This window comes from Opisthocomus hoazin, chromosome 2, assembly GCF_030867145.1.
Source record: "Opisthocomus hoazin isolate bOpiHoa1 chromosome 2, bOpiHoa1.hap1, whole genome shotgun sequence".
Lineage (NCBI taxonomy): Eukaryota > Metazoa > Chordata > Aves > Opisthocomiformes > Opisthocomidae > Opisthocomus > Opisthocomus hoazin.
Genome location: NC_134415.1, coordinates 90,593,766 through 90,882,123, shown reverse-complemented (window position 1 = coordinate 90,882,123; position 288,358 = coordinate 90,593,766). Strand labels below are relative to the sequence as shown.

General features: G+C 43.6%; 6 protein-coding genes across 11 annotated transcripts; 4 read left to right on the top strand and 2 right to left on the bottom strand.

Annotated features, from left to right (window-relative positions):
• Window positions 1-77,301: 77,301 nt before the first annotated feature.
• On the top strand, window positions 77,302-121,926 carry HTR1E (5-hydroxytryptamine receptor 1E). Of its 4 annotated transcripts, none has more exons than XM_075414409.1 (5): window positions 77,302-77,489; window positions 93,982-94,107; window positions 94,201-94,268; window positions 94,391-94,514; window positions 115,122-121,926. In XM_075414409.1, the coding sequence occupies exon 5, from the start codon at window positions 115,306-115,308 to the stop codon at window positions 116,398-116,400; it is 1,095 nt and encodes a 364-aa protein (XP_075270524.1). In that variant the 5' UTR covers window positions 77,302-77,489; window positions 93,982-94,107; window positions 94,201-94,268; window positions 94,391-94,514; window positions 115,122-115,305; the 3' UTR covers window positions 116,401-121,926. The 4 variants fall into 4 exon arrangements, with proteins under 4 accessions (XP_075270524.1, XP_075270526.1, XP_075270527.1 ...); XM_075414410.1 differs by lacking the exon at window positions 77,302-77,489 and adding an exon at window positions 79,238-79,300; XM_075414411.1 differs by lacking the exon at window positions 93,982-94,107.
• A 31,633-nt stretch (window positions 121,927-153,559) lies between these two features.
• On the bottom strand, window positions 153,560-185,745 carry CGA (glycoprotein hormones, alpha polypeptide). Of its 2 annotated transcripts, none has more exons than XM_075414408.1 (4): window positions 185,684-185,745; window positions 156,373-156,479; window positions 155,236-155,420; window positions 153,560-153,763 (listed from the first exon to the last, which is right to left on the bottom strand). In XM_075414408.1, the coding sequence occupies exons 2-4, from the start codon at window positions 156,470-156,472 to the stop codon at window positions 153,686-153,688; spliced, it is 363 nt and encodes a 120-aa protein (XP_075270523.1). In that variant the 5' UTR covers window positions 156,473-156,479; window positions 185,684-185,745; the 3' UTR covers window positions 153,560-153,685. The 2 variants fall into 2 exon arrangements, with proteins under 2 accessions (XP_075270523.1, XP_075270522.1); XM_075414407.1 differs by lacking the exon at window positions 185,684-185,745 and adding an exon at window positions 169,223-169,392.
• ZNF292 (zinc finger protein 292) lies at window positions 184,666-256,658 on the top strand. Its single transcript, XM_075414406.1, has 8 exons — window positions 184,666-184,998; window positions 227,347-227,501; window positions 227,918-227,996; window positions 229,358-229,493; window positions 238,412-238,614; window positions 241,391-241,527; window positions 242,756-242,897; window positions 244,671-256,658. Exons 1-8 carry the CDS (start codon window positions 184,837-184,839, stop codon window positions 251,853-251,855), a joined length of 8,199 nt encoding a protein of 2,732 aa, XP_075270521.1. The 5' UTR covers window positions 184,666-184,836; the 3' UTR covers window positions 251,856-256,658.
• Window positions 252,966-259,498, bottom strand: GJB7 (gap junction protein beta 7). The gene is made up of 2 exons (XM_009939015.1): window positions 258,788-259,498; window positions 252,966-253,085 (listed from the first exon to the last, which is right to left on the bottom strand). The coding sequence occupies exons 1-2, from the start codon at window positions 259,496-259,498 to the stop codon at window positions 252,966-252,968; spliced, it is 831 nt and encodes a 276-aa protein (XP_009937317.1).
• Window positions 259,499-273,370: 13,872 nt separating this feature from the next.
• Window positions 273,371-276,716, top strand: SMIM8 (small integral membrane protein 8). 2 transcript variants are annotated; one of them, XM_075414405.1, is made up of 4 exons: window positions 273,371-273,531; window positions 274,550-274,691; window positions 275,638-275,842; window positions 276,630-276,716. In XM_075414405.1, exons 2-3 carry the CDS (start codon window positions 274,572-274,574, stop codon window positions 275,794-275,796), a joined length of 279 nt encoding a protein of 92 aa, XP_075270520.1. In that variant the 5' UTR covers window positions 273,371-273,531; window positions 274,550-274,571; the 3' UTR covers window positions 275,797-275,842; window positions 276,630-276,716. The 2 variants fall into 2 exon arrangements, with proteins under 2 accessions (XP_075270520.1, XP_075270519.1); XM_075414404.1 differs by lacking the exon at window positions 276,630-276,716 and having other exon boundaries at window positions 273,373-273,531; window positions 275,638-276,305.
• Window positions 276,717-277,849: 1,133 nt separating this feature from the next.
• Window positions 277,850-288,047, top strand: C2H6orf163 (chromosome 2 C6orf163 homolog). Its single transcript, XM_009939014.2, is given in 7 exon segments — window positions 277,850-277,913; window positions 279,085-279,252; window positions 281,414-281,508; window positions 282,063-282,170; window positions 285,926-286,128; window positions 287,560-287,994; window positions 287,996-288,047. Coding segments are annotated over 6 exon segments (1,041 nt in total). The 5' UTR covers window positions 277,850-277,913; window positions 279,085-279,104.
• The last annotated feature ends 311 nt before the right edge of the window (window positions 288,048-288,358 follow it).

The window sequence follows — 288,358 nt, the reverse complement described above, 5'->3', positions numbered from 1 at the left end:
ACCTCATGAGGTTCACACAGGCCCACCTCTCCAGCTTGTCCAGGTCCCTCTGGATGGCATCCCGTCCTTCTGGTGTCTCAACCGTACCACTCAGCTTGGTGTCATCTGCAAACTTGCTGAGGGTACACTCGATGTCGCAGTCCATGTCATTGATAAATATATTGAACAACACCGGTCCCAGTACGGACCCCTGAGGGACTCCACTCGTCACTGGTCTCCATCCGGACATTGAGCCGCTGACCACTACCCTTTGGCTGTGACCATCCAACCAATTCCTTATCCACTGAACGGTCCACCCATCAAATCCATGGCTCTCCAATTTAGAGAGAAGGATGTTGTGGGGGACCGTGTCAAAGGCTTTACAAAAATCCAGATAGATGACATCCATTGGTTTTCCCTTGTCCACCCTTGTTGTTACACCATCATAGAAAGCCACTAGGTTGCTGAGGCAGGACTTGCCCTTGGTGAAGCCGTGCTGGGTGTCTCGAATCACCTCCCTGGCCTCCATGTGCCTTAGCATATCTTCTAGGAGGATCTGTTCCATGATCTTCCCAGGCACAGAAGTGAGGCTGACAGGTCGGTAGTTCCCAGGGTCTTCCTTTCTACCCTTTTTGAAAAGGGGCACAATGTTTCCCTTTTTCCAGTCACTGGGAACTTCCCCTGACTGCCATGACTTTTCAAATATCATGGAGAGTGGCTTGGCAACTACATCAGCCAGTTCCCTCAGGACTCTGGGATGCATCTCATCAGGTCCCATGGACTTCTGTACATTTAGGTTCTTCAGGAGGTCCCGAACCTGGTCTTCACTTACAGCTGGAGGGATTTTACCCTCCTGGTCTCCTTCATGCCATTCATCGACTCGGGAGGGGTGAGGAGAGAGGTTGCCAGTGAAGACTGAGGCAAAAAAGTTGTTGAGTACCTCAGCTTTCTCCTCATCTGCTGTTACCAGTTTGCCGGTCTCACTCATGAGCGGGGGTACGCTTTCTTTGACCATCTTTTTCCGGTTGACATACCTGTAGAAGCCCTTGTTATTTTTTGCACCCCTTGCCAAGTTCAGCTCCAGCTGTGCCTTGGCCTTCCTGACCCCATCCCTACACAACCAGGCAGCTTTCCTATACTCTTCCCAGGAAGCCAGTCCCTGCTTCCTCTGCCTGTGCAGTTCCCTCTTCTTCCTTAGTTTGACCAGCATCTCTTGCCTCAGCCATGCCGGTCTCTTCCCTTCTCTGCCCGACTTCTTACACTTGGGGATCGAGAGCTCTTGCGCTCTGTGGAATACATCCTTAAAGACCTGCCAGCTCTGTTCTGTTCCCCTGTCCCTGAGGACCGTTTCCCAGGGAGTCCTGACTATCTCCTTGAAGAGCTGGAAATTTGCCCTCCTAAAATTTAGGGTCCTGACTATGCTCTTCGTTATTCCCATTTCCCTCAGTAGCGTGGAAGATGAGATGAAGATCTTGCTTTCCTTTTGAGGAGACAACAAATAATATGAGAGGAGCTTTCTCCCTGGAAGACAATATTCAACTTTATGGCTGCATATGTGGGGAACAACTTCCCAACCGCAGCCCCCCTCAGGGTATTTTGGCTTGTGCTAATCCTTCATGGAAGGGTTTGGTGGCGTTCCACCAGCTGAAGAGTCAGCTTGGAGCTGGCTTTTCAGCACTGACACGCCACAGCGTGGGAGGTTTCCAGGAGTAACGTGCCATTTGCTGGGATACAAGTACACCACATGTTGCAGAACATTGTTTTCCCTGTCTCTTTTGTCTTACTCTTCCACTCAGTGTTTTTACAGGCATTTAAAAGTGTGCATTTTCTAGGATACAAAATATTACTAATAGATCAACTACTTGCATAATAACACAAAAAATAATAGTGGTATTTGTGTAGAAATCAGCATGTTCTTATGGCTCTGAGCACATTGAACAGTTGGCTGCCTTACCTGCTGCTGGCCAGCTATATGACATCTTGAAAGGAGAAGAAAACACGTGGGTTTCCATGCTGAGATCCCTTGCTGGCCTCATCATGCCCAGTATTGCAAATGACGCGAGTAACAGATAGTCCCTCGAGAGCAAATGGGCTCCGGAGAGGCCATTAAGCACAGAGGGATGGTGGTTTTGATTACAGTTGCACAAGAAGTCCTGAATCATGTAGATAAGTTCCACCTCTCCACGTAGAGACGGAACTTGTCACACACAACCATGCTATTGAAAAGTGAGGTGTTTAGACAAGGTCAATTGCCTTGACTCCTCTGTAGTCAACAGAGAGAAAGAAAACTCCAGAAGGGGTTTTGGTTCATGCTGAGGCAGGTGGCTAGGAAAAGTGAGGTGACTCATCTTCTGGCTTTGCCTCTCTGTCTTTATTCGCTATGGAGGGAGCCTAGTGGTTTGTTGACTCAGGTTGTCCAACCTTTGGAGATTTCAGCCTCCTTCTGACCTAGACATCCAGCTGCTTCCATCTGATCCTCTTCCTCCAGTAATATTTCTATAAAAGCGGTGCGTTGATGTCACACTGGGAGAATTGCACCCATTTTTTAAGGAATATATTGGACTCACACTGCCTTGAAAATTGGGGTGCCTCAGAAAAGGACTAGGAAAAACAGCTCCTGCTGCACACTGGGCTTAAATCTTTGGCAGAAAAATTAATTGCCCCAGATGAGTCCTCCCTCATGTGATTCCAATTTGCCCGGGGTGGATTTGTAAGCAGTAACAACTGTTTGTATAAAACACTCCAAGGCATGAAAATTAGGTTTTTAATTTTCATTTTAAAGGTTAGGAAACACTGTCACACAAACGGAGATTTTTTTTTTTATTAATCAGAGCTTCAGATAAGCTGTTTTGATGTTCTTTGTGGTCAGCAGGACTTTGCTCAATTAGTACTACAAGCAACCTAATCTATGGCAATAACAAAACACCAGAAGAGACTAGTATAATTTTTTGAATTATGCAAGGAACAAATAGCTACTGCTTAATTTTCTGTTTGTTTCCACAAGATTTACAAGAGACCATAAAAGACTGACAGAAATATTTACCAGAGTCAAGTGAAGTTCATGACTTTGGGGAGTTTATTGTGTTTTTCCTCTCAGTATATTTCTCTCATTTACCAGTCTGATTCTGGACTATAGTTAATATTATTGATCTCATCTTCTAATGGGTTCTGTAACTACTTTTTTCTGCATTTATTTATTTGTTCCTCAGCTATAGCAGAGGTGCTTTCGATCTTCCATCTTCTCAGAAAAAGAACCTTTTTTCTGTAAAAGCCATTTTTTCACTCTGACTTCAAGCTAGAGGATGACTGCCCTGCAGCTGTTTTTCAAAACATTGTTTCCCAGGTTAGTTCTCAAGTCTTGGTCTGCCCAGGAACCGCTGTATCATAAAGGATTCTTTTCCATAAAATTTCAGATCCAATGCCTTGATCCCATCCATATCTTTTATTATTATCCAACATGCTTATCTTCCAGTTTCAACAGCATCTTCAAGAAACAGATATTGGGGATAAAAATATCTGAGCGAGGAACATAGAGTACACCACTTTCTCTTGTCATGTATTTTGTGTAAATAATAGTTCTTGACTTGATAGTCTCATTGTGATAATAGGCAACTGAATAAAAAAAACACCAAAGTGTCATTTTAAATCACGCTGCGTAAATTCCAGGAGCTTGCATTTGAAAAAGTACAAAGGAAGAATGCTAAAACATAGCTCCCAAAGAACAGAGCTGCAACTACAGCTATTATTTTTTTTTTCCGCTTGTCAATAATTTTCATATTATCAACATATTTCATCATTAGATTGATCAAGGAAATCAATGATATTTTTCTAATGTCTCTAGTAGATATATTTTAAAAAATTTATTGGATTGGAATCTGTAAGAAATATTTGAATGGGAATTACACAGCAGAACCACAGAATAGTTCAGGTTGGAAGGGCCATTTGGGGATCACTTAGTCCCACTCCCTGCTGAAAGTAGAGCTCGCTTCAAAGTTAGATCAGGCTGTTCAGTGCCTTGTCTGACTGCACTTCGAACCTCCAAGGATGAAGATCCCACATCCCCCTAGGCAGCCTGGACTTGTGACCCACCACCCTCACAGGGGGCTTATTTTTCTTACTGCTGGTTGTAATTTTCCTTGCTACAACCTGAGACCATCACTTCTTGCCTTTCTGCTGTGCATCCTGGGAAAAGCCTGGCTCTGTCTTCTTTAAAACCTGTGTTGGTGTTTGATGACAGCAGTCAGATGCCGCCTAAGCCTTCCCTTTCCAAGGCTAAACACATCCAGCTCCCTCCACTGATCACCTTGTTCAATCTTTGTATCTCCTGGGGGTGGTGCAAGGGGTTGGAGGTAAAAAAGAAAAACACTTCTGCTGTGATAGTGTTGTTTATCTTACAATCCTAACTGTAATGGTTTGCTCCCTTAGCTAGGTAGCTTGCTAATGATTTGCAATTAATTTCAGAAAATACTATACCAGATCCCACACCGGCTGGAAAACCAGAAAGTTACTATAATAACCAAAACAGTGCAGTCTATCTCTCTCCTTCATATGAACTACTCTTTTTATTTCAATTTTCCATTTTTATTTTATAATTTACGTAAATTATACTCAGGAGAATGGATGTAATTTCCCTAATGCCCCAATGGCTGTAGTCTGAGGAATTCTTTTTCCAGCTGAGAAAGGACACCCCATCCCATCCCATCCCATCCCATCCCATCCCATCCCATCCCATCCCATCCCAGTTCTTTGAGAATGTACCTCTCCTGTAATATATTGTGTTACTAAGGGGGAGCAGTATGTCTCACCAACTTGCCATCATATAAAGACATTAGCAGCCACACAAAAACGAGAATAGGTAGGGAACAATTAAAAAGCTTTATCCCCAAATAAAAAACTCCTCCTGCAGAACTGTCATTTAATTTTGAATAGCGACTATGCAGAGATGAGCTAGACTACATTTGTGGATAGCAGTAATACCTTTTATTAGATCATCTAGTACATTCACAATCTGCAATACTGTTTTTAAGCCTGGTTCATGGAAGTTGTTGCCTCACACAGACTGGCACACAGTATCCAGCACGGCTGTCACTTTAAACAAGACAAATTGCTCTGCATTCAATTGAAATCCTATCATCTTCCTGAACTCACTTTATCACATAGTAGGTCAAAATGGTTCACAGAATTGTTGAGGTTGGAAGGGACCTCTGGATATCTTGTAGTCCAATACCGCTGCTAAAGCAGGGTCAGCTAGAGCAGGTTGCCCAAGACTGTGTCCAGTCAGGGTCTGAATATCTCCAGGGATGGGAACTCCGCAGTCTCTCTGGGCAGCCTGTGCCTGTGTTTGGCCACTTCCACGGTAACAAATTCCTTTCTTATGTTAAGATGAAATTTTGCAGGTTTTAATCTGTGCCTACTGCCTCTTGTCCTGTCACTGAGTACCACCAAGAAAAGCCTGGCTCCCTCTTCATTCTTTCTCTTCTTCAGACTGAACATTTCTAGCTCTTTAATCATGACAGATCCTCTAGTCCCCTCATCAACTTTTTGACGTTTTACTGGACTCACTCTAGTATGACCCTGTGTCCCGTGTGCTGGGGACCCCTGACCTGGACCCAGCACTTGATGTGTCTCACCAGTACTGAGTACTGAGAGGAAGGATCGCCTCCTTTGACCTGCTGGCAATGATACCCTACTCATGCAGCCCAGGATGCTGTTGATACTTTGCCCAAAGACTGCATTGGTGGTTCATGGTCAACTTGGTGCCCACCAGGACACCCAGGTCCCTTTCTATAGTGCTGGTTTCCAGTCAGGCAGCTTTCAGCCTGTACTGGTTCATGGGATCATTCTCCACCTGGTGCAGGACTTTGCCTTTCCCTTTGTTGCGCTTCATGAGGTCCCTGTCAGCCCATTTCTCCAGCCTGTTGAGGTCCCTCTGAATGGCAGCACAACCCTCTGGTGTATCAGCCACTGCTCCCAGGTTTTTTATTTCTTCTGCTCTTCCTGTATGACCTCTGGGTCTCTTTACAAGCTGCCTTTCCTGACTGACTTCAAACTTTGAGAGTAAAGCAGAAAATCATATGTTCAGCCTACTATCCTGAAGGCTACGGTCTGCCCAGAATGTTTTAACCACGCTGTGTTCCACCTGCCCTTGGCATCTCAGATGCTGTGCTCCTGTTTCACTGAGCTTTTACTCTGCACCTCCCAGTGTATTTCACTGCAGTCAGACCCATTGGAGAGTGGTTCTTTTCCCTAATTAATGAACCAGGAGAAAGTTGCCTAGCACACCCGAATGTAGTTATTCAATACTTTCAATTTAAAGCAGTACTGCAAAATTTTGCTCTCTGAAGTACCTGTAGCTACTAATTCTCAGGTCTCACTAATAAAGCAATCTTGGATCTCATCAGGAACAGAATAAGGTCACAGTGGCCATGCTGTGCTTTTAAATAGTTTCAGCCAAGATATCTTTCTCCTGCGTATTTTTCCGAATACCAACTTGCTTTCTCTTTCTTTGTGAAGTCTAGAGGAAAGCTTATGCCAAGGTGCAAACACTTAACTTCATGAATAACTACAAAGTGGCAGTATTTAATGTTTAGTTTACAAATCAGTCCAGAAAGTTGTTTCTATAAAAGCAATTTTTCTTCATTATATGAGCTAGTGACATTGGGGAACCACTCATACTGTTTACTTAGTTGCTCTAATTAGTTATGTGGAAGCATTTACTTCTCTCTACTGCCTAGATGGGAAACTTAGGCTCTTAACACTTGGTAATTTGAATCACACATTTAATCAGATACAAAAGTTGCTATGAGTGATGGTGAGAACACTTTGTGTATTCAGACCTCCTGACTTTAATAGAAAGTAGAGACCCGTAACATTCTGGCACCACTTCCAATATTTTAGAGGTACAGAGAAAAAGTAACTGTGCCAAAAATATTAGTTACACAAAAAAACTCTGAAATTCTGACTAAGTATCTGCTTGAGCACTGGATTTTACATAATTTTGCATAATCCATGGCCTGTAGAAGCAGAGCATTTTGTTCCAATATTTAGATGGTTCCAAATCTGTATGGAAAGTTTGAGTTATTACCAGGTTACTGTCTCTATCCTGCTGCTTATGCATTCCCGAGATGAAGGTATGGTAAAGTAGTTCTCTTCTGAGGAGGAAATAGGAAAGTACATATGAAGATGATAATTTTTTGTGAAATAAAGAACAGAATCCGAATATTTTGAAAATATAAAAATGGAATTCAGTTATCAGATATTGCTTTCAAAATAACCAGAGATTGGTTGTTTCCTAAATGAATAGGATAAGGAAGCTATAATCGTGGTCAGTGAATCTTACCCACAATTCTGCACCACATCTTTTGATATTCACAGTTCTAAATTTTTTAACAGCTGAACTTTCTTGAGCAATTCATTCCAGAACTTGCCTATGTGCAAGGTAAGCATAGTGTATAGGGTTAGTACATACATTAAATGGTAGCTCACTGACAAATACAGTTATATTGGTTGGATATGTTTTTTGCCCCTCACTTTAAATAAAAACCCGTGGGTTATTCTTCTTGAAGAAAGAAAAACTTCTAGCTCTTCAGAGGTGACTTTACCTTTCTGCTGGCAGTTCAAGAAAATCTCAGCTAAGGATGTTTTCTTATTTACATTTCCAGTTGTGTTTACCAGGTAACAACTTCCCTGTTATTGTTTGATGTCACACTAAGTCCCAAATTGCTCTGCATAGTAAATTGCATTTTTTAGCCTGTAAACTCTATGAAGTGTCTTCACTCCCCTTCCCCTGGGTAATGGCAGAAGCGTGGAGCTCATCCACATTTTGGACAGAGGATGGAGAAGTGAAGCTGCAAAAGCCAGGTTGCCAGCTCCCAGTTAAAAGTGGACCCACTCTTTAACACCTTCTGCTGGAATTGTTTTGTGTCAATTGAATCTCCAGGGAGACCTAGTTTCTTTCTTTCTTTCTAGAGAACGGTAATAAAAAATCTTGAGAATATTGCTTCTGTCAGCTTTTATATTTACTTTCACTAAACACATTTCATAACAAGATACTGACAGATTTGGCCTTTCGTGTGCTGTCAAATAGGGCCTCATTCTTGCAGCTTACCAGTCATGAGGAGTTAAAGTTCTGCAAGAACTTTTACCTGATCTTGTGTACACAGCAGTTATTTGGGAATTGTGAAGTTAAGTCTGACTTGTTGGAGAGGAGGCCAAAAATGGTATTAAAATGAAAACAACAAGCCAAAGAATCTGTGTGGGCTCTCATTGGCAATTACATGCTGCCTGGCAAGAACCAGAGAGAGAATAATAATACCTTGCACTGCAGCAATTTTTTCTGTCTCAGTACCTAGAGAAAGTTTTACAAAATTTAAAGAGCAGAAATGCTCAATATCCCTGTCTTTGGGTAAGCCAAGATCATAAAATTTTCCGTATTCAGAGACAGCATTTTGTCTCTGTTGATAGTACTAACATCAGGCCACAGGGGTCTTCTGTTTTAAAGAGGTCATGACGATAAGTCTCCAGAAGTCTGCAAGAGCCATCTTTCTTTTCACCAGAGCCGGGAGAGGTGCTTGGACACCCTTGGCCTTGGGGCTGCTGCTGCCTGCTGTTGCTCTGCTGCTGGTGGTACAGCTTGCTGGAAGGAGATAGTAAAGCTATTGCAGGATGTGTATGGCCAGTAACAGGTAAATCAATGGCAGATGCAAACCACCATGATGTCCACAATCTTCTGACCAGTGGGCAAGGGGTAGTTGTCCCCGTAGCTCTGAAACCATAGAGTCTGTCAGAGCTGCCACCTTGTTGAGAACAGATATTCATATTCAGCTTCAGTTGCTCTATTCAAGCAAGAAGAAATCTTGCTTGATTTCTTCACTGGGTATTTGGAACACTCTCCCTTCCTTTTGCTTGGGTCTTCTCTTGGGATATTTTTTTCATTGATGCCTGCGGTATCCAGATGCTTCACATGGCTAAAATACATGGTATGGTACCTTCAGAAACAGCTATATGACTATCTGCTAGAAAGGAGTGTAAGAGAGAGATTAAATGAAGTACACAGGGCAGTTTCCAGTAAGGGAAAGATATATTCAGAATAATAGTGCCTCAGAGAGATGGATTTTATGAGGAACAGGGAAATACTGTATCTGGGGAAGAAAATGTTTACAATTATAAATCATTAATAAGCATGCCAATTTTCTACCTCGTAACTCTGATAAACTCCTTCAAAGCCAGCTCCCCTCCTAACTTGTTCTCTGCAGCAGGTAACGAAGACAGGTTTGTCCTACTGTGGTTGAAGTACTAGGTTTCTGGGGTTGCCGTTAGTAACTCGTGTTTTTCTCCCAAGAGAGACACGAGACCTGGTGTCCAGAACCTACCACATGGTTGCTGTTTACTGCCCAGGCGTCACTTCTGAAAACACAGCAGATTTTCCTGTCCATGGGTCTTTGCCAGCACCCAGAGCCAGGAGTGCCCGATGACAGGGGACTAGATAAGGCATGAGTGCATGTTCAGCAGTTGCTGCAGCTCCCTAAAAACTGCAAGGGCGGTTTTTGGTCATCTGAGAAACCTCCAAGGGTCCTCAGTTTTATGCAGTCTGAAGAAACCGATCACTTTGTGGATGAGGAGCCCTCAGCACCTCTGCTCCTTGGCAAAGAGGCAAACACCAGGGATCCCCAGAGAGCACCCCTCTGACCCGGAGTCTGAAAGCCCCTGTCCCAGTGCTCTCCAGCCTCTTCTGCTGGAAGACAAATAGCTAGCAAAAACTGCAAGGAGGTGCAGCTTCATGCACTGCCTGTGGCCTGGAACTTGTGAGGCTACAGCAGCCCCTTGTTAGGTTATAAGTGTACGGATTAGCTGGCAGGATCCTTCCTGCTGAGCCAAAATCTTGAAGTCCTTCCCTATTCAAGTGGAATCCCAGACATTATTTTTCCTTTGTGTACAGTGTAAATATGGGTGTCTTCTGCTAGATTCTTTTTGACATCTGAAGATAGATTGACAGACAGACAAATAGATATGTGCATATCCCAGTTTACGTTTATGTGAGGTGTAAGGAATATTAAACAGCTATTACTAATGATAAACTCCAGTTCTTCTTTCCTGATTAAAGAACACCCAGTTTATATTTCTCTTTGCGTAGGAAATTGCATGACATTCATCAGCTCATCTGCAATCTAACCTCTTCTGGAACATCCCATACAATTTTTCCAGTCAATTTAAGCCAGTTACAAATTTGCTAATGTCTTCATTTTCACAGAAATAGAGGGAGAAAAGAAGTATTACTGTATATTAACCAAAGAAAAATTTTATCCCAAACAATTGAATTTATCAGTTTATAGGAAAAAAAAAAAGTTTTTTCTGAAAAATAAATTTCCACTTAGATGTTTGCTCCGAGTTCATGTATATTTCAATAAACATAAGGCAGTTAATAGTGCAGGTGAAAAACATCATTGTCTATTCCCAAAATGTTCTAAATAAATGCAGTTCATCATTTTCTGCAATTGAATTAATGACTTGCAATAAAAAGACTGATGAATTCATATGACATCTTGGAGAATATAACAGAATAATAAGATGCTTGGGCCTGACCTTTCATACATAAGCTGGGAGCTGCCTGTAAGGTTTTACTATATTACATGCTCCAACTGCTTCTTAACACTCTTACTATGGATTTGTGAGAAGATAATTCAAGCAGAAGTTTGATATTCGTAAAAGGAGGATGATGGCTTCAGATTGCCCTCCTGCTTATTCATCCCAAAAGGGCAAACCAGAGAAGGAGCAAGGATCAAGTGCTCACTTATTGGGTGTCTGCTGTAGCAGGGTAAGAAGCATGACACCGACAAAGAGACCCAATACCTATGCCACTAAGGAAAACCAAGTACTAAGAGCTGGGTGAATTTGGGATAAATTAGTCCTGCTTTGGGTAGGAGTCATAGGCCTTCAGAGTTTCTGTTGGGTTTGATTTTCTTCTCTATTACACCCTTTCTTTCTGGTGCTCAGGAGAAGAAATACTGTTCCCCTGATGCGCTTGTACCAAGCTCACTGGGCAACAACCTGCTGAAGGAGAAGAACAAAATCGAGACATTATTTTTATGATCTTCCACAGTGCAATAGGACCTAAATCCTGGAATTTCATGACAGAAAGCACAGTATTCTTCCAGAACATTATTATGTCAAGAAACACTAAAAAAACCAAAAAAACAAAAAAACACAAAAAACCAACAACTAAAAATCCCCCCCTAAACCTACAAGAGGTTCAACAGTGCTACAAGACACTGATGATAGTTGCTAAAATACCACAGGAACCAGCCTCAATTTCAAGAGGCAAGACTGGGGCAAATGATGACAACATGTTCTCCAGCTCCTTGTTTCCTCACAACCTTGCTGGAGCTTCTGCCCTCCTGGGAATGGCTGGTTCAGTTCATGGCATGATGACTCAGGAACTTCTTCTCTGAAGTGAAAGGTTTCTTATGGTGTTTTCTGCATTGTGACTTTGTCAGCTGAATCTTTGAATCTAGCCCACAAAGATGTTGAAGATGGAGTGGGATTTGTAACAGCGTAAAGACTAGTTCTGTGTCCTTGGCTGAGCAGCAAAACATCTCCTGCCACCGTGCGGTGTGGGTCCTGCAGACCAACTGAGGGTCCCTGCCGCAGGAGGAAGTGCGCTTCACTGGCTTGGTCTGTTTACATTACACAGTATTTTGCCCAGAGGTTTAAGAAAATGTGTTGCATAAACTTTTCATGAATCCTATTCCTTATGTCTGGGGCTTTTTGCATGTTGATAAATGATCCTGTTTATTGCCAGGTATGGACAGGGAAACATGTCAGGAGCTGACATCGTAAGCCTTGAAAGGAAATCTGGATCTGAACATAAACTGCATGCCTTGTTTGTTCTACAAATAAAAAGCAGCTTTTTAGTGAGCACATTCCAGGCAATTAGAAAATGTGTATTTTTCCTCCCTGTTGTGTAAACGAAGTGAGAAATGTAACTGGCAGCTGGAATGTCGACAAAAAGTACCTACAGATGTATTTCATGCTGAAAGTGACTATTTAGATGACTCTTCGGCAGATACTTTGATTACCTTGAATTTCCTCTTTATCCATCCTCCTTCCTCTTCTCCTGTGTCCCCTTCCTGCAAGATCCCTCTGGCTCCAAGCTTTAGCTCCTTCAATTGCATCTCCACCAGTCACAAGTCAAGTAGCCTAAGAAAATGAAAACTGAAAACCCCAGTTAGATGAAAGGAATAGAGGTTTGTTTCAGTCTAAAATAGTAATCTAGACCAGGTAAGAGGAATTGTCTTCTGGACATGTCTCCTTTGCTATAGGTCAAGGATGGTCTTAGAGCATGTGTCTGCTGGCAGGTGAGGGAGGTTAGGTAAGGTAATGGCCACTGTGCTCCAATCCCCCCCCTCCTGATGTCTGTCCATTCATGTCTCCCTTCCAGACCTCTCCATCTGATTGCAGTACTGACACCTCCTCTGTTCCTTGGAGTGGGATGTAACTGCTTTTTTCTGGAATTCTGCAGGGTGCAAGGGGATATTTGTACCCTGCCCGGGCTCCCCCTGGTGCTGCTGCAACACCTGTAACGTGGGCTGAGCCTCTTCGCTCCTATGCAGATGACCGAGAGCCTCCAAGGAGCAGCGTAGTTGTTATGCGTTTGCATGGCAAGGTTTTGGTAGTGGGGGAGACTATAGGGGTGGCTTCTATGAGAAGCTGTGAGAAGCTTCCCCCTTGTCTGATAAAGCCAGTGCCAGCAGGCTCTAAGACGAACCTGCTGCTGGCCAAGGCCAAGCCAATCAGTGACGGTGGTAGCGCCTCTGTGATAACAGATTTAAGAAGAGGGAAAAAAACTTCTGGAGGAAAAGACAGTTGAGAGAGAGGAGTGAGATGATGTGAGAGAAACAACTCTGCAGACACCAAGGTCAGTGAAGAAGGAGGGGGAAGAGGTGCTCAAGATGCCGGAGCAGAGAGCCTTCCCTTGCAGCTTGTGATGAAGACCGTGGTGAGGCAGGCTGTCCCCCTGCAGCCCATGGAGGTCCACAGTGGAGCAGATCTCCACCTGCAGCCCATGGAAGGGACCCCACACCCGAGCAGGTGGACGCCTGAGGGAGGCTGTGACCCCGTGGGGAGCCTGTGCTGGAGCAGGCTCCTGCCAGGACCTGTGGCCTCATGCAGAGAGAAGCCCATGCTGGAGCAGGTTTGCTGGCAAGGCTTGTGACCCCGTGGGGGACCCACACTGGAGCAGCCTGTTCCTGAAGACTGCACCCCGTGGGAGGGACCCATGCTGGGGCAGTTCATGAAGAGCTGCAGCCCATGGGAAGGGTTCACAGTGGAGAACTGTCTCCCATGAGAGGAACCTTCATGCTGGAGCAGGGGCAGAGTGTGAGGAGTCCTCCCTCTGAGGAGGAAGGAGCGGCAGGGACAATGTGTGATGAACTGACTGTAACCCACATCCCCGCCCCCCTGCGCCACTTAGAGGGGAGGAGGTAGAGAAATGGGGGTGAAGTTGAGCCCGGGAAGAAGGGTGGGGGGAAGGTGTTTTAAGATCTAATTTTATTTCTCATTATCCTACTGTGATTTGATTGGTGATAATTTAAAGTTTCCCTTTCTTCTCTAGTTCAATCTCTTTTGTCCGTGATGATACTTGGTGAGTGATCTCTCCCCATGCTTACCTTGACCCACGAGCCTTTCATTGTATTTCCTCTCCCCTGTCCGGTTGAGGAGGGGGAGTGAAAGAGTGGTTTTGGTGGGCACCTGGCATTTATCCAGGCCAAACCAAAACAGAAGTGAACTGGAGGGTTATCAAGATCTTTAACAACATGGAGGGTTGAATGTGTTCTCCTGCATTTAGAAACTGAATTGTGAAAACATAAACTGAGCAGGCAAGAGATAGCGAAGATCTCCTAGCACTAAGATGCTGTGCCAAACTGAGAGGCAGAATCATGTATCAGCTTTGTCAAGAACTTTGTTAGGCTTCTCGATGTCTCATGGGTAAGAACAAAGGGGAGAAATAAAGACAGATTGTGACTCTTCCTGTCCTTCAAAGTCACACTGACCATTAAAATCTGTAAAAAGCAAATATCTGAAAGTAAAAACGTAGGCTGCCAAGACAGGTCATAGACTCATCACTCATCCCTTTAAAAGAATTAATGAATGATTCATTAGCCTTTTCGTTCACGTATTTGTAGACTTTCAATGAAAGGAAGTAGATACATCATATAATAGAGCTGCCTGTAACAACATTAATCTTTCATTAATTTGATTTCTTTCTTTGTGGATATTATATTTTTATAATACATTACAGGGTGCCATGACTAATTAGTCTTCCCTTTACTTTAGATCTTCTAGGCTTTCAGATGCAATTCTATACTAAAGACTTAAAAGAAAATAATTATGAAATGTAAAAAATATTTGAAGTGATTCCCCAAACCACAATGACTAAAGATGTTTTTACTCTTTAGAGCTGTGCTTGATGCTAATATTGAGGGCTGTGGACAGGTATGGTCTGTGCTTCTGTTCCAGGCACACAGGCTGATCACCTGGGGCTTCACCAGGACTAAACTACTGCAGAGTTGCTCCAGCTGCTCCAGCAGCTCTGCTGTAGCCCTCATCTGGGCTTTCTTATGAAGAAGGTCCTTTGACACTGCTGCATGTAAGAGATTTCCACCTGCTTCAGTTCAAACATGGACCCACAAAACAGGTGTCTATCACAACAGTTCTCCTTACAGTTATACCGATTTTGGGGGGTATAGGATATACGAGATAAAATATCACAATTTTATGATATTCAGACCTAGGAAAGATTTAGATGCTGCAATAGTTGCGAACTGATTGTGATTTTGTTTTGGTTTTGTTTGCAGTTGAAGTTTCATTTGTCTAGAGTGTCACACACGTTTAAAGTTGTCCTGAGTGTAAGAAACAGGTAACATGCAGATATTTTTGGTAGAATCATGGACAGACTTTTTTTCCCAAGGGAGGAGATTGCAATACATTAACAAAATTGAAGAGGGTTTTGATTGTTTGCTTATGATCTGTTCACAAAAACGTATACACATTAATTGTGTCAACCAGGTAATAACCGTCTGCCTGTCTACCTGTTGCATGCACTTGACTTGTCTTCTGTTGGAAGCAATATGGCAAAAGCATGATACCCTCACCAGAAGTCACACTTTTCATCAGTAGACAGATTCAATGTCCTTTACAAATCATTTTTCTCTTTAATGTCATTATTTCTAGAAACCATTATAATGTGTTACTGCTTAAAAAAATAAGAAACATCACAATAAAAAACCACAGCTGATAAAAAGTGCAATTATCACCATATTCAGTCTTAATACAACCATGGTATTAACTGATTCTATTTTATCTTTAGAATAGAAGAGGAAGAATTCAGCTGGAGACTAAGACACCTGGATTTAGATGTCTGTCAGCGTTTTAGGTATCCAAGTAAGTAACCATTATAGCTGATGCAAATGTAATCAGTACAGTAGTTGAGGACTGGGGACATTCTGTTCACTCTAAAGTGCATACCTTAAAGCGAAGGAGATCTGAGGCTGAATGAAACTTAAGGAAGATCTCAAGAACAGATTTTATAAAGGACAGTTTGTGTCCCAAGCCTGTTAATTGGAGGAAATACCACATAATGACAGATCATTGCCAGTCTTCTGGTTAGAAAAGTAGATGAGTATCCTGAAAGCTGGATAACAGAGAGTGATAGAGGCCTCTTTAACATGACTATTGAAAATGCATGTGTAAGCATAGTTTTCTTTTATTTCTGTTCAGTTGTCTTTGTAGCATGGGGCTGTACTGTTTGCATTTGAATTACATAAACCAATTTTTATATACAATTGCTATGACCAGCCCTGTATGGAGTGTAAAATCAGAGACTTGCAAGTGATGAAGCATTGCATGCCGTTGAGTCACTCGAGTCTTTAGCCCAGGCTGTTGGACTGTATTAACAGTGTTGAGCACTGCAGATCATCTTCTGAAAGTGGCCAGGACACACCTCTACTGACAGGCAGGAGCCACTTAGGACTGGTAATCCTGAGAGTCACTTGAGGAAGAGGCATCCTCCATCTGGCAGCATCCGGGGTAGCTCCTGGGTTACTTACAACAAAGTAAAGAGGATAGAGGTGGGTGATACAACCCGTATCCCAAGGGTTATGATCATTTTTAGCATTCCTAAAAGCAAGCAAGCAAAATAGTGTTAGTAGTGAAATAGTCTGTAAATTGAAATTGAGATTGCAACTGTAATGGTGAGATGCAAGCCAAATTTTTGGAATTCACTGAAGAGACATGGGAAGAAAACCCCGATTTGTCATTGCTTGAACCAAAGGGTGGTAATGCCTTCAGCAATACTGCAAACTCACAAAGAAAGTGTTTCAGCTCAACGTTTAAGAGAACAGCAACCAAAACAACCCAAAATGTTTTAAAATAAACCAAGAAATTTTGACTACATTATGTATTTTTACATGCTTTTGGTACAATACATGAACTGTCTATAAATGATCTTTTTTAGACTTGGAATGATTATTAATACATTTCTGTCCTTAAATTGAAATTGGGCCTACTTCATCTGCTGCATCCTTAAAGTGGGCAGTGCTCCTGGGGCATGATCAGCAGTGCTTTTAGGCTAGCAAGTATAACAGATGGTCATACCTGCCAAACAGTCCCAGCTCAGGTTTCCTGAGGAATGTGATGTAACAGCTTGTCTCTTTGGAAGGATGCTTCTGCAATCAGTGCTTTGGATCTCCGAGTTCGTGTCAGTGGCCAGACACTGATGGGATATGATCGCCTTCCAGAGGATCAACACACACTTGAAACAAATGCCTTGTTGAGAGGCATTATATTCTCTCTGCTCATTTTCAGTTCTGGTCCCTCTTATTCCCTACTTTTCCACTCTAATCTTATTTCCCTCTGCTCCTTTCAGTTCATTTCTGCTTTGCTTTCTTCCCAAACTGAAGAAAAAGAAATTGAAGCAGCTGTCTATAATGACACACAAAAAAGCAGCATAACAGGAAAATTCACTTTTGAAAGATAGATATTGAAAGCTGACGAACCAGACAAGCAGGGATGTACCTTAAAGGAGCATGACTTTCCGAAGGCTATTCTGCCTACTCACTAGTTTTACTGTTGGGAAAATATTTACTTGGAGCCTAGGTATTCAGCCTGTCTGTCTCTCTCTTCTTGTCTCTAACAAAGTTTTATTTGTCATGGGGAATTCTGTGGAGTTAATCTTCAAAAAATTAGCAGCAAATGATTCAAGTAGAGGAATTTGATTTAAGGCATGATATGAAGCTTCCTAACTGACACTGTCTTCTTCTTCCTATATTGCTTCCAAAGAATTTAATTATATTAATCAACTTAAGTGGAAAAAAAAAGTAGTCCATTCACATTGCATCTTTGGCTTAACATTGCCAAATGTCACAGTTCATTTGGATCTCTCAAATATACAGGACAATGTACTCCATAAATTAAACTTTATTTTATGAGTTCAGTAGGAAAGAAAACAAACACATCAAACACTGGCCTAACATGTAAATTCACTAATTCATCACTTAAATCATAAGGCTTCTAACTCTAATTCATAACTTCTAATTCGCAACTCCTGCACCTATGACTGAAATGGTTACCTAGCCGATGGTGAGGGTGCTCATACCTCCTCCTCCATCACAGTGTGAGTGTGCCTTGTATCACACCAGCAAGCACAAAAGCAGTCTGGCTGCTGTTGGATCTGCTTCTGCAGATTTTTAGGTAAGCTGACATAGTCATGCCTTCCACCTTGGACATTTGGTCTATACCATTTCCATGAGTTAGTGGATTCTGAAGAAACTGACAGGCAATCAATAAGCAAGAATGATGGCTGCAGAAGACAGCAAGCTGCAGGTGATAATGGCTGCAAAATGACCTTTGTCTCTTCCCGTCCATTGTGTCCTGCATGTTGCTCTTGCTTTGACATAATGGCAATGCTTGCAGCATACACCAGATCATAGCGTGAGCTGTGTTAGCCCAAACCCGAGGTGGAGTTGAATGAAGAGTCACACCAAATTATTTCTGACCCAGAAGCAGTGCTTCCGTGATGAGAAACAGAAGCATGGTTGGATGTTTAGACTAGACTAGACTAGACTAGACTAGGAGTAGTTCTGCTAAACTGTCTTTATCCCAACCCACAAATTTCACCTTTTTCTCCTGATCAGTTGGAAGGGACCTACAACAATAATCTAGTCCAACTGCGTAACCACTTCAGGGCTGACCAAATGTCAAACCATGTTGTTAAGGCATTGTCCAAATGTCTTTCAAACGCTGACAGGCTTGGGGCATCAACCTCTCTAGGAAGCCTGTTCTAGTATTTGACCATCCTCTTCAGTAAAGAAACACTTTCTAATGTCCTGTCTGAACCTCCCCTGGAGCAGCTTTGAACCATTCCCATGCGTCCTATCTGTAGATACCAGGGGGAAGAGCTCAATGCCTCCATCTCCATTTCCCCTCCTCAGGAAGCCATAGAGAGCAATGAGGTCACCCCTCAGCCTCCTTTTCTCCAAACTAGACAAACCCAAAGTCCTTCGCCGCACATCATAGGACATGCCTTCCAGCCCTTTCACCAGCTTTGTGCCTTCCTCTGGAGGCATTCAAGGGCCTTCACATCCTTCTCCAACTGTGGGGCCCAGAACTGCACACATGTTGCTCAGCAGAAGAACAATGCTGTATGTTTACTATTTGCCTAAGTACTTTCTCTGCATGAAGAGTGGCAGAACATATTTATCTTTCTTATTACTACTTTTTTACTTTTCACTGCTATTCCACTGCATTAGTTAGAGTGGGAAAAGCTATTCTGCTATTCTCACTCAAAGGCAATTTTCTTTGCATGTGTGTGTTGGGTGTGTGCTTAAAAGATTTCAAAGTGTGATTTGCCCTTACCTGCCAAAACAAAGTGACTTCAGCTAGCACTGTGGCAGATGCTCTGTTTCGCAGTTCTTGGGTTTTCTACCACAAGAGGAGGCATCTTGTGTGGTACTGCTACACTGATGTATCATTTTATACAATTGACTTTTATGTCCTAATAAAATGTTTATGTTTTGTCTGTTTATTCAACCAACTCCGTTAGCTCTCTCCTAGTATGGTAGCAAGGCCCTACAGCAAATTTGCTGCAGCCTAAACATATGAACCAAGTGCTTGAAAGTGAAGTTCTGTGTGTGGTACTGGAGCATCAAACCCTTCAGACCCCCCAAAAGAGGGCAGAGCAATTCAGACGATCCTTGGAGACTCTTCTTGAGCCCTGACACACTCAGAACCAAGAGCAGCTGGACAGTCCCCAAAGCACCGCTGAAGATGGGGAGGATATGCTTTGAAGTGCCCTAGTGCCCATGTCCCCACCTTTGACTACCATATCCTGAATGCCCAGCACAACCTTGGCCTCATCTGTCCTGAGTCCTCATTGGCTTTGGACTGTCCTCACCTTTCCTCCATCCCTCTTATCTCAGTGCTCACTGATCACCCACATAGGAGTTTGTGATCCAAACTGGACTTTGGTCCCCCACCAGGCTGCAGTTGGGAAGGTTTGGAGGAAGGTGTATGCCATGGTAATAGTATTTTCTCAGTAATACTTGTCCCACACTATCCTTCCACTGCAGCATTCAAAAAGCTGTGCCTTCACCTGTTTCAGCCTGTCTTTTTTCTCAGCAAACTGGGGAAGTGTGGTCTATGTATGCCTTATGGAAAGTCTGAGTCACTAGACCAGTGTAAGCAATTATCCAGAATAGTTCCCTGCCTTAGAATAAGTATTTGCATAAAATTGCTGACCCACTGTTTCTCAATGCCCGCTCCTCTGCAGGATACCTTGCAGAGTCCCTGAAGGGTTGACGCCAACCAGCCTTTGGAACTGCAAAGCTGAAATACAGCTTTTTCTTTATGTTTCATCTTCCTGTTCTTATTGCACAGCATTTTGCAAAAGGAAGCAAATAGCAGAGCTGCTTGGGCAGAAGGGGCCAGTTTCCCCATCATGGGGGCACCATGCAGAGGTGGAGCTGTGCCAGGAGAGTGGACTCCAGGCTCCCGTGCCCTGCTGGGTTGGGGGAAAGACCACAGGTGAAGACGGGAGCTTCCCTGGATGACATTCCCAGGGAGGTGTGTGACAACGCAGCCAGAGCAGTCTGTGATCTGATGCTCACTTCTTCCACCAGCACCCTCGCTGACACTTCCACCATGCCTGTGGACTCATCCGAATGCCAGGAGCACCAGCGGGGGTAGTTGCTACCCCCGATCCTGACCCCATGACACTATTACCACAGAGAAATTTTCCACAGATGCCTTTCTAGCCATGAAAAACAGCATTAACAAGAAAAGGTGCCTCCTGCAGGGTGCCCAAAGTAATCCAGGAGCCACGTGCTTCCTGAAGTATGGGTTGAAGCTGTATTTTTTGTGCAGCCCATCCTGAAAACGCAACAAGGTAGGGCAGCCTGCACTGTCCTGGTGAGGCTGGCTGAGGGATGGAGACCACCCTAACTTCAGCAAAAACTGACACTGCCCATCTCTGTGTCTCCACACAGCCCAAGGTCTCTACATTGGTCTGTTGGTCTCTACATACTCTGAACTGGGCAGTCTGGCCATGCCCTGCAGACAGGGAAACTTTGAACAGAATTTTTTCAAAAATTTAATACTGTGTAAGTGCATGTTAATACTCAAGTTAACACCCATTCATGGCTGCTGTCTTTCTATTTCTATATTGATACCTGGAAGAAGCAGCAGTAATACCCAAATACGGAGACTGACCCTGAGAGATTTTCCTCCCCTGTGGTTCTGATTCAGGTGATCCAGTTTGGAGCTGGATTCAAACTATCAATTCCTCTCCTCCTTTTGGTAAGAACTCACTTTAGTTCAACTTTGTATGTTGGTACAAACACCTATTAAGTTCCAGGGTTTATGTCTGTGGAAAAAAATCTGAACTTCTGTAAGAAACCTGGGAATTAGATTTAGGGTTTTATGTATAAGGAAAATGAGAAAATGTCTGTTTTGTTGATATCTCCCATTTCTGCCTTTCAGAATTGGTTCTGATGGATTTTGAGCATAAAGAAGCCTTAGTTTCCATATCATGCATTGTAAAGTATAAGATTCAATCTTCATCTGAGTTACTTAAATGAATTATGATTTTAGAAGATTTAGGGCTTCTTTCATTTTTCAGCACGGAAGCTGTGACAGTTATGATAGGGGGATGCTGTGGCATAAAGAAAAAAGTACAGCAGCAGCATTAACTGCCTACGGTTATGTGAGAAACACATTATTCCCGGAAGAGTTACCATACGCAGCCCTGTGGATGCCAAGCCCAATTCGAAAGCTGATTTACAGATCTGGGAGAAAACACCAGGGTAAGACACATCACCTTCACTTTAATTAGTTCACCACAGATCAAACCCAGCAACAGATCACCACATACTCTCATAGGCTACAAGAAAATAGTCGTAACATATACTTCACAGCTCTACAAGATAATCTCTGCTACTTCTGAAGCAGACCAGTAAGATCTAACCCCAAAAAGAGATAGGATGACCCCAGCAACAATACTCATGCCAAAATATGAAATGACAGAAAAGTCACCATGACAGATTAATCCATCACAATAACAAGACTTAAAAGACTTGCAGATCAGTCATATAATTGAAGAAATTGAAATAATTCCCCCCCATTTTTAGTGAATTAATCTTCAAATATGGCCATTGGCCATATCTTGGGCACACTTTTAGGCACAAAAATGACCCACTATTTGCTCACCTCTTCATGAGCAATGTGGAGGATGCTAAATGGATTAGGGCCCATCTTTGCTACACAGATGGATTGAAAACATGAACCTCTGCAAAAAGAAGTTTGCAGAACACATGCTGAACAGTCAGCTGCTATAAGTGCAAGTAGGATATGAAAAGCCAAATCAGCTCTGATCTGGCAGTTTGCAATATCTGAACCAGGTTCTGTTCCTCACCTGAGGTGTCTTTGCATTGGAGCACCACAGAAGAGCAACCAACTGTGAGTACGTCTTAATCTGAAGATTTGGAGGCCAGGAGAAACTCTATGCGGCTTCACCCTTATGAAGAGGTAAAAGTTACAGCTCCACAGTTTATACTGTGTTCACACCAGGAAAAATTAAGGTTTAACCCTAAACTTCAAGTAATCACCTTCTTTATTCCTTTTCCAGACAGCTTTCCTGTTTTATCTCTATAGTACAAGCATATTAAACAGAAAATCCAACATTTCTGTCACTTATGAACTGAATAATTTGCAGTATATTTACTTTCAAGTAACAAAATCACGGTGAAATATGTTTATATCTCACACACAAGAAAAAAAAAGATGAGAAAAATGCAGAAGCCTTGCTTTTGTCTGTCAGTTTAAATGTGAAAAAAACCCCAACAAAAACTGATCACTAACTTTTTGCTTATGGGACTGGGATGTTTAGACATAACATGAAGAACAACATTTGTTCTTTTCTCGATCCATTAGTCCAAAGGCTAAACTTTTATTTGATATAAATACAGATATAGATGATAATATAGATATAGATATATAGATAAAGGTATAGATGGATATAGTCATCCCTGCTAAAACCCTTCCAAATCTAAGGATCAGCTGACACAGTAACCCTTGTTTTAGGCTTGCAGATCCCCTGATATCATGTCAGTTTTGAAGCTTAATGAGACTGGAGGTGCAAACATCTCTCACGATTTCCCTGAGGGCAAGAGCTGCCCAGCAGGAGAGCGGGACATTGGGCTGTAACTTGCACTAACGCCCTTGGTGCTCAGGTAGCACCCACAGTTCGACAGCACGGCAACCCCTCTCTTTCTTTCTGTTTGATTTCCGATTAAAACCTCTTTTTCACTCAACAGATGAAGGAAGATTGTTTCTCACACTGTGTCAGTGAGCCTTGACAGATAGATATGTCAGTCCTGGTTTGTAATTCATATTTGCCTGACATATAAAACTAACTTATTTTTTAAAGCAGTTTTAATTCTTCCATAAACTTTGTATCTTTCATTTTGCCTTTTTCTTCTTTTCCTCATCCAAAAAGGAAAAAGTCTAAAAAGAAAAAATATTTACAGACTTAAAAGAGTAAAAGAACACCTTGCATTATGAGGGGTTTTTTTCTTTATCTGTGACTTGCTAACTGAATGTTTCAGCTGAAAGATGTGTTTTCTCTTTCATTCTGTTCTTCATGCTGCTTCATGACTAACAAGAACTGCCAGCATTAATTCAAAAAGTGGAGGGGATTTGGAACGTTTCCTTCATGAGGAATTCACAGATTTGGGGAAAGTTATTGTGAATAATATAAAATACAAAGATGTTCTAAATGTCTTATGACATGAAATTAACATAATAATTCTCAGAACATGGAAAATATTCAATGGTTTTTTCAACCCTAAAACTTTTCAGCCAAGATTTTATAACAAAATAAATTTAATTTTGAAATCAAACTCAAAATATTCAGGTAAGGCAAAATCAACACAGAACTCATTCCCAAAAGCTTTGTATTTCATGTGTTTTCTGAAATGTATAATAAAATTAGTTTGCTCCTGTGGAGAACCATTCGTTCAAGCAAACAACTGTTTTCAACTGAAACACACCTTGCGAGACATTTGCAATGGAATTCACAAAGTGACTGCACACCATGCAATGACAGAGTGACAAGTGGTACTGGAACATCCACTTACTAAATGCAACGAGGACACTTACTATTTGGTTAAGAAGATCTCAGAAAAAAGTCTGAAGCTTTTAAAGAGGAGTAGGTTATAAATTACAAATTACTCTGTCAGCATTCCCATGATGCTAAGATCTGTCATGCTTTAAGTACTGTACATCGTAGGGTCGGCTGGCCCTTGAGCATGCCAGGATCTGCAGCCTCTCCCTGGTGGGCTGTCTCCCAGCTGGGTAGATAAAGCATCTCCAAGGTGCTGATTAGTGGTGGCCACCCTCCCTCCAACTCTTCTGAGGCGTGTCCCTGTCCTGCAGCAGGGTACTGGAGATGGGATCTGGGACAGACCTGCTTTGGCCACTCTCTGCTGTGTTATGCGGTTCTGACAGCAGAAGAAAGGTGGATTTGTACAACTTGTAGCTTTACGCAGGTTCCCGAGGTGCCATGTGATTAAGGGCAAATAGTTAAGGTAAGGGCTGTGGGTCTAATCCTGCCTCTGCCTAGTCTGTTCAACTCAGCTCAGTGGGATGGTGATGGGGCCAACACTGAGCACTTCTGGGAACCCTTGAAGTTCAGCTGCACTTCCTTGCCCTGCTTTCTCGCCTCAAGGACCTGAGGACACTTATTGCCACAGAAAAAGTGTCAAACACTATAAATGATTTTCCTCAGACAGAATCCTTACTTAATTTTAATGATGCTGAGAATCTTATGACATCTTCTGAAGCAAAGAAGGTCACTGAAGGTTGGGCACCTTCTTGGTGGAGACCTGACTTTTTGCTTTTTCTTTCCTGACATCTGGAGCCCATTAAACACTACAAGTGTGTGAGGCTGATCTTTGTGGAGTTAGAAACCCAACGCGTGGCAACACACCACAGCTGGAGAGACAGAACAGAAAAGCTGCTCTTCTCTCTTCACATCTCTGTCCTGCGACTTCAGAGACTTTTTCTTTAAATATAGCATACCTCTGTTAATTTTCAATAGTTACCAGCCACGGACCTGAATTATCCAAATGCAGCAGGTGCAGAGTGTGGTTTAAAAATCCAGAGAGAATAGACCTTGCACCAAAATGATGCAACCCTAAAAACTCTTCTTGCACACTGAACATACCAGATAAAGCCATGTACTCTTTTAATAGCATCTTCCTAAGATCATAAACAATGAAAATGATTAAGTAATACAAGTGGCATTAAACCCAAAGATGATCATCTGTTATGATTTAGTTCCCCTGGGGATCCCGGGGGAGGTTCTGCAGCACCAAAAAAACCCCCAGAGAAACAGCCTCACAGGCAGCAGTAGCAGTCCCGGTATTAAATTACAGCCTTAATCAAGCACTGTGTCCTACACAGCCTTGCAAGAGTGTCACAAGCAGTTACAGTCCGAGCTGTTCGTACATAACCCTTCTGGAAAAAGAGAGTCGCTAATTGCTCTGTGTACACTGTCAGAGGGCGCTTGCAGAAAATTTACAGTCATTTACCAAATGGACTGTGGGATCCTTTTCCCTTGAGCACATTGAGCAGAGGTTGGGCTGAAGCGGAGTTGGAGTGCAGGGCTTATAATGAATACAGAGAGGGTTCTTTTAGTTTGACCGAAAAAAGAGAGAAAGGTTTCTCAGTAGGGACCGCTAGTGAACTCCGGAGCCTCTAACCTCCATGTCACAGACAGACAGCAGTAAAGACAGCGTGTTGCCCCTCCCACATGTGGCATATGCACATGTGCAGTGACTTATAGGATGCTTTAGGACCAAGATATCTATGAGAAAATTTTGACTGCTATTCTGTTGCTGAGTTCCCAAGGAATCGTTGGTGTGTCTGCAGGGAGCACAGGCAAATCTGCAGAGGAGAGACTGCAGGCTGAAGCAGAAAGGTCTCTGACTGCACACTCACTCCCATGGCACCAGCGTATCGGTCTGATGTAGAGCTGCTGTGTCCTGTTTGGACCATATGAACTTCCACTGTGGGCAAATCAGCTGAGCTAGGGATCTGGAGTTGTAGTGTGAGTCTGCCATGTTTTAAAACACAAAAAAAAGTCCAATACTTCACACACAAAGGGCCCATGTCCTGATCTGTAATATTTATTCAGTACAAAAGAAAATAAACAAGGATGGAAAATTGAAAATATTTTTTTTTAGACGTGGTGAGAGAGATGAAAGGTAATCTAATGATCTTCAGAGTGAGATTTTGTATTTGAACCAAAAAAGGGAGGCAACAAAATTATCCAAATGTGAAACTCTCATAAATTAGCTAATATACAAAGAGAAATAAGGTACCCTGGCTTTGGAACAAAATCCAGATTGGGAATACTGTGCTTAAAAATAGGAGAGGAAAATGTTCTTTGAAAGTAGAAGCACACAAATAGTATTAGTGGAGTTAAGGAAGATTTGCTGCAAGGGCGTTATCTCTCTCTCTCATGATCTCCACTCTGGAAGCACCTACAAAACCGCTGCATATTCTCCCATCCAGGTCACATCTGGATCCCTCCTTGAAACAGATGCAAGGTAAAAAATTCTGGCAAGCTGTGAGAGATGAGACTAATAAGGAAAGGCAAATATTAGAATTTGAATGCAAAATAGTATTAAAATTAATACACTATTACTTACGGGTTATAAGAATCCATATAGCAAATTTAGAAGTTTATGAAACAGAGGTAAATACTATATGGAAAAGCTAAAAATAGTAAAGTTTTAGTTTCACTCAGAAATGTCTTCAAAACTTCAAGAACTGGAAACTTAGGAGAAGGAATCAAAGTGAGGGAAGAGAGACAAAGACGAGCTCTTTGGGAGACAGCCTAACAGGAGAAAATTGGAATAGGACGTCTTCTCTAACCACTAAAGTGTTTGGAAACATGTAGCAGGTGTTAGGTCAGGAGAGCAAAATGCCTGAAGATTTCTGAGCTGATCCAGGAAGATATTCTGATTTATGTCTACTATAAGAACTAATGAGTGAAGGAAAATCGGGGCCAAAGTAGAGAATACCATTCACCTAGAATTAATGGCACTTTCAGTACTGCGAGAGACTAGGAAAACTGTGAATTCTAAAGACTGTGAGAGATTTATATGCTATTGCATGCCTTCGCTTTCATTCTGCAGTTCCACAGAACTGAGAGAAGATGTGCTGGCACAAAATTTGTATAATGAGGTGATAAGTTGGGCTGTTATTTTGAAGAGGGGAAGGACTATAAAGAAGTCACAGGCTTGATTCATAGCCACTGGTTTATAGCCACAGGAAAATACCAATGGATATTAAATGGCTAATTATCATATCTAGAGCTAAATGAATGCCTTAGAATGTTGCATAGATTTCTTTAAAAAGAGAGTGATCAGCTGTTTTGGTTTGGCCTGGATAAATGCCAGGTGCCCACCAAAACCGCTCTATCACTCCCCCTCCTCAAGTGGACAGGGGAGAGAAAATACAATGAACAACTCGAGGGTCGAGAAAAGGACATGGAGATGGCTCAGAAATTACTGTCACAGACAAAACAGACTGAACTTGGGGAGAAAAAAAGTTTTAATTTATCACCAATCAAATCAGAGTAGGATAATAAGAAATAAAAATAGATCTTAAAACACCTTTCCCCTACCCGTCCCTTCTTCCCAGGCTCAATTTCACTCCCATTTCTCTACCTCCTCCCCGCAAGCAGTGCAGGGGGATGGGGAATGGGGACTGCGGTCAGTTCATCACACGTTGTCTCTGCCGCTCCTTCCTCCTCAGGGGGAGGACTCCTCACACTCTGCCCCTGCTCCAGCGAGGGGTCCCTCCCATGGGAGACAGCCCTGCACGAAGTGCTCCAGCGTGGGTCCCCCACGGGGTCACAAGCCTTGCCAGCAAACCTGCTCCAGCATGGGCTTCTCTCTGCATGAGGCCACAGGTCCTGGCAGGAGCCTGCTCCTGCACAGGCTCCCCACGGGGTCACAGCCTCCCTCAGGCATCCACCTGCTCTGGCGTGGGGTCCCTTCCATGGGCTGCAGGTGGAGATCTCCTCCACTGTGGACCTCCATGGGCTGCAGGGGGACAGCCTGCCTCACCACGGTCTTCATCACAAGCTGCAAGGGAAGGCTCTCTGCTCCGGCATCTTGAGCACCTCCTCCCCCTCCTTCTTCACTGACCTTGGTGTCTGCAGAGTTGTTTCTCTCACATCATCTCACTCCTCTCTCTCAACTGCCTTTTCCTCCAGCAGTTTTTTTTTCCCCTTCTTAAATCTGTTATCACAGAGGCGCTACCACCGTTGTTGATGGGCTTGGCCAGCAGCAGGTCCATCTTGGAGCCTGCTGGCACTGGCTTTATCAGACATGGGGGAAGCTTCTCACAGCTTCTCACAGAAGCCACCCCTATAGTCTCCCCCTGCTACCAAAACCTTGCCACCCAAACCCATAACATCACCTTACTCAGAATACCCTAAAATAATAGCTTGGCTTCAAATCATAACCTAAAAATGATAATTTGGTCAAACGTGGTGAACTAAAACTCAAACGTTTTTATTGAATCATTAATAAAGTTTGCCCTTAGACAACAATTTCCATCATTTGAAGTAGCCCTTTAGAGCAATACACTTATTTGCTCTGTATGTGGCGGATCTTGAGAAACCCACAGAAATGTGGGTCTCAAAGAAAGGCAGGCAGACGCTACTTAGCTAAACCTGTCAAAGGAGCTTTACGTGGTGTTGAGCTGTATTGCTGTTTCATGAATATGTGATATTCCTCAGCTACTATGCAGCAAGAACCCCACAATACTGCTTCTCTTCCTCATATGTCTCATACCATGGACATTTTGGTATTATTTTTAAGGTAGGTTGTTTTTGAAAGCCAGAGGCATCCTCTCCTACTTCTCTTGAACTTCGTGGGAGCAGGATAGTCTCTGATGATTAAATCTCTCCCAAACAGAGAGGAAGAGTGACTTTTTGTTACTCAACTCCTAGTGCTGGCTGCTGCTAATCTGCATGTATACGTCTTTTCCAGAGACATAACATATTCTGCAGGCTGGTTTCAGCTTCAATCTAGTTTAATTCTGATGGATGGGAGTGAAGTGCAGCTTTATGGAAGCTATTACACAGGGTATATTCTTTATGAAACTCTTCTGGCACCTTGAGAGTTTTGATTGAGTTGGAAAAATGACAATATTCTCTTGCTTGCACTTTCAGAATGCTTTTTCCCCTGTTGACTAAGGCTGACTTATGCAGACAAAAAAACCAGACAGTATAAGAAAACAGCCTGAGACATCTGTTTTTCTCTCCCTTAGCAAGTGATGAGGTACTCAGTTTTGTTATTGAACTATACTGAGGAATGACACCTTTGTGAACTACTTCAATAAAACCAAATGCAGTGAGACAATAAATGAAATTATCATGAAATACAGAAGTATTAGTGGAGCTGTGCACGTACTTCTCCTCACAGGAGGGTACCAAAGCTTTCCAACAGATACCAGTTACCCTTCCCTTATTCCTGTATGCCAGCCAAACACCAAAACACAGGATTCTCCTGTTTCTGCCTTCAGAGTGTTACTCAGGGCAGACGTCTGGAAAATCCCCCAAACGGTGCTTGGTCAACTTTAACAAGAACACTCTGCATTTTCTCACTAACAGTCAGACTACCCAGACATTTGATACGCTCCAACAGTTCAGCAGAAACACTCTAGAACATCACAAAGAATATTTGGACCAGCGTGGATGCATATTTCAAAGAGCTTATTAGGCCACAAGTCTACAACACGCCTTGCTTACATCAACTTACATGTTGATAAACACAAAGCTCCAGAAAACTGGGGGCTCACTAGCATTTCAGCAGACACAGAGAAAACACATTCCTCCAGCCAAGCTTGTCTGTAGTTCCCGCCACTGCTGCTTGGACTCTTCTCAGGGTGGGAACAGGGAGATCTCAGCATCCCACCCTGCAAGCTCCCAGCAGTGGGTTAGCATTAAGGATAGCAATAGATTGCTTGTCTCACTTCCAAGTGAGGCAGACAAAGCTGCAGAGACAGAGGAACACATCCACAAACCTCCACGTTGCTTCTCTGAGTGTATCCAGGATCTTCCTGTCACTCCAATCTTCAAAAAGGGCAAGAAAGAGGACCCAGGGAACTACAGGCCAGTCAGCCTCACCTCCATCCTAGGAAATGTGATGGAGCAGCTTATCCTGGAGGTCATCAACAAGCAAGTGGAGGAAAAGAAGGTTATCAGGAGTAGTCAGCACGGATTCACCAAGGGGAAATCATGCCTAACCAATCTGATAGCTTTCTACGATGGCATGACTGGCTGGGTAGATGAGGGGAGAGCCGTGGACGTTGTCTACCTTGACTTCAGCAAGGCTTTCGACACAGTCTCCCATAACATCCTCATAGGGTAGCTCAGGAAGTATGGGCTGGATGAGTGGCCAGTGAGGTGGATAGAGAACTGGCTGAATGGCAGAACTCAGAGGGTTGTCATCAGCGGCGCTGAGTCTAGTTGGAGTCCGGTAACTAGTGGTGTCCCCCAAGGGTCAGTACTGGGCCCAGTCCTGTACAACTTCTTCATCTACGACCTGGATGAAGAGTTAGAATGTACCATCAGCAAGTTTGCTGATGAAACCAAACTGGGAGGTGTGGTAGATACACCAGAAGGCTGTGCTGCCATTCAGCGTGACCTGGACAGGCTGGAAAGTTGGGCAGAGAGGAACCTGATGAGGTTCAACAAGGGCAAGTGCAGGGTCCTGCACCTGGGGAGGAACAACCCCATGCACCAGTACAGGCTTGGGGCGGAGCTGCTGGAGAGCAGCTCTGTGGAGAGGGACCTGGGTGTCCTGGTGGACGACAGGTTGACCATGAGCCAGCAGTGTGCCCTGGCTGCCAAGAAAGCCAATGGGATCCTAGGATGCATTAGGAGGAGTATGGCCAGTAGGTCGAGGGAGGTTCTCCTTCCCCTCTACACTGCCCTAGTGAGGCCTCATCTGGAGTACTCTGTCCAGTTCTGGGCTCCCCAGCTCAAGAAAGATGAGGAGCTACTGGAGAGTGTCCAGCGGAGGGCTACGAGGATGGAGAGGGGACTGGAGCATCTCTCCTACGAGGAGATGCTGAGGGAGCTGGGCTTGTTCAGCCTGAAGAAGAGAAGGCTGCGAGGGGACCTAATAAATGTCTGTAAATATCTGAAGGGTGGGTGTCAGGAGGATGGGGCCAAAATATTTTCAGTGGTGCCCAGCGACAGACAAGGGGCAATCGGCACAAACTGAAGCATAGGAAGTTCCGTCTGAACACGAGGAAGAACTTCTTCCCCCTGAGGGTGACGGAGCACTGGAGCAGGCTGCCCAGGGAGGTTGTGGAGTCTCCTTCTCTGGAGATATTCAAGACCCGTCTGGACAAGGTCCTGTGCAGCCTACTGTAGGTGACCCTGCTTCGGCAGGGGGTTGGACTAGATGACCCACAGAGGTCCCTTCCAACCCCTACCATTCTGTGATTCTAGATGTGTAGCTGCATCCTGCACATGTGGAAAACCAGAGGACGCCTAAAAGCTGTAATTCCATTCCGTTACTTTTCTTTCTTTTGGAGGAGCAAAAGTTAAAGAAAACAAATCTCACAAAAACCACGCTACCTGGATCACATATACTAAAAGACATATGTACACTGCAGAGAATGACAGGCAACAGCATCAGAGTTTCAGCCTCAACAGATGCTGGTAGAAGCATCATATCTCAAATAAAAGTGAAGCTGTGTTTTTAATTCAGGAAAATGACCACAGTCTGACCAAATACAAGGCCGTGTGTTCTGGGAGCTTTTTTGGAAGAGTTATTCAAAAGGAATACTCTCTATACACAGTGCTTAATACTTCTAAGTAGGGTGGAGGTACACAGCTAACTTCTGAGGTAGGTGTTTCCATGTTTTAACAGTGGCAAGGAAAGGCAGCAAAGACAGTTGAACAATTTTCATACCTTCTTCTGCTCACAAAGTATCTCTCTGCTTTCTATTGCCCTCATACAGTCTCATTTCATTTTCAGGGCCAGAGCTTCCCATTCACGCCTCCTGAGAAATCCCTGGGTGATCTCTCCAGAAGTAAATACTCCGCATGAAACTTCATCAATCCACATCTTTGTAAAATCACATTTTGGGGAAAAGTGATTAAGTGATATTCACAAATGAGACACAAATGTGTGATGCTGTTAACGCAGACTCTACAGGCAGCTTCCAAATTTGTGGGAAGACAGCCAAGACAACCATCTTTTCTTTAGCAGCTTTTAAGATTTAGATGCTTCAGACCAAACCAATCCACTGATGGCAAAGGCAGTTTCTTCCAGACCTGAATTTGGCCAATTGAATTTTTTGAAATACATTTTTAAAATGTAAATGCAGTTTTTACTTTCCCTCTTTCTTGGAGCTGGCAGAGCTTCTACACGAATAATAGATGCCTTCATTATAGGAAGCACACATCATGCAGTGGAAAGAATTATAGGGTGGTGTATCAACTTTTTTGTATCCAAGTAATTTTACATATATTCCTTTGTTCCCATTTACATCTCAATTTTAATGCCTATGGATGCTAAAAAGTCTCTGCCTTAAGCACTGTCATTTACAGTGACAAAATTATCTTTCAGACTTCTATCCAGCTCGAAAAAAAAGAGCCAACTTAACACTGGCATCTTTGTCCAATAGAGGAAATCAGAGCATCTTTTTGGCTTCCCCTTGAGAAATTCAGTGCCTTCCTTTGCTCCTCCTTCACTCGACAGCACAGACATTTTTTCTCCAGACAGACAGGGGAGCGGGTGTCACTCACAGCATCACACCTGAGGCTACTTCTGCCACAGCTCTACCACACCGTTTGCCTTCCTTGGATGTGAAAAAAAAGCTCAGTGCTGTCATGGACTCAACTCTGCCACCTGAATCCCATAACACTGGGTTGCGGTCTCTATGTAGAAGTGCCCTACTGAAGGTATTTTCTTATTTCAGCCTATGAAAGTAAAGGGACATAGGTAAACCTACCTACCATTTAACTTTTGGTGGTTTGGGCTATGAAAAATCTAGTTTTGGGGATATTTCTCCCACTGGAGGACGAATAGGGAAAATTTATCTGAAATGTTATCAAATGTATATAGCCATCCTAGACATAATTCATATCAAAGAATGGAATTCACCCACCTCAATGTAACTTCCAGAAATTATGCATTTCAGCAAAACTAGTGGCCATTTTATACATAGTGGGCAGAAAATGGCAACCCTATGGGGGATTTATGTAAATCTAGAACAGGGTCCAGGATGGCTCATTTGCATCACCTTACCAGAGACTCCTTCTCCGCATTGACTATAAAATTAAACTAATGTGACCAGCTCCAGTTTAGGTGTCTAATATTAAGTGACGTAAGTCTCACTTTCAGACCTGTAGGACAAGAGAATCCTGACTTATGGAATAACAGGAACAGTGTAGCAGCAGTGCTCATTATCTGTATTTCTGCTGCCCATGTCTTACCTCAGGGTCAAGTCCTATTTGCTCAAAATGTAGAGCTTGACATGGTTCATCCATATTTTCTACTCTAAAGTTGAATGCATGCAGCTGAGTGTTTGATTTGGGAAAAAAAAACCAAGAAGTGGTTATGAAATTTCTAACATTACCTGCTAGAATCTATGGCTGGATAAAAGACTATTTCAGGCAATAAAGATGCTCAGATTTATCCGTGTACTTGAAAGCAGGAATTAGAAACGCGCTGCTGTTATCGGTGTATCATTTGGCTGAGATAAGCTCAGCTGGTGAGCGCCCCAGCAGCTCATCGTGGGTACCTTCAGACTAGGGACTTGGAGCCCTTTCTAGTCCCCTGATCAGCCACACACCTTTGTCTCAAACGCGCTGGTACAGGTGAGACCTAGACGTACAGCAGCACTGACCTCCCCTCTTCTCCCTTCCAGACATATGTCCCTTCGTTCTGCCCATTGACATGGCACGTTTGATGCAGGGTCCAGACAGAATGGTTAGGCAGATTTTCACCTGAAAATGAGCTGTGGAAGGCCCCAAGAGATCTGTCTGTATAATCAAACTAGTCCAAATGGTGTGCTTAAAATCAAAAGCAGAAACTGCTGGTAGAGAGCATCTTAAAGACATCTTTGGCCACAGAAAACTACTTCACCTTCATTTCACTTTTGTTAGCATGTCTGTGGAGATAAAAAGAGATTAGGTAAAACAGTCTATCCTAAGCTTTGGTCCACAAGCATGACACTGCATAAAATATGCATTGGTTCAGGTTAGAGAGTGACCCATAGGTCTAGGATTTATTTGCATTCATTGACTCCCTTTTGAAAATACCTACATTCAAAAAGTTATGTGGGAAGCCAAACAAATCACATTCACCTGCCCTGGCAAAAAAAGTAATGGGAGTATATTTGTATTACTCAGTCTGTTTGATTTTGTTTCTCTTGAGGGATCATACTTGAGGACAGGGAGAGAACTACATTTTTATTTTGTCTCATTGTACAAAAAAATCCATACTTTAAGAAATAAATCAGTGTGATTTTTTTTTCCTGGTGTTGAATTCATTCCAAGCATAAGGAACAAACAGAAATGTACAGTATATGTCTTGTGATTGATTTTGAAATAATTCTGTCATTCTTATGAATTTCCATGAAGTTTTACTGAACAGGCAGACAAGATAACTCTCAGAATATCTTTGAAGAATTCTGTGTTCTTGTTTTACTTTACAATGAATTTATTCAAAAGCCAATATGCTTACCAAGATATGAAATACATTTACATATAGTCTTAAAATAAATGAACCTTATCAAAACATCTGTCCAGGTGACTAAATTAATCAGTCGTGAAATTTCATTGAATTCACAGAGTTTCAATGACGTGACTGAATTTGGCACAGTATTTTTCTTCAATAACAGTAGAACATCTGTGGAACTTATCATTTAAAAACAGAAGATACTGGTAGAGTTGTGAATCCCCAGGCACTTTTAGAAAACTAGACCTGGAAATGACTCAGAGCATGAAGCTGATCTAACTCTTGTAAATGTTAATGTCTGACCCGTTTTCCCAAGTCTCCCTGTATACTCAGTGGAGAGAATAGATGCTTCTGGAGTAGGATTCACCTTGTCATAAAGCAAGTAACTGGAACTGGTCAGGTGAGTTATATCCTGAACAGATCTATTCCTCTCAAGAGACTAAGGTGTCTAGCTTACATTAAGATGTTTGTGCCTTGTAGACTCTTTAGGTCAGGTGACGCCAGAAGGATCCATTGGATCACCCACTTCCGAAAACTCCACTCAGTAATATTTCATCCTGTTGCCTCTATACTGTGCCTGGCTAAAGAACATCTGACTAGAGGCACTGAGGCATCAAGATTTGAAGACTTCAATGGATGAATTTGTTCCAATGGCTAATCCCCCTCCTGAGGCTCAGACATATCTGATCAGCTGAGATTTGGGGGACAATATAACTGGCGTACAAGTCATTTATCAGCACATGCAGATAGACACTGTATTCAAAGAAAAAAACACATGCTTTAAATGTCATCCAAGATGATAAACAAACCATACTGAGGAAGACCTAATATTTCTGTTAATTCTTCTATACACAAATACACACGACTGTGTATAAAACTTGAACACTACCTTACTGCATCAGACAAAGGATCTATCTAGCCTGATAGCGGGTATCTCAGTGTGGCCAAAGTGAATGCCTAGAGAAACAAATAAGACCAGGACAAGTATGTATGATGTTTCCCCCACATACTCTCCCTGCTTTCTACTCTTTAAGGTTCAAGGACTTCCTAAGCCAGACATTTTTCCTACAATATTTCCAGTCTCATTGGATCTGATGATATTTCTGATCTCAGATTCACTTCTTCACTGAGCTCTCTTCACCTCCAGAACTTTCAGTATCTATAACATGTTGTGCTGAGGTGCTCTGGAGCCAACCTACATGCTAGGCAAAAAGTCAGTTGCTGCTTGCTGGTGTTGAACCTGGCACACACCTTTTTCGTTTAACACCTTCTCATTCTTGTGTTGAGAAATGAAAATTGGGTCTTTGTTCAGCCACTCAGTTCTGCTCATGAGTCGAGAGACCTTCATCCTGTCCTCTGCCAATCATCTGCCAATCACTGTTCATGTGCAACCTGTTCTGGTTCTGTCACCAGCAACTAAAATCTTGCCTCATTTCTGTTTAAACTCTGGTGAATACACCTTTATAATTTCTGTTTTATTGGTGCTAAGGTCTGCTCTGTCAGCCACTTGAATTTGGTCACACCATGACAGTAACTTTGGCATTGGTGTCTTGCCGACTATAGCCACAAAATCCGTCCTGCAAACCTGGTGAAGACTACAGACTCAAAAAGATTTGGTGACATCATCAAGGGGTTAACTCTGACACCCTAACATGCTCTTCCCGGAGAAACTATATCATGCCGGGACTTTGGATCAATCTGCTGCCCACTTCCTTTGCAGCAGGAGCAGTTATAGGCCCAAGTATTTATTTTGCTCTTTTGACTCTGCCTGAGGAATCATTTAATGAAGACTTCATAGACCTGGGTGAATATTATAAGCAACTTTTCCATGGCTGCTTATTTGATTTCCCCTGCTTCATTGTTGCTCCCATCCCTTCCTGCAAGTAGGCTAATGTATTTGATGCCTTCTGGCACAAATGCTCAGCGCAGCTGGGAATTCTGGCTAAACAGGAGCAGAAAGCAAATTCTGAATCCCTAATTACTTTCATCACAAGAAAGGGGACTCCTGGAGTTTTTCATAAATAGTTCTGGTCTATGTGACCCAGTGAATGTCATTAAATCACGGAGGCTTGCACTTCAGTCCTGAAAAGCTAACAAACTAATCCGAGATAAGACTTGACAAGTCATTGCAGCAAACCACATGGGAGGAAGGAAGCCAGGGCTTGCTGTGATAAATGCTGTATAGTTCCAGAAAAACTTTGTAAAGACACATATCATTCTAAGTTTTGCTTGTTTGCTATGAGTTGTAAATAAATGCAGGCATGTTCCCCTGGCTATGAGCAACTGGTACTTTCCTTCAGTAACCCAGTTAGCACGGATCACAAAGACAATCATGAAGAAATGCAGGCGGGAACTTCTGAGATTAACATGCGGACATCCTTTCATGTAAAGAAAGCAGAAACAGAAGTGAACGAAAGTGAAGAGATTGTTGTTCTGCTGGCAGAACAAATGGTAAATAAGTTATCTGAGCACAACCTCATGGAAGACAGGAGTAGCACAAAAAGGCAGCAAACTTCTATATAGACATAATAATTCAGGAATTTCTGCATACCTTTCCTCATGCTTGGTGGGGTTTTCGTTTTTCATCACACTGAAGCTATACCTTTTCCTCCCATCACTTCTTATGGGTGCTGTTGCTGGAGCTGCTGTGGGGAGCTGTCAGGTCCCCTCCTGCTCGCTGCCAGTCGCAGCCTCAGAGGCTGCGAACACTCGGCACATTGCACCACTGTGGATGCTCCCAGAGCCTGAGCCAAACAGCGATTCACCAAATAACAGATCAGTCTGAGGAAAGGTGCTGGAAGAAAGCTCGACACAATCCTGAATAATGGTGCTTGAACTCCCACCACTTTCAGGATTACTGCATCTCCCCTCAGTGCAAAGGTGGTCAGACTGAGAAGCGGCATCTCCTGAGACATGCTCCTACCCGGGATGCTGACCTCAGGAGTTGCTCAGCACAGATCTAGGTCTCTAAGACAAGACCTAGCAACACAGCTTATCCAGTCCATGGGGATTTTGTTTTGAATCCATATACTGGAAAACAAAATCACACTGAAGTCAAGTGTGGCTGAAGTGGACATCACAGGTTGGCTGCATTTTCTGTGTGGTCATTGCGTGGCTGACACAGCAGGGTCTTGGTTTTGGCTGGGGCATCTGAACATCGTCGTAAAAGAGAGAAACAGTCAGATGGCAATATTGCAAAGCCATAAGTCCTAGCAGAGAGGGACTGAGGCTTCTGCGTTTGTTTGCGGTTACTAAGTACAGCAGGATGTCCTTGCTCTGAGCAAGACACGCTCACAATGAAAATTAGTCCTTGTGCTAGGTGAGAGTAGGTTTTGGTTCAGAGAGGATGCTGGGAGAAGGCCTGGAATTTAGCTGGAAACAGAGCTCATCATTAGCCATTTATGCATTCTTCCTCCAGGTAAGGTATTGCCTTTACATTAATATTTCTGAAGAGGCTAGTCTACACAGAGGTATCTGACAGGTGAAACTTGCCAAACAAATCACAGGTTACATCCAATTTACAAATGAAGTCTCACATTTTTTTGAGGGAAGAGTGGATTAGGCAACAACTGAATGGGAGACTGACATTCTGATGACAGAGCAGAACTCAAACTCAGGAAAGACAATTAATCTGAAAACCTGAGAGAAGTGAGAGACCTGGTGAAGCTGCCGTAAGGCAAGTTTTATTGTCTGAGGGGGGTTCTCAGCTTACCATCAATCACTTTTCCGCAAACATCCCTGCATGTGCTAGTTTATTAGATCCCCTGCTATAAAGCAGCCACTACCACTGTCAATGTTTAGCAGTACAACAGCAGCTTTCACTGTGTGACCTTGCTGAGTGATGAGGAGGTTGGAAACATGACAAAGAGTTTAAAGAAAAACCAAGCATATTTTCTTACTAAATCCATTATTTATATTTTCTCTCTCCCTTCCTAAAAATTTCCAGTAGAAAGTTAAATTATAACTAACACTTGTGGGATTTTTCTTTTCCAAATAAATCCTTTCTTTGGGTACATCATTAAAGGATGTGTTACTGTCAGGTCTGGTGAAACTGTAATTACAGTGAGTGCAATAAATAAAAGCATAATGTCTCCACTGCATAAATAATCGCTCATTATCCCAGTTTTATTGGTGTTTAGTTTGTTGAGCAAATAACTCCTTCTGCATATCCAAACAAACTGTTCTGATCTGAACAATTTCTGCTAGGTTAAGTGAAAGAAACAAAGGAAGAGCTTTAGTAGAAGAGAGGACATTCGGTCACACTGGTAGCCCCCTTGCATGGGCTTGCACCACTGCTTCCTGGTTGAAGAGATGTGGCAGCATCCCACCTTGCCATGGTGCTTACCATGGGCAGTACTGGCACAGCAATCCACTGCCTTGACAGGGTGCACCCAGCCAGTCTAACTCCCCAAAATCCCTGCTGGGGGGGATAATGCTTTGGGCCTGGTCACCCCGCTTTGTGCCGTGAGAAATGGTGGCAGAGTAGCTCCAGGTTGAGCCTCAGTGCTCTGCTAACATCGTCCCTCCAGAAATTGCCCTCTCAGCCATTCTGGGACCATTATCACGTTTCCATCCGCCGAGTCTTTCCCTTCCAGTCTCCTGAACACTTGTTTCTGTTTCAGTACCCTTGAGTGAGATTATTAAGACATTAATGTTAGTTTGAAACCTTCCAGCCTCCTCAGGGCACCTCATTTCCACCTGCTTGCCAAGGGCAGAGTGTTAGCTCCTGTCTTTGCACCGTTGTGTGTGTTGACATGCACCAAAGCAGTAAGCAGCAACAAAACCAATAGCAAAGCCAACAATCTGCATGGAAGAGCATGAGGGCGAGGTTTTCTCATGCCTCCTACTCACTTGCCCTTCTCTCCAGAACAGGTATGATTTAGCCCTGCAAGGCTGGCAGGAACTGTGTTCTAAATTTTGTTCTCATTGCCCTCATGCCATAGCGTCAGACTCTGAAAGGGTTGGAGATTACTCTGCCTTTTGTCACTTGAATAATAACAACAAATGAAGTAGAAAACCCTCACTTATTGGAAAGTTTCAGCATTTGAACAAGGAAGAATCGTGAAATGTCGATCCTCAATCAGAGATGCACTTGGAAGATCTGAACTGGTGGTCGTACAGGCTGCTTCTGACATCCAAATTCATGCTGAGTGCTTCTTCCCCACTGCAAATACACCCACTCAAAGCCACGGGACTGTTCATGCCAACAGGGGGGACAAAACCAGGTTCCAGATGATTATTCATTACTCATGCAGGCAAGTGTCTGCCTGACGGGGACACGTCGTTCAGCTCATCACAAATGCAAGGCACTGAGTGGTAACAGATACGTCTTCAGGCTAGACGTATAATCAGATTACCGTGGGGTAACGAGTTGTCGTGTGACCTGAGCCCCAGTAACAGCCCGTGCCTGTGCTCCTTCCCTGTGGCGAATGGAGCACTTTGCATTTGCCATGAACCAGAAGTGCCTGTGGATGTTTTCCCCGGCCCGGCTGAGCACAGTGACCCAGCAGCTGCAGTGCCTCCCCCGAGGCACAGCCACCTGCTCGCAGAAGGAGGTTTTAGCCTCACCGCTGAGGCTATTGCAGCTCCCACAGGTCAGGCTGGCCCCCGCAACGCCAGAATCTCCTCTGACACTTTTCTAGAGTTGGTCCCTCTCCTTCAACCAACACATTCTCCTCTCTCGGTGACTGTGGCTGATCTGGGTCTCCCCCAGGATGCTCTGAAATCAAGTAATCAGCAGGATGACACAGACTGACCCAGGAAATGGGTGAATAATATTAAATTTTCTACCACTATTGTGACATTTTGATATCCTCTTCGGGTAATCAGTTTAAATTATGTTCAAGAGTGTCATAAAAACAGCATTTAGCACAGAATCCTGCTCAAAATGCTAGGCATTCTCTTGCATATTGACAGCCTTGGATGATCTAGTATTTCTAAGCCAAGCCTGAGCCCAGCACAGCCTGCCTTGGGCTGGGTTTCCTGGTCCAGGCATTTTCACATGAAGTTCTTCACTGGGCTGTATGCACCATACTCCTCAACTCAAGTGACAGCACGGGCATTACGAGAGTGGAATTATCAACACAGAGCTGCTCATTGCCCCTTCCTGTGGCAGTAACCCTGTCTCCAGCCATCCCAGACTCCTACCAAATACTTCTCTTGGGAGCTCAGCAGGCTGGCTCAGTTCAGCATACCTAACACTCCTGTCCTGAGCATGGCTGTTAGCACTACGGATTTCACTCACACAGCTGGCTTCCTGACTTTCAAGAATTGCCACGGTGTGTTGTACAAAGCCTTTGTGGCTCCCTTTTGGGTCCTACCTGATGGCTTGCATCTTGGAGAAGCTGCAGAGGAACCATCACACTTCACCACGCTCCCTCTTTCTTTCCTCCCATGGCATCCAGTTTCTTTTCTTTTCATCCTATATGTCTAACTGTGGATTCACTTTCTGGACCTAACTTTAGCTCAATGGTACTTGTTTTCCCTCATGATTGATGTTTTGCACCAAGGAGGTGCCAGCTCTTCCTCCGTGCAAAACAATTTGGTTTAATACATTACATTTGTTTGCTTTCCACGTGGTTGGATTTGCTGTAATTGCTTAAATCCCCTCTGTATGACCCTCATCTAGGGCTTTAATGAAGAATTGCTGAAATGCTTTTCTGAACTGTGTGTACTTTCTTTCACGTATGCTCCCATATTTACATGTATGCTCCCTGCATAAACAATCATCATCAGTGTTTTCTAGGGAAGCTGAAACACAAAATTGCCCCAAAGCTACCTGTTACTTGGAACATTTACTTTAGATTGTGTTGGCACATATCTTGGTGAGTTTTTCACCGAAGGCTGTAAATTACAATTCAGAGAAAACATAATCCCTGCCTTTTTATTATAGTTCATCTCACAGCTTGAAAGCCCCTTTTTAACAGTCTGGGCTGTGCCTGGCAAGTCATGAGCTCACTGCAAATAAAATATAAACAAATAATAAACATTAGGCCACAACAACTTCGGTACTCTTGGGAGTGAATGCAGTCTTGGGCAACTGCTCTGTTTCACTGGGGTTTTCAGTGTTACTCCTCTACAGCATAGTTTCAAAAGGAACTGAAGGTCTTGCCTTCAATATACATATCCAGTGTATGTGTTTTCCAGATGGCAGCTCGAGTGTCAATTTCTTAAGCTTTTTTTAAATGGAAAGACATGTAGCAAAAGAACGGGACTTCTGTTATCATTAAAGATTAAAAAAATCTGTGCTTATTTAACTGCTATTATATAGTTCCATTATCGTTTTTTGAATAGCGCATTACCAGTAATTGGTTTAAACTTTATAGCCATATCTATATCACATCCATTATCTAAGCAGATTCGAAGAGCACTAGCAATGTGCAAAGACAAACAGAGCTAATTGAACACATACGGTCTCATGAACCAGGTTTGCAAGGATTTACCTAGTGGAAAACCTGGTTTGACTTTGTCAATTAATCTTCAATTGAACCACCTTTCTGGGACCTAGATGCACCAGTACAGCAGCATAAGAAGCACCCTTTTTATATTCTGCACTGTTGAGCACTTACTCAAAACTAAACAAAAAAATGAACACGGCCTTAGGCATTCTATGTAATGAGTCAATATTTCTTATTGTAAAATTATTGAATAACAGATTATAATTCTCTTCAACTGTATTTAAGTTCAGATTGCTGTCTCATTGAGGGGAATGTAGGGGGGGAATTGAGACAAGCTCAGAGGCTAGCAATCAACCCACAAAATCTAAAACAGGCTGGCAGTGATGAAGAGAGACAGAAAAATCGTTATTCCTTTTATCAGAAATCAGCATCAGATCATATCTAGATACCCTTATGAAGATGTCATTATATGCATATATTAGTCATGGCTATCTCTGGAGGTTTCTTGGTTCAGCAGATCCAGCAGCCATGAGCTTTCTTCTCAGGATGTAACTTTAACTGCAATAGATTTTAAACTAGTTTTATTAAATGAGTTTTTAAACCTTTATGGGGAATTTTTCTCCCTTTCTAACTGAGCATCCGTCAGATGACCCCACTGGTTCCTTGACTGGTAGAACAGACACAGACCCCTGGAGCTGGAGTTTCTGTTCTGCATCACCAGGGCTTCAACACTCTTCATGGGTACAGTAATATCAGCATATGGCAGAGGCCAAGAGCTCTTTATGTGGATGACATGCTGTATTCTGACACAGCAAAAAATCACCATTAACACTGTCACCACTGCAAACTGGTTAAATTAGTCAATGTGTAGTAGAGGTCTGCATACACCATAAACTTCTTCCAGTACACTTCTTGCAGTCAGGGATCCCACTTCTTTAAACCCCAAAGTACCACCTGTGAGGCAAGGATGCACCAAACAAGGGTTGGGAGACTCCCATTGCTGTTTCTTTCCTCCATTGAATATTGCAGGACTGAACACCACACCCACTGAGGTAAGAAAATACATAAATTGTCTGACTTCCATAGCTCATTCAGGGCACCACCCACAGCATAAACTTCTAACCTTCTCACAGGCATGCATTTCCCCTAACATGATGATCTAAAATCATAGAATATCCTGAGCTGGAGGGCACCCAGGAGAATCATTGAGTCCAACTCTTGGCTCCACACAAGGCAACCTGAAAGTTAAACCATATATCTAAGACCATTGTGCAAACACTTCTTGAACACCAACAGGCTTGGAGCCATGATGTCTTCCCTGGGGAGATTGTTCCAGTGCTTGACAACCCTCTCAGTGAGCAACTTTTTCCTATCAGTTCCAACCTGAACTTCCTCTGATGCAGCTTTAAGCCACTCCCATGTGTTCTATCACCGGACACTGAGAAGAAGAGAAGAGAAAATCCTTCTCCACTCCCTCTCTTAAGGAAGTTGTAGACAGCAGTGAGGTCATCCCTCATGCTCTTCGAAGCTGAACAAACCAAGTATACTCAGCTGCTTCTCATAAGTCATGCCCTCTAGTCGTTTCACCATCCTTTTTGCCCTCCTTTGAACACATTCTAATAGCTTATAGCCTCCTTATATTCTGGAGCCCAAAACTGCACACAGTACCTGAGGTTAGGCTGCACCAATGCTGAGTATAGTAGGACAATAATTTCTTTCAACTGGTTATGTTTTATTAAATAATCCCAGAGTCATTTATAAAAGGGAAGATATTTAAAAAGAACATTAAAAATGCCTCTTCTCCTACTCAGGTCCCCTGAAGTTACCCTGAGTTACAACTCTTTACTCTGGAGTACTCTTAGGATTATACATTTCTGTTTTAAATATGCATTGCCTTTATTTTTAACTGTAATGTTATGTAAAGTTAGATATTTTTAGTATAAAAACTCTACACTACTTATTAGTAGAGTTGTACTGATATCAGAGCTTTTTTCCTCACTCATTTCTCCTTGATTCCAGGAAACCACGATCCTTCTGTGAGAACATGGGTTTATTCATGGCATTTGTTCCCCTGGCTGATGAGTTTGATTGCGTTTTTCTACGGGGGAGGAGCGCCTACCTGAAACCAGCCATTTGTGAAACTCTGTGCTAGAGATACTCCTCACCCCAGGTAAACTTTCTGGAGGAAAGTGTCTTGGCACTGAGGCGATTTTGTCTGAAGGGCCAGCAAGCCAGCAGCCATGGAGCGTTAATTGCAGGTCATTAAATTGTTTGACCTGATGTTTACTCTCTTCATGCTCTTTGCTTCAAAGAGTAGTTTTGAAAGATTACTGAATGGCAGGGTAGAAAGAGAAAATAAAAGACTAAAATCACACTTAGTTTTTTATGAAACACATACAGCAGGCTCAGAAAGGGATCCAGTTCAGACTGCCCATCACAACAGTACATGGAGAGCTGGCTCAGTGCATATGGGTGCAAAAGGTAGAACAGATGTCTTGAAAAGGGTATACATTTCTACTGCCTTGAAGAAAACTTCACATAAATTCAGAGTTTTGGTAATGCTTTGCACATAATCAGAACTCTCTAATCTTGTCAAACATTTGCCCTCTGGCAAACAGGCATTTCTAAGGAGTGCATCTGACAGTCAGCTGCGTTTTAGCAACCAGCAGCAGAAACACCCGGTAGGAGTTGCACCCAAAGCTTCCTTCCAGCAACAGCAACATTTAAGCAGTTTTTGTTCCTCAGGCAATTTTAGCTTCCAAGCATAGGGTGTTTTTTTCCCTTCTATTATGAATAGTGTTCATTTGTACCCTTGTAGTTTCAGGAAGCCCAAACCATGTTCACATCCCGCTGTGCAAGGCCTTCTAAAACCCCAGGAGAAAGCAGCGTGGAGGTTGCGATGAATGCCATGAACAACTTTTTCCCGGTGGGGATCAGCTCTGTTGCTTCACTGTCATGGCTCACGAAACGAATCTGGCCTTTCTGCTACTGGTAGGTTTGGGCTCCGCAGTGTTTCTTCGACGTGCACTTGTGACAGGTTCTATGGATCTATTGAACTGTGATTTTTCCTTTGGGGACTGTCCTATACATCTTCCTGCTGATGCAAGGAGGGTTACAGTGGTGATGGCAACTGTACCGAAACGCACAGAGGAAGGAGCCATCTCCCCTTTCTCTGTTGGGAGCACAGGGCTGTATCGTATTACTCATGGGGACAGGCAAAACTTCCTCAACAGATGTAATGTCTTTTAACTGCTAAACTGTGTGAGTAGAGCAAGGTGTTTAAAGGCAGGTAGGTAGGTAGGTAGGTAGCAGTGTGCCTCTGAGTTGCAGGTGGTTGAAAACTGTCCAGATAAGCACTTGCAAAGGGGGCTACTATGAAAACTGGATGCCTTCGCATAGTGCCTCCAGATGCCTATGTACATCTTTATACATCAATATCCCTTAACCAGTTTGCATTCATCACCATGAGGGGCCTTGGCTGAGGACATTTCCAGGCACGTGTGATCCAGAGGTACTCTAGCCAGTATTGCCTAGGTAGGATGCTGGCAGGAGAGAGAGAGTGTTTGGAAAATGGCTTGTTCCCCTCCCTTATATCTTTGTCTCCTGTCTTTTAAAGATTTGGGTCTTTTTTTCCTTCCCTGAATAACAAATGTGAAATTACTTTTTTTATGACGCGTTTGCTTTGCAGTTTCCAAAAATTACCTCACCTTAGTGAGCAGCAATTCCTGTCCCCATTGTCACAAGGATCTTCCATTAACCCTCCAGGAAGTGTCCTGTGCTCAGGATTGGAAAGCTCTGCAGCAAAAATGAGAGCAACCTGAGAAGGTGGAGGCATCTCACATAGCTGGAAGTATTAGGGCCATATCACAGCTGGAGGTGTAATATACATTTTGCTAATCCCAGTGTGTGTGGCTGCTAAAGTACACCATGAAAAGCCAGAGAAAAGCAAACACTCCGTGAGCCACCTGAAGTTCAGTTCAGACATTGTCCAGCCTTTCCTGCTCCTGGGCTTCTCCATGACAGTGGAGGGATTTATTGCCCCAGCAGTGCTCAGCTGTCAAGAGGGGACCTGGCCTCGAAGGTAGGACGAGTTATGTGGGGTCAGTCACCTAGAATGAGAAAGCTCTGTAGGCCAGAAGCCACCAGTACTTTTCAGGGCAGGAGCTTTTTAAGTCTGTGATCAAAATGAGACTAGGATAACAAAGACCACAGAAAACAGTGTGCAAATGGCCTGGGGAAAAAACCAAAAAGTAATTCCAAGCCCTACCTTTTATTTTTCTGTTTGAATGTTTTTATGGCATTTTCCCAGTTTCCTGGTGAAGCATCAATAGATATGAGTGCTTCTGTCTGCCATATTATTTTGTGAATTAAGTCTCGAAGGTCTCCAAAATCCCTGTTCACTTGAACACTCCTGAGGTCAGAGGCTGCTACTGAAGGAGGATGCTTCCCTCCACCTAACAGCAGCACCCTGAGTCCACCAGCTGGTTTTTGCACCCAGACTCTCTTCACCCTTTCCTGGAGACTCCTGAACAGTGCTGTCAGTCCCTGAACAATACCGAGCCTGGTGCTTCAGTCCATTTGTCTTGCCAGACTCCAGTCAAGAAGCAAAGCTGTTGGGAATGAGGAACGGCTTCCCACTGGGACCTGCAGAGACATGCCTCTTTCCTGTTACTCCAGAGTCTGTTGGGCTGGAAGGAGTGGAGCCATGATCTTAGCATTTTACTGCAAGTTTCAGTAGAGCACTAGGCTGCAGGCTGTCCTGTGACCACCACGGTGCTCAAACACTGCACCTTTCTTCCCTTGTCTCCCTGACTCCTGTGTGCAAGCCAGGAAAGATCTTTCTCTGAGTTGCAACATACAATGAATGAAAAGCAAGATTTGGAACGACACATTCATGAAAGCTTTAGGAAGAATGACATCAGCTCCAAAATCCCTTCAGCAGGAAGCTGTCATTTCCGTTCACCAAGTGCTCTCTCATCGTGAGGAAGCTGTCCAGCTACACATGCATTCAAACAGTGTTCATCTCTATCACAGACCTAAATGCAAAGCACAGCATTCAGACTCCTAAGCTTTTGAGTCTAAAAAGCAGCAAGTGTTTGAGAATGAAGAATAAGTGCTTCTACCTGTGAAGGAAGATCTGTCCCAAGTGTTTAAATCAAAGGTTCAATAAATGTTTAAATGAACATGTTATTTACCAACATTTAAAAAAAACAACAACCTAAGTCCTTTCTAGCATGAAACAACATCATACTTCTGTGATAAATACAATAACTAAAGATTCAGTTTTCCTTGTATAAAGAAGAACCTGTTGAACCATATCAACCCGTATTGGATGCGTGTTGCTAAGAGAAGTCGGTCCTGTCTTTGAAGACAGCTGTCTATGTATTAATCTTATGAGTCAGTAAAGATGACACTTTACCTTTTCTGACTTTGTATTTCTCTCATATAACCTCTAGATACATTATGTTGTGGCAAAAATATCTTCATCAAATCTGTAGTAAGAGACTTCTGTCAGGGAAATGACACACCACTTGCTGCTCTCCAGCCCAGAGTTGCACGTTCGTCTCTGTAGACCACAACTGTGGCATGGAGGGTCTGGAGTAAATGATGTGGCTGAGGGTAGACATTGTCGGTGCCTCGGCAGGATGGTGGGCAGCATGGTGCTAGCTGTGGAGCTACAACGTGGCACGCCATCAGACATCCAGCCCCACTGCTCTGGCTGGAACTGCTAAAAGCAGGTACAGGAAGGCAGGATCTGTCCCGACTGTCAGAGCAGTGGGTTGCAGTAGATCATGTAGATCAACACTCCTTGGTGGGGAATGCAGGAGCAGTTACCTAATGCATGCCTACATTAAATCCCATAGAAAATACCTGTGCCAATACCAAGAAAGGAGGGAACACTCACACAGTTCAGTCACTTCATTGCAGGTTCCTGCAGTCTGACACTGGCCATGAAGTCCAAAAGCCCAGTGGCCTGTCCTGACCAACAGAGCTCTGGGTGGTTTTGTCCCTGGCCATGCAGCACCCAGGCTAGCAACAGATAGAGCCAGCCAGGAGGACAAGAGATGGTGAGTGGTAGGACACGCTGAGAAGTCTTCACGCATTTGGCTATTCCAAGTGTCCTCTACTGAATGTCCTCAGGACAACACAGGATGGGGGTTCCTCTTCCTGAGCAGCAGCAGGGCACAGGACTCCTCGTGTTCTCCCCAGGGTCATCCATTGTCACAGACTTGGTTATGCAACCTCACTTCTGACTTCCTCCCACCTCCTCCTGGCCTGCCTTCCCCATTTCAGCACTGCCACCAGCCTTGACACCCTGTGTCCAGCCACTGGCTCAAGGACCTGTAAAGCTCCCTTTCCCATGGGTTCACAGGGCTTGGGCTGCTTCCCCAGGCTGGTCTGCAGCCCAGCAGTTCCCCTTCCTGAGCCCAATACTCCTCTGAAGCTGCCAGCAAACTGCCAATTGCTAACGGCCAGGCAGCAGGACCACTGGGGAATATAGGCGTCATTAAACTAGCACCTGTGGCCTCAAAAAGAAAATCTGAGCTCTGCATATTCTCTACAATCCATAAGCATGGTTTTCTGTCACGGTCGCCACTCTTATCCCTCCCACACTTTTGCTGTTTGCTGTGCCAGCTGCTTGCCTTGCCCCAGGGGTCCTGTGGACAGGGACCCTCCCAACACTGCGGCTGGAGGATGCTCAGCTGGGCATGCAGACTCCCCACCCCAGCCCCGTGCACTCATAAGGTGAGAGGTAAATAACACCCATCGTAGCTGTCATCTTTGAACAATAATTTTAAAAAATGACTACATTTGATGCCTGCAGGTTATCATTTCTTTGGCAAAGTTGAAATCATCGGACAGATAAAAGAGAGGTGCACTTATAAAAATTGGCCACACTTTCCTTTAGATCAGCTTCGAGATTTTGAAGTCAGCTGTAAAAGAGGCACGGGGGGAAAGGACAAAGCAGGGCAGGGTTGGGTGAATTGTCATTCCAGTTCCTGTCCTTCCCTTGCCTCATAAAATGAAATAATGATACAGTAAAGTACAGAGCACTTCTGATCTTGCAGCCTCACTAGGGGATGTCATAGCTGTGATAGCCTAATGAGCTTGAAACGACTGAAGAGTGTCAATAGATAAAATCTATTGTGGGAAGATTTCTAATCCTCAGCACAGCAGGGAAACACTTTCTGAAATCCCAGCACATTCGTCAGCGACAGCTCAGACTGTAAATTCACGCAGTATGAAGATACATTCAGTGCTCTAACAAAACACATTTTCATTTTTATGAATCCAGAGTATTGATGAAATAAAAACAGTTCTAAACAAAATCTGAATGTGGAGTGTTGTAAAGTGAAATACACTTTAGAAACCTGAATTTTTGAAGTGGTTTTTTTTTTTTTTAGAATGTTGCTACTTAACATGGAATATTAGGAGTAATTAAGCCTCAGAAGTACATCAAACAGTTTCCTCTGCTTTCAAAGATATATGGCCAAGATTTATATATTAAAACAAACTGTGTCAAATTAATTAAATTACCTTCTGCAACTTCTAACAGTCCTTGTGAACAGGGGTGAAGGAAGAGACATCACAACTTGAGTACGTTAAAGTTTCTTGGTGTTGTTTCAATTATTTTCTCATAAAGAAGCTAAGGAAAAAATGGTTAAGACTGTTAAGGGATGGATGCAAAACTGGGTCCATGCCCTGATCCAGAGAGCTTGCTACCCAAAATTTGCTGTCATAATGAAGAAGTGGGAATTTACTGTTCTATCGTTGATTTTACTGCACCTATCATTGTTTCCAGTAGACACCAGGATAACAGAATACACAGATGTGAATCCAAAGGGCGCAGCACAGTGTACGGTGGGAGACAATTGATGTTGTTGCTGGTCGTGCTGGGGAAAAGATGAGCCGGTGGGAGGCAGACAGGGTGCAAGAGATGGACAGTCTATCACAAGTCTGATGTGACTCGTTGTTACAAAATAAAGCAACTACAGCACTGAATGCACAGACTGGATTTCAGCACATATGGTAGTCCTTCAGCTCTGCTTGGCACTGGTAAGACCCCATCTGAAATACCAGACTTCATCTGGGGCCCTTGTGCTTTAGGACAGAAGTGGTCCACTTAGAGAAAGCCCAGAAGATACTGGGGAGCATGACAGGAGGTCCAGAAACCATCCCTATAGAGAAAGATTTAGAACAAAAAAATTAAGAAAGGGGAAATATGATACCAAATATGGCTCAAATTCCAAGAAGACCCTCAAGAGGAGAATAGACAAGCATCTCCAGGGTCTTGCATGGGTGCAGGTGAACCAGAGTGGAGGCAAGAGAAGGGATCAAGACCTGAACATCCCCCTAACCTTCTCTTTCTAAGGTAGCACAGAAGTGGAGCTAGACAAAGGGCAGAACATCTGCTGTCCACAAATCTGTTGTTCAAAAGGACAGTCCAAACCCTGGCCAGATCCCACCTGTGAGCAGTCTGCCCCTGAAGTGTGGGACAAGGACATGAACAAACAGCACCTTCTGAAGTCCAGAGCAGAACCACAGCTGATTATACTGTCCATGGTCTCAATGCAGAAAAATCTGTGTCATGTGGTAGCTGATACATGGGATTTGCCACTTGATTTTATTGAATCTGAGCATGATACAGAGATACTAAGAAATGACTAAAAACTCATTACTGGTGTGTCTGTGTAAGTGTGGAGGAGAAATCAAAATTTTCTTGAATTTGAGAAGTGGTTCTTTTTAAGTATTACAAGCGCACATAGTTTCCCTTCATGTTATTCCTTCACTTTAAAAGCTGCATCTGACAAAAAAGCTAGTCTCCTTGACAACAAAATTTAGCCTTTTACACAGAAGGATCATGCAGTACGGCTCATCACAACTTCCAAGACACTGTCACTGGACAAAGTGTACTCACTCAAAACAGGTAAACTCCAGTTCGCACAGTTCATGGCAACAACTTCCTTCACAGCCTTTCATGGAGAGAGTTGGGGCTGTTCAGCCCGGAGAACAGAAAGCTGCGGGGAGACCTTATAGCAGCCTTCCAGTACCTGGAGGAGGCCTACAAGAAAGCTGGAGAGGGACTTTTTACCAGAGCATGGAGTGATAGGACAAGGGGTAATGGCTTTCAACTGAAAGAGGGTAGGTTTAAATTAGATATAAGGAAGAAATTCATTACTATGAGGGTGGTGAGGCACTGGAACAAGTTGCCCAGAGAAGCTGTGGCTGACCCCTCCCTGGAAGTGTTCAAGGCCAGGCTGGATGGGACTTTGAGCAACCTGGTCTAGTGGAAGATGTCCCTGCCCATGGCAGGGCGGTTGGAGCTAGATGATCTTTAAGGTTCCTTCCAATCCAAACCATTCTATGATTCAATGATTCTATGGTCAGCGATACGCATTAGAAACCAAAGGGAAGAGGGGAGTTTCAGGGTAGTGAGTTAAATATTTTTTTCCAGGATCAAATAAAGCATGGTGGTGAATTGATGCATTTTTTTAACCTGAGATCCTTACCTGTTACTCGTATTTCTAAGAGTGATGTCATAGAAATACATTAGAAAAGCTCTTTTGTATTCATCTTATACTAGCAATCATGTGTATGAGACAGAGTATTTTATGACATTGGGTAGCTGGCTCTTGGCTTTTTTCAGGCAGTTAACTCTTCCTTTCTTTTTTGTCTGGTGTAAAAAATAAGTATAAATGTTGGGAACTGGAAATCCAGAAAACTAAGAAGAGCTCTAACCTGAGTCCTTTCATTTCTCTCACTCAGTTCACCTATGTGTGTATTACAATTATATTGATATGCAACAGTGGAAGTAGGGTAAATTAATTAACAATTTTCTCATTTTTGAATGAGAAAAGCTCTGGAAAGGAATACTATCATTTGTGAGTTTAATCACATTATTCAAGTTTAATAACGTGACAGAGTACTTAGACTCAGAAAACTGACTAACTATTCAACTGTTTCCATGTTTTTCAGCTTCTTCTGAAATGTCACTTTATGAGTGTAAAATAGTACAGAACAAAAAACAAATCTCTTATTTTGCTGGGTTTGCTCTGAGAAGAAATAAGCTTTACAAACTGTAAGTAATTAGAGCCTGTTTTTAATAGCATGCTAAATTCACTGCAGTCATCAGAATTTTTGCTTAATTCTGAAAACCACGTTTGTCATGAGGAGTCAAGGAGTTTCAGAGACAAAGACTTCTGAGCAGCCGCAACTGGCCTGGCACAGGCAACCAGAGCACTCAGCCCCCGCCTCTGAAGCAGAGGCACATTTTTAGAAGGATGCAGAAGTGTTGTTCTCGTTGCTAAAGGATTCAGGCCTTTCTTCTGTTGTCTCTGGTCACTCAGGGAGTAAAGGGACATGCAGAACAGAAAATTTGTTATTAAAACAAGGTTGTCACACATCTGTTTTGTATCGATTCAATCAGCACCGAACAAATTGCATGCTAGATAGACCCAGGATCAGGGCAACTATTTTTCTTCAGTTGCTGCATTTGTGACCCAGACTTTGCTACTTAACCAGAAACTGGGGCAACGAAACAGCAGAATTAGCCAGTGGAATAATTTAATGTATCGGGAAATATATGTAAATAAATATGTAAACTAAATAGTTTGTCCAGCAAACAGCTCATTTGAGAAATTAATATCTGAACTTTGCTCAAGGTCATGTCATCTATGCCTGCTGGTTCTTTTCTGCTCCTAGGCCAAGAAGGTGATGAATACGAAGCAGGTAAGGAACCTTTGCAAGATTTTTCTTCAAAAGTGTTCATCCTTCATGTGGACCACAAAGAATTCAAACCCTGTCCCTCAGGTTTTTCTCTGATGAGCCTGGGGCATGCTACCCTGTTAATGACAATTAGTCAAATCTGGCAAAAGTAGCAATTAAGCTTTATCTGATCTCAGTCCAGTCTCACAGTCAAGGCTGGAAAGAACTGGCTCCTGACAACCATACTGTGCAACACAAAGTCCCTCCCAGGTTTCCATGCCCAGCACAGAGCCTGAAGCCAGTATGAAGCCGCGCAACCTAGCCAAATAACCAGCATACATCCCAGAAGCCCTGTCAAACACAAATTGGCAACCATTTCTCTGCCTCTGTTTTTGTCCCTGCTGCTCACTCCCTTCCCCATGCCTGGAGGTGCTGTTTTCCCTGTCCTCTGCAGAGGCGTGTGCATGCGTGCAGGTGCTTTACAGCTAGCAGAGGATTCTTCGAGTGAAGAAGTACTGGTAATGGTGCTTGAAAATGTTAGCAGTGGTGGCTGGAAAGCTCATTTGCTTCAGATAGTTGTGAAGGTGCATTTAAATGTGGTTCAGACACAACAGGACAAAAACTCATAATCCGAACTAGGGAGAGAAATAGCGTGATGCAGGGGAGATGATGAAAGACTCCGGCATGTGCAGATGAAAACCCAGAGAGGCAAAGTGAATCCAAAACACACAGTCCTGCCCTGTCCCTCCTCTCCCTTGTGAGGAACGGGTTGGGTGTACTCCTGTCTTTGGTCTGAAAAGCAGAGATATAGTGAGGATCACAGAGAGTTTCCATCCTCGCATCCCACTGTTTCTGCTTTCACATCTATTCCTCCGTCATCGCCCTGAAACTGACACCACGCTGAATTCACTGCACAACTGTTACCTTACTCTGAAAGCTGAAGTCATCATCAAGAGTTAAGAAGTTTCAGAGACAAATGTTCCTGTGCAGCAGCAATCAGCTTGGCAGAGGCAAATAAGCCATTTGGTCTGTTTCCATGCTTTAAGATTAAAGCTCCTGCTAACGGGAATGCAGAAGTATGGCTTCAATTCTTTCAGCATGGTTTTGTTGCTAAAGCAGTTGGGTCTTTCTTCTGTCATCTCTGCTCACTCGCTTCCCACAGGAAAGCGGAAGACAAGGGTGAAGATTCCACGTATTCCCTGATGGATGGAGGCCCTCCAAATAGAGAGCTGGAGTGGCTGGTGGCAGCAGTTTCCAGACAGAGACCCACATACAGCTGCCAAGCCAGACAGTTTCCCACAGAGCTCTCTGCACTCCCACCATCCAATCTGTGAGCGAAAATTAGAGTCAAAATGGACCTGAGCATTATTGCCTGTCCTCACTGCTGCACCACGGACCACTGCTTGCAGACCATCGTCTAAAAGATTAAAAAAAAAAGCCTGAAGAACCGGTGAGCACGTGCCTAAGAACAGCTTCTCCATGTGTTTGATACGAGGAATTCAGCAAACAAATTAAGCCTTTTTATTTTTCATTTTTCAGGACTTAAGCAGACTTAAACGTGGGATGACAGGCATACAGGCCAGGGTGATAAGCCAGATAACTGTTTGAGAAGGTGGGAGGCAGAAGATGGTGGGACCACTGGGTGTACCAGGGTGCAACCAAGGTGATGGAATCAGTTAACCATGATCACAAACAATACTGCTATGTCCCTTGTACAGCCCTACCCATCTGGACATTAGGTCTGGGGACAGAAAGTCTAGTCTTTAGGTAATCATTAATGTTAACAAAAGAACAGGCAATGTGTTTCTGTCAAGAGAGAATGATGGAGTGTGGTTTTGTGAAGCGGACTGAAGAAACTGACCAGGATTGGCAAGATTGGGAGCCTGATAGGTAAAAGGTAATTCCAGCAGGGGGAGATCCCGACCACCGACTCACTGGCCCCCTACTCAAGTAATACCACCTACTCAAAAAGGAACAATAGAAGAGGGTAACTGAGTCTGCACAATAATTTACATAGGAAGCGAGAAAGTTTACACCAGTCACCAAAGAGAATATTACTGAATATGCATGAATAAAATAAATATGCATATTTTTGATCTTTGAAAAAATATGAGGTATGCACATTAGGTGGAACTATCCCCCCTGCATCCAGTGCTGCAATAACGAATGCCTGCCATTTAACACTACATTGGTGTTACGAGGTTTTATTCCCGGATTTTCGGTGACAAGGGCATGGACGCATAGAGAATGAACAACTCTCAGGAAGATCAGGAACCATTCAATGACTCCTGTAGGAGAAATACATGTGATGATAGAGACAGCTGGATGCTTCCCTGTGTTTTCCTTCTGCATATGCTGGAGTCTTTCTTCCTTTCCACTGCATCATTCTGTTTCTCCCAGTGATCTGAAGTATGTGTTTCTACTCAGTATTATTATTTTCTGGCACCTTTCTCATCTGCCATTTTCTCTGTCCTACTTACTCAGCATGGCTTTCCTTTGTTTCATCAGCTCTTCTCATTTTTTTCCTCAGTTTTGTTCCTTGTCTGTTCCTGCATTAATTTATCCTGTTGGCTGGCCATTATGTAAAATACTGTGGGAACAGGACATTCCTTTGATATATCATTAAGGATAGAGTGAGAACAGCTGATCTTCTGGCATTTTCACCAGGGAAAGAAGAAGAAAAAAAACCTTTTCCATCGCATGCCTATTTTAGATGAAAATTGCACCGAACAGTAGCCAGGTGGTGCAGTGACGCCAAATATCCCCCAAAACCTTCATTCTTCTTAGGCTAGGATGACAAGCATTCTCAAAGTCATCTTCACGCACCAGTATTGTCATGGTTCCCTCAAAATTAAGACATGCAAATAAGAGGAATGAGTGAGGACAGAAATCAGTCTGCTTTGGCAAGGAGTCTTTCAGCAAAAAAGAACATGCAGTGGTGGGTCCACTGCAGAGACCTGGTTTCTTGTGGAGTTTGAGCTTTTTCTTCAGTCAAACCTGTAGCCTTCAGGAGCACATATGATGTGGAGAGGGGAAGGTATACTTGCGCAGAAAACTTCCTATGAGTGTGACTTTGAGAAAGGTGTGTGGACAGTGGTGACCAACCAGCTGAACATGAGCTCTCAGGACTAGGCAAAAACAAATGACCTACAGATCTACATGATCTACAGCGAAGAGATGGATGAAAAATTGGACCAGGTCCACAGTGAAGTATGAGCATTAGCAGTTGGTAGAATGTCAAGACACTCTAGGAGTTCTCAGGTTATTAAACATAGGTTAAGCTCTAACTTCATCGCAAGCTTATCTTATCCATCTAGAGAAAGGGCACTCAAAATAAACAGCTATTTTTAGCCTAAATACAGTCAATAGAAAATAAAGATGTACAAATTTACCACAAAGAGGAGCTAAGCACTGTAATGTGTTACTAGCGGTGATGGCAGATGCCATGGACCAGGATTTTTAAAGAAGAAATTGAATGCTTTTCTCGGTGCTACTGAACACTTCAATGATTCATCTGGGATTGTCCTCCAGCCTGTCCTGAGCAGCACGACAAGCGAGATGATCACAGTGATCCTTTTAGGACTTGTACATTACCACACACACTTAATAAAAGTGTATGATAAGGCTGACTGGCATCAGGCTGTGTATGGTGGATGTGTCCTTACAGTATGCACAAGCTAGGTGTGCTTTTCAGCGGGTGGGATCTGAATCAGAAACTATCTGCCTCGAACTTCATGAGGCTGAGGAACAGTCTGAAAGCCCATGCAGGCGTGAGCATGGAAAATACAGGAAAAGGCAGGAGTCACCAGGGCCATGGACTGACACATGCTGCTCAGATGCTTCCTCAAGCGGAGTGGTGAGGGCTGCTCCGAGCACTGCGCTCGGCACCCGAGCCAGCCTGGCACCTCGGGTCCCTGTGGACTGAAGTCACGCTGCAGGTCACCACCACTGCTTTGCACAAACATCGTGTGAGTGACCTGCTCAGCTGAACAGATGCCAAAATGCAATTATCAAAGGCTGAGAGGTAAATCAGGCTCTATTCTTTATCAGAGCATTCACAACCTTTGCTGTGTTTCCTCTAATTTATTCAATATTTCACACGCTACATGTTAAACAGGGATTTTTAGGAACCAGAGATGCTACCATCTAACTTTATAGAAAATATACTTATGATGAGGGACAAAAGAAATTATCATCATCCCCTCTGCTCTTGGAAGTTCACCCACTGTGAAAATGTCAGAGTAGGCTAATTTTATGCTGCGTGATGTATTTGACCTACCCCTTTCTCTCAGATGCATTTGAAACTATGCAGCTGATCCTAAGTAAATCTTGCAGTGAGCACTAAATATCCCATGTTATTGATTTATGCTTTTATTACCCTATATAAGAGTATAACTCTAGAACGCTGTTCAATAGGTCAGCACTCTCTTTGCTTAATTAATATTTGCTACAACCAGTAACCTGAAGGCAGCTCAGTGAAAAAAACACTGGAAATATGCAGCCTGTAAGCTTTGTGAAGCTAAGAAGGTATTTACTCTTCCTTGACATCCTGCATTAATATTCCGTTATATCCTCAGACACATACAGTGAATGTTTTGGGTTGGTCGTAGAAATACAGAGAATTTGAATGTTACTAAAAATTCTCTTCTTCTGTGGCACCTACAAATAAATGGATGCTTAATCATGAATACATGCATTCCACACAATGTCACCTCCTCAGTGCAACCCTTCTCCCTTCTCCTTCAGGTAGCTCCATTTTGCCTGCCCGTGACGCCAGTTGGTCATGCCATGTCTACATGTACGCTTCCAAAACTGCGGTGTCAGGCTTTAGTTTCAGGGAAGAAGAGCTGAGGGATTTTGCGCTGTAGCTAAATACTCACATGGGCTCCCTATAACTTAATTTTCACAAACATTATGGCTTTGACCCTTCAGACAACCATCAACAATGCTGTACTTCACTGCTAGGAGGCCCCGGCACCACAAGAAGTGGTCACATTCCTGAAGCTCAGCATCTCCAGTAGGTTTCAGCAGGTGTCTATGTCTGCAACAGGCCCAGTGAGTCACCTGATGTGCTGTGAGACCTCTTGCCAAAAGAGCGATACCCAGCCCTTTGGGCAGATCTGAGCAAGTGGATTATGCTCAGACACCTCTTTTGGTGCCCTGGGGGATTTGTTAACACCCTGTTATGGTCCAGCCTGGCCAGCCAGGCTGCCTCTGCACCAATAAAGCTGCTCTGTGCTCACACAGACAGGGCTCGCCTGGCAGGGAGAGCTGATCCATGCCAACACCCTTATGCCGAGCAGTTGCATGCTGCCTGCCTCTCAGTGGAGGCAGGACAATTTTCACATGGTAGCCTCTGAAGAGGCACACTAATTGTGAACTTACAGGTCTCTGATCTTCCAGGAGACTCTCAAACACAATTTTTAGATGTTTTTGTTCTTCAAGGCTGTGGTGTTTTGGCATATGTTCATTTTCTCCATCAGTGGAAGCTATAATAGCATCCTCATTACATCACGCAGCAGAACATACCTTGCCTCATCATGCCTGCTTCCCTTTATTTATTTTTACGGGCAAATTCATATCTATCATTTCTATCTCTCTGGCACTACTCCCGGCGACCTTTAACTCTCCTTTCCACCACACTTGCAGTCACCCAGCAAATACCACTGCTTTCTTTGCTTATTTATTCTTGCTTAGCTGTCCCTTGAAAGAATTCTTTGTGGCTGGCCCTTAGGTGAATAGCTGTTTTCTCACTCTCTTCCAGGAAAGGGACAGGAACTGAATGGTGTGGGAGGTAGGAGAAAGGCGGAGATGTTCCTTTTTGCAGGCAGGGAGGTCACTGTGACATTATGAGATTTGCCCATTGTTTTACACCCTCCTTGGACAGATATTTCTTGAAAATCCATAAATCTTCACCAGCTGGTTTCTCTTCCTGCACTCTGCTTGGATTGTTTCAAGCAGCTACCACAGCATCCTCACAAAAAAGATATAGGTGACTTTAAATGACAGATGTCTGGCTGGGGATGGCAAATCCTATTTCAGTTTCTGCAAGTCTCTCTAACCTGGCCACTGTGCTTGTTTCCTCCGCTTCCCACAGCCTGTTGACAGTGCCGCAGCTACAGCTGTATTTCTCTCCCCCTTCCTGCCCTCCATGGCTTTTTTCATTTTTTGATGCGCCTTGATACCGGCTGCTCCTCCTTTCCCTGTCCCAGCATGCCCTGTCTCTACTCCAACCTCTAAGCACCGTGTTTTTCCCCTTGCCCCCTCTATTGCTCCCCTAAAATGCCCAGTCTTCCCAGTTTTCCACTATGTCAAGCTGTGAATCTTTTTTTTCTTTTTCCCACCTGTGCCTGGGGCATTTATTCCCTCACGTAGGATCATCTCCTTCCTTCTCCCTCTCCCTTCTTCAGCTCAGTTCTGGTGGTCGCAGCAGTAAACCCCACACTGGCCCACTTGTCGCCTTCGTTGGCGTGGCGACCCCTTTGCCTCTCCAGTTGTTCTGCATCTTTTCATTGTGCTCACATGGCATCTCTGCATTTCAAATGCATGGCCCTCCGCAGCTTGATTTCCAATAGATTCTAGTCTTTAGTCAGCCAACACTTTTCTATAAATGCTCAGTGCTACCTCTGAACAAGTCTCTCCACACGACCTTCATTCTGACAAGTTTCTTAAGGGGATTTCCTTGAACCAAATGCTTAAAGCTTCAGGTTGTATTGTGTCTGCTCCTGGACCATTGCTCAGACAATCTACCTGCAGTGAAGCTGCAGGACTTGGGCAGATGATTGCATTTCTCAGTAGCTCATCAGGTTTTCGTTCCCCTTCATATTTCTACTGACTTGATATTGTTGATTATGCTAACCCCAAAAGGACGTTAATAAAACCTCGTAGGGTAATTCTTCTGCAACAAGATCCTTCTTGCCATGAGAGCAGTTTGTTGAAACCCCAGCATCTCTCTCTGGTCTGCTGCTAAATGCAGACATTATAAAGATGCTCTAATGAACACAAATAATATTTTTTTTTAACTTCATACCAATCACTTCTTTCTTCTGCTGTTCTTGTTCTTCTTTGTTCCTGTGAGTGAACGTGAGCCTTCATCTACCACTAACTGCAATAGGCATGTTGTGAAAATACATCAGCACGTCCCTAATAAGGCTGGAAGCAGGACGTGGTATTTATCCCTGTACTTTCTAACAAGTCCAGAACTCTATTTACAAAAACAACATCATGTCAGGGAAAAAAATAGCTCTGCTAGCCGCATTGCTGGCTAAAACTTTTCAGCAAAAGGTGCAGCTGCAAACAGCCAGATAGAGACCTTTGAAAAATTGATGAAAACAACCTTTCAAAAAGTAAAATTAAAAACTGCATGAAATATCACTAATTTTTTAAGACTCTGGAGTCAGTACTACTTGTCACGATATGTTTACTTCCAGAAAGAAAAAGGATATTAATACCATGGCTAAAATACAGTTGATCAATATACTGTTTAATGGAATAGACAAGAAGTTACAGAAAAAACACTTCAGATTCAGGGAAACCTTTAGACAGAGCACAACATTTTTCCTATGGCAGCAAAACTTATACAGGGAGTCAACAGAGCCTGACCAAAACGGGTAGCTTCATCTTTAGTTTACTAAATGCAGGGGTAGAGCAAGTGGAAAATGATGATTCTTGGGAAATAAATTATGTTATGAGAAGAAGAAAAAAAGAACTCTATTACTTGAAGTGCTTTGGACTAACACAGTATTTTACTCTACTTTTCTGTTGTCCTGAGTGTTATGAGAAAGGGGCTTGTTGCAGTGAATTTGGATTCCTGCACAAGCACCACTTGTGGAGAAAACAGATAGAGATCAGGCGTAACTCTCAAGCCAGGCCATGAAGAACATGAGTGGCTGGTCCATAGAGCCCATTAGCCTGCCTGAGCGCTATCAAGAATAGATGCAAACAGAGCAGGGGAAGGTATGGTGATACCTGAGCTCAAGTCTGCAACTCGGAGATTTTCTGATGTTATAGTTCTGTGTTGGTGCATGGAATAAGGTAAAATTGAGTACGCAAAGAATGAGAATGATTTTCATTAGTAACTCCCCAATGAACTGTCCCAATAAATCTAGAGGCGCAATTAAATCTCATATACAATATCAAAAATAAGGGATTAGTGCTGTTCTGCACTGGTTAGTCACTTCTTTCCTACTGAAATCTATACAACCTCTCTCTGTGCTGCACAACCTGTGGAGCTGTTATTCTAGTAATGTTCTGCGGCCCCATAAGGAATCAGGGTCCTGGCCTTTGCACAAACACAATCAGAAGATAATACTTTCCACCTATCAATCTACAAAATAGCTCTTTCACTGAAACAATAGACCGTATAGCAGGAAATAAAGCAAGTACCAGGATCAGTTGTGAAATGAAACTGTCCAATTTTCTGGGCAGTTATTTGCTGGGAGGCCTTGCTTTACGGCAGGAATGACAAAACATCTTTCCTTGAGTTGCAATCAAGACTTTTAAATACAGGCAAACAAAACTGCTGTTGAGAACAGCAACCCTCTGGCCACAGGGGAGGCCAAAACTTGTCCACTTTATATTAAGCTTTTGAAAATGTGATCCCACTTTTCCTGAATCAACTTTATTTCTACCCTGAAGGTACTGCAGCTCCTGACAGGCTGAGGCACCAGCTGCAAAATGTTGCCAGTCACCTTGGTCACGGCTCCAGGGAGATCAAAGGGGATGATCATTAGGAGCTGGGCTTCAGGAGGCCAACTGCGACATGTCTCATTGGAGAAGGACATCCAGGAGTGATCTCCAGAAGCTGGGTGCCCTGCACCATGGTGCTGCTCAGCCACCCAGCACCATGAAGGATGGTCTCCATGCAAGTGATGGCAGGCACCACCACAGCTGTTTCAGCACTGGGACGAGGGAGAATTGCAACTCTTGGAGCCCATGGAAATCAGACATCCCTTTGATCAAGATTAATGCAGACAACACAGCTTTACCAAAGGCTCTCATTCATTAACGGCTAGTTAAAGCCATGATATGCTTGCACAGAAGCGTATGCCATCTTCTGTAGTCCACTGCTAAAATCTTCAGGGCTTATGTATTGCTGAATTTAAGATGTTTTAATCCTTCAGCCTCTTTAAAAAAGACTTGTAATGCACAAAGAGACTGCTTTTCTCTTGGAGCACCTAGAAGCACTCACTGCCGCGTGTCCCAGATGGTAAGTGATGCTCTACCTTTGCTTCCTATCAGTATTAGCAGCAGGGGAAGGATGGCATTTGCTGACATGGGAATTCTACAAAAAATCACCAGAATGTTAAACATAGTAAGGGGAAGGGTTATGAAGACTGCCTTTTTTTTACTGTTCTGTGGGGCTTATCCAGAAGTATCACAGAAACCACCAAGTGAAGATGGGAAATTGCATCCCATGGCAAATCGATGGGAATTCCATACCTTCCCTCCACTGACAGGAAAGGGGACCAGGGTGGCTAGTACAAACCCAGCAGTGGCAGCAGACGAGGAAGTGGTGAGAAAGCCTTGGCCCCAGGTTTTCTATAGTTCTCTCATTTGATTTTTTTCCCCTCTTTTCCCTTCAGCTGGCGTCCTGTTTGCTCTTCATTTAGACCTGGGTGGCCTGTCACTTCCAGGCTGTAACGACAAAAAAATATACTCCATTTAATCACACTCTTAAAAGCACCTTGTCGCTTTGCTGAATTGCGCACACTCGGGATGTCTTGCCATTGTAGCTAATCCCCTGCACAGCACAAAGAGCTCGGGCCAGCTGGTCGGTGCTCATAACGGCCTAACATTTATTACATTTAGTTCCCAAAGTGAAAGCAACTTTGCAGTTAGTGAAGATCTCTACCAGTTCGTTTATAGCAGAATAGCTCATCTAAGTGCTAATAGAAGTCGTCTTTGATTACCAGTGTATTCATAGAGACTTAAACGCCAACTGAAGTAATTAATTCCTTGTCCACTATACACAAATGAAATGGTGCTAGAGATTGGAAATGCATGGAAGAATATTTTCATTAAAAACTGAATATAGCCATTTACCAATTTTAATTAGAGTGGCATCATTTGCACTGCTATAGTTAAAGGCATGTTGGTATTTCTGGTATAAATAGACTGACGATGATTGTAACTTCTCAGTATGCATTTGTGCTGAGATAGAATATGACAGGGTGTATTAGCATGTTTTTTAAATGTTTTTTAAATTGTTAATTTAATACCTTTTCAGTGTAAGTACAAATTTAAACCCAGCTCTGAGAGGAATTAAATGTCCCTACTGTAGGGCTGTGTTATATTAGAAAATCCTTTTAGCATTAACCAAATGAATTTCCTGCCCTGAAAAACATTTTCTGAGTTTTCCAGGTTTTTTCCTGTTCTCTTTATTAGAATGAGGCCAAGACCCTGCTATAGTTATTAACAGCAACAAACGCCTGCAGAAAAATAAGCCTCACCTTAAACTATCTTGGGGATGCCAGCTGTAGTCCCAGCTCCTCTCTGCTTCATCACGCTCTTCTGTACACCCTTGCAGGTGCCCATGTATGTTTTTTTGGGGAAACACCTCTCTCCAAGTGACCTTCCAGAGATATAAAGGATCCTACAGTGCTGCCACTTCTGCTCCTTTTCTTCCACCCACACACACTACCTTGGCATCTATTTTAATTTGTATGATCAGTAATGAAAGGCCGTAGCTACTTATGAGCCCTGTTATGCCAGATCCTGTGGGACAGTATCCCAGCCCTCAGTGTGCTGGTGAGCAAAGGCTGTACAGCTTCATTTACAAATTAAACACCTAGGTTTTGTGTAAGCATGACGATGGGCATTCCCATCCCTGCTGCACAAAAGTACTGGCTGCCGAAGTGGGGAGTAGCAAAGCTGCCCATGGCGTGTCTCTGCTTAGCTTTGTGCAGAAAGAAAGGAAGAGAGCAGACAGAGTAACTCTCCCAGTGTAAAAACACTTCTGAGATGAGAAAGGTGAAGTCCAAGGAGATGCAGTGGAAAGAGGTTGAGGAAAGACAGGCTGGTCAGGAAAACGATTTTTTCTTCCCTTAGCACATCTCCTTGGCAAACGGCGTCTTTCAAGATTTCATTTAAAGGACACTTTGAGATGGACAGAAGGAGATGGCCATGAAGACACAGAAAATCGGAATCTTACTGAAGTCCTGTAAAAGTGATAGCACCAGAAAACATCAAATGGTAATTGAGCAAGTAAGTAGCAGCAGCAAGCACCTGAAATCTACACAGAGTTTGCTGGAAATGTACCTGAGAAATTCAGAGTGGATAGCAGAGTGGCATGAAGAAGAAATCAAAAACAGTTTCCATGACAGGCAATTGCTTCCTATTCCTCCAGACTTGTGCCTCATCTGTTTTATTTGAGGGGTGAGATCTAGCAGCACTTTAATAGGGAAGATATCTGCTTTGCTTATAGCTGCGAATGTGAAATCACCAGCAGTACCTTTGTAGCATCCCTTTGAGGCTAAGGCAAGTGAGGAACCTGCTTAAACATGAATGAATAAATAAATAGCTAGGTAGTCAGGCAGTTAAATACTAATTTCTATACGCATTCTAAGAATCTTTTTTTTTCTTCTTCTGTCTATCGTGTAGGCATTTGTAAAATACTAGTTGGTACAGCTTTTAAAGCAAACTCTTCTGCTAGGCACCTAAGCATGCTGCTAAGGTTGTTTATACCTCTGCTTGTCTGTATAGGTACATCAGTTAATGCAGAGAGACTTGTGTCATTAACTGTACTGTGTAACAGAGTTGGTTGTGGGTGACTGCTGGAGGTCAATTAAAAAAAGGAAATTCTTCAGGGGATATGAAGAGTAAGCTCCAATTCTGCTCACTCTGAACTTACACAGATATTCACTAAATATACGCCAAAGACCCTTACTTGGCCTGTCAGCATGGAAAACCCGTCCAAGGTGTTTCTCCAGGGGCAGCGCAAATTCCTGTGCAGGGCGAGGACCTGTGGCTCGGGCTTGCCCTGAGCGAGGACACCCCTGCCCACCAGCTGCGGCTGCTCCTCTTCCTCGGCAGGCCACTGCTTTCTGCTGTTCTCCCAACCACCTCCCCACACTACGTGCCCGCCCCACTCCGAGAGACCCTCACCCAATTATCTGCGCCTTCGCCTTCGCAGTGCTGAACTTCATCCTCAGGTGGGCAGGGAGATGGAATGGGAGATTCCCACCCGTGCCAGCGTGCAGACGAGGGGGGAGCCGGGCGCGCCAGGCTTGGGTGCTGCTCACGGTTTGTGCCCCTCTCCTTCATTTCTGCTTTCTGAGGATGGACTCGACACTGCAGGGGGATCGAGGTCCTCCCAAAACAGCTTCTTAACCCACTGCTCACCAGTTCCCCAGAAGTGCTGTACCTGCTGTTCATGAGGCAATTACAGCTAGACAAGGAACTCCTCTCTTTCTTGAACACATTCCTCGTATGTTGCCATGGATATGACAACCTGTTTCTAAACTCCTGTTTTTCACTCTCAGCATATGATCTCTATTATGATATTTACATTTTTATCTATATTAAATATGATTTTTAAATGAATTACTGTTCTGCTTGTATCCTGTGATCCCCAAACTCCCCTCTAATACAGTAACAACCAATTCACCTTCAGCCAGTTTTTTCAACAAAATCATCACTTAAAAAACGGCAGGAGAAGGAAAAGCTGATTTGGTTGAATGGGTTTTTTACTTGTTTCTTTGAGCGACATTTTGTACCACAACAGCAAAGCTGAAATGGATGTGGTGAAAATAATAAATTTTTAACCATGTTCCCACATACAAGCTCCAGAGATCCAGAACTTGGTCAGTAATGCGAGAGAAAACTACCCAAATTAACTCTGCAACATGTTTATTCATCGGTTGTGCTTGTTTACATGATGTATGAGAGCAACAAATTTTGGGAATAGTAAAAAACGCAGTCAGGTAAGAATCTAAAGCCTCAACTGCAAGCATCTAATAAGAAATCACTGGGGGGGGGGGATTGATTGTTTCTACTTTTTTGCTAACTGTGATGGGTATGTACCCACAAACCCCCTGCACAGACCTCTCCTTGGCCTGAAAATATCACCCTAAGAGCACTCTTCTCTCTCTGCTATTTGTTCTTGAGAGCCTCCTGTCTCCAACAATAGCTCCTCTCGGGGCACACAAAATGAAACATCTGTGGGTGGATCTGAAGGCCAAGCGCACCCGCATTAGGGTCAGAGCAGCCCGAGACAGCTGCAAAGTCTCACTCACTTTTCCCTCTGTTCTGCAACAATACTCCTTAAAATGTTCTGCTATGTTCTCACCCAAGTATTTACTCCATTTTAAGCTCTGCCTTTAAGATGCACCAAAGCCACAGCGGCAAACACCCTTGCCCATGATGTGAGAAACAATTTTCTCACTGTTTTTCTGTAAAGGAGGGTTAAGTTGGATTCTCTAGGCTGCTCCTACCTGGTGGAGCAGGGAGAGAAGGTAAACGTGGGTTTGTGATACCTCTGTCAGCAACAGGGAAGATGAGGAGAGGCATATATTATTTCGGAAATAATTTGTGCTTTTGCAGCCCAGCCGCTGCCGTCTGTCTCCCCTGGGCTTTGACACCATAAGGCAACACCCCAGCAAGGCAGCCTTGCTGCTCTCCATGCAGGGGACAGCATCCAGAGGACACCTTTGGGAAAGGGACCCCTGGGCTGGTCGGAGTCACCCAGCTCCGCACCAGCACCCGGGACATGGGAAGTCTGCGCTCCGCTGTCTGTATCCTTGGGGGATTTGAAACCCAAAGTTGGTTTTAATGGGAAATATCCCCAACGCGTGGCTGTGAGTGATGCTGAGCTGAGACCTCCACTGGGATCGTCCTCCTGGGCAAAGCTGTGCCCATACAGCGTGGAAGAAGGTGCTGAAGGGACAGGGGAGGAAGCAAGTAAGTGATGGTCTGTCCCTCTAGTTCAGCCAGGCAGGCAGCCCCATCAGAAAGAGCCACCTCCAGGGCTTTTACACTTCCCAGTTAAGTATCGTCAAATCAAAATACATAAATAATACTGTGAAGAGAGGGGCTGAACCTGCTTAGATCCTGGCTAACAAATTCCAAAAAAATAGCAGGTGATATTAGAGATAAGGACTGTGAATCTGGTTTAGCTATCATGCAAAGCTAAGATAACTGTAAGTGGTGTTTCCATAACGAAAATCTGAACAATGTGCAGAGAACGGGGTTTTTTTAGTTAAAAGTACTGCTGTAACTTAGAAGGAAGTAACTGGTTACTGTGCTTTGTGCAATGCTATTTGCAGCATCATTAAATCCCTCCTCTGAATCCTCGTTATTGGAAACTGGATTTAGCCAGGGCCCATTACTAGCCCAGATGACTGTACAAAATTGCCTGCTTTATTTGTACAATGATGCCTAAAATGTTTAGACTTGGGTGCCTCAAATCAGGCATCTCTCTATTTACATTCCTAAATTAGAGTCCATTTGTTATTCATGGCCTGCTTACCTGCAACAGATAGATTGGGTTGATCATATGACCCATCCCATCTCAGGGGAGCTTAGTGTAATTAAAAATTCTTCATTTCCTAGCAGCACACTGAACTTTCTACAATGTAACTCAGTCCAGATGTTTTGGCACTTCTATTCAGTTATCTCAACTGGCACCTAAATATGAGAAAGGCAGTGGCAGGAGGTGGGTTTTAAAAAAAATCTCCTAAATATTTATCCAGATTTAATCAATCACTCCTCATGTTTTCTATAAAAACTCAATAATGGAATCAGTGTGTGGTGTTAGCAGAGGGTGAAGATACGAGTTTGGTGAGGATTTGCCTCACTCCGCATGCAAAGAGGAGGGTAAAGGAAAACATGAAGTACTGGAAGTATTTAAAGTATGCTTCAGAGATGAGGGGAGATGATTTCTCTTGCTAAATTTGCCATATTCTAGTCAGTCATCACTGCACGCTTGATACCTATAGCAAAATTTGACCTGCTTAGGCCGCTTCGTAGCTAAAGACGTTCTCGTAGTTCAGTGAAGAATTAGGAAGCTTTGAGACACAATTGCACGCTCTTCTGAAAGAGGGGCCTACTCTACCTCCCACAGTTTCTGGGGCTTCCCACTCCCCTGGGGGTCCCCAAGAGCTCATCTGAGCTATGGTGGTGGTCACCGGGATGTGTCTCCTCCACACCAACTCCCTCATTACGCACGGCTAAACAATGCCCACAGGCCAGGGGGAATGTACCTTGGGGGTCTCGGAGGAAGGACCAAAGAAGGCTTTGCAGCAAGGGGGGCTCCTACAGTGCTGCTTCTGGGGTCTGCAAATTCCCTCCTTTGTGCCAGGCTAGAATAAAATCCTTCCCAAGGCTCAATGTTTTCTCCCTGACCCGTGATGTCCGGCAGTGGGACACACATACGCTGGTCAAAAAGTTATTGCAAGTTGCTATCACTATGGGCTTTCTGGCTCTCCCCCAGGCACCTCTCTCCCTCTCTGGGTCATGTCTGTATGAGTCCTGTTTTCCACGACTGGAGAGGACTTCCATCTCCTCACAGATGGACAACCCTGCCCGAATTATCTCCTCCCCATCGGTCCCTGTTTTGCAACCTCTATACCCAAATCTGGTATTTCTGATACAGTTACGTAGACAAGCTCAGCTTTATATGCAATTACTGACGCAGTGACTGAGGTGCTGTGGGTCTTGCAAGGCTGTGCTCCCAAAAGAGTCCCCAGCAGTCCCCTCCACTTATCTGTGATTTCTGGCCATTTCTCACATAACGCCATCTTGACCATGTGCAAAACCCAGCCGTCCCTTGGGGCACCATCTGTGACCTTTGTCAGGTGTCTGCGCTGGCATCTGCCGTGTCCAGCGATTTCTCATGTCATGCCCAGCAGTGTCCCCTGCACTGTTCACTCAGCCATCCTCTGGCCAGGACCCAGCCGCGACCCTGTGTCTCGCTGCAGCCCCAGGAGAGGGGCAGAGCGGTTCCATCCCGGAGAAGGAACCAGCCTTGCTGCTGGGGCAGGGCAGCAAAGGTCAGGAGGAACAGGAGAAAACAGGTCACGTAATTCCAGAAAAACACTGTTGCTCCAAAAAACTGAATGACACATGCCCTTCACTGGCAAAAGCTGCCAACAGCGAGCAACCCTGGGCTGTGGCACAAACCCAAACCCACAGTGCAGTCCTTTCTCTTCTTGGTCAAGAAGGTGCCACCGTTCATGAGTTACTGAGTGTCCCACAGAGGCACGGCTAGGGGAAGAGGTTTATTCTTCCTTCTTTGCAGCTGCACACCACCGAAACAGAAGGTACGGGTCTATAAATACTGTGTAATTGAATCTTATTCTGTGTACCGTATCCTGCCAGCGGCACTGCCGTTTCTCTCAGCCACATATCTTTCAGCACTTGCTGCCGCGATTCCACATTAATGCCTCTGCCTGCTGCTGGAAAGCGCGCTCACATCAGCAGCTCCTTCCAGCAATAGCACTGTTAAAAATAATGAAATGTCAGGTTGCGCTACCATTATGGAAATGTGCTGCAGGACCATAGCAGCTTGAGTAGGTCCTCCATTCAGCCTTTGGAGGGATGAGATGCAGATAAAGACATTTATGGTTTTAAATGGCACCTTGGTTCCTGGCGGCAGCTCACCTTTGTCTGTACAGTGCTTTTCCCAAAGGATGTATGGGGCAACATTTTAGTGAAAGAGGCACCAAACAAATCTTCCTTCACTGACAGCCCTTCTGTCAGTAGACAGAACCTCTGTTATTTTTATCCACCAGAAGTGTGTGAATTAAAATGAAATGAAAGGGTGTTGGAGGCTGTAGAAGGAGCGGACCAGCACCAGATTTCAGAAGACTGGGATAAGCAGATCTAATAATGTAGGTAATAAAAAAGCAGCAGACGCTGTACAGTACGTTTAAAATATTGTTACACTGCCAGGGAGACCAATAATATTCTGTCATTACTGATTTCCACTATGGATAAAGGGAATTCTTGGGGGGGAACAACGAAACGATGCATAAGATGCAGGAAACGTGAGAGTCAGGTGGAATATAATGGTAACTGAAATTTCTCATGCAACAAATGTGCTTGAATTCTCTCAAAACAGTTTAGCCTGATTGCACAGATAAGTTCATTTCCATCTATATTATTCCTCTCACTGGGAATTCTCCACCTGCTTCCTCTAAATAATCACAAGCCAAATGAGATGAGCCTGAAGGAATACAGACTAGATGAAGAAAACACTGCTTGGTAGGAACGGGGTGTGCAATATCTCTAAAGTTACATGCAGAAATGTCCTAGCCATCTCATTTGATTTGAGCCTGTGCTGGTGTTATGAAGGAAACAAACCTGCTTCTTCCTCTGTGATCCCATAGCATGTCTTGTCATGAGGATGCCCAGGTTGTACTGCTCACCTGTGTGTCATATTGAACATATGTGCACACACATGCAAGTGGACAGTATGACCTAGCAATGGTTTATAAAAGCATTTTCCTTATAAATGGCATTTACAGTGGCATATAAAGTTGCTTCTGAGCTATCTGGGATTCCAAAGGGAATCCTCTTCAGATGCTTCTGTACCTTCAGGATGTGGCCCCCTTCCCAAGCGTGGCAGACCTGTCACCCGTTTGCTCCTTCTATGTGTGTACAAGAAAAGCATTAGAGTTAGCATCGCCCTGCATAAACACTCTCTGTTTTCCCAAGCCATAGCAATGAGCAAAACACAGTGATCAAATGAGGGCCATGAGAAGGAAGCAAAGCTGTCAACTTGTCAGCGATTCGACTGAGCAACTGCCTTCAGCAGCTGCGATGCACCTGGTAGCCATGCAGAGAATTGGGCAACCATCAGCAACGAGCACTGTGCAGAGCAAATGCGCCACGCACGCTTGAGAAACACACGACCCATAAAAAGCACCTTTCCTAACAGTGGCGCATCTAAGCTGGGCTCTGTCACATCAGAAAGTTTACAGAGAGAGAGTGTCAGCTCTGCTGCATGGGGCAGTGCCATCAGGAGGAGCAGCAGACTCCTAACACGTAAGTGGCTTCTTGCCTTATCCAGTGGTGGTGAGATTACTTATCTGACCAACCGTAGCTGTAAGCATGTAAAGGCTTTAATTGCTTAACTGCTTGCAGCCATTGTCATAAAACATGTTCTCAAGAACTCTGAATACCTCCTTGGCCCATAAATTTCTCTGTGTTGTTAGAACCTAATGCATCTTCAACTGTTGGTGAGAAAAACCTGCTATTTAGCGAACCTCTTACTGGACATTGGCACCTTTACTATGTTCTAGGTACTGTAAAATGCTACTTCAATATAGGCAGGAATAGACCAGAGCACGTCTAAGCAGACATGCTCTCTGCACTACTTGCTGCAAGGGTGTGATCCACCATCCATGAGGTAGGGCAAGTTTCCTTATCAATTTCAGCAGGGTTTGGGTGCAAATGAAAATCATGCTACACAAGTGTCTGAAATGACTTAAAATTAGTCCAGTAGAGGCAACTATATTGAATGTCAGTCTGAAACAAAATTCTAGCCACTGAGTGTCATCTTCATTTCATCTTACAAACCCATACTGAGATACATCTCTACTAAGGGATCATGTTATCCCCCCCTTCTATTTATCACCCAGTTCAACGTCACCACTTAACCATTTGACACTGGCAATGGCAGCGTTTTCAAACACCATCCCAGATCAGTGATGCATCCCCATTACAGTCAGGCTAAGAACCATACAACATCCACAGCTAACACCTGAAGTATATTTAGTCTGCAATACCAAAGCACACCGTGTCAAAAAATTTACAGTCATCACAGGCACTTCCCCAGTAGGTGTGACAGATATAATTAAAGAACTGCTGGGGGATGTAGTCAAAATGAGTCAAAGTTTGGGGCAGTTCTTTGGCAAAAGAGTTACAGAACGCCTTTATTGTGGAGGATTTTATCAACTCCAGCTGTTGCCTACAAACACCTTGAGACATGTGTTTTTCTGTGTGCTCAGTGTGAACCTGATTTTGTTTTTCACCTCTTCAACCACATATTTTCTTTTCTGTGTAATTTCTTTGTGTTTCGACTTTGAATCGTAACAGAACATAATTATCTGCTTGATGTGTTCACAAATGTTTTTATTAAGCTGAGAAGATACAGACTTTCAAGGTTTTGAGATACTGTTTTGGCTATTCCACATCTAACAAAATGAAAGTCATATAGAATAATTTCTTGGTGGTTTTTCAGAACAGCACTAAATTACAGAAAATTGAAAGCAGAAAAAAATATCCAGTCACTGTGTAATATGGACTAAACTGCATACTTCAGCACACACTTCTTTTAGTAGAAAAATTCTGAGTGTGCTCAGATCTACCGACTGCTGTAAGAGAATCTCCCCCTACAAAGTCATGGAACAAATTTGGTATGAAATTTGAATGAATATTTGGCAAGCCTGGAGTTCAAACATTGACTCTTTTCAGTTTGAGAGGAATAAATGTTCCAGCAATTGATAGTCTCTAGACCCTAAGGCAAAGAGTTTGTAAGAGACACCCTATCAAATTCACTTTATTGCCACAAAAATGTGGGCTAAGTTTCAGGCTGCATTTTCATCCATTGGTTAACTGTAGCATAATTTAAAAAAAATAATTTTATAATACTATAGTTAAAGCCAGCTAAATAAGAATACAGTACTCTGTCAAGAGTGCTCTGTGTTGTGTGTTTGCTCACAGTTTAATCAACATGAGGGGCTTTTATCAAGTCCAGAAAGGGGTCCAAAAAACTCCTGAAGCAATAATGAGTATGCCATTGAAATACTACAAGTATTTGTATCAATACTACATTGAAAAACTACAAGTGTATTTTTGTGGAGTTTTGAAGCCCCTTAACTGCATTTACACATTTTTCACGTCTTTTCCCAAATATGTATGCCAGGAAAACATGCATAATGCTCCACCAATTTCCCATCTCTTCTAGAAAGCCCTCCAAACCCCCCAGTGGATGGTCATATCAAAGTGCCAAAGAAGTCTGCACTCCCCAGCGCATGGGCGGTCAGCATGAAGGGGGCTCCCTGATCCCACACAAGCTCGTGCGCACGCTTTATCACCGTCCCAACACACCCCAAACTCCATCTCCTAGAGGTTTAATGAGTGTTGCAGATCTCATAGCTCTGCTGTGTCTTTACCTTCTTTGCAAACACGACTTCTGCAGTCAACATGCAGCATCTTCACACAACATCTTCGGGTGGTCTGAGCCCACCGCCCCGTGAAAGGACAGCAGGGCTCCTCGGGCACCGCACTGCGCCTGGTGAGGTTGCACCGCAGCACCGTTGCCCCAGCGAAGCCGAGGTGAGATGGGATGCAACAGACACCTCGTAGAAATCACTCCTCAGCAGGTGCGACTCAGGGGAGTTGAAACTTTCATGCTGCAGAGCACAACACAACCAGGTTGGCTGTAATCAAGTCAAAAGACTGTGACAAACGTCAGCCTTGGTGGAGCATTGATCAGGATATATCATATTAAGACTTTGCTGAAGCATTAACCAAGGCAGATCCCACACAAGCCGGGAGCAGTAAAGGAACTGCCCGCACAAGAAAGAGCTCTCGAGGTTGGGAGGATGCTACAAGACAAACGAGCCTGCAAAATAACCGAGAGAGAACGATGGACTAAGGGTGACATTCACCAAGCATTTACCAGTGCCACTGATAGAGATGTTAAAGAAAACACCCAGGGCAGGGTACACACATAAGCTAACACATAATTATTTTGACCACTGTACAGACAAACAAGTCACAAACAGGCTTTGCCCCAGCATAGCACCATGCCACAGGCGCTGACACTTTGCCTGCCAGACCCCAGCGCGTGAGGGCTGTGCCCGGTGGGCAATGCTCCCGGCCAGACCTTTGCTGCTGAGCCGACACCGCCGTCGCTCCGTTTGGAGCAAGGCAGCGCTGACATGGCGCCGGGCAGCACATCACAGCTCCGAGGCGTCTGCGGCTGCAGCGCTGACACGTGGACAAGGGAGGACCACAGAACAGCAGCAAACTAATAACCAATTGCCACCTTCTTGCTGAGGAATAAGATCCTGCCAAGTTTTGAATTTGAGCAGCTTTTATTAGGACAGCATTTTTAAAAAGGGCAGCTCTGCTTTTCCCCACAGAAGTAGCATGTGTTTATACTTCAGGGTCCTAGAAATACTTATGAACAGGGACCACCCATGGAAAACATAAGCCTGAGAGTATTTCTAAGAAGATAAAGCATAAAACTATGCAGTATTTACACTAGCATTTTCGGTATCATCTGTCAACTCTTAACTGCAGAAGTTAATCCAAATAAAATGAGGATGCTATTTCATTAATTTGCTTATGAGGAGTAATTGCAGTGCAGTAGACCACTGGGCACTGAGAGCACAATAGAACACTTTCTCATAGAAGGCAAAAATGGATTATCTATCTCCTTAGGAAGGTAATGGGGTGGCATCCAGAGCTCAGGCAAACAGCAGCTTTGAGAGAAGTGCTGTAGTGATTCTGGTGAGTGCCTTGTACAGCACCTCATCATAGCCAGCACAAGGTTCTTCAGGGACAGCTGCAAGAGCCCTTAAAATGAGTTCTGAATCACTCTGATGCTGAAGAAGAACCTGTTTTAGTGCAGGAAAGAATGGGTCTGAAGTCACCTGTTTCTGAGCACCCAGCCGTGGTGTAAAGGTGGGTGGGTGGGTGGGAGCAGCTCGTAGCAAAATGGAACCTCTGGAACCTGCTAGAACAACATTTCTTTTCCCCTTCCTAGATTTGTGTCATTCTGCTACACTGGGATTAACCTGACTGTCCAGCACTGCTTTTATTTGCTGGAAAACTGCAAAGCAGCACAGATTTGCCCCTAGCTAGGAGTTTATAGGATATGTGGAAAAGTCTCAAGAGGTTCTCAGTCTCCACTAGGTCATGACTACCAGCATTACTCAAAAGAGGTGAGATTCATTTCACCTCACCGTACATATCTAAACATTAATCACCTCCATCTAGGCGAGTCGCCCCAGGCTCCCTTCAGACTCAGTGGAGAGAAATGGGCACCTCCAAAACGCAACTCATCTCATCGTCACATAGATGCCTAAGATGGATGAGATGACTTGTCTTCTGGAGGTGTCTATTCCTCTCCATTAACTACACAGAGACCCTTAGGTGATGAGCATGCACTCAGATGATTAACTTACAATGTCAAAAGCTAAAGGCAGATGAATCCCACATGCAGCTCATTACCATTCGAGCAGTCAGCCGTGCAGACAGAAGGGAGGGGGTTACAGAGCGCGCTGCTGACAGCCACTCTGGCGGCTTCTTCTAGCTCTGCAGAGACGTACCTGGTGACATATCCAGTGACTTCCTAGGAGGGAAGCAGCAACCTGAACACAAAGAAAGGATCAGCATAGAAGAAGGGCAATACATTAAAGAGGGAGCAGAAGAAATGTGTGCAGATGACATCCAGCCAACAATTCCCTGCTGGATTCTCCCACTCAAAACAGCACGGCTCAGTATGACCAGTTACATCCGAATGATCCAGAACCGAAGTAAGGGAGACTACAACAAGCCCACGACAAGACAGCCTCACACTGCCTTTCCTCTTGCATCCACAGTTCTGCTGTGATGGACGTGTGGCGGACTGTGCGAACGCACGCACGCATGCCTGAATGCATATGAAATCTTGACTGCGAGGCACGTTCCTTTTCATGGTAAGGCACCCATGACTATTTGAGAGGAAGAAACTCGATGCACTCTGCGTCATCCACCTACAAATACCCCCGGGAAATCACAGACCAGGTCTGAGGAGCATTGCTAGGATACCGTAAGAGATGGTCCAGTTACGGTGATAACTCCCTACCATGCAAGCTGGGTACTTGTCCCCAACACTTCTTTGTGGGAATGAACAGTCCTTTTATCGCCATTCTGAGCTGGGCAGATAAGACATAAGGCTCTTAACCCACCTGTCTTGAGCACCAGCCTGGTGCCATAATTACTTACTAATCCTGCCTCTGTAGCCTGTCATAAGAACAGATTTTGGCAGTCGTTTCGGCTCCTTTCACAGTCACACGAAATTAATTTAATTATTAAAAAAATCTAGAGAATAATGGGATTTAATTGACTTAATGTGAAGCTTTCTGGGCTGTCACTCCACCCAGCTTCTGATCAACTTGTACTCATTCAGCTGTGAGTGACGGGTGTTTGTGCCTTTCATTAAGAGCCCATTGTCTCAATTTAAATCCTTCTTTCCACACTTAATATTTGCATAATACTGCTTTCCTTTTTCAAATCCGCGTTTTCATTGTCAGGTGCCCTGGACGGAGGGCTCTCCATGTGCATGTGACTGATACAGTGACATCCTGCTCCTAGAAGTTCGTTTCACCTGTCGCTGCAGTATGTTAGGGGAGGACGGGTGAGATGCAGAGTCACCGCCTGGGACACACGCCAGAATGGAGTTAGACAGCAATTTGGTTTATTCCGTCATGCCCATGTCTAAACAAATACTATATCTTACAGTTTTTATTTGTCTGACCATCAAGACGATGGCCTCACTGAAGATTGTGACCCTGTTATGGCTGACATTGTCTCAACACACGGCAGCCTTCCCATCTCCTCTAAGTCCTGAACAGAAACAAGAGATGACTGAAACTCTACAGAAAGTCTGAGACAGAAATTATTTTCAGCACTGAAAACCGTAAAAAGCACTTGGGAATCTCATTCTTTTGTTGTTCAGAATTTGAGGATGGTATCACCACGTGATTAATGAGATCCAGAGATCTTTTTTTTTTCTCTTCTTGGTCTGTGCCATCTCCCGCTCATTTTAGACCACAGAGCCCTCCAGCAGTCTTGGACACATCTCACCAGAAAAGCACAAGGACAGAAGATCTCCCTCTTTTCTCTGTTCTTTCAGCAAAAGAGGAGATGCAGGAACAGAGACTTAGCGACGGCATTTTTTAAACCAGCAACACTCCACATTGAAACAAAAGTTTCCAAAGCTGTGCAAAACAATATGATTTTTGATCAGAGACAACTTCCTTAGACAAAGCAGAGGTTCTTTTACTTCCAGCCTTCAACGGCTTGTTTTTATTGCATCCCATGCATCCACCCTTCCTTAGGAAAGCAGAAACCCTTTCAGACTCTCCTGTGGTATGTTTATCCAAGTTGTTTGATACGCGGGGAAGCTTCCACCCTATTTATTTTGGCAGAAAATGTAGCATCAGAGTCGCGTTTGACAAAGTAGGCATGGCTAGTGGGAATTATGTCACTCTCGGAGGGAAAAGCGACTCGATTTTGAGTCATTGAGGGCATCTAAACTCTCTGCGTGATACTTCCACGGGGTAGACACCACTCCGCGCAGGATACACAGCGCTGACCCGAGTGACTTTCACTCCCGGGTCTTCCCCCAGCACGGGGGCCGCGTTACAACCGCCAAGCGAGCTCGCAATCTCCCACGGCTCTCGCCACGGCCCCGCCGGGTGCGGGAGCTCACCCCCAGCCCCGGCAGGAAGGGACGGGCTGCGAGGAGGGGCCGGTCTCCAGGGAGTCCCCGCAGCCCAGCCACCAGCCCCGGGAAGAGCCCTGCCCGCGGACACACCCGCTCTCGTAGCGGCGCGGCCTGAGCTCCGCCCGGGGTGACCCAGCCCCGCAGCCGGTCTGGGCGCAGGGGAAGGACAGCCCCTCCCCCCCCACCTCCCGCATCCCCGACCCGGGGCCGGCGGTGCCCCCTGGCGGGCGCGGCGGGGCGCGGCGCGGCGCGGCGGGGGGTGGCGGGGAGGGGCGGGGAGGGGCGAGGGGCGGCGCCGTGTCCCCGCCGGCGCGGAGCGGAGCGGAGCCGCCGCCGCATCCTCCCCTCGGCCCGGCCCCGCCGGCTCCCCCCGCCCCGGGGAGGGGAGGGGAGGGGAGGAGGGGGGGTGTGGCGGGAAAGGCAGCGGGCGCTGCCCGCAGCGGCGTCGCGCCCCGGAGCGGCTCCGCGCGGTGCGTCCGTCCCCCCGCCCCGCTGCCGCCGATAAATCCCGCTGCCGGGAGCAGCGCGGCAGCCGCCGAGTGCTGCGCTGCGGGGAGCCCGCACCCCATCGCCCCCCCCGGGCAGCGACCCCCGCCCGGGGGGGCAACAGGAGCCGCAGGCAGCGGAGCCCAGGTGAGTGCCCGGGGCTGGGGGCGGCGGGAGGAGGGCCGGGACCGTGCGGGGGTCCCCGGGAGGGTGCGGGGTGCCTGGGCTGGCATCCCCCGCTGCCGCCCCGAGGGGACGGGCTGCAGGGGAAAGCCCGCTCCCGGAGCGGCGGGCGGGCAGCCGCCGTTAGAGTTACTCGAGAGTTTGCCTCCGTGAACTCGAGGCGGTTCCCGGAGGATCCTCGCGGGCTGCGGGGCTCCCGTCGGGGGTTGCGGGGCTGGGGTGGGCTGCGGGCATCCCGCCGAGAGCGGCTTCCCCGCGGCTTCCCCGCTGCTGCGGTCCCGGTGAGGGTTAGGAAGGGGCTTTCCAGGGCTGTCGGGGCGTCCCCCGCTGACCGTGCGTGATGCTGTGAGGTCGGCTCTGAAGTTCCTCGCCCCTTCTGCGGTGGGTTGGAAGGGCGGGTCTCTGCCCTCTGCCTTCGCACGCCGGGGTGGGGGCTGAGCGGCGGAACGGTGCCCAGGGTGTGAGAATAGTTATTCTCCGCGCTGTGCGGGGTAGGTGGTGCTCCTCGCTTCGGGACGGGGCCTCCGGGGACGTGGAAGACAGCTGTTGGGCTGTCCACCTACCTGTTCCCCCCTGTGACCCGAAACGTGCATCAGGTGGAATAGAGACCTTCCCTTGGTCACGCATTTTTGGGGTCCTTCGATACAAAGGGAGACAGGTGGCGGGCAGAGAACAGGGCTAGTTGATTTTATTGTTTATAACCAACCTTACAGCCAAAGTCCATGATTTGGGTCCACATTCCCTCTAAATCATGAGCTGTTAAAAAGCATAAGGCGCTTCAGCTGTGTTTATGTATTTCTTGGTGGCTGGGAATCTTGCTGAGAAAATCCTGACATTTTCAGTTTCCGAAGAACAAAGCCAGAACTGGTGTGCAGTCATACATTTTAAAAAAAAAAAAAAAGGGAGGGGGGGCTCTAAGTTAAAAACCCCCACCAAATATGCAACTCCCATGGTACAGAAACTGCGCTGCTTTCCCGCAGGGAAATGTACAAGTACAGCTTCCACTCAGCAAAGTGCTCGCTTAATTCAAGTCGGGGCTTAGGTGCCATGAGCTTCAGTGGAATTACTCAGCAGCGGAAGGCAAGGCTGGAGGCAAGCATGTGCTGCTGTGCTTTCCCAAAGCAGGGCTAAAGCCCTGCCCCGAGGAGCGCTCAATCACGTGAACCGCGCTCGTTCGGAGGTTCAAGGCAGACTTGAAATCATGGACTGAGCAGCAGGGGAAATCATGGACTGAGGAACTCGGGGTAATCATGGACTGAGCAGCATCACCAGCCCCCCTGCATGAGAACTAGGAAATCACCAGTGCCATGGGTTTTTCCTGTGATTTTTTTTTTTTTTTTAGGAGGTTTGTAAGTACGGAGTGAGCTGTTCTTGACTCCGTCTTGGAATGCGGATCACAACGTTGTCCTAACGCCAGTAGCCCTCCATGATTGTGGGCTGGTTTCAGCCTACGTTTGCATTTGTCATCTCTCAAACTTTGGAACCCAGGAGGGCAGCTCTTACATGATCTACTCAATTTAAAAAAAAAAAAAAAAAAAAAAAAAGAAAAAACACCACAAAAACAAACAAAAAAAAAACCACAGACTCTTTTATTTGGTAAAACTGTGATCTGCAGTTCATTTACAAGCACCAGAAACATAGCTGATTGTCAGGCACCAGATACGTAGATGATTGTCCGGAACCAGAGCACTTTCCAGCATAAAAAAGAGAACGTTACACAATTAAGATGCCTAAGGAGTAGCATTTATTTCTAAATGGCTTGACTCTTCTGCAAGGTACTCTTTGATTCCTTTGAAAATTAGAGAAAATGGTACTTAACTGTTCCCTGGTTTTCCTCTGCTGGCAGAGCCCTGTGCATGCTGAAATCATCCGTATCCTCAGGCATCTGCCCTTTCTTTTCAGGAAGCATAGACGCGTGCCTGCCCTCAGAGCTCCAAGAAAGTTAAGATGCACTTTTGCGTGTATCGTTCTCTGACAACTTCAGGAGCGTTCAGGCAGGGGCAATACTGGTTTAACAGCTCTGAGCTTTAGACTGTTGCTGTTCATGATGTGTCTTGAAGCTTTGTTGGGTTTTTTCTCCTGTAAAAACCACCAGCTTCACCAAGTGGCCACCGAAAGACAGTGGATGTCGGCTTTAAACCTCATGTTCCCTGATCCTGGTATTTCTGCTGAAATCCAGGTGCCCCTTGCTGGCAGTGGTATGAGTATGTAGCAGGAGAACCTGATAGTTGCACCTCTTCTGACTCAGGGGTTTGGATTTGGCAAAACCTCCCTATAAAAGTGAAATGCTTGAGATGTGAGGATCTCTTCTGGGGCACGAAGGGGGTAGTCTTGTATATTAAAAAGAGATAAAAAGATCTCAAAGCAAACATTGAGAACAGCCTTAACTCAGTTCAAAGCTATTTGAAGAGTCATTGATCAAACGCTGGGAAGACACCGTGATAAAGAAAAAGGTCACCAGGCCAAACTCATCTCCATCTAATTACATTAAGTCTGTCAAACTAATCCCTGGCATAACTTGACTGAAAATACCATCCTGGTTCTCCTTAATAAAGTGACCAGCATATTAAAATGGCTGACACCTATTCTCCAAATACTCAAGTGTGTAAACATGGCTGCTTATGAGCAGCCCTCATAAAGTCAACAAGTTTGACCTGTGCAAAGTTAACCACCTGCCCAAGGTTTTACTTCTGCAAACAGCTGGTGGATTAGCCCTTCTGAACCTTTTTACATAGCTGGTTTGGTGCTCTGGACAGTCCTGGCAGCAGCAGATGTGGGGTGTGTGTGGAGGACATTGTGGTGAGAAGTTTGGCAGATGCAGGTGAGATCTGAATTTGAATGTAACCGAGGTGAACTGGAGATGTGCTGTGGAGAAGTAGGTTCAGGAAGGCCAGGTAGGAAGCATCACGCTGAGCTAGGAATAATTCTGCTGCACAAGTGTAGGATGGGAAGCAGCTTGGCTGGTAGCGCTTCCGCAGAAAAAAAGCTGTGCTTGAGAGAAAGGCAGACATCTCACCGGGCTGCACAAGGATTGTACCCTACAGAACACTCGGAGGGATTCGGTCTCGCAGCTCAGCATTGGTGAGGTCTCAGCTGGTGTGCTCTGCCGTTTGGGACACAGCTGCTTGGTGTGGTGAGGGTGCAGGGAAAGGCTTAAAAACATGGTCTGAGGGGGATTAATCAGGTTCTTTAGCCTGAAGAGAGAACCGGAGCAGGACGTGCTAATAGCCTTCAGATCCATAAAAGTGCTCCAAGAGGAAGGAAGTTATCTGCTCCCCATGCAGCCAGAATGTACTGGAGCCCCAGTGCAACCGTGACACTGGACTGCTGAGAACTCCCATGGAGAAAGCTCCTAAAGGCTCAGTCAAGTTCAAAGTGGCAGTTGTGCTCCCGTCTGAGCAAGGAGACACCCCTGAAAGTCGCAGGGTGTTGTAAGATGTCCTGGGCTTGGGCAGGACTTGGCACGGGTGCTCTTATAACAAGGAGCTTCTACTAGAAAGGGAAATTTTTGCTTAGTCCCACGGGCAGCAGAGTCAGGCTGGGCAGAAGTATCTGGGACTGTAAATTATGAAGAAACCTGAGAAGCACATTGATCAGCCCCAACATCTAAATCCTCTGCTCACAGAGAACTACCCTTTTTGTTACAGTTCCCTTGCATCCAGAACGGGAATGGGGAGCCAAACCACTGAAATTCAGGCCACCCTCTCTGAGAGACAAGGCTTTGTCTTGCATAGGACAGACATGAAGGCTGTGGCTGCTGCCAGGGCGTTCTGAACGCTGGTTCCCCCTCTGTTGCCTTTGCTGCCTGGATCCTTTTGCCCAGCTGGCAGGTTCTTTGGCTGCGCGGAGCCTCTGGACCCACAGGGAAAGCTCCTCGTCACCCCACTGCCAGGCCCGGGGCACATGTCCGCTCCCATGTCTGCTCTGGACACCGCTCCCCGCTGCCGGGGTTTCCTTGTCCGTCACCCGTATGCACCCATTGCTGGACACTTCCCTCCACAAAGGTCCTGTGGGACTTGGGGCAGTCTTTCCCTGCCCAGCCCCACTCTTCTGGGAAGACACAAAGTGACATCTCTGCTGGGAGCAGGTACATCAAGCGTTGCAGACCCCATGTCCTCCCAGGGGTCTGTCTAGGGTCTTAAATGAAGAGGGTTTGGGGTTTTTTTTGGGGGGTGTGTGTGGTGGTTTTTTTTTTCTTGTAACACCCAAACCATTGTACTTTCTCTCCCGTAGTCTCAAAAAGACACAGGGGTACAATACCAGTGACTCGCCAAATATGAGTGAAAAGCTAGGAAATGGAAGCGTGTTGCCTGTCCACAGCCTTGCCACTCAGTTGCTGCCACTGGAAGCTCTCCTGCTTCACACTTCTGGCCAAACACCATGGCTTCAGGCTGCGTCAAGACCTCCAGCATTGCCCTTGTCTGCAAGGCTTCCTGGGTTTAGATGTCCTGGAAGGATATCGTGCTGACAGCTTCTAACTATGCTGCTAGTTGATTTACTAATTTATGCAGCTTTAAGAGCCAGAAGGCCAGGAAAGGTCCCTCTGCCTTCCAAACCCACGTCTCGGACAAAGTGGCATCTCTGCAGCAGAGCCTTTCAGAGGACGCCAGCGGTGCTTACCCGGTTCCCCAGGTCAGAGAGCCCAGTCCCAGCATGGGCCGCCCGAGCCATCAGCTCTTCCCCATCCCTCCAGACACCCTCTTCGTGCCTCTGGGTGTTTTTGCAGTTACCTGTGCTGTGGCAGTGTCTCACCCTTTTCCGCTTCCAGTCCAGCGCCCAAATACACCGACCAACTCTAGATCGACCCTTTTTAATCTGTTTGGAAAGGAGATTTTTGTTTTATATTTATAGCACAAGCAGCAAAAGAAAAAAGATCTTTATAGACCAAACAACCAACACATTTACTTTCAGATTAACTTGTTCCTCCCCAGAAGCTAAGTTAGATGGATTTTCCCATTAAGGTATTATTGGCTCTGATTTACATTTTTTTTCTTCAAGCCAGCCAGGCTAGCTGCTGCCCCAGAGAGCAATTGCTGCCTGCCCTGCTGTTTCTCTTTTTTTTTTTAATTTCAAATACCCATTTGAATACCCATTTCAAACTAGCATAGAGCATGCAAATGAGGGCCTAGATAGCAAAATACCCTCTGAGCTGTGCTCCATGGCCTGGGTCCTGTGCTGCTTCTGTCTCTGAGTGTCTTTCCTGTAGGAGAGGAATTTGAAGCCAAGCACATAAATTGAAAAATATCATTCAGAAAGAGATTTATGATCCCGTTTCATCAGGGATGCTTATGTGGAATTACTGCCTGCCCAAAAGCACTGACTCAGAGCTCACATGTAAATTGCCAGGATAATTCTGCTATTCTGTGTTTCACAGAGTTGAATGTTTTGTGCCTCGCTTCAAGTGTTTTGCTGATGAAAATCTTTCGGTTTTCTCCAAGAGACAGTTTGGTAGACAGCTGAGCTGTAACTATGTCTGCCTGACTTGCAAACGTGCAGTGACTGCCAGTCAGATAGGTAGTACCTTAATTCTGAAGTGGACAGCTTCCCGCCAACACCGCTGTGTTCTTGCAGCAATGCTGTTGAGTAGTAGCGTTTCTTACGTGTGTGAAGTTTCACACAAGGGGAAAAACTTGGAGCTTAGCAAAATCGTATCTGCGCTGTGTCTTAACTTCACATCCCAAGGGTGGCTGCCCAGCGGGACCTGGTCAGGAGAATAGATGATGGTAATACACGAGCATGATTCACACATTCATACAGCTAATAACGTAATTTTGAACCATTTACCAAGACACTTCATTATAGCACCGAAATAACAAAACAATGCGATTCTCAGACTGCTGGAATAGGTCAAGTTCAGCAGTTAGCACCGAATTTGGAAATTAAGAGTGAGGTGTGAAACGAGCCACGCGAACGGACATGTGTACTTTTTCTTCACTAGATATTTTCCAGCTGATTCCTCCAAACTTCTGAGGGTCGGAGCAGCATGTGCCTGCTCTGAGCAGAGTGTAGTGGTCCAGCTGGGTATGTCCATGCACCCAGCTCTGTCGGATGCGTGTGGCTGTGATAGCTGTGCTGTGCAGGTGCTCAGACGCTTTGCCATGCAATTCACGTTTCCCCGAGTTGTGAAAGTCAAGTATACACCTTTCTCTTTTTGCCAAGACTAATGACTTTGTAGCTGTTATATTTCATAGGCTAGCACAGACTAGCCAAGCGGTCTCACGGAGCTGTAAATATTTGATAAAGCTGCTTTGCACAGTGTGAGTGGGAATTCCACACTGTAAAAGACAGCTAAAAATCAAATTATGCTGGACATTGTCTTCCTGAATTAAAAGCCCAGATCATCACTGGTTTTCTTCCCTGGTCTGAAACAAAGATCTGAAAATCCTGAATAGTTTGACAAATTATGCATTAGGAGCTGGTATGAATAGAGCACTTACCTGGGTTACAATTGCCCTTGCCTGCTGTATGCGTATGAGTCTTTCTCTGGGCTGCATTTCGCACGGCGTCTGCTTGCTGAGTCTTAGGAGGGCTTTCAGAGATATTAAAACACACAGTGTTCCTCTGAAAAACAGCGATCACCTTATCCATATTTGAATTCCTCCCACGGGTCCTTGAAAAGCTAACCCATCAGACACGGGGAGGGGGTGGGGGGAGGTCTCATTAGCTATTCAAGCCTTTTACTATTAGGAAACCTGGAGTCTCCTTCTGTGTCAGGTAACTCATGGACACAAAAGAAAAAGCCCTCCTCTTACAAAGGAGAACAAAACAAACAAGAAGGAAGAAATAGTAGGAAATTATTATTCTAGTACAAGAAATAGTACTTATCCAAAATCATGACAGTTTGTGCTTGGAGCCCAGTGCCAGAAGATCTCCCGTGGTTGGTCTGCGCTGCCTGGTGAAGCCTCAGCAAGGTCTGGAGGGTCCGGAAGGCTGCGACTTTGGTTTGGGGGCAAGGACTATGGTCCTAATTGCTCCTGCTTTTGGAGAAGTTTGGAACCAGAAATTAGGCAAATTTCTTCATGCAATTTTTCTTATCACTATTAAAGAAGTGAAACAAGACCTGCATTTAACCTGTTGGTTGTGACAGTCTCTGTCCTGAAGATTTTGAGGCAGACACGGACTTTCTCTGCTCTCTAGTAGGTACAGAAACAGAGGAGAAACCTTCCATTAACAGCAATGGTATCAAATTTGCTCTGAAACCTTCTCATTAAATGGCAGTTGACACTTTTTAATGTCTTAGTGTAGTCCACTTGTCTCTTTGAAATGAATGCAGTATTTAGTGTCAAGATACCAGTTTTCTATAACTGTTGTTTATAGGCTCTGGCTTATGATTTAACATGTGTACTAAGCTGCTAAAAGGCAATGCATCCTAAAAAAAGTAAAGCTCGCTTATTTTCCCAAGTGTTTGATAACAGAAGAACCATTTTCAAACACTTTGCTAAAAAAAGCAAAAGAGGAAATACTTAGAGTATCTCATACAGGAGAAATAGCCATGTCATAAAGAAAACCGGATCAACCATACGCAAGAGGTCTATGCACAGCTTGCTTTGAGGCAAGCTGGATACGCGGGTGGGCAATAGATAGGTATACTGGGATTTATTGGTGAAGGTTTTTGCAACTTTTTTAGCTAGCTGTCAAAAAGCACCTCATGGGTGTTTGGAAACTTATAATCGTGCCATTTCTGTTAACTGTTCCTGTTAATAAGTGCTAGCAGAGAACCCTGCCCGGTGCTGCTGGAGAGCAGCCAAAAGAACAAGTGCAGAAATGAGGTGAGAAAGTCCTGGCCAAGCCCTAGGGACAGCCAAGCTCAGGGAGGGAGCTGAGCTTGAGGCTCAAGTTAAGGTACTGCTTTGTGTTACTGGGAAAGCTTAAATCTAGAGTACAGACAAGTCGAGATACCAGGTCCAGGGGAGAAGTAAGGACTTGGCCCAACCACAGCAGTAGGTTGGAAGCTAAAGTTCATGCCAGTTTTCCTGAGTCCGTCCTGTCTGTACAAGTTCACTGGATGTGCTTCTGGGTTTTGTCCGGATCCCTTAGGCACTGTAGATGTCTACTGGAGACAAATGATATCTGGGAACTGCTGAGAACACCAATTAATTATTAATATATAATCAGATAGGGGAGAAAATATTACTTAATTGTCTTTCACATCTTATTAAAGAGCTTAGCTTTTCTTAAGCCAAATTTCTTTATTTTCTGGTTGCTGAAGGAGTTTCCTAAGGGACTCATTACCAATGCTGTTATCCTGGTTCCTTTATAGTTTGGGGAATTCAGCAAATCTAGAGCTAAGCACAGGCTCTCTCCCAACCTATTCAGATGTGAAGGAGTTTTTGCATATCCTGTATGTGAGATCCAGGCTGTGTCACACTGTCTAGCTTTCCCTCACAGACAAGGTGCTCTGGCATCCACCACCGTCTTCTGCCCACACTCGACACCACTCTGTGAGACTTGTGACTAGGGGACAAGTGTCTCCTTGCTCCCTACAGCTGTATCCACCCTGGCTGTCCCTTGCCAGTGCTTCCGCCTGGGCATCACAGGAAGGTTGGAAAAGCCCAGGGATTGCAAGGGTGGTTCATGAGCAACCAGAGCCAGATCATAGAGTCATTAAGGCTGGAAAAGACCTCTAAGATCATGAAGTCCAACCGATGATGGGGGGAAAAATGAGAGGCTACATCCTTGACTAAAGCAGCTTCCCGAAAGTGAGTAACATGGATTTGCATCCTCCTCATGTGCTTTATGACCATCTCAGGCTGTGACCAGCTCCTGTGCCACAGAGCAGCCTGATATGGGTACGGGGAGCTCAGGGCTCTCCCTGCTGAGTAGCTGTGCTCTGGGACCTCTGGGACCTCCAGCTGCAGGGGAGCGTGTAGCCCAACAGCAAGGAGCAAGCAATAGAGCCATTACCATACAGTCTTCAGAGCCTGAACTTTGAGCATAACCTGTTGAAGCAGGTTAAAAATGTAGAGGCTAGCATTTATCTCTTCTTTTGCTTTAATTCTTACAGTGCAGATTAATTTGATTTTCTCTTTTTTGTTTGACAGTGTAGAGCACATTCTAATCAATCATTTAATAAGACATTCATAGAATCATAGAATGGTTTGTGTTGGAAGGAACCTTAAAGCTCATCTAGTTCCAACCCCCCTGCCATGGGCAGGGGCACCTTCCACCAGACCAGGTTACTCCCAGCCCCATCCAACCTGGCCTTGAACACTGCTGGGGAGGGGGCATCTCCCACCTCTCTGGGCAACCTGTGCCAGTGCCTCACCACCCTCGGAGTGAAGAATTTCTTCCGTATATCTAATCTAAACCTACCCTCTTTCAGCTTGAAGCCATTACCCTTTGTCCTATCACTACATGCCTTAGTAAATTTCTCATAAGGCTAAGAGCCGTAGTAAAATAGTCCTTATTTACTGATAGATTTATACCTGAGAAGCTTACAGGCAGCACGCTGTGAGCTGTGTGATGATTTTAATGTGAGGGTGGCATTTTCATGGATAAAATTTCCATTATTTCATAACCAAGCTATTGTTTTCTAACCAGGCACACAATGGGCATTATTCAAGAGGGGGAAAGACGATGTTATAATTATTTCAAAAATTATACTTTGTGTGCATGTAGTATCTCTCTTCTCTGTGTATTTAATTCATTATACTGTTGATAGCATAGTTGATTTTCAGCAAAATATGTTTTTTCTCTGGAACTGGTTTATAAAGTTTTTTTTTCAAGTGTGATCTTCAGCAGGCAAAGCATGAAAGTAACTTTATTTTGACTATTTTAAGCGTAATGCTTTTACATTATTGATTCAACAACAAATATCTTAATGGACCTTTTACTGTAACAACCTTCAAATGATGTTACTATGTAGTACAGCAATAGCAACACTGATCTAATTTTGGGTCATAGTAGAATACTTTAAGCTGTTCCATGAGGCAGGAAATCCTGCGTATGTGGTTCAAACTGTGTTCGACAGTACAAGGCTGAGTAATACTGCGTGAGCTTGAAAATTATTCTGAAAATCGATCAGTTTGAATTTTCACTTGTGTTAGCATATTTTTTTGGCAGATAGAGCAAAAAAAAACCCATTGGATGTTACAGAGTCAAAAAGAGCTTGAAATGTACGATGCATGTAGTAGACCTTGGACCGTGAAGCCAGATGATGGGAAGAAAATCGTCAACAAGCAGTGCCTGCTGAGAAGTGGTCATCCTGGCCACCTACCCATGCCCAGCATGATGGAGTTAAATTGCCGAAAATTCCTTGATGGTTCCTTGCATTTCTGTGCTGAAGCATCAGCACGCAGAGGTCTAGATAATTATTTTAGAGATCTAGATAGTAATGGTGTGCTTATGGAACCAACATTGTCTTCAGAAATGTCCCTGGACAACTGACTACTAGTGGGTTTCAGAAGTGGTGTCTCTTTACCTAATTCCTTTGATCCTTGAAAATTTGTGTTCAATTTCCAGTACATTCCTGTCAGGTATGCTACAAAATGGCCTCTCAAACTGCTGATTTTGACAGCTCATTTAGACGTAAATTTCCCTTAAAGCCATTTTCAGGACACTTTCAATCCTTCCTTATCAGTTTGGGCAGATATGTCGATGCAGTTGCCTACTTCCAGACGCACCCCAGTGTTAACCTTCTTGTGCCCATGTTTGTCCCCAGGTGCGTTATCCTTTGCTGAGTTCACAAGTGGGTGTGGATGTAGCCAGCACCTTTGTAAAGTACTGGGGTGCCTGTGGTCATGTAGAGATCTCTGCATCTTCTCCTGTAGACTCTTTCCCCCAACCAGTGTCGTACAGGCAAAGATAAATGCTTCCCGTGACCCCAAAAAACTTGCCTTTTCCTGACATTTCATGTGCCAAACGTAACCTAGCAGAGGAGAAAGCCCTGTCTTCTGGTACTGGTGGAGATCAAATGTGAGCTTTGTTCTATTAATGGCACCTGCCAGAGCTGTGTTGTTGTCCTCATAAGCAGGAAATATTTAGCATCAGCTATTTTTAAAAAAAATGGCCCCTTCTCCAGTTACTAGAAATTATTACTCTTGTATATATTGCTGCTGGGACTACACCAAGGAAAGAGTCTGGGTTTGGTTGGGAGAGGAGTCCTGCTGGTGATCATTAGTTCGACCAGCTTACTGGCTCTTTTACTCCAGGGGTTTCTCAGAGCAATGAGACGTTCCAGGGTGCCCAAATAGAGGGCAGAGATCTCAGTTCTGGTTTTCTTCCCCTTTTCTGGAATTCAAGCTTTGATGGGACTTCCAACCACCTCAGTATTTTTCGAGCAGGATTTTTCTCATTTTCATCTAGTCCTGTGGTGCCTGGTCACTGTTTTCAGACAAGCAGCAGTTCCACTCATCCCTGGGGGGAACCAGTCCTGAAAGCCCAGTCCTGGGTAAGAGGAGGCACAGGCTGTGCTCCCAGACTAGTGGTGGTCTGTCTAACCCTGCTTCACAGAGGGGCCAGGTCACAGCTTCTCCTGAGGTCCCTTCCAGCATGGTATTTCCAATGCGATTTGGCTCCAGGATTTTTACAGCATCACGTAAGTGGCATCTTCATTCTCTTCAAGGAAGCTGCCAAAGCTCCCACTTTATTGTGGAGAACTAAAAAAATGTTGTTTAATATCCCTTCTCCCAGCTCTTAACAATTAAACCTATTTCCTCTTTGCTGATGTTAAACAGTCTGACAAAGTTCTTGCACAGTAGCGTGTTGTCTGAAAACTGTTCATCCAGCTTCTCTCTCATTCTTTGCAACATAATCAGGGAAGATGCACACCACTTGCATCACTTTTGAGAAGCACTCAAAAGCAGAGTAAACATCGAGTAAGGGAAGATCGCTGGGACGCTACGAAGCTGCTGTAGTTGTGTAGATATTGTGCTAATCCCCTTTGTTTCCAGCTGATGCTTTCTCTTGAAACAGAAGATGATGCTTTCTCTTGATGCTCTCTCAGACAAGCTGAGCATGCACTTTTCTTGGAGCTTCAGAGCTAACAGGCTAAGACACTGAGGGAAGTAGTTAACTGCTTTCCTTCAGTCTGGGAGCCAGGACCAAATAGAAACCTCTAGAGGAGCAGTACAAAGGCTGGAAGGAGAGCACATTTACCCGGTCATGAGCTAATGACAGCAAGAAAGAAGGGGAGAGAAATTTCCTGCTAGGAAGCAGAGCCAGCCTGCCTCTGAGCTCCAGTTTTTAGCCCTGTGCATGTCCCCTCTGCCTCATGCAGGAGTGTGGGGGTAGGATCCCTCGCTCCCTGTCCTGGCAGTGCATGGCCAAACCAGCGCTCACCAAGAGACACCCTGCTCCCTGGATGCTTACTTTCTTCTAACTGCATGCTCCTTAAAAATGAGTTTTTAAAAAGACTGTCCTGAACGTTTTGATACGTTCTTCTGATTTAAGGATGTCATTCAGTTAGTTATTGCAAGCTCTGGCATGGCTTTTTTTGCTATTTCCCTCAATTCCCAGCAGAAATTAAGCAGAGGAGCTGGGATTCAGGCATTTGAGATTAATGGGATTGCTCAGGTATCGAAGCAGTGACAAAATGGAAAGTTCTTCCTAGCAGAATAAGTAATTAGTCCCTTTCAGATCTTCAATTTGACACTAGCGTTAGCATCAGTTATTCTCTGTTGGGAATATTACATCGTAACAAGGTTCACTGCAATATCGTCCTTTCTCGGTAGTAATCGGAAGAGAGGAGGCCTCTTCAAATCATTGTCTTGCTGCCTTGAGATTTTTAACATTTAAGCCTCCCACTTATCAGCTGATACCTTGCATTGACTTCAGCACCTGAACTATTTCAGTAGTCTCAAGTGTCTGGAAATCAACTCTTCTTTTTTTTTAATTTTCTTCCCTCCCCCCCCTTTTTTGGCAAGAGTCTGCAGAGAAAATCAACAACATTTCCAAGCTAAAAGGCATTGTTACAAGTGAAGTTAAAATCCTTAGGGTGAAGAAAACACATCAAAATAATCTGGCAAAGCTGTGAGACTGGATCCTGGGGAGAAAGGGTAGCTCGACTGTGTTGGTTTCAGCTTAATCAGGAAACCGTGTCAGCTCCAGGTCTCAGGTCCTGCTACTGCAGGTCACAACAATTCTCCTGAACAGAGGACACCATCCACAGCTGTTTCAAAAGGTGTAAAGCTGTCAAACTCCAAACTGCCCAGGTGCAAAATGCGCTGTATTTTTAGGAGTGGTGCTGCTGTCCTAGTGCACGTTTCTTGGAGAGTTTAATAAAGCCTGGTGCAGTCTATGCCGTTTGGTTTTCTTAGGCCAAAGAGAACCTTCCTCCATGCTACCATTCGTGGTACAACCTCACAGCCAGTTGCCCTATGCAGAAGTCACACCTTTGCTTAGTTTCTAACCCTAGTGCTTCCTCTTCCACTTCACCATCTGTAATCCAAAAATCCTGTCTCTAATTTAACATTATGTGTTTGAGACTGTTGAAACATGGCTAAGGAGATTTAGATGCACAGCTGTGTGACTAAATCCCCTAGATAGGTTTGATAATCAGCCTTTATGCACAGCTTCGAGTTCTTTTGAATAGAAGACTGCTGAAAATAACCAGAAAAAAAGAATTAAATAAATTGTAAGTGACCTCCTTTCCCGCGCCTCCAGACTGGGACACTCTGTGGGTAAACATCTCTGAATAAATCTGTTCTAAATTAAATAAATCACTGGCTTTGGTGGGTATAAAACGAAACTGGCAATGAAAGCCATGTAAAATCCCTTCAAGCTGTTGAAGTCCTAATCCAGAACACAGTGGGACCGTCGTGCGCTGCTGCCAGCACACCTGGCCACAGTAGCTCTCACGGACCACCGTACCCTGATGTGGCCCATTTCTGCCCACCTGGATTTGCCGTTCAGACATCCAGGGCAGATCACCAGCTCCTTGCTCAAGTGACACCTTGGGAGACGGTGGGATAAAATTAAATCACTGTTGGGACGTGGAGACAAAGCGTAGTGAGGGCATCACTGCCACAGCTGGACAACATCCACCTTCAGCCTGCAGGGCCTCCAGGAGGGTTGGGAAGTTGGGCACTTCTGAAAGAGTCGCAGAAAGTCTTGCGTTTAGCAGGGAAGCTGTGCTGCCTCTGCAAAAGAAGAGGGCTTCTGTGGAGACATTTGCTACTGGCTGCTATAGTGTACAGCCAGCCCAGTTGTCATAGGGCCTTAGCTAAAAATGAAAAGGCGTATTTGAAGCCAGTTGTGCTGAATGCTTTAACTTGATTATTTGTAGCATTTGTAATAATTGTATTGTAACCCTCATTTTCACTGATGTGGCTGTTTTTGCAAATTGTTAACAATTATAGGTCACCTTCGAGATAGAAGCATCTTACCATTTGTTGTAAAAGCTTTTTAAGAGTTATTCACGTCTTATTTACTCTGTCACCAGATCATTTCATGTGCTAATGCACTGGGAATGTCAAACTGTGCTGATAATAGCAGAGTTTTCCTTCTACTCAATTTTATTCCTGTGCCAGTACAATTATGGCAAGAAGTGTCTTACGGGTGCCTGGTCACATGCAATACATTAGCTCCCTTCTTGCCTCCTAAGGCAAACACACCCAGAACTGCAAGGTGTCTGGGAAAGGGCCATGGCTTGTATCTGCTAGGGCAGCACCTCGCACGCTTGGTTCATGGTGTAGCCTTTGAGCCCGCACCGGTGCTGGCCCTATGCAGGCAGCTGTTGAGGGTGATTTACTGTGAACTAAATATGTGTCTAATTTTCAGCAAGTAAATAACTCCAGCAAGTGCCTCTGGAGGTATTGTCATGTTTTGTGTTAGGTTTGTGCTTAAGATTTTCTGAATTTAAGCTTGTGTTGCAGCAAGACTCCAACAAACAAGGACTCTTGGGAAAATTTGGGTTGGGGGATTTGAGACTTTGGGAGCGATTCTTCCAAAATTTAGGGAAAAATGGAAATATTTCCACTAGCTTCCAAGAGCTTTGTATTAGGCCTGTGAAAGAAGGTATGGAGTGATATCAAGAGGACATGTGTCTGCATGTCTGTGGACTGGAGCCAGTGTGACAACAAAGCTTCCATGTAGCACCAGGAAGAGTACACAAATGCACACTGAAGACATCCAGGATAGAGGGGAGCACAACCTTTGTACACAACTGTATGTTAAGAGTAAATTTTGCAATTTGCTAATATTTCTCTAGAGCGCCACAAAGAACTAGCAGTATTCAATGGGGCTCTGACTGGGCCTGGAGCACCCAAAGGATAACTTCATCCAGCTGCCAAAGGCTCCAGCATGTCAGAGACCAGGCACTCTGGTAAAGGATGACTGGATCCCAGACTACCTAACAAGCAATCATTCCAGTTACTCTCACCGTACAGATGCAGTAGTTTAGGCAGTCACCCGTGCATGCTGACGACCCCTGCAAACCAGACTGGTTTTGATTAAGTACCCGAGAGTGATTTCAGATGTCTGATATAAGGTCTTTTCAGATAAGGAGCCTGCAGTTACTGGGCCAAACCACTCCATCACTACATCATATCATTTGATACATATAATTTGAGGCGTATAATTTGACCCTGTGTAATCCATCAGTTTGTCTGTCTCAACTAAAAATGACCTTGTACTTGAATATGTGAAAGTCTAATGCTGTCCCATTTTCTAGTTCCACTGCTCCCATAAATTAAATGTGTTCAGTAGAAGACTGGGAATATATAAGTGAAAGTATTCAGCTCTCTGCCCTTTTAGACTGACAAAAAGATTGTAGCAGATTACAACTAAAAAGTAGTCATAACTTGTGAGTCACAAAAGACCCTAGAGTGAACACAATTAGAAAAAGAGAATTAATGGTATATTGTCTATGTATATCAGAACTGCAGGCAAACACTGAAGTGTCAATAACTTCAAGCAAGAGCGGCTGCTGTTGTTGCTCAGTTTTTCTGAGACTACTCCAACATCCTGTGCAAAATAATTTCAACAGCTTCCAGCTCTGAGGAAATACGTAGGCAAAATTTACTGTTATAAATATATATTCAGGAGGAGGACAGAGTAATGCTTTGTGCTAATCCGTGTCAGCATACTGTTGAATTGTAGGTGTCACTGGATGATGAACACAGAGTCTGAAAAAACATTGTTTTCCTATTGTTGTTTACATGGCTTTTTTTACACTAGTTTCACTATCTTAGCAGAATATCAGATGCAGTTGTCTTACATTGGTTTCAGCGGAAATATGGACTGGACTAACCAGTCAAGATAATAATGCTGCACAGGGGTGCAGGGATGAAGATATAACAAGCCATAGTAAGATCAGTAGTATAGCAGCATCATTAACCCCTTTTCTTTTTTTTTCTGCGCTAAATTTTCCACCGACATGAGCATTAGTAATTTTAACTTTGATTGAGAACTGCTATTATCCACTCACAGCATGTGGGAGCAAACAGGCACTTGGATAAATCGCAAAAAAGAAAACCGCTTAGCATGCCACTTTCCTCAATAACACCTTTTTCTGAAGGTACAAGGCTGAGTGCTGTAGGGAGAGTGTGTGTGAAGAGAAAAGCAAGGCTGCAGCAGCCCACTGAAGCATGGTCAAGGTCAGCCCCTCTCACAGAAGACCAAGAGGTCACGTTTGACTTAGAAGGTATTCTGATATGTTTAAAAAATTTAAGTAATTAAATAATTCAGTGAGTGAAAGCCATCAGGATTCTAATGCAGTGTTAATGGGGTCTTTCAGGAACCTCGAAGATCAGCTTCATGAGTGACATAACTGGAGCCATTAGCAGGCGTAATCATCCATCAAAGGTGAGTGCCTGCACATCCTCGATGCAGAGGAGCGTGAGCAGCAGCACAAACATTCCTGCTTGCAGCCACTGCAGTGGGACACGTATGAATAACCTCTGAATTGCCTCATTTTCCTCCTGCAGGCACTCAGCCCAGGGCTGTGTTTGCCACTGTTTAGCAATGGATGAAGCGGGCAGTGACTCCACCAGCATGAGCATGCGGGAAGTCACCATCTCCACAGCCAGCTCTACTCCAGCAGATCACTAGGTGAGAAGCAAATTAAACTGATTTGAAACACGGAGTTCCTCTCACGTGGTCATTGAGATGAGGACTTGCTGAACAGTCACCATGAAACCTGAACACTGTTTTGGATTGGTATTTCCTACCAAGTGCTCCAGCAGTGCCAACATGACAAAAGACAGCTAGGATTAAGGGCTCCAGCTGCTCATCTGACATTGCTGGGACAGCCTCCAGAATAAATTTCCAGCTCGTACTAACTCCTACTGGATGTATCTTCTACTTCAAGGCCTCTGGAAAGGACCTGAACCAGAGGAGGTTTGGCATTTCATCTGTGCTGTGTAGAATCCAGCAATGAATTATTCTGATATGAAGGTCTAATACAGTTAATAGAGCATATAAAACTGTCTACTGTGTTTCATCATATTTAATTTGCTGCAGCAAACTGCAGCCATCCAAGCTGTTTCAGCCTCCCTTTTACAACCCTCCGGTGCCCTGAGAGATGCTCTTCCAGCTGAGGAGCCCCATGTCACCAGCGCCTCTGCATCGACAGAGCGGTGCAGTGCCTGCAGAGCATTCAACTGGTTCTCGCCCTCCAGTGTGGTCCCAAGTGAAGCAGCTCCCTCACCACTGTGGGGACAGCCATGAGGGACCCCATGGCCTGGCCATCCCATCAAAGAGTGGGCAGGCAGGAGGGCAATGCCAGCCTCCGGCCCCCCATAGCTGCGACCTTTTCTGGGGCACAAGCTTTGGGAGCGCTCATGTGGTGCATCTCTCCGGGGATTTCTCCAGACACATCCTCCTGTCATGTTTTGTGGTTTGTGAGGGATATGATTCACTACCCCAGCAGCCTGCTGTGCTGCCTGTGCCCTGTGATAGTGCTTAGCAGGAGAGCAGTGACTCACCGGTCCCCTCCAGCCCACGGGATGGTGGAACTTCGCTTCTTGCAGGGGCTGGGGCATCACAGGGTCCAGTCCGTGCCTCCCAGCCATTCTTTGGTCAGATGGGCTCACTGCTGCAGCATGTGGTGTGTGGCTGTGGCAAAACAGTGGTGTCAGGATGAAGAGAACGGACCTACCTTACGCTTATCTAAGAAAAGCCACTGTTTGTTCGCTGCCTACCCAAATGAGGTGTGGTATTGAGGCTGCTGTCATCAATTTAAAAATGTTCATTTAAAAAAAAAAATCTTTCCTAGGTAGACAAGAATTCCCTTTTTAAACTAGGATAGGTTGAGATGGCTGGTTCACTCGTGTTTTCTGTAATGTATGCAACAGTGGCTGTAATCTTAGAGTCACGCATCACGGAAGTTGGGCCTCCAGAGGTCATCTAGTCCAACTGCTTCTCCAAGTGTAAAATTCAGGTTAGTCACCTGCAAGCTTGTCATGCCGTGTGAGGGATCGAGTTAAATGGTGTTTCAGGAGATTGCAAGGTGTGTTGGGAAAGACAGCAACTGAGACACTACCCAGTGCCACCAAGGATGCTGCAGCTGGAGACAAGGGAGAACAGGAGACAGCCACTGCATAGCAATCAGAGTCTGCCTCTATACCTCCCATCTCCTTCCTCAGTGTGTTTGAGTGGTGCAGGGTCAGAACAGGCTCCAGGCAGAAGGTGGCTGTACCTTGGACCCGCTGGGGAGTCCTCAGTGTGACAGGGCAGACTGAGTGGCCTGAGCTCTGGGGCAGATGTACTGATGGGATGGTCCATTTGAGCAAGGCCATTAAAAAAAAAGTGTTGGTATCTCCCATTTCTGCCCAGGTTGTTTAAACAAACTCTTTCCTCTGATAAAATAGCAATTCCCAGCTGAGGCTCTCTGAGACCCATCACGGTAGAGCACTCCTGCAAAGGCCAACTGGGATTCCCATGGGTCTGGAGCGTGAGCAGGGAGAAGGGGGGTTACCAGCAGATATGTCTGGGCACTGCTGCCCCAAATGCTACCTCAGCTGCCCCCATCTCTCCCGCCTTGCTTGTAGCCTGTGTGCTCTTGGCCCGCTGCAGCCTCCCTGCATCTTCATGCCACCAAGCAGCTCCTTGAGTGTCTGCCACCATCTCTGATGTCCCATCTTGCCTCCACAACAAGAAGGTGATGGGTTGCAATAATGCTAGACATGAACACACTTTGGTCTAAGGGTATAGATGAAGGAAACAGGAGTACATATAGCTAGGGATGTTATAGCTAATGTATTGCAAGTCTACCACTACTGGTGCACGTCAAGGAGACAAAAATTCTCCTATAAAGTATTTCCAAAGAACTTTTACGGTGTCCCAGCCCTGTGGGTGGGAAAGTGTCCTGTGGCACGTTTATTTGCATTGTGGCTGCTCTCACCTGGGCCAGGTTAAAAGGATTGTATCCCAACAGTAGGTAAATGAGAGCTCTCCTCACCAAGACATGACCCATAGCTGCTCAGCTGGAAGGCAGGGATGCTACTCATGCCTTTCAGTCAATGCCAAGCATGCAGCTGAACCTCTGATAGCTGGGTTTTTTCACATAAATTAATTGATGACTGTAATTAACATATGAAATACTTTAAAACACTTATTTTGCATAAACTGTGACTTACAGTCATTGTCATGAGAGCATGTCCTGTAGCTCGCCTTAGGCAACAGGCGTAATTTGAAACTACTTGTCCACTCTGCGACCTAAGCATCAAATGGGACAGAGTGAATACAGAAGTGTGGAAAGAAAGGATGGCAACAGTAAATGGAGAGCAATTAGTGGAATGACCACAGACTGGGTGCAGGCGCCTCATCTCTGCATGTTGCAGCCCTTGCAAGGGGGGTGCCTTTGATTTTGGACAAAGGATTTAGCCCCCCACCGCAGTGGGCAGTTGTCACTACAACTTTCCCTGCACTCATTGCATTTGCAGGCTGTGATTTTGGCCATACCCTAGCAGTGCAAAATGCAGCAACGGGCATTTGCAGCCTGGGCATAGCGCTGGGCTGAGAGGACTATGGAGGCAGCAGCTGGAAAAGTCTACAGTGTCCCACACTCTAGAACAAGAAGACCATTTTTGCTTCAGTAAAATCCAGTATTAGCTGCTATAAGACATGTATTTGCTCACTTTCAGGTTTGGTTATTGGTTGCCAGCACACAACATGGTAGGGTCTTGATTCCTGCTGGTACTGTTAGGGATGACATGTAAGGCGCAAACTGAGAACTACGGGTTAGAGAGCTTAAGCTGGGAAAGGGATGAAGACTTTATCTGCCTTCTGGAGTCTGATCTTGAGTCAAGATCAGATTGTCAATGATTGGTATACCAATTTGGAGGGTGCTAATTATTGGTAGTGAGTTTATGGAGCTACTCTGCCCTGAAAACTAGATAGTTTTGCAAATCAGTTTTTCACATTTTGTAATAGTGGTCAGAATAATGCACTCCCATGAGAAGTCATGTAAGGAACTAAGTACACTCTGGCAGTTAATGGGTGTGGATATATGAAACCGACACATCTGACGATATCTGGAAGTTTAATTAATCTCTACTGAGAACTGACACAGGAAAGATGTTTTGTGTTCCATAACTGAGGACAGGTTTCCTTCTGTGCCACTGGTCTTCAGTAACAGAGTTGGTAATAGTGATAGCACTAGAATAAACCAAAAAGTTTTCTTTTTTAAGTCAAAGTTTCTTAGAGCTCTTGCTTGTAATGTCACCGGACAGCAGTACCCACAAGCAGCATTTTAAGGCTGCATTTCGTAAATGCAGTTCACTTCCACACAGAGCAGAGGAATGCATATATGATGTTTGTGGTAAAAAAAACAAATGAAGGGGAAAGAAAAGCAATGCTAAAATATTCCTAAAAGATGGCCCCTCTTGGATGCTTCTGTTACAGATCTTTCACTGTGTGCTTCAGTACTGGGCTTTGGTGGTGGAGGTGGCGATTCTGGCATATTGACACAAAGCAGGTGCATAGGCTGAGAAAATAGTTTCATTTTTCCACTTTCTGGGTCACTCTCTAGCATTTCTGTGCTGTGTTGTTGAAAGCGTTGGTACTGTTACAGGGCAAGAGTCAACACCTGATTAAGAAGATTATTGCTACGGACAAGTCTGATTTTCTGTCTCTCAATTCCTACCCTCTGCAGCTACTCATATTTTCCCTCTGGACTGAAAATTCCCATGTTTCAGCCTCCATGGGACTTTTTGCAAGCCTGAGCAAGAATGTCTGCTCCTTTGGTTTTGCTAGCAGGGAAAAAGTTTTATTTCTCCTGCATGACGCAAGCATTTGCCCAGCTCTGAAGTGACTGAAGGCAGCAACTTTAAACTGCTGGGCTCTATCCTTCCTAGAGTAGCAGAGGAAGAAACAAATCAAGTTGAAATAAAAGAGATCATTCAGCTCAAAGTGCTTTGCAGTTATAAGCAATATTTTGCCTGTACACCCTGAATTTTTCTGCAACATGTTCTTGCAGGTTCTTGCCATAGGACAGTCCAAGAGGGCTAAGCGTGTAAGATCCAGACATCTCATTTCAGGATTCTTCAAGTCATTTCTATTGAGGGTCTCTGGTGGGAAAGCAAGTCTAAATACCCCATACATTTCAGGAGGTGAAATAGCAAGGTCCAAGAGGTTAGGAATAAATGAGCCTGACTGTAAAGATACTCAGCTAAACACAAAGGGATTATGAATATCTGCGAGTGTTGGCTTGACACGACAGATGTGGGATGCTCAGGCTTTGCCATAGTGTGGTATTCACCAACCATTTGTTGGGCAGACCAAACCTCCTCTGGGCACACCAAGAAGCTGGAATTCATGTTGTCACACATTTGCCATCTTGAAGCTGAGAGTCCCGTTTGAAATGCTCATCTGTGTACCTGCAAGCAACAGAGAGGGACAGGCATCTCAAGCAGGTGGCTCAGCTAATCGTGAAAAGGGCCTTAAGGCAGGAAGGATAAACTGCCCTCCAGAGATATCTCCATCTTGTCTTTGACTATAGAAGGAGCCTATGCAGCAAGTTTAGACTAGAAGCTTAAAACAGAGCTTGCTAAAGTTTGGTAGGATTCCCACCACATAGTAATGGTAGGAACTATTCTATGTGCCCATCAATAAAACTTGCCCTATCTTGAGTCCAGTGGCTTTAATAGTCAGATCAAAACTGTACATTGCATACTTGACACTATAGCTCTCACTGGCCAGACATCCTGGGTGCACATGGTTGTGAAGAGCACATGGAGCAAGGGATGAAGAAAACCTGGCCTTCAACCTCAGCTCTTCCAAGACATCTTTGCGTGACTGGAGAAGACACTTCACCTCTCTGCCCCTCAGCTTGTCCGTCTATGAAAAGAATCATTGGTACTGTTTTACGCTTAGTCAGAATTCTCAGAGCAGTCTTTCACCTCAGTGATGTTCTAAGTGTTGAGAAGCGCTTCTGCTCCTTGCTAGACAACAGAAGATGTTTTTCTCTGCCGCCTCCTAAACCTGTGTACACAACAGTGGTGGCTTGGACGTCCTAGGAAATGGTATTGGAGTGCCAGACCCTGCAAGGCTCATCTGTTACCCTAGCCTGAAGATGTTGATGCCCAGACTCACAGATAGAATGGCATGTTCTTTACCAGCTACCTGAAAGCATGCCTAGCCCAAGCCAGCTCAAGCCCTCTCTTTGTCTGAGGAGACTAAATGCAGACCACCCACTTAAAAAGGTGACAGCAGCAGGTAAACAGGTATGAGGGAAAAATCACCTTTCAGCCACCAGGCCGTGTATTTTCTGCAAAGGTTTTTCTCACCCTGCTCTACCTGTCTGATTATTAATTTAGGAAATGATCTCACACATACATTCTGGGGATCCAGTTCTTCTATACCTCTAGTTAAAACTGTCATCAAAGAGGATTTCTGCTTGGGGACAGATATTTCGGTTTATTTCCTAAATGATTCTGTTAGATCTATTGATTTCTGGATTCCTAATTCCTCATCATGAGTGGTACCATGTCAGCCCAGAAATAAACTTGTGTAGCAGTGACACAGATTCACAGCAACTCCTTCTCTTACCCCAAGTTCTGCTCTGTTACATTGGTATAATGTCCTAGAGACTGCACTATGTGTGCAAAGAATACTTACCTTGCGCGAGTTTTGACAGAGAAAAATTTACCCAGTCTGGTAGGTTTTCAGGACCATCCCATTGAGAAACTAAGTCTCCGTCCAGTTAGTGTCACACAGGTTGGTGTGTGCTTGCTTTGGAGAGAGAGGTGTTGCCTAGTGAGCCATGTCCACATGTAACAGAGCAGGAGGAGTGTCCAAAAAGGATTAGTGTTGTTGTCTGGGTGGATGCTGCCCATCATCTCTTGCTGCAAGCCATGCTGGGCTGGGTATCAGCAGCATAGCTGATGGGATCTGCAAAGGGAGACAGCAAGTCTTCTCACGGAGGATGGGGAAGCTTCAAATGCCGCACTCAGCCCTTGCTGGGGCGAACAGGGGTCACGCAATGTCAGCTCCTTTCCTTTTGTCATCTCAGGGACAGGTGAGTCAGCACAGTTGTGGTGTTCATGATTAGGGATGAAAAATCCTGATTGTTTTAATAAGTATTTAAGGAGTAGCAGACTGGTTGTACAATTTCATGGTGCCTGTGTATGCACACACACACGCATAAACACATGCACATTTTTAGTCCCTGTATGAGTTAAAGTGTGTATGCTGTTTGAATTTTATAGAAAACTGATGATTTTTAAAACATTTTGCTTTGTTATATTCACCTCCGATCCTGCAGTAAATTCTACCCAAGTCTGTATCTACCCAAGCTTCCTGAAGTAGATGTCTGGTAAAGCAAAAGAGACAGACACTCTCCATCTTCTACCCCCTCATTGTCTCCTTCATTTTCTGAGCCAGAATAAATCAAGGCTTTGCCTGTGCTGTTGATTAAAGTACTCTGGTTTATTCCAGACATTAATATTGTTCTTAATGAGAAAAATGTATTTGAAATGCACACAGTAGGTGTGAAATGTATCATGCCTTTAAAATTGGTCTTCTACTACTCAGACAGGCATCTGGGGGGAGCGGGGGGGGCGGGGTTCTGGTTAATTTTGGGGTTTTTCTGGGGACCGTTCCCTCGTTAGCATGATATTAATATTTCTTATTTGTTATGAGTATTAGCTGCTGCAGCAAAAACCAACCAAGGGCAGGACAAATGTTCACGTAAGCCTTTTTCTGGTTAATAAAAGGATATGATATGATAGTTGTAATAGGATTTTTTTAGCGTGAACCACAGTCTTCTGTATTCAATATAACCAATTTACTACAAAAAAGGAAAATAGAGATATAGCATATATAGTATATAGCTGAAAACCAGATGAATTCCAGTGGCACTCTGCTGAGAATTAGAGCCAAATACTGTCCTTTCTCTTTCTCCAACATACACACCAACTCCTACTATCTTAATATACATTACTTCCAGCAGAGTTTGATTCATCATATTTTATTACACCTGTTAAAAGACAGCTCAGTCTTTATAGTAAATGAACTTCTGTAATTGCTGTATATTTATGTTGTATTTGTGAGTTAATTATATTGTACTTATGGGTTTTGACAGCTAATTGCCACTAATTCATATAATGACATGTCTGAAATGCTTGATATTTAATTGTTTTCATAATTATATATTTTGGTTATCTTGTATTTACAAGGTAATTTCTCCAGACATGTAGTTAGAATGCCAGTTATGTGAGCTTAGGCGCAACTAAAAGTCTCCAAAAGCAGAGATATGGTTTAAGTTATCCCAGGCAATGGACAGAAATAAACATTCTAGCTGTACGCCTTCTAGCTAGAACTAGCTATCGCTAAGGCCCCAAAGAAGGTAACTGCGGTATCACAAGAGTGACTGTATTATATGGGTAACCAAAAAATTGTCCGTATGTGCTGTCAGCTCAGCGAGTGTCTAGCATTGAACTATCGGTTCCTGTGGCTTCCACTACCAATAGCAAAGATCCAGAAATAAAAGCAGTAATTCTGTTTTTTCATGTGATTTTTCAGGAGCTTTTGACAGGGTTTAGCTTGAGATTTTTTTTCAGATCGTGGCACAGGGCCCAAGCCCCATGCATGTTTACCTTAGGACTGCAATGGTAGCAGGAGTCCAGTGCAAATATAAACCCTCGCTACCTTAAATGTACTGCAGCATTGTTGGACCCTCTTCCCATGTGGCAAACTGAGGGTCCATCAGGCCACCATGGGGTTCAGAGTTCAGCCAGTCTAATATGTCTCTTTGTCAGTGGGATTTTCACCCAGGACTTGTGCAAGAGGCAGGCGTCTGTCCTTGACCTTTAGGGTGTTGTACATTGCGTTGGCTGTCAGTAATTCATTTCTCCTGCGCCTGCAGCAAGCACACTGGCCAGATGGCAATCCCACGCTCGCAGTCCCCAGCAGCAGTCTCATGCCACCAGCCCAGTGCTTTTCACCAACACAAGACATTTTTCAACATGAGTAAAGACCCACAGCACCTTCTGCTACAATAAAACTATTTATTCAGTCATACAAAATTTTCCTTTCAAAGCAAGTCTAGAGCCCTTATATGAGTCATCTGTTTTATTTTTTCAGCAAGAAATTGGACATATATTCACTAAGGCTTAATCTGAAATCTTTTACTCACAGTGGAAACATTTCCATTGATTTCAAAGGGTCTTGGATCAAGCTTCAAGGTCCTTAATACACTATTAAGTTTTAGTCTGTCAAATTTGTTCATTTGGGGCCTTTATAAATTGCAGAGCAGTTGTGTACAGAACCAAGTCATGTGGAGATTAAATAAGCCCCATCTACATCAGTCTCCTGACACAGAATAGCAGCAAGAAACAAATATTGACTTGAAAAACAACACACGTACAGTGACATTTAGTTTGTATAAAGTGATAGTCTCCATATAAATACAGATAGCACCATTTACCCAGAGCTGAATAAATGATATTCATCAGTAAATATTTGTATGTCTTTGACATGTCTCTAAGCAGCAAGACGAGAATTTGAGATGGAAAATGCATTCTCAGGTGAGAATTCAGTGCAGATTTTTCTTACAGTTTTTCTCAACACATTTGGGAGACCTTGAAAAGCAGATGCTTCCTCTTCTAGTTAGTGGTTTAGAAGTAAAGTAACAAAACTACAGCGGACCACAGCGTAATAGGTTCCTGCCAGTAGTTTCCTGACCCTGCCACTCATGCTGTGCTACGCTGCAGGGTTCCAAGCCTGAAAACACTCCTCAGAAAGAAAACCTAAAGTAGCTAATTAATTTAGGAGCCTCATACCCATATTCAGAAAGGATTTGTGCACCCAGGAGCTAATGTTTCACTGCCTTTATATGAGAGTTAGGATTTTGGGGACCAGGGTTTCTTTTTGGTGGGAGTTAAGTGACCTAAGCATCTTTAATAATGTAGCACCTGTATAATGGGCTTTTTCATCTGTATGGGGTATAACAGCACATTTCATCAGCATGAGGAATGAGCGCACAGGCTCAGACTCTTTGGGTAGGAAAGAGAAGACTGAGGGTCCAACTGATGACAACAGAGGTCTTTAAAACCACAGATGACACAGGAAAGGTGGCTGAGCAGTAACTGTTCACCATAGGGAACGAGTCTTCCCTACAAGGTGCGGTGTTAGAAAACATTTTTAGGTTCCCTTTAGGCCATAAACCAATGAAGACAAAGTAGGATTTCAGGCGTGTGCCTAGAGCACTGCTGAATTTCTAGTGCCAACTCAGCATTCGGGCGTCAGGGGCTGCGGAACAAGTCAATCCCATTGTCTTTACAGAGTTGCCCATTTGCAAACTGTATTTTCCCCCCTGAGGCATTAAGAACTGAGGAACTGGACCATCCCTCCTGCAGGGCCTGTGTGCAGTATGTGAAGTGTTGAGCTTGCAAACTACGTCGGGATCGTCAACTCAAAGAGAGTAAGAATAAAGACTGCTAGCTGAGGAGAAAACCCAACTGTTCCTTCAGCAACTTTTTCTAGTTATATTAGATGTAGTCCTTTTATTCTTCAGGGGAATTTTTAAGATGTTCCAGTGAGGTGATTTAATAGTAGGCAAATTAAACTGATTCTCACCTAGGCTCCCTTTCCTGTGAAAGGTTGGTCCGGCTGACCTTTCAAGGCCCCTTCCAGCCTACCCTGTGCTGTAATTCTTTCTAATGAAGGACTTTTTTAAAAACACTTTTCCCATGTAGGTTTTTTCTCCAGCAAAATTGTCTTTGTTTACTACAATTTTATAAGTTCTGCATGACTTCTGTTCTAAAAGGACCATGGGAGGAGAGTCACAACAAGGCAGTTTTATTTCTAGTTACAAAACAAATAAAACATTATATTAGTTCAAAGGATAGTAACCTTCAAAATAGCTCTTATTATTTTAAAAGTTACTATTCCTGAAGCTCTATGGATAGCTCTTTCATTCTCCACATAACTGTAACATCTACGGGAGTCAGGAATTTACAAAAAAAAGAGTAAACACTGATCAAAATGAGTTTTGAGTAATGGATTTTCTTCTCATAAGCCCATTCAAAACAGGAAACAAGGGTATTTACTTAAAGAAATTAAAATTAAACTGTTAGTGACCAAGGGGACACTGAAACATTATGTCCTTGGATCTGTTTTTTAAAGCAAGAGAATTTTTTTCAGAAGCTAATAGAGTGAACTCCTCTTCTCCCAAGTCCTCCAGCACCTGGTTGTGTCATTCTCTATTTCCTTCAAACACCAAGATGCTGTCTGTGCTATTCCCAGCTAAGAAATGTGGATGTCTTCAGCACTGGCCTTCCAGTGTCGTGACAGCATGGCCTCTATAGTTAGAATTACTGGCTTTTTGGTTTTTAAGGGAAATGTGACTGTACTTTATTTTGCTTTGAGAAAATGTTTCTGGGACTTGTTATGGATGGATCTGCATCTTAGCTGCTGCCTGGCTGACCAAGTGATGTAGCTGCAGGCAGAGCCTGCACTGGGAATGGACTCACCTGCTCAGGACCATTCAGATGCCACCGAGAGAGCAAACATTGTGGGGCTTTACTTCACAGTTAGACCTTACTAACTAGCTTCATGAATGTCTGTCCCTGGGCCACCCATCAGTCAAGCATCATCCCAAGTGTTGTTCTTCTAAGGAGGGTTGCAAGTGCTGGAAATGGCACACTTCTCTGCCCTTCCCCCTTACAAATGACACAGAGCGATAGAAGAGCTTAGCTGCCAATGTCTGATACGGTATCTCATTATCCAAGCTGTCCTCCCACCTGTATTTTATCTGATTGCAGGTCTTAGTCATACAGTCAATGAATAAATAGTCTGAATGGAAGTTTGAGCAGTAGGAGGAAGGATTATGGAGGGCCCCACGGATCCGCAAATACTCAGCATCTGCGCTCTTTTATTTTGTGCCTGTGCGTGCACCTTGCTGAACCATTCAGTAAAACAAAAGAGAAACACAGAGCAAAACAGTCAGGCCAAAACCAGCAGTAGGTGCTGCAGCAGCAGCACAAAACCTGGGGCAAATGTCTTCCCCTGGGACAGTTGCCTGTTCCACAACCAGAGATTTGGGTCCGTCACCAGATCTTTAAAGTTTATGTGTTTTCCTGAAGCACGTTTTGTGTTTGTCGTCTTTAAAATTCCATAGCAGGGATCAGTACCATGGTCAACCTTCTGAAACAACGTAGGTGAACAAAATTAAAAGCTTTAAAAATTTAGTTAAAAACACAGGACAGGGAATGTTGATAGCACGGGATCTTACAAAGATGCATGCACAAAAACAGGTAAAACAGAAAATGCAGAGAAAAGGTCTTCTTTAGTTTTGAAAAACATTTAGAAATATGAAGTTCAAGTAAGACAGTCTTAACCACAAGTTTTCTAAAAAAGAAAAATAATCAGTGAACAACCTCTCTATGTGAGAGTAACTGCTAAGCGCGGAGGCTGCAAGGGTCAGCGATCTGTGCAGACCGTATTTTTCTTCCTAGATGAGAGGTTAAATGTAAAGGTCACATGTCTCCTGGGTCTGGCTATCTGCTAAACTAGGAAATCACCAGGGATGAAGAACCCCTTCTTTGCACAGAGATGAGATCTGCTGATAAGCACAGCTCTGGAGCAGCCAAAAGCTGCTGTGGGGCAACCAATCAATCTTGCGTGCCTCTGTTAACAAAGATGTCCCACGTATCACGGAAGAGTGTGTCAGCTAGCTTTAATCAGGTTAACTCACATAACAAGGCTGTCGAGCTGCAGGGACCGGGAACTCCAGGGCTGACTATTTACCCTGTTTGTTGGCTGGGTGAATTAACCCATTCAGCACTCTGTGCTAATGGAGCGTGATGTTTCTGGCACCCAAGCTAGCTCATTTCATCACTTACACAAGTATGGTCTCCAAAACAAATGGACATCTTTTTCTTCACTGCACTGTCAAGCACAGATTTACAGTGGAAGAAGATTTCTGTCTCTATAATTCATCTCTGGCGAAAGAGGAGGCACAGGGAGAAGGTCTTCCTGCCACAACTTGGTGGGAAAGGCAGTACTTACATGTTTTGACAGTGTAGGCTTGTACAAATGATTACTATAAATTCTGCCCCAAAAAAGATTGCAAGATCCAGCTACCCTTGTGCCCTGGCTCCATGGTATGGGAAAATACAGCCTCTGGTGTTCATAGATTAAACATCTCAGGATTTAAGGTAGTGCATGAAAAGGGGAAAGTGAAATGCACTACAAGGAATGAGCTGAAGCTTACATGGCTATTTTACGTGCTATAAAAGAAAAGAGACTTTTAAAATGTACAGTGTTAAGGGTCTAAAGCGCTATGAGAAGCGCTGATGAGTTTAAAAGTTATTTTTAATTCAGTTGTCTTTAAAGCAAATTATTGTAAATTTAGGGTATCATTTATTACAAATTATTACAACTAAAGTAGGCATCTACTCTAGTTGTTTATGAGAAATCTAAGTATTTTACGATCCCAGGGAATTTTATTTATGTCTGACTAAGGATGAAATCTGCACTGAGTCCTAGTTTATATCAGATTGCAGATCAGCAGCATCTTATGAGCTTTCACTGCCTAAGATTTACTAATTTTTTTATTGAAAGTAGATAAAAATGAGTAATCATCTGTGAATGATAATTATACCACTGCTTGTGGGAGGAAGCATGGTTTGAAGATCGTCACTAATTATTGTTGCATGTGGCAATATCTACACCAGAGAAGCTTACCTCTGAAGTGTGATCCTGGAAGGATTTCTGTAAAAACAGCTTTGCAAAGCTGTCAGCTTGTGGTCTTTCATTGACTCCAGATCAGATTGATTCAGGCCCAGGTTTGCAGTGATTAGGCAAATGGGTGCATTTTCAAATGAGTTAGTTACCCCAAGGGAAAACTCATCCTGGAGATTCTTAAATTTTAAACGTTTAAAATCCATGTACATCAATTTGGCTTAAGAAGGTGCCTTACCAGTTGAAAATAAATCAATAAGCCCAGCCTAAAGTATTCAACTAAGAGTACCCAGTTTCTTATAACTGGAATTTCAGGTTAGACAATAATTTTTTTGAAACATAATAATTTTGTTGAGTGTTGCCAACGTGACAGAAGTATTTGTGAAGTGGATGGGAGGAGTTTGTAGGAAGCTACATACCTGTAGCAAACTGTATCACTGTATGATTTTTCTTAGAGAAGAGTCCAGCCAGGAATTTCAGCAATGAATAAAAGAAATTTCTCCCATTTTGAGAGCCTAAAGGCTGGGAGCTGGGAGATACTGAGGGAGACGAGTCTTAGTCCTGACCTCACCCTGAGCTGGAGCCTGTCTTGACCCTCCAGAAAGAAGATATTGATGGGCTCCTGACAGCACCGTGGCTTTTTGGGAGGTAACACCTCCTCTTTCCTCCCAGGTTCCTAATGGGGAAGGAAATCCTCCAGGCTTCCACTGGGAAGGGAGATTGAGCTGCCCTGACAAGCAGGGGGGATCCACTTTCTGATGCTGAGAGAGCTAAAACGTCGTGGTTACGCTGGCATTCGTCCTAAGCTCTTCAGCAAAAGAGCTGGAGAGCAATAAAACAGCAGATCTGGGGACAGAAAGAACAGTGCTAAAGCATGCTTCACAGCTTGCCATTCCAGAAACCCAGTAGACAGCATTTACGTTTCAGTGGATGTTAAGCAGAGCCACTGGAGTAAGCGTACACACAAAACTGGCCTGCATGAGCACTTCCTTTTGCTTTTGCACAGGCAGGAGGACACAGTCACACCTCATCACCCCAAGGAGGTGGTGGGCAGCTACCAACACCATCAGGACTAGTGCAGGCAGGACATGGTGGCACTGGGGTGCTGCATCCCTCCATCCCCTGGGTACCCACGTTGGCTAGCATGGAGCAAAGCACCTTTCCTCCCAGACCTCCCAACTACAGCAACAGGTTTGACTCCTGTGCTCTGGTCTCAACAACAGGTTGGGTTAATGCCCTGACTTTGGCTGTGGGTGAGCAATATGTACGCCATTTTATCCGTTATCCCTTCTCGCATTTCTTGGCCCTCCTCTTCAGCAGCCTTCAACCACCCTTTCTCCATTCCAGTCTCCTCTCAAATGGACAACCTTGCCCAGATGACCTCCTCCCCATCAGTCCCTGTTCTGCAACATTCATGCTCAAATCTGTTGTTTCTAACACAGTTATGTAGGCAAGCTCAGCCTTATATGCAATTATTGATATGGTGACCAAGGTGCTGTGCTCCCAAAAGGGTCCCAAACATCCCTCCCCACTTACCTACGAAGCCATTTCTCACATAGCGCCATCTCAACCACCTGCAAAACCCAGCTATCTCTTTGGACACTATGTGTGACCTTTGTCAGGTGCCTGCGCTGGCATCTGCCACGTCCAGCGATTTCTCATGTCGTGCCCAGCAGTGCCCCCCGTGCTGTTCCCTCAGCCATCCTCCGGCCAGGACCCAGCCGGGACCCTGTGTCTCCCTGCAGCAGTAGCAATCTTCATTACACAGCCACGCTGGAGAACAGGCTGCAGGCCATTATATCCTTGATTACAACGTACTGCGCTCTGGTTATTTATGTCAGGGTGAGCACGTGTAGGAGTGTTAGTTGGATGCCCACAGATACAAACACAGAAAGAGCCGTGCCTCCACACACCTTGCTTAGTGCAGAGTTCCTCCAACCTGTCTTTTCATCATGCTGCTCGGTTCACCAGTGTGCACAGGGAAAATCTAACTTGAACATGAAATTCATAGCTCCGTTCATATAAACTTCACAGTCATTTCATTTTTGGTCTCATTCAGCCTGTGTAGAAAAAGGTTGCATCCCTAAATCTGAGGCCTCACAATGCAGCTAGGAATTTCTTAGGCAGGTTCTTACAAGATTTCAGACCTCGCACGAAAGTAGCCATTTCATTTATTTTCTCTATCCCAGTTTACGCTGTTGTAAGCCAACCTCAACCCACCTTCTGATAGTTTGCCTCCATTTTGCCTGCAATACAGCTGGCATCAAAATCTCATGCTGTGAGCGTGAATATCATCAGCTGCCTGGTGACAGCAAGATTTTATTTTGCTGACAATCCTGCACAGATTGGTGTGATTCTGACCATCTCCACTTTCCCAGCTTCTGGGTACCACTTTTCCCAATATGACATGTTACAAACAGCATCAGCACCTATATAAATTGCAGTCAGTTAAGACTGCTGCCGTAACATGCCCTCTGCAGCACTGAGATCCTCAGAAGCCCAAAGCAACACCAGCAGGCCGGAATACAATACAAAGTATTGGAAACCTATAATCTTCAGTTAAACTCAACTTGCCTAGTTGGCTCCCAAAGAGCCACGAAGTCCAAGAAGATCGGTTGACTTTACAAGAGCAGGATGATCTAGAAAGTTGCAAGGTCTTGCAAAATAAATTTGAAGTGAAAGGCTTGAATTTCAGTGCTTTGTATGTGTGAACTTGGAAGCAATAATCTCTTTGAGATAACAAGGAAGAATACTGGAAGTTTAGCATCTTTCCATAGTTTGAAATATTAACATTATCATAAATGTGCTAAGTCATATTTTCCATAAGCTAGCTGCCTGTCTCACTGAGCTCGCCGGTTTCTTGCACTTCACAACTGTGATCACGGAAATACAGAAAGTGAAAAGCACTCAGACCAGTTCAAGGTTTAACAAAGTCAGATTGATTTATTGTTGCTAAGGGCACAAAGATGCATTATTTGCACAGTGCCTTAATTCCCTAAAGGAAATGTAAAACCATGGATGTAAAAGAACCTGCCCTACTCACACGCATGTGCACGCACACACACACCCCCATATGCACACACATATGCGCACACACATGTGCAAAGCCAGTTCCCCTCGTTCTTTCCAAACGATGTTATTTCATTTCTTATGAAGCATGAAAAGTTCAGTGGCAAAGGAGTTGGAGTCAAAACCCTCCACGAGAAATTCAGAGTATTCTGCTACACGGTGGTCCTGTGCTGAGAAGGTGGAGATATTTTCTGGCAGGAGCAGACATGGACATTGCCATCTCACAGCTTAAAGCTGTCCAGCTGCTTTTAAGGAACAGTTAATCATCCTCTTCCCTCTTGTCCTCCTCCCAGACAGCACTCGATGCCATTACCCATAATCAGCTAATAAGAAATGTGATTGAGTCCCGTTTGGAGGAACTCAGATGAGTTTCTCCCACCAAATCAGTAAAATTAGTCTGTGTGTATAAAGTTCACTTTGTGTGAAATGACTGACAGCCTGAAGGGATACAGCTGCAAAACATAAACATGGCAGTGCTTTTAGTGAGAGTGCTTTAAATAAGATAACTGTTATTAATGTCCCTTCCAAGAAGTCACTTCTAAAACCACAATCAATTACTATAGTGATAGTAATACTATACATAGCAGTACTAGACAAGTGATAGAGTTACTGGAAACCAGCTATTGTTGACTAGATACAATAAAATTCTCCCTGTTAACGTACCTGGCTTTTTCACCAGACCCTTTGTAGCTCTCTATATGTGTTTGTCATAAGTGGCCTAACACTCAGAATGTAAATTTTCCAGTACCGTGTTTTCACAAGACCAAATCCCTCACGTCCCTGTGCCCCTTCCCCAGTGCCCCAGGACTGGTACCTGTCCTGGTCACACCAGTCCTGCCTTTCATGCAACTTCACCTGAGAAGAAAATCATGGAGGTACCCTGGCCACACCAGAAAATGAGTCTAAAGAATGTGAAGCCACATCAGTTCCCCAGGCTAATCCTAAACTGAGCAACAGGAACCCCTTACACCAGGGTAACCGCCGCAGGCTTTGCCTTCCTGAATCACAGCCTGGGTTCTTTTGTGCTGTTTTGGACTAGATCATCCCTGACTCTGTTCAGGGGCTGCCTGGTACCACCAAAGACAGGCAGTAAATAAAGAATTAAAATACAAAGTCTACAAAATGTATGACCACAACCACACCTGCATTTTTAAAGATTAATAATAAGTAGCATTTAAATCCTGCCCTGTATTAATAAGCGGGGTCAATCACTGACATATTCCAGTAAATCACTTCCCATTTTAAGACCCCATCTCTTTTCTGGGCCAAAATACTCCATATAGGTGCCTTCTAATGCAACAGCAGAGAGGCAAAAGCTGGACAGGCAAGGGCAGCGAGGGACAGGCTGTGGCGCGGGCACTGCGGGCGGCTGGACAGGAGCCCTGGCCAAGCTGCCAGAGAGCTAAGGCACCGCGTCTGCTCCAGGAGGCAGGAGCTGGGATGGGATCATACAGAAACGAGGAAAGCTTGGGAAGGGGAGCAGCAAGGGGTAACAGCAGGAGAAAGGAAACACAATGCCTACAGTTAATGTTACTGATTAATGTTATAACGCCAGTGTGTATCCTCGGAATGTGAGTAAGGGATGACAAGAGGCACAGACTTAAGCCACAGAGGAAGCCTTCAGCCCAACATCTCCAGACTTTTCAGCAGCTAAATATACTTCTTTAATAATGTTGGCTTAATGTAGTTCTCGTATGTGGTATTTATATTGTCTGAATTGCTAAGGACTCATTTCCTATGAAAAGAATGGGAATTAAAACCAAATTAACTCCCCGGTGATGGGTTTTGAAATGAAGTGATGGGCTTGCCTGGTCTGAGGTACCTGCAGGCTGGTGTTCTGCAGGGACGATGCTTTGTTTATATTTTCTCCCATCTTCACTTATTGTAGTGGTTTTCCAAGGAAAAAAATGTTGGCCCTGCTGAGCAGCGAGCAGACTTAAACAACCAGACTCCCCTGTGAGATCAGCAGTATCCATTGTCCTAATGGAAACCTGGTGTTTGGGTCTGATAAAGTGTGATGGGGTTTGTTTAAAGATAAGTTCATTAAGGAAAGGAAGAATTTATTTTTCAGAGTATCCTTGCGGTGCAGAGAACAGGCAGAGTTCAGAAAGGATTTCCCTGGGGCTACGTCAGTGCAAAAGGCCATTTGGGGACAGAACCACAGCAATTCAGTTCGTGCTGGATTAAAGATGCATATAGGCAGTGATCAGCAGAGAATATGGTGGGGACCACACAGGGTGGGGAGAAATGCCAGGGCCAAGAAACTTCAGGGCTCTGAGAGAAGTGAAGGACAAGCAGAAAAAAATGCCGCTTACATCAAGAAGCAGCAAGATCTCTCCTATGCATGGACCAGATCAACAGGTGGTTGTGGAGGACATGTAAATCCCATGGTGTCTTCCAGTACCTTTGAGTGTTGTTGTGGACCAGAGGGCACTTGCTAAGTGACGATGCTGAGGAAGGCATATGGATTGCAATTGCTCCTGGTCCATGGTCCAGGAGTGCAGAGAGGGAAAGAAAGCCTCTTTGCTTTATCCTCTGGTCAAAGCATCAGACATAATAAGGGTGCAAACTAATGGAGATCAAGATCTGGCTTGACAGAGAAGACTCCCATGAACAATTTGTGAAGAAGGTTTGAGCTGAAATTTTGGCTTTAGGCCTGAATGATCAAATTGGCATTTCCAATGCAGTAACAACCTGAAGACTGCAGAAGAATTTCCATCTGGCTTGTCCAGCCTATGCTTAACGAGCAGGCCTGATATTTTCTATAAGGCTATTCATACTTTAAAGCAGTTTCTGAAGAGTGGAGTCTACTTCATCGGGGGGGAGAGTGGGGAGGGAGGGGGAAGGCTTCTGCTGTCCTTTTCATAGAACTTAAAACTCATGTTTTGCTAACCCAGAGTCTATGACTATAGAGATCTGCTTTCCTAGGTCCTATCTCCAAAGAACAGTTTTTTTCTAAAGTTTCTATTTTTGATTGTTCCTCATTCAGCTCATTCAGAAGACAGCAGTCCAATTTCTGAATAAAAGCATATGTACACAGAGCTAAGCAGCTGACTAGCTTTAAATTCATAATTCCTCATTCAAATTCTTAATTCCTCATTCAAATTCTTAATTCCTCATTAGCTTGCATGTGCAAACTCTCTCTCAGAACCTAATCTAAGTCCTGCTGGTGTCAGTGAGAACGGGTTTTACCTCTCAAATTTAGCCATCTAAAAATCAGACGTGTATTCTAAATGCAACTGTGGAGGAGCCACTTGTAGTCAAAATAGAGAAGGATCAGCATTTCCAGGATGTGATTCACACCATCTGCCTTAAAGACTTGTCTTGAGAGGGGACAAGTATATTTCTGGCAGCCACTGTCTCATTCACTTGCCTGTCGAGGGAGCTGTGCGACTAGCCTAGAGGGCTTCTTACTCTTTGGTAAGTGAAGCCAGGGGAAGGAATCTTTCTGTTTATTTTAATGGAAAAGGATTCAGCATTTCCGTTTTCATTTATGCCAAGATAAATTACAAATAAGTAAGCAAGGCCCCAGAGGTTGTCTCAAGTTGCATCTCACAGACTGCTAACTCTGGCTTCAGTCAGCGTTTAGGATGCGTGGAAAAGACATATGAACTCCTGAAACAAAATTACACCTTTTTTTAAAATTATTGTTTGTACCTTGCATCATACTGGACTGTCTGACACGGAGCACAATTTGATATACAAATCTCAAAGCAAAGGCAAAAGCTTTTTGTCTGTCTCCTCTAAAGACATGCACAGTGGGATATGTGAAATGTCAAGAATAATTAGACAAAACCATATAAGCTCCTAGCAACACTGATGTGCTGTGTAAAACTAAGCGTTTGCCATAAAGCTTTAAACATTGTTTGAAAGCCGCATGTTAAAGGTAACCTGAGTAAGTTTTAAGTACTGTTTCCAAGATATTAATACAGATACGGATATGAAAAAGCAGAATAGAAAACTATGAAATGCTGGCATGCCTTCGCTGAGATAGGCTGCTCTGTTTCTTTTCTCCAAAGGTGATATATAGAAGTAATTGATCCCTCTCATATAGCAATTAAAATGAAAAGGCAGATTTCCTCAGCTCTTAACCTGCTGCAGCCTATTTAACATTCAGGAAAAGGACTAGCTCCCAGTATCAATAATTCACAGAGATCATAGAAATGTTTGTTGGGAGGGACCTCTAGATGTCCCTTAGTCCAACCTCCCAGTTTAAGCGAGATCTCCAAAACAAAGGAGAAACAACCAGTCCACATCAGCAGGAAATCTGGCCCAAAGTGCCCTTCAGAGAAGAAAAAGAAATGAACTATGAATGCAGAGAAAAAGGGGAAGAAAAGGAAGAAGAGAAGGAAAAAGACACCAAAAGTTTTTATTTGAGGTGGTAATATTAGAAGTGTAGGACTTCTTGCCGAAAGGTGAGATTTTTCTGGATTCAATAACAGAAGTGTTTTTATGTTCTAGGAAAACAATGAACAGGAGGAAACCTGGAAACTTTTTGCTGCTCTGTTGAATATGGAATTATAAAAACCAAAAATTGTACCTGGAGCAACTCTGTCCCTCTTTCAAATGGGTGACTTCTGAACCTGGACCTGTTCGCTACCTGAAGCAGCAACTTCTTCTTTCACCGTGCACCCTGGAGGGGAAAATGAATTTCACAAATTGCACCACAGAAGCCAATGTGGCTACGAAGCCAAAAACAGTAACTGAAAAGATGCTCGTTACCCTGACCTTGGCCACAATCACAACCTTGACTATGCTGCTGAATTCTGCTGTAATTGCAGCAATCTCCACAACCAAGAAGCTCCACCAGCCGGCAAATTATTTAATATGTTCACTAGCTGTGACAGATCTCCTTGTTGCTGTTCTCGTCATGCCCTTGAGCATCACTTACATAATGATAGATAAATGGACTTTGGGATACTTCATCTGTGAGATCTGGCTTAGCGTGGACATGACCTGTTGCACGTGCTCGATCCTTCACCTGTGCGTCATTGCTCTGGACAGGTACTGGGCAATCACAGACGCTATCGAATACGCCAGGAAAAGAACGGCAAAAAGGGCTGGGCTGATGATAGTCACGGTGTGGACGATCTCCATTTTCATATCAATGCCCCCTTTGTTTTGGAGGAATCACCACAGCATCAGTATTCCCAGTGAGTGTCGCATTCAGCACGATCATGTCATCTACACTATTTATTCCACATTCGGGGCATTTTACATCCCATTGACTTTGATCCTGATCCTGTACTACAGAATTTACCACGCTGCAAAGAGCCTTTACCAAAAGCGGGGTTCAAGCCGCCACCTCAGCAACAGGAGCACTGACAGCCAAAACTCATTTGCCAGCTGCAAGCTCACACAGACATTCTGCGTCTCAGACTTCTCCACATCCGACCCGACCACGGAGTTTGATAAAATCAACGCGTCTGTGAGGATCCCTCCTTTTGAGAATGACCTGGACCTGGCTGGCGACCGGCAGCAGATCTCCACAACGCGGGAACGAAAGGCTGCTCGCATTCTGGGGCTGATTTTAGGTGCTTTCATTTTGTCCTGGTTGCCCTTTTTCATCAAGGAGTTGCTTGTGGGCCTCCACATTTGCACTGTCTCTCCAGAAGTAGCAGACTTCTTGACCTGGCTTGGATATGTCAACTCCCTTATCAACCCTTTGCTGTACACTAGCTTTAACGAAGATTTCAAGCTGGCCTTTAGAAAGCTCATCAGGTGTCGAGAACATACTTAAAAGTACTGGGACATGACGATGATGACGTGACTCCTGGCCTTAAGAACGAGCAAAATAATTTGACTCTGTCACCATTTCCCTTGATAAAGGGGACTTTTGTGTTTGCCTAATTGCTTGACTTATCTTTAGCCTGTAATTCGTTCTGCCATTTTTTACCTCTAGTGTTATTCATGGTAAAGGGTTTGAAATAAATTTATTCTACAAAGGAACAGATTTTTTAGCAATGAAACAACAGAAAACAAAGAAACTATTCAATACTCACTTTTAAGACGTTTTGTGTAATCAATGATTCGAGAAGCATACAACGATATTCACTTTTATACTTTTTTCGTTTAAGAATCAAACGTCTAAATTATCATGCACTGTAGTAACATAAAGGCTTACAAACTGAACTCCATAAGTACGCATTCAAACATTAATAAACACTTCATGGTCATGACAGCTTAACTGCAAATCTTTACTGCGGCATTCTGAGAAAACCGTAGCAGCCATTTAGACGGAAAATAACCACCATTTCCAGCTTGGGCTAAGGCAGAATAAACCATTCCTTTCTTCAGGAATACTCTCCCAAAAACCAAGTTCAGTTCATTCCATCTAAAAACGGATCCCATTTTTTACCCCAAAGCCGTTATTTAAGTGGCTCTTTTTGTGTAAGATTCTGAATTTACATTCAACGTATTGGACTGACACCCGTGCAGTTTGTTTGGCAACTGAAAGGACACAGTTAGCGAGTGTCACGCTTGCAAGACCAGCTGCACATCTGACTGGTCACATTTTAGTACCACTAACTATATTTCTTCAGGGCTTGGGCTTTGTGCCTTGGTCAGTTCTGGGGTGGCCTTATTCACTTCCGCCAGACTTTACCTGGACCTTGCGGTGCACAATCCCATGGATCAATTGATCTTACCCTGCAGACTTGAACAACTGGATACCTTCTCAGCTGGCCAGCAATATACAGAAATTTAGAAACATCATCTAAAACCAAATTATCTTCTGTTTGAACAACAGCAAAAAAAAAAAAATTAGGGAAAATAATGTTTTTAAATAGCAATCTGCACATCTGCCTTCTCATCGTCATACAATTCCCAATGGCATTCTTGTCAGCTTAACCTATGAACACCTCCTCTAACAGGATTTCTTGTTCTAGGAGTCCTTCACGGAGTTACTTCCCTTGTCTTGAGAGACTGGCAGAGAGTCCTTTGTGTCCTGTCTTCCGTGCTCATGAAAATTAAAATGTCCTGGTTCAGCTATTGTGGAAATCAGGTCAGGAACGGGCAAAATCAAAGCTGAGAATCTGGTACTGTCCATTAACAACTCCTAAGCATCGTTTGAATATTGATTACTTACCTTGCACCATAATTTTCTTCCCTGTCCATTTTTCTGGACAGATTCTTTTTGAATTATACTGATATACCATACAGAAAATACCACATACATCAACCTGACATGCAATAACAGTGAACTATAACATGGCAGCTCCAAATCCATCAAAACAACTATCAGAGCTAGCAAAAGTGTTGTAACAGCACTGGAAGCCATCTCAGAAAAATGTTTTGAAAATTTACAATATGACAATAATTTTTCTTATCAAGAGTCAAGGAAGTGTAAGTAACATGTGAGTAATAAACTCCAGATGGAGCTGAGAAATGACATCCTTATTTCTGAGAGAAAGCGTTCAGCTGGAAAGATGCAGTGCCACAAGCTGAGTGTAAATCAAGTTTGAAGGTGACAAAAGTGTGACCTGCCTCTTACCCACATGCAGTGGGATTCTGCTTTAAGGACTCCAGGTTTTCCATGCCTGAGTTTAGGAGGTTTATCTCCAGCTGCCCTTCTGAAGCTATTGTCACAGCTACCTTCTCCAGCTGCCTTTAGGTTCCCTACTAGCTAGCATTAATATCTAAAAAGAGAGAAAAAATAATCTCGGCCACTGAAAATGTCTTCTAGTGAGGAAGCCCAGAGATCCATTATGGTTTTTCCTTTTTGCAGTTTGCTGGAGGTGGAAACTGTTGATTAAAGCTGGGGAAGAGTGGCCTGACCCTGCCTTATCTATAAAACTTCCAAAGCAGCTCCCCAGAGGGCATATGCTGTTAGGAACAAAAATAGCTGCGAATCAAAATAAAAAGTAGTATTTGTAAGAACTGCTGCAGAATAATTTTATTTTTTCTTTCAGCAAGCTCAATAGAAATGATTAATAAAGAACAAGGTTTGTGCATAATTTCCCTGGGCAAGGTGACTGCTGCAGGGAAGACAGGGTGCACCGGCAGCCGTTCCTAGAAGATGGTAGGTTTTGGTGTCCCTTGGGCCGTTTGCTACTCTGCTACCAGGGTGTCCAGCTACAGTAATGATCAGAAAGGGAACAGCAAATGTGTGGGACTGCCCCAGCAGACAGTCTGAGTCACCCCAAGGCACTCGGCTAAGACGAGGCAGAAACTGCGCCCCAGCCAGCTTCTAAGGGCACACCGGCACCCAGAGTAATTTAGGTTGGAAGGGATCTCTGGAGGCCAATGAGTCCAAGCCCCACTAACAACAACCCTCAAAGCAGGACCAACCCCCCAGGTAGACACTGCTGCTGGCATGTAGCATACCATCACGTTTCTCATGCAAAAGCAACGGCTCAGTTAATTCTGCCACTTATGCTGATGCTCATTTAAAGCCAGAGGTATGGCTGAAGGACCAGAGATGGTGAACAAGACCTCCACAGCAGCTGTTGTAGGTAGTAGAAATGTTTCAGAGATAGGTATGGTAGCTGTAAAATACAGGAGCTGCATCATCTTCATTTCCACTGTCTTTCTTTAAGTATCTGATCTCCACTATTACCACTCAAACTACCAATCAGGTTGAAGACTGTATTCAATTTTAATATTTAGAGGTAATTAACAGGAAAAAAACAGATGGATGTTTAATTTTTATGCTTCCCTGTTAAACAGAGACTCACCATTCACTGGCAGCTGACTACTGCTTTTCTAATTATGTCATTAGCTAAACACAGAGCTATGTTTCCCAACAAATGCCACTAGACTGATGAAGATGTCCTGTACATTTTCCCCACGCTCAGACTCAAAGTCAGGAACAATTTAGAGGATTGTTTACATCAAACAATTTAACTTAATCAGAAATTACCTCTTGTCTCATGGAAATAAAAACTTTTGCTAGTCCGGCACCATTGTTTGGCAACTTCATTTTTTTTCCCTGTGTTAATTATTTGCTGATTTTACAAAGGTCTTGGAGACACTTCTGAAACTTTGACTTCTTATCCGTGACAGCTCCCAGTTCATACCTGTCCTGGATCAGGCCCAGCCACACCACGCTCTGCAATGCAAGCTCTGCCCAGCAGGCTCTGAATGATGTATCCAAGACCTTCAGCCTACATCCATCTTCCTTAGCCTCTCTAAAACATCTGTCCTCCTCAAAGTCTTATTTTCCCTAGTTCTCCTCTTGCATAGTTGTCTTCCTGCCTTTCCTCTGATGTTTGTTAAAAGGTTTTTCCTCCCCTCTCCTTCCCTCTCTACAGCAGGGTTCATACCGACCTGCCTGTTCAGACCCTGTCATCACTTCTACATATTTTCTCTGAGTGCTGTCTCCTCCTGTCTTTACACCCTCAACACATGATCCTGCCTTTGGGTTTCTGACTCTCCCTAATCCCTAAATCTATCATGGTCCTACTGAAGCAAGCCCCCGCTCTCGTCCCCCATCTCAGTGCTCTCATCAGGATTCCCATGACTGTGGGTGTTCAAGTCTGCTATGTTTTACTCTGTCTTACACGTGTCCAGGCCATATCCAGAAGTTTTTTGCTCTGTGTAAGCAGCCAGTGCTTTGAAGTGATTTCATACATCCCCATCCCTGAAGACTGCACCCGTCAACCAGGTGGACTCCCCAAAAGACATACTCTTCAAATACTATTTCACCTGCTATTTTTAGCTTGTCACCCTCCTTCTGTATCCTATCTTTGTTGTTTCCTTTCTACTACATTAAAATTGGCCCTCTTATTACCATTTTAGGGACCTGTATCTTCACTTTCAGGGATCTGTACCTGCACAGGTAACTCAGGTTGCACTCAGCTCCTGCTCTTCTGCCTGTGCCAACCTCATCTGTCTTCTCTACAAGCTTTCTCTTCACCACCTCCGTGCAGTGCAACATCTCTCCTGTTCCTTGCAGCTGATGTTTTTGTCCTTCTCAAATCCACTTCTGATATGACTCCTGAAAGACAAACAGTCAACATGGGCAGTGGAGGAATTATTGTGCATATATCATCTGTCCTTTCTCTCTGTCTTTCCCACGTGGATCACATCATCTCTCAAGGTGAGTTATCTCTCTCTAGCACACAGCACATCCTAAACATATGAAAAACACGTTAAGAGCTGCATATATCCTGAGCCACTTAGATTTGGCTCATCCACATCCCTTCAACACTGGGGCTTCCTCAGCACAATGATGTACTGAGCTGTTCGCAGTACGTGAGATTAGTTTTGTTGCTCTTCCTGAATGGAGACAGATGATAGGGCCACAGAAATGATCCGAGGGTTGCAACAGCTCTCCTGTGAGGAAAGGCTGAGAGAGCTGGGGCTGTTCAGCCTGCAGAAGAGAAGGCTGCGGGTAGACCTTAGAGCAGCCTTCCAGTACCTGAAAGGGCCTACAAGAAAGCTGGAGAGGGACTTCTTACAAGAGCATGGAGTGATAGGACAAGGGGTAATGGCTTCAAGCTGAAAGAGGGTAGGTTTAGATTTGCTGTAAAGAAGAAATTCTTCACTATGAAGGTGGTGAGACACTGGAACAAGTTGCCCAGAGAAGCTGTGGCTGCCCCCTCCCTGGAAGTGTTCAAGGCCAGGTTGGATGGGGCTTTGAGCAACCTGGTCTAGTGGAAGGTGTCCCTGCCCCTGGCAGGGGGGGGGTGGAACTAGATGATCTTTAAGGTCCCTCCCAACCCAAACCATTCTATGATTCTATGGTAGCATTATACTTTCCAAAAGGGTTTAAAACAAAGTCCCTGTTTCATCAAGTTTACATAAAAGGTTGTCACTACTCAGACTTCACTGCCATGTACCTGAGCTGTCCAGTTTTGCATAGTTGTCACTTCTTATTTCTCTGTCCTTTGCATTTATCAGAAGAGAACAAACAAAAAAAAAAAAAAAAGTGGCTTTATCTAAGATGGTAAGAGAATAAGGTAATCGTTTCTAAGGACTTTGTTTCCATTCCTCTGTTTTCAATCCCAGTTATCAAAAAGTAAAGAGTATTGCAGCGTTGAGGGGAAACACAGGCTTGCAGCACAAGTGCAGAGATTGTCCTTCTGCCTGCGTTTGTTTAACTATTGCCAATATCAATAACAGACAGGCTGGTTTACTTTCATCTTTTACACACCCAAACGATTTATATGAAGAATTATCTTAAATTGCTTTATTGTGTAAGTGGACACATAATAAAGTAAATATTGTGATATCTTCTACTTGGTCTAGTCAATATATTGCAAGTTGTATTTCATTAGAGTCCCATACAACACATACTCCCTTTGTAATTGCTATCTGTTTTTCTCCTGAGGACAAAAAGAATAAAATTTTTAAAAATTGTCTGAGTTTGGATAAATGTCAGCCATGTTCATCAGCTGTAAAATTATTCTTTAACATTCTCTGGTTTTTGCTATGTGTGTAATATTGCCAACACTGCTCCCTTCTCCTCTGCCACTGCCAGGGGATTTTTACTTTTTCATGAATCCCATCTAGGTGATCGCACGTAGATGATGTTGTATGATGAAGTTACCCCTTCCCGCTCAGTCTACACTGTTTGCTACATTCAAATTGACGTAAACTGGAAATGATCTCCTGTCATGTCTATCAGCCCTGGAGAACAATTTATACAATGTCTCGTGGTTTAATGTGTCCCCACCCAAGTATACAACAACTCCACTGCCGATCACTGCTCGGTAAGTGTGACTGGGAAGAATTCTGCTAATCTGTATGAGCACTGAATCAGCCCTTAAAGGTAAACTTCCAGTGTTTCTGCTGTAAGTAGAAGGTGTAACCATGAACAAGCTGTGGGAAAAACATATACTAGCAAATGATATGAGCCTCTTCTCAAACACCTAAGGAAGAATTATTTGTTTCAAATTTTTTCCTTCTTAATCCCTTTTCTCCCCATCTCAAAATTTCCTGGTCTGTCACCCCTGTTTGTTAATTTTTCCCTCTGTTTCTTATCTCTCCTCCTTTTCCTTTGCAGCCCTTCTCTGCACTGCGGTGGCTTCAAGTAACCTGTAGCAAGAAGCAAGGCTACCTTGTGCTATGTTAATGCACACTACCTAAGCATCACTCTGCTTTTGACTTTAGGAAATCAGGTTGCAGGCTGTGTTCCATGGCACTGCTCTGCACAGCCTCTGCTACTGTTTTATTGCAGTTTTACTACAAATCAGATTTCTAAAGTGCGTCAAGATTCTTCCAAATGAGAGATGCTGTGTAATACACCACAATGTCTTCCCATGTGTCACGGTTTTTTAAGATCCCTTTTTAATAATTCTCTCTCTTCTACTCTCCCATGGGGCTTCTATCAGTAGAAACTACAGCCACCACTAGTATGGTTCCCAGATGCAATAAGCAGTGTTGGAAAAGCCCCCCTGCACCACTCCATCCCACCAACCTCCCCCACCCATATTTCACCCTCTTCCAGTTGCTTGCACTGCATTCTTAGACATTAGCATATAGATCAGCTCTCTGAAGTTTTTGTGGATTAATTTCCTGCATGACAAATTCTCACCCTCATTTCTATCTGGTGCAAGATCCCATGTCATTGGGGTACTCGATTCTTCCAAAGCACTGTCTCCAGTACTCATTTCATACGCCACATGACTGCAAATCGACACATTTCTGTCGGGTGAGGCATAAAGCACTGTCTCATTTCAGCTATGCTTTATAAGAGAGGCACGTTTTGTTGATTAAGAAACAAAACGTAATTTCTGGGAAGAGGGACGACAGAATTCCTATTCATTTGTGAAGTGTTGTTTTGTGCGTAATTTGAAATGACTCAGCTTCTGGCTATTAAAGGAGCACTAAGAAGCAAAACACGAAATCACAGGTGTATGCCTGAACTACCTGCAATGAGCAGAGTGACCTTCCAGTGGTTTTAACAATAAAAAATGGTTTCTCTCCAAAGCTTTCTACAACAATCTTTTCAGAGGAATCAAAAGTTCCATACAAATTACTTCCACCTCTGTGATGCCACTAGAAATAATATCTCAGTCCTTTACAGGAGGAACAGCCTGACAAGCTGCTAGAGTGCTGGGATAAGCCTCAACAAGCTTATTTCTCCAATAAATAAAAAAATCAGGCTAACACCTCCTGTTTCAGAGCTTTTAAAATGGAGAATTTGACCACTAAAATCAAGCCGATCAGCTAGAGCTTTCTTTTTATTCATACATATTCTGGTGCAATTCCTCATTCTTGTATTGCTAAGTCTGAATATGAGAAATGTAAAGAATCACTTTTTAAATTTGGAGTAACAAGAAAATACCTCTTACTTTTGCAATTTCAGGAGAACATTTCTGTATTATGGCTTGCACGGTTTCTGAAGCAGGCAGAAAGAAAAAATTAATCCAATTAGGTCACAGAAGTTAATCTAGGATTGCAAAATTAAGCATGGTTGTCTTGGTCCAATGCTTGCATATACACACAAGTCACAGATCATAATCCTTTAATTTTTCACTACAGCAGTATTGCTCCTTGCTAAAGAGCAGGTTATCTGTGGGTTTAATTAAGATCGGGAGGAGGGCGTACCACTTCCTACCACGCGTGCAGAGCCCATGGGTAGGAAGGGGATGGAGACCTGGGCTGGCAGAGGCTGTGTCTTGTCTTCCCCTGCGCACCGAGGACATGGTGTGACCCCTATCACCCGCCTTCCTCCGAGCCCGGTCTGTCCCCAGCCAAACTGCCACTTCCACCTTTGCCCAGGGGACGCAGGGCACCTCTGACCAAGATAAAAGTGGCGGGTGTGGAGGACAGGACCACTGCTCCCGTGGGCTGGGCACTAAGCAAGTGGCCGGAGCTGTGTGCTCCAACCCCACTGCACCAGCACGCGTGGGACAGAGCAGGACCGGCGTCCACACGGGTGGCAGACGGCGAACAAGCTGCCTGCAAGCATCGTGCGCTGGGCATCTCTCAGTGAGGCACAGCCCCATGGCAGCCGCTGTCCCCTCTCTCTGTGGCGTGGCCCAGCACAACAAACCTGCTCCACGCCGCCAGCTCCACTCAGACCTGCAGCAGAAACCCCTGGGGAGAGTAGACCTGCCTGGATGGAGCACGTGCTGCTATATCCCTGCTACTTTAATCTAGCCCCTATGGCAAGTTACAGCGAGGCAGACAGCAGCAAGGGCTGACTATCGTTCCTCACGGGGTTGTACGCGTGCATCAGCCCATGCAAAAGCTCAGGCCACAGCATCTTGACCAGCAGTACCTCAGTTAGAAAGGACACATTAGCTCACGTTACAGGGATGCTCTTGCTTTGCTCCGTTGACCTGCTTTTTTACCACCAAACTCTTCTTCATGCTGCAGGGAGGCACATACCCTGTGGGCAGCAACAGACCAACTCAGGTGCTGAAACAGCCACACCGGGAACAGTTTCTAAATGTCCCCATTCCCTAAAGCAGACTAACAAGTCCTGATTTTCTGCTGAGCAAAACACTACCAAGCAGGAGATTCAAACCCACTGTAAAAGAGAGCATTGCACTCTCCACAACCACCGGTCCTGGCTGGAAACGAGCCATTTCTCTCGTGCAGATACCACAGCGACCATTTCTCTTGTGCAGACGCTGCAGGAAGTGTTCAGGCCAAGAGAGGTGCGGACAGTGCATAAAGGCTACCGAGACCAGACCTAGCTTGCACGCAGAGAAAGCCAAGGCACAGGCCAGCCAGTCCTCATCACCAAGACAGTTAAAAGGTTGCATTGACAGAACAGGAAGGGCTGGCAGCACCCACCACACGGTGACACCACTAACGCCCGAGTGCTGCGGCTGGGCTTTCCAACACCTCACACAGCAGCCACCAATGTTCACAAAAGCAACCATTGCCAAGGTCTTACCGGTCTTCAAAGGGCCTGTTGTGGTGATGGCATCTTCTCAGCTCAGCACCCAGCTTGAAGAGCTGAACATACAATGGAGGAGACCAAATGCCCTTTCTGCCCCCAGGCTGGGGAACCACAAGCTGGTGGCACTGCAGCCCCAAAGCAGCCACAGTCCAGTGGCCTTGCTGCTCTCCACCTCCACATGGGCACAAGTATGGGACAAAGGAGTTTCAGTCACAGCTGATAGCTTAGCTCACCCTTGAGCGTGCCATTTGGCAGCCACCAAGAGTAGCTGTGGCACTCAGCAGCGGTCAGGCATGTCAAGGTATATGAAATAACTCATGGGGCACAGAGCACGAAGCAGGTCCTGCTGGCTCTCCTGGCTAATTGACATGCTCTCTCCTCATGCCATATCTCTGTTTGCTCCTTTTCCTCTCCCTCTTTGGAAAATCAATCAATACTGATTTTCACAGCACAGCTACCGTGAGTCAATGCTGATCACTACCAGCACACGAAGGCTGGAGGTCCTTTGGGCCAATTGGACTCCCTCTGGAGATTACAGTTATTTCTGTATTGAAGAAACAGCCTGTAGGGTATCCTCTAAAGGAAAATTGTTTCAAGAGGACAAAATTCTGAGAAGTTCTGGGGCATTGTGATCAGCTTTTCGTGTTTAATTTTTGTATATTGCACACCCATAAAATTTTGGGAACTGGATCCAGTTGCACAAGTCAGTGGTAGAGCTGGTACTGTCTTCAACTGCCTTTGAATCAGTCTCTCAATGCATAAAATTTGGAGCTACTTTTGCAGGTTGCTTGAAAATTTGACTGATCTACCTTTCAGAGTTACAATAACCAACGACATCTGAATGCTGATTGTTTTAGACGAAAGATCTTGTCTTGATTCCATCTCTCCATTTCCTTCTTCTTCCACACATTCCCCCCTTATCCTGTTGGACTAATATTTACCTGTGAACTATTACCTTAGAGCCAGGGGGTCAGTTTGACTTCAGCAGCAGCACATATGTTAGCATATGCATTCCTCAGCCAGTGAACCAAAAGCCACAGCAAACATGAGCAGCAAGACGTGAAAAACTTGCAGAGGCAGAACATGCCCAGATAAGGATTGATTTGCCCTCCTGACTTGCTCCCTCCAGGCCCTCCCTGTATTTCTCAGCAATTCTGTATCTCTGCAAGAGCGCTCTGCACTTTGTGGTACTCCGAGATCAACACTTCTGTCATTGGAATGACAAGGGAAAAGCGAAGCAAGCTGAAGAAGTGACAGGTGAAATGTATTATGCTTTTACATACATATGCGCATCATTAGGGACAGAACTACCATCAGCAGCATGAAAACCACGGGCTGCTGTCATCTGAGCTAAAAGGCATACTTTTCCAATAAGAAGTCTTGCCTCCTTGGCAGGCCAGCAGCCGGAGGCAGACGCAATTTCACGCTCCCGCACAGACCCCAAGCGCAGGAGGCAGGGGTGGGCTGCCCGGCCCCGGCCCCGGTATTAGGCTGTCACAGAGGAGACACACACGGCACTGCCACCCCCATGGCACTCGTCAGGGTTGCTCCACTCGCTGGGAATACTGACACAGCTCAAGTCTGCGTTTAATTCACAGTTGTCGAGCGTCGGCTTCCTCTGCTTAGGAGTGTGATTGCAGAGTGAAGATGATACATTGCGGGGAAAACGGAGGTGTGGAAGTGAACCTCCTGCCAAAGCCTGTTCCTCATCCATCCAGCTGCAATGGACTTTGTCGTGGGGCTGGGGACCGCAAGGAAGCTGGATGTGGGGCTGTGCATCCTGCTTTCTCATGGGCTATAAGCTAGCGAAACAGCACTTGTACCCATACCGAGTTTGACTTCGTTTTCCCCCCAACAACTGTCATCACATGTTTTTTGTAGCATCACTGGAGAGTTTGATTTGAAGAGGCAGCCAGCGGCCGACCTCACCAGGAACACCCCGCTGGGTTCAAAAGCGCAGCCGCCAGCCCCAGCAGCAGGTCGGTGTCGTGGGTGTTGCTGCCCTGTGCCAGGGCAGGCAGTGGGAAGGCAGAAGGCAGGGGCTGCACGCCCGGTCACCCGCGGCTGAGAACTTCCAATTCTCAGGATGGCCATGAGACAGCCACCTTCAGAAACACCCCTGAACACCCAGCCTGCTTCATAGTGCAAACGAATGCCTGTGTCAGAGCTACAGTACCCCGAGGGGAGTTTGGGCTGAAGAAGGAAAGCTGCTGTTTATTAAGTTAACGATTAAGTTCTGTTTATTAGGAGGGTTTATTTCACAAACAGGATTTGAACATCATTTGTTAGACATATAATTTGCCAAAGCATTATCAAAATTTAACATACATAAGCCTAAAAATCGAGCAAATCCCATTCAAAATATTCATTGAAAGCAGCAGAAAACCAATATATTTTAAGGGCATTTTGAGCTAAGTAGAAGGAAACAGCCAGGGGGTGCTCTGGAAATTAATCTGTTCCTATAGGGCTTCATTTCTGTTGATGAACTGCCACTGTGCTCTAACCTTCCCAGTTATTTTACACTGAATACTTTCCAATGCTAGTTTTCTGGTTTTTAACCAACTTAGTTCACATGTTGTTTTCAGTGCTTACCAGGTGTAGTAGGCACACAGTTCTTCATATCAGTATTTTAATTTTCCTGGTAACCCACAATTTCATGATCTTTTTAACCTATCTACCATTTTATGTAAGGTGATTGACAAGTGAGCAGCTTGAGAAGCTACATTAGTTAAAGAACAAAAACCAAAAGCTTCCATAGCTATAAGACCTCTCATTGGCTCTAAAGCAGCTTTGCCACTTATTTTCCTAATTCCTGCCAATGTAATAGCTACATCTTGGCTTACATGAAGCTCATTTTCTTGCTGCAACAGGAATTGTAGTACTTGGCTTTCTGGGGTGTAAAAATTTCAATGATCCAAAACTTTTTGGTGCCAAATTCATGAACACTTAGTTTTCTAAAGACAAAAATGAAAGTTCTGATTTTTTCATGTAACCATCGGCTTAAAAAGGAGAGAGCATAAAGCTCAGCTGCTCTTTGCCAGCAGATGCAAAATGAATTGAAATCCCAAATGATCGAGGCTGCATCATATCCCTGGCCTAATGAGGCTGAGACTGGGAGCACAGGAGGGTCATCAAGGAGTGCGTGGAATGGAGACAGACAGGATGGGATCTGGCTGCATATGAAGACATCCAAATTTAGATGTATACTGAGAAGTTCCTACATGTGTTCTGGGTTTGTCTGCCCCCTTTACAGCCAAGAGAGGTCTGTCCAATGCAGCCTTTGGAGTCATGGGCTATGATTCATTTCATCCTGGGAGACACCTGCACCCAGGCATGACACAGGCCTCACAGAGCTGTACCTTGGCAAAGCAGCAGCAGGACACTTCAGGGCACCTCAGGTATCACTAGATGCATACCTGTGGGCAACTGAATTAAGCCCTAGACTGGGGCTCAAATGGGAGCTTGGACTCGTGCCTTGTCTGTAGGCAACTGCACGTACACACTTGAAAGCTGAAACACGCTCATCCAAGAATGAGTTTTCTAGTTTGACCTTTTTAAAATAAAGTCTTTAAAAACACACTCTGTGTGAACAACCTGTCTTCTAGGATAGAAGAGAGATAGTTTTCTTATTTTTCCCACTCAGCTCTTGCTTTGGTCTTTCTTTGAATCACATAAAAGTATTTTCTACTTGCCTTCTTCCAGATAGTCATGTGTAGATCAACAGGGTGCTGGAAACAGCAAGGCTACACAAGGAAATGAAAGTGTGAATATATGTTCAGATGAAGGAAATAGACACTTTTTTGCAATGAATACATGAGCACACAGGGGAAAAGCGACGCAAATGAAGCCAGTCTTATGGGTCACCTATTTCCAAGCAAAAGACGTGAAAACATGGAGATAAGAATAAGTTTCTGCACAAAAAAATATAAAGGCTTAAAAATAATTGTTGCAGCCAAGGCAGTACAGTTTCTTTGCTCACAAGCTCATGTGCTACATGTGCGTGTGAACACAATTTTCCTTGAGGGTATTTTTTTATGTGATAGTTTATCTGTGTTGTTGAAATATTTGCTAATGGACTGTATAAAAACATCCTTTGGCCTATAGGCAGAGGAAGGAAATGGAAAGGTGGTGGAAACTCCTTGCCTTGACAATAGCCATGAACCCATGTGTGAGCTGCAGCCACGTGCAGCTGCTCTGCAGGACAGCCTGGTTTGCACAGCTGCACAAGAAAGAAGCATCAGTGCTTTGAGGACCAGCATGGTTAGGGGATTAGTCTCCAGAACCATGGCTTCACTGCACTGTCAGGTTGTCATGACCGCATCGATACCACCAGTCAGTCACAGGAAATACCCCACAGGCATTTTTAACAGTGCAGATAGATAGGTTCCCAGCCTCAGCTCATCTCCAGTCAGAGGCTCCTGCCCACACACAGGCTCCTGATCTTGCTGTGTTGGCCTCCCCCATCTGCTCAAAAAGGGAGATAAAAGCAGCAGGAGATCCCTGCACACTCGAGGCACATGGGGCCATGCCACAGTGCTCTCTGTCATCTCTGCTGCAGATATTCCAGGGGTGTCTTGGGAGCTGGAGCCCCAGCACCATCACCAGCAACAGCCAGTCTTTCACCCACCAAAAGCATGGCCCGTTGCCAGGAGCTGTTGCCGTGCGTTGTAGACTCACTATGTCTTGACCATTATGGATGAGTCACAAGTACACTGTTGGGACTACCCTGTACTCCTGATTTGGGAGAGCACTAGGCCTCTAATCTGAGGATGTGGCTCTTCATGGTCCTGGGCCCAGAGCAGCCATCAGCTTTGTAGTGGCAGCTCACAAATGTCCAGCCCTGAATCCCCATACAGATCCGAGTAATTGCTCTCTTCTGAAAGCTGATCACATCTATTTCCTGTCCCCCCCTGCCCGAGATGAGGAGCTCACCATCAGCGAGTTCATGGTGGACATCCTTATGGAAGCCTACAAGACATACTGTCACCTGCTGCCTCTCCAGATTGTTCCCCCCTGTCCCAATCCAGGCTTCGCCACCCCCTCTCACACAAGCAGTATGCCCGTCTATTTTGGAGCCTTTGACTGGACACCTATATCCCACCCAGTAGCCCTCACAGCAAAGTGGTGGTTATTGCAATCACAGGAGGAGCAATTTCTTCATACACTGTGGCCCCATCAGTCACTGCCACAATTCACACACAGCAACATCATTTGCAAATACGATGCTGGCATACTCTGGAGCCCTGGTTTTCCTCTAAGACATGTACCTATACTGACACCTAGGGTGTAATAATGATGACACCTGCCGATTTTACCACCATTCTTACCACCATTCTGCCATCCCAGCAATCACAGTGGTCACTGGGAGACTGACCGTGTTGTCACTTCCCACCTGATGCTGTCAGGCACAGATTTTGGTGGCCAAAAAATCGGCCAGCCAGAGCCAAGGAGGCTGCCTAGATCACTGTGACTAAACCGTGCATTTCACACACTGTAGGGAAGCGGTGGGAAGCAGGTGCTGAGCAGGTGGAAGCAGGCTGGTCACTGTGAAGGGCCCATGCCCAGACACCTTACCACCTTGGACACAGCTTTGGCCCATGTGGCTCCTCTAAGGGACATACATCATGTCACCTGAGGCTCCGTTCAAAAGCCCAGTGAGAGGGGGAGCGCCAGGAAGGGAAGCACAGGGAGCACGCGGGGAAGGGGCATCGCGCACAGGGCAATTCAGGGTAATTCACACAGGTCTGTCTTACACCACACAGGTCCTATCCAAATCAAGAATAACTCACCCATCAAAAATAACCAACAACACACCCGCCAGTTCTTTAGAAAGCACAGCGCTGTACGACCCAGTCTGCAATATTAGAAGCAGCAAGTGTTACACTCAGACCTTTTAAAACAAACTTCCTAAACAGATTCCCAAATCCCTCACTCCATATTAGGAAGTTAACCCCAGTTAAACACGAAACGTTAAACTCGTAGCTGTTAGGCTTACCGTTTGCACTCGCAGCGGTCTACCAGTCTGACAAACGCATTGCTGTGGGGTTGATGCCAACAGACTTGTCCGTAGTAGACAATCCAGCTCAGCCAGCCAGCAGACCATAAGGCTGGAAGGGCCTCATCTGTTCCCTAGCCTCAAGGCAGGGTCACCTACAGATATGTCACTCCTGACAAATGTTTGTTCAATCTGTTCTTAAAGTCATCCAGCGATGGGGATGCCTCATGTTCCTCAGACAGCCCATTTCCCTGCTTCATTTCCTTCAGCAACAGAGAGCTTTATTCACTATCTAACCTGAATCGCCCTTGCTGCAGCTGGAGCATGTTGCTTTTCATCCCAGCCACCACAGACAAAGAGGAAAAAAAATGCATTATTCTCTGCAGCAGCCTCTGAACACTTATCACCTGACAAATCTTTCTTCTTATTCTGCTTATGTCTTGCCCCTAAACAGATTGCAGCTATTCAGACATTACGGTTGGAAAAGTTTCCCTCAAGATGTCGTGCGTTTTTAAGGCTTCCAATTTTAAGACTGCTGCTTTTGCTGCAATCGCTTCACAGATCCCCTGAGACCTCTGCTGCTCAGTTCAGCCATGGAAGAAGGCACTAATCCTTACACTCCAGCTTTTGCTGAGAGTGTTTGCTGACAGCAAATTTCAAATTTGCTTAATATTAATATTTGCTGAGTAAACTTTGGCTGCACAAAAATATACGGGAAGCAAGCCAAAAAGTTTGGCTGTAGACAGACATTTGGTGTTCAGTACAGTAAACCACACGCTGCAAAAGAAGGTATTTAACACCAGTCTTCACCATCACCTCCTACCCACACCGTCACCCAGCTCCTCAGTGCTCTGCATCTCCTGACCCATCAGCCTCCTCCTGGAGGCACCATCAACCACCTCTTCTTCCTCAGTGTCCTCCTCTCTGCCTCAGGCCCCAGAAGTGCCACTGCAGAACCCAAACTAGCAAGCTGAGCACAACAGGGTGGATGCTGCTCTACCATCATGATGTATAATGGTGGCAGCACTTTGAGGTTCATCTCCCCACTGTAGGAAACACTCAGGTGTGATTCATTTCACCTAGTTTTGGCCACCAAGAAACAAGGCACCTGAGCTATGCATGCAGTCTTCTTCACTGCCCAGCAAGGACAAAACGACCCCCGTACAGGGATGTGTTTCTCTCTACTGGTTATAGAGTTAGCCCTAGTACCTAGGCAATTTAACAAATTCCACTTTTAGCAAAGAGAAATAGTGTCAGTCATCAACACCAAAGCCATTGGATTTCCAACAAAGCTCAAACAAGGAGCAGAGTTTGAACAAAATATGACAATCTCACACCTAATAATGAAGAGGTCAAGGTCAGTATCAAAGCCTCACTGCACAATTGCCTTTTCTTCAGATGCTTGTTTTTCTGCAGATTTCAGTGCACAAGGAGCCTGAGACCCACGAGGTGTAAGTGAAAAAGACAACCATCAACCTCCCCCCAAGTCAACAGGAGTAGAAGACAAGAAACCAGCCTACATTCAGTAAGTGGTTCAGAATCACACACTTTCTTTTTATTCCTCTTTAATTGAGTGCCTATTACAAGAAGTACTTACAAGTATGAAATGCCCCATACAGTGTACATTTGAGTATCAGAATACTCTTCAGCAACTCTTACCTCGGGAGAGAAGTATTCCAGGAAGCACACCACTTAAACAAGCATGTGTTTACCAGAAAAATAAATGACCTTTAGCAGCAAGAGAAATCTCTTATGCATATCCCTGAGCTCCAGGCTTTACAGCCAGTAGCTTTTCATATGCCTCACATATACGCATGAAAAAGTTGCTTTTCAGTGAAGTACATAAGCCCTGCATATAAAATAATCATTTATCCTCAGGTGGCATTCTCAAATATCCCTGGAAAGCACCAACTGGGGAAGGACAGCACAAGTGATTCCCTGCTCAGCTAGCAGACGGGATGGCAATCCAGGCATCTAGCAGGTCTAGGACCAACTTGTGCCAGCCCTTCTCACTTCAGTCTGTCTCCCTCCTTGCTCCACATGCACTGAGTAGCAGAGCCAGTCTGAGGTAGGAGAGAGCATATCCACACATCTATGACTGGATGAGATGTCCATGTCTCTGCCCTGATGCCATCCCCAAATGCTGTGTCAGACCATCTCTTTTACAAACAGACCACATGCCACCTTAGTCTAGTTTCCCTATTTCTTTGCCCTCAGGATTTTCTTCCAAAATCCCATTGATTTGACAGTGCAAGCTGGCAGGTGCTTGCAGCTCAGTGCTCTTCAACCCATGCACTGGGATCGAGCCACTCCTCAGCAGCCATCTGCTGGCACTATGGATCTGGGTTTACCTTTACATTATGAATTTCCAGTCTGTCAAAATGATACTGAATGGACAAACGTGACAGTTTACTGTTCCATTTCCAGTTCTTCCAGGGGCTCCAAGTACAGAAGTGCTTGCTTAAACACAGCCTGGGCTACCACAGCTGCAGAGGGCAAATGTCTACATAATGGCACTGGGAAAGCTGGGGGACTGATCTCTCTGTGGCACATCCTTCTTCCAAAAAATGTGGGACAGTTCCCCCAAATCAGCTCCCAGAACTTGGTAGTCAAGCACATGAAGACACCCATTCTTCCAAAGCATCATACCCTCATGCATGCCTGACATAAGCTTTCTCTTGTAGTGAAAAACACTTCAATTTGCACAAGCTTCAGAATATTCTGAGTCTACTCTGACTGACTATGACTTCTGTGTAAATAGTAATGTCCCACTTCTCCTTGCTTCTGCACCCACCCCACTTCCCACTTCAGAGACCAGCAGTAAATCCACTCTCAATCCACAGTGCATTGAGGTTTCTGAATGTAGACATCACCCATGTTCAGGGCCTCAAACCATTCTGAAGAAGGAGTGATTTTTTTCTTTTGGCTATGAACCACATGAGGAGAAAAGCTCTAGTTTCCTTTCAAGATTGTGGGGCAGGGAGTGCCTTTTATCGTTCTTCAATACAGCACCCACTGCATTTGGTTATTATTGATAGCAGATTCAACTGTAGCAGCTAGCAATGGCACAGAATTAGTAAGGCATGCTAAGATGTCACAAGTGGACTTAAACATGCTGTTTAATGAAAATATCCAGTGCATTCCTCAGTGTGCATTTTAGGTGAACTCTATGATAATAAATACAGTATTTGAGTCGAAATACATAAACATGGACATGTCCATCCTTCTCACTTGAACTTACAATTTGGACATTGATTTTTAACTTCTCTCCATCTTTTAACTCTGTTACAAGATACCAGTGTGATAATCAAAATTTGAGCCTGGAAAAAACAGCACCCTCGTCTTCTAAACTTCTTACCAGAGTTCACTGACTGATTTTGGGTGGTGAGTTCAGCTGACACAGCTGTAGCTCTTATGTGTGTTCCCCACCTCTCTTCCTCACCTTACCGTTTCTGATGCAGGGATGGCTTAAGAGGACAAAAATCTCCTTTTGAATAGTTTACAGTTCAGTGATTTAATAATGTTTGTAACATAGTATTAATACAACTATATACATTCTCCTCATCCTCCCACATGGCTGCACAGTGCAGTGGCAGCTGCAACAGTGGGAATTTAAAAGGACATCAAAGACAGAATAGAATGACTATGTTTCCTAAAGTCCTTTTTCAAATATTTAATTCCTCCCTTGGAGAAAAATTAGACAAAGGAATCACTTTCAGGAAATTTTCAATACAAACCAGCAGTATGCCCATCAGCCACTCATGCTTTGGGCATCTTGAAACAGCAGTCTTCACAATTAACCTCAGCGTTAAATCACTGATGTTTATTTGTCAGATCTTAACAATTCCTTGAAAAGATTTTCCATGAAACGAATGGTAGAAATACTGTAAAAATGTGTTTTCAGTACTGGCAGAGTCCCTAGAAAATCAAAGTCCAGGCTTCATTGGTGGCTGTAGAAGCAACAGGAAAGAAAATGACTTCATGAAGTATCACCTAAAGTTTCCATTCATTTGCATTGCAGTAGAGCACTGACAGGCAACATTTGTTGGAGAAGCTCTGCAGATGATTTCTAGACAAGAGTTTTGACGCACTTTCCAGTAACGCAGCAGGAAAAGTTTCCTGGTTAAAAATTCAACAGACAGCCACAAAACAGTAACTTGCCATACAAGTTCTCCCATCCATCCCTGATGAATTGAAGCCTGCCAAACTCACCTTCTGCACGGAAGATGTTTCATCCCTGGACTTCTCTTGACAAAGAAACTAAGTAAAGAATGGTGTGGTCATCCTCTACAAGGGGAAAGACCCTTCCAGAGTGCAATCTGATTCGGCTTATTGTACTGTGGGGTTGTTTAAGTTCAGATCCCCACAGTCCTTGGGGTCTCCAATGCTGACTTTCTTTGGCCTACTGATATTCAAAGCTCCTGTTTCCCGAGAGCATTCCCAAACCACCAGGGTAGAGCCTCAGCTTTGCACTGACTGGTGTCAGACTTCTCTCTCCTGCTGGATTGGGATTACTTTGCAGTCCCAGTTTTTTATCTGCTATCCATCCACCCCAGCCGTGTACTCAGACAATCCATCACAAGTCTTCAGGACAACAGCTGAGTTGCATTGTCATAATGATGGAGAAGGTCAGTCCACAGAAGAGCAACAAAACCTCTTCAGCTGAATTCAGGTTGGGTGTGTTATGATGAACGGGACATTAATAAAACTCAAGTGCAACTGAAGGAAACTCAATGAATTCAGTAATTGGTTCTGGGAACACAGGTGGGATGGGGCTGTGCAGCTCCCAGGTGAGACAGGATCTCCTCCACCCTGCACAGCCGCTGCCCCAAGCACCCCTTGGCCGCTGGCAGGGCGATGCTCGGTCTCTTCCCCTCAGTGATGATCAAAGCAGCCTGCTCCAGCTGCCCTTGTACCCACAAAGTTTCCTCCCTGATTTTTTTACCTAAATCTTCCTTGTTGTACATTAAGCTGATGTTTTTTCTTGTCTCTTCCCACCACCCGTTCTACTTCTGTCTATATAAGAATATTCTGTCTGCTAGGAGACTATTACATTCCCTCCAGTCCTCTCTTTCCTGGGCTAAACAAACCCACATCCTCCAGCTTTTCTTCACAGCTCATGTTTCCTGCACCCCTGAGGAGACAGAATCTGCCCACAAACACCTTCTTCCTCAGAGCTGAACAGAGTCAAGTAAATGCCTTTTTCTCTTACAGACTCCTGTCCAGCTAATTCAGTACAAGGTGTCATTTGGCCTTTTTTTTTTTGAGTTAACAATGTCAGTTTTACTCCATGAAGCTTGTGGCAAGAGGCTTCTGTTCTGTTACTGCAATGCTGTTATATAGATAATTCCTTTTAAATATGTGCTTTGCATTAGACTCCCCAAGTATTGCACTTTCATTTGCCTTTGTTTTTATTTAATTTCTTTGATTTTAGAACATTTGCCGAATTTATCAAAATCAGTGTGAATTCTTTTCCTCCGAGGTACATAAAACCACTGACCACTTAATGACATCCACAGACTTTGCAAGTGTCCCATCTAGTTTATCGTTAATAAAAATAATTATTAGATCTGCTCTCAGGTCTTGTCCCTCAGGATTGTATTTGCAAAGTCCTCCTTCTTTGGCAGTGAATCCTTGAAAATTATTTATGAGCACAGTTTTTCTGCTAGCTGTGCACTCATCTAGGAATGAAAATTTTTCTAGATCCAGACATGATTTGAAAATAATATATCCAATAGCTGTACCAGAAGTTTGACTTAAATGCAAGGTAAATTACATTTCTCACTTCCCCTCATAGAATAGGCTATTATCCTGTCAAGGAACGAAAATAGTTTTCTTTGACACAATTTATTTTCAACAAATCTATGCTGACTATTTCTTTGTACTTGAGGAGGTGTACACAGACTGATTGCTTAAAAGTGTGTCCTAAATCTTCTCGGGTGTCAAAATTAGTCTGGCAGGGCCAGTAGAAGATTTTTCTTTTTTAGGAATAATATTATTCAAGCCCTGTTTGCACTTTTCTAAATGCAAGCACATTAAGCCTCCCCACACTCCTTTAATTCTCTGTGATAGTTGTTAATTACACAGAGTTGGCTTTGACTGGTTCTTTGCACACTTGTTTAATCAATCAATCAGATGCGGTCACCCTGGAGACACCAAACTTACAAGTTCTTTAACCTGTTCTTTGAATTCATTTTAGTCTATTCTTTAATCACTCCTTCCCCTTTCTGGCCTTGTTGTGGAGAGCAGAGGAGAAAGCGGAAAAGAAGCAGGGCTGCCCTCCCCTTGTGAACCTGTAACTTCTCGCGTTTTGCTAGTTTTGATGGCATCTGCTGGCAGACACAGGATACACCGCTGCGAAGTACAGAGGAGTCAGTGGGCAGACACAGCCTGTCAACAGGAATATTTGCACCCCCATGACAGAAAACAAAGTGAGACAGAACAGCAAGGATAGATCCTGGTGAAAATGGGGATGTTTTGTGAGGAAATTCTCTTTACCCAGCATCCAAGCTTGTTCCTGTGCTGGTAGAAATGAGACTTTAACTCTGCTACGTGAAAATAAAGAGGAACACATCAAACAGCGCAACACTACCCAGACTCAGAAACACTAGGAGATGCTCCGGGCAGAAGCTCTGCCGCAAGGCAGAAAACACACTTGTGCAGCACTAGTATGGCACGGGTCTCAACGTGGCTGCACAACGTACCCACCAGCTTCTTCAGAGACGAGAGCCATGGCCTCTGGCTGTGCAGGACGGACAGACAAGCGGGTGTAGGGCACAAACTGGGGTCGGCTTGGCTGGAGCCAGAGATCTGTGCTGCCTGCTGGTATCGCTGCCGTCCTGAGCACCAGCAGGGCATGAGGCAGTGACTGCAGGGCACAAGCACCCACGCAAACGGGACCTGTGCCTCTCTGCTGTCAGGATTAACTCAGTGTAGAAGTCCCCCCTCTGCTTGCTGAATCAGCTCCCTCTATCCCTCTACCAGGAATTAGTGGCTAACCCCAAAAACGCTGATTCCCCTGGGCAGCCTGAAGAGGACAGTCAGCACTGGGGGGAGCAGAGGCGGATGCTGGAAGGACCAGGCACCCTGGACCGCAGGCAGCCCTGCCTCCCTTTGCCTGTCTCTCTCCGCTTTGGTGCCTTCCTCCAAGATGTGGGGGTATGAGCAAGGCAAGGAAGTTTGAAAATATGGCACCGTTAAAGGCTGTAAAACTAGCAGGAAAATAAACTTGCAGTTTATTGCTGCTAATAACTTCATAGCTTTTACACTAGGCTTGTAATTTTTGAGGCTTGATCTATGCTTATTTTTCAGCCTTGGAGAACTGCTGCAAACCCTAGTTTCTAAGAGCACTTTGTTCCTTGAGAGATGTGGCAGATAAAAGAGAGATGTGATTTGCCTCATCAAGAGAAGCGTACGCAGGTTCTTCGTGTAAAAGGCATTGGGAATATGCCTGTCAAAGCAAAGGATAAAGAAAAGTAACACCAACAGAACTGAGTGATACCTCTTTCCTGGGATTAGTGTTCAGAGACAGGCAGACTTGGAGTGGTAATCCCAAAACGTATGCCACTGTTGTTGCAATAGCTTTCCTGAAAATTATAGCTGGGGAGGTCGGTGGCATTGCTGATCCCATAGTCCCTGTCCCATAGGAGTCCTCCCAAACATGAAAATTGTTCAAACACTCAGCATGTAGTGAAAATGGGAGTAGGTACAATTTTGTGCCTCACCAGAACAGCTAAGGACTGAGTAGCCATTAATGACGATGCCAAACATAACTATAAACAGTGTCTGGTATTCAGGAGAGATTTGAGGGCTATATTCTAGAAGCCCAGGACTTGTACACAAAAGGTACAGGCACTCAGCCAACTAACAGTACAAGTCCTTGCTCTCAGCTCCTGAGGCCAGCTCAGGAGCTCTCTGTCCTCCAAACTTGTTGTCCAAAACTGGAGCCATACTGGAACAGTCCCCAACGCTCTCTCGAACCAGGTCTGGGATTTGTGCTAGATGGCGTAAACCGACACAGTGTCATGGACTGTGCTAACAGGTCACCAGTAAGAATGACCAGGTAGCTGGGGATGTCCCCTGGCACTGTCTGATAGTGGCCAGGGGGAGGGGAACTGTTAGGTGGAAACAGCGTGAATATCCACTCATCTCCACGCTCCAAATCCCTGCGAGGCAATCAGTGAGGAAGGGTCCTGATCCTCACTGTCAAATCAGTGGTCTAGCACTGAGCAGCACCCGTGGTCCCAGCTCAGGGTGCAAGTGGGGAATCTTGCTGGAGGGCAAGAAATCATATTTTCATATGAATGTCACTGAAAAGCAGAGGTGACTGGGCAGAAAATATTTTAAATAGGAAAATTTGCCCCAAATGACGTAAGTTTTATAAGACTGAAAATCAAATTTTTGCAGAGATATAAAAAAGAAGATGCTCTTCTTTGTAAGAAGAAATAAGAATATACGGAAATGTTCTTTTTTGTTGTTGTTTTGGGGTGGTTTTTTAATTGTTTCTTTCTGTTTTCTGGCCATTTACCTCTGTGCTCGTTCTATATTGCCACCATTAAGTGGCAGGCATGGAGAAAAGTAGAAACTGGGTGAGCGGAGAAAACAATGAAAACTTGACTTTTTAAATTGTGGTTTAAGGACAGAGCAATAATAACTATTTGAAAAATTCTGCTTATTCTGTACATTTGTTGTTTGGTTTTTTAAATCAAAACCAAGCTTCTCAAAAAACAGTATATATTTTTAACTTTCCAAACAAACCTGCTGTTTACTGGACAGGCTGAACTGACAAAGTCTGTTGTTACCTGCAGTCTGTGTTTTTGTAATTGCATAGAATCAAATCCTTACTGAATCCACACCATAGGAGAGTCAGAAAGTACTTTACCTAAGTAACAATGTACCCTCAATAAGGCATATTTTGTAGTCTCTGCCTGTCAAATTTCTGAAATATCCAGCCCTGCATGGAAATGGTTAACAAAGCAGTCTCCCTCCACCTGAGCTCACATTTCAGCTCTCCTGATCTAGCAAATCCAGAGAGAAAATTCTGCCTAAAAAATTGTGATGAAGATTAAAAAGTCAGCCCTTGCAGTTGCTTAAAGCTTGAGCTTTAAAGCTAGACAAATTCAAATTATAAATAGGGTATATTTCTGTCTCACATTTTAAAGAACTGTGAAACACCAGATGGCTTTTCTGTTGCTGTGACCTGACATATAAAATATATTTTTATGGTTTCTGATTTCATTACAAATAGGGCACAAAAATGATATGCTGTTAATGTAAAAATAATTTTATGGGTGAACTTGCTGTGGCTGGAGGCAGTTTATCAGCAGGCTGGGAGATGCCCTGCCTTTCCACCACTGGATGGCGTTCAAGGGCCATAAATACTCACACCGGGAACTGCAGCAGAAGAAAATGCCTCTTAGAAAATTAAAACACAAAGCGTCCAAAGCCTTTGGATTCTTGGTAACGCTTCCGTAACGTATTCGTGCTTTCAAAGTTCCATGGAAATAAATCCAGAAAAATGAAAAGAAAACCCAACACAGTTTCTGAGGAGAAAGGAGCTTTCCTCTGAGACACAACTGAATATGCATGTAGGACGCGGGACAGGAGATCTGAAAGCAGTGTTTCAATTAGGAGAATCCAGCAGTCGTATCTAGGCATCTCAGTCTCCATCAGCACTAATACGGCTTGTCAGGAGACAACTGGATGGGCCTTTTGTTTTTCCTTCCAGATACGGACCCGACAGGGAGAGAAAAAGCGAGATGTGTTAATTTGACCTTGGGTCTACACAGACACGACGCCCTGATTGTGCAACACCTGCACACACAAAAAGCTCTTTAAAAGATTTCTGCCTTTGTCTTCCTTCTTGAAAGCCCAGACCCATCCTACCGCCAGGCAGCATCATTAAAAGCCAGCCCATCTCACAGCTGAGCCAGCTGTGAGCAGGAGGTCGGGCTGGAGACCTCCTGGGGTCCCTTCCCACCTGAACCACCCTGCGCTTCCACAGCCTCATTAAGAATAAAGAGACTGACATTTTTTTTATAGATAAGAGGAGCACCCGCAGTGGTACCCGTATTTGTGGGGGTGTAGCCGTAAGGGTCTGGGAGTGCGAGTAGGGTCAGGTTTGCAGAGAGGCAACAGCTTTTACATGCCAGCTGATATACCCGGGAAAGGGGGGGGAGCTCTGGAACAGAGGAACATCTCCTCAGGTCTGAAAGAGCACAGCAAGCTTCAGGTTAGCTGCAGGCAGGCAATATTTGCTAAGTTTTACCAATTACACTTTAAAGAAAAGGATAGTTTGCATCTCTGTGGTACAAAGAAAGGTTCTGAAGAGGAGAGGTGACAGAGCCACAGCCCCTGCAGTGTAAAGGCGGGGTAGAAGCAGCAGAAGACTCATCAGGAAAAGCTGTGGTATTCTAGGAAACCAGTGTTCCTGACAACTCTGTAATTTTTGCTTCAAAGCTATGAATTTTAGTTCCCTCTAGTTTTTTTAAGTCTGCCTTGGGAAATCACTCTTCCTGCCACCTGCTGCGAGCGTGACTGGACATTTGGACTCGATCTTAAAGGTCCTTTCTGACCTAAGCGATTCTATGACTCCTGGTGGTGGTCTGGGCTCGCTTGCACAAAGCTGTTTGGTGAGCTGTGTTTCTCAGGCTGTACTGCCTGGGATACTCACCACAGCATTTCTAGCAATGGGCTCAGGACTCTCTGCTCTGCCACAGTCCAGTTCCATTTGGGGTATGATAGCTACAGGATACCTTTGCTTTTGGTAAGGATTTTGCCATGGCTCAGGGGATAGATGCCTGAGGGCAAAAAGGAGGGGATCTGAGAATACTGAAAGGTAAAATGTGATCCTCTCCGGTTATTACATAAGGCACTTTGAAACAAAAAGAAGTGTACAGCTGATGAGGCTTCATCTTCCTATTGCAGTAAATGAGTATATAGTGTTTGAGTAGCTCATAAAATATACATATATTCATGTCCCTGGAGATGTGTCCTGTGTTCAGAGAAGATTCCCAGCATGGAGTGCTCTCCTCACAACAGGCTGGTGGTATCTTAAAACCCAGCTACACATAGCTTTTAGGGGTGTTTGCGTGCAGGTTTTCTGGTTTTCTGGAGAGGCTCATGTTGGTCACCCAGGCCCCAGAGGTAAGAGAAGAAGCCTACAGAGAAGACGACTTTCCCTTGGTCGAGGAGGACTGTGTGTGGAATCGCTTAAGTGATCTGGACGTCCACAAATCCATGGGCCCCGATGGAATGCACCCACGAGTGCTGAGGGAGCTGGCGGATGTCATTGCTGAGCCACTCTCCATCATCTTTGAGAGGTCCTGGAGGACAGGAGAGGTGCCCGAGGACTGGAGAAAGGCCAATGTCACTCCAATCTTCAAAAAGGGCAAGAAGGAGGGCCCAGGGAACTACAGGCCGGTCAGCCTCACCTCCATCCCGGGAAAGGTGATGGAGCAGCTTATCCTGGAGGCCATCATCAAGCAAGTGCAGGAAAAGAAGGTTATCAGGAGTAGTCAGCATGGATTCACCAAGGGGAAATCATGCCTGACCAATCTAATAGCTTTCTACGATGACATGACTGGCTGGGTAGATGAGGGGAGAGCCGTGGATGTTGTCTACCTAGACTTCAGCAAGGCTTTCGACACAGCCTCCCATAATATCCTCCTAGGGAAGCTCAGGAAGTGTGGGCGGGATGAGTGGTCGGTGAGGTGGATAGAGAACTGGCTGAATGGTAGAACTCAGAGGGTTGCCATCAGTGGTGCTGAGTCTAGTTGGAGGCTGGTAACTAGTGGTGTCCCCCAGGGGTCAGTACTGGGCCCAGTCTTGTTTAACTTCTTCATCAACGACCTGGATGAAGAGTTAGAATGTACCCTCAGCAAGTTTGCTGATGACACCAAGCTGGGAGGTGTGGTAGACACACTGGAAGGCTGTGCTGCCATTCAGCGTGACCTGGATAGGCTGGAAAGCTGGGCAGAGAGGAACCTGATGAGGTTCAACAAGGGCAAGTGCAGGGTCCTGCACCTGGGGAGGAACAACCTCATGCATCAGTACAGGCTTGGGGTGGACCTGCTGGAGAGCAGCTCTGTGGAGAGGGACCTGGGTGTCCTGGTGGATGACAGGTTAACCATGAGCCAGCAGTGTGCCCTGGCTGCCAAGAAAGCCAATGGGATCCTAGGGTGCATCAAGAAGAGTGTGGCCAGCAGGACGAGGGAGGTTCTCCTTCCCCTCTACACTGCCCTGGTGAGGCCTCATCTGGAGTACTGTGTCCAGTTCTGGGCTCCCCAGTTCAAGAAAGATGAGGAGAGGCTGACGGAGCTGGGCTTGTTCAGCCTGAAGAAGAGAAGGCTGCGAGGGGACCTTATAAATGCTTATAAATATCTGAAGGGTGGGTGTCAGGAGGATGGGGCCAAGCTCTTTTCAGTGGTGCCCAGTGACAGGACAAGGGGCAATGGGCACAAACTGAGGCACAGGAAGTTCCGTCTGAACATGAGGAAGAACTTCTTCCCTCTGAGGGTGACGGAGCCCTGGAACAGGCTGCCCAGGGAGGTTGTGGAGTCTCCTTCTCTGGAGATATTCAAGACCCGCCTGGACAAGGTCCTGTGCATCCTGCTGTAGGTGACCCTGCTTCGGCAGGAGGGTTGGACTAGATGACCCACAGAGGTCCCTTCCAACCCCGACCATTCTGTGATTCTGTGATTCTGTGATTCTGTGATTCTGTGGTCTCTGGGTCTTTGATATATGATAACTTGTAATTATCTCTCTGGTACAGCTTATGAGGCCTAGGAGGAAGACGATGGAGTTACAACAGTGCTGCAGGTACAACCTTGTTCTCCCAGTCTGTGCGCAATTATTCACATCAGGGCCTGAGGGCAGGGAGGGGCTCTCAGGGAGCAATCTTCTGGTCTTCTTTTACACCATCTGATCAGAGTACTCCTTATCAGATACAGACCTTGTCTAAACCCTCTTCCCTGTAAGGCCCATTTTATGTTACCTGAAGAGGTGGAAGTGGTTGCAGTGGTTTTCATTCTTAAACTACTATCTACCACGCACAAGATTTTCTGCTCAGCCCACTGAAATGAGGTTTTAAAATAACAAAAGCAGAAAACCACACTTTTTTTTTCCTGGAAGAAAACAGTAACAATTTTACTTGACACTTAATACTACAGTGTAATATAAAACAGAAGAAAAAGGAAACATCAAGAGCGGAGTTTTAACTATAAGCATCAAAACAGTGACTGTAAATTGGGTTTTAGAAACTATAAAGCACAGTTCAAATACATGATCATTGCTCAACAGAGATTATCTATACAACAAAGGCATTATGTTCTAACACATTCCTGATTTAAGATTCCCAGCGTTATCATCGCCCCTTAGCCACTCTCTGATCAAACAGCTCAAAAGGAAAAAACCCTGCATCGTTAGCCGCACTATACTTGCAGCCACATGGACACCCAGAATCACATCAGCTAAGTAGATATGTTGTTCCATGGTCACCAGCTTATGCCTGTAGGGCCCAAGCATCCAGTTCAACAGCCAGGAACCGCTTCTCCTTCCCGAGCTGATCCACAGTGCAACCACCTCACTGATCCACAGCCTAACCACCGGCCTGATTCATAACATCACCACCCTTTCTCTCCCCAAGCACTTCACAGAAATCTATTGCAGCCATCGCACCAACAAAAAGCCAGCGGGCTGATGCCGCCCAAGGACGGGGAAACTGCAGAGCATAAAAGGCTAGTTGTCACAGCAAACAGCTTTTCACTGTCCCCATGGGCTGCTTTATTATTGCAAGTGCTCTGCTCTGTTTCAGTTTCCCTTTGCTCACTACAACCTGACAACACATCCAAAGTAAGATCGTGTTTTCTCTTCTGCTCGGGACAGAAAATATTCAGCGATACTGAGAAATTAGAAAGGATCTTTATTAGGACCGCTGTCTCACTAGGAACACCTGTCTCATCGCCCCAGCAATGGTTAATACCTCACATACACAGAAAGGCAAAAAAAAAAAAAAAAAAGAAAAACCTATCACAAACAAGTACTTGGTCTTGGAAACACAATAAAGAAAAACATTGTTCCTAATGCCTACAGGGCCAACTTACTTCTTGAAGCACTGGATTCGTTTATGCTTGCCATTATCTTTGCATTTATAGCTGCAAATTTTACTAATGGCCATGCAATTACCCATCTCTTTTAAATGTTTCTTACACCCAGCCCTGCGCTTGGAGGCCCTGTCAGCTGGAGCTCCTTTGCCCATGCTCCCAGGCTACTGCATGCCCTTATGTCTTTTCAAGAATACATGGCTCGATGTTTTGCACTCTAATTTATACGATGACTTTTCAGAATTGCTTTGTTGCCATATACTCCTCTGGGAGTATATTTGCATGAAAGGAACATTATGAACTGCTTAGTATAAAGACATAAAACAAGTAAAATGACAAACACATGTAAAAACATAGCCATTCCAAATTAAGCTAACTCAAAAACTTGCAGGAGGCCAGGGGGGCAAGAAGGAGGGGAGTTGTGCCTTCATGCCCTCCTCTGGCCTTATCTTACCTGGCAAATTAATGAGTGTACACTCATGTTAAAGAATGAGAACAAGGAAGAACATCCTCTATCCCTGTCTACAGAGGATGAGAGCAGACGGGCATCTGCACTCACTTGAGTATTGCTATGGAGAAGATGGGTAGAGAAGAATGAGGGGGAAGAAAATTGAAAGAAAAAAATAGAGAAAAATAGCACATTGGCTCTTTAAACTTTCTCTTTTAGCTGTGACTGTGTGGTGGAAGTTACTGTGTTGATATAGGCTAGCAGTGACTTACTGTAATCTTTTCTGGAAGGAGGAGAAACAGGGGTAGAAGCTGTGGTCGGAGTGGTGGTTTTATTTCTGGACCCATTCTTCTCCAGGCTGTCTTCATGCAGAGGTGCAGGAAGTGGTGATGCAGCCAGAAAGCTCAAGCCTTGTTGTGTCTGGGCCTCAATATAGCTAGGCTTACTCCAAAAGAAAATATCCTTACAAAATTTTCAGGAAAGGAAAACTGAGTCAGCTGTAAGGAGACCTGACTCCAAACCCAGCGGTAGGGTACAGGCAGTCTTAACAGCCACCGGGCAGTTGTTCAACCTCTGTCAAGCAGCATCTTGAGACAGCTTGAGCCAGATACTAAGATTTGGGGTGTTTTATAATTATAACATTCCAAAATAATGCTAAAAGAGTATTTTCAAAGAAAGTTAGGCTGCCACAAAGTTGGAGGAAAGGTTTCTCTTATAAAGTAAAAACTAGCTAAAGGGTAGGAAACAAAGGGTAAGGCTTAATGGGGCTTTTTAGTTTCAAGGAAAAATGCTGGAACCAGCTTTATTCAGCGGATTGATCAGAGACCTAGTGAAGGACATCCACAGTGAAATTTCCAAGTTCACAGATTGTACCAGACTTTTCCAGCAGCCAAATCTTATGCTGATGGTGAAGGTCCCCAGAAAGACCACAGAAAACTAAATGGGCAAACAGGTGTCAGATCACCTTCAGAGCAGATAAATGTAAGTTAAGGCATCTCGGGAAAAATAAGCCAAATCACACCTACTGACCGCAGGCATGTCAGAAAAAAAGATCTTAAGAGTCATCACTGACAATTTTCTGGTCATCAATAAAAGCTCAAACAGTGTCATGAAAAAGGGTACTGAGAACAAGACAGGGGCCATCATTTTGCTGCTACATATAACTTCAGTGTAACCACACTTGAGTACAGTTCATGGTCTGCTCTCTGCATGTCAGGAAGAAAGCAGCAGAGCTAAAGCAGGTACAGAGAAAACCAACCAAAATGATCAAGCAGATGCCTGACAAGGGAGAACCTACAAATGCTGGGCTCTTTGTGATGGAGAGGAAAATGCTAAGAAGAGGAACAGCTGAGTATTAGAAAGTAATGAAGACAATATCTAGGAAATTAGTTTAAAACAGATTAAAGTAAGTATTTTTTATACTTCTCTAACTTCTTTTGATAGGAGGTTATGGAGGCAGATAATATCAGCAGGTTCAAACCAGACTGGATAAATTCATAGAAAAGAAATCCATGGGTACATACAAAAAGTATAAGGCAGAGGAATACCCTCTTATACCCCCAGTAAACAAATGTGGATACTGGGGGTGGTACAAGGGAAACTGACTGCAAGCAGTGGCCAGACTCATGTGCTCCCATAAGCAGCATCTGGTATTGCCAGAGTCGGAAACAGAGTACTTCGGCTAGAAGGATGATTGCTTTGACCAGAAAGGCATTTCTTATGCTTTTACAACAATGAATTCATGGAGAGAGACAGATGTTTTCAAAAACAAATTATCAAATAAATAAAAAACAAATTCCCAAGAAATTACACTGAGCTGAAATCCTCTCCCAAAGCAAATTTGCTGGTTTTTTTGTTTCCCTTAACTAAAAGAAGACTGATTTCTCTCGTGTCCACACCCAGGATTGCTTGGCAGGACAGCAGCTGTTGGATTTACTGCTTACATTTGTGGATATAATGAGATGGCATCTTATGGACCGAGTGCTGGCTTAACATATGCCAGAGACATGGGAAACTGTGGAGCAAGAGGGAAACCCCTTAAACGGGGAAATCCTCCAGACACTAATGAAGTGATTAACTGTTAGTTTTATTCCATCACCAAATGTGTTTACAAGTTTCCTGACATCATCTTCAAATGTCTCTTTTTTTGTGACAATCCTCTGACACAGCCAAACGCCCTTCCCTCCATTGCAAGAGGCTCCTGCCATGTATGAATATCCTCCTATGTATGAATATACATAGGTGACTTCCAAGTTAGTAAGGAGCTTTCACCCAGCTGTAGGGGGGAGACACATGGGCTGTACTTATCCAACACAAGCTCTGGGATAATCTTCTCTTTCTGCCTCACCACTATTTAAAATCATTGTTTAGACAGGGTGACAGGGAGAGAAAAGGAAGGCTACTGCTCACTTGCAGCTTCTCAGGCTTGCTAAGATTACGAAGTCTGGTCTGAAACTTCAGTTCATTAAAGCCCTTACACCTTGAGAGCTTTATCTTGCTGCTGAGAAGACACCTGTCCTGTACTCACCAGCTGCGAACTGGAAATCACAACACCTCTGAATCATTGGAAGGATTTTTATTAGCCTGGCATCTTGCAGCAGTGAGGCACTCACACTGTCTGTCTGTCTATACATCTGTCTGACAGCCGCTCCTCAGCAACTCTTTAACCTTTTGGTTGGTTTCGAGCATTTTCAAGTAATGGGTAATGACCTCAGCCCTTGGAAGGTCTTACCAGTTTTGTGAAAATCAACATCTGCTAATGGCAAAATATAAAAATTGGGGTCTGATTGAAAAGGATTCAGTAGCAGCCCTAAGAAAACACATCGGATGGACAAACAGCAACATGGCACTGGCTCTGACTGATGGCTCTGCAGCAGCTCGAGAGGGGACTCCATGGGGCTGCCCAGGGAGAAGGGAGAGGGGTTTGCTGAGGACATGGCAAAATGGGGCTTCAATAAGGCAGGGCATAGATCGTCAGGAAATCCAGCTTCATTAGTCCCTCTGCTCACCGAATGAATTTGTTATTAGGACTACAGTGACGTAGGCTTAAGTAGGTCACTGTGACAGTAAAAACATATCATTTTTATCTTCAGCTTGCTTGATCTTCAGCATTTTTAATCCGCAGTATCAGCCTGACTGATTTATTACTACTTATAAGCCACACTGACAAGGATTTCATTTTAACTCCATGCACAAATGCCCTGTTCCTAAAATACAGAAGATGCACATCAGCTATCTCTGTAAACAAGAGATTAGACTCTCCTCTGTTTTTTTGACATTGTGTCCCCATGCCCCCTCAAATATACATGACTGATCTAGCCTCGATCACAGCCATTTTCTAATATAAGGAAACTATATTGGTTTGGGTTTTTTTCTGTTTTCCATTCCTACTGGAAATCTGGTATTTAATCCCTACAGACATAAACCTAGATTGTGTTGCACCATATATTCCCATTCATATCCTATTTATTCTCTATTACGGTCAACTGTATTAGCTTCCTAACAACATGTAGCATTGTTTTTCCTAGCCCTGACTGTATATGGGCTCACTGGCCTACCACCACCACTCTTCTGACTACGGCTTTGATTTTCACACTCACCTTCAAACATAAACAATGATATTCTGACCTGATTCTAACAAGTACAATGTCAAAAAATGTATTTGTATAAAATATGTTAAGGCTGTAAAGGTTGGCTGCTGAATCCTGCAGAATTTAGGAGCCAGGGATCCCTCCTTGCTGACTGCTGCAGCCCAGCCAGGGGCACGCAGGAACTCAGGAGGTCTCTCCGTCCCAGTCTGATGGACGCGGCTTCTGTCCCTGTGTGCAGGCTGGGCCAGGAGCGAAGCTGAGCATCTGTCCCAGACAGGCACACACACACACATACACACAGAGGGCACTAAGGCAGCCAGACATGCAGAGTACCTGACAGACCTTCTCAGCTGCGCTCACATAAAAACCAACAACCCTCACTTACATGTAAGCAAGCCCAGTCCTGTTCCTCCTCTCTGACTGATCAGGATTGAAGTCCTCTATGGAAACATATGAACCTCCATTTTCTAGATTCCCAAGCACAGTCACATTCACAGATCCTCAAATATCAGCCCTGCCTGTAAACCCATCTAATACCCGTGCCCGGGCTCCCTTACCCAGTAAGCAGGTCTCCTCCTACTTGCCAGCCAGTCCAGCCTGGAGTTTGCTAGTAAGCAGAGGAGTGCATGACACACCGTCTCACAAGTGTTCCCACAATTGTGGATCCCTTGAATATTAACACAGCTTCTCAGTCCACCCCTGGGTCCCCTTACCCAGCACAGGCTCTGACCTCTAGTCTTTCCAGATGAGGGCTTTGTCCTGCTCACCAACTAGTCCAGCTTGAAGTTTGCTAGCAAATTACACATACATGTGCACACAGGGTTAAATTCACTGGGGGAAAAATAAACACACTTAGGTATTTACAGGTGCTGGTATTTAGACCTCTCCCACATAAGCATACACCCTCGTGCTGCCAGTTGCTGATACCTAGACCTACAAGCCTTATGCCCACAGTCCCTCCAGCTGGGACCACCCACACCCCTCTTGCACATTGGTCTCTGGTTGCTGGCACCGAGACCTATGGGTCCCTCCTCACGTTGTTAGTACTTAGGCCTTGCAGCACTCACACACAGGATAGGAAGTGAGGTTACACAGAAAAAAAAAAAAAGTTAAGTAAAGGATTTAATAAGAAGGTAGGACAGACTGCAGTGATCAGGCAGAGGCTCATTCAGACAAGCATGTTGAGTAGCAGCTTGCACGAGCAACCAGCCCCTTTAGTACCCCCCTCCTCTGTTTTCCCATGCTTGCTCCTCCCCAGTCCACTCTGATGCCCACCGCCATCTTTCTCCAGCTTTGGCCCTTCCTCTAAACGTCCTATAGTAAGTTTAGCATAGTCCCACAAGCCCCTTCTGCTACCCTACGACGAGGTTCACGAAGCCCCCCTGCACCTCCCCCAACCACCCCAGCCTCTTGGAGGGCAGCCTGGCTCCCCTTCCCCCCTGAAGGGGTCTGGTTGGTCTCAGGTCTCCCTTACCGCCTGCTGTGAGGTTTGTGTATTGGCCTGTTTATTTTACTACTTTCCTTGTTATGCGTTATTTCTTCTGAATTGAAGAGTTTGAGCAAGATAAGGAGGTAGATGGTCCTGCATTCCACAAAATACACACTTTGGGAGCTCTTGGTGTCTGAGGTCGCCTCAGGGAGGAGAGGGATCCGTGAGTTGAGAAGTTCATGACTAAATGGCTTTGTACAAACAAGAGGGAAAAGCCACTGAGAATGAAAAAGAGACCAGGCATCTTAGAATGACATAGGGCTACAGCTTCCCATGTCGTCTTTAAAGCATAGGTTTCACTCTAATTGGTTACTGGTTTTCAATATTTCTATGGTTTTACAATGCAAATTATGGAAGTTGATTCAGAACGTGCAAACAGAAGTTTATCGTGTCACCAACATGCTACTGTGGACAGTACAGGCATAGACAGACAAGCAAGTACTCCATAGTGCCAGAGGAGCTGACTTGAGTAAGAGCTCATCTAAGGAGCTTGGCAGGGTGAAAAGGCACATCTCCTCTGCAAGAGAACTTCAGAGAACGTGTTCCCCTGCTCTCCCTTTCAGTCCTGTCAAAATTATGAGAAAATGCAATACCGTTCCCAAAGGTAATCAGCTTGCAGCTTCAGATCACTCCTCTCTCGTTGTCCAGAAATCCCAGGCAAGACCTGGCTCTCCTGCAAAAGTACCTGCATCAATCATGTTTAATAAAATTGTACAGCAGCTTGGAATTGTGAGACAGCTATAGCAGCTGCTTGATGTGTATTCCTGTCTTGAGTGATGATCTGGAATGAGGAATTAGACTTCTCATTGTGAAAACCTGTGCTGCTCATGTTACTAAACTCATCCTAAAGACCACCCTGCTGGACTACCTCCCCTTTGACTGAAAGCAATGTCGAAGCAAATGAGACATAGATAAAATATTAGGGAAAAACTTTCCATTTTCCAGCATAGTAAGAACAGCGAAGCAATAAGATCAGTCTCCTTGGAAGATTCTGGAATAACCACTGGGGTTTTTTTCATGAGCAAGTCAGGCAAAACATCTCCCAGCAATGGCACTGTGCAGCTGATTCTGCACTAGGACATGGGATTTGACCAGATCAGTGGTTCGCAGGGGTGAGAGACTGAATCAGGCGGTTAAGGCATGGAGATGAGGCTAATAATGTTTACCGGAGATTTGCTGAATAACGCTTCTCTAAGAACCTCATCTGCCCTATCTAGGAGTCTTTTCTTCTCCATAAAGCCTCATGATTGTATTCTTAGAAGATCGCACTGCATTTGCACTCCAATAGACAGAAGGGTGGATGAAGAGTGGTTTTAAACCATCGTTAGATCCTGCCAGTCTTGGCTGCTCAAGCGCCCCATCACAGCTTAGCCCTGGAGGCCTGTCTAAACTACTTCAGTCATTTGGCACTGCAACAGACATCAGCCATGGCCATGCCCCAGGACAGACCACCTACCCTCACAGCGTGACCCCAGGAAACCTTTCCTGTCCCCATTAGAAGCTCTTACTGCTACCTTCACAGCATCTGCTGCAGGGAAATCCCCCCCAAATATATCTGAGGCTTTCTGAGACAGCACATTTAAACCACTGCAGCCAGCGACCATAACAAGGCTGATTTTCTCACCCTAGATATTAGAGTGAAGAGCAGGGGATTTCATTCACTTCAATTCCCATGGGCAGGCTCCAGACCTGCAAGCAGGTCCTCCACAGACCATGATCTAACCCACTAAACTGAACAAGTGCTATGTCTTATACCTCAGTTTACGATTTTAAGGTCATGTATTCTGAATACGTATGCTGTGGTCCTCTTTTCACCTAACATATTCCCTACATTTCCCATTTGTACATCTGAGTCTAGAACATTGCGTTTGGGAATTACTAAAGCCCTGTACCATGCTGCTTAGGCATACCTTAAACAGCTAATACTGTTGTACCACTCCTCTATTCCACCATTACTACACGAAACTGTACAATTCTTCACAACATCTGATTGCGCATCCACTTATCTATCTATATGGGAGGAGATTAGGTTAGAAGAAAAATAAAAGATGGCACAGAAAGACAGAGCACCGCACATAGATGATATATTGTTAAACTTTCTGTCCACAAAGTAAAGAAAAAACAGAAGAGAAACAGGAGAAACAAAATGTTGAGTCTTCAAAAAAATCTGATCACGAAATGAATAAGGGGAAATTATTACTTCTTTTTCTATCCACTTTCCCATCCCTCTCTTCCTCCTTCCTCCCCTCTCCCACAGCAAAAAGAAAGCTAGATATTAACTGCAGCAGAATATTTTTTTGTTTTAAGCTACTAAATCATCATTTCTCCTCAAGAAACATTGATGATTTAACTGACAGTTTATTTTAAAAACAGATCAAGCCTTTGGTTGTCATGCAAGTGCTGTATTTTATCCCTAATGGAAATAATTAAACTTAAATGCATGAAGAAACAAAGAGGAAATAAAACAGCCATCCATCTTTTTCAAAGGTCTACCCAGTGTCTTGACCAGAAAACATGAGATTTTACATAGCGGTCCTATAAAAGCTGAAAAACAAACATTCCATTCACCGTCGTCCTTGATCATTAACAAAGGGACAAGCTTTAGGATTTATGATAGTAGCAGGTACTGCAGTGACAATCTGTATGGTTCTCTATCTTCACATTGTCCTTAAGGGTAATCTTAAAAAAAAGAAAAAACACACATATAACAAATAATTAGGATCAGCTACAGAGTATAAAGAGCATTCTCAAGTAAAAGTTGTATGAAGCCTTTTTCTTAACCACAAGCTACACAGACTTTTGGGGTACCTGTTGTAGAACGGCCTCTGAATGCCAGCCTGTGAAGCTGCATCATCAGCGGCTTTCGGAGCCGTAAAGAAAAGGTTTTCAGTAGTGACATGCATAGTGACATAGCTTGGTGTCTTTAATGTGGCACTTCTTCAAGTGTCCAATTTTCAAAAAGTGTCAAGTAACCAATCTATGAAAAATCAGTAAGTGTCCTTAAAATATTTCACATGGGGATTATAAAAACAGAGACTACAAATGTGATGAGTCATCCTTATTTTTAATCTCAACCAAATTCTAGTTGCTGCCTCAGGGCAAGTACAATGTTGGTGGTCTAGAAAAAGATCTATGCTTTGCTCAGATGAAGAGCCAGGATGGGTTTAGCTGTAGGTGTCTATAGGTAAATCAGGTGTCTGGGCTCTCATTACAGACAACCGGAGACCCAGCGCTCTGTTCAGCTGTGCATGCAGAGCTGTTGATTGCCATTTGAGATGTCAGAGGTGATCCCACTAAGCCTCCAGCTGCCACTCCAGGAGGTCTTGTATGTGTCCTGTGTCTGCCAGCCATATGCAGATATCTTGAGTACCTCAGGGTATTGCAAATGGCACCAAATCTGTGAGTGGGTAACTGAACTGAACCTCTAGTCAACACACTCAATGAGCCTGATTCAGATCACCACAGGACAGACACCTTAGCTTCTTTCAACTAGCTCACCATTTCTTATATGAAATTTAAGGTTTCTTCACCTGGAGCTGAATCACTCCCAAAATAATTAGCTTTAGCAGACTCTCTCTTTAAGAGAATCTTCCAGATGAGAGTGTTTTATGCTCAGAGTAGCTGCACACATTTACAGTTCCCTCTTGGTTACACTATTAAAAATAAACATAATCTCAATTAATCCAATGAGCAGAGATGGTTTTGGTCCCTCATTCTCATATATGTAATTGACAGTATTGACCAGCCACCTTCCCAGAGAACTCCTGCCTATGCAGGAAAGATGCAAGGAAAATTACTAATTAAAATCAAATACACACTGCATAGCATTTAAGGGGAGAGTGAACATCCACAAGAATTAAAAACAAGGGAACAAGAAGTCCACCACCAGAACTTTGGGTGTCATGAGTCAAAGTGGTTTCACTGAAGTCAGTGGCACTGCATCAATTTCTGCATCTCAGCTGAATATCAGACTCGGTACTGGTTGACACTTTAAATTCCTCTTTAGAAAAAAGAAAGAACCCAAGAGCAAAGGATATAAATGCCAAGGATCTTTCCCTCAAACAGCTCTCCGATGTCCTCCAGCAAAAACATGTTATTTTATATTCACTGGTTCAGCTAAACATTGAGTCCTAAAACATTCACACCCTCACCTTGGTAAAAGCCTTTGCTACGCAGCACGTTGCTTCTGATGTAATATTCTTTGGAACAAGCATGGTCTTCTTGGACCTCATCGGAGTAGGATAGGCCCGGGAGAAACAGCACCCAGTGCACTGGTAAATGGGCGCTCCTGGCTTGGAAAAGAATCTGTTCTCCCCTAGCTTGCACTCTGGACAACCTGCCATAAAAATATAAGGAAGAGACTTTAACTTGGTCTCCAGCTCTTTTTTCATTTTCACAAAGAAAGGGAAAGTGCAGGCCATAAGTGGAAGCACTGGCCACATTCTCCTGCTTGACATCTGCAGAACAGAAAAGCACAGATACCAGAGCTCCCCTCTTCAGGGTCCTTCAACTCTGCAACATGCACCAGCTGTAAAACTAGAGTGTGGCTGCCTAGGTAAGGCACAAGCATTACTGTATCTTTTCTGCTTTTCTAACTCAATTTTGTTGACAGTTGTGGAGGGCTTTTTGTATGGCTGCTACACTAGCTGTCCCTAGAAAACTTCCTACTAGCTACAGATAGGTGAATAGCACCAGCATGATTTGTAGTTCTTCTTAGACATTGCCTTTTTTCAGGCAAGACTCTGTTATCAAGAATTTTAAAAATGCCCAGTGAGATTTTTGTAGCTCGTATTTTTCTATATTCAGTTTGAGGCCAAATAAAAAACACCCTAATCTGCAAAAGACCCCTAAAATCTTCCTAATATGCCTCTTGCATAGAATGCTACACCATCAGCATACCATATTCGGTGGTCTACGGAGGAAAAATATTCTGCATACTATGAAACAAAGCTATGGTTCTGCTGTTCCTGATGTTATCTTGCCATTTAGATCTCAGGAGTACAAGAAACCAAAATGTTTCTATTTGACAGTGTTTCAAGGATTAAGATCACCCACATCAACATGAGGACACGGTCATCTGGAAGACTCTTGATCTGGAGAAACCAAGTGTAGAGAAGAAATGGGAAGTATACTCATAGCAAAATTATCTTGATTTATTACACCTTCATATCTCAGTGTCAATAAATACAACTGAATGATAAGATTTATGACTATATTAATAAAACGTGTGAAAGTTTAATACTCTTTATGAACAATCGCCCTATTTCTGAAAGCTGAAAGCAGCTTACCCTGCATGAGAAACTCTCCGTCTGGGAAAGCATGAAGAAGATGCAGAACTACAGACAAAATGGTCAAAGTGACAGCTGCATACTTCCTGTAGCAATCCATGATCTGTCTGGAAATACAAATACACACAGTTTTAAAAGGACTGTTTCGTTTTGGGTACAGTACCAGTATCTAGGCTAAACACTGATACAGCATTCAGGGCAAGTAACAAAGACAATTTAGAACAGGGATCGGAAACTGAAAATGCAATATACTGATGCGCATTTTATAGGATCAGAAAATTGAATTCATCACAATAACAAAAATGTGCCTTTCTTTCTGGCCTTAACAATTTTTTACTGAATATTAACATAAGCCACAGCACATAAACTTCAAATGTCGTAACTGTCTATTTATGGTAGACTGCATAAAGCCAGCAAATGCTTATGGAGAAGACGAAAGAATCTGCAGAATCTGGGACATGGAAAGACTAATTTCAGAGAAAATAATTTCACATCATGACATAATTTTCTGAACCAAGTAGTCAGATTATTTGTCCACACACTGAAACAGTCTCAAGTTGCACCAGGAGAGGTTTATATTGGATATTAGGGAAAATTTCTTCACCGAAAGGGTTATCAAGCATAGGAACAGGCTGCCCAGGGACGTGGTGGAGTTGTAACCAGAGTGATAGAGTTTGCTAACCACAGTGTAACCACAGTGATAGAGTCTGCTAACCATAGCAATGAACAACAAAAAGGGGATGGGGGGGTGGGGATTGATACCAATTAGTGTATTTTTTTAATCTGTATTCTAGTCTCTGGGTAACCATTAATGCTAACAAAATAGTAGACTGTGTTTCTGTCAAAAGAGAAAGATGTGTGTTTTCATGCAGCGAACTGAGAAAACTAGCTAGGACTGCCAAGATGAAGAGCCGAATAGGTAAAAGGTAACCCCGACAGGCGGAGCTCGCGACCACCGACCCATTGACCACCTACCCAATTGATGCCACCTACTCAAAAGAGAACAATGGAAGAGGACGACTGAATCTGCACAATAATTTACATGTGAAGTGAGCAAATTTGTACCAATCACCAAAGAGAATGATAACGAATATATATGGATAAAATGAATATGTATATTTTTGATCTATATCAATTGTGTGGAAAAGGTATGAGGTATGCAGATTGGGTGGAACTATCCCCCGTGCATCCAGCACTGCAATAACAAATGCTTGCCTTTTAACACTACATTGGTGTTACGAGGTTTTATTCATGAATTTTCAGTGTCAGAGTCACCATCCCTGGTGGTATTTAAAAGATGTGTAGATGTGGCACTTAGGGACACGGTTTAGTGGTGGACTTGGCAATATTAACAGTTGGAATCTATGATTTAAAGTTCTTTTCCAACCTAAATGTTTCTGTGATTCTACGACTTCTTTAGTGCAAAAGTCCCCATATACAGATTTTCACAGTCCTGTCCCTGAGTGGGAGAAAGATCCTATGATCTAGGTTATTAGAGAGGCACTACACACTGTGCTCCAGAGTGCCTGAGGAGACACGGTGCCGAGAGAGAGCTCAGGAGGGCTTGGAACAGCACCAGGGCCACCTGTACCATGCAGGATCAGGGAAGCCCCAGGGGTTCAGCATCGCTGCAACCTTCTGGACCAAGATTTGTTCTAGGCTTCATTTTACTGATACAGCAACTTGGCTTTTGGTTTCTGAGTAACAGAAAGGTGGTTTGGTAGAAACAAACTCTGGTCAGCTCAAATTTTTAAAAACTTTTCAATAGATTAATTTTGTGCAAGGCAGCTACAAGCTCCCACTGCACATCTGTCCTTCCACTGCTAGCACATGAGATGAAGTGGCCGTAAATAGTGTATCGCATGTATTCTGGGTAATTCAACAGAAATGCAGTTCTGTGTGGTTATGTTTGATCCAGGGCAAATCTATACCACAGGGTAATGCATATCTCTGATATGAATAAGGGGGGAAGCATAACGTTAAAGATGCAGAATATGTAAGTTGTAACTGTATGAATATCACCCCAAATTCTCCGATTGATTTATGTTAAAAATTAATTTACTTTTTTTTTCATTATTATTCACAATAAGATTTCAGGGGCAGGGGGAGGTGACACACAAAACCTCATTTGTCTCCGTGTCCAAACATCAGATGTTTGGACCACATGCAGATCAGCAAGACGCTTTTTGGTAATTACGACAGAACCTTTAAAATTATTCTGAAGCGTTTTGTACCAGCCTGGTCACAGATAAAAAAAACAGTGATCATAAACTGGTCATAAGAAACTGGTGGGTTTTTTTTGAGCCAGACAACTCCTATGTGCTTGCGGCATGGCCCAGGAAGACCTCCCCTACTGGAAAGTCAGGCGGGATCTGTGTTAGGCTAAAGATGCCACATGCTTTTTCAGATCTTCATGTTATAAACTTCTGGTCACCTAATGCTAGTTTTAAAATTCCTGGATTCATCTGAGCTACGAACATGTTAAGAAAAAATACTGAACCTCACTTCTGCTCTTGTCAGTGTTAAAATGTAGTATTTTAGGCATGAACTTTGTAACCTTCCTTGTCAAGCACTAAGCCTCTGTATTGAACCGAAAATTTCATTGTGCACAGTCAAAGACCGTTTTGGCCCAGTCTCTCACTCAGAAAACAGAATTTCCCCCTTAAAAAACTACTTTTCTTCCAAAGCATAGACCTAAGCCCTTCCTTTAGAAACTACCAGGAATGACTCATATCCCATGGTGAAGTAATTGGGTCCGTGGAGAAGTGAGGCATAGAAAGGATGCTGAAGTACTAACTCCCGAACCGGGGCAGCCTGTGCAGGTGACAGAGACAGCACTCTTTCACCAAACCTGGCTGGCCAGGGACAGCTTTGCCTTGGAGGATTGAGTCTCAAGGTCTTTTTACTGTTGAGACAGAGCGTGTTTCAACACAGAGACTTTCCCTGCCCTTGCAGATCATCCTATGAAGGTTGCTGGGCTGCGCACTGGTCACCTCCACCCTGAAGAGAGGGCGTTTGGCTGTAGCTGTGCAGCAGCGCCTGGTTCACTGGCTCCAGTTGTTCCTGACTGGCTTCAGCCAAGCACCTCAGGCAGCACCCCAAGCCCACAGCTCCTAATCACCAAACTATTTACCTGCCTTCTCAGAAACGTTATCTGATCATGCAGATCTCTCCACCTCTGCAGTCACCGCCCCAGGCCCTGCCTGAAGCTAACCAACAGCTTGTTTGGGCTGTGTGTGAACTGCAGCCGCTCACAACATCTCCAAACTCTTGCAACTGCATCTTTTGAACAGTTTCTTCTGTGCCTGCGTAGACCACCTGATCCTTTGAGTTTAAAAGACTGAAACTCACGGAAGAGCATGATGTGCTAATAACTGATGTGCGGGATAAAGACCCAACCTGACAACACCTATATATAAACCGTTTTAGATACTGTGCTTAGCAAGTAACATAAAACAAACAAAAAAACCCCCCAAAAAAAAACCCTCATTCAATTCTTAACTACTTAAGAGCTTCTCTTCTTCCAGATACACCAGTCAATGCTGCTACTCCATGATAAACATTCTCCAGGGACAGATCAAATTGTGACCCCAAATACTTCTGAAAATGAGGTGATAATGAGAAGGACAATAATGTCAGCAGCAAAGAAACTGATCTTGAGATTTGGCATGGAGGTTGTTTACGCATGCTATACTGACCAGAGAATGCACTGCCAACACTAACCTGGAAAGATGGTAGAAAATCAAATATAATTAAAGAAAGATAGCTTTCATGTAATGGAAATGTATTTTTTTGCGGATTTTGCACCTATCTAGCCGAATCCCTGCAAGGACTGCCCCAATGATGCAGACGTTCAAATAATGCCTCCTCACATCTGGAGGGAGAGGCAAACCTGAGGTGGTCCAAGGAGTGAAGCCACTTGCCTAGCATCATTATGTGAGAGTGAACCTGGAGCGCTGGGATGTGTGCAAAGAGAATATTGATGAGCAGAGGGATGCTCCATTACTGCGCAAATTCTTAGAGATATCTAGGGACGTGAGGCTGCCATGCACAGGTCAGCAGGTCTTGATTCATTGATGAAACAGACGTACAATGCAATCATCAAAGGCAGCAGTTCAGATGGCAGCACAGCACAGCATAGGCCCTATAACGTAGCTTTGAAACCAGGAAAAACTGTCAGAGAGCTCCATCCTTGCAGCAATCAGAAGATCACAACCAGGCAGATAAGGCTGAGACCAAAGGCAGGATGACAAGAACGTGGCCCTTACCTGACTGGGGTTAGCAAAGTGGAAAGAAACAAAGTTTATGGGCAAGACAGATATGCAATGCTCTCTGATGCAATGAATGAAAGCACAGAAGTGGAACAAGCCTCTTTCTTTTCAGTGGTGCCCAGCAACAGGACAAGGGGCAATGGGCACAAACTGAAGCATAGGTAGTTCCATGTGAACATGAGGAAGAACTTCTTCCCTCTGAGGGTGACGGAGCCCTGGAACAGGCTGCCCAGGGAGGCTGTGGAGTCTCCTTCTCTGGAGATATTCAAGATCCACCTGGACAAGGTCCTGTGCAGCCTGCTGTAGGTGACCCTGCTTCGGCAGGAGAGTTGGACTAGATGACCCACAGAGGTCCCTTCCAACCCCGACCATTCTGTGATTCTGTGATTCTGTGATTCTGTAATTAGAGGTAAGAGACTGATCTGAGGCCCAGCTAAACTGAATGACTAAGAGGCCAATGAGGTTGCAATTAATGGGTGGCAAGGGTTGGGTGCTGGGTACAAGTAACTCCACCTCCTCCCTCCCATCACTGACACCACTGCCCAGTGAGTCAGTCCATGCTGGCAGAAAACAGCATAAAGGAGTTAAACCGATAATGAACAGGAAGACAAAATACTGGCAGCAAAAGAAGCATATGGAAGAGGTATCAGAAAGCCAGTTCAATATATGTGTGCATGCATCCATGGAGGCTGAATGCAACCTGCAGTTACTCATCTCTGCTTGGGCTTTTACCAAAAACCCATCCAAGTACAAGAAACAGTCTTCTGATGTTAGTCAACGTGTGGTAAAGGAAATGGGAGATGTCATTAACATGGCAGCCCCACAGAAGCATTGATCAAGTTTCTGAGAAGCAGCTGCCAGCTCCCTGCACCCTGTTCCCTGCACAAGAGTAACCTGTGTTCGCAGAAGAAACGTGGTCTTTCACACCGTTTAGATCAGCAGCCTCTTATGGTCCTGCCAAATGTTTTGGGAACTGAACTGAGATCAGCTGCATCTATGGAGTCATGCTGAATAAACGGACTGGATCCCTCCCTCCAGCAAATAAGACTTTTTTAAAGGTTATTTACTGTATATGCCCTTTCCAGCTCCATAGAGGGGGCATGACTGCTGGCAGACTTGCCTGCACTGGGACAACTTCCCGCAGTTTAACATCAAGCCCTGCTCCATCCAATGGGATATTCCCCAAACAGTGCGAAGCCAGGTGGAGAGGCTCATGCACATGCAGAAGACAGACAGCCTTTTCCAAATGACCTGTTTCCACACCACCCTGAGCCTTTTGACAGCCTGGATGCTCCAACATCTCCAATAAGATGCCAGCCACAGGAATAACACCACAATCCTTGACTGATTATTCCGTGATTTCATGTTCTTTGCTGAAGGCACGGTGGCATTCTCCATCCTAATTTTTCTAAGAACATATAATGCTACAATTTGGTACATTTTAAGGGTTTGAGGCAATCCCAGAGGGAAGTTGTTTAAACTACACTAACCAAAAGGGGAATTGAAATTGCAGTTTTGCACTTCCTCTATTGAGTCAGTCTGTCAGGCTCATACCAAAACCACCAAGGATACCTGTCAATAAGACCCAGATGTGATCTTCTCTACTCTTCCAATGCAACAGACATTTTGCCTGATGGTCTTACTTGGTTTTTTGACTGTGCCCATGCTGCTAACCCGGTTACTGTCTACACTACTCATTTCAACTCACCACCAAATCAAAGGAAGTTTTTACATTGATTTGTGAATTATTAACTTTATTAAGCTATTGGAACATTATATAATGCATGAATTTCAGCAGGTCTTTAGAAAGATGGCAATTTTAAGTCTTCCCCAGCATTTAAAAGTCTCACCTCACTATTTACAATATCTTATTTTTTTCTGTAAATCAATTAACATATTATCAATTATCATCATAAAGACAGGCAATCATCTGTGTTTGCAAACAGGTTTTGTTCAGGTACGCGTGGGACTCTGTAGATGCCTTTACATTCATGTCAGGCTCCAGTGGATCAGAATCCCTCATTTAACCCTGCAGTCCATGTCCTGGCACATACATGCCAGCAAGCTCTGTTCAACGGGCATCCTTTCTATGCATTGTATGAAAAAACTAATGTTTTCAGCGTAAACTTAGGACGCCCCTCTATACTTTTCCATAGGGTGACAGTGGTGCTGTCATACCGAACAGCAGTTAAACGCTTAGCACATTGTGTTCATTTCTTTCAAGGATGCTTGGCTGTGAGGTATGGCTGTGTCACAGCAGCAATGAACTACAAGTGCCAGCGCTTCACTTGCAGCCCGGTGTCATGCACACAGTAACCTGTTAGCAAAGGACTGAAGACTGAGAAAACATGACTAACGTGCTTTTTTTTTTTCCTTCCCTTCACATATTTAATCACAACTGGCAATTTAAATACTCTAAAAGATGCATTAGTACCACGGGTTGTGTAACTTTTGACATTTGGCAGCAACCCTGTTGACCGGGAGAAAAACACAAGGTTACTGACAAAGCATTACTGGACCCAATCAGAAATCACAACACATCACTATTTAGCTGCAATACAATTCTAGAACCTCATTTTCTCTTACATCAAAAATGGTTTAACTCCAAGCACTGATGTTTTAGTCCCAGTGCAACCTTTTAAGTTAATTTTCAAAGTAATAATTTTGACAGAATGGAAGAAGAAGAAAACTTCTGGAGAGAAGGGAAAGAGAATGTCAAAAAATATGTAATTGTTCCTCTTTAACAGCAACAAAAATTTGAAAATACATTACCTCCTTTGTTCAACAAGAATAAATCAAACAGCTGAGAAACTGCGGGATGGCGTTTGAAGGTGAGCTGTCCTTGACGCTTGGATGTATATTCCTGAAACTGATGTATGAAAAAGTTGCATCTTTCTTTTATACCAGTAAAGCTAGATCGTATTCCTCGCCCACATCTAAGCCATAGGATCAACTGTACATTTTATCTAATGACTGAACATTACTTTATGTAATTACCAGCCCACCATGCTGATCTTATCTTTGACTTGACTTTCATAAAGATTATTCTTTTTTCTTATATAATGAAAGGTCAGCTTGCGAGCACATACTCAGTGCCATATGAGTTTCCTGCAAATATCGAGCATTCAGTCATTTGCTGCAGTTTTCAGTGAACAGAATCTCATTTTAAAATAGGACAAGTCACTAAGGTTTCCTAACACTTCTTATTAAACTGGAGAACATATTTTTTAAAAAAGAAAACATAAAGCACTTCTACAGCAATGGCATTGTTTTAGCAAAGAACAACAAAATAAAGAGCAGCAGACATCTATACAAACATTTAAAAGAATAATCTCCATTTCCATTTAATAACCAGAGAATGAATGCATGGATAAATATAAAAGGACTGCCTTTTCAAAGATAAGATTTCTAGCAAGATCTCATCTTGCTTTCAGAGACAAGCGAACGCAATGGAGACACTTCTGAAAACGGCACCAAGGTGCAGATTTTTAAGGCTTAAGGACTTGTAAGTCCTCATTTCCAGGTGACAGAGTTTGTGCCAATGCCGGCTAAATCAGACCGGTCCCACCCTGCCTTCTGGCAGCCAGGCCAAGCAGCTTGCATCCACGCAACTCTTCCCCTTCCCAAACGCCTGCTGGGAACATCCCCTGGCAATGCAGAAAGTCCTGCATTGGTGCTCAAAGCCGTTTCTGCAACCCTGCTGTGTTTTTCAACTCCTGGAGACTTGAGGGAAATTCACTTCAGATGTCTCAAAGTAAACTGCCTAACCTGAGTTACTCGCTCTAGGCTGCCCTTACAGCAAATGAAGAGAAATAACCTTAAACATCTATTGCAAGATGAGATTAAGTCATTTTTCCAGAGCGCCTGTTTTTCATCATTGAGAGCACAGGGTAACTAAGTTGGACTGCTCACTGTCCTACCCTTAAAGATTTATAAATATTTTATAACTTGATGAAATTCTTAAACATCTAAAGGCTTAACATTATTTTTAATGCATCTACTTTATGTCATTCAGTGTTGGAGACGTGATATTGAAAGAGACCCCTATAGCTCCTCGTGTTTCTACAAAAATGCGACTTTGATTCGCAATTCAATCAGTCTCTCTTAAAATTTTTAGTGTACAGTTGGGATTTGGTGAATTGCACCTGTCTGGATTTCTGCCACTCAGTTTTCTTGGCCATTGCCTTGACTCTCTTTTTAATAACAGCAGCACCCCCAGACTGTTAGCTATTTCAGACACATTTATTGCAACCTTATCACCTCTGCCTTCATCAACGTCCTCATCTGTTTCAAGGTGTCAGACACCTTTTTCTCATCTATTTGTTCAGCTGATCACTATAACAAAGTTAAACTTGAAACCATTGTCCCCAGCCTACACCTGGCTTCAAATTGGCTTCTGTTTCAAAGCTGAAGATGGATTTCTGCACCTGGAAGCTTGTCTGGTTTTTATCCAACAATATGAGCTGGTCCAATAAAAGATAAATAAAAAAAAGTCTCTGTCCCTAAAATCTTGCTTCATTTAACAACAAAAGCATGAGGTTGAAATTTGAAAGCTACTGGTAAACATAGTTTACTGAGAAATATTCTCCTGGAAGACAGAAGCTTAATATTTCTTGTCATTCAAAGAAAAATTGAGGAAAATTGCTGAAGTTTATAGAGTGCCTCTGACTTGGCTCCGTCCTGCCCATTTCATACTCACCCCAGCTTGCAGTCTTATGGGAAAACCAGGATGACTTGTGATGCTTCACAAAAACCATCAGGACAATAAGTAATTATTTTATTGTATATTCATATTTTGTACTTATTTACCTATGTATTGTAGCATGTCATCAACTAGTAAAAAAGAAATGCTATGCAAAATAGTTCTTTAATTAGAAGGATTCAAGCACAGTGACACAGTTACCCCCACAGTGTAAAAGAAAAAAAAAAAATGCCCACAACCTGGTACTCTTTTCCTATCAGAATATATTAGGAATAAATCTTGTGAAGTCAATGGAATTACACTGGTATAAAAGATAGTTTAAAAAAAGCTCCTATTTTTATTAAGAGGATTTCTTACTTCAGCCACTCCAAATCTCCAACTAAAAATACTTGGTCAAATCTATCTTAATGCGTGATTGAATGAGAAACGAGAGAATGTGACTCACTGTTTTAGAGGTGGGGAAAAACCCCTCCAGTTTATTAAACAAGGTATTCTTAAATCACTTAGAAATACTCTCACCCTTTTTTTGCTAGACTCTGATATTATGACTTTATGGTCTATGTAAGTATGTGGATTAAAAGACACGTAAATATATATGCCGAACTGGACTGTCAAATATGCTTTGCCAAGACCAGTATTTTGTTTCCTATTTGTAGGAACAGAAAAAGCCATTCTGAGGTGGAAAAAGGCAACAAACTGCTAAAATTTTCAGTGTCTTTGAGGCCACTATGTTCGTAAATTGGACTGGGACTCGAGGAGCACAAGTTAAACTAAATATAGCACTTGTTAAGACTGAAATCAGGATGAGCTCAGCACCTAAATATTAAGGAGTTTCAGAACTTTCAGCTCTCTTCTAGGAGCTGGGTCCCTACAGCTCCTTCTCTGGAAAGAAGGGTTCATGTCTCTTCCCTTGCTCTGCCAGCTGCTGTCTCCGGGTATCTGTCCTACTTCCCTACTTAGCGATATCTGCTTATCTACAGGCTGCTTCCTGATGCTGCCTCTTCCTCGCTAGAGGAAAGCTTTTCTACTGTGCTGCTCAGCAGAGTCACAGGGCATCCCCCAGCACTGTCAGCAAAAGACTGGGAAACGGCTCCCCTGCTTCAGCAAATACATTCTTCTATTCAAAAATAACCCCACTCAATCAATACACAGATACACACCCCCTGAGCGTGGTCACAGATTAGCAGTATTAAACAGAATCTGCCTACTTTTCATAAGGGCAGTAGGAGGTTTGCTATACCTTACCCCAGCAGAAAAGACAGTACAGAGTACACTTCCATTTTTTTTTTTAATCGCTGATGCATTCATCAGAAGCATTCCTGCCCTCTCTCTTATTTTTTCTATTCTTTGTAGACAAGCAGACAAGAAGAAACAACCTTTAAAATGAAGTTCTGATAGCATTTTTGGCTTGGATGGATAAGCAGGTTGAGTTCTGGAGGATTTTTTTTTTTGTAATATTTAAATCACATTTCAGAACTTCCTCCAAATGCAGCCAAAATCCACCCTTCGTCATTTGTGCAAACTCAAAACACAGCAGCCCCCCCCCATCTGAGAATGTAATGGCTCACCGAATGCCAGAAACTCCTTTTTCCTTCTCCCTTGCAACCTTTCAATATCTCCTTGGCTCCTTTGCCCAGGCCTGCCCTACAAGCTGACACTGCACCCGCAAGTCCAAGCCCACAGCAGACCCTGCACCAGAAGGCATCCTGAAGCACTGGTACTATCTCTTGTATTTTGGGCGTCACTCCCTTCATTTCTCATGTTATCTTCCAAGCATCCCAGGAGGAGAGAGGCTCCCACATACCACAGGCTGCTCTGCACTGATGCAGGCAAATGATCAGAGTTGCTGAAGAGAGATAACAACGAAAGGCCCCACTAGAATGAGTAAGAGCATATCCCAGAGACAAAAATTTTCTGGGGATTCAAGGAAAAAAAGAAATAACCTGACAGTTAAACAAAAAGACATGCAGGTATTTCAAAATTTCACTGAGTCCCCCTGCCCCTTCCCAGTTTGCTTGTAACTTTTCCAGTTGCCATCCATCTATTCCCAGAGACAGTAACACCAGCTCAGTAGATACACACTTAAACAAGGCTCCCCAAGGCAACAGCAAATACGGATATACACCATTTTGAGGGTCAAGAGCTCCTGTCTGCCAAAATAATTCATACTGTATCATGTGGCGAGAGAAAGTCAAGTTTTCTGTTCTTTTACAGATGTTTTCTACTGACTATCTAAAATTATCTCTCAAAGAAATACTTTCTGGCCTTATCCTCCTTCGCTTAAGATCAATAGGAGTTCTGCCATTATTTCAAATGACACTGGATCAGGACTTTTAAGCTTAGCTATTAGTGTTCTCAAGCTTCAGCCAAACATTGATTATTCTGAGATAACAAGGCTTTCAGTGCTTATTGCACATAAATAATTGACTGCAAAGCCTCTCCTATTCTCAAACCATAGTGTAAAGAGGGTTGACTAATACATTGCTTTTTTTAGTTTTTCAAGGCATTAATATTACAGATGATGACACTTCAGAAATATGCGCAATAACCATTATTTCACCAAAGCTAAGTAAAACTTGTGCCTCTGAAGAAAAATAGTAAGATTATAAGGAATGCATATACTTTTTTCCCTTGTTTTACTGTAAGTTGTCAAGGTCAAAATGTTTAATCATGGAATGTTATTAGGCAACTTATGGTACTAACAGGATGATGGCTTCTGTTTATCTCTGTTTTCATTATTTTTTTTAAATAGGTTTATTTGAAATCCAATTCCTTCAAGCAAAATTAGAATATATAATATTACAACTGTCACAGCATTGTGGAACAGCAAACAAAATGACATTAACATGTAGGTTTGACCTCAAGGGCTTTAGAGATTGTATTTCATTATTCTTTTTCTCCGCTTTTAATTAATAAAAGTAACTACACTTCATACAATGACTAAAACAGCTCACAAGGTCAGGAAGGACTATTCCTGTTACGTATAATGTTGCTCAGTTGAAGTAACCAGGTTTGTTAGACTCCTGAAACATTAAGTGCTTATTATTAGACAGAGGTAAAACACTAGACTAGACAGACTACTCATCAAACCGATAATGTCAGTGAATATGTTCCTGCACCATAAGAGTAGCCCATGAGAGACAGATAATATAGCCTTACTTTAAACATATTTCAGTATTTAGCTTTTTTCATGGCAAAAAGAAATACCATATGAATGGATCATTGCATGTCAGGTTTAGATCTGATAAATGTAAAAGTATATGCAAAAAAAGGCATGTAAAAGTGAAAAGTATACTTTCAGTGCAGCTAAAACAAAGAAGCATGATCAATAATGCAGGATGTCTCATTTATACAACTAGCAATTCCCAAGCAACTCTCATTATCTAATACAGAAATAATTGTTCAGACAATTAGCTATTATCTTTTGCTAGTCCCCAAATCTGAACACTCATATGCTCAGTGTATCACCTGTTCTATTTGTAGAGATTTCTATTATGAATTGCTTTCACATTTCATAGAACAGTATATCTTGCTTTTTACAAATGAAAGCAAAAAAAATATTTAAGTTCATCAAATTCTGATCAAATTGCAGCAAGCAAGAAGTAGCCTACAAGTGCTGATAATAAAAAAATGCATGGATATAGAAAGGTAGCTAGAAAAGGGACTCTGAAGAAAACAGCTTATTTCTATCACATTACTGAGAGGCTTGTTACCAGGTTGCTGTTACTCTCTCTACTGTCACTGCACAGAGAAACTTGTCTGCCAGGGCATTCAGCTGAATAAAAAATTCACTGTACTTATGATCCGTACTGCAGCAGCACCTAAGAAACCCACACCAAGATCAAGCAGAGATGGTCCCCTGCCCTGGAGAACTCACCATCTCGTACTGGGTTTGGAGGAGTAAAGTCATTCCCCCAGGTCCCTCTTGTTCCACACACCCGGGCATTTTTCTGAAGACATCATATCTCAAACTGATGTTCTGGGCTTCACCAAAATTTGCGGATGAAGTTCTAGGTCTACGTAGTGCAGCAAGTCAGTTCCCACACTCACAGTGGTCTCTTCTGATCAGCTCATCTAAGCAATCCCTCCGCACAACCACCTGCCCCTCCAGAGGCACTGTGCGTAGCATATGATTCGCATTTGCCAGAGACTTTCAGAGCAACGAATGGAGGGAATTATATGTGGTATTTGATTATCAGTGTGACTCAGCGCATGGAAAATGGGCTAGTGCATTATAATTAATGCCATAGTGGAAAATAAAGTGGGCCCATATTGCTTATTTCCATATAGTCATCTTGCAGAAATATAACGGGCTTACATTTACATAATAACACTTCAACATAGATCTTACAGTGCTTTGAAAGCTGGATATTGAGAGCTGATTTCCCACAATGTTGAAATTTAGCCACTCTCAAGAGGCAGAATGGTTGGTAGTCATTCACTGCCAGCAACATTACATGGCTGTCCTCAGAAGGGCAGCAGTGAATCATAGCTATGTCTCAAATTTAAGCTAAATATCTATCTAAGTAGACTGTAAAGGTCTAAGCTGTAAATCTGCGGGGAGGGAGAGGGCAGGGAAAGTGGTTCAAAAACCAGTAAAAATTTAAAACATTTTACCTTATTTTGTGGCCCAGCTATTTCTTAAACTAAGCTTAGATTATAAAATGAAAGAGCTGAGAAAGGACTAAACAAAATCTCCTAGTTTAAATGGTCTAGATGGTCCATGTGTCCTCTTTCCAGACATGAGAAAGACAGTGGGAGGCATTTCAGGGGATCACTTCCTGCTTCAACACTCAGGAATTACTTTGTTCATGCAAACTTCTGTGTGCACTTCAATAGTAAGCTGTCAAGAAGTATAGGTTATTGATATTTTACCCTTACACAAGTGCACAGAAGGAGAAAGATACCACAGTGGGATCCAATTCCCCCAACTTTAGACATCTGTGGTACAGATGGCCAATGTCCAAGCTGGTTGCTCTGGCTAATGGGAAGACACAGGCATTTTCAGGGTGCAGTTCACCTGATCTATTTTAGCATTCTCCTTAGGATGAAATGGGTGATGTCCTACAACTGCTTATTTCTCTCCACTGGTTATAGATGGGTCAAGAAAACTGGCTTAGATGGTCATATCCATTTTTTAAGATATCTGCACTCGACCAGATGAATCCAGCCCAAAGCATCTTTCATTTTACAGCAAATATGCCAGGGATACAATCATGCTTTTTTTTTACACTTAGACAATCTGAGGTCCATGTTGTTTCCCAGGTTCTCTGTAACTTCCTACAGCCCATCCAGGAGGTTAGGAAGGGGAGGAAGGGGAGAATTGATCTCACCTGTTAATTGCCTCCTAGATTCTTTCCCTTTGTCTGTGCACATTTGTCATCTCTTGTATTATTTGGTATTTAGCTTGAAAATTCTCTGAAGCAAAGGCTATCCTTTTATTCAAACTATTTTTATCGATGATGAGGGCTGCTAGACAGTATAACTGTTACAGAATAACACTCTGCTTGCTTGATACCAAGAAGGGAATGCACCACATCCTTTTAAAGGGCGGTGCTGCAAGTGCGGCTGCTCTGGTGACAGTAAGCAGACTTTTAGTAATGTAATCACCTTCCCAGAGCTATTCCCAGGTAGGGATAACTTCACACAGACCTAGAGCCTGGTAGATATAGAGAAGCCCACAGACTTGCAACAAAAAATGCAATTAATAGTACTTGTTTTGCTTTCACAGAAATACATACTGAGGTCCTTCAGCTTTTAGAGACTTTGGTACAGGCAGATACTCACAGACTGGTAAAAAACTGTGCTGGTAAGTGCCACACAAGATCCTGCAAGCAAACTCTCAGCTCCAACTTCAGGATGTTGATGTCTTTTTCAGGAGTGCACTACACACTGCTCAAGAAGGCAGCCAAACCTTTTGGCAAGCAAGCTAACAAAAACATTTCAATGCCACCATTTGTTAACTGACTGTGTTTTTTCCTGGGAATATCCTTTAGAGTTGTTCTGGTATGTTTTAAACACTTCAAATGCCATAACTAAATGTTAGATGGGAAATTCAGAGATAGCACAACTTTGCTATACTACCAAGTGAAGTATGACTAGGTAACAAATGTTAATATTTGATATGCCTTATCAAGCTGAAACACGATTTTTTTATTTTAAACAGAGCTTCACTGCAGCTCTGAAGCAGACAGAGTGCGCGGGCCAGTGAAACCAGATTTGCTGCTGTTTGGTATGTGGCAGAACATGGCAATACAACTGATTCATTACAGCAAATAAGGTCACGAGTTTGCCATTGATTTATTGGTTTTAAGGGTCGCGTGTGTGAAATCAGCTCACTCTGGCAGGGAAAAGTAAAGCTCAGTGCCAATGTCTTTGTGTTTTCACACTTTCCTGGCTGCCTACTTTACCTCTTCCACCAACGTCGCTTTAATGTGCAGTGAAACAGAGCAAATAATGTCCTTGGGAACCTTACTAGCCCTGATACCCATAGTAGTCTGCTTTAAAAAGTTATATAAAGCAAATCATGAATTAAGACTCACAGGCATAAGATCAGTAGTTCTCAGAGCACAACTTACAGAATTGCTCTATGCAAACAGGCAGGACAGCGAATGTCGAGAGCGACGGGTGCAGTTTCCTGGGGTATACAAGAGTCCTCTGTACCTCCCTTGACTTTATGTTAGAGTTACTCATCCCACTCTCTGCAAACCACTGCTGGGTCACAAGATAGCTGGGTGGTGGTCTAGCAAATGTTTGCAAGAAGCAGTTTAAATCCTATGCACATTTCCCCTCCCACTCAAGAAAATCCTACATACGAAGTTGCAATCAGTACCATCTACAACTGAAGAATGAGCAAGCACTAACCACAGCGAAAGTGATTCATCAGTCTAGCAAATTAAAGTCTAACAAAATAAAATTGAATGCAGACGAAAGAGTGGGGAAGAGAAATGAGAAAAAAAAGCAGGCGTGGATATGAACTGATACTTTCATTATTTACTCTATTTGGTATGTATCTTTGAGGGTATGGCTACACATTTTCTGCAAAATTTACTTGAATAAGCCTGAGATTTGTCTGATTGAACACAGGCAAGTGCAACGCCATATAGACACCTAAGCTGACTGTCTCAATTCCCTTGGAATTAAATGTGAAAAAAGGCATTTTTAGACCTATTTTTGACAACTATCTCAGGACAGAGACAAGATAAACTGAGCCCCTCTCCTTGATTATAAGGGGAACCTAGACAACTAGCTCAGATGTAGGCATCTACAGCTACACTGCAGATTCTTACAATTGGCCAGACAAACTTACAGCAAGCTTCAAAAGACCGAAACCTCACTTTTTAGCAGCCTGCCTAAATTTACTCTATCTATTCCCTATTTCAACCACTACAGCTTTTCTCAGAGCTTTTCTCAGAGCATCACTACAGATACTGAGGTTCTGAAAGCAGGTTAAAAAAGGCCAAGGAGAGTATCAACGCACGATCTAGAGGTATTCTGCAGGGACTGAATGGTGCCAGGACATTCAGTGGTGTGGTATGGTCCTGTACAAACACACCAGCTCAGTCCCAAAAGAAGCAGAGACACAGCAGCATGCTGCCACATCTGAATTACTAAGTTCAGCTGAGAAGCAAGGCTTGTCACCAGAGTCACACAGATATCCCAGTGCAACTGTATTGCTCCTGCACCCAGGACCAGCAAAGCTTAGGTGTCTCTGCACATAGAATCATAGAAACATAGAATTGTTTAGGTTGGAGGAGACCTTCAAGATCATTGAGTCCAACCATTAACCTAATACTGTCAATTCCACCACTAAACCATGACCCTAAGCTCTGCATCTATACATCTTTTAAATACCTCCAGGGATGGTGACTCCACCACTTCCCTGGGCAGCCTGTTCCCATACTTTACAACTTTTTCAGTAATTTTTCCTAATATCCAATCTAAACCTCCCCTGATGCAACATGAGGCTGTTTCCCCCTGTCCTATTGCCTGTTACTCAGGAGAAGAGACTGATCTCCACCTCGCTACAACCTCCTTTCAGGTAGCTGTAGAGAGTGATAAGGTCTCCCCTCAGCCTCCTCCTCTCCAGATTAAACAATCCCAGTTCCCTCAGCCATTCGTTGTAAGACTTGTGCTCTAGCCCCTTCAGCAGCTTCGTTGCCCTTCTCTGGACACGCTCCAGCAACTCAATGTCCTTCTTGTAGTGAGGGGCCCAAAACCGAACACAGTACTCAAGGTGAGGCCTCACCAGTGCCAAGTACAGGGGCACGATCACCTCCCTACTCCTGCTGGCTACGCTGTTCCTGATACAAGCCAGGATGCTGTTGGCCTTCTTGGCCACCTGGGCACACTGCTGGCTCATGTCCAGCCAGCTGTTGACCAGTACCTCAAGGTCTTTTTCTGCTGGGCAGCTTTCCAGCCACTCTTCCCCAAGCCTGTAGTGTTGCATGGGGTTGTTGTGACCCAAGTGCAGGACCCGGCATTTGGCCTTGTTGAACCTCATACAGTTGGCCTCAGCCCATTGATCCAGTCTGTCCAGATCCCTCTGCAGAGCCTTCCTACCCTTGAGCAGATTGACACTCCTGCCCAACACGGTGCCATCTGCAAACTGACTGAGGGAGCACTCGATCCCCTTGTCCAGATAGTTGATAAAGATGTTAAATAGAACTGGCCCCAAAACTGAGCCCTGGGAAACACCACTCGTGACCAATTGGATTTAACTCCATTCACCACCACTCTGTGGGCCTGGCCATTCAGCCAGTGTTTTACCCAGCAAAGTGTACACCCACCCAAGCCATAAGCAGCCATTTCTCCAGGAGGATGCTGTAGGAAACCGTGTCAAAGGCTTTGCTAAAGCAAACACCCACAGCCTTTCCCTCATCCACTAAGTGGGTCACCTTGTCATAGCAGGAGATCTAGTCAAGCAGGACCTGCCTTTCATTAACTCATGCTGACTGGGCCTGATCACATGGTTGTCCTGTGTGTGCTGCGTGATGGCACTCAAGATGATCTGCTCCACAACCTTCATAGGCACTGAGGTCAGGCTGACAGGCCTGTAGTTCCCAGGATCCTCCTTCAGGCCCTTCTTGTAGATGGGCATCACGTTAGCTAACTTCCAGTCACCTGGGACCTCCTCAGCTAGTCAGGACTGCTGATAGATGGTGGAAAGTGTCTTGGTGAGCACATCTGCCAGCTCCTTGGGTGGATCCCATCCAGCCCATAGACTTCTGTGTATCTATGTGGTGTAGCAGGTCACTGACCATTTCCCCCTGGATTTTGGGGGGTTTCCTTCTGTTCCCTGTCCTTATCTTCCTGCTCAGGGGGCTGGGTGTCCAGGGGACAACTTTCCTTACTGATAAAGACTGAGGCAAAGAAGGCATTAAGTACCTCAGCCTTTTCCTCATCCTTTGTCACTAAGTTTCCCCCCACTTCTAATAGAGGATGGAGATTCTCCTATGCCCTCCTTTTGTTGCTGCTGTATTTATAGAAACATTTTCATTGTCTTTTACGGCAGTAGCCAGGCTAAGTTCTAGTTGGACTTTGCCTCTTTTAATTTTCTCCGTGCATAACCTCACAATATCCTTGTAGTCCTCCCAAGTGGCCTGCCCCTTCTTCCAAAGGACATAAACTCTCCTTTTTTTTCCTGAGTTCCAGCCAAAGCTCTCTGTTCCGCCAGGCCAGTCTTCTCCCCTGCCGGCTCATCTTTCAGCACACAGGGACGGCCTGCTCCTGTGCCTTTAACACTTCCTCCCTGAAGAGTGTCCAGCCTTCCTGGACTCCTCTGCCCTTCAGGACTGCCTCCCAAGGGACTCTGTCAACCAGGCTCCTAAATGGGCCAAAGTCTGCCCTCCAGAAGTCCAAGGCAGCAGTTCTGCTAACTCCCTCCTTACTTCTCCAAAAATTGAAAACTCTATCATTTCGTGATCACTGTGTCCAAGATGGCCTCCAACTATCACATCACCCACAAGTCCTTCCTTGTTCGCAAACAACAGGTCCAACAGGCCGCCTTACCCAGCTGGCTCCCTCACCAGCTGCGTCAGGAGGTTATCTTCCATACACTCCAGGAACCTCCTGGACTGTTTCCTATCTGTTGTATTGTATTTCCAGCAGACATCTGGTAAGCTGAAGTCCCCCACGAGAACCAGGGCCAGCAATCGTGAGACTTCCCCCAGCTGCTGACAGAATATTTCATCTGCTTCTTCATCCTGGTTGGGTGGTCTATAACAGACTCCCACCATGATACTTGCCTTGTTGGCCTTCCCCCTGATTCTTACCCATAAACACTCAACCCTATCTTCACCAACATCAAGCTCTAGACAATCAAAACACTCCCTAACATACAGGGCTACCCCACCACCTCTGCTTCCTTGCCTGGCCCTTGCTCTGTGTGGAGCTCCTCTGTTCAATCCACCCAAGGCCAAAGACAAGGCTCTGTGCTTGAGGGCAGGTGGCACACACCCTAGTTTAACACCTTGGCAAGCAATCCGCTCACGCCCAGCAGTGACTATGCTCACCTCTGCTCTCCTTCGCCACCAACACACACTCTCCCCTATCCTGGTACACAGGGAGAGAGATAATTTCCAACAAGAAAATGACATTCAAGTACAATTTAGGGCAGGGGATCACACCAGGTCCCCGACTGAGCAGTCTGCAGTTGTTTGCAGAGCAGCCACTGGTGTGAGGTCTCATTAACTTTGGTAATGTAACAAGTCCTAGTGATTTCAGAAGCATTTAATCATGTACTTACACGTTAGCTGAGCAGGGGTGTACATAAGCACACATGCTTGGCTGATTACTACAACAATTTTTTTGACGCTAAGCACACACACTGCAGAATGGTCTTGGAGAGCCCAGCCCTTGATCCCATGACACCCAGGAAAAAAAAATTTAGAGGTGTTTAAGTTAGTGGGCTGTGACAGAATTCACCATGAATATTCAGAGAATGAGCTGAAGTAATGTTTGAATCATTTATGATAATTTTCGAGAAATAACAGCAAGCAAGTAAGGTTCAAACCCTAGAAAAGTGTAAATGCAATACTCACTTTAAAAAGAGAGGATAGAGGACTTCAAGCATTTTATATCTGTCAACCTAACTTTTACGCCTTGAAACAGAACAAATTATTAAATAAAGAAATTGTAAATACCTGGAAGATTATGATAATTATTTAAAAAGAGTCAAAATGGGTTTGTCATGAAAAGCATTGTATCAATTGATGTTAATCTCCTTCTCTGACAGTGTAATTGCTCTAGCAAATAAGTGCAAACAGCAGATATGATGCATCTTGACAATGACAAGCTTTTGACACTGTCCACACAGCATTTTCCTAAGTAAGCCACGAGAGTGCCTTCCAGAGGTAATTAGCAAGCCAGTAGGTACACAACATTTGAAATATTTTTTTCAAAGTGCAGTAATTGATGGTTTGCTGTCAATCTGGGAAGGTTTCTTCAGAGGAGAGCCACAGGAGTTTGCCCTGCAGCCAGTTTTATTCCCCACATCCATTAGCAGCCTGGGCAATGGCACATGGGTGGGCTGACACAGTTTGGTGGTGACATCAAGCTGGGGAAAATGGCAAAGTGCTTTGAAGGATGGAAATAGCACTAAAAACAGGCCTCAAAAATGGAAGAAGCTGCCTAAAACCAACCAGACAAAATATAAGCCAGACAATGCTTTGGAAAGAGAAATCTAATTAGGGAAGAAAGTTAAATATAGAATATAAATGTCTGCGTAGGCAGAAGACAATGTGGGAGATCACAAACTAAAGAGTCAACAGTATAATAGATGACACAAAGAGTAATTATTCCACTTAACTCAGCTCTGGCAAAGTCCCAGCAAGCCTAGTACTGGGTTTGGCATTGGTCACTGTACTCCAAGAAAGATAATGGCAATCCACCAGGGGGGAAACATACGAAAGCAAGGATAGTTTAGGAAATACCAGCTGGGAGGAAAGCTGAAGGAACGGGGTTATACGTGGCCTGGAAATAGAGCAGTAAATTGAGAAATGAAGAGATCAAGGTGGAGCATTATAGCACCACTCCAAAATGTAGAAAGCTGCCATAAAAGATTTGGTAGCCATTGTTCCACCATGACAACTATTGGAAGAACAAAGGTCAGACAAATTCGCAGCAGAGATTTACATTGGGTATTATGAATCCATTCAAACAGTCAGGATTGTGATGTTTTGAAACAGGCTATTTCAGAGGCTGTGAAATCTTCCAGAAGTCCTGATCCTACTTCTTTTGAAATAGCACATAGCAGCTTTGCTTGTATGATTAATAAAAATACTAAAGGTGTACATGGTCATCAGTGAGCTTGAGAGGTCTGCTTGGTCTCTGTAAGCCAAAAGTTACTCAGCTACTAATAACTCTACATCATTGCAACTCCACATCCCAATGATTCAATGTTTCTGTAAGCATGGGCTTGAACGGCAACACGATCAGACCCAGATTTTTTCCTTACACAATGGTGCCTAAGTAATGGAATGCGTGTCTCAGATCTTTTAATGTAACATAATTTAATGCAGTTTTTGTATCTCAATCGTATGCATAAATCACTGCAAAAAGGACTGCTATCTCACTGTAAGAAGAGAGCTACTAAACTGTGTGTCCTAGACAAAGGAAATATTTTTCAAGTGGTTTGCCTCAGGGGGGATTTAACAGAGGAAGTTAATGCATTCCAGCAAGAATCTCCATCACTATAATACCAGTGGATTAATTGTAAGTAAAGCTAAAGCTGTGAGTGAGGAAAATTCGCAGCATAAGGAATGTTGATGAAAAGCGTGGGATGGCTGGTGAAGATAAAAACATAATTTTAAATTAATTTTATTTAAAAATGGTTACATTTTTTCAGCATTTTGTTATTCCCATGACTAACTCTCAGCTATGAGTTTTTCATTTTATTCCAAGAAATCATTTTTGAATCAAGAATTCATTACATTTCCATCTTTTCATTTTCACTGCAGTGGTTTCTTTCTCTGTGCAACGATTTTATCATCTGATTGCAATCAATATTTCTGTAACAGGCAGTATGTGTAGTTCATCATCAGTCAGAGAATGGTAAGGGATTACAGCGCATTTATATACTACCCATGCTTAAAACCCACCTCTCTACCTCCTCCTCCTGCTCTTTGCAAGCTGTACCTGTTTTCCTTCTCTTGACACTGGGATCTATATTATACCAAAGGTTTTCAGTAATAATTTGCTGAAAAATCCAATTAAATATTCTTTTTTAAAATAAATATGTTGCTCTAAAACATTCTATTCAGAAGCATTTTTTATGCTTTACCACAGTGAAGAGCTGTGTGCCCCTACTAAGTAATAAACTGATTGGAAAATAGCTAAATCACAAAGAGTCAGGAATGCATAATGCAGATCAACATGCAAAACAAAATCTTCTTTTAACTGATCTCAAGCCCACCAGCAAATTCTTCCTTTACCTCTTAAGATATTCACAGTTGTTACTTTAAATAAACTCTCTCCCCACCCTCCCTGAGTTGTTCACAAGAACTGCCCTATACTGACGCCCAATCCCCTTTTTCTGTGCTTATGAAAAAGATTCAGTTCTTGGACAGAAAATTAAAAACAAAATGTGTTTCTGTGGAATCCTCCTAATCTAAACACTTATCTTGCCAAATGGGAAAGGGAATGAAGAAACGAGTGCAATGATGGGGTAACATATCCGTCTCCAGGACACCCTTTCTTTCTTTTAATGATTTTTTTAAAGTACAGCTAGAACTCTTGTTAAATTCTGTCAATGAGAACAAAACTATTGAGGATTCAGGCAGTGCGCACTGGGAAATGAACAAAGGAAAATGATAAACAGAAAAGACAACTGGAAACTTAGAAAGACACCATTAATTACAGGTAATAGTATTGTAGTTTGCATTGAGTTATGTAAAATGGGAACATAACCTCTCCCTTGCTTTTAAGATACCTCTGAAATTATTTTGCAAGATTCTCTTTTGAGAAAACAGCTCAAGTCATGACCCAGGCTGTATTTTCAAATGAGTTCTCCTCCCTCATCATTAATTTTCTCCCTCTGGAACAGAAAGATTCTCCATGCAACCTGAAAATGGATGTTGCAAAAACTTTCTCCTTTCCTCCTCCCAGCTCACACACAAGACAACCTACAGACCAGATTCTGCACAGTTGGTTTTTTTTTTTCTTGCTGACAGATATTTAGACCACTTTGATTACTGACTAATATATAGACCTACATCAGTGATTTTGAGTATGGGTGAAAACGGGCCCAGCCTTGACAGAAGCCAGCAGTATCATTAAGAAAGATGTGACTACATAAGATTAATTTTCTTCCCCCTTTTAGAGTTCGTTTCATTTGCAATCAGTTTTCATGATCAATTACCCTCACACAAATTTACCATTTCACTGTTTTCATCAAGTTTCTTTTGTAATGTTGTGGAGGAACACCTAAGTGCCTTAAAAACAGCACTGCTTATTGCCTAACACGATAGCTATGTCTGTTTTGACATATTCAGCAATCAGTTAACACCAGTTTTTCTTCACACAGTACCATCCTTTAGCTTGAAAAGGACTTTTGTCCTAACCGATGCTTACTTTTAGTGCTTCTAGAATGAAATTATACTTTTCACCTTCTGTTTCACTAAGCTAAATGAACCATTTTTATTCTCCTCCCATAAAAGATTCCCCATTTTACTGATCACCCTTTGAGTCCTTCTCTGTATCTCCTGCAGTGTAATCTGATCTTTTCTGAATAATAGTGACCAGAGTCACACAAATTGTTTCAGATGAGATGCGACCAATGTTTTTATCTACAGTACCTAATGGAAGTAGTTGATCTGGCATGTCATGTGATTTTAGTAACTTTTTTTGTAGCTGGATCATATCTATGACTTGGTGGTTGTCAACTAATACAATGAGCACCTCCTACTGACTTGCACCTCCAACTAATGATGTTACCCCCCCCAGCAAAAAGTACTGCAATTGGTCTCCTTGCAGGTTGTGTTATTAAAATTAATCCATTCTATTATTTAGGTTCTCAAGGTCATCCAGTCTTGATCCCCCTCATATTGAAAGTGTATCACTATTTTGTGTCATCAGCACATTTCATTATTACAGCTCGTATTTTTGTACCTACACCATTAACGGAAATTTCTGGCTGAATAAAGATCTTCTGATGTTTCAGATGGGTATGCGATAGGATTTTGCTTTCATCTCAAATGTGGAAACATTCATTTTCATATCTTCTTTCTCATTAGTCCCTGCTTTAATTTCCTTTGTAAGGAAACTCAGCTGGGCTTCTGACAATTCTCACTTTATTCTTACCCTTCTTAATATTTTTCAGGCAATCATTTTGCTCCATTCCTTGCAAGCTCTTGATTGTTCCCAATAACCCTTTTGAAGTGGCTATTTATCCAGCTGGGACTGACTGTCCTTCTTTGAGACACGAATTCCAGATACTTCTTTGCAGAGAGACTTGACAGATGCCAAGCCTTCTCCACATGCAAGTCCTCAACAATCCAGATGCAGCTGTCATCACTCATTCCCTTAATTTTTCAGAATTTACCCTTTGAAATTAAGAACCTTAGTTATCAACTAACTTTTGCTCCAAGCAGTTTTGTTCCTAATGATCTTACAAAAAGTGTTTATCTCCAGACTTGAACCCAAACATCTCTAGTACGTCTTCATGCTCTCTAACAGCAGCTCTTTGCCGCATTTCAACATTGACTCAAACAAGTTCTACTTGATCTTTCCTATTGCTGTTTGCTTCTTTAATATCTATCACACTGCAAATTCTAACCCTTCATCAATCCTTTTTGCCTTCCAAACACCATGACTGTTTTAATATTTGTGTGTTCCTGTCATGATTTCTGTTCTGTTGTATCTTCTGTTATCCCTAAAAGATCTAGTTTTGTTGCCAGGGCTCCAGTGATACATAAACATCACAGTTGTTTCTTGCTAACACGACATTCTCCCTGGAAGAGTTAATACTCCTCCTTCCAACTATCAGCCACATGCAGGCAACACTCATTACTATTGCAACAATTTCTCCTTGCTGTCTGTCATCCTAACCTCTGGTACTCCTCTTTGCCATTCACTTGATTTTCCTCTTACAGAATCTTAAAACCAGTAGTGGGACATTACATAACTTCTTTCTTTTTTGAAACCTATTTCAAACAATTGGTAAGTAAATAACCCACACATATAGGGGAGCTTAGATCGTGAAGACTCCTTTTTCTCTTATGCATTTCTAGCCAGGCCCAGCATCCCAAAACATACAACCAGAGTATCTGAAGAGCCATAGGATATGCCTCCTCTTAATGACAGCTTTATTTGAGACATGAGAGTCAAAGTGTGGATCTAAGAAACCACCACTCTGTGGAAATACTGAGTCAGTCATGGAAGTGGCAAGATTAAGAGAGAGGAGAAGAGTGTATCTAAATCCTAAAGGAATTTTTGATTATGAGGAATCTTTACTGCCACAAGCCCTTATCCTAAACCTTTATTTCTAGCACATCCTAGTAATAAGCCTGTCAATTCCTCTTAACAAGAAATTCCATCTTTGAACTGGTGTAAAACTCAGGTCCTTCCCCTTCCAGTCATCCATCCTTTTTCTGTTCTTTCTTTCTCACAGTCTCCACCCTCTTTTTATTCCTTGGATTGTTTTGATTGGGTTTGGGGATTTTTTTCATTTTCATGGGATCCATTGCCTTCCACATACATACATCTTCCTCATCTGCTTCCTTCTTCTCCGTATTTTCCAGTACAGCAAATATGTTCCTTGACTATATTGCCCCTGCAATAGTCAGCTTCCTCTCTCTTTCACTGTCGGATAGTCTGCCCCACAAGTCCATGCAGAAAACAGGTATCTGAAAAGCCTGTCTTCTCTGTGCAATCTCTTTCTCTCCTGACACTGTCAGGCACCAGTTCTTCTCTTCCATGAGCTCTATCTACCACAGTGTAATTTCTGTCAGGATTCAATCACAGGACAAGGATCACAGCTTTGTATCTGGTTGCACCCAGCATTTGTTTCCTCATCCTCAGGCCACCGCCATGCTCACCTCAGTAGCCGTCATGAAATATTCTGTTGTCAAACAAGAAAAAATAACTCCTCCCTTATTCACTGCTGTTTGTGGTTGTTCCTTCTACTTACTAATGCCTTCCTTGGTCTCTTAGGTGTAAACTGCCTGTGAACTGTGATTAAAGACAGGAATCCTCCCTTGCACAAGGCCCCCTGGAGGCCTAAGTGCAAGTCCTCTTCAGGGTAGGACAACTTAAGGACAGGCTCCTTTCCAGTAGATTCTGATGAGAACAAAACAAACCCTTACTCTGCCATCCCTGAGTGCTAACCTTTTGCATGAGCAAGAAACTCACGTTCCACGTTTCTCCTTCCTTCCTGGCCTGGGCTCAATTCAGAAAACCCTCCAGGCAAGGAGGCAACAAGGCAGCAAGCTAAAACAAGGACAGACTATGAGTATGAATTTGGCTATTGTGGTTTACCCTTAAGTAAAAAGAATTACAAATAGTGCAATATAGGACTGCAAGACCTATCCAGATGAGAATATTGTAGCTCCTGCAGATAAATTAAGTGATTGAGAAAGAATAAATAGGTCTTGTTTCTACTACTTGCATCACTCATTAGTACTGGTGTTATAGGCAGTTTGGTGGTGAGGAATACATTGCAAACGAGTTAGATTTTGCTGGTACTACACTAAGCCTTAAATGGGAAAGCTGAAAGTTTTCTCCTGCTTGGAACAGAATGGGTTTCATGTACAGTAAAAATCAGAAACTTAAAAGGTTTCTGGCTTACAGTGGCAAACAAGGTATTTACTTGGTTACTTGTATGGCAAAACAGAAACATACCGCTTTGGGTTTACTGCTATGACCCGAAATGTGGCCATTTTTGGACCAGATCCTCAGACCTGTCTCCAAAATGTTGCATATTCAATTCTGCCACTGTGAATGTCTACACTTGCAGACTAACGTTTCTGCAATTGTGGAAGAACCTCTTTTCCTTCTCTTTTTCCAGCTCAAATTCTGTGTTCATGCCATCATATGCCTCAGCTTTCAACAGTATACAAGAAATAGGTAGCGTCACGTTTCCTTTGTGACAAAGAAAGAGAATATTATCATCCAATTGGTCTAATGGTCATACAAGATCAATTAGTGTGTGCAGGATGTTGTATTAAACCTGGGTCCGAGCAAGACTGATTGACATACTGGGGAGTCTGCAGCTACAGTCTCTTCCAGCCAACAAAAAAAAGTTACACCTGATTTAAGTTAGTGACAAACACCAGAGCAGTCCTTGTTTTCCAGATGCTGTGAAATGCCCAGCTTAACACAGCGCACCTTCTCTCACCGCTGGCTAAGAGAAATCATCCAGTCCCAATGGACAGTGCTTTGGCTGCAGTAACACATTTCCTCCTCAGTTCCTTGATGAACACTGGCAACACAAAGACCATGAAGCTGTCCACCTGTGTCAAACCTATACAGCCTAGAAGGCCGCAAAACATGTATCCATGCCATTTCAGTGCCCACCAGGACCATCTTTTCCTCCTCACGAGATTCAATGCCTCGTGCCAATCTCCAGTATTTCCAGTACTTGTGACAGGTGAAAAAGTCTCCTCAGCTTCTCAGGCAGATGCATGGGAGGTCAACGCCTGTTGCTGGAGCTTCTGAGGACATTACCGGTGTGGAGGGAGAGTTCAGCCGAGCACCAGGACTGCACAGGCAGCGAAGCCTCCCAGAACCTCCAGATCTCAATCGCTTCACTCGAAGGCCAAAGCCATACTTCTCACTTCCAAGCATAATAAAAACCAGGCGACGCAGCTATGAAGACGACGACCCAGTGGCACCTTGGGCTAACAGGCCCTGCTGCTTCCTACGGAGGAAGGGCCGCAATGCCCAACAAAACCCCAGCGGCGTCGGCCAGGGCTGCTGCGGCGTCGGCTGGTGCCAGGCAGCTCTCGCAGGCGGGAGTGGGGAGGTCACACAACGCGTTCGGGCCCCCGGGGGCAGCCGCGGCCTCGCCCCACGCAGCGACATCGGGCGAGGAGGGCGCAGCTGCGGCACAGCCAGGCCACCCGTAGCCGGCCGCCGCCCTCGGGGCACGGCGGCGAGGGCAGCGCCCGCCGCCATTTGCTGCCGTTTGCCGCCAAAACCCGTCGGCGGGAGGACGGGGAGGGCCCGTCATGCGGCCGGCGGGGCGCGTGGCGTCGCGTCACGTGACGCGCGGAGGCACGCCCCCTTGCCGCTCTCGCCCCTCCCCGTCCCGATCCTGCGCCGCGGGGGACGGAGGGCGCGCGCCGCGCGCGCGCGCTCGTTCGTTCTCTCTCCCTCCCCCCCCCCCCCCCCCCGCCGTTCTCTCCGGCACGTGACCCCTCCCCGGAACGTGGCATTGTGTAATCACGTGACCTGGAAACGGGGCGAGGGGGGGCCGGGAGGCCGAGGCAGGCACGGAGCGCGGGGGGGGGGTGGGGTGGGGGGGCTGCGTACGCGACGGAGCGGGGTGCGAAGATGGCGGACGAGGAGGCCGAGCAGGAGAGCGGTAGCCTAGGTGGCGACCTCCTGGAGCTGCGGCGCCTGCGGGAGCGGCTGGTGGAGCTAGAGACGGGGCTGCGGGAGAGCCCCGAGCCGGCGGTGCAGGCGGCTACCGAGTACTGCAAGCAGCTCTGCCAGGTCAGGCCGCCTCTTCCCTTCCCTTCCTTCCCTTCCCTGCCCCCGCCCGCGCTCTCCCCTCCCCCGCGGGGTGTGTGTGCCTGTGCCCCGGTGAGAGGGAGCGCGGGGGGCCGGGCGGGAGCAGCGCCGCCCCCGCCGGGGCTCCGGGCGGGGGGAGCCGCAGCCAACGGCCCGGTGCGGCGGTTGGCCCGGGGAGTGGGGGGGGAAGCGGGCTGGGAGTTCGTGCGCCGGGCCGGGCCGGGAGCCGCGGGGCGGTTGACGCCGCCGCTCGTTGTGGGCTGCGATGAAGCAGCCCGTCCCGTCCCGTCCCGCCCCCCCCGCCTCGCTCCGCGCCGGGAGCCGCTCCGGCCGGGCCTGTAATCCCCTTCCCCCGCCTCTCCTTCCCCCGCTCCCCGGCGGCCGCCCCGGTTCTCGCGGTCTCTAGGCCCCTTTGTTGTGCTCGGCGGCTCGGCTTATCGAAGGGCCCTTTGTTCCTGGTGGTGGCGGACCCAGGGCTCCCCCCCCCTCCCCGTCCCCTTCCCTCCGGTCCCCCTCCTCCCCTGGAGGCGACGGGGGGGGCGGCGGCAGCCCGGGAGATGGGGAGGCTCCGCTCCTCCGCCGGGGAGGAGCTGGGAGTCCGTCCCGGGTCCCCTCTGCTCCGTGCCCGGCCGTCCCCCTCCTACCCCGGCCCTTCCCTATCTCGTACCCCGGAGGGGTAGCGGAGTTCTTGCCATCCTGGGAAGGAAAAGGCAGCGAAGCGGTGGCGGCTGAGCCGAGGCGCCGGTGCGATGGTGGCGAGTCTGTAGGTCTGCGACGCTGCCCTCCGCTTCCTCGCCCTGTCAGGGGAGCGCGGTCCCCCCTCGGGAGAGGGCTCCTCAGCCGGCGCTGCTCGAAGCACCATTGTGTGTGGCTATTCCGGCTGCCACTGCCGTGGGGAAGAGGCCTGCTTCCCCCTGGCTCGGGCTGGTCCTGAAGCAGGGGTGTTCGCAGGTGTTTTTTCTCCCGAACTGGTGACCCTGCGGAGTGTCCCTTTCTAAACAAACTTTGTGGTTCTAGCTCTGCACAAGCGTTGTGGTGCTGGTTAAACTGCTCCATTTTAGTCACCTATGTGTCTGTACACTGCCCTGATTTGTCTTAGATGTCCTTTCTCAGGTAGCGTTGGGTATGACACGATGTATAAACCAAGTTCTTAGATATTTTAGGCCACAGAAATTCACAGAAACAGCTACTTGTGTAGCTTTACTAGGGCTTTAGTAGCCTGTCGGATAAAAGTGGTAATGTTTGTTTAAGCATTACTGTCGCCCATTCACAGAACATAGGCAAATTGTCAAGAGGAGGAGTGGATAAGAGAGAATTTACATGGTCGGTTTGAATTGTGTTTCCTTTGTGATTTTGTATCTCTCTTCTTGAACAGTTGACTCTTGGTGGTAGCCATTGTAGCATGCTAATTTAGATGTCTGTCACTTCTGGATTAAACTGGGCTCTACTTTTTGCTAATGATGGAGATTCTGTAGTAAATATGTTAAGCATACTCCTTTCTTGTGTTTTATTTCATATATACAGGAGTCGCATTTCAGATTCTTTTTGTCCGGTCAAAATTTATCATACTATATTTGGCTAGAATGTCCGTGTGGATGCACAGAAACAAGATTGGTTTATGTTGGTTTAGATCACTGTGTTCTCAGTCTGTTTAATCTTTGAGCATGCTTGCTTAAATTCATACACTGGGAGGTGGAAATCTGGCTTTCGTGGCTCCGGCTCGACTTCTAGCTTGTGAATGAGCTGTTCATTGAACTGAAATAGTTGGGTAGGTGGGAATGAAGACACCATCCTTGACATGTACAGAGTAGAGTACTGGTGCCTAAAGCAGATTTATCGCTGAAAGTATGGTTGTGTGTGCTTAGTGAGTGGCTTCGGTAGTTGATTGATTTAAAGTTTAACAAAAATTAATTTTATTGTTACTGTTTTAATGGCTGTTGCAAAAGTCCATTGTAAGGCCCTAGTTTACTAATTTTCTTGAATGTACACCTTTTAAAAACAAGTCTCATTGAACAAAACAGTTATGTAGAAACTGACTTAGGAAAAAAAAACTCATGCTGTTTTGAATTTATTTACTGTCCCTTCTATACCAAGATTTATAGGAAGGCTGTATCTGATTTTGCAGGCTGATGACTGATGTGTTACACTGAGACTTGAGACATGATGTTCACTATTGGAAAATTCTGCTTTTCAAATTTTAAACTGAGGTCTAAACAGATGCTTAGTGTATTAAATTGTGGTGTTGTTGGGCAAATATTTTTTTATACTGGTTCAACAGAGTTTTTAAATCTGTTCACCTGTGCTGGTGATGCCAAAATGCTTATTCAGCCTCTTCTAGAGGTTTAATCCTTTATTGGGCCTAACACAAAATTCATGGTTCAAATAGTAGGCTTGGCTACTTAGCTTGCAATGCATGGCAGACATTGTAGGAAATTCATGTAATAGTGAAAGCCATCTCAGAAATCTCTTTTAAATAACAGTTTAAAGACATCTGCCATGATTTCTAGAATAAAGTCTTTGAATATATATGCATGAAAGAATAATTTGACTGGTCATAGAGTCTTATTTATATCTTAAGTCTGGAAGTGCAGTGCTGAAGAAATATTCTAGTGTTTATGTCGGTATGAGTTCACCTGCCTCTCTTTTTTTGTGCGCTTAGTTTCTAGGCATGAAATAATTACACAGAACTAGGAAAGTCTTGTGTCCTTATTTTATTTGGCCAGGTAGTGACTGGAGCTCAGTGACCACGTTGCTTGTTGCCATAAATCAACTTCTTAATTTTTTTTTTTTCAGTGGAGTAGCATAATGTTCGAGAAATAAACGTATTTTAATACTGAAGGAAGCTAAAGAATGTGCAGTAGAGCATCGAAAGATCCTTAGGTTCAAAGGCACATAAGGGATTTAAGTACTCTCATTAAATGAAGGGGAGTTGTACAGCCAAACCCTTTATCTGGTTTTGAAAAATCTCAGTTTGAACTATTTCAGTGTTTATAACCCAACAGTGTAAGAACAACTGTTACAAACACAGAAAAACAAGACCCCATGTACCTTGACGGAAAGCAATATTACAGAACTGTTTTCTTGTAAGAATAAGGTTTACTTGGATGCGTTTTATATGCAGCATTTTGTTATCTATAAATGTTTTTGTATTTTGCTGCTCACTGTGCTCTGGAATGATACAATTATTCTTAAACTTTAAGGGGATTATGGGCTAGACCTTAATTCTGTACCATATCTTTGTGAATGTAGTTGTGTTCTCCATTGTCAGCATGCAATAGAGAGCATTATTTTTAATTGTTATCAAGTGAAGTTCAAGTTTGTACAGATATATATAAAATGACTTTTTAGTTGTGATTCATGCTTTTCTGTTGCAGTTTGGTAATTAGCAAATCCGTGACAAACAGTTATGTTGTCACAAACAATATGTGTGCAGGCTGGGGCAGACAAAACAAGTGTCTTCAGCTGTAGTGACTAAAAATTGAAAGTGTGAATTTTGCAAGAATTCAGAATGGTCTAAAGGAAGATTGCGGTTCTTGTCACCATGTGGTGGATGATCAGATTATTTTCAAACTTTGCTCTTAAAAGTGATCTATTGATTTTTTCAGTTGGAGAAGACCAAAATGTTTGCGTTTTTTCCTTAGGAGTTAGGTGAATGTGATGCTGATGGGTATATAAGAGCTCTTCACTATGGGCTGTGTTCCCTTCCAATTGATTGTTACCCAGTGTAGCCTTTATTTTCTTAAATACCAAGCTGCAGGCTGGTAACAAATTTTCTTCTGTCACTAGTTGTGAAATCTTTGTGGTACCTCTACTTATCCTGACTGTTTTTCTGTAGTTGACATGTTTCATCTTTGAGCTTCTTTGTCTTCCCTCCCTTGTTGTTTTTGACTTTTCATCTCTCTTCTGAGTCTGCTGCTGAGATTTATTCTTTTATTTTTTTTTCTGTCTTGCTGTACTTTGTGGTACAAATTCTCCAAAACTGTAAGGCGATGAGGTTTATTGTACTGATGTACAAGTTGTCAACTTAGTGACCTGTATCAGATACATAAGAAAATATTTGGACTGTTGTGGAGTCCTTTACCAGTACTGCTTGTCTCATCTGTTGGTTGTCCTGTCATGTCTGCCTCTTATGAGAAAAATGTTGTATTAAAATACATTAGTAAGTGTGCTTAGCCATTAGTAGACACGTTAAGATCCTTCTAGTGTGGACAGTTTACTCAATAGTAACCTAGGATATTCTTAACACTAGCAGCAAAAGTGTAATGCTGGTGGAAAAATGGGGGAGGGATGCAAAGGTTTTTAGCTACTTCAAAAGAGATACCAAAACTTCTTTTATAAAAAGCTTGGTTTTAACTGATGTGACTACATAGAGTTTGTTCCTACTGTGTTAAACTGATTTTTATAGTGTGTTGAGGTACTGGTGAAGTATTAGGACCTTAAGGTCCTACCCTTCCCCGCCTTCCCCCTCCCCCCCGTGTACTGACATGTGAGAGTAGATTTTGGTAATGTTGGGGAATATATGCTGTACTAATTTGAATATAAGATGTCCCTCCTAAAAGCTAACAAACATAGCTCTACTTGAAAAGCTTTTTTTATTACATACCTGTAATCAGTATATAATAAAGTTTAAAAGTTTTCACTAATGATTTGTTTCTATTGGAGGTAAGTCTTATTTTCTTGTCTTATACCTTACTACAATTGGCTTTCAGTTTTTACACCTCACAGACTTCACAGCATTCTGGTGCCATCACCTTCACTGTTGTCATCTTCTTCCCTTTTAGTCTCTATTCTCAGCTTCCTCTTCAGACTCAAGATGACAAAATAAGTCTCCAGTTCTGTCCATAGATTTTGAAATAAAGCCTCTTTTAAACTTTTTAGCTACGACTTCTGGATTTATCCAGACCCAGTCTGTCGTAATCCAGTGACAAAGAAGTGTTTCAGTAGGCTGCTTTATTTTTTCCTGTAGGAGTTAGAGTATGATGCCTTGCCAAGAGTCATTCGGTAGATAAAGACCTCAACAGTCTTTAAAGGGCTTATGTGCTGTTCCATCAAGCACCTGCAGTTGTGATGTCCTTCCTCCTGATGTGACCATAAGATTGGTATTCAGTGACTGTGAAAAATACCGTCAGCAAAATGTTAGGTGCCCTTTTAATACAAGTAGAAGACATTTCCTGTTTTCTTGATATCACACCTGATTTCTTAGTCCAGACAGCATTCGTCAAACTCTTCATTGAGTGTGTAGGTGGTCATCCACCCTTGATTTTGTTTGGCTCAACAGCTAATAGTGATCTTTAAGTAATAGTCACAGACTGCTGGAATGTGAATGCTGGTATGGTAGCTATTTTTTGAGATTTCAGTTTAATGATTTTCTTGATAACCAGGTCTCTGTCTCTTCTTTTGAGTATGCACAAATTCTACAACTTCTACTTCTTTAAGTAAGAAGTATTTTCTTTTGAGTCTAGTGAGTGATTTCTACGCTGAGCTAACTCTCAAAAGCTTCTGTTTTGATGTTTCTGTCTTTGCACACTTGTCTCTACCACACTGTGTTTCATCTTGGTCTCACAGTTGCTAGTTTTTTCTATGTACGTTACCACAAGTGTAAGATTTCCATCATAACTTCTAATACTTTTCCGTTTTTCTGTTGTACCTGTGACCTCCAGATGGTCTGCTATTCAGGGAGAGATGTACAGCTGCCAGAAATCACAAGGAATCCGCTAAACTGTAGTACACCACACAGATTCCCAAGTGCATGAAGAAAAACAACTGTCATCACTGTGTCATCTCATGCAAACTATGAGCTGCCTCAGGCATTTTTATGCTCCTTCATCACTATAAGACCTGTCAAGTCAAACAGTCGTCTTATCTTATTGAGTTGGTGGGGCAGAAATGACACCCCCCGATTTTTTGACTTAAACTACGGGGAGTCAGGGAAACTATCTTGCTTTCAAATAAAATGTTATGTGTACGTATCTGGATACAATGTGTACGTATTTAGAAAAAAACACCCCAACTGTTTAGGGTGAGTCTAGCCAACAAGCATAAGTGTTACCAATGAACATAATTGTTTTAGTCCTTGCCCTCAGTAATGGCATCATTACTTACTAAAGCCTCAGCATAGTGCCAGATTGGAGCTGGTCTTCATTAGAACTTCTGAGCTCTGTACTACAAGTTTTTATTAACACAATTTTTCTTGTATCAAAGTAAGTGGATGTGATTGAAATAGTTTATTTTTTTCTACCTGCATATCTTTCTGAAAATCAGAATCTCATTGATTTGCTTTTCCAGTCATACTGATGTCTAAGCTTTCTGCCATGCTATCAGTCCTTTTTTTTTTTTTTGTCATGATAATTTTAGTCAAAAATGTTTGAGCATAAAAAGTACCAAGATGTGAAACACATGCATTTTTATTTTTTCCTGTGAGAGGTCGCAAACGTGTTCAGACAGCAAGTTTAGTTCAGCATGTGTTTAGGTTGTGTTTTACCAGTTGTAATGATCTTAAACTACAGAAAGCTACATTTTATATTTGATTTGTTTCCTAGTTACATATTAGGTTACTTGGACAACCAGAACTGGTGCAATTAGTTTTATATGTGTGTTTTCTTTGTAATCTGCTTATGAAAAAAAATGAATCTTTAATAACAGCCTTTTAATATTATTGCTGGCCATATGAGGGGAATCTTAAACTCATTTTGGTGACAGTTTTGAGATAAAGATCTGCTGTAATACAAATTAAGTCTTTTCTTGTTTGTAAATTGCTGTCAATGTTAAAAGGAATCATTTGTATTCTTGATTTTTGAAGAAGTTGTTTCTTCTCTGTTAAAAACTCCTTAAATACAGGTAGATGGTTAGGAAAGAACAGTCAAAAACACTGCATTTTAGTTTTGAAAACTTCCCTTTTGAGCTAACTGGGTTTGGCAGTACTTTCCCTGTATGGAACGTGCATCTGGAAGAGATCTCAGTCAGCTAGACCATGATTCCAAAGCAGGGTTGATTATTGGTAAGCCGTAGCTACAAATGCGTGTTTAACCTGTTCTCAAAAATTTATACTAAGAAAGATTCAAAAAAACTCCTTGGATAATACATTTTAGTTCAGTTATCTTTGTCTTTAAAAGTTTTTTCACCCCCCCTTGCAGTCTAACTTGATCTCTAATCCCTTGTTGCAATTGAAGACTGCTGTGATTTGTCCTATCCCATGTAGATGTGGAAATAATAGCATATTGCTTTTCTGTTGGAAGCACCTCTTAGATTTGCAAGACTGTTTTCAGTCTTTCTCCAGTTTTCACTTTTATGAACAGGGTTTACAGTCCTTGATTTTAAATTTTTTTTTTTTCACTTTCCTTTTTGCTTTGTTACTATAGCCTTGAACTCTGTGTGGTTTCGAAGTACTTACCTGCAGGGAAGGTAACAATCTTGTAAGAATTTGGTAAGAAGGTGACAGCCCTTCTAAGACTTAGGTTTTAAGTTCCTTTCCTGTAAAACGTAGTATTTATCTTTCTGAGTACAAGTAGTCCTGAGAAGAGCGATAGCTCTCTGAAGCGTAACAAATTAAGGTAGTTAAGAAGATGCCAAGATATGCATGAAGGGATTAAAATTCGCGAAACTCCAGAATCTTTACAGAAGCTCACCTTTCTGTGTAAGGTGCTGCATACGATACTTAAATCAAGCATTCCATTTAGTTACTGTGGGAAAGAAAAAAACCTTTCAGTTTGGCAAATAGATACTGAATTTCATATTTACCCTGATGCACAATTTTTGCTGGGTCAAAGTTACTTGATGCTTTTACTGAAGTTATTAAGAAAACCCCTCCTATCAGCAAACTCTCCTCCAAGAAATACTTTTAGCCAAGAGTTAATACTTGCAGGGTATGAAGTGTGGTTACAGTTAGTTTTCCTCCGTAGTATCTTTGATTCTTACTGCCCATTCAAAGACTGAGAGGCATTGTGCTTTATCCAGTCCTTCAGTGGTTTAAAAAAAAAAATCTGAAGACCTTACAGTGGACTTCAATTTCCCCATAGTAGTTGGCTCTAAACAATAGCTGCATATCTATGCTAGCGTAACTAAACGTATTAGGTGCTTTCTGTACTGACGCGTATATTCCTGCTTTTACCTTTTCTCACAAATCCAAACTTTATTCCCCACGTTTGAATAAAGTATATCAATAAAGTCTGGGTTGCTTTCTAAAACTACAGTTATTGAAGATTCACTGTTTAAAAAACATGGAATCTTGATTATGGAAAACATCTTCCTTATTGTGCAGGGCTTTACAGAGGATATATATTTGTTAATATTAGTGACCTGGACAGGCTGGAAAGTTGGGCAGAGAGGAACCTGATGAGGTTCAACAAAGGCAAATGCAGGGTACTGCACCTGGGGAGGAACAACCCCATGCATCAGTACAGGCTTGGGGCGGACCTGCTGGAGAGCAGCTCTGTGGAGAGGGACCTGAGTGTCCTGGTGGACGACAGGTTGACCATGAGCCAGCAGTGTGCCCTGGCTGCCAAGAAAGCCAATGGCATCCTGGGGTGCATTAGGAGGAGTGTGGCCAGCAGGTCGAGGGAGATTTTCCTTCCCTTCTACACTGCCCTAGTGAGGCCTCATCTAGAGTACTGTGTCCAGTTCTGGGCTCCCCAGTTCAAGAAAGGTGAAGAGCTACTGGAGAGGGTCCAGCGGAGGGCTACGAGGACGGTGAGGGGACTGGAACATCTGTCCTACGAGGAGAGGCTGAGGGAGCTGGGCTTGTTCAGCCTGAAGAAGAGAAGGCTGCGAGGGGACCTAATACATACTTACAAATATCTGAAGGGTGGGTGTCAGGAGGATGGGGCCAAACTCTTTTCAGTGGTGCCCAGTGACAGGACAAGGGGCAATGTGCACAAACCGAAGCACAGGAAGTTCCGTCTGAACATGAGAAAGAACTTCTTCCCTCTGAGGGTGACGGAGCCCTGGAACAGGCTGCCCAGGGAGGTTGTGGAGTCTCCTTCTCTGGAGGTATTTAAGACCCTCCTGGACAAGGTCCTGTGCAGCCTTCTGTAGGTAACCCTGCTTCGGCAGGAGGGTTGGACTACATGACCCACAGAGGTCCCTTCCAACCCCTACCATTCTGTGATTCTGTAATGTTCAGTAAGGCATCTCATTTCATTAAAATATCCACGTTGTGTCTCTCAGTTTCTTGATAAGGAAGTTAGATATCTATTTGAATGTTCAGTCTGTTTTCTCTCTCTCTCTCTCTCAATTTTTTTATTTTTTTATTGTTTTTGTAGAGAATGAATACCTCATAAACCACAGATCTTGAGGGAAGACAGCAAAAATAAAAGTGCTTTTCTGAGGAATCCTTGCTTCCAGTGTGACTAAGAACTAGGGAATTTCACCTGGCCTTTTCCATTTACTCTGCCATTTAAATGTCATAGTATTTTTTTACTCTAGAATTTGTGCAGACATACTATATATTGTAAGTGGTTTCTGCATAAGACTTTCCTGAATCAGGGATCAAACTGGAACTGTTGGGACACATCACCATATTGTTTCTTCAGTGTGATGTATTACCTAAACTGACACACAAGCCAAATAAACTATTTCAAATTCATGTATGTATGGAGCATATCTTCAAAAAATAGTGCTCTAGGCATTGATTTATATCTGTCAAAAATTTTTTGTTAACATTGTTTTTAAAGGCTTGCATATAAATCCTTGAGTAGTTACAGTAGAGTGTGTATAATTCTTTAGTTTTCATGAGGGAAACTACTACGACATTCTTATGCCAACAGCTTCTCTAAAATTATGATGTATGACAACTTGCAAATTTAATTTTAAATAACAGGTAAACAATATGACTTGTCTTTTGAAATAGTATTCCCCATTTTATTAGGTCTGTGCTTTTGCATATGTTAAGAACTTAATGTCTCATGTTTTAAGAAGTGTGCAGGTGGTTGCTTTTTTTTTAGGTGTGGAGTATTTTTTTTTTCTATTTGTCTTTCCAAATACGGATTAAAGACCACTCCATGGTATTATTTCTGGGATCTTTCATCTCTAAGGATGAACTGCACTGCTTTCATTTGGGAAGAGTTAGTCTAATAACACCTAGCACTTGGCAGTACAAAGACATTCAGAAAGAAGGTATATGTAACATCAAAAAGGCAATGGAGCTTTATAAAATTATTCTCTGAAAACAGACCTGATCCAATAGGAAATTGGATTAAACTTGCGAAAATGTGGGCCTGTAGATTTTGGTAAGAAGAGTTTGATCAAATTTCTTCTCTGTCTTCTCTTCTGTAACTGCTGTACAGTCTTCTGATGTGTAAAATTTCTGTCTTCGTGATTGTATGAAGCTAAAGTAAATTAATCTTTTGTCAGAGAATCAGAAAAATCCTGTGCTAACTAATGTAGTTCTTGATTATTTTGTTAATTATTCTGAGCTAGTAACACATTTCTGTGTCCTTATAGGGACTCATGTAACATGGACAACTTCTGCCAAAGCTCAGTCTGGCTTCAGATACTGACTGTTAGTGTTCATTCTCTCCTAACTGCTGGACAGATGCATTTGTTGCTTTGAGAGACTTAACTCCCTGGAGTAAAATTCTTTAAGATAAAGACCAGTCTTTATTTTGTTACTCTTTGTTGTCTTTTGGGTTGAATATAGCGGGTTTTATTTGAGCTGATAGCGAATATGGTGTTGCTTTCTCAGTCTCCTGTATATCATAAAGAGCAGAATTTGGTAGGACACCTTTTGTCTTCTGTTACTCAAAACGATGGAGAGAATTGGTTCTGGCGAAGAGATAAATCCTGTTTGGTATTTATGTATCTAATACACTGAATACTATTTTGATGAATCAGTAAAGTACATTCAGTGATCAGACATTAAATTACGAGCAAGGAGTTCCTCAGTCTTGTGATTCCTACTTGTTGTAGGAGCTGGTGATAATACACTGTTTTATAACAGAAGGAACGCAAGGACGAGGACAAGTAGAGATTAGATGTTCAGAATCACAAAAGACATAATCTGAACTTCATTTTTACTTTAGTCATTGGAGAGTAGCTCTTATGAAGAGAACAGCTGGGATAAAAAGTAACTTCTGATTATGAATCCGTAATAATGAAGATGATGAAACTTACATATCCCAATTCTACAGACCTGGAACTTGCATAATGTTGTAGTTGAAACTGGCATGGCAGTTGAACCCTGCTTTTTGATACCTAGCCAGACTTCATGAACCACATCAGTGTGATGGCAGGAGCTCAGGGATGCTAAGATATTCAGGAGAAAGTATAATCTTGCCTCCTGTCCTTCCTCACACGTGGACACGGTGGCAGTACCTTGACGCGGGTAGAAGCACACACTTGGTTATTAGATTCTGTGTGAATCAGGTAGATGTTGCCTTTTTCTTTTACGGGAAATGTAGATCAGATGGAAGCATCTTTTGGGATGCCAATTTGACTGTGCTGAATAGACAAGCTTAAAATGGTAATTAAGTAACCTTTCTACTAAGGAAGAAGATGATCAATTAAGTTCTCATCAGAATGAAAAAGGTTTGAAGTAGCATTGGGAGAAGTCACGTTCAGTGGATAAAGACAGCTCATGAAAATGTAACGCAGATGAACTACAGAAATATTTTTAATGTCTTATTTCACCTGACTGAGAGAGCAGGGTCAAGTCACCTATATTGCAGGAAGTGAACATATTTTCAGATTAGACACAGCTATTTCTGGCTGTCTTCCTTTTTTTAATCTGTCCATATGCCTGTCTGATAATTAAAAGAATAGGTAAATTAGATTTCCTGGCAGTGGGTAGAAGTTTACTCTAATGAACATCCCACCACATTCTTGAAATGCCTGTTTAATAGCCAACTGCTGAATATTGTTTTTAACTAGACAGACTAAAACATGAGCGTTGGGCTGACAACATTAGATGGAGACCTGAAAGAAAGCCTGAATAGAGAGGAATGAAGCCGAGGACTGTGATAAGTTCGCTTCTTACATAAGGATGCAAGAGAGAAATCGGATACTGCTGACAAGATCAGAAAGAGCATGGTGAATGCGAAATGTTGAAAGATTAAAGGCAAGCCTAAAGAAGGATAATTTCTACTACTGTATATGACACAGCATGAGGCTTAATGAAGTTATTACCTGGTATTTTAAAGAATTTACTTGTTTGAGAACATTTTATGAATGTAAACAGAGACTGTCCATTTTCTAGTTTTTTCTAGTTCTTTTTCTAAAGCTGGCTGGATTTTGAATCTTAAGCAAAATAGTGACTAAAGAATAACTGGAGGAATAGCACCAAGGTGATTTCTCTTTTGTTTTGCCTCCTTTAGCTAGCAGTCTGAGCTCATGCGATATACTCAGCCTGCCCAGGTGAAAAACATACAAATTGTTTGCTCCTTTGGACTTACGTTTGGGGAGAGAAACATCTCACTGTCAGTTAACAGAAGGTTCTACGTTTGGCAATTAACTTTCCAGAGTTAGTCATCTCTCTTCTTTGGTGTTTTTTTTTTTGTGATATTTTCTAAGTGATGGTGGATGACATAATTACTGTTCTGAGAGTTGTAGCAGCCTGGAGCCCTACAAGTCTTTATTCTGTTTCTGCTTTCATATCTGCTGAGGTGCTGTTTTTTTCAAGCCTTCCTCCAGTGTAGGCTCTCCCTTAGAAAAGTAAATGTGTTTTTGGATGGCATACTTACATCTGTCTTGATTTTTTTATCTGTAAACCAGGGGCAGTGTTACTTCCCTGCTGTTCAAATTTACATGCATTAGAGGACGCTTCTGGATTTTTGTTGCTGCTGTTGTTACTTTATCTGCCTAGTGAAGTAGAAATAGTTGGATAGGATGCATGGTTAACTTTTTGTGCTTGCGTGTTGAAGACTCAGGGCACTAATGTCCTTACAAATTGGACTGTAATGATAAATAGAAAATCTTCAAGAAGTTAATCTTGAGGGTGAGTTTCTTTATGTTGCCGTTCATCAGTTCATCATTACATGGATTCTCCCTGCAGTTAGTCTTGACTTGTTGCCAGAGATATGCAACCTTAACCTTGCTTAAAAGCAAGCAGTTGTAAAGGACAATCAAGGTCATTAACGCCTTGGGCGATATAGGTAAGTGTAGGGAAAGGAGGGGGGGAGTTCAGGTAATCAGTGCACTCTTGCATCTTCAGGAACATTTAAATTTGTTCAGTTGTTACATATTCATGGTAACTAGAGCTGTGGTGAGATTTATTAAAAAAAAAAAAAATCCGTGAAGGAGACCTGAGTAGATGTGGTTATTTGGGGAGAATCTTTTTAGGCAAGAGTCAAAAAGTAACTAATGATAGTTCTTATTAACTTTATATCTTTTTTCCTCAACTTATATGTTTTGTATTTTTTGTGGAATGAGAGTCAAGAAACTTATTTTGCAGAATAAACTACTATATATAATATATATAGGCATTATATAAGCTGCCACGTAGATGTACGAATGCGTAGGGATTGAACAGAATGGGTAAATGAATCATTGCTGGGTAGTGGATCACCTTTACTGGATTTAAAGTGTATTCTAATTCTGTTAAAATTAAGTAGAAGTTAGTAGCAGTTCTTTAGCAGTTACTTTTTTGGGGAGTGTGTGTACTTCTCTGAACTTATTTACTATTGTTTCTGAAAAATCTGCAGGAGGATAGCTTTCTTTCAGTATGGATATATGCATCAGTTACTGCAAGACAAATGTACAAGGCTTATTTTCTTGCTGATTCCATGCATCTTGTTTTCCCTTTCTGGTGAGTCTTGAGCATAAAACTCGGATCTGTTTTTTGATGTTGTTTTTTTTTCCTTTTCACCCCCAAGGAAGTTGTGCAGTTGTAATTCAGTTTATTCTTTTTGTTCTGATTTGATAGACAACATTTCAGCTTTACACGGTTGTTCTGAAAACTCATACTGGATTAAAAAAGTGAAGAGGATGGTGAGGAGAATGTTTATTGTAAAGAATGCCTGAAGCTTGTAGATGGGTAGGATTTTGCAATACTGCTTTGCAGATTACCTTTAAAACTGTTCAGGAAACTAGTACTTGAAATGTATTTGTGCTAGTGTGGTTTTGTTTAGATAACACTTTGACATGTTAGTTCTTAATAAACAATGGTTATCTATACCAGAGAGTGCATACCTATGTATCTGGGTACTGAAGATACCAATATTAAAAATCAGTGCTGTCTAAGGGATCTGAATGTCCACAAGTCCATGGGACCTGAGGAGATACATCCATAGGTCCTGAGGGAAATGACATATAAAGTTGCTAAGCCACTGTCCATCATATTTGAGAAGCCATGGCAGTCCGGTGAAGTTCCCACTGGTTGGAAAACGGGAAACAAGCAAGTGGAGGAAAAGAAGGTTATCAGGAGTAGTCAGCATGGATTCACCAAGGGGAAATCATGCCTGACCAATCTGATAGCTTTCTACGATGACATGACTGGCTGGGTAGATGAGGGGAGAGCCGTGGATGTTGTCTACCTAGACTTCAGCAAGGCTTTCAACACAGTCTCCCATAATATCCTCCTAGGGAAGCTCAGGAAGTATGGGCTAGATGAGTGGTCGGTGAAGTGGACTGAGAACTGGCTGAATGGTAGAACTCAGAGGGCTGTCATCAGTGGTGCTGAGTCTAGTTGGACGCTGGTAACAAGTGGTGTCCCCCAGGGGTCAGTACTGGGCCCAGCCTTGTTCAACTTCTTCATCAACGACCTGGATGAAGAGTTAGAATGTACCCTCAGCAAGTTTGCTGATGACACCAAGCTGGGAGGTGTGGTACATACACCGGAAGGCTGTGCTGCCATTCAGCGTGACCTGGATAGGCTGGAAAGTTGGCCAGAGAGGAACCTGATGAGGTTCAACAAAGGCAAATGCAGGGTCCTGCACCTGGGGAGGAAGAACCCCATGCATCAGTACAGGCTTGGGGCGGACCTGCTGGAGAGCAGCTCTGTGGAGAGGGACCTGAGTGTCCTGGTGGATGACAGGTTAACCATGAGCCAGCAGTGTGCCCTGGCTGCCAAGAAAGCCAATGGCATCCTGGGGTGCATTAGGAGGAGTGTGGCCAGCAGGTCGAGGGAGATTTTCCTTCCCCTCTACACTGCCCTAGTGAGGCCTCATCTGGAGTACTCTGTCCAGTTCTGGGCTCCCCAGTTCAAGAAAGATGAGGAGCTACTGGAGAGGGTCCAGCGGAGGGCTACAAGGATGGTGAGGGGACTGGAACATCTGTCCTACGAGGAGAGGCTGAGGGAGCTGGGCTTGTTCAGCCTGAAGAAGAGAAGGCTGCGAGGGGACCTAATATATACTTACAAATATCTGAAGGGTGGGTGTCAGGAGGATGGGGCCAAACTTTTCAGTGGTGCCCAGTGACAGGACAAGGGGCAATGTGCACAAACTGAAGCATAGGAAGTTCCGTCTGAACATGAGGAAGAACTTCTTCCCTCTGAGGGTGACGGAGCCCTGGAACAGGCTGCCCAGGGAGGTTGTGGAGTCTCCTTCTCTGGAGATATTCAAGACCCTCCTGGACGCGTTCCTGTACAGCCTGCTGTAGGTGACCCTGCTTCGGCAGGAGCATTGGACTAGATGACCCACACATAACCCCCATTTGTAAAAAGGGAAAAAAGGAAGACTTGGGGAGCTACAGGCCAGTCAGTCTCACCTCTGTGCCTAGCAAGATCATGGAGCAGATCCTCCTGGAAGCTGTGCTAAGGCACATGGAAGATAAGGAGGTGATTCGTGACAGCCAGCATGGCTTCACTGAGGGCAAATTGTGCCTGACAAATTTGGTGGCCTTCTATGACGGGGTAACTGCCTTGGTGATAAGGGAAGAGCAACTAATGTCATCTACCTGAACTTGAGCAAAACATGTGACACTGTCTGGCACGATCCCCTCGTCTCTAAACTGGAGAGACATGGATTTGATGGATGGATCCACTCAGTGGATAAGGAATTGGCTGGATGGTTGCACTCAAAGCAAAGCAGTCGATGGCTTGATGTCCAAGTGGAGAGCAGTGACAAGTGGTGTTACTCAGGGGTTGGTTTTGGGACTGGCACCGTTTATCATCTTTCTCAGCAGCATGGACAGTGGGATCGAGTGCACCCGCAACAAGTTTGCCAATGACACCAAGCTGTGTGGTGCAGTTGACACACTGGAGGGAAGGGATGCCATCCAGAGAGACTTTGACAGGCTTGAGAGGTGGGCATGTGCAAACCTCATGAGGTTCAACAAGGCCAAGTGCAAGGTCCTGCACATGGGTCCGGGCAATTGCAAGCACAAATACGGGCTGGGCAGAGAATGGATTGAGAGTAGCCCTGCGGAGAAGGACTTGGGGATTTTGATTGAGGAGAAGCTCAGCATGATGTGGCAATGTGTGCTTGCAGCCCAGAAGGCCAACTGCATCCTGGGCTGCATCAAGACAAGCATGGCCAGCAGGTCAAGGGAGGTGGTTCTGCCCCTCTGCTCTGCTCTGGTGAGACCCCACCTGGAGTCCTGCATCCAGCTCTGGAGCCCTCAGCATAGGAAAGACATGGAGCTGTTGGAGTGGGTCCAGAGGAGGGCCACAAAAATGATCCAAGCACTGGAACATCTCTCCGATGAGGAAAGGCTGAGAGAGTTGGGGCTGTTCAGTCTGGGGAAGAGAAGGCCCTCAGAGCAGCCTTCCAGTACCTGAAGGGGCTTACAAGAAAACTGGAGAGGGAGTTTTCACAGGGGCTTGTAGTGATAGGACAAGAGGTAATGGCTTCAAGCTGAGAGAGAATAGATCTAAATTAGATATAAGGAAATTCTTTACTCTGCAGGTGGTGAAGCACTGGAACAGGTTGCCCAGAAAGTTGTGTATGCCCCCTCCCTGGAAGTGTTCAAGGCTGGGTTGGACAGGGCTTTGAGCAAGGTGTCCCTGCCCATGGCAGGGGGGCTGGAACTAGATGATCTTTAATCACCCATCCAACCCAGCACATTCTATGATTCTGTGATACTTCACACTGAGTACAGAACAGACCGTGGGGGTTTTTTTGCTGTGGAAGGAGAAACACTGTCATAGAGACAAAAGTGTAAAAACATACAGGCTCATACACTTTAATAAAACTATTTTAATTGTTCTGAGCATCTGTCTTCAGTAGATGAATGAGAAAGTAAATCGCTGAAAGAACAGTTTTCAGATAAGGTAACATATCCATAGGAGTTATATGTGATCCAAAATAGTAGGTGCCTATACATTAGCACTTTGGGTCAGACCAGAAGTTAACTTTGAAATTGATCTTCTGGTCATTCCTGCTTACCACACTTTGTTTCACATTGTTAGAGTGCCTTTGCAGTATGGAAATGGAATGTATTTTGGGTAAAACTAAACCATGAGCTGTGCTTCAGAAGTAATTGCAGGCAGTCTGCTTTAGCCACTACAAGGTATCCAGTTAATGGCACCAGTTGAAAGGTAGTCTGAAATAAGATCTCTTGTGATGGATACAACGGAGACTTGGGTTCTCAGCACCAGCTTTTTTGCTGTGTGTATCCACTGCTTCTACAATGCATTGCACTGAAGTGCTATAGTCATGACTATAAAGTTGTGACTTTTTTGCTGACTGGCACTTAATTGCAAACTCCAGTTTTGGTTTTGAACTTCATCTCTGAATGAGTCTGTCTTGACTTAATGAGTCCAAGAAATACAAATTCAATACTCACTGATCTTGACTTTCCTTTGCTTTCAACTGCAGGATAAAGAAGCCAGTGGTGTTAGGATGGGGGTGTAAAGTGTAAAAGCAGTTGAAGTTTTCTGTTTCAAGGAAAAGGAGAAATCAGTGAAGAAGTTTGGAACTGCCGTGGAGAAGAGGAGTAGTAATGGGGAAAAAAAATTGGATAGCTTTGTGCCATACCTGCAGAAATTGAGAATGAAAACAATTGGTTAAATACAATCTTATAGTAAGTGATGGAATGAAGGGACTGGCTTCAATTCTCTCTTCTGGGTGCAAGTCATTATCACTATTAGAATTAAAGCAACATCAGCTGACTCTTCAGCCAAAGACATCTTGGCTTTCTAGAGCCATCCTTTGCTTAACAACTTTATTGTGAAACAATTCAGAAGGCGCATTCAGAGTAAAAATAACACATGAACAACTTAAAATCTTGAAAGGTTTTGAAAACTAAAATGGAATAAAAATTGGGATTGATGTTCTTTCATCGTAACTGTAATTTAAATAATACTCGTACACTAGAAAGGATAGTTGTATGTGATTATCCATCCTTAGTTTTGTAAATGCAGTCTCATGTTCTGTACCTGCCGACGTTTTACTGTTCAATTCTGGATTGTGTTGTTATAATAAACATGTGAGAGCTAATACTCTTGCAGCACTTGTCTGATTACAAAATCAAGATAACAGTGCTAAGCATTGGAAAACAAATACTGAAGCAGTTAACTAGTACCAGTTTTTTAACTTGCCTAGTTAAACTGCTTTGGGAATGAACTAGAAGTATAATGATGTGCTGACTTGTAAAACGACCTCTCCATGCACAGATCTAAATAGATAAAAACTGATTTTGTTGACTTATATTGATATGACCTGGTTCTTCATTTTGGCATATCTGTGAGGACAGCAGTATTTCAAGTGGTGCTGTTCTGCCTGATGCTTGCAGTGAACGGATTTGAAATATCCATGCTTTTCGATGGAAGTTTTGTTCAAGCCTGAATATCAGTTTGCCTCTAGAGCATCCCAACTGAAAAAAACAAAATGGAAACAGGTCATTTATGTTTGAGCTTCTTTCTTGGAGGCAAAGGTGAAAGGGAAATAACAATGGGTTATGATTATGGTGAAAGGGAGAAGTGTCTGGATCGGAGGGCTGTCATACTGCAGAGAAAGGAGTAGATACTCGTCCCATCCCCTCCCCCAGCGTGTTTTTTAAAATGGGCAGGAGGTATGATGGGGTTCATACTGTATGTGAACAAGTAGCTTACTCTTTTAAATGCTTTAAAAAAAAAAATCATCTGTTGTTGTATTTGTTTCTGATGTCTTAATTAGTGACATCTAATGGGATATCTGAGATAGACTTGGTTTAAATTAGACATTGTGTTAGTAAGATTTTTTTTTTTAAATGTATTGAACTGGTTCAAGAGCTATTCAAGTTTTTACCTGAATATTCTTTTCAGTTTGACATCTTAGGTGAGTAGTCTGTCCTCATACAATGTGGACATAAATGCTGGTTGCATCCTAGCTATTCCTTAGCTGCCTCTAGCCTCCTCCTTGTAGCTGTGAACTCCAGTTAAAGGGCCTTCTGTGGGAACCTTAACGTAAGAACTTTTTTAAAAAAAAAAAGTTATGGCACTTGTCAGAAGACTTCTGCTTTTTATGTGATTAAAGGGTTGTTCTCCATCTTCTGGTAAAATGTTGAACAACAAGGAGGAGAGAAAGCAGATCCCCCCTCAGAAAAGCTGGTCTTCGGCTCTAGGAGCTGTAGATCATCGAGGCTGAGGATAATGGTATTTCAACACTTGTAAAAATTGTTTTGATGTCACTTTAGGATGTAACTTAGCTGTGAGACTTCACAAAGAGATTGCCTGGTTACTGATGCATTGGTGCGAAAGCCTCTTGACTCCAGAGATGTCTAAACTGGGTTATCTAATTATATCTTTAGTATCCCAACTACTTCATTAAAAATAAATCATTATAAGACTATTTTCAACCAGTCAGTCCATTTTCTTCGTGGTGCAGAAGAGAGGCATCACAGGCAATGTTGCTTCATTCACTTAATCAAGTTCTGATGGTCTGGAAATGGTTCTTGGACCAAGTCCTTTTTAGATGGTGTGGGGCTTTGAGGACATGACTGTGCAGTGCATCTTCTGCTCATTGGTTGTGCCTGCTATCATCCTAGTCATATTCTAATTTACAGTAGGTTCTTGGGGCAGGAGTTTTGCAGTTTGCAATTTCAGCATCACAAACCAGGACTGATGCTCTACTTTGAAAGGAGACATCTGTTCCTTTACCTACAGGTTTATGTTTTTGTTTTACCAGTTCAGTTTCATGACTGAATTTCCATTTGATTCTGTAATGATACAGGCATAGGGCTGGAGTTGCAGAGAAGAGTTGATGCCAGAAGTCCAGCTTAGTTTGTAAACTATCATAAATCGTACATTAAAAGCAGACTGTTATCGGCTTTCCAGGAATTTGAACAATTTTCGTCACATGCTGAGTTCTTTAATAGTTGCAGCAGCCAGTGAGATTATTCTTCAGACTCCCACAGTTTTACTCTGAAAAACACAGCCCTCAAAAATGAATTTCATTTGAATAAGATGAATGTCTAGCTCCAGCCCAAAAATCAGCAATAAGATACTAACTGTGTTTTGCAGAAAAAAATCCCAAACTTTTTAATTCCACTGTTGTTATGTCAAAAGACATCATTGTCCTGGGTTCGGCCAGGACAGGGTTAATTTTCACCAGAATCCAGGAAGGGGCACAGCCAGGTGGGCTGACCCAACCCCAACCTGGCCAAACAGAGCCTGGTATTCCATACCATGTGCCGTCACGCTGGGTTCCGGTGGGGGGGGGCGGCGCGGCGGGAGCTCTCTCGCAGCTCTGGAGGGCACAGCGGCGGTGCAGTCCAAGAGAGTGGTTCTGTTCTGCTGGTTTGTTTTGTGTATTCCCCTTTTCTGTATCATTGTTGTTTCTGTTCCCTCTGTTTGCTGTTCTGTTAAACTGCCCTTATCCCAACCCACCAGTTTCTGCCTGTTTCTTTCCATTCTCCTCCGCACCCCGATGGGGGGAGGGGCAGCCACGTGGCGCTTTTGTTGTTGGCAGCAGCCAAAACCAGAACATAAAATTGGCGCCCAAGCGTGGGGTGGGGATAACAGCAGGGCTGAGCAGAGGGTGTTAAAACAGCTTTCTTAAATTTTGTTAAAATTTATTGTATGCATTTACTGTGTTAGTTAAATAGTTGCCGGCAAAAATGTTTTTGGCTTTGATCAAATGTCTCTGGTATTTAAACCCGTATTTGCTTTATGTGTTTGTTGCCATGCTGTTTATTACCTCGGGGAAAAAGAACAGGATGACGATTTTACTGTACTGTATGATATCGACTTATGACATGATAACATCACTGTGCATGAAATTAGGCTTGTATTTGCATGCGGCACTGCGGTCATTTCCATACCTCAGATCCTATGTCTTAGAATTTGTTAATAATCGAACCCAGCCTGTGGGGAAAACCGAAGGGGATACCTTCCCTCCACTCTCTCGCCCCCCCTCTCTCCCTCAGGCTGGTCCTAAGGGCTTTTGAGAATTTCGAGTACCTGTGGGATGCTCAGGCCGCTGTGTTTCTATTGTTATGCTTCCTGAATGGGTTGCAGGTTTTGTTTAGGGTTAAACAAGTCGTTAGGAACCTCGTGCAGAGACCTGCCCCGGGGCAGGATATCTCTGAGTGGCTGGGTGTGTGGGACAGCATGGGCAGGTGTCTAGAGCAGTGGGCACCTCCGGTGTCTTTGAAACTCACCCCTGAACAGGTGCAGAATCCGGACAAACTAGTAAAATATCTGCAAAAAGTGTGCTGCCACCCTGGGAACTCCAGAGAGACACAAATCACCGCAATGTGCTGGGGTCTGGCCCACGCCTACCAAGCCCTGTTCAACCTGATTCAGTGCTCTAAAGGGAAAGGGGAGGGGAACGAAGCAGCAGGCACTGCGACTGGCGCTGCGCCCCCCAGCCGGCCTTGCAGCCCCTCCAGCCCAGCAGGCAGTCACAGCCCCCCCGACCGGCACCACGGCTGTTGCAGCCACTGGCGTTGTCCCGGCTTCCCCGGCGGGCACGGCAGCTGCTCCAGCCCCAGCTCCAGCTGCAGCCATCGTGGCTGAGCCCCATGACCAACCTGTGCCAGTAGCAGTCGCCCCCGTAAAACTAAAGAAAGACGCAAAGAGAGCAGATCGCTCTGGGAGGGATGACGATGAGCCAGGGGGTCATCGCGGGAGATAAGAGACAGAGATCATCACCCGGTCCCTGTCCCTGGGTGAGCTGCGAGACATGCGGAAAGATTTCAGCTGCCCCCCTAGCGAGCACATTGCCACCTGGCTGCTGCGGTGCTGGGATAACGGGGCCAGCAGCTTGGAATTAGAGGGCAAGGAAGCCAAGCAGCTGAGATCCCTGGCCAGGGATGGGGGCATTGACAAGGCCATTGGGAAAAAGGAACAAGTCCTCAGCCTCTGGAGGAGACTTCTGTGAGGCGTGAGGGAGAGGTACCCCTTCAGTGATGATTTTGTATGTTATCCTGGCATGTGGACAAATATGGAAAGGGGTATTCAGTACCTGAGGGAATTAGCTGTGCGGGAACTGGTTTACTGTGACACAGACGATGAGCAGGTACCCACAGACCCAGATGAAGTCCAGTGCACAGCGTCTATGTGGAGGAATTTTGTGTGGAGCGCACCATCCTCATATGCCAACTCACTGGCAGTTGTAAACTGGAAAGGTAAAGAGGCACCAACAGTGGATGAGGTGGCTGTCGGACTGTGGCAATATGAGGAAAGTCTCTCTTCCTCCCTTGTCTCAGCTGTGGAGAAACTGGCTCGGGAGGTCTGGCAAATGAAAGAGAGTAGGTCCTACTCCCCACCTGTACGGGCCAGTGTCTCAGCTATTAGGGGCAAGCGTTTCTCTGCTCAGGAGAGGGAATACAGAGGCTATACACCCCGGGGCACCCTGTGGTTCTACCTGCGTGACCACGGAGAGGACACGAGGAAGTGGGATGGAAAACCCATCTCAAGTCTAGAGGCACGAGTGTGTGAGTTGCGAGGTAAAACAATCACAAAAGGGGATTCTCTTAGGAAAAATGCTGCTCCAGTTTCCAGCAGCCAGCTCTCCAGACCAGGTAGACAGTTTGATTTTGATTCTGATCCTCTGGAGGGGACCTCCAAGTCATTTTTACAGCAGGTGAGCAGCAAATTCTCTGACCAGGATTAGAGGGGCCCTGCCTCCAGCCAGGTGGAGGAAAGGGGCAACTGCTTTTATTGGACGGTGTGGATTCGGTGGCCTGGCACGTCAGATCCACAAGAGTGTAAAGCTCTAGTGGACACTGGTGCACAGTGTACTTTAATGCCATCAGATTTCAAAGGGTCAGAGTCCATTTGCATTTCTGGAGTGACAGGGGGGTCCCAAGAGCTGAGTGTATTGGAGGCTGAAGTGAGCCTCACTGGGCAGGAGTGGCAGAAGCACCCCATTGTAACTGGCCCCGAGGCTCCGTGCATCCTTGGGAATAGACTATCTTAGGAGAGGCTATTTCAAGGACCCAAAGGGGTATCGGTGGGCTTTTGGCATAGCTGCGGTGGAGATGGAAGAAATTAAACAGCTGTCCATTTTGCCTGGTCTCTCGGAGGATCCTTCCGTTGTGGGGTTGCTGAGGGTTGAAGAACAACAGGTACCCATCGCAACCACAACGGTGCACCGGTGACAGTGTCGTACCAACCGAGACTTCCTTCTCCCCATACAGCAGCTGATCCGCCAGCTGGAGAGTCAAGGAGTGATCAGCAAAACTCGCTCACCCTTTAATAGTCCCATATGGCCAGTGAGAAAATCTACTGGAGAGTGGAGACTGACAATAGACTACCGTGGCCTGAATGAAGTCACACCACCACTGACTGCTGCTGTGCCAGACATGCTAGAACTTCAATATCAGCTGGAGTCAAAGGCAGCCAAGTGGTACGCTACAATTGACATCGCTAATGCATTCTTCTCCATCCCTTTGGCAGCAGAGTGCAGGCCACAGTTTGCTTTCACCTGGAGGGACGTCCAGTACACCTGGAATCGACTGTCCCAGGGGTGGAAACACAGTCCCACCATTTGCCATGGACTAATCCAGACTGCACTGGAAAAGGGTGAAGCTCCAGAACATCTGCAGTACATCGATGACATCATTGTATGGGGTGACACCGCGGAGGAAGTTTTTGAGAAAGGGGAGAAAATAGTTCAGATCCTTCTGAAAGCCAGTTTCGCCATTAAGCGAAGTAAAGTCAAGGGACCTGCGCAAGAGATCCAGTTTTTGGGAATAAAATGGCAGGATGGGTGCCATCAAATCCCAGTGGATGTCATCAACAAAATAGCAGCTATGTCTCCACCAACCAGCAAAAAGGAAGCACAGGCCTTCCTGGGTGTTGTGGGGTTTTGGCGGATGCACATCCCAAATTATAGCCAGATTGTGAGTCCTCTGTACCACGTGACCCGGAAGAAAAATGATTTTGAATGGGGCCCTGAGCAACGACAGGCATTTGAACAAATTAAACGGGAGGGGGAAGAGGATCTTTGCCCAAAAGCTTGCGGGGCTCATTGACAGGGCTTTAAACTAGAGGTGAAGGGGGAAGGGGAACCTATCAGGCTTGCCAGCGACAGGCTAGGGGAGGATACACAATGGTTAGAGGGATGGGGGGCTAGTAGGAGCCCTCAACCTGTTGCCCAGCAGCAAGTGAGGGACACTGCAGCAATGTGGAAGTCTTGCCGAGGGGAGCTGGAGGCGCCTGAGGTATCAGGTGCCAACAAGAAAATACCCATGAAACATCTCAAGGGAAAAAAGGAGTGCTCTGCTATGAAGGTAACGAGGCCGACAGCTCAGATGAAATGCCTCTATACAAATGCACGCAGCATGGGAAACAAACAGGAGGAGTTGGAAGCAGTCGTGCTGCTGGAAAGCTACGACCTGATTGCCATCACGGAAACTTGGTGGGATGAATCCCACGACTGGAATGTGGCTCTTGATGGCTACAGGCTGTTCAGAAGGGACAGGCAAGGAAGGAGGGGCGGGGGCGTTGCCCTTTACATCAAGAAAACACTACAGAGTGAAGAGCTGTCCCTGAAGAATAGCCACGAGCAGGTCAAAAGCTTATGGGTAAGAATCGGAGAGAGAGGCAACAAAGGGAACCTAGTGGTTGGTGTCTACTACAGGCCGCCAGATCAAGAGGAGCTGATAGACGAAGCGTTCTTCCTCCAACTCCAGGAGGCTTCGCGCTGGCAGGCTCTCGTCCTACTGGGGGACTTCAACCACCCCAACATCTGCTGGAAAAGCAACACGGCAAGCTGTAGGCAATCCAGCAGGTTCCTAGAATGCATTGAAGACAACTTCTTAAGCCAGGTAATAAGCACCCCTACCCGAGGGGATGTGATACTAGACCTGGTAGTCACCAATGCGAGTGAGCTCGTTGGGCATGTCAAGATCGGAGGTAGCCTGGGCTGCAGTGACCATGCACTGGTGGAACTAACGCTACGGAGGGAAATGGGAATAACGAAGAGCATAGTCAGGACCCTAAATTTTAGGAGGGCAAACTTCCAGCTCTTCAAGGAGATAGTCAGAAGGACTCCCTGGGAAACGGTCCTCAGGGACAGGGGAACAGAACAGAGCTGGCAGGTCTTTTAAGGATGTATTCCACAGAGCGCAAGAGCTCTCGATCCCCAAGTGTAAGAAGTCGGGCAGAGAAGGGAAGAGACCGGCATGGCTGAGGCAAGAGATGCTTGTCAAACTAAGGAAGAAGAGGGAACTGCACAGGCAGTGGAAGCAGGGACTGGCTTCCTGGGAAGAGTATAGGAAAGCTGCCCGGTTGTGTAAGGATGGGGTCAGGAAGGCCAAGGCACAGCTGGAGCTGAACTTGGCAAGGGATGTGAAAAATAACAAGAAGGGCTTCTACAGGTATGTCAGCCGGAAAAAGATGGTCAAAGAAAGCGTACCCCCGCTCATGAGAGGAACTGGCGAACTGGCAACAGCAGATGAGGAGAAAGCTGAGGTACTCAACAACTTTTTTGCCTCAGTCTTCACTGGCAACCTCTCTCCTCACCCCTCCCGAGTCGATGAATGGCATGAAGGAGACCAGGAGGGTAAAATCCCTCCAGCTGTAAGTGAAGACCAGGTTCGGGACCTCCTGAAGAACCTAAATGTACAGAAGTCCATGGGACCTGATGAGATGCATCCCAGAGTCCTGAGGGAACTGGCTGATGTAGTTGCCAAGCCACTCTCCATGATATTTGAAAAGTCATGGCAGTCAGGGGAAGTCCCCAGTGACTGGAAAAAGGGAAACATTGTGCCCCTTTTCAAAAAGGGTAGAAAGGAAGACCCTGGGAACTACCGACCTGTCAGCCTCACCTCTGTGCCTGGGAAGATCATGGAACAGATCCTCCTAGAAGATATGCTAATGCACATGGAGGCCAGGGAGGTAATTCGAGACAGCCAGCATGGCTTCACCAAGGGCAAGTCCTGCCTCACCAACCTAGTGGCTTTCTATGATGGTGTAACAACAAGGGTGGACAAGGGAAAACCAATGGATGTCATCTATCTGGATTTTTGTAAAGCCTTTGACACGGTCCCCCACAACATCCTTCTCTCTAAATTGGAGAGCCATGGATTTGATGGGTGGACCGTTCGGTGGATAAGGAATTGGTTGGATGGTCGCAGCCAAAGGGTAGTGGTCAACGGCTCAATGTCCGGATGGAGACCAGTGACGAGTGGAGTCCCTCAGGGGTCCGTACTGGGACCGGTGTTGTCCAATATATTTATCAATGACATGGACTGCGACATCGAGTGTACCCTCAGCAAGTTTGCAGATGACACCAAGCTGAGTGGTACGGTCGAGACACCAGAAGGACGGGATGCCATCCAGAGGGACCTGGACAAGCTGGAGAAGTGAGCCTGTGTGAACCTCATGAGGTTCAACAAGGCCAAGTGCAAGGTCCTACACCTGGGTCGGGGTAATCCCCGGTATCAATACAGGCTGGGGGATGAAAGGATCGAGAGCAGCCCTGCTGAGAGGGACTTGGGGGTACTGACAGACGAAAGGCTGGACATGAGCCGGCAATGTGCGCTGGCAGCTCAGAGGGCCAACCGTGTCCTGGGCTGCATCAAGAGAAGCATGGCCAGCAGGTCGAGAGAGGTGATTCTGCCCCTCTACTCTGCTCTGGTGAGACCTCACCTGGAGTCCTGAGTTCAGCTCTGGAGCCCTCAGCACAAGAAGGACATGGAACTGTTGGAGCGGGTCCAAAGGAGGGCTGCAAAAATGATCCGAGGGCTGGAGCACCTCTCCTATGAGGACAGGCTGAGAGAGTTGGGCTTGTTCAGCCTGGAGAAGAGAAGGCTGCGGGGAGACCTGATTGCAGCCTTTCAGTACTTAAAGGGAGCCTATAGGAGAGATGGGGACAATCTTTTTAGTAGAGACAACAGTGACAGGATGAGGGGTAATGGTTTTAAACTAAAACAGGGTAGGTTTAGGCTAGATATAAGGAAGAAATTCTTTACAATGAGGGTGGTGAAACACTGGAACGGGTTGCCCAGAGAGGTAGAAGCAGGCCCCATCCCTGGAAACATTCAAGACCAGGTTGGATAGGGCTCTGAGCAACCTGATCTAGTTAGTGGTGTCCCTGCTCGCTGCAGTGGGGTTGGACTAGATGACCTCTAGGGGTCCCTTCCAACCCAAAACTTTCTGTGATTCTATGCCGTAGCCCTTGGTCCAGTCCGGTCAGGGCAAGATGTTAAAAACGTTCTCTACACCGCGGCCGGGGAGAATGGCCGAACCTGGAGTCTCTGGCAGAAAGCACCAGGGGAGACTCGAGGTCGACCCCTGGGGTTTTGGAGCCAGGGATACAAAGGATCCGAGGCCCACTATACTCCCACTGAAAAAGAGATTCTGGCAGCATATGAAGGCGTTCGAGCTGCTTCAGAAGTGGTCAGCACTGAAGCACAGCTCCTCCTAGCTCCACGATTGCCGGTCCTGGGCTGGATGTTCAAAGAGAGGGTCCCCTCTACGCATCAAGCCACCGATGCTATGTGGAGTAAGTGGGTCACTCTGATCACCCAGCATGCCCGAATGGGAAACCCCAGTCGCCCAGGAATTCTGGAGGTCATCATGGACTGGCCAGAAGGCAAAGATTTTGGAGCGTCGCCAGAGGAGGAGGTGACACGTGCTGAAGAGGCCCCACTGTATATAACCAGCTGCCAGAAGATAAGAAACAGTATGCCCTGTTCACGGATGGGTCCTGTCGCATTGTGGGGAAGCAGCGGAGGTGGAAGGCTGCTGTATGGAGCCCTACACGACAAGTCGCGGAAACTGCCAAAGGAGAAGGTGAGTCCAGCCAGTTTGCAGAGGTGAAAGCCATCCAGCTGGCTTTAGTCATTGCCAGTCGAGAGAAGTGGCCAGTGCTCTATCTTTACACCGACTCTTGGATGGTTGCCAATGCCTTGTGGGGGTGGCTGCAGCAATGGAAGAAGAACAACTGGCAGCGCAGAGGCAAACCTATCTGGGCTGCCCCATTGTGGCGAGATATTGCTGCCCGGCTGGAGCAGTTGGTTGTAAAAGTCCGTCACGTGGATGCCCACGTCCCTAGGAGTCGGGCCACTGAAGAACATCAAAACAACCACCAGGTAGATCAGGCTGCTAAGATTGAAGTGGCTCAGGTGGATCTGGACTGGCAACATAAGGGTGAACTGTTTATAGCTCGGTGGGCCCATGACACCTCGGGCCACCAAGGAAGAGACGCGACATACAGATGGGCTCGTGACCGAGGGGTGGACTTGACCATGGACACCATCGCACAGGTTATCCATGAATGTGAAACATGCGCTGCAATCAAGCAAGCCAAGCGGGTAAAGCCTCAGTGGTATGGAGGACGATGGCTAAAATATAAATATGGGGAGGCTTGGCAGATTGACTACATCACACTGCCACAAACCCGCCAAGGCAAGTGCGATGTGCTCACAATGGTGGAGGCCACCACCGGATGGCTGGAAACCTACCCTGTGCCCCATGCCACCGCCCGGAATACCATCCTGGGCCTGGAAAAACAAGTCCTGTGGTGACATGGCACTCCGGAAAGAATCGAGTCGGACAACGGGACTCACTTTCATAACAGCCTCATAGACACCTGGGCCAAAGAACATGGTATTGAGTGGGTGTATCACATCCCCTACCATGCACCAGCCTCTGGAAAGATCGAGCGGTACAATGGGCTGCTAAAAACCACTTTGAGGGCAATGGGGGGTGGAACTTTCAAAAACTGGGATACTCATTTAGCAAAGGCCACCTGGTTGGTTAACACCAGGGGATCCACCAACCGGGCTGGTCCTGCTCAGTCAAAACCTCAGCGCCCCGTAGAAGGGTCTAAAGTCCCTGTAGTGCACATGCGGAACATGTTAGGGAAGACAGTTTGGGTTAGTCCTGCCTCGGGCAAAGGCAAGCCCGTCCGGGGGATTGCTTTTGCTCAAGGACCTGGGTGTACCTGGTGGGTGATGCGGAAGGATGGGGAAGTCCGATGTGTACCTCATGGGGATTTAATTTTGGGCGAGAATAGTCCATAAATAAATTGTATAAAGTTAATTGTTAAATAACCCTGTCACTGTCTGTTATCACTGTTATAATTGTTATGTGTTGTACCAGTAGTATCGTAGTAAGAATCATCCAGTTTAAAGAAGGATGGACTTTTTGATGAAAACCTAGCAGAGCACAGTGATGATGGAACTGGACCTGGTTTTCAACAACTGGCACCCAGCAACTTCATCGAGATCGACGTCTCCAACCTGCAGACTGTGGGCACGGGCCGCACCAGATATATCAACCGTGAGCTCCGGATGCAGCAAGTGACCGCCCATCACCACACATTACCTCTCCTGCCACAGAAGACCATTACGACAGATGGAGCCTGAAGTCATGGATTAAATGAACTCAGTGGACACTTTAGAGTGATGATCCATAGACTAAGGGAATGATATCTGGAGACAGGAGAAGTGGTGGTGATCAGCTGGACCATGGGGGACCTGGGCACGACGTAGATGGTATGGAATAAGGGGTGGATAATGTCCTGGGTTTGGCCAGGACAGGGTTAATTTTCACCAGAATCCAGGAAGGGGCACAGCCAGGTGGGCTGACCCAACCCCAACCTGGCCAAACAGAGCCTGGTATTCCATACCATGTGCCGTCACGCTGGGTTCCGGTGGGGGAAGGTGGCGTGGTGGGAGCTCTCTCGCAGCTCTGGAGGGCACAGCGGCGGTGCAGTCCGAGAGAGTGGTTCTGTTCTGCTGGTTTGTTTTGTGTATTCCCCTTTTCTGTATCATTGTTGTTCCTGTTCCCTCTGTTTGCTGTTCTGTTAAACTGCCCTTATCCCGACCCACCAGTTTCTGCCTGTTTCTTTCCATTCTCCTCCGCACCCCGACGGGGGGAGGGGCGGCCACATGGTGCTTTTGTTGCCGGCGGCAGCCAAAACCAGAACAATCATCAACACCACAACTCTGTACCAAGCTCCTAGATCAGAATACAGATAAATTTGATCTAGCCATCTTGTTCCTCATGTTCTCATTCATATGGAATGCACCCACGAGTGCTGAGGGAGCTGGCGGATGTCATTGCTGAGCCACTCTCCATCATCTTTGAGAGGTCCTGGAGGACAGGAGAGGTGCCCGAGGACTGGAGAAAGGCCAATGTCACTCCAATCTTCAAAAAGGGCAAGAAGGAGGACCCAGGGAACTACAGGCCGGTCAGCCTCACCTCCATCCCGGGAAAGGTGATGGAGCAGCTTATCCTGGAGGCCATCATCAAGCAAGTGGAAGAAAAGAAGGTTATCAGGAGTAGTCAGCATGGATTCACCAAGGGGAAATCATGCCTGACCAATCTGATAGCTTTCTATGATGACATGACTGGCTGGGTAGACGAAGGGAGAGCTGTGGATGTTATCTACCTTGACTTCAGCAAGGCTTTCGACACAGTCTCCCATGATATCCTCCTGGGGAAGCTGAGGAAGTGTGGGCTGGATGAGTGGTCGGTGAAGTGGATAGAGAACTGGCTGAATGGCAGAACTCAGAGGGTTGTCATCAGCGGCGCTGAGTCTAGTTGGAGGCTGGTGACAAGTGGTGTCCCTCAGGGGTCAGTACTGGGCCCAGTCTTGTTTAACTTCTTCATCAACGACCTGGATGAAGAGTTAGAATGTACCCTCAGCAAGTTTGCTGACGACACCAAACTGGGAGGTGTGGTAGATACACCGGAAGGCTGTGCTGCCGTTCAGCGTGACCTGGATAGGCTGGAAAGCTGGGCAGAGAGGAACCTGATGAGGTTCAACAAGGGCAAGTGCAGGGTCCTGCACCTGGGGAGGAACAACCTCATGCACCAGTACAGGCTTGGGGTGGACCTGCTGGAGAGCAGCTTTGTGGAGAGGGACCTGGGTGTCCTGGTGGACGACAGGTTAACTATGAGCCAGCAGTGTGCCCTGGCTGCCAAGAAAGCCAATGGGATCCTGGGGTGCATCAAGAAGAGTGTGGCCAGCAGGACAAGGGAGGTTCTCCTTCCCCTCTACACTGCCCTGGTGAGGCCTCATCTGGAGTACTGTGTCCAGTTCTGGGCTCCTCAGTTCAAGAAGGATGAAGAGCTACTGGAGAGAGTCCAGCGGAGGGCTACAAGGATGGTGAGGGGACTGGAGCATCTCCACTACGAGGAGAGGTTGAGGGAACTGGGCTTGTTCAGCCTGAAGAAGAGAAGGCTGCGAGGGGACCTTATAAATGCCTACAAATATCTGAAGGGTGGGTGTCAGGAGGATGGGGCCAAGCTCTTTTCAGTGGTGCCCAGTGACAGGACAAGGGGCAATGGGCACAAACTGAGGCACAGGAAGTTCCGTCTGAACATGAGGAGGAACTTCTTCTCTCTGAGGGTGACGGAGCCCTGGAACAGGCTGCCCAGGGAGGTTGTGGATTCTCCTTCTCTGGAGATATTCAAGACCCGCCTGGACAAGGTCCTGTGCAGCCTACTGTAGGTGACCCTGCTTCGGCAGGACGGTTGGACTAGATGACCCACAGAGGTCCCTTCCAACCCCTACTATTCTGTGATTCTGTGATTCTGTCTCTTAGGATTCAGGGGCTCTGCCATGAACTATGCTGTCTTGCAATTTGTGGCGCTGGATTACCCTCCAGTACCCATGCTCTGTTGCTGCTTAGGGGCTTGTCACCGCTGCATGCGAGTTGAGAAAATCCTTCTTGCCTATCCTGAAAAGAATAGAGAGCATTTCATCCTGGTGTATTTATTCCTGGAAAGCAGAGGCTTGCATACAGTGGACATTCAGCATTTTTTTGACTCCTTCGATAAAGACATTTTCTTTCTCACTGTACTGGTCTGTCCCTGATCTGAGGAATTGATTTATGTATAATAGCTTTATTTTCATATTGCAGTTCACACACCATATAGAGTTTGAAATAGTCTAACCCACTGATCTGTAAAATACTTCTGGTTTTTGTGGATCTCCTGTAGATCTTTCACAAGTGATTTTGTCAGTATTAGAGAGCACCAGTGTATTTGTTTTTTAAATGAATGTGTTCACCTCAGGTACCACAAAGCAAGTGTATAAACCTGTATATTCATGAGACTATTTTTTAAGCTTCTATATCTGATGGCCTAGCTGCCATAATTATACCCAGATCTCAAAATATTTTTGGTGTCCCTAGTATCAGGATGGGTGCATGCCCTTTAGTGTGAATGTGTCTAGGAGAACTGTGCTTTTTGCCTTGCATGCTTATGTCTTGGGGTGCTGCGTATCTGAGATGCCTCAGTATCTCTCCTTTAAGGTACTGATCCTGAATTCAAGAGCTTTCAATGAGCATATTTATGGTCTAGATGTAACTGGTGGAGACTTTTCAAGTTTGAGCTTAGAGTTGTGTCTGTGTCTTGCAGAACCATGGATACTGCAAGAAATTTGCTGTTGGAACAAATATTTCTTGGTGCTCTTAACTCCCCTGGGAAAAGAAAGCTAACAGCAGTTTCAAATGTTGTTCTGTTTTCTTGTGATATTTAAACACAAGCAATTAGTTGCAGCTCATGACTACCATACCTAAGAAGTCAACAATCTGAAGTATATACATGGACAAATCTGCTTCTCCCTCAAACAGTAAGGTTTCAGTTTTGAAAGTGAAAACTGACTGAAGATTACAAACCCTTGGAGTTAGTATTGGAGGAGTCTTTAGTTTTTCTGATTATGCTGTTTTTGTAACTGAATAGTAAATAGCTCCTTTATTGGAGAAGGAAAACAGCAGAAAGAAATGATCTAGGCCTACTAGTCAGATTTTGAATCCTTATGTTCAATTAGTGATTATCTGCAAGGTATGGAGATAAATGAAAAAGGCAACAAAATTAAATACAGATTCATGAAGAGGAAAAATATTTTTTGAAAGAGATACAGTAGATCTCACTTGTCTGAGCTTCAGTCAAATGACTTTTGAAGTGTCAAAAGCAGAAAGATGGCAGTTCAAGAATGAGGAAGAGCATAGAATACTGGATATGGGGATACAGTGGCTGATGTTTTGTGTTTCAGTTTCCATTGAAGTTTTGGTAAGCATCTTACAGCTTACTTTCAGGACTACATTTTAGTTTTGTGATGCTAAAGAGCGGAATTGTGCTGGTAATACAAAATTGGGAGGCATCGTCTGTTCTTTTCTGTTTTCTTCCCAGGTCAGTATGACTGCATTGTCAGTGTTCTTCACATTCAGCAGCAATCAGTTAGCACAGGAGGACACTCCAAGTAGGCACGATAAGCATTTTCTTATCCTTACAGCTGCCGTGTCTGGCTTTGCTATGTTCACTTGGCTCATCACTGCATGCTTTAGTAGCTTGGACATTGACAGACAGGAGGTACCTTAGCTTACTATTGTGCATTGCATTCTTAAAATACAGTTGTATATATTTGAAAAGTAGTTCATGCTCATCTGGAGTAGTACACAAGAAATTTGAGGAAGTGAGAGCTGAAATAATTGCAAGTAGGTAGTAACACGAAGCTTTTAAAGGTCAGAGTATTAAAGTTACTGCACTCCTTTTGTGCCATTCATTAGCTGACCACAGGCAATATACTTCATGACCTGCAGGAAATAAATATATACAGTCTTGTGTTTCTTCAGTTTGCATGGAAAAAGAAAACTACAGAGGTGATGAGAAGCATTAGAGTAGCATTTGAGTGGTACTTATGTGGAGCAAACAGTTCATGGTACTACACATTCTACTCCCTTTCACTTTTGTTGTGTGTTTGTAAAAGGCAGTGTCTGGCAATGGATCTGAGTTTATAACAAGAAAATAGAGAAGACAGCAGTTTCCAAAGAACATCTGTTTATATCATATCAATTTGTGTGTCTCACTCTCCTTGCCTTCTTGTCAGATAATAGTATTGCCACAATAAGGTGATTTATTCCTTCAAATCAAGAAAAACCCCTGTCTTTCAGGATACTGACTATTTACTTCTGTGTGATGTGTGTATCTCTGGCATTCCAAATAAATTAAGAGAATTGTCTGCTTTTCCCAGTGTCTGAAAAGTTACATAGGATTTTGGCAAGAAACATCTTTTCATGTACTTTTTAGAAAAGGAATAAAGATTTTGGCAGTTCATGTTTTTGCACTAACTCTTTGGCAAGAATAGTTATCTGAGATTTTTCCCGTAGCAGTCTAGTTAACTTGAAGTCTTAGACAAATTTTAGACATTCAGATAGAGAAAGAAATCATGGATGTATCTCTTCCCGTGCTTTTTAGTTGCTCTTGCCTAGGTTGTAATCTTCTAGGGAGGGAGAAAATACCACAGATCAATTTTATGTATTATCTTACTAAATTGAGAATAATGAAAATTTTTCAGAACTGTTTGAATGTAACAGTATTTGTACAAGATTGATTTGAAAATTGAGAAGTAAAGCAGGTAGAGACTATACAAAACCAGAGAAGGGGCCTGTCTAGTGCGAGGAGAGTAACTGTTTGAGGCTTGCATCTAGTCTTATTGCTTTGCAAGTGATGCCCAAATGAGTTGTACCGGGTAGGGTGCAGTTTCTGCAAGAGAACAAGTAACTGTCGCTTGTCTTCAGCTGAGCTGGTTAGTTACATACTGAGGTTATGGAAGAATACTGAAGTGAATTAGAGGGTTAACTCTGAAGGCTTTTAAGAAAGCAAAGGGCAGAATTTTGGCTTTACGACTGGTGAATTTCTTGGTAGTGTAATTACTAGTCATATTCGGTTCATAAATTATGAATTGGATGTATATGAAACATCTGTGGCCAGTTCTTAATTTTCGTGCTGTTTTAGAGGAAATTCCAGTTGCTTATTTCAAAAAAATGCATTAATCATTGTCGATCCGAGTTGCATGTTTTACAAGTATTAGCATACAGGAGATAAAACTAGGGAACATGGAAGCAGTGCACATGTCCTGCAGGGCAATTATCATGAAAGTCACTGCTTGTTAGTTGCTATTAGTTTTGTTCAAAGAAGAAATCAGATAAATCTGCTCATGTTGTTCTACTGATTTGATGCAGTAGTTTAGGAGTCTTAAGACAACATTTTCCTGAAAAGAAATAATTCTGCTTTCGTTGTTTTGTGCTGGCACAAGCACCTGAGTCTACACACTGAACATATTTGGGGAGCTGGTAGGAATTAAAACTTTTTTCTTGCTGATTAAGGATTAGCTCTGGTCAAGGATTTTCTCAAAGCCCTAACTGCCCTTACTCCTTAAATGTTAGTTACAGGATGATAAAGAGCAAACATTAGGAAAACAGCTGTGCAGAGTACAAGTGAAGCTTCTTAAAACTGTCACTACCATCAATAATGCTGAAAAAAAGGAAGGAAATACTGCAATCTTTATGGGAGTTTGTTTTAGACTTTTTTTATTGATGAAGGTGTAATTCAGTGTTTTGGACTACTGCAACCCATGGGAATGGTATAAGCTATTTTCCTCACTGGAAGCACTGGGTAAAATCCTTTTTAGCTTCTGGTTCTTGTTCTTTAAAGTATGTTAAAAAACTTGCACTGTAGAGAGAGATTGAAAAAGCTGTTACTTCTGGGTTTGTGTAAATCTGTGCAAAGCTGTTCTTTCCACCATGGAGTTGCATGTGGAACAATAAAACAATGAAGAAATTACCATACCCTTAAACTGGAGGAGACAGAAAGACAGGGCAGTGAGTTGGATTCACCTCTAGCCTGTGTATCTGGGTCTGTTCTGGGAACTGGCAGTTGTCTTGTGGTTTTTTTCCCCAGAGTGATGGAAACTGTAAGCAATAAAGAGGTTGTGATGTCTGCCTATTCAAGAAACTAGAATTATGGATTTAAATTATCTATATACTGTGCTGTTTTTGCCAGCTACTTCTCAGGCTTTCTGTTTTGAAATCATGGTGCCACCTGAGAGCAAGAGAGAGGCAGTGGAGTCATTGAATTCGTAGTACTACCTGAAGGATCTGAGTCAGAACTGTTGTTTTGAGAGGAAGGGTGGGTTGTATGCCATTTGAAGAGCTGAATATCTGATCATCAGCTAACACCAGAAAAAAACCTCAAGAGCTAGAAATGCTTTTCTTTTAAATGACAGCCGAGACTTCTGTGGGCTAAAGGTCTGTGGATTAGACTCCAGGGTCAATTTTCTGGGCTGGATCAGTGTACTGGGACCTGGTTTGACATCTGTTTTTGTGTATATGCATGTATATGTACAGGAGGATGTTCATGTCATCTTCAGCACAAGATTAGTTGTGGTATATGTCTTCCCTTCAGTCCATTTAATCTCAAGCATCCAACTCTAAACCAGTCCAGAGAAGTCAGTGGAACCTAGTTTGAATAAGTAGTTACAGTGTCAGGCTTGTTAGAGAGTACGGCATCTCTCTGTATCTTCCCATATATGATGATACCAAATGGAAGATCCCCAATTTATTTTCATTCGCTTGTGATCCATCTAATTATTCAAGCTGTGAATGGCTCTGGTTGTTAGCGCATACCTGCCTTCTTCACTGGGGAGAATCTTAAGCCAAGGAAAGGATTCTTACATCATGTGCATAGTTGACATGGAAGACCTCCTTCACTGATTTTCTGATGTCATCCCTTTTCTTGACTGTAGCCTTCCCTTTCTTTTGAAATTTCAGTTGGTGCTAACAGAACTGTAGCCATCCATTACCACCTTTGAATAAAGTTTTGCCCTGTTTTCTTGAATCAGACCCTTTGATGGTTCCTGTGAAAACAGCTGCTCTGCTAGATCAGTTGGTTATTGCCAGGTACTGGAGGAGTGGGTAGTGGGGTTATGCCAACCAAAGGGGAGCCCTGTCTGTGTGGGAATGTGCTCCACGTGAACTTAAAGTGGTAGAGTGATTTCACTGAGAAGTGTTGTCGCTCCTGAACCTGGCTGTTCAGATGGAGCACGGTCATCACTCAAGCTGCCTCTGCTGCTGCAGAAGTTGACTTTGTGGAGGGCATCCTTGCAGCCTGTCTTGTGTGCAGCTCCTAAAGGCTCATCTCCAGACAGCTGGAGTGTATCAAGGTTGTTGCTTGAACTCTTCTCTTGTGTGGATGTGTTTGAGGAAAGTCACTCAAATAGAGGTTTTGCTAGTTACTGGAGTAGTTTGGGAGGTGCAGCTTACCTGTGTGACCACTCTGTCACTTTCCCTGCCTCTTAGTCCCTTGAGCCGAGCAAGGAATGGAAATGGCAGTCCCAGGCACATTCCAATGTGTTTAAGTAAACTTGCCCTTATCCAGATACTTACAGGGGTGAGAATCTGATATGAAGAGCTGGAGAAACATGTAGATGTGGACGGTACACGTGAAATCCCAATTAATAGTAAAGAATGCCTTCTTTCAGTATGAAACATATTTTAACATGACTTTGATATTGTAGGGCTAGTTTTAGCAAAGAAGGTTGCTCAGTATCACTTTTGAAAGTAGAAAAGCATCCTCCAGTGGGTGCATTGCTACTGCAATATTCACGTAAGGGTTCTGGTAAAGATTGAAAAGGATAGAATGTATTGTCTGAATATTACCCATGGCTACATATTTTCCACAGCTTAAATCACAGGTATAATACTTACTGATTTTTACTGTACAAATTGAGGTGATTCCGTTTTTTGGAGCATTCTTGACTGTGTAAGCTGCTGCTGAAGTAAAATGCTGTTTCAGTCTCACAGAGAAGCAAAACTTTGCTGCTGTGCTCTGAATACAGTACTTGACTTGATTAACAAGCATGTCCTGACTAGGGAGATAAATAACTTAACGAGGCCCAGGGCTGGGGGTAAAATTCTTTCTTTTTATGGTTGTAAGCAGAGCACAACAATTATTCATTAAGCAAAGCAGAATGAATTTGATTTTCTTTGTACAGTGGCAGTGCTGTATAGTCTGGAGACATCCAGACAAGGAAATCTGTCATACTGACAAATACTTTTGAAGGGCGTGGTAGACATAAGTGCTTAATATAGTTCATATTATGGCTTGGAAGTGGCTGAGCTATATATACCAGATAAAAATAGTACTATTTAATGCTGAAATTAGTGCCACTATGTTATAGTGCAAACTTCTCTGCTGGTTTTATGCGATGTGTTTGCATCCGTACATGCCACTCTTAAAGCACAGTCTTGGTAGTAACAGTTTACCAAAATACCAAATATTTTTTTGTTAGGTGGTGGATTTTGAGAATTTGCCAATGTGTTGATTATATCTAATTTATTTTTGTTTTGTTTAACTACTACTGAACCTCATATTTTCAAAATTAAATTTTGCTTGCTTCAGTTTGTCCTTATTGATCTGGACATGAATTGAAGTGGTGTTGGTTGGGCTTGCTTAGGTTCTGCAAGTGCTTTTATAGTTCTTCCTCAATCCAATTTTCTGGTATTAAGGACTACATAGTATTTCTGTGAAGTTCCTAATTATGTGGGAGAATTCCAGCCAGGTTCCATCATAATGGGCCTGTGGTCTTCAGTACCCTCACTTGTGCGGATCGGATGGTGATACTGCCCAGATGGAGGCTTTTTAGCATGCTGACTACCTATAAGGCCTGTCTTTCCTGCCCAATGAAACTTGAGATCTTCTGATCTGGTTGTTACAGGTCTCCATGGTCACTTGTCATGGCTTGCTTTATGAATCAGTGTCTCTCTTCTGAGGCTGTTGGTTTCTTCATTAGAAGAACAGCTGGTGAGAGTCCTGTTGATAATTCTTGAGTCATGCTTCTCAGATGACCAATTGCTTAGTTACATCTCTCCGCTTACTTCTCCTTCCTCACCACTTTCTTCTTCCCTCTTCTGTTCAACTTAACACTTTGAGACTTTCAGGATATGTTGTCCTGGCTTGGTAGCTAACTTTGAAATGTCCTTCACTTGCCAAAACTTGCATTAATCTTGTTGCTTGCTGCGGTCTCCTGAAGAGGACGCTAGTAAAAGTAGATAGGCCACATCCAAAATGAGATTCACATCAAGTTTTTAACAGGTAAACCTAGTGTTTCTAGTATTAAACAGGATTTATGACTTCGTACAGGAATTCCCTAAATATAAACTTACCTTACTGGCAGAAGCTGTTTGGCAGGTTCATGATGGCGAGGCCAGCTCTACGAAATTTGGACAAGCAGCTGGATAAAACTGAATGGCAGTTTATATGACTTATTACTGCCCTGGTCAGATAAATTAACTACCACTTAGGTTTTTTGGTTTGTTTAGGCTGGTTTTATCTTTGGCTTTGCTGTATTACTGCTAGCATCCTTAAGCATGTCATCTATGACAAATCAATAACTGAAATCATGGTACGACTGGTTACATGAGTATTTGGGCAGAGGGAGACTTTGTACTGGTTTATTTCAAGATTCTTTGAAGCAGACTCCTTTGTTCTGATCTGATTATTTCTAGTGCATTCATCAAAATTGCCAAATGGTACTGTGCTTCTTTCATGCTTCTGCTGTAGTTCACACTTCCTTGATTTCTCTGCCATGATCTGTGGTGCTTTTTTTGCTGCTGTTAGGAGAGTGTCATGTTGGGTATTACAGTAAAAAAGACAATATTCCAGCTGAGTTCAAGGTTGCAGTAGGGAGCACTAGATGCTGCAGGAGCACTAGACACTGCAGAAGCATCTTCTGCTGCAGCAGGAAAGTAGAGTATGTAACTTATTTTAAGGTACTGATGTATTGAGACTGCCTTTAAAACCAAAATAGGTTTTAATGCAACAGGTTACAAAAATTGCATATTTCTTGTCTGTTATGTCTTTGACTGGGTACCTTTGGTCTGTGTTTTGTCAGTGCTATAACCTGGCAGTGGTATTGTGACTGTGAATAACCACATTAAACAGTTTTCTGATTCAGTTTAACGCTGACATTTTGTTATTGAGAGGGTTGATTTTGGACACTGCCAAATACGAGATTTTTAAGTGTGTTCTTAATAGTATCACTAGCTAACTCAGTACAGATACCTAGCATAGACAGGGCAGTGCTGAATGTAACTTACACTGAAGAGAGGGTTAAACCTAGTTTTGTTGCCTTGTCCCTTAATGTGACTGACTTGCCTTTCCTGAAGAATTAATGTTCAGTTTTTGTACTAATACATAAAGCCAGAGACAACTTGCTCAAAGTCCGATTTTTATTATTTGAGTTGCATTATATCCCAGATATAGCAAGTTCATTAAGATTTTTACCTTTGCATATAAAAAATTAAAGCAAAATTTTAGTGTTTGCATGTTTAAATGACTTGAACTGCTTTATTCTGTTTTTTATCCAGGTATGTGGGGGATTCTATAGCAGAAGAGCTTTATTGTCCAGAGGGCTCTGATTTTCCTTACTGGAGCAAACCTTGTCAGAATTGAACCGATACTGTCAAAATTGTTTTAGTTACAGCTGATGTTAATAAAAAGGGGAACCGTGACTTTTGCTAAATGGCCTTGACAGTATGAGCTATGTAAAATGCTTTCACACTGGCAAACATGGTTTCATTCTGTGATGAAACAGCTGGGTCTGCAGATGAGGGGATAGCAACAGATGGTTTTCTGCCTCATATCAGCGAGGCCTTGGACTTCCCATAGTGTCCTTATGAATGAATCCATGAAATAGTCTTCTTATCCAGGCAGTATAAGAAGGTAGCTTAACTGTGGGCCTCAAAAGCTCGTGCTTAGTAGTACGAAGTCCAGATGTCAGTTGGCTGCTTGTGGCATCCGCTCAAGGCTTGACACTGGAGCCAATACTCTTTACCTTCTTTATGAGTGAACTGAATGAGGGGACAGGGTGTATCCTCGGCATGTTTGCAAGTAACAACAAATTGGTGGGAGCAGTCCGTACAGGGGAGGTCAGGGCAATTGATGAGGCGGACCTCAGCAGCCTGGAGGAATGGGCTGACACGTAGTTCAGCTAAGGGGAGTACAAAGCCCTGTGTGGAGGGGTAGTACCCCAGGCGCTGGTAGAGGCTGAGGGCTGGGGAGCAGCTCTGTGGACCCTGACCCAGCTGCGCTGCTGAACAGCCAGCCAGCTGTTCAGCTATACCCATAGCTGTGCGAGCAAGAGTGTGGCCAACAGGTTGAGGGAGATTAATGTCTTTATCGAGAACCTGTGGGACTTCATCTAGGTACTGGTGGGGGAAAATCCAGACTCGGGTTTCCTACAGAGGTTGTGGACTCTCTGTCCTTCAGGATACTCACAGCTCCTTCGGACACTTCTCCAAACAACTCTTTCTAATGGCTCTGCTTTGAGCAGGGTGTCAGATAATCAAAATTGCTGTCTGTTACTATGAGCTTTCTGCCTCTTATGCCCATGAAGAAGCAAACAGCAAAATTGATCACCTTGATATGATAGGCTGCAACCTGATGTAGTGTAGGAATTAGTTTATAATCCATTAAACTACCCCAAGCTTGAGAGCGGAGATCCAAGGGGGATGTGGTTTGGATGTTGACATGAGAACTTTACTAGCTACTCCACCTGAATGAGTGTGGGTCCCCTGGATCTGACTGAAATGAACGGAAGCCTTCTGTACTTTGGCAGGTGGTGGTTGTTCCATCACTTTCATGAGTTTTATTTTGAAATCACTGTCTGTAGGTATTCATGAGGCAAGTAGGAAAACAACTTTTTGGGTCGTGAGTAGTTGGTATATAAATGGTGTCTTTAAATGTATAGTTCATATTCCTTTCAGGACCATGTAAAAAGTGGTATCCTGAATATACCCGTATTGGCAAGGTGGCAAGAGAAAGAAAGTGTAAAACTGTTCCTGAAAGTAGAGAAGTTAAAGGCTAATACTTTCAAATTTACTTGCTTTAGAAGCTGAACTGTAGAGGTGAATGTCTAAAAAATTAGTTTTCGGTCCCTGAATTAAGAATTTCTGAAAGAAAAGTAACGTGTATGTTCCGAGATATGCTCTTCAGGCTTCTATATTTGGAAAATATGAATGTTAAATTAATCGTGTGGTGATACCGTAGAGGGGAGTGACAGTCATAACATTTTTATATGATCAGAGAATGGTTGTATATGGAGTTTTATGCTCCAGTGGTTAATGAAACAATAAATTTTAAGGAAAAAATGCATGCTTTGAGAACATATAATTCATATTAAGGAGATAGTTGTAATCATTAAGAAGGATAGTCTATTAGTGAGGAGTATAAAACTAAAAAAAATTACATTTTTTCCCTGAATTTTGAGTGGTTTTTTTCCTTTTCCTAAACAGACTTTGCTGGAATATGCAGAAAAGTGGAAAACATCGGAAGACCCTCTGCCCCTGTTGGAGGTGTATACGGTGGCTATACGAAGTTATGTTAAAGCACGACCTTATCTTACCTCCGAGTGTGAAAATGTAGCCTTTGTGCTTGAACGTTTAGCACTGTGAGTATGTTTTTCAGTTGCTAAAACCAAGCTGTGTGGTACTAACTTTTCACTGCCTAAATACTTTCCCAGTCTGGTTCACAACGTATCCCTGGCTTGAAACACTTTGCTACTATTGATCTGCATGCAGTCTGAAAGTGCATCAGTTTATACGGGCTCTTAAAGGGCTGGACTTCAATGGTAAATCCTTTTTTTTTTTCCTTTTAAATCAGTGTCTTTTAGAGGTTTTGCTTTGCTTTTACAGTTTCTGTAAGAGTGTCCACAACCACCTTTTCTTTATATGGTCAGAGCAAGCAAACTGTTTTGTGACTTTGGCATTAAACAAAGAACTGTTTGGATACTAGAATAAAGAATTGTTGATTATACATTTTAAAAGCCAAAAATTTACTTGAATAATATTCCCATTTGACTTCCAGAAGCTGTATTGAACTTCTGCTGTGTCTGCCTCTTGATTTACCTGAAAATAAATGGGAAGAATTTCAGGCTTTCGTACAGGTGAGCTTGATTTATGAAATGAAGAATGGTTTGGAAACCTAGGGATATTAAGTATGTAGCATGTCTGAAGACTTGTTTCCTGGTGGCTGATAAAGATCAAGGCCTTCAGCTTGGAATCCTGTGTTCTGTGCAGTAATTGCTGTCAGTCATCATTTGTCTGTCATAGTTCATGTAGCAGCTGTGGAGAAAAAAAAATATTTGCAGATACTTGAAAGAAAACTCATGTTTTAAAATATATTTGTCTGTTAACACTGTTAGAAGTGAAATAACATCGTATAAGTCATTCTTTACTATTTATGGTTGTACATTTGAGACTTATGAAAGATATGTCGATGCTGCAGTATTGTTAGATCTCCCACAGCGCACTAGCTGGTTAAGGATTAGAGCTTTGCTTTAAAGGAGGGTATTGAAACAAGTTCTGTTCCTCAGTATTTATCAGAAATACGTAGTGGGAGGTCCTGCCGACAGTTAAAAAAAAAAAGGGGGGGGGGGGGGAATGGGGGGGGGAAGAGTTAGGGAGAGGGAAGGAATAATAGTGAAAAAGACCAGATACAGTTACCTCAGGATTCTCAGCCTGAATAAGATAGGAAGATGCAAGGCTGACTTTCAGAGTGAATTATGACTAGCAACTGCCTGATGTAAATCAGCTCTGAAGAGGTGTGTTTGGTGCTGGGAGGTTCTACAGCCTTCAGAGCAGGTGGGAAAGTAAAAAATCGAGAAAGAGAGGAACCTCTTCTTTTTTTAAGGACCAGTATTAGTTATGCGTTGCTACTTAAGCCACAGACTTTTGCAGGTATTTAGTTTGCTCCCAAGCAGACATCTCACGGAATTTATTCTAGTATCTAAATGCAATAGAAGCTATTTTAATTGATTTTAAGACTCCAGCATGCCTTCATCGTATTTGCATAGCACCATGCAGGGAGGTCTTGCAGCTTAAGACTTCCACCTTTACAAAAATATTTTTTTCAGTGTCTCCAGTGCATAAAAATTGAGCTGTTGAAGAGTTTGAAAAAAATAAGAGTTTAGGCAGCTGGTGCAAGACCTATATGTGGACTGGAGAATTTGCTCATCCATTTTTAAGAGAGAGGCCTGTTTCAAAAATTAGTTTCAGAAATTTAAGAAGTAGCCCTGTTAATAAATCTGAAGGCAAGTTTGGAGCACTAAATCGTTTTGGTTTCTCAGCCTGAATGTTGGGTGAGGCAGAAGTAAACCTATATAAGCTGAGTTAAGATCTTGTTATACATTTAACTCTTTATATGGTAAGGGGTTTTTTTTCTTACATAGAGTATAAAAGAGTATAAAAGACATATTCTTAATATTTTTATTTGACAGTAATTTGTTTTGTAAAATATTTTCTTCAGGTGGCTCATAAAAACTTGATGGAAAATGGCAGCCGTGAGCTGCACATTTTAACTACACTTACACAAGAGAAGGGAGTGTGGAAGAACCCAGTGTTGTGTGGTATTCTTTCCCAGGAACAGTTGGATCCAGATAAAGGTAAAATTTATAATGATGATTGGGATAAAATATGCCTCATTTTTATAGTACAATGGAATAATACTAGGATACATGGAAGTCTTTTGTTGGATACAGTTAAAGTGACAATTTGTAAGCTGTATAGATAAATATACGTGTAGCATTGTCTGAATTATTAAGACATTATGTTTCGAGAAATATACAAAGAATTTAATGTTGGTATTTTGCATAAAACGTAATCATACCTGATGATGTCTTGCCAGTTTCTTTGTAAGCTGTGTGAAGGGAGATTACATACAGGCTATTTTACAATGGAGTCAGTTCAGTACTGGTATACAAAAATTATTTGACATAAACCAAAAAATAATAAATACATTTTTTTTAATGAGAATGGCATTTACTGAGTTGTGAAATGCAGAGAGGACCACTACCAAAGACTCATTTAGACCAGAGTTCTGAGAATGGCTAATAGCAGTTGCATAGGGAAGAGTCTGTGATCAGCAGAGGCTTACAACAGTATTTACCTGATGTGTTATTTCCATTGTTAATGATTTGCGATTCAGAAGTGGTATGCTTGTGTTAAGAAGTCTTAGCTGTTGTTCTGATTCTTTGCCCAATTGGTTTTAGAATCTGTATGAACCGTCACACCTATGCGTCTGTGACAGTTACGCAGTTCTCGCATCAAGTTAAGTAGTTCCTCTTACTGTCTGCCTCCTTTTGGTCTGATGGCTGCTTGTTGTGTGTTAGACACTCTATTGATTAAAAGGTAAACTATTCTCACATCTTTCAATGAATGCATTGTAAAACATGATTCTTAGGCTGCTGTCATCTCCCACCTTCTCTCTTCTGTAGTGTCTATTCCATACTATCTTCTGGCTTTACTGTCCCATTCCTCATATGAGGGACCGAAGGTTTATTCAGCAGTCAACATGTAGATGTAGTGATTTTTCTGCTTCATTCTGCATTCCTTTTGTAACATTTCCTAATATTAGACATGCTTCTTGACTGAGCATTGAACCGGTGTTTTCTTAGAACTGTCTGGTTTAGTGTGTTTCTTGCTTGAGGTGTAGTACCTATTTCAGTGTTAAGATTTTCCCCTAACAGACAGCGTGTTTTTCTGTATGTACAATTAGGATTGCATTGTTTCACCATGAAAATCACTTTTGGGGTATTATCAACATTTTAATTTTGTCTGTTATGCCACATTATGGAGTGCAGTCCTCTTCAGTCTTTTACTTTTGGCATGTTTTTACTACCCTGCTTTTATGGGCATGTTTTGTCACCTTCTTCTCTACCCTCTTGGCCAAATATTTATAAAAATCCTGGATAGCAGAGGTCCTGGTACAGACCCTCAGGGAAGCCACGGAGAGTTTGTTTTCTTTTTTCCTTTTTTCTTTTAACTGATAATTTATCTATATAAGGATCTTCTTTTTACTACCAAGATAGTAAAGATTGGTACCTTTAGGGATTTTGAGGAACTTCTTTTGAAGCCTTTAGAAAATTAATTGGATCTCCTTTATTCATATTTTCAAAACTGCCTTCGACGAGTCCAGTAAATGTATAATGTGTTTTATGATTTTTTTTTTATAAAAGTCATGCTTGCTCTTCCACAAGATTTGCGTTTTGCCACTTCTATTACTAATTTTTTATGCTTCTAACACAGATTTTGGATTGGTATTCAGGTTTCAGATTCCCCCAGAGTACTCTCTTACTAGCTTCATATCAACCATCTTCTAGTCTTCTTAACAGTAAGGTACTTATAAGAAAGAGGTTTAATTAGCATTTTACTTGCCTTACATTTGAGGATTTTTAAGAACTCCCTCATGAATCTGGTTTTGATAACTGTTTGTCTTATCAGTATTTTCCTGCAAAGTTTTTAACAAGTATTTCAGGACTGGTTTTGCTCCTGCATGTTGTTTGCTCAAGGATGCTTCTGCTTTGGACTTGGCTGACTGCTGTTACAGTTGTTACTTGTATCAGTGGCAAGATTGGCATACTACATATCCGTATTTTTGTTGCTCAGTTGACAAGCTGTTCTCAAGCTGTTGTCATCCTCTGTAATACTGCATTGTTTTGTGTCATCTTCTTGCTAATTTGAAGGATTTTTCAGTAATACCAAAACTCCATTACCCAGAGAACTGGCTTTCTTGTCTGTAATCCAGCGCTCCTACTTGCTACCACTAAACTGTCTCAGCGGTCTTCAACCTTAACTCTAGTATAACAGTCTTTGGAATATTTGTAAACTTAGCTTACAGGATTTTGGTTTTGTTCTTAATACTGCATTTACTATTTGCTATTTCAGAAGTTCCCAAGTATTTAAGCAGTCAGCTTGTTACACAGGAATGGTATCATTTGGCAGATTTGATCAGCTCGGTCTTTGAGTAATGGTTACTGTAAACGTTTATCTGTTGGAGACGAAACAACTAGTTGAGACCGGAGATGTTTTTCCTAATATCCTCTTAAGCTTCTGTTGCCTGTATTTGTTTCAGTTGTTTCTTCATGGGTTTTTTTGTTTTATTTCAGTCTGGGTAGTCTCAATTATGACCTACTCAGAATAATTATAACCTATTCAGAATCTTTGACATAACTGGATATCTGCTGAACTTTAGGTCAGATTATCTGTTCTTGAAGGCTTCTGTTGTTGACTCCTGAAGGTCAGTTTGCCTCTTTGCATCTCCTGTAGAAAGCACAGCTAGGTGTCTGTTTCATCTCAGAGACAGATCCTTTTGAGTTCCTCTATTTTCAAATTGTACAAACTGGGTACATAGTGTGAGAGACAAGTTCATTTTCTCTGACCACACAGCACAGCTGGTTTGTTCTGATTACAGTCAAGCAAATGCAGATTTGTCTGAACTGGACTATTGTCTTGCTCTGCTAGTTTTGGGAATGGACTGTGGCATGGGTTCCACCTAAATATGAGTGGGTAGTACTCGCTTCCTAAGATGTTAGGGAGACTGTTCTCAGAGTCCCATGTCATTAAGTAATGGCCTTACTCCTGACAGCATGCCTGTCGCCAATGTATTTGCTGGTGGGTATTACTGCATTAGTATAAGATGTTCGTACAGTACCATGATATAAAGTAGTAAAATCTGTCTTGAACTGTACTGCAGGAATGACATGCATACAGTAGATAGAGTTGTGTTTGTGTGCACGTATAAAAGGGTTTCACATTGGAAATACTCTCTGGCCCCTTGATTTGTCACCTGCTTGGGGGAAAAACATTGGCATTGCCCTGGATTTTTAGCCCATCTCTGACCACAAATGTTGGAAAACCTGAAAAGAGAATCTCCTTTTAGGAACTGTTGTAGTGCTGATATCCCACTTGAGTTGTTTCTGAAGAGAATTAATCTCTTTCCACCTGCAATTGGAACATCAGCATTGTCATTTGGGGGGGTTCTTGTTCCAACAGTGTTAGTCTGTTTTGCATGGAGGATTAGCCTGGAAATAGAAATTTGGATTCCTAATGAGCTGAGGAATATATTTTTTTCTTATTCCTGACTGATGACTCCAGAGAGAACTTATATGCAAAAACTGAACTGTCAGCAAGGTCTTTAGGGGGCCCACAAATGACACCCAAATGGCCATCTAGAGTTGATAGCACTACTCATGGCTGCCATCTGAGAGATTTGCTGAGAGAAACTGCTTTTGAGTTTCCTGAATCTGTTTGGTATGGTGTCATGGACCAATCTGCCCAGGCAGTATTCCAGTCCCTCGGAGCAGTTCCATGCCAAAAAGAAAGATCCTTCACCCAGTTCTGCTTATCTTGTTTCTTGCTTGTGTCCCTTGTTATGTCTTTACCCAACAGGATGCACAACAATTATGGATCTAGGCCTCCAACTTCTTGATTCAAATTCTGGTTCCTCAACAGTATTATGTCAAAAGCGTGCTCGGGAGCTGTAAACTACTTGTTTGCTCATGTGAATTTTCGTCATTTTCCACCTAAACCTGTCTCCTGTGCCTTTGAAGAATGACTGTCAAATTTTGGATTTTGTCTGTGCAGCATCGTGGACATTTTAGACTTGAGACATCACCCAAAGTTACATGATCACATCGGGTCATGAGGATAGCACCCAGTTTCCTTCAGTCTCAAATAGTGGGAACAACTAGTCTCGGTACCAAAGGGGAAAGAAATGTGCAAAGATGTTCTAGACATGTGAAAATAAAAAGAGTCCACATCATTAAATTCAAGAAGGCAGTATTAGCTATGATCACTGACTAGTTTGAAAGTAGATGGTTCACCTGCTTTAGCACTCGTAAGCTGTTTTCATATTGCTATCAGACATTGCATTGCATTTGAGTGTTGACTGGACCTGCTACTACAGGTTTCAGCTGCATGACTACTTTTTTCCTTGAGATGGCATATGATGAACAGGAAGCACTTGTATTTGGAGAGAGGAATTTTCCATGTTTCACTGCTTTATTAATTGGTTAGTGAAGGAAACGTGGGTAAGATAGTCTTCATTCTTCACATGATAGTGGGTCTTTTGTCTTACTGGCCTCCTCCTGACCTACCAGATGGCTTAATTTGAGATCAGGACTGCTTTTAATCTTGAATTGAACCTGATTTGAATTCATGATAACCAGAATTTGTGTTTCTTGAAGCTGTGTGGCTAATCTGTTTGGCCTTATTGCTCAGCATACAAAAAACTGTGAGTTAAAGTATGCCTAAGTGTTTTGGATTATGTGATAGCCTATACAATGTTAAAACACTCTGCTACTGCACTTCCATCTCAGTTTCTGTCAGTGTGGCTTGTGCTCTTCAGCATGAACCTGTTTTTCCATCCTTGAGGTTGTCATTTTCTTGTAGTAATGGTGAAAACCTTCAAGGCTGTCATTGGTATCTCCTCAGCTGGTACTGAGGATGAGTGGAGGAACTGTCTAGAGGAAAAGGATCTGAGATAACCCTACAAAAAGACAGGCTGCTGCTGCTTTTTTTTTTATCTGATTCTGTTCATTCTTGGCATCCAGGTTTAAATCTCTAAGGATAAAGTTCTTGAATTTTTCGTGAGTTTAAATGTAGTAGGCAGACTTCTGAAATATGTCCCACTAAAAAGAGGTACAAGGATACAACCATCACTGTTCAGAGATTATCAAGATGCATAACAGGCAGGTTAGAATTTAAGAAGGCAGGATGGGACCATTTTCAGTAATCAGAGCATCCACTGCCAGAAGTCGAATGATACCAGCATCCCCACTTTAAAAAAGAAAAGAAAAAAAAAAAGTATTTGCATCCTGGGTATATTCAAAGCAGCCACCTGGAACTTCTTTTACCCTTTCACCAGACAGTATGCCATCGTAGAAGCATCCAGGATTGGTGCTGCATTCAGCAGAATTGTGCTGAGATGTTGTTTGCATGAAGGATTCTGAGACCCAGCTTCAGGTAAATATGAAAGTGTCGAGTACAGTTCAGCCACGCACAGTGTGAACGCACATGTGGACTAACACTTGAAGATGACTAAAGAGGTTACTGACTAGTAACTGAAGTTCTTTGAGATGGATAGTCCACATGTACATTCACCTCCTGCCTTCATCCTCCTTGGCCAGAGCAAGGTTGAGAAGACATAAAGGTCTGTGGTAGATTAATCTGTACCTACCCAAGAACTGGCGAAGGGTAGACTAGTAGGATTATGAGTGCTTTTAAGTAAGGCAAAAATTATTTTCTCGTGCTCTACAAGTCCTCCAGCCAGCCAAAATGTGACATACATGTGGACTGTCCACCATAGAGAACTTACTGCTACAGAACTGTGCTTGCGGCTTATTCGTGCTCTTGTGTGCTACTAATCTATGGATTACCTTTTCTCTTTTTTAATTCATGTGTGGTATTAGCATTAGCTGTAATAAAAGTTCATAGTAGTTCTTGTGAGCTAGACGTGGAATCACTTGGGAGTATGACATGAGACTCCGGCTACAGGATTTAAGGAAATAATGGGGAAACTGTGTCTAAAAGGTTAGATTCCAGTATCTCCCAGTTTATTTGCAAAGTTAGTAGATCACAGTACTGTCTGTCAGATGTCATCTGCTCGTCTTCTCTTCTTTCATCTTAGTTTTGTAATTTTATATGAATTCGGCACATGGCTTGCACAAACAGAAGTCTGTGAATTTTAATGAATGGTGAAGCATTACACAAAAATGACATTTAATAATTTTTTCCAAGAATCATGCTATTGATGGAGTAGATGATTTTCATTAAATACTTCAGGTTTTGTGCTCAGAGAGGTTAACTGAATTCTGCTGACAGAGCACGTGTGCCTCAAAGCATTTTTATGAAGTTCTATATGCTATGGTAAACTAACAATTTGTCTACAATAACTTTCGAAATAAACATTGTACTATAAAATGTATTTATAAAATGAAAAAAAAAAACAAACAACAAAATCTTATCCTTAAGATTCTTCTCCACCATAGACTTGCTTCTGCAACCTCAGCACTGTGTTTTGTTTTAAATGTCGTACATAGTTCAGTTATGAAATAAATATAGTTAAAACTTGTGTTTTGAATGAGCTTTGAAATGCGAACTATAGTGATTATAATCACTGGGATTAGAGTAAAGGCTTATGAGCTAATATGTAGCTTTAACCCTGAGGTCTTCCTGTGTCTTGTTGAGATGAGAACAGAAAATGTTCTGATGCTTATGCAAGGTAGGCTGGCTGAGGCAGTAAACACTACAGGAGGGGGATTACTGAGGACTAACAGATAGAACACAGTCTCTAAAATATTAAATGCAGTAATTATAATAATAAGTCAGAGTGAAACATCTTGGGTTACCAATATAGCTTAAAGTCTACAGTCTTCCTGTATCTTGTTACAGAAATAAGGTAAAATGTTCCCATATTACTCCAGGCAGACCAGCTGGGAGTAAATGCTGTGGGTGAAAGGATTACTGGTACCTGGTGGAAGGAAGAGCAAGGCTAAAAGTGTTGAATGTAATTAATCACTGGGTCATTTGTGGGTTGACTGGAGTATGAACGTTTTTCAGAAGGCACTGGTAATGACTTTAAAGGAACACTTATTCTGCTGCTTAAAAGGCAAACATCCTCTAATAAAAACAAAAATGGTTACCATGTCTGTTAGTGCGCTCTAGTTTTCCTTTGTTCCTACATGAATAAAAATCTGGTCGTGTCTTCAACGACATGGAGAAAGGAAGAAAGAACTCAGCTGAATACTCTTACACATCAGTGAGCCGTGGCTGATCATTTGTAATGGTACACAGGGATCCTAAACAAATAACTAACAAGTTGGTTGAAATGATAACTCAACCATAAATCTGAAAATGCGTGAAAGATAATGATGGGGTCTAACAGGCCTGATTTCTGCAAAAGGCAGTATTTTCTGCCCTAAAATTCTGTGTGCTAAAATGATAAAAAAAGAAAACGGTTGACCTAATTTCAATTGCAGGATGGGCTTTTAGTAATATCCTGCATAAGTAGCTAGAAAAGGAGAAATCATGAGAGAAAATGAAAGACAGTCATGAATCAAAAACTAAATAGAATGGGAGGAAGCAAAAAATAAAATGAGATTCCCTTTTTGCTTTCTGTAAAACTCACGTTTGTTATACTAATACTCCAAATACTAGAGAGGTAATTAGTTTTGTGAATGCTGATATTACTTAATGATTTCATCAAGACCAAACAGGACTTTGAAAGTCAAGGAAATATAAATCAGGTAAATGGGTAACATGATTCAAGTGAAATTCAAGGAGAGTAAATTAAGGGGAATATAATAAATGTTTCTACCAAGATGTGTCAGAAAGTGAGCACTGCAAATGCCCGGAAGGTTTCAGGGAGGGGTGGTGAAAGTACTTAAAGGCTGGAAAAAAAAATCTCATTTAGAAAAGATCAAGATTTTACCCTAACACTGAAAGTATATTGTGAATCTGCTGGTTTTCGTGAAAGAATGGAAACAAAAAACATTAGAAAATTCTGTGTTTTTAAAAAGATGAGAGAATGTGTCATGAAATTACGATGTGGATAATTGAAAACCAAAAAGATTTTTCATGCAGCGTGTAACAAGCTTGTGGAAACAGTTGTCATAGGGAGGGGCTGATGTCAAAATGATTAAACAAAATCAGTTGTCTCTGTATCTAGTTTTAATAACTGACTTTAAATATTTTGGAGGTCATACTAAACCTCATGCTTCAAAGCTGAAGCACTTTTGATCCTGAAGATGTGGATGAGACCTGAGATGTATGTGTAAGAGCAGGAACATTAACCTGTTGCTCCCCTTTTCTGTAGGCTTCTTATGCCTTTCACTGAAGCATGTAGAGTTAGTGTAGACAGAGTTTTAACTCTGGTAGCAGCATGCTTACGAAATGTAGTTAAATAAAATACAGCTGTTCCTGTGTCTTTGAGTTATAAACTATACAGAGTCAAATGTATATAAGATAAACCTCTTTTTATAGGGAACTTATTTGGCTGAAAAACTTTTAAAGGAGTTTGACTGCATTCTGTGGATGCATAATATGAAGCATTTAACACCAATAGAAAGGACTTCAGATACTTCCACACTTGTGAGATTTATCCTTTCATAGCAGGGTCTTTAAAAGGCAAGTATTAGCAAAGGTGTAGCACAAATATATAAAGAAGGATGTGAGAGTAGTTGCTTTGTGTTATTTGTCTTTCTGTAGAACTATAATCAAATGGTATCTAAATATTTTAGTATTTATATGCTTTCTAAATCTGTTTTGTGTGCAGCTATTATGCCAGGAAATTAGAATGAATTAAAATCTGCAAGCAGATAAAAGGCCTGTGGCAGGGAATCCTTACAATAGATAACTACAGTTCTGAAAGATGCTTTTTCTCATCTCTGCTTCACACCTTTTGTACCTTTTTTTGATTTGTATAAATTTTAGGGGTTAACCATGAATAAGTAAATGCCATCTGTTAACTCTGTAACCTGCTGTAAAACGTGTATGTAATATTTTGGCTTCTTTTTCTTTGAAGTGAATGAATTTTTAGTGTTTGAAGGCCCCGTGCTGCTGGATATGCGTATTAAGCACCTAATGAAAACAAAGCAATTAACTCAAGCTACTGCCCTGGCAAAACTGTGCTCTGACCATCCAGAAATCAGTGCAAAAGGCAATTTCAAGCAAACCTACTTGGTCTGCCTTTGCTCAGGATCACCAAATGAAAAGCTAATGGAAGAAGTAAGTAAAAAATTAATAACTTTTTTTTAGATTTATTACTTTAATATAGCAAAGTCACTAATCGTGGGCTGGTTTTCTGTAGAAGAATTTTTTCTTTTAAAATATGATAAAAAATATTTTTTGCTATTTTGTTTTTTCATGTAAGTCACTTCTAAACTGACCAGTAGTGACTCGTTTAAAACACTTATGGAAGTGTAATATTAAGTCACCAGTAGGCATTTTCTAGCTCTGCCACAACTTTATGCTTGATTTTGCTTGAAGTGTTTTAAAACCCTGCCTCAGACCTTGTTAGTAAGGTGAGGATAATGGTTTTCCCACTCTTACTATGTTAACTATAGCTTTATGTGTAGTAACTAGTACGAAGAATGGGGCCTTTTAGATGGTACTTTCAGTTCAGAGAATAAATGTAACCTTTTTTGACCCAAATGCACAGGTGAAATTGAAGGTGAAATCAGATACTTGATCTGGTTTGAAATATAACATTCTTCTTATTTAAATGCATAAGTCAAAGAAGCGATAACAGGTTTTCTCTTCTGTGTTCTTTCAGGTGACATCTTCATTTCTCACCCCACCCCAAAGTTCTAGCTGAGCTTTTTTCCTACTTAAAGGAAAACTAACTGTAACTGTCAGTTTTCTTGACTGTCTGCATCTCTCTGCTGTCTTTTTGTCTCTGTCGTCTGTTTTTGTCAAGTATTAAGCATGTTGAAATTGATCTTAAAGGGATTAAAACTATGCAGTGATTAGAGCTGGAAAAGTTTCCTACCCTAGATATAGACTAAATTCTAAGATGACAGCTTCTCACTGGGCATGTTCTTCTGATGCTCAGTAGGATTGAATCGGTTGTTACCCTCCCAGATCTGGCTGCTGTAGGTCCTGCCAGAACACGCTCAGTAGGAGCTGTGACAGGGCTGTGCAATCTCAGGTTTGTTTGCTGGTGACTCTCAATGGAACTTGTAATTTGTGACCCTGCAAACATGCTTCCTTCGTTACTCAGCCCCGCTGTGCTCCCAAAGCAGAGTGGGCTCAGTCGGTGAATGAACTGTGGACAAAAGGAGTGAGGTAGCCTGGTTTCTTAGAATGCCATAACATACAGATAAGCTCAAACTGGGTTATCACAGAGAACCTCATTCGGGTATTTCCAAATCTTGGTTTGCTTGGGTTGCTTAGCTTTGCAGCTTCAGCTTCAGCACAGTTTGCAGTATTAGTGAACATTTTGGAAAGTTCATGTATTATCAAGAGAAGGCAGCTGTTAACGTGCCAAGATGGGCTTCTGAACTGAGAAGGATAGTCGCTTCATAGCGTGAGAACAGTAAGAAAATGGGAAAAAAGGTTAAACTGTAAAGAAGTACAGCTCATTTTGTAATAATATGGAAATTTTTATACCCATTCCGAACAGGCAGAAAAGTAGCACTTGAGGTCATTTTCAGCTTGGATTGGTCTAATAGTTTGTTTCAATAATGTGAGAATTCAAATCTGCAGTATGTGAAATGCTAGACTGACAGACTTGATGACTGGATCTGAACAGACCTTTGCTGGAATTTGGGTCCCTTAGGAACTCTGAGAGGCTGGAAAAACATTTCAGAAAAAAATTCCCTTTATTGTAAGCTCAGTTTCCCATATTCTTCCCTAAGCTTTTGACTGATGGTCCCTTTCCGAGATGGGGTGCTGAGCAAAGCAGACCTTCAGTCTAAATTGATATTACAGTTATGGTAATCCATTCTCTCTGAGGTCTTGAGAAATGCAGTTTTCTTTAGAAGATGACTGAGGTTATTGAACCTCAAGTGATGTTCAATTAAGGGTTATCAGTATATTTACAAAGCGTCAATTTAGAGGAAAAGATGAGGTGCTGTACTCTTGAAAACTGTAGTTTGATTGCTGGACCAATAGCTGAACACCATTGTGCCCAGCCAAGCTGTGCTGCCACGTTATCCAAAGTACCAAGCTAGCTGGGTGTTTGGGTGGGTGCTTCTGTTTCTTGCCTTCGGTGGTCTTACGATTTCTCAGGAGAGGCTTCCAGTAGTGCTGTTGCAATGGTCAAGTTATTCTTCAACTGCCAGATGTGCTACTTGATGTAATCAGACCAGTCTGCTGAGAATTGCATTAGACAGTAGTTGTTATAACAAGTGCGCTGATTTAGTACTGATAGAACTGTCTAGTACTACTGGGTGACTGTGGTTTTTCCTTTGTTTTGCTACAAAATGAACTGCTTGCATTGTTACTTGAACAAACAATTTACGTTGCAGAGACTGTAATGTTCTTTTAGAAGAGCATTCAGCTGACCTGCTTCTTACTGTACAGCTTCCCTTTTTATCTTTGATTTATTAAAAATACTGGAATATTCATTAATCGCTCAACTGTTGTATTAAAGCAGCAGTAACATCAGTGACTAGTAAACTGATTTAGAATTTCAGGTAGTAATCTTTTTATGTTAGGCTGCAATTTAAAGTTATAAACCTGCTTATTAAAATTATCATATATGTAATGTATATGAATAATTCATATTGTACTTAAAAATCTTTAGGTGACTGGGATAGTAGATGCAAATAAGTTATGTCTGAGAAACAAGTTTATATTCACTGTAGAAAAGTTTTTCTGGTGGCTTAATCAGTTTTGACACTGTATCTAGAAACACTGATTTGCTTTCAAGCTTATCTCTATCTGATAGAGTTAAATATTCACAAAGTTCTAAATTACTGCCTTTTTGCAAAGGATCAGATGACTGTATGTCTGAGAATGAAACCACTTGCTTGGTCTTGCTTTCTTTCCTCCCTTCTAGATTGCAGAAGTAGATTGCAAAGATGCTCTAGAAATGATCTGTAACCTAGAATCTGATGGAGATGAAAAAAGTGCTCTAATTTTATGTGCAGCATTTTTATCTCGCCAGCTGCAGCAAGGAGAGATGTACTGTGCCTGGTGAGTTTGAGTATTGTTTTCTATCTAGTGGAACAAAAATTAGTTTTGGGGAGATAGAGCTGATACATAAGCCAGAAGTTAACTTTCTTCAGCTGATAAAATCTGAGCTAAACAGGAAGGAGATAGGCTCTTGGAAAGCTAACGAAGAAAGGTAAAGAAAAAAGTATTTGTCAAGATCAGCTTCCATTATGGGAATTTGAAGGCTGCATGTGTGATGAGGCATTTACAAATACCAGTAGCTGGTTAATAATTTTTCTTGACAATAATCTTATGCTGTAAAATAAGGAATTTAATATCTGCAGGCAGCTAGTCAGCGTTATGTCAACATTTAATGCATACGTCCTTATTTCTTAACACAGTATTTCTTTCTCTTAAAAACTTCTAGAAAAGAAGGAGCTCTTTGCTACTATAACCAAAATAATAAGCTAGATGAAGATACTTACTGTTTAGGGCCTGCTTTCATAAATGTGGGAACAAATAACTGGTCTTTGTTGGCAGACATTTGAGCTGTCAGGGTCTGAATTTCCAACTGCTAATAGTTTGTTGTACTTCCAAACTTGTACAATTCCTGAAGTATTTGCTTTGTGCACCTCCTTATGTACAGCAGCAGATGAAGATCTGCTAATGCAAGATTTGATTTAACAGATTTTGCTAAAGTTTTGGGGGTTACACCATTCCACAAGGCACTAAATACTCTTGGTTGTTTGCACCTAAGGAGGAATTAAGTAGTGAGTTAATGTAGATACAGTAATACTGTTTGGTTTTGGGGGCTAACTCCTCACTAAATCTCAGTTAGATTCAGCTCTTAAAGCAGAGCAGCTCAAGAAAAATGTATCTACCACAAAGGAAAGCCATCCTCCTATAGCTGTTAGTAACACTAAGAATTTAGAAGGGTAAAATTCTAGTCTGTGAAGTGAAGAGTAAACTACTTTGCAAGACTGTTTTCAAGACCACATCATGAGTCTGTAATTATGTAGCATAAATTGTGGTAATACTGGTTTTATTCTGATCTGTCCTTCTGGAATTGTGTCATTGGAATAATTTTGAAAATTACATATTAATAGTGTGGGTATATTAATAAAAGCTTTTATCTGTAAGATAAGTTGTGGATAAATTTAGATTTGTTCCTTTCCTGAAGACAAAATAGAAACTGCTCTCAAACTTGCATTTCTTGTGATCAGATTAGCAGTTGTGTTGCTGGCCCTGAAATATTGTTCTCTTGTTCTAGGGAACTGACTCTTTTCTGGAGTAAACTACAGCAAAGGGTAGAGCCTTCCATTCAAGTGTATCTAGAGAGATGTCGTCAACTTTCTGTATTAACTAAGACTGTTTATCACATTTTCTTCCTGATTAAAGTAATTAATTCAGAGGTAAGAATACGCCTGAAAGAATATTTTTGGCACTTTTAATTTAAGTGTAATGAGGAAAACTTAAGAAAGCTGCTTAGACATCCTGTCTCTCTGTGTAGCATCAGCTTTGGGGCAACTCTAACTGATTTTAGGAAAGGCTGTAGCAACTTCCTTCTGCAGGTAAACTGTAAGTTGATTCATTTTGAATCATTAAAATGTCTTTGTTCCTTTGGAAAAAAAAATTGGGGAGTAAACAGAAGAGCTAGATGCCACAAGTGAGAGCAAGGAAAAACTAAAGGTGAGGTTATAGCCTCTACTACTGTCCATGTCCTCTAAGTGAGGTATTTTCTCTTAGCACATCCTAACGTTCCTCTTCATTATTTCCCGTATTTCAAATATTACAGAAAATGGAGAGGAAAAGCTTATGAGGAGAGGAAATGAAGCCTGTATATTAATATATAAGAAAATTACAGAAAGTTTAAAAAACAGAACAAAACACCACTCCTGCCCACCCCACCCCACCCCCCCAAAAAAACAAACAAAAAAACCCAAGACTGTTTTGAATTGCCATGTAAGAATGCAGTTTGTTTTGATAAATGAAATACTTGCCTTTTGTGGACTTAGATCCAATGTTGTATTAAACTCTGTTCATCTCAGCATCTCAGCTAACCTTTTGATCTAATTTTCCCAGTTTCCTCTCATTAGCAGTTGCACTGTTTAATGTTTATAGCTAAATTGAGCTCTTCTGAAAGCTTTTAGTTGGGAGATTTCTGTAATTCACTGTATTAATTGTAAGAAAAAAAATTCCTTTTTTCCTTTTGCAGTGTTCTGGTATGGCTAATCATGGGCTTCTAATCTTAAAGGTTATTTTTTCCAATGATCTGAACTAAACTGGAGTTAGGGAGGGGGAGGAAAATAACTTTCACAGAGTCGTGATATTAAGAGCTCTATCTGCACCATGCCATACTCATTTTTCTCTAGTGAGCTGTGGATCATTTCATTGATGGCAGAAATTGGAGACCATGAGAGTAGTAGACTTGTGCACTCATAAATTTGCTGGACTTTATTCTCATGTATACCACAGCCTCTCTGTGCATCCTTGGCAGTGTAAAGGGACTGTAAAGTGGACATAAATGTGATTTACATTGCCTGGGGGTATGAATGAGAAAAGACCACGTGACCTTTGGAACACTTACATGATGGAACATTTAACTATACTTACTACTTTCACTTGGAATGAAGCCATGTGTTCGGTTGAGGTCAGTTGAATTTAAGTGGCATAATTATTAAAAATGAAAATAAACCTTTATACCTTAAGTTATTTCCAAAGTAGAGATCTTTTTGAAGATCACGTGCTTCTCTTACTTTAGCTGTAGCAATTCTTACCACTTGAATTCTACCCAGTGTTAACTTAATGCTCCATAGAAGCTCATCTCAAATAACTGTCACACAACTGGCAGGCTTTATTTCATGGAAAAGGCTCAATATTGCTCTAATAGAAACTGAATGCCTCTAATATTCAGTCCTGAAGTCCTCAACCTAGACAGAGCGTACAAGTAATTTGTGTTTTAGTTGTATGCTTTCACATTTTGTTAGTAGCATAAAGACAGATTATGCAATGTAAGGAACAGATAGCATCTAAAGACAAACCACTATGTTTCTTAAAGTAAAAAGTATTGTTATAACTCCAGGTGCATTTTTTCTGACACTTAGGCTTGAGTAATGATATCTTTTATTTACAAATATAGAAAGGGTTATGATAATCTGACTACTAAAATTAGTCTTGCTTTACAGATCGATGGTGCTGGACTTGCAACCTGCATTGAACTGTGTGTGAAAGCATTGCGCTTGGAATCCAGTGAAAATACAGATGTCAAGATATCTATTTGCAAGACTATTTCCTGCTTGCTTCCAGATGATTTGGAGGTTAAACGTGCTTGTCAGCTGAGTGAATTTCTTCTTGAACCCACTGTGGATGCATATTATGCTGTTGAAATGCTGTATAATCAGCCTGACCAGAAGTATGATGAAGAGAATCTTCCAATACCAAATTCTTTGCGCTGTGAGCTCTTACTTGTACTGAAAACTCAGTGGCCTTTTGATCCAGAATTCTGGGACTGGAAAACTCTCAAGCGTCAGTGTCTGGCACTTATGGGAGAGGAGGCGTCCATTGTGTCATCAATAGACGAACTAAACGATAGTGAAGTTTATGAGAAGGTTGAAGATTGCCAGGAAGAGACTAAAGAAACTTCTGTGAATGGGCTTGCTGGCACTTTTGATGAAGCTACAGGCCTTCTTAAGGGTATCGGAGATGAAAAGCAGAAAAAAAGAGAGATTAAAAAACTCAGAGAGAGGGGGTTCATATCAGCTAGATTTAGGAACTGGCAAGCTTATATGCAGTATTGCGTGTTATGTGACAAAGAATTCCTAGGTCATAGAATAGTTAGGCATGCACAAAAACATTATAAAGATGGAATTTACAGTTGCCCTATTTGTGCCCAAAATTTTAATTCTAAAGAAAATTTTGTTCCCCATGTAACTTTTCATGTTAAAAAATCCAGCAAAGAGCGATTAGCTGCTATGAAACCACTGAGAAGACTGGGAAGACCTCCTAAAATAGCAACTGTCAACGAGAATCAGAAAACTGATGCTGTATCCAAACAGGACCAGCGACCCATTAAGAAGAACAGTCTCTATTCGACAGACTTCATTGTGTTTAATGATAATGATGGCTCGGATGATGAAAACGATGACAAAGATAAACCTTACATACCAGAGATAGTGCCAGTTCAAAAGCCGCTCCCCGTTAATGAATTCACGTGTCCTGTAACGTTTTGTAAAAAAGGCTTTAAATATTTTAAAAATCTAATAGCACACGCAAAGGGGCATAAAGATAACGAAGAAGCTAAACGTTTTCTTGAAATGCAAAGCAAAAAAGTGATTTGCCAGTACTGTAGACGACATTTCGTAAGTGTTACTCACCTGAATGATCATTTACAAATGCACTGTGGCAGCAAGCCTTATATCTGCATACAGATGAAATGTAAGGCTGGTTTTAACAGTTACGCTGAGCTGCTGACGCATAGGAAAGAGCATCAGGTCTTCAGAGCAAAGTGTATGTTTCCTAAATGTGGCAGAGTGTTTTCCGAAGCCTATTTACTCTATGATCACGAAGCACAACACTATAATACCTACACCTGCAAAGTCGTAGGCTGCGGAAAGGTATACCGTTCTCAGAATGAACTGGAAAAGCATGTTGAGGATCACAACAAGCAGCCCGAAAAAGTGCAACAGCCTGAAAGCCAGACTAATCAGTCTGATCTTAGTCAACCTGCTAAAGCTAATGGAAATACCGATGGAGTTGCTGTTAAAGAGGAAATGACATCTCCTCTGGCTGACAACCAGAGTAGTTTTACCAAAGGAGAAAACATTGTCTGGAATCAAATCAAAGCAGAACCAGTAGGGAATGAAAGTGCAAACGCATTGGCGAGTGTGCTGGGGCAAAGCGATTCCTTGCCTAATGCTGGTTCAGAGCAGTCTCCTGCAGGTTTGGTGAAGGCAGAAGTGGCAGTTCCAGCAAGTAGCATTAAGGTGTCTACTGTTAGCCAGAAGATCCGAGAGAACTTTGTAAGAAGAGGTAAACTGGCTGCTGCTGCCAGTAAAGTAGATACCACTAAAACTGGAGCCCAGCAGTTGTGCTCGTCGGTTGATTCCTGTCTTCCAGTTTTTCAAGAGAGAAAGGAAGAAGACTGTCTCAGTCAGACTCAGAATATTCAGATTATTTCTGTGACCTCAGACACACTAAAACCAGAAGCCCTTGAATCAAAAAGCTTAGAAAGACAAGTGAGCATTGTAAATCCATTCAGTATGCAGAATCAGGCAGGATATCGAAACAGTGTACCCATTTCCAAACTTGAAATTGAAGACAGTATTAAGGCTGCAGCTAATCTATATAACCTGCCTTTAAAAACTTTAGAAAGTATTACGTTTATTCCTTCACAGCCTAACATAAATAGCTCTTTAGTTCCAGCCGTGTCGCCAGCAGCCCCAATTCAGAAATTTAATTGTCAGGTTGAGGGGTGTACTCGAACATACAACTCATCACAGAGCATTGGCAAACATATGAAGGCAGCACACCCTGACCAGTATGCAGCTTTTAAAATGCAGCGTAAAAATAAGAAACCACGAAAATCCAGTAATCTGCAAAATGTGCCGAACGATGGGAAGGTTGTGTATCTTACGCCATCGCAAGCGGGAAATCCCAGTGGTGCTGCTATTACTGCACAGCACAAGCCTAATTTGAATGCCACCTGTTCCAGTCAAGTGCAACATGGCTCAACTACGCTTTTCCCAACCCACCTAGAAAATCTGACCAATCCTATGTTGCCTGTAGTGGAAAGTGTCATAAATCCAAGTTTGTCTGCTCGTATTAAAAGTGAGCCTGAGAGTGTTTTATGTTCACAAATGGAAAATCTGTCTGGTGCAACCTTACCTTCCCAGTTGGATGATCTGGCAAAAACAGTTATGCCTCTGAATATTGACGGCGGTTCAGATCCTTTCCTTCCTTTGCCTGCAGAAAATGGTCCAATGTCTCTCTTTCCTTCGTCAGCAGAGAATCCTCCAAATTCAGTCTTCTCACAACTGGAAAATAACACAAATAACTTTTCATCGCAACTAGAAGGAAACACTAGTTCTGCTTTCCCGAAAGAGGAAACTGATGATCAAATATTTCCCTCACAACTGAGTAATGAAAGTAACTTCAATGAAACTAGTTCTCAGCATCCAGCTTCAGAAAAGGTGAAAAAAGATCGTGGCCGGGGCCCAAATGGGAAAGAAAGGAAGCCAAAACACAACAAGCGGGCAAAGTGGCCAGCAATAATTAGGGATGGCAAGTTTATCTGTAGCAGGTGTTTCAGAGTTTTCACTAATCCTAGATCACTTGGTGGTCACTTATCAAAGAGGTCTTACTGTAAGCCTCTTGAAGGATCAGAAATTTCTGCAGAAGCTCTGCAGGCTAATGGACAGTCTTTGCTTGCCAGTATGATTCTTTCCTCAAATTCATTAAACTTGCAGCAACCCCAGGAGTCTGCCTTCAATCCAGAGACTTGTTTTAAAGATCCATCATTCCTCCAGTTACTTGCAGCTGAAAATCGTTCCACCGCCTTACTGCAGACTATATTTCCACGGGCCAATGTGACTAACTTTAATACTGGTGGGAACGAGGAAGGAAATCAAATTATGAAACAAGCCTTGGAAACTGCAGGCATCCCGAGTACCTTCGATAACACAGAAGTACTTCCACACGTAATTACAACAAGTTGCGTCACTGGTACAACTCAGATAAATGCAGCTGTTCTCCCCACCTCAGCTGCATCACCTCTGCTGCAGACAGTCTGTAACCCCAGTACCCTGCTAACAGACCAAAACAGCACCCTCAATGCCAAAATTCCTCCAATGAATGAATGCAAGAGTTTGCCTGTTTTTGCAACAGAGGACTTAATGCTAAAGACTGTTGAAAATGGCTTATGTCCTAGCTCGTTTTCTAATACTGTTGCAGCAGCGCAAAACTTTGCAGGGAACAGTCCACGAGTTTCAGTTATAAGTAGTCCCAAGAATTCAGGATCAAGCAACTTGAATAAGAAGGGAATGAGTGCTTCAAAGAGGAAGAGAAAAGCATCTACGCCCTTGCTTGCGCCCAATGCGTCACCAGAAGTAGCAGTAAATAATACAACGACAATGGGACTTCTAACCAAAAGCACTGAAGGAAACATGCAAATACAGGGAGAAAATTTTCAGTCCAACTTGCTGGCAAATTGTGGCTCTCAAGTGGTGGTGGAAGATCTCACACAGAAACTCAATAATGTTGACAATCAGTTATTCGTGGCCAGTATCAAAGAGAACTTCAAAACAAATCTTGAGGCTCATACGACATTACCCTCCTTAACAGTAAAAACTGAAAACGGGGATTCCCAAATGGTGGCTGTAAATTCTTGTGTGCAGGCAAATTCAGAGGAACAGATTTCAGAAGACAGTGTTATGCAGAACTTTGAAAAAACCCTGGAAATAATTAAAACTGCTATGAATTCACAGATACTTGAGGTGAAAACTGAAATTCAGGATACAGTTGCTGTTTCAGGACAGAACTTGCAAGTAAATAATGCACAGGCTTCTGTGGGAAATTCTGCACATAGTGTAAAACTACCCACTCCCGCACAGTTTGTTTTGCATGCAGGGAATGTCACCACTGCAAAGAGTAGCTCTGCTCAGTCTGAGACATCTCAAAAGGATGATACTCAAATATTGGAAATTCTGGAGGGCTTGCAAAAACTGAAACTAGAGAATGATTCACCCATTCCAGTCTCTGAGACTGTTTCCCAGTGTCCTCCAGCAGATACGCTAGCACCGGTAGTTCCTGTGGTATCAAGTGAAAATAAACCCATCATCCAGATATCTTCAGAGGCAAGTAGCATTCAGTTTAGTGATAAAGTTAATAAGCCTTTTGTATGTCAGAATCCAGGCTGCAATTATAGTGCTATGACAAAAGACGCATTATTTAAACACTACGGCAAGGTTCATCAGTACACTGCAGAAATGATACTAGAAATAAAGAAACATCAACTGAAGTATGCCCCATTCAAATGTGTTGTAGCTACCTGTCCAAAAACATTCACAAGAAACTCTAATCTCCGAGCACACTGTCAGCTTGTACATCATTTTACGACAGAGGAGATGGTAAAATTAAAAATTAAAAGGCCTTACGGCAGAAGATCTCAAAATGAAAGTGTAAACACAGCCCCGCGACCTGTTGAAATAAAAACTTTGCAGACACTAGTAATAGAAAACAAAGCTGCAGCTCCGTTGGTCAGAGAAGCTCAGATAAAGGAAGTTGTAGAGCCTGTAAAAGTCTTGGAAAAACTTCTGCCAGAAAATAATATTCCCGAAAGACTGGAAAAACCTCCCCATGTGGTTTCTGTTCCACTGGAGCAGCATCATGCAGCCTCTCTTGGTAGTACACAGGCACAACCCATAGTACGCAAGGTTAGGAAGTACAGGAAGGAAAAAGAGGAGAAAAAACGTAGGAAGCCTGTAACAAAATCTCTGGAGTTTCCTACCAGATACAGCCCTTATAGACCATACCGGTGCGTCCATCAGGGCTGCTTCGCAGCGTTTACGATTCAACAAAACCTAATCCTTCATTACCAAGCTGTGCATAAATCGGACCTCCCTGCCTTCTCTGCCGAAGTGGAAGAGGAGAATGAGCCAGGCAAAGAGGAACGCAATGAGGTGGAAACCAAACCCACTGTCAGAGAATTCAGGTGTGAGGTGAGTGACTGCTCTCGCATCTTCCAGGAAGTTACCAGCTTGATACAACACTATATGAAGCTTCATGACATGACCCCAGAGCAAATTGGAAACATGAAATCGCCTCCAGAAGTGGGAAGGTTTTCTTGTGATCAGTCTCAATGTAAGTCTTCGTTTACAGCATATCTTAACTACGTTGTACATCTTGAGGCAGATCACGGTATTAAGATAAGGCCAAACAAAGTAGAAGATGACGGCGTATTCAAGTGTGACTGTGAAGGCTGTGACCGTGTTTATGCTACTAGGTCTAACCTCTTGAGGCATATTTTTAATAAACATAATGACAAGCATAAAGATCATCTAATAAGACCCAGGAGACTGACACCAGGTCAGGAAAACATTTCAAGCAAAGCAAATCAGGAGAAACCATTGAAGTCCAAACAGAGAGGGCTAAAAAACAGATCAGGAAAAGAAGGTAACAGGCTGTCGGTGAAAACAAAACGAAAGAAAAATGTGAACTTGGAAAACAAAAACTCAAAAGGAATGCAAGTTCAAGAAAATAAGGCTTATTCGCTGAAACGTGGCAAGAACGTGTATTCAATAAAGGCTAGAAACGATGCTTTGTCGGAATGTACGAGCAGGTTCATAACTCAGTATCCATGTATGATAAAGGGATGTTCATCCGTAGTTACAAGCGAAAGTAACATAATAAGACATTATAAATGTCACAAGCTGTCCAAAGCATTTACTTCCCAACACAGAAATCTTCTTATTGTATCTAAAAAGCACTCCATCCCACAAGTAAAGGAGGCCTCTTGTGAGCAGGAGGAGACTGATAAAAAAAGTGATGTGAAAGAGCCTGAACCAAGTTTGATAGTGAGCAATAATGATTCAAGCACATCTACATTACCACAAAAGGAAACTGAAAAAGGTGAGAAAGATGAAGTGGACGAACTGACAGAACTATTCATTACTAAACTGATTAACGAGGATTGTTCAAGTGCTGAAAATCAAGCAAAAATCTCTTCCAGTGTAAATAGCGACTTGCAGGAGACCACCTCCTGCCCCTCAGAAAAGCAAAAAGGTAACTTAAAAAGAGCAAACAAAGAAAAAAATCTGTCTCAGAATAAGAAGAGGAGAGCTGAAAAAACTGAGGAAGTAGTGCCCATTGACGTGAGTAGTGTGCACAAGGAGGAAGAGACTGCTGTCGCCATTCAAACAGCCGAAGAGCAACCCGCGGCTTTCGACTGGAGCTCGTTTAAGCCAATGGGTTTTGAAGTGTCATTCCTCAAGTTCCTTGAAGAGTCTGCTGTGAAGCAAAAGAAAAATACCGAAAGAGACTACCATAGCAACGGAGCCAAAAAAGGATCCCATTCGAACTCACGAAAATCCAACGAGAAGACCTCTGTAGCAAGTAATAATGTCACTTGGTCATGTTCTGAAACCGAAACCCTGGTACCGTTTGCCAACCCATCACGGCTTCTGTGTGGTGATAATGTAAAGATAGTTTTAGACAAGACTCTCAAAGACTGCACTGAGCGTGTGTTGAAGCAACTTCAGGAAATGAAACCTATCGTCAGTTTGAGAAAGCTCGAAGGACGTTGGGAGGATAATCCAGAGGTTACAGCTGCAAAAGTAATTGTCCTGAGTACCGAGGAAGGAGAGTCAAAATACTGAAAACCCAATGTGTTTAGCCGTGACCTATAATAAAATTTATTTTGACTAGGAAGCCATCAAGCATGCTAGTAACTGTGGAGTTCTTTTATTTTGAAGTGATTTAATCTAGCAAAAAACATGACATAAGTCATGTAAATTTCTTATTTGTTTTTATCCCTATGGGACTTGAAGAACAGAGTAATTGCTTCAGTTTTGTAAATACTTGATCAAAACCTCAACTTTCTATCAGATTGTCCTTTCCATGAACTAAATCTTTGTGAGTTGTCTGTGATTGGTATCTTTCACCAGGTCACTGCTCATGTATAACAGTACTCTTTATTTGTAGATACATTTTTTTTGTATATATTTATTATTGTAAATCATTTGCTGCCACCAGCAGTCTGTAAGTCTAAACTATTAAATGACACATTTATATTCGGAATTTTAATTTGTAACTAAGTGAGCAAGTTTTTAAAACTGTCCTTTAATCATTTTAAATTAAGAACTTTTGAACTAAAATTAGCTAAGTCTGCCATATCCAGTTTATTTTGCATAAAGCATTTATTTACAGGAGAGGAGCTGGATAAGATCACATTTCATAGGTTAAATGTACTGACACGCTCTCATTTTTGTAAATTTTAACATCCAGTATCTATGGATGATATTCGTATGTAGTTAACTCATAAATATAATAGTTTTCTTATAGCTACATTTTTCATTGCTTTTAATTGGATACAAAGCATTTATGATTCCATAATAAAAATGGAAATGTGAATAAAAATAGTTTGCTACATTGAAGACTTAAAACAATATTTGGTATTAAAGAATCCGTTGTGAATGTGATAGAAAATTAGTAGTGTGGAGCAGTGTATATATTTGAGGTGGTGATTTGTGAAGTAGCCCAGTATTGCCTTAAATAAAATCACATTTCATTTCTTGTTTTATACATGTGATCTTATAAAGGTTATTTTTGTTTCTGTAACTTAGATTGGTGTATAGTTTAATTTTTGTTAAAAAAACAAACAAAACAAAAAAACTTCAGAAACAGTTTTTGTAAATAGTGGGTTTATAAAACAGATGGTTTATTTTGATAATACCAGTTTGGTATCTATCTATAAAATACGTGAGTCCTTATGCCATACCGTTAAAAACTGAATAAACAAGGCACTTTCTGAAAGGGAAGTGAGATTGTGATCTTACAGATAAACTCGGTGGTTGTGCTCTATTGATGGCACAGGCTCCCTCTGCGCTCTTCAGCCTCTTGCTGACTCTGCCTGGCAGCACTCTCGCCACCTCTCTCTTTTCCACACTGGAACGAGCCTCGGAAGCGGTGCCGCTTGTAGTGCCCGGGACTGGAGCAATTCCTCTGTATGCTGCTAACCGAAACGACAGGTGTCCAGTTTGTTGAGTAACCAGAAGCGTGAATGCCTTGGTGGGAGCTGTCAGTGCCCAGGAGTCTCCAGTGTTGGTTTTCATGCGTGGTCATGCTTAACTCGGATGGGACAAGCCAGCTGGATTGTGCAGTACCAAAAATTTTTCCTGGATTATTCTCATTACTGGATGTGACCTACCTTCAGTAATATAAAATAGTCTTTATCTTGGGAGAGATTGGCTTGATCTTTTCTATAAACTTGTCTTGCCATGTAAAGCTTTGCATTAAATGCTACACTTGATTGCTCTTAAGCTATTCACCTGGAATCTTTGACAGTTTACTTGAATATCAATGCAGAGGGCACATTCCTACAACCAAATGAAGTGACTTGTTATTAGAGCGAGGATTATATGTGAAAAAGTGGAAAGGCAACAGCATTTCAACTTGGGCATAGCCCTTGGTTTGCTATCTGGTGCTACATTGCATACCTTCTCAGAAAGCCCGTGCTTCCATTTGAATGGAGCCCGTTTGCTCCTCTCGCTTTCGATCCCTCCTGAGTGACTAACCTGATATTTCTGCCAAGTTAGTAAGTCAAAGGTGCGGTCTGAGAATGACAAAACCAAAGCAAATCCTTGCGTTTTAACTCCAGGAGAGATCATTATAAGCGTACGATGCCACATTCTACCTACCAGAGGCTGCACGGTCTCCCTGGACGGAGCTGCTGTTGGATGCCAGCCGCAGGGACTGCAGAGGAGATCTGCTGCAGGGGAGGAGAGGGCGGAGAACCTCCTCTGGTGAGGATCCACAAAGCTTGCCTGAAATACTTTGTTTTCAGATGTACCTAACCACTGCAGTCACTGTCGACAGACCTCACAACTGTTAGTTTTTAGAAGAATTTTATGTGGTGTAAGTTAAATAGTTTCAACACAGACATTCCCAATAATAGACACTGCATCATTTGCAGTTTTTAGACTGAGAATAGCATGCAACTATTTAGCTACACAGGGCTATACTAGAACGCTATTTTAAAACAAAAAAAAAAATCCAATGTCACAAGTGTCTAGGAAATAATTTCTGGTTTGGATCTGAATATAGGATTTAAATTTCTGAGAAATGAGATTTTTGATATTGTCTCATTCTTGTCCCAACTAATGCAATTAAAGTGGGTGCTGTACCAATATAGTCAGTGCCTTCCATGGCACGCTCCCTTTTACGTGGGTATTGACAGCCTGTCCAACAGGTAACCTAGTATGGGGTCAACAGGTAACCTAATATGGTTGGGGGTTTTTTTCCTTTTTAAAAAAAGTATTTTAAACTTAAAGGGGGGACCGAAAGCAGGGTCTGATTTAAGATGTCATGGACTGCAGAGGGCACTGTGGTTTGGCAAAGCCACTTACAAAAGTGCCCGAGGAAGTAAATCTGGTATTTGCATTTAGATATTTTAACTGGAGTGATGTATAATAGCTCCTGCTGTAGCTGTGCCAGCCTGCCTGAGCTGACAGTTCCTCTGGAGTCTGGAGCCGTGCCCCTGGGGCTGCCGGCGGGACAGGGGCTCCAGGGTGGCTGAGCCCAGCTCCACCAGCAGCACCTCAGCCTGGTGGCTGCCCCGGCACCTGGGGCCATCTCCTCTCCCTTCTCTTTCCTCCCCTGTGTCTCTGTCCTCCAGACATGTCACGCATGCACTGTGGTGCGTTTGAGCCAAGATGCTTGCTTTTACACTCCTCGTCACCATCAGGAATGTGCTGAGTAAAGCAGCAGTTGTCACTGATGGGGAAGCAGCTAAATCAGTCTGGATGCAGAGTACGGGCTGGTTTGTGATTGAAAGACATCTTTAAGCTGACAGTCAGCCTCTCTTAGGGTTAACTGTTGTCTGAGCCCTAATTCAGTGTGAATAAGAGTACTACTGGGTTTGTCCTCACATGTTTTGGGGTGGCCGTTCTCAGCAGGGTAGGGGGACAGTCGGTCCTAGAGCATTCTGCTGGGATGTCCCGTCTGTGGCTGTTGGATAGCGAGGGAGCGATGCTTGTGGAACTGAGACAGAAAAACAGTCATTGGTTCAGGTGAGAAAAAGCAGGATTCTTGCAATTAGTTTCTGTGCCAAAGAATTAGTTGGTTGGGGCTCCCAGCTGCGCAGGCAGGGCCACACTACCCCGAGGTTTAGGCCCCCCAGGCTGGAGGAGCTCCTGCTCCTACTGTGCTTGCCCCTGGCTGGAGCCTCGGGTGTGAAGAAGATGGTCCTGTTGGAGAGGTGGGAAGAAGGGCCGGGGGTACTGGGGATGGCAGTAGAAGGAGGAAACTATCAGCAAATAGGGAAATATTTTTTTCTGTGACCCCTTTTTTTTTCCCCAAACATCATGTGTCAGAAGGCAAGGAGATTACCTAAGTTTTAAAGAAAATTAGGATCTATGTAGGTTTTGGATCTTTTAGTGTTTGCAGACACGTTTTGAAATATAAGGTAAATAGTTTTGTATGAATGTGCACGGAGTGGTCTTGCTACTTCTTCATTACAGTATGGGCTCAGGTCAGCTTCCTACCAATTGCTATGTGCTTGAGGAGACTGTAGTTTTACGCTTCAAAAAGGAAAAAAACATAGCACTTGAATCTTTTTTTTTATTTTGTCTGTTTGAGTGACGTGGAAGTTGAATACACAAAAAAGCCCTTAAACCTTTAGTTTAGGGACTGAGACTACAAGCTCATTTGAACCAAAAATGTAAAAGCAAACGACTTCAGGGATGGATGGATGAGTGAAACTTAAACCAGAGCACAAAGGAGTATAAAGGCGGGGAAAGGGCTGTGGAAGGGAAGGAGCCAGTGAAAAACCAAATGCTTGCGAAGAGCAAGGGTTTAGAAAGTGGGTGAGGTTGTTTCTGTTCTCTCAGGTTAAGTAAAATCTGACAGAGCTTCCTTGTGTGATGTTCACTTCCTTTTCAATAGTGGCTCTGTCAAACGCTCTTCTAGTTCTGCAGCACATGGTGTAAAAGCCACTTGTCGGTTTGCTACGAGTGAGTAGGGGGTTACACAGAGTTGGTCCGTAATAATTTTTCAGAATATTTCTCATGTAAGGTACTGGCTTTGTCAAAACTGAAGTGTCCTCCGAGACTTGAAACCTGTTGACTTTGGAATTTGTTTATCATTTCATGGCTGTTGAAGATAGGAATTGGAAATAAAACCTTGAATATACTTTCCAAAGAATTAAAGTTACTGTTTCACAGGAGAATTTTCGGTCTAAGCGGGAAGCTCTGACCAGCCGCAGATCTTCAGCGGATGCTCTAAAACCCTTCAAGCCCTGACTTAATACACTTTTTTTATTAGAGAGCAGCTAAGGCACAAATTTAATCAGAAACCTGTGTTGGCTAAACTGTGTTTGCTTCTCTTTGTTTTCTCTCAAATAAACCTTACTTTAAAAAAACAAATACTTTTTCATTAATGTGCTGTCTTAAAATCTGTCCTCAATAATTAAAAAACAGTAATTTTGGAAGCATTTCTTATTTTGATAGAGTTGCCCTTGTCTTAAAAAATGATACATTAGGGTACAAAAGAGCCAGGATAATTTGGGGTTTTGCTCTCGGTCACTCAAACTGTGGCCGTCAGAGTTACACAGGGCTGGCGGGCAGTCGTTTTGCTTCATGGGCTTCTTGGTGGGTTTTGTCCAGTAGCAGCAAAAGAATTTCTGACTGCATTTCTGTCACAAGCCGCATTCTGTGCATGTAGAGGTTTAACAGAAAATGTTCCCAACTGTGTGAAGTGTGTTGCCTCGACGTATGCGGATGCAGCATTACTCAAGATGTAAGACTTTAACTGGCCACAAGCTGTGGCTAATATCTGAGGGATTGCTGTCGCTCTAAGTTCAGCAGCAAATATATTTTCACCTTTTATAAAAGCAGGTTTGTTTTAGGAAAAAAGCTTGAAAATCACAGACAAAAGCACATAGTTTATTCATTAGTTCTTAATTCCGTAACTGCTACCCCAGGACTCATAAAAGTAATGCTTTGTAACCGAAGCTGGGGGTTTTTTTTGAGTGAAAAAACAGTTAACATGCTTTTGCTATGGTTTCCTACTCTTTGTCTTGGCACAAACAATAAAATTGGTTCAACATTCAGGCAGCTATAATAGTTCACATGTTTTTGCTACTGTTTCCTCCTCTTCATCCTGGCGTGAACAATAAAATCAGCTCAACAGTCAGGCAGCTCCCCTTATTGCAGGCGGTGTTTTTCTCTGAAGAGTGTATTTTGATCAGGCTCAGTACTGATATATGTCCAAAGGTCTTTCATCCCAGCAATGGAAAGAGAACAAAGCTACCCTGAAATAAGTCATTTTAGGCACTAATTTCTATCATCTTGGGAGTCTAGGTTCAACAGAAGACACATCGTAGCTGATTTCCATCCCTTTCCTGTCAGCCTGAGAGACACCCATAGCAAAGAGCAGAGGTGTGTGGTGTTTAATATTCTGAACTGTGCAGGGAGGGAATAGGTGACTCTTTTTCACTTTGCCTCTGCTGGAAGCTTTTCGTATTTTTAGATTTCCCATGTTCTTCTACGGCAGAGAAATCTACTGAAGGAGGAGCAGTATTCTCAGCCTTACTAAAGGGACCTGGTTCCAAGCTACTGAATGCTAGGACTACTGGCTACTGTTTTGCCATGCTGTGCGGTTGACATTGCTCTACTTGGATACTAGAAAACTGGGAATGATCTTTTCCCTTAAATGCCACAACCACAGAACAGAAGCAAAGTCTAATGACTCGGGAGCAGCCCGGTGCAGGTGACCAGGCATTAACTCTCTGCTCTGGCGTATGCTGCCTGCACAAACTTGGGCCAGTACCTTTGCTTACAGGATGGGTTCTGATGATGAAGACCCTAAAACTGTAAAGGGCTCAGATACCTCCAGAAGGAGGTGCTCAATAAATAGCTAAATAACCAGGTCTGTCTTTATCACCATGGGCTAAACTAGATGTGTCTACCTCATCTTATTTTTTTCTTTTTTCGAGATGTTTTACGGTAGTCCAGTGGAGTGGGCTTATGACCATCCAGCTCACTTCAAAACACCAGCAGCCACTGTACGCCAGCGCTTTCCGATTGCTATTTCAACAGTTACCGTATCCACTCACCTGACAAAGGCTGTACACCCCCTTACTGTTCAGCGTCTTAAATCAATCCCATGTTCTTGAACTCTGCATATAAAAAGCCTCTTTCTGCTTGTACCAAAGCAATTCTGTGTAATATTCAAAACACAACTGTTTGAGCAATTGTTTCAGCATGACTTATCATAAGCATCTGTATTTATATTAAAACTTCATGGAATTTTCAGACTTCTACACCTCTTGTTTCAACATTAAAAGATCTATATAATTCTATATATCCTATACATAATGTGACTGAATTTATCTGCTTAAGTAAGGGAGAATTAATAGAGAAAAAGTATTTCCTACGTAACTATCCTTTCAGTTCTGTAAAGCACTGATTGAAGAAGCAGTTCGTCAAACCCAGCTTCCCCTGTAGGGAAGGTGATCTCTAACTTTCTCTCAAGTCAACAGGGAACATTTTTCACATTCATCTTGTATATTCAGAGGGCAAGGACGGGGAGCTGCTGGTCTGTTCTGACTGATGAGTTCTGATTTGTGGCAATCACTTTTTGAGCCATGACGTTTCTTGATGTATCTCTTCAGATAACATTTTATGGAGTATTTGAAAATGAGATAACTCAGTTCACTTAGATTTAATACAATGCACAGGCATGAAGTTGCCACCAGAAAATAGAGGAAAATCGTCTTCTCTGTGGGTCTGGAAATATAGCAGTCTACAGTATTGGGACAGGGTCTTATGTCACATTTCACAAGACGTGGTACTTTGAAACCATTGTACAATTTATAAAACAGAACAAGGAAAACTATTTCAAATCCTGTTTTTAAAATAAGGCTGACAAGGTAAGTGCACAGCAATCCACCATCTGGCTCCCCTGAACTTCTATAAAGTTTCTGGTTGTGGTGTTTCTCTCTGTTCTCTCGGTAAGCAACATGAAAAACAACCAAGAGTGAAGGGGTGGAGACCATAATTAATTGCAAATCCCAAAGTCTGATGTGTGAGACAGGGAAAAAATGGTCAAAGCAGACGTTTTCACAACCAGGCTGCCTGATGTTGCATTCAAATTCATCATGTTCGTATTTCCAGATGCTTTCTGCAGCCACAATGTAAAGCAATAAGCGGAATATGAACACAACTGCTATCCAAATTCTTCCAATTCCTGTTGAATATTTATTGACTCCACTCATCAGATCACATAGGCATGCCCAACTCATTTTTCTCCTCAAGGAAGGAAGGAAATGCTGTATCAAGGAAAGACAAGATCAGAGAGATGCTTTTTCTTGGGTGAAGAGAAATGAGAAGTTCATTCAAGGTGAAACATAACCAGTAGCTGAAGTAATTTGAAATTATTAAGCATTTAAAAAGGAAAACAACAACAAACTGCTTTTAGTTCTGATATTTTGTATCTTCTGAGGCTACTTTATAAAATTTATTTGCTGTTAAAGTGAATTTTGTCAATTAGACGGAAACCTAATCATTCTGCTAGACTGCCCTCTGCAAGTAAATGTGCCTGTTCTTCCCCAGGATCTCCTGAGCATCAGGCAGAGCTTTCTCCGTCGAGTTCAGGCTAGCACTCAACCTCTGAGGTACACTCAAATTAACACTGTCAGTTACACAAATACTAAGCAAAGTCAAATCAGATTTCACTTTGTGTATAGGAGCCAAGTGTCCCATAATAAGTTGACTACCAAAATGCAAATTGTTTTCCTTTTGTCTTTTCTAACTTGGGAAACTTGTGCAATATTTTAAATCCTGTCCTGCTTCACTAGATTTTATTTGTTGTGTTACTCATCATGTAAGAAATGCACTAAACTTTACTCCAAAAATGTTTTTATTTTATAGTTTCTTTTCCGCACTAGTCTTCCCCTCTCTTAGTCTCAAATGCTTCTTTTGGAAGACCTGCCTAAGGAGCCATGGGCAGCCAGACTCTCCTCAAACTCAAAATAAGACCTGAGATAACCACCAAGAGCATATGGTCACCTTCCCACCAGGCCCCAGCTCCGAGGTCTGCGCGGATCTGTGAGGATACCAAGCTCCTTTGTTTTGCAAGAGCAAAAAGTAAATGTGTTCCCAGGACACAGAATGGCTGGGAGGTGTGAGGAGGGACATCTGAGAAGTTTCCAGAGCTGTGTGTTCTATCATGTACTGTCCTCATCCCATCTCCTACTCCTGCAAGCTTTGCCTAGCAGGAGAGAAAGCGTACCCCTCTGTGGCTGCAGTGGCACGTGCAAATCCCGCCGCCACTGCCGTAGCTGCAGCTAGTACTGATGCATGAGCAAGTTCATCAGCTGTCAAGTTTGAGTACGAGTAGTAATCGGGCCACAGCATCTCACAAAACTCATCCCAGACGGAAAGCTCAGTACTTCTTTTGCTGTCCCCTGATTTTGCAGCTCATCATGACCTCTACCTATGGGCAGACTTCTCCTGGAAAACAAGGTTATTGGCCTATTTGGGTATTCCTGCACTGCTACCATTACAGCTGGTGAGCTGGTGACTTACTTGAGGAGCTGAGGGACAGCTGCAGAAATGGATATATTGCTGATTTATACCGGGAAGGATGCTGGAAAAAGATGTTCTCACGAAGAATGGTTACCAAGCTACTCCTTTATGCTGCAGATAAAAAAGAATAATGGGAATATCAATTGGCTTATATCCTATCAGACATATGCTTATATGCTTTTAAATATGCAGGGTAGTGACTTTGTCATTAAAGAGCTATTTCTATCCTCCATGTCTGCAATTAGAGCTCAAGCAGAAGTTTAAATTAAGCTCTTCAAGACATCAGCACTAGGGCTTTAATGCTTTCTAGAGAAGTAATACACAGTCAGTACAACATCAGTCTCAAAGGAGCTGAATAGTAAAGCGTGAAGATACTACTATGTAATAAAGCACAGGCAAGGAAGGAAACCATTGACATAAGCAGCATGAATGTTAACGACAGGACAAGGTGCAATGGGCACAAACTGAAGCACAGAAAGTTCCATCTGAACATGAGGAAGAACTTCCCTCTGAGGGTGACGGAGCACTGGAACAGGTTGCCCAGGGAGGTTGTGGAGTCTCCTTCTCTGGAGATATTCAAAACCTGCCTGGACAAGGTCCTGTGCAGCCTGCTATAGGAGACCCTGCTTCGGCAGGGGGTTTGGACCAGATGATCCTAGGATTCTAAGATGTGTGCAAGCACTACACAAGGGAAGACTGAATTTTGTTACTCCATGGAAAATTAATATGGCTGTGAGTGGGCTTTTGCTAATGGCCATAAGAACTGCACCATCCCTTTCTAATGTCACCTATCAATCCATGACTGGAGTTACACTAGTTCTGAGCCTCCAGCTGAACAAATTGGGACAGAAATGAAAGATGTGTTGGGTCACCAGCAAGGTACTAAAATCAGTGGAAACCAGCACTGGTGGAAATCAGGCCATGGAGATACCTAAACACAGACTGAGAAATTTACCTTGAGGTCTCTTTTCCCAAGGCTGAGCTGCTACTTCCTTACCTGAGTAGCAAGAGGATTTAGAAAAGAGCAATGTTTATACCTGCTTTTGCCAATCCCACATTGAGCAGAACTATGTGAATGGGAGAAGAAAGTCCTGCCCAGAGAAAATGGGGATGAAGGATTTGACTAAAATCTCCAGCAGATCCTGAGCAATGGGCAAATTCTAGCCAGCCAGAAGATCAGATGGATGAAATTCCCGCAAAGCTATTTTGAAAGACAGCGACACATTCTCATACCTAGAAGTCTGGCAGTGAGGCAGCAGGGATTTCACAGCAGTGAAGATGGCTCCTGGTCTATGGGCTCTGTTGATGAGAAACTGAAATTTTTTTAAAGACTGCAGGACAGGTCTTGTAGCCGCTGGTGCTTCTGCAGCCAGAAGTCTGCAGAGCCTTGGTTATATTTTCCCACTTGCAGCCTCCACTTGATGTTGAGAAATGGTTGTATAGGACAACCTTCAGCCACAAGCCTAAAGGGCCACAGAGCCTGTTGTGTGGTGGGTTGACCCTGGCTGGATGCCAGGTGCCCACTAAAGCCACTCGGTCACTCCTCTCCTCAGCTGGAGGGCAGCAGAGAGAAAATACAATGAAAGGCTCCTGGGTTGAGATGAGGACAGGGAGATGGCTCAGCAATTACCATCACAGGCAAAACAGACTCGACTCAGGAAAAATTAATTTCATTTATTACCAATCAAATCAGACCAGGATAGTGAGAAATAAAACCTAAATCTTAAAACTCCTTCCCCCCACCCATCCCTTCTTCCCGGGCTCAATTTCACTCCCATTTCTCTCCCTCCTCCCCACGAGCGGTGAAGGGGGACGGGGAATGGGGGTTACGGTCAGTTCATCGCACCCTGTCTCTGCTGCTCCTTCCTCCTCAGGGGGAGGACTCCTCACACTCTGCTCCAGCAAGGGGTCCCTCCCATGGGAGACAGTCTTCCACGAACTGCTGCAACGTGGGTCCTTCCCATGGGCTGCAGTTCTTCATGAACTGCTCCAGTGCGGGTCCCTCCCACGGGGTGCAGTCCTTCAGGAACAGGCTGCTCCAGCATGGGTCCCCCGCGGGGTCACAAGCCCTGCCAGCAAACCTGCTGCGGGCTCCTCTCTCCATGGGGCCACAGGTCCTGGCAGGAGTCTGCTCCAGCGCAGGCTCTCCATGGGGTCACAGCCTACTTCAGGCATCCACTTGCTCTGGCGTGGGGACCCTTCCATGGGCTGCAGGTGGAGATCTGCTCCACCATGGACCTCCATGCACTACAGGGGCACAGCCTGCCTCACCATTGTCTTCATCACGAGCTGCAGGGGAATCTCTGCTCCAGCACCTAGAGCACCTCCTCCCCCTCTTTCTTCACTGACCTCGGTGTCCACAGGGCTGTTTCACATATTCTCATTCCTCTCTCTGCCTGCAGCTGCTGTTGCGCAGCAGCTTTTTCCCCTTCTTAAATCTGTTATCACAGAGGTGCTACCACTGTCACTGATGGGCTCGGCCTTGGCCAGCAGCAGGTCTGTCTTGGAGCCGGTGGCACTGGCTCTATCGGACATTGGGGAAGATTCTGACAGCTTCTCACATAAGCCACCCCTGTAGCCCCCCTACTACCAAAACCTTGCCATGCAGACCCAGTACATATTCTTTGGATTGTAACCAGCACAGCTCCTCTATTCAAAAGAGCTGCAAATGTGCCTTTAAAGGTTATGTTTGCTTTTTGCACCACTGTTGCTACAGAAGATTGTGGATGTTAACTGCTGCCTTTGTATCCTTTGAAAATACAATTAATTCACTGAAGCATTGCAAAGAACATATGGAACGGAAAAAATAAAATGGCCTTCAAAGATAAGGAGTTAGCAGGTGAACAAGAGATAGTTGACTTCATGGGACAACACAGGCACAGACTGATGAGAGGTGAAGTCAGCTGAGGCTAGAGAAGACAAAGACATTATATGGGCTGTATGAAATTCAGAGAAAGGTGAGGATTCAAAAAAAAGGAATCTTCAAGTAAGCACACAACTGAGCAGTAGAAGAGAGATTTCAACTGTAGCATTTGGGGGAGGTTCATTTTGTGCAGAATGAATCAAAGGGAGTCAAGAAGGGAAACTGGCTAAAGAAATTGGGTAGAAAATGTAGATGACATCATTTTGCATCAAGGTAACGTCCAGCATTGAGGCTAACAATGAAATGACTCAAAGGTTTAAAAAAGCAACAAAAGGGTCAAAGGGGGATCTGTTTAGCACTGTGGAAATAAAGACAAGGAAAAGACTTAGCCTCTACTGGAAATTACAAAGGAGCGACTAGAGAGTCTTAAACAGTAAAAGAAAGATTATTTGCTCCAAGCGCTCAAGAAAAGTTGAATGGAGCAAGAAGTGATGAGCAGGGATCTGAGGTTAGATTTACTTCAACCTGCTGCTCCATACACATCCACACACGCACACCCCAACTTGGACAAAAGCTGAAGATTAGAGATACGTTGATTTGTTGTACTGATTTCTAGCTGAAGTACCAGGGATGAGCATGAAAACACGTGCCTGGGCTTCTTCTACTGCCAGTCAGGAAATGGAGCAGGTAATCTCTCTCCTCCTCACATATATTTAATTCCCTAGATGTGACTTAAACACCCACCACCGCACACGCATCGTGTCCTGCTCACTAGAGACAGAAATGACCAGAAAAGCGTCCGCACCCCCTGCTTCCCTCAGAGGTACCAGAGACTTGGTTTCCCCCCTTAAGGCTGCACACGTGCTCTGCTGAGCAAACAGGGCAACATGAACGCACCATTAACTTCTGGGTGTGCTGAAGGTAATTTATTGAGTGAAGTGTTTGAATAATGCTATTGTTGTTGAATGTATTCATCAAGTAATCATTTCTGTTGTTCAGTGAGGTCTACAGAAGGTTGGGTAATGTGCATTGAGTAACGCACCCATTGAAAAGCGTAATGCTCAGAGAATTAGTTCACCTAGATTTCAATCAGCTCTGCTAATTTAATTACTTTAAAAGCAGAAAAGGTATCTTTATGCAGAGGAAAGTGGGGGAAGAAAGTAAGAAAATTCAAGAACAAACTAAGTAGAGAGGAAGTGAGGAAAGCATCCAAAGTGTTAGGGGCATAAAGAGGGCAGGCAGCTGGGAGCTCAGCGAGCAGGCAAATTACAGGAAGAAGGCGCAGTATTGCGGGAAATGGAGATGGAACAGTGAGAAATAACAGAAAGAACACAAGTCTGGGAACGGTGGATCTATGAATGCTGTACAAGCAAGCTGAATTATTCTCACAAGCTGAGAGATGGAAAAACACTTTCTGATATAAAATTTTAATGGGAGTATTTTGCTGCACGTACAACTTACCTTTTGTTTTTTGACAGGAAGAAAGAGAACTGTAAGTAGTGGCAAACATGATAAAGCAGAGAGCAGAAGCAGAGAATCATAAAAAGCAGAGTCGGTAACAATCTTGAGAGTTCATCCTCTCCATTTCTTTTACAATTTAACCAAAACATCATCGCAGTGCTTCTTTTTTAAACACCAAGGATCATCTCAGTTTTATGAGGAGAAGAAGAAAAAAGTGTTGGCACAATGCTTTCCATAAATGACCAAACAAATAATGAAGCTTAACTTCAGATATTCATTTAGTAACTGCATTTTCCCCTTATTTTCTTTGTTTGCTGATATAAGGAAGTGTGCATCTGTTTTACGGTTGCTGAGTCTTTGTGCTTGTTTCATGGACTACCCACTGCTTCCTTAACTGACTGTCAGAGGTGTAAGGTCCACAGGCTGAGGAACACTGACTGGCTTCATTCTCTGGCCCTAAGAAGGCTTTGTTGTGCATATACTGTTCCCGACAGATGTTTGTTCAGTCTGCTCTTAAACTGATGGAAGCTCAACTAGCCCCCCCACCCCAGCATGGTGCACCTATTCCACTGCTCCGCTACAGAAGAAGAGGGAGCAGGAAACCTCTTGGGAACACCAAGGTACAGTGTAACTCCATTCAAAATCACCCTACTAAACTGCGTGTGCATCAGCTATTCAAACTGTTGCACATCTGCGATAGGAGCTGAAAAACTATTGCTACGAGTCACTAACCTTGCAGCGCCTTAGTTTCTTGTTCAATGGTGAGAGTCCCAATGTAAGATGATTTCCAGGTCCTTATAAAAGAGCCAATGAGAGAAAACAGGTCATAAAAATTAACTTTGTCTTGTTCAGACAACCCGTCTCTCATCATCAAATAAGTAAAGCTGTAACATTAATATCGTGTTGATACTCATTGCTTTTTAAGGCTCTTCAGAAACAAGCCAGGTGAGGCTTGACAACCCATGGACAAACACAACCCTCCTGGTCTGCGTGCTGGCTGAGTTCTTTGCTTCTGCCACGACCGCTGCTGGTGGTAGTGCAGCAGAGTCCATGCTTCTCAGGCTGACGTGAGCCAAGGGCTTCCCACCTATTTCATCCTTCAGACGCTTCCAGTGGAAGTGGTGGCAGATGTACACGTACTGGCGATAGCTTGCTCTTCTCTCACAGATTGACAAGAAGTAATCTATAGATACTTTACACTGAACTTCACTGGTATAAACCCTTCATTAACACGTAGTAAGAAATGGAGTCCTTTCCTCAAAACATCAACAATCTAGACAGAGGAAACGTGCTGTGGAGAAGGAGATGTCCACCAGTAAGGTGATGTGGTTTATCCAGCATCAGTCAGCACATCAGAGGCAGAGCTAAGAAAAGAGCCATGGTCTTTTGTAGCCCTGTCCTTCGCTTTCACCTTCCCTAGCTCACTGATTCTAACCTCTCACTGTTTCATGCCTGTTATTAACTTTTAACTCCTCAGAGCAAGAAATAAGCCCTTTGGTACATTGGGAGATAAACCTCTGGGTACTGTGATATTAAAAGTAGAACTCCACAAACAAATAGTGCTTAAAATACGCATGTGGTGTGTGAAAACATCAGCCTAGGTGTTTATTTGCCAACCAACTACAGGAAGGAAAAGACAAGACCAGATGGAAGAGGACTCAGTTGGTCATTTATCACTAGACCGGAGCTGGTTGGTTTGGCTTTTGCACCTGACTTTCGCACAGGCTTCTGCAATGGCTTGGGACAAATCTCCTTCCTTTCTGGGCTTCAGGATCTTAGCTGCCAAACATTCACTTCTCTGAAAACATCACTTCTAAACTACATCTTCAGTAGGCTTCGTAACCTTAAGCACGCTTGGCATTCTGCTTTACAGCCAGTGGTGGCAAAATCGCGTATTGTTTTGTGTTTAGGGAAACCGGAAACACCACTTAATAACCCAGCGGCTGCTGAGTGTGATGCTTTGCCAGCTGCTAATTGCTGTGGTCTCCCCTCTGCAGCAATGAATGGGTTTTGAGAGAGGGCAGACACAGTTCATTGTTGTCTTTGTTACTTTGGTAAACTGTGTAATTAAAAAAAATTAAGCTCAGAAGTAGCCCAAATGACTTCATTTTTTTGAAGTTGTGATGTCTGTATTTTGCCTACACAACTGCTACTGCATTTCTCATCACCTTTGTGCCAAACATAACCCATCTCTCCCATGCTCTCCTGCTGTAAACAAAAAGTCCCTCTGCAACAAAGTGCCTTCAACATTAATAAATGTCACTGCCTCATTCACGCTACTGTTGTAATGCTTTAGTCAACTGCCAAAAAATATGAATTGACAAAGTCAAAAGATTTCCACTTGAACAAGCGATGGTCAATGGCCACACTACAGTTTGTAACTCTTCAGTCATTATAAAGTACTGCAATAGCGCAATGAAAAGAGGATTATACCTGTACTTTATGCTGACTGATGGGACACTTTCACGAGGCTATTATCAAGCCTGTTTGATTTGGTAAAACTACATTTTATAACTATATTTTATAACAAGTAATTCTAACTTACCTGCGTCACAGTGAATGATTGCAGCTGGACCCCAGCTTTCTAGCGGCATTAACAATCAGTGATTCATTTCCAAGCAAGGGAGTTACTGCTTTAAGCCTTCAAAATGGAAACTGCTCGTCTCCTAGGTAATATAAACTAAACGAGTGAAACCTGATCACCTCTCCTGGCACAGTGTTCAAACCAGAACCATAATGTGTGTCCTATCATCAGAAAGATACCAGGAAACTACGGCGTTTGTTTAAAGCCGCAGGCCTCATCTGCATCTTTTGAGTGTTTGTCGGCAGCTGCTCTGATGCTGCAGGCTTCGTGCTTTCACGTTAGCGACAGCACAACCTGAAGACACGCGCACTGGGCCGTCCAAAGCAGCGGGCAGTGATCAGTGGCAGCCCGTGAGACACGTGTAGCCTGTGCACTTGTGGCCAAGACGTCACTTGACCAAGTCAACATTGCATGAACACACGCAGGAGACTCCCTGCGAAGAGCCTGCCTTCCATACGCCATTCCGACAGGGATGACCTGGAGGATCCGGCTGGCTCCCCATTTCAGATGCTGCTTTATTACTAACTTTCATCTCTTCCATCTTATGCTCTCTCTTCGATATTAACTTTGCTGCAATATGGAAAGAGCAAGAAAGGCCTTCATGAAATACTTCTTGACTCTTAGTACCCCTTCATAGTATGGCTATGAATTTTTTTCAGAAGAACTTTGTCCATGTGAAGAACTTGAGACCTCTCTATGGAATTACAGTAACTTTCTGAAGTCATATAACTGACCTAAGAGCCTTACCTCCTACCCTGCATGCTCTTTGACATTTTATGTCAGATTTGTATTTCAGGTTCTCTTGGGCAAGTGAATTGTCTGGTAAATATTCTCTTAGGCACACATTACTCCTAAAAATACACTAATGTTCAGACGGATGTTTCTATCAAAATTTTAAATCACAGTGGTTTTCCTAAGCACTGAAGCCTGGTTTTTGTTATTAAAATGTGTTTGGTTACTGTACATGCTAATCAGTTCCCACACTGGACTAGGCAGCTGAGCCACTCCCTACCTGAAAGCCCATAACTTTAACTTTAATAACTAAGCAACGGAGTGTTTATGTCCTGCCTTATGCATCTTATCAAGCATCAGTGCTTTGGCGGTCATTTTTTCCTGGGATGTTGCTATACCGCTGAGTAACATTACAAAAAAATCAGAAAGACTGAACTCTTTGCCTCTTAGCTGAATTCTTCATGGTATAATTTATTCACAGTATAATTAATTTACTTGGCTTAAACTTACTGTGGCTTTTATCTGGGAATCATATGTGAATGTTCAGTAGTTTTACGGCGAGGAGGGTACCACACAGCATAACACATGTGCCTGAATCAGGACCTTGGTACTGTCCCCAGAGAAGCCGATGCCTCCAGAGGGTGGTTGAAGGTGCCGGAGCTTGGAGCTGGACTGCAGGCAGCGCAGAGCCTTCCTCCCAGTTCTGCCGCTCGGTGCCTGGCAAAAGCCACGGCCAGCCGAACAAGGTTCAGTTCACATCAGTAATCCAAAAGCCAAAATCACTGTAGGAATATTGTGATTCTCAGTAGTACTGAGAAAGCAAAAATTTAACTTTAAATCTAAACTTTATTACGGCATTAAAGGCATCTGAACAATTGTAACTGTCCTACAGAGACGGAAAAGAAAAAAGCCCCAACAGACCATTTTTTATTAATTGGAACTGTGTGGTTACAATCTCGTCACTGAAATGTCAAAGCTGTTTAAGCGTCTTTATGACACCCACAGCTATATCCCCATCGTATCTAGTATGTAAATGTTAGTCACTGCCAGTCTCTACTGTATTTCATTATGTGGTGGTATTTATGTATCAAAAGACAACTGTAAGGTGCAGAAAATCAGATTACAGAATGTCAGAGACCCTTACTACGGAGTTGACTCCATTAAACCTGTGAAACTCCTACCCTCTGGAGTCTGCCTAGGAGCTGTGTTCCCTGCCGGAGATCTGAAGGGTGCCTAGATCAGAGAGGGCAGTAGCTGAAGAATTTCAGCTTCTCACAGCTTAGCTAATTGGGAACGCTGGTGTTGCAGGCAGAGGTTCGTCCTGGTCCGTGCCCCCACTTCCAGCTGCCTTCCCAGCTGCACTGCCCTGCTTACAGCAGACTGACTCACCCACCCAAATGAAAAATAAACTTTGTTCTTCATTTTTTCTTTTCTGGCAATGTCCGTTTTCAGCTGGACCAGGGAGCAAAACTGGCGTACTCCAAGGCTGAGCAATTCTGAGTCCTCATGCAAGGAAAGCCACAGCAAACACAAGCGGAAACAGGTCTCCCCTTGGCCCCTCCTTTTTTGGAGGTACAGTCGGAGATTAGGTCAAGTTTGTCTTTAAACCCCACTCTGAGGTATCTGCCTGTGTATTGTTGCAGTGAGCAAATTCAGTGCTGCACATATTTCTCTGCTCTTCCTTTTCGGTAGAAACTAGCCTTTTCTTTCCAGAGGGGGTGCTTTCGGTTTTACCATTCTGTTCCCAGTCAGAAACAATTTGCCTACTCATTAATGAAAGCAGACTCAGAGTGCCTTTCCCCTTCCATACCGAACTCAGTTAAAAAGATTTATAAGCTTGCTCAGTATTTGAAGAGTAACAATTGCTTTAATCTTCGCTGGAAAGCACGGCTGGGTGATTTGTTTGTCTCTGTCTCTCAGAGACGCAGCCGGCTAACAAGTGTTACAGAAGACATACACGTAATGTTATGAAAGACAGAAGATTCACTCTAGCAGATTTTTGTTATTAAAATGCATATTGCCTTAAAACTGTTTCGGATGGTGAGTGGTCAGGTCCCAACCTCTGCATGCTGCTGTCTGAAAACACTGCATTCTTTCAACGGGAACGATACAAACGAGCAATAGCAGCTGAAAAGCAGCATAAGGGCTCTTGAGACAGACACAAGCTGAGCAACAACCACACAGAAAGCTCTCCATGTCACCATTGTCGAGCTGCAGATCTGCTTGTTTCTTCTGCTGCGTTTCTGTCCCTAATCTGGCAGTGCTGTTTCACATGCCTCGGTGAACGTAATTGTTCCCCTCGCCATTAGCTCTGTAACTGTGTGTCTCTAAAGCAGGGAGAAGCTTATCAGTAGCTTGGGGCATCCTATCTTCATTTTGAAGACAGTGTGAAGCTCTGTTCTTGCTCGGTACTTGAAACAAGCAGGATCTGCGAGGTGAACCAGCAAAGGCGGGGAGGCACGCGGCTGCTCCCCGGCCCGCATCGGGCTGGCTATCGCACGCTAACGACGGCTGCGGGACACAGCGTCCGACCCGCTCTGCTCCCCGCAGAGGCTCTGCTGCAGCCCGAACGAGAAGGGGGTGCCAGCCTCAAGGAAAGCAGAAACTGTGATGAAGTTCTGAATGGCTACGACTACAGCACAACACCGAATGTGGAACCCCAAAGGAATTTATTTAAAGGGGAAATAAATCTCAGCAGCAGCCTCAGGTTTTGTAAAGGAAGGGGGTTTTTTGCATGGTTACTTTTTGTGAGAGATACTCAGATATTAAGAGGATGGGTGACTCAGAAATACCACAGATGTTTACAGTTCTACCCTTTATAGAGTCTTTTCTATAAAAAGATGCCAGACAACTTCAGAAGCCTTGATGGATTGAGCATTTCAACATCCTGTTGGGTCAGATGATAGCAACATAATATTCACATTAAGGATCAAACAAGGCATGTTCCCACAGTCATAAATCAAAACTAGAAATGGCAAGCAGTCCCAGCTTTTTCTGTTGCAGACTTAATCTAGATAGTTGGCACCTGCTCAATGTAGGCTGAGTACCAGCACTCACCCAACCCGATTTCTGCGTCCCTCTCTGCTGCTTCTCTTTCTGTGCATAAAGCCTTATCCCACAACTCTCCATACAGAGAATATTTTCTCTCCAGCCGACAGTGTTCTTTGTACGGTGTAAGATTTCTTCCTCCATCAATGATGTCTGCGACTCGCCTGTCCTTTGTAGGAAAGAGGCTAGAGAACTAGCAGCGGTCTAACAATCCTAACCACCATTATCAGGCACAAACCTACGTTCTGGCATAAACCCATCCTACCACGACCAGGAAAATACCATCATGACGCTGGCTGACTTTGGGTCAGAATTTTTATCTGCGTGGATGGGGTCAATTAATGACAGTAACTGCTGGGAAGGCATGCACGTGCTGACAGGCGAGTGCACTTCTCCGAGTGCTGGTGTAAAGTTTTGCATTCCCATATACAATGTGTCAGTTACTTGGGAGCTGTATGTGGAATGTCTCCTACAGTACAGCAAAAACTCCCCCTTCCCTCAAGAAAACCAAGCTACCTTCCCAAAAATGAAGGCTCATGGAAAAAAAGACTTCTATCAGCTTCTTTCAGTTACACAAACATGAAAACAAACAAGAGCAGCAACCTTCACTCAAACCTGACTTTCTACTCAATGGTTTCCAAACAAAATCATCTGTGTGGCATCTGCTACCAAAACAATAAGTACCACATTACCAGATGGTATGTTGTGAATTAAATGTTGACACAAAACCCAGACATACCACTCAGTCCTCTCTTGACACCAAAACTTATTTCCCTGTTTTTTCTCACCTCATGATATTTACACACAGCAAAAAAAAATTCTTTAGATACTCCTGAATTTGGAAGAGACAAGTTAACCTGCAATACCCTATTACTCTGCCGTCTTTAAAAAAAAAAAAAAAATCATGCAGTTTTATTATAGCAAAATAAAACATGGAGCAAGTGGTTCTGAGAGCCTGGATACTGCTACACGTATGTTTGTCCCCCTCTGCCTCCACGGCTGCAATAACCAGATGCTCAGTAACTGAAATCCACTCACACAGCCTCCAGATGCGGGGAAGCGTGAGCTGGGGCTGGCCAGTCCAGAACTACGTACGTGCTGGCTGCAGCTAAATCTCTGTAAGATTATCCATCACATCTCAGTTCTGCCCGCCTGCTACCTAGGGGAGCACTGGTCTGGGTCTCTCCCTACCCCCCAGGTATTGCTTTTAACGGGTTTGAAGTTTCTACCCTTCTTTCTAACACGGCTGAAATGGCATCGAAGTCAGCAGCAGCAGCAAAGGAGGCACAAGCAGGCAGATGCCGTTGCCATGGGCTTTGTCTCCTTGGGACTCCGGGTAATTTTATTAATTTTACTGTTTACAAATAATAGAAAACAAAACACCGCCTCAAAGCTGCATTTACGTAACAAGGAGTTTCCAGACGCCTGAAATCTTGAGTCCACGTGTAAATACCAGAAACTGGATGCTTGAATGGCAGCGTATTCTTGTGCCCACACAACTGCGCTTCCAGAGGGGCATCTCTGCCTGAAACACCCCTTCCCGACCCCGGCCCTCGGGATCCGCAGGCAGGGGAATCTCACCGCTCCTCTTTTTCCATCTCCTGCGTCGAAAATGTAATTGCTGTTAGCCTGAGCACCAAGATTTGCACCGACCGGACGAGTCTCGTGCAGCTCTGGGGATCTTTGCAGGGAATTACCGGGACCCGGCCGTTATCGGGGCCAACGCCCGCCGGCCGACGCCCGCTCCCAGGCGCTGAGGGGCGGCTCAGCGCTGAAGTGCTCCTCCTCCGACCCGGCCAGCTTCTTCCCCCACCTCCCGCTCATTATCTGCAGCTGTGCTCGGGGAGGCAAACCCAGAACCCCGCGCGAGGAGGACGCACACCGCACACGCCCATCCCGGCTCCGCTCCGCCGGCGGCCTGAGTGGACGGGTGGGGCGGGGCCCGGCCGCTCTCCTCCCGCCCGTGCCGGCGGCCTCCGCCCAGGAGGGGGCGCAAGCGCTCAGGCGTTGCTGCGCCCCGTCCCCTTTCCGTCTCGGGGAGGCCCCGTTGGCGGCGCGGGGTGAGTAGCGGCGGGGGAGGGGGGCGATTGGTGTGAGGGGGTGTGCGCGGCGGTAATGGTCGCCGTCTGCTCGCTGAGGCGCTGTTGGAGCATGGTGGCGGCGGCCCGGCCGTGCTCGTTACGTCCGGGGCTTTTCCTCTGGGGAACTGCCCCCTTCGTCCCCGGCCCAAAGCCGGCAGTGTCGTCCGGAGCCCCCTCACCGCCCGGGCGGAGGTTTCTGGCCTTGCCCTCGCGGTTTGTGGTGCTCGGGAGCAGGTGCGGGGGTAGCGCCTCACGTACGGACCGGCGCTGTGCCGCCCTGTGCCCGTGTGGCCGCTTTTAGGCGGCCTCCCCGCCGCCCTGACCTTCCCGCTGTGCCTGGGGCCCTGCGGGAGGCGGCCCCGGGGCCGCGGCTGGGTTGAGTTTGTGAATCGTGCCCACGGGCTCCGCTTGTGTAAGCTGCGGGGCAGGGGGGTCCTCAGCACCATGTCTCCCCTGCCCCTCAGTGAGCAGGGTTACCCGAGGGTGTGTTGTGTTCACCTTCCTCAGGTGGCATCTTGCAGGTGACCTGCCCCTTGCGTGTAGAAGTGAGACCTGAGTCCTAGGGCTGCTGGGGCAGGTGGATGGAGCCACCGCACTGCAGTGGGGTGTGGGCAGTCCTGTCACCTGTAAGGTTAGGGAAAAGAAATAAAATGTCCTGGCTTGGCCTTTTTAGCCAGTGGTCTGAAGACTGCTACTTGATCCACAGGTAGCTAAAGCATTAGCCAAGGGCCAGTAAAAAAACCCAAGCCCGTTACGAGGAGGCTTATCTTTGCTATATAAAGATGTGCATCTCCACAATTTGGCATGCACAGAATTGACAGGATTGAAAATCAGTGTGGTTAAGCTGGGAATGTTAGGTAACGCCAAAGGCAGTCGTTAATATGTACACAAACTAAAAATCAAGCTGTGAGAAGATCAGCTGAGTGTGAACTATTCAGTGAATGTAGTTCTTTCAGATTTTTGTAAAAACGACATTTATTTTTCATTCTGTTTTTAGGAAGTATTCAACGTTAATTAAAATGTCTTCTACCAAGCATCCAAATGAAAATGAAACACCCAAAGAGAGAAAACCAGGACTGAGGAGTGTTCGAACAACTACGCTCTTCCGAGCTGTGAACCCAGAGCTTTTCATTAAACCTGTAAGAGGCTCATTCTGAGAGAAACTAAATATGCTTGGAGAGACACAGTTGCTTTAACATAATCATCTCAATTCTGTGTGCATGATATGACCACCTCTTGTTATGCGAACCACTTGGTAATGTAACTAAAAATATTTTTACCTTTTTTCCGCTCTTGATTTTTAAGAGCCAGGAACGCAACATTTTTTATTTCAGCTTTTATTTCACTGTTAGATTTTCTGATTCTTCTGTACCTAGCGAAGCTGCTTTCAGAAAGACTGTTTACAGGCGTATTACCAATGTAATTTGACAGGTCAAGTAATAGGAGTTCTTTTTAGTATTTAAAAGGGAACAAGTCATAAAATGCAAGCTTTTTGATGTGAAAGGAGTGGATTTTTGATACCTGTTCAGTATTATTGATTTTTCTTTTTCTTGCTTTTGTAATTAAGTTGATGATACTCAGGTTTTATTTACACCAGGAGAACCCAGCAAGACTGGATGAGATTTTGTGCATACAATAGAAGTAGATGTTGTGATGATAATACATGGTCTGTTTTAGAGGAATATGATCACGGTTGCTTGGCAAGAGCAGGGTATGTAGTCCCAGTAGTATATCCAGATAAATTCCGTTAGAAGTTTATATTAGTTACCTTTAGCAGTTGATTTTGGTCTGTTTATTCATGCTTGAGCAGCATTTGTGAGCAGCAAAACACAGAGCATTGGGCAATGCGATGAGAGTGGTCATTTTCATAGGGAATTCCTTTTGCTATCAGAAAATCAGGTCTCCCATCTTGCTGCCTATTAAAGTTATTTGGATCAGTCTGCAAGAAGGCAGTGGTGATTTTTGTAAATATCACCATAGTTTACTGTTTGCTTTCTAAGGTAAGGTTGAAGAATGTAACTGTGATGAATGAAAAATATTTTGACTAAAAATGTGTACAGTTTTCTTTTTTTTTTTTTTGTTCAGAACAAACCTGTGATGGCATTTGGACTCATAGCAATTAGCCTCTGTGTGGCCTACCTTGGTTATTTGCATGCAACAGTAGAGAATAAAAAAGACCTTTATGAAGCAATCGACAGTGAGGGGTCCAGGTACATGAGGAGGAAAACTTCCAAGTGGGACTGACAACGTAAGGAAGGAAATCAGCAAATCAGTTGCAGAACTTTTCAAGGCAACTACTATTTTTTTCCCTGTCCGTTAATGTAATGGATAAATGTCTCTCTTCCTATTTAATCCAATTTAAGCGGCTTTATAAAATGCTGTGCCTGTACAAAGAAATTTCAATTAAGCTATATACAAACATAAAAGTGATTTTAAGAATTGTTGTCTGCGACCTCCACAGTATGTCAGAAGATATACAGTTCACTTGGACATGCAGCTGAGACTGGTACAAGCCTTAGAAATTTAAATGACAGTTCAGCTTACTTCTCTCTTTGCTTTGACTAAGTGAAGACACACGTTTGTCTCTTATTTTTTTAAACGGAAGTCATAATGTGTTGTGTGTGAAAAGAAAAAGTTGATCTCTTGGTCTGTTGAAAGTTGATAACAGTGGTGCAAGTAAAATAATTTTAAGGCAAGAAAGATCTCATAAAGTAGTCACTGAAGGGTTTTATTTAATAAAGGACTTTAAAATACTGGCCAAAATATTCTTTGGATGCTAATACACTCTTCCTTACAAATGGAAAAAAAACCAAAAAATCAGTAGCTAGATAGGGGAGAAGGTGAAGCGAGTGCTTCTCCCAGGAGAAAGGCAGGAAGAACTCAGCCCTTGCTTCTCCTGTTTGGCGTGAGACAGCGGATCAGTGAACATACCAGTATCAGCTTGCCAGTCGCTCCAGGTTAGCCAGAGCTTGTGGGCTGTTGTTGATTAGTCAGCAGGACTAGATTATTTAAGCTGCATTCAAAAATTAAATTTCTCTGTATTGCAAAGTACATTACATAACATTAATTTATTGTAGGTTACTGAGCTCAAAATAAGGAATGGAAAGTCTAAAATCAACAGGAGCTTACAGAAAAAAGAACGCATCAACCTGAACAAGCCCGGTCTTGCCGCGCAGCCCTGCGCGTGGGTTGGAGGTGGCCCTCGGCAGGGTGCTGGTTGGTGCCGCTGCGAGTGTGGCTGGAGGGCGGGTGGGCGTAGCGGCGTTTCCTTAGCACATGAGCTGGTCGCCTGCGAGCCTTTACCTCAAGCAAACCGTACAGGTGGGTACGTCCCTGTTCCAGCGCTGAGGCCTTCTCCTGTGAGCGTCTCCAGCTACGTCTGTGTGCCTGTCATTTCCTAGGCGGTATCCCATTAACCAAACTCCAGAACACCTGGTGGGAGGGCGCATGCCAGGCCGTGCCCTTATGAATGTTCTGGTGGCATTTGAACTCCGCTCCTCATATCTGCAGCCCCATCAAGGGCTCCGAAGAAACTGAGAGACCTCTTTGTTAACTCCCTTCTGGCCAAGGTGGCTTCTGTCAGACCAAAGAAGCAAGAACATGTGAAGGACATCTACTTTGCCGCTCTGGGAATGCTTTGGGTTTGGTTATCAGAAGATTTTGTTACGGAAGATAAAAAAGGTGATGGACTGCCTTGCTGGACAGCCTTTGCTCGGTGGGATTTCTCTGCATCTGCTTCTAAACCCTTCATTTTGAACCTGTGATTTTCCTCCTATCCATGTTTTGTAGTTACCTGTATCCTAAATTCAGCTGGGCGTTGCTTTGGTTACCTCCTTCCTGAGAAGTGAAGTGAGCTCTACCTTTGATGAAACTATAAAAAAATAGCATTTTTACAGCCTTTAAAAGCATATTCCCTTCTGTGAGCCTAGCTGCCTCAAAACAGCAATCCAAAATCTTGCAGATGAGGAAACTACTTGCCTTTTGATTAGTGAAGGAATTTCCAAGTGAACTGATTAGATATTCAGAACTGTCACATACTGCGCATATCCTGTGGAATATGTTGTGTTTGATAGGGCGTGATGGACCTGTAGAATTAATCTCTTCTTTTAAAAAGGGTCACTCAGGATTTTAGCTTTCTTCAGTTCATTAAAATGCATGAGTCTTGTATGTTTGCGTGAATTTGACTAAATTATTCCCAAACCAGTGCTACAGTAAACATTTTATCCTCTTTTTCTGCAGGCTTTTAAAATACACACTTTGATCCTTATGCCTGCAGGTGATTTGAACTGAGAAAGCCCAGTCTCTCATTTTCAAGTAATGCAGGATTTGGGTTCTCAAAATCTTGAATTATCTTTCGTGAAGTGAGTATGGATCTGGAAGTTACTGGGGGGAAAGGAAGCAGGGTGTGTGGGGGGGGGTGTAAGATAAGGGTGTGGGACTGACCTGAGCGGGGTCTGGGCGATGCACATGCCAGTCGCACTTCATAGAAAAGTCTGAGATGGGGCCTCTTGCCTGTTGCATGGAGTAAAGTCCTGTTAACCAGGTTAGTTTAGAACTGCCCAGGCTGAAGGAAGAACGAGTATTTGGACTTGTCTTTATTTTTAAGGAGCTTCTCTGTGTTTATTTGTGGTAGCTGCTGTGCAGGTAACTCTTTTAATGCTACAAAAATTATATATAAAAAAGGAGATAGAACATTGTAAATACAGAGAAGAATGTAGTAAATTAATAGGTGTTATAGTATCAATACTGGCATTTGCTGGTTTAAGTATCTGATTTACAGACATAAAAACGATGTGTGTATACAGATTAAAGGGAAAAAAACCCCACCCAAACACAACATCGGTAACAAAATTTGTTCGCTCAGCTCTGAAAGGACCGCTCCCCTTATGCATCTGGAGGGAGAGCAAACAGCAGCAATACAATTTCTTTTGTTCCATTTTTCTGAATCTCATCTTCAATATAGTAATAATTATCTACAAGGGATGATAGCTGGCTTGACAGGAAACGTAAGTCAGAATGATTTCCAGGGCTTGTTCAGGTTTTCGCCAGACTTTTACATCTTTACCAAGAACAGTAGCAAAATGCTATGATTCAAATATCTGAAACAGTAGCTATTGTACTGCTCCTAAAATCTCCTTAGACTACGTGGTTTGAGTAGGAATTGTTGACATTCAACAACGAAAAAAGGCATTAAAAAGGCAAAGCCTGCTGTGAGACCTCTTAACCGTTACCAGGGAAAGTTAGTTTTTGTGAGCAAAGCCAGCCCTGCCTGGTAACAGTTGCTATGTAGGGAACTGTATGAAGGCTGGACGGGTTGCTTCCTACCACCCTCCCTCATCATCTGCCTGCAGCTGCTGCTGAGTTGTCAGCATGCGTGAATCCTAATCTGAAGGCTAATGTGGTAAAAAGTAATGGTCAATGATTCTTCTCTCTTCACCAGCTTGCGTGTTTTCTGTAGCAGCAACAAGCGTTCTGCCTGTGAGCAAGAGATCCATCAGGAATAGAGTTCTGACATTTTGGTAACTATTACAGGAAAATACTAGTGTACCACAATGATCAGAAGTCCAGATTTAGACTCCTTTGTTTATTGTGCTGTGTGTTCAAAAATAATACCACCACCACCTTCCAACGCTACTTTTGATCAGATTCGGGAGTACAAGCCTTTCAGAACGCGGTATTACACGCATCGCGATATACTGGGTAAGTTTGTTTCTGAAATCATTTCCTCGCAATCTGAGATTTAGGAAAGCTCCAAGAGCTGTTGTATCCATCTGATCTTGACGGTCATGAAGGCAATTCACATGTTGGTAAGAAAGAACTGCATTTACTTTCTGAATATAATAAATCCACCAAATTTGGGAGGAGGGGGGGCAGGGTGGGGGCAACACAGGGTCAGCCATCCTGAGGTGCATGAAGGCATTCAGATTTGGGCATAATGAAGTGCAAAGAAGAATTGGCTGCAAGACCGTTAGCAAATGTTTTCTAAGGCTCAAGTAGTTTGGGAGTAACTGTGCCTGATTTAACATTTGCAAAGATCATCCCCTCATCCTTCAACAGGACACAGCTGGGATGTTTTATCCTGAATCCTACCTTCTTATACCTGGTTCTGGCTGCTGACCTCAGACTGAGGCTCTATAGAGCCTCTCGAGGTCTGATTTTTTTTGACATACCACAGCCATAGCCTCAACGATGAAGGAAAGTGTGTGGTAGCACTCATATGTTTGAGGATCTAGCAAGAATCTGAAGTATCTCTATGTGCTACTCCTAATTGTCATAGGGGTTTCTGATCAGCTGTGTAAAGTTTTGTGGAAATCATGTTGTGCACTTTAAATAACTTGGAATGTGAAGAGGAGTGTGCTTGGGATTATCAGTGTACTGAGAGCCCTGGCAGCAGGGTGAGTGCCATGTGTGTCTCAGAACACGAGGTTTCAGCCCTGCATTGACACACACAGCGTAAAGCAGATCCAGAAGGCCACAGAAAGTCTCTTAAAATTATTTTCTCTTTACTGCTTAATATAATGGACTGGGGAGAAGCTATGCAGTCAGAGCACAACATGGTTGTTGCTAAGATTTGTGCACTGTTGGACTTCTGTTTTGCTGATTTAGGTCAGTTGACCCCTTCGTCCCATCCTGCCACTGTTTTCCATGTACTCAGTGTTAGCCCCATGAGAGGACTGCCCACCCATGTGGAGTGGGGAAGACGTCTGGAGTGAAAGACGGAGACTTAATCCTCCAGTGACTGTGTGAAAGCTAGATCTCCTGTAGCTCTATTCCTTTTTCATTTTCCTAACAACCTAGCAAAATGTGACTTTTTGGCCCTGCTGAGCAGGGAGAATGGGATCCAAAGCAACGTCCAGGCTTGGTACTGAGTAGGAAAGGTGGAGGAGGAGGATCTGAAATCTCACTTTTGCATGGGGCAGGGGGGAGTTTTGAGTTGCAGAAAGACATCTTTATCCACCTACCTCTGCATTGGCTTCTCTCCTTCTGGGCAATCCTTGGTGCTGAAGACCAGTGTCTCAGATGAGTTAGCAGGGTTACCTATTTTTTTTCACAGCATGTCCACAGGAGGAGATGGTGATGCTCGCATTTTACTTGGACCCCATCCACGTTGCTAAAGGCAACGACCCTGGCCTAGGCCCCGTGAAGCGGGGTGGCTCACCTCCACGCTGCTTCGCTCCCCCTTGCTAGGAGGGGTGAGCTGTGCTCCTGCAGCACTGCGCTTGGCCTTCCTTGGGCCCAGGGCAGACGCAGCAGCCCTACAGACAGGGGGATTGCTCTGTATACGCATGCTCTGTTCCAAACAGGGGGGATTTTCTGCCATATCCTGCTCTCCTGAGAATATTTATTGTGTGCCCCTAAAGTGACATGAAGGCATCTGAGAGTGTCTCGGCAAGAGACCTCACTGAAAGCCTTGGAAGACCATGAGGGCACAGGGAGCCACAGAGGGCACTGTCTCGCCAGTGGTGTCTACAGAGAGCAAAGCCATTTCCCGTGCTGCCACGAGGTCTGATCACAGCCAGAACCAGGTAAATCATTCCCAAGAAAGCTGAGGACTGACCTACTGCTGGTGCTGTGTGGATGACCATCACGATACGGAGTCAGGAGGGCCACCCATGATGCTCTCCTGTTGTGCAGCCTTGCCTACAAGGTGAGAGTTGCGTTCAGCACCTTCCTATTACATTCACGGAACTGCACAAGCAATAATGATTGTATTTTCCTGTATATGAAATGAGGGTGCGTGGTTTTTAGCCTTTTGATTTTTAATTCAGCTGTGGAGCCAAGGAAAGGCATCAGGACAGGGGTACAGGTTTCTGCACTATGGTTGTTTGCTGTGCGTGAACTGCTTGTGTTGATTGTGCAGAGATCGGAGCAGACATTCAACAAGAACAACATAAAAAGAAGGAGGCAGAGACACAAGAGCGCATTGAAAAAATGAAAGCTGAACTTTGGTCTCAGGTAAATTAAATTACGCTCCTGTCATTTAAACGATGGTTATTCTTTGGAATAATTGCTATAGCATTAAGACAGTTAATAAAGAACTTTGAGGTCACTGCTATAGAGCTGTTATTAATTTCAGCTCATCCTTTGTTTACAGATCTCTGTGTGCATGTATTTCTCCAGTTCTGGTCACAACATGGCATACTTGGAATTAATAACAAACTTTACATCTGGTCTGAAAGTGTCCTCTAAAGCATACAGAAGTTATCAGTTGTTAAAGCAGTTCCCCATAGTGCTATGTAAGATTCTGAAACTGCCCTTTATGTTACACGTATTACAGTGGTTACACCAGGGTGGCTCAGTGCTATTGTGTGGCCACATTTTAACAGGAATCACTGCAATAACATTGCCAAACAGGCCAAAATGTATTTTGCCATCTAGTTTTAAACTTAACCTGCTCTGATTTCTTAAATAGAAAATACAGATCTATTGATTATGTAACCTCTGCTTCATCTTAATAGGGTATTAATAGAATGTGAGCTGCTATACTTAAATAATAACTTGTTTTAAAGGCTGAAATGCTCAGGGAAGATGCAGTGGATAAAGCTCTCAAAGAGGCAGATGCTAACCATCGTGCATTTGTAGAAGACCTTAAACAAAAACTTCAAACAGAATTAAAGGTATGAACCAGTTTGCTTTCATTACTGTGGAAATAGCCAGAATGATAGAACCATGTGTTTGGCAACCAAGAATGTTATTCTATGTAAAAACCAAATTGGTTTTTTTTTTAAGTACTTGCCATAACCAGGACCTTCATTCATCTGAGATTTTAACTCTAGTGCCAGAAGTACTTGGCCTGAAAGATGACTGGCTTTGTGCTAGATGAGATGTGAGCTTGAGCTAGCTGGACTTTTAATTCACTTTCAGCACATTTAACTTTTGTTGTTGTTGTTGTTGTTGAATTAAGTTTGGGGACTTTGTTGAAAGTTCCTTGTCAGGCCTTGATTCAGCCAACCACTGAACCTGATTAGGTGCATTTCTTAAGAGCAGTTAAATACAGGCTTAACTTTAAATCTGTCCTGAAGTTTTATGACCATCAAAGCTAGAAAAGTATTTAACTGATTTACTGAACCTAACCGGGGTGGAGGAGAAGGAAAACTGCCAGCATATGTATATTCCTAAATGAAACACACCAACTGTAGCTTTGAATTTCTATATATGCTTAGCACATACTGTATGTGACTGTTTGGATATCTGAGAAAAGACAGAGAGATATGCTAAGGGAAAGGAAGGCAACTGCTTGCTGGATCTGAGCCTTCCTGCCTTCTGGACCGCTTCACAGGGCTTTTTACCGCTAGAGCATCCAAGCACTTCTCAGTCAGGCACTACGCAGTCTGTCTAACACCTGTCATCCTTAGTCTTGCAGCCTCCCACTGGCAGATGAAAGGCACACAGAGAATTGCTGGAGTGTTTTGCTTTGGTATTTTATTTTATACAAGTTTCTAAATAGCTATCTGTTTATACTGCAAGCAGTCAAAGCAATGTGCTTGGCATTGCAGGAGCAAACGCAAGGAGGTTTACAGTGGTCTTAAGTTTCTGGATGAATTAAATCCATTTTTTGGAGCCATTTTCCAAGTGAGCTCTGTCTTTTGCTGTCATAGCATCTGCCAACAATAGTTGGCAGAAGCTTAGTGCCTCATGTCTAACCACTCAATTACTTGCCATAAGACTATTACATAGCTTTGTTAGACCTGAGTGCTCAGGCTTTGAACATGTACGATTTGTCCTGATAACATTGGCTTCAGTGAACAAGGACTAGGCAGCAGGTACAGAATTCTGCAGCTGAAACAAAAGAAGAGGCAGATGTATAGAATCAGAGAATCATAGCTTGGAAAAGACCTCTAAGATCATCAAGGCCAACCATCCACCGAACACTACCATTCCTACTAAACCATATCCCGAAGTGCCACAGCTACACCTTTTTTGAACACCTCCAAGGATGGGGACTCCACCACCTCCCTGGGCAGCCTGTTCCAATGCCTGACCACTCTCTCAGTAAAGAAATTTTTCCTAATATCCAATCTAAACCTCCCCTGATGCAACTTGAGGCCATTGCCTCTCGTCCTATCGCTAGTTACCTGGGAGAAGAGACCAACACCCACCTCACTACAACCTCCTTTCAGGTAGTTGTAGAGAGCAATAAGGTCCCCCCTCAGCCTCCTCTTCTCCAGACTAAACAGCCCCAGCTCCCTCAGCTGCTCCTCATAGGACTTGTTCTCTGGACATCTCACCAGCCTCGTTGCCCTTCTCTGCACACGCTCCAGCACCTCAATGTCCTTCTTGTAGTGAGGGGCCCAAAACTGAACACAGTACTCCAGGTGCAGCCTCACCAGTGCCGAGTACAGGGGCACGATCAACCTCCCTACTCCTGCTGGCCACACCATTCCTGATACAAGCCAGCATGCCGTTGGCCTTCTTGGCCACCTGGGCACACTGCTGGCTCATGTCCAGCTGGCTGTCAACCAACACTCCAAGGTCCTTTTCTGCCAGGCAGCTTTCCAGCCACTCCTCCTCAAGCCTGTAGTGTTGCATGGGGTTGTTGTGACCCAAGTGCAGGACCCAGGATTTGGCCTTGTTGAACCTCATACAGTTGGCCTTAGCCCATCAATCCAGTCTGTCCAGATCCCTCTGCAGAGCCTTCTTACTCTCAAGCAGATTGACACTCCCACCCAGCTTGGTGTCATCTGCAAAATTCCTGAGGGAGCACTCGATCCCCTCATCCAGATCATTGATAAAGATGTTAAACAAGGCCGGACCCAAAACTGAGCCCTGGGGAACAGCACTTGTGACCGGCCACCAGCTGGATTTAACTCCTTTCACCACCACTCTCTGGGCTTGGCCATTCAGCCAGTTCTTTATCCAGTGAAGAGTACACCCACCCAAACCATGGGCAGCTAGTTTCTCCAGAAGGATGCTGTGGGCAACAGTGTCAAAGGCCTTACTGAAGTCCAGGTAGATAACATACACAGCCTTTCCCTCATCCACTAGTTGGGTCACCTGGTCACAGAAGGAGATCAGGTTGGTCAAGCAGGACCTGCCTTTCATGAACCCATGCTGGCTGCGCCTGATCCCCTGGTGGTCCTTCACATGCCCAGTGAGCGCACTCAGGATGAGCTGCACCGTAATCTTGCCCAGCACCAATGTCAGGCTGACAGGCCTGTAGTTCCCAGGATCCTCCTTCCGGCCCTTCTTGTAGATGGGTGTTACATTGGCGAATCACCAGTCATCTGGGACCTCTCCTGTTAGCCAGGACTGTTGATAGATGATGGAGAGTGGCTTGGCCAGCTCCCCATCACTCAGCGCTCTTGGGTGGATGTAACTAAAGTAATTGCAAGATAGTTTAGATTTAGTGGTTTGTGTTTCTTGCAGTTCATTGTAAGAGGTGTCTTAACAGTCAGCTAACTGCTCACTGGCAGCTAGATTGGAGAAGTGGTGGAAGAAAATTTACTCAGTGTCTGTCTAAGCAAACGGTGGCAGCCAATGAGATGTCTCACTGAATAGAAGTGATTGAACTGTTCTTATGTGTGGGATAGGCCAAAGACAACTGCTTTTAGCTGGCAGCCTCAGGAATGGCGTTTTACAGCAATGGTGACGAGGCTGTTCCACCACCAGTAATGGTCAAATGGCTTTAGTTAGGCTGCTTGTAGGCAGGTCCTATTATTTCTCACTCCACTCATCAGCGGTAGACAAGCAACCAGTATCGACGAAAATCTACCACATACAGACCTTATAGTTGGGTGTGCGAAAGGTTTAGGATAAACCTCATGTAACTGCTCATCCTGCATTAGAAAGCCCACCAAGATTTAAGCAGCCAGAGCTTTCCTCAAGATTTTCTTGCCACTGCCACAGATGATGCACTTGTCAAGAGTCTTGGAAAAAAACGTTAACAGTGGCAAAGCAGCACAGATCACTGGGCAGCGTGTTAAGTGGGTTGGATTGCTTTCGTGGATGGTCAGGCTTGGTACAAGTTTGGCATGGCCTATAATGGTAACAAGAGGTATATTGGTATGTATTGAGTTGTCTGAGATTCCAGATATATCTATGTCCATCCAGACCACCTAATATTAGTGTTGTCATACCTTTATTTATCAGCCTGAGCAATATCTTGCTGACAAGCATACCAAGGACCAGGGTTCTTCTCCATCTCACATGCCACTGGCCATGTGGGCTTGTGAAGAAAATGTATCAGGGAACTTTTTGTACATTACATAGAAAACATAGATGATGTGGAATGATGCCACAGTAAGTCACTGTAATTGCCCTGTAATATTTTCCTGAAGTCCGTTCTGCTGGGCTTTGCTGGGGTCTGTTTAAATTAGACAACTGAACAGTAAGTTGTTGTCGCTACTTACATCTACTTGTAACTTTGCTTAAGGAAGAGGTGAGGAAGGCGAAGGCAGAGATGCAGCGGTACATGGAGGATGAGCGGAAGAGAGAGGCTGAAGCTGCAGAGCAGCACATGGCCCACAGACTTCAGCATGTCCTCATGGAGTGTGCCCAGGAGAAGACGCAAGCGGTGTCCGAAGCCAGGAAACAGGAGAGGGAGGCAGCCCTGGAGGAAGCAGCCAGGCAGCACAGGTGCTCTTAGTGTGATTCTGTGATTCTGTTTCCCCTGACTTGGCTGGCAAACGTGCTCTGCGAAAGAAAATGAGCAGAATTGCATTACCGTTGCTCAGGTGCGGGTCTTAGGAAAAGATCGGTAGACCCTTTATTAAAAAACGTATTTGGAAATGTTAAGTGACCAGCAAGAGCTGCAGGCTCACTCTCTCTTGTGGATAGTCCATGTAGAAATAAAACATATTTTGTTCCTAAAAGCAAGTATCACAAATCTAACCAAGGATCTGAAAGTTTTGCTTTTTATGGCTGATTTGGAGTTATCAGAAATAAAGATCTTGGGGGCCTGTTGTGCCGTTAATGGCATCTATGCAAAACCGAAAAAGATGTGTTCATATGGAGATCTACAGGGTGCAGGAGATTCTACCTGTATAGATTAAGCACAGTGAATTAAACAGGTTTGATGTCAAAATAATAACATACCCCTCTCACTTAAGAGTAGAATACATTTCACTTTTTGACAGCATGGACAAGAGAATAACACTACACTTTCACAAAGAAAAGATCAGTTCAGGTGTGTTCCTTTGTAACATGCTTTTTTTTTTTTTCCTGAACAGAGTCACACTGAAGTTTTGATTCATTATTTAATACTTTCATTTTCACTTTTAAAACATGCCCTTTCTCACAACGATAAATCACATTCCGCATAAACTTAGCTGGTCTCCTTAACTTCTCGTGTTAGCAGAGTTCTGCAAAAATATCTCCAGCAAAGTGGAGGAAGCAATAAGAGAGGGCAGAAATTGTTTTTTCTGCGTTGAAGTCTTTGCCTTGGTAACCTTAATGGATGCCTGGTGCGCTATTATTTAAGTGTCCCTGAGCCAGCTGTGGTGAATAGCACCCATAATGTTTTGACTATATAACATAAATTATATGTTTTATTACTGATATGCTAGCACAAAGATGTTCTTAGTACCACTTAAACAAAATCACAGGTGAATTTGTAGTCTAGAAACCAGTTCTTACATTTCACTTCAAGACAGTGTTTTTACTTGGGGGCAGAATTGTTCAAAGTCTATTTGAAAACCAGTGTGTACTGAAGTGCTAGCTCAAAGAGAGACCTAAATGAAGAGTGAAATAGAAATCTTTTATATTTTTCATTTGAAAGCAATCATCATTAAATTATCACTGGATGCAACATATGCAGAAATTGAATCTTCTGCAGCTGCCTTTCTCTGCATCATCAGTGGCCTTCTTTGACCCTACTTTGTTTCAGAGGTCCTCCATCAAGTTCTGATTTCATGTATATTTATATTTGAATAAGAGAGATTTTACAAGAACCTGAATAGACTTAAAATGTTTTATAAATAATCTTTAATAATTCAAATAGTTTTCTAAATAATCTTGAATAACAGGTGTTCTCTACAAATCTTTTCTTCTTTTTCTTTTTTTAAATAGCAAGCACTTAGAGCAACTCAAAGAAGAAAGTATATTAGCTGAGGAACTGTACCGTAAGAATATAGAGCAATTAAACAAAGAAAAATGTCATGAGATTAATATTGCCATGACTATCGCACAAGAAGAGAATCAGACTCAGATTGAAAAACAGCTCAGAGAAGCAGAGACACTATACCATGATGAGCTGGAAAAAGTAATGGTTATGCTGAAAGCAGCAGAAGAACAGGTAAAGACTCTCACGCAAAAACTGGAAAAGATGACAGATTGGAAGGACCACCTGGAAACTGAAATACAAGCAACAAGAAAAGCTTTTCAAAAGTATATTGATGCCACATTTCCTGACCTGTCCCCTGGACAAGCAGATTTTATTCTGCCATTCAGAAAAGCATTTGAGCAGAAGGACACCCCAGAAGAAGCAGAGGACGGTGACAAGGAATATTAGAGAACTAGTGAGATTCACTGCCATGGGTGAAAAGAACTACAAATAGGTGATGCTGAAAAATAAATTAATCTCTGTTCACTGAATTACATGAGTGCAGTTTGAACGATACAGAGAAAAATAACCACCACTATATTAAATAACAAAGTGATGAGCCACGCTTGGAAATTATGCATTAATTTTTGTTTTGCAAATGCTAGGACAGAGGTTGGAACATGCAGCACTTGAGGAGCTTCCCACCAAGTCCTTCCTGAGAAGGAAAAAATCTGAAAATCTATCAGAAAGTCTGTCACTTAGTTAAGCATCAGTGCTTGGACTGTGAGGACTGTTGGCTCTGCTCCTGAATACTTGGGTGTGGAA

Coding starts and splice junctions, on each gene's coding strand:
- HTR1E (XM_075414412.1), top strand. CDS start 115,306: ATGAATTTCACAAATTGCACCACAGAAGCCAATGTGGCTACGAAGCCA.
- CGA (XM_075414408.1), bottom strand. CDS start 156,472: ATGGATTGCTACAGGAAGTATGCAGCTGTCACTTTGACCATTTTGTCT. Junction 155,421..156,372: donor CGGAGAGTTTCTCATGCAGG/GTAAGCTGCTTT, acceptor TTTTTATGGCAG/GTTGTCCAGAGTGCAAGCTA. Junction 153,764..155,235: donor TAGCAAAGGCTTTTACCAAG/GTGAGGGTGTGA, acceptor CTTTTTTTTAAG/ATTACCCTTAAGGACAATGT.
- ZNF292 (XM_075414406.1), top strand. CDS start 184,837: ATGGCGGACGAGGAGGCCGAGCAGGAGAGCGGTAGCCTAGGTGGCGAC. Junction 227,997..229,357: donor AATTTCAGGCTTTCGTACAG/GTGAGCTTGATT, acceptor TATTTTCTTCAG/GTGGCTCATAAAAACTTGAT. Junction 242,898..244,670: donor TTAAAGTAATTAATTCAGAG/GTAAGAATACGC, acceptor CTTGCTTTACAG/ATCGATGGTGCTGGACTTGC.
- GJB7 (XM_009939015.1), bottom strand. CDS start 259,498: ATGAGTTGGGCATGCCTATGTGATCTGATGAGTGGAGTCAATAAATAT. Junction 253,086..258,787: donor TCAGTCAGAACAGACCAGCA/GCTCCCCGTCCT, acceptor AAGAGGCTGAAG/AGCGCAGAGGGAGCCTGTGC.
- SMIM8 (XM_075414405.1), top strand. CDS start 274,572: ATGTCTTCTACCAAGCATCCAAATGAAAATGAAACACCCAAAGAGAGA. Junction 274,692..275,637: donor CAGAGCTTTTCATTAAACCT/GTAAGAGGCTCA, acceptor TTTTTTGTTCAG/AACAAACCTGTGATGGCATT.